Source organism: Grampus griseus (assembly GCF_964374135.1).
Source record: "Grampus griseus genome assembly, chromosome: 13".
Taxonomy (NCBI): domain Eukaryota; kingdom Metazoa; phylum Chordata; class Mammalia; order Artiodactyla; family Delphinidae; genus Grampus; species Grampus griseus.
In genome coordinates this window covers 57,610,697-57,869,668 of record NC_139007.1, presented here as the reverse complement: position 1 = coordinate 57,869,668, position 258,972 = coordinate 57,610,697, and the positions used below count along the sequence as shown (strand labels likewise).

The 258,972-nt window shown below is 39.4% G+C and overlaps 2 protein-coding genes and 1 pseudogene across 6 annotated transcripts; 2 read left to right on the top strand and 1 right to left on the bottom strand.

The window, feature by feature from the left end:
• Nucleotides 1-96,815: 96,815 nt before the first annotated feature.
• On the bottom strand, nucleotides 96,816-237,138 carry AKAP7 (A-kinase anchoring protein 7; the record flags this gene model as incomplete). 4 transcript variants are annotated; one of them, XM_082669109.1, is made up of 9 exons in its annotated part: nucleotides 98,027-99,027; nucleotides 135,526-135,594; nucleotides 157,510-157,657; nucleotides 175,659-175,771; nucleotides 201,330-201,490; nucleotides 213,555-213,691; nucleotides 221,613-221,752; nucleotides 230,132-230,263; nucleotides 237,080-237,138. In XM_082669109.1, the coding sequence occupies 9 exons, from the start codon at nucleotides 237,096-237,098 to the stop codon at nucleotides 98,831-98,833; spliced, it is 1,116 nt and encodes a 371-aa protein (XP_082525235.1). In that variant the 3' UTR covers nucleotides 98,027-98,830. The 4 variants fall into 4 exon arrangements, with proteins under 4 accessions (XP_082525232.1, XP_082525235.1, XP_082525233.1 ...); XM_082669106.1 differs by lacking the exon at nucleotides 135,526-135,594 and having other exon boundaries at nucleotides 96,816-98,147; XM_082669107.1 differs by lacking the exon at nucleotides 135,526-135,594.
• Nucleotides 196,963-197,903, top strand: LOC309831770 (ubiquitin-like domain-containing CTD phosphatase 1; annotated as a pseudogene). The gene has a single exon. The product of its transcript is annotated as a ubiquitin-like domain-containing CTD phosphatase 1 (transcript).
• A 139-nt stretch (nucleotides 237,139-237,277) lies between the features above and the next one.
• Nucleotides 237,278-257,602, top strand: LOC309831566 (uncharacterized protein). The gene is made up of 3 exons (XM_082668803.1): nucleotides 237,278-237,544; nucleotides 239,945-240,094; nucleotides 257,374-257,602. The coding sequence occupies exons 1-3, from the start codon at nucleotides 237,328-237,330 to the stop codon at nucleotides 257,445-257,447; spliced, it is 441 nt and encodes a 146-aa protein (XP_082524929.1). The 5' UTR covers nucleotides 237,278-237,327; the 3' UTR covers nucleotides 257,448-257,602.
• Nucleotides 257,603-258,972: the final 1,370 nt, after the last annotated feature.

Genomic DNA, 258,972 nt, shown 5'->3' with positions numbered 1-258,972 from the left:
CTAATGCTTGATTTGTGACCCAAGATATGATCTATCCTGGAGAATGTTCCATGAGCACTTGAGAAGAAACTGTATTCTGTTGCTTTTGAATGGAATGTCCTGTAAATATCAATTAAGTCCATCTTGTTTAATGTATCATTAAAAGCTTGTGTTTCCTTATTTTTTTCATTTTGGATGATCTGTCCATTGGTGAAAGTGGGGTGTTAAAGTCCCCTACTATGACTGTGTTACTGTCGATTTCCCCTTTTATGGCTGTTAGTATTTGCCTTATGTATTGAGGTGCTCCTATGTTGGGTGCATAAATATTTACAATTGTTATATCTTCTTCTTGGATTGATCCCTTGATCATTATGTACTGTCCTTCTTTGTCTCTTGTAATAGTCTTTATTTTACAGTCTATTTTGTCTGTTATGAGAATTGCTATGCCAGCACTTTTTTTTTTTTTTTTTTTTTGCGGTACGTGGGCCTATCACTGTTGTAGCCTCTCCCGTTGCAGAGCACAGGCTCCAGACATGCAGGCTCAGCGGCCATGGCTCATGGGCCTAGCCGCTCTGCGGCATGTGGGATCATCCCGGACCGGAGCACGAACTCATGTTCCCTGCATCGGCAGGCAGACTCTCAACCACTGCGCCACCAGGGAAGCCCTGCCAGCTTTCTTTTGATTTCCATTTGCATGGAATATCTTTTTCCATCCCCTCACTTTCAGTCTGTATGCATCCTAGGTCTGAAGTGGGTCTCTTGTAGACAGCATATATGTGGGTCTTGTTTTTGTATCCATTCAGCTGGTCTATGTCTTTTGGTTGGAGCATTTAATCCATTTACATTTAAGGTAGTTATTGATATGTATGTTCCTATTCCCATTTTCTTAATTGTTTTGGGTTTGTTACTGTAGGCTTTTTCTTCTCTTGTGTTTCCTGATTAGAGAAGTTCCTTTAGCATTTGTTTTAAAGCTGGTTTGGTGGTGCTGAATTCTCTTAGCTTTTACTTGTCTGTAAAGGTTTTAATTTCTGTGTCAAATCTGAATGAGATCCTTACTGGGTAGAGTAATCTTGGTTGCAGGTTTTTCTCCTTCATCACTTTAAATAGGTCCTGCCACTCTTTTCTGGCTTTCAGAGTTTCTGCTGAATGATCAGCTGTTAACCTCATGGGGATTCCCTTGTATGTTATTTGTTGTTTTTCCCTTGCTGGGAATATTTAATATTATTTAATATTTAATTAATCTTAGTATTTTTTCTTTGTACTTAATTTTTGATAGTTTGAGTAATATGTGTCTTGGCATGTTTCTCCTTGGATTTATCCTGTATGGGACTCTCTGTGCTTCCTGGACTTGATTGACTATTTCCTTTCCCGTATTAGTGAAGTTTTCAACTATAATCTCTACAAATATTTTCTCCGTCCCTTTTTTTTCTCTTCTTCTTCTGGGACCCCTATAATTCAAATGTGGTGCATTTAATGTTGTCTCAGAGGTCTCTGAGACTGTCCTCACTCTTGTCATTCTTTATTCTTTATTCTGCTCTGCGGTAGTTATTTCCACTATTTTATCTTCCAGGTCACTTATCTGTTCTTCTGCCTCAGTTATTCTTCTATTGATTCCTTCTAGAGAATTTTTAATTTCATTTATTGTGTTGTTCTTCATTGCTTGTTTGTTCTTTAGTTCTTCTAGATCCTTGTTAACCATTTCTTGTATTTTCTCCATTCTATTTCTAAGATTTTGGATCATCTTCACTATCATTAGTCTGAATTGTTTTTCAGGTAGGCTGCCTATTTCCTCTTCATTTGTTTGGTCTGGTAGGTTTTAACCTTGCTTCTTCATCTGCTGTGTATTTTTCTGTCTTCTCATTTTGCTTAACTTACTGTGTTTGGGGTCTCCTTTTTGCAGGCTGCATGTTCATAGTTACCATTGTTTTTGGTGTCTGCCCCGACTGCGTAAGGTTGGTTCAGTGGGTTGTGTAGGCTTCCTGGTGGAGGGGACTGGTGCCTGTGTTCTGGTGCATGAAGCTGGATCTTGTCTTTCTGGTGGGCAGGACCACGTCTGGTCATGTGTTTTGGGGTGTCTGTGAACCTATTATGATTTTTGGCAGCCTCTCTGCTAATGGGTAGGGTTGTGTTCCTGTCTTGCTAGTTGTTTGGCCTAGGGTGTCCAGAACTGTAGCTTGCTGGTCATTGAGTGGAGCTGGATCTTAGCGTTGAGATGGAGATCTCTGGGAGATCTTTCGCCATTTGATATTACATGGGGCTTGGATGTGTCTGGTGGATCAATGTCCTGAATTCACCTCTGCCACCTCAGAGGCTCAGGCCTGACACCCGGCCGGAGCACCAAGACCCTGTCAGGCACTCAGTTCAGAAGAAAAGGGAGAAAAATAAAGAAAGAAAAATAAATAATAAAATAAAGTTATTAAAATAAATTTTTTTAATATTATTAAATTTTTTAATTAAAAAAAGTAATTAAAAAAAGAGAAAGAAATAAGAGAGCAACCAAACCAAAAAACAAATCCACCAATGATAACAAGCACTAAAAACTATACTAAAAGAAAAAAAAAAAAAAACAGCCAGACAGAACCGTAGGACAAATGGTAAAAGCAAAGCTATACAGACAAAATCACACGAAGAAGCATACACATACACACTCACAAAAAGTGAAAAAGAAAAATATATATATATAAAAAAAGGAAGAGAGCAACCAAATCAATAAACAAATCTACCAATGATAACAAACTGTAAATACTAAACTAAGATAAACATAATATCAGAAACAAATTAGATGCAGAAAGCAAACCCCAAATCTACAGTTGCTCCCAAAGTCCACCGCCTCTATTTTGGGATGATTCGTTGTCTATTCAGGTTTTCCACAGATGCAGTGTACATGAAGTTGATTGTAGAGATTTAATTCGCTGCTCCTGAGGCTGCTGGGAGAGATTTCCCTTTCTCTTCTTTGTTTGCACAGCTCCGGGTGTTCAGCTCTGGATTTGGCTCCGTCTCTGCTTGTAGGTCACCTGAGGGCATCTGTTGTTCTCCCAGACAGGACGAGGTTAAAATAGCAGCTGATTAGGGGCCTCTGGCTCACTCAGGCCAGGGTGACCCTGCAGCAGCAGAGGCCAGCGTGACGTTGCCACAGCCTGAGGCACGCCGTCTGTTCTCCTGGGGAAGGTGTCCCTGGATCACGGGACCCTGGCAGTGGCGGGCTGCAGAGGCTCCCGGAAGGGGAGGTGTGGATAGTGACCTGTGCTCGCACACAGGCTTCTTGGTGGCTGCAACAGCAGCCTTAGCATCTCATGCCCGCCTCTGTTGTCCTCGCTGAGAGCCGCGGCTCGCGCCCGTCTCTGAAGCTCCTTTAAGCAGCGTTCTTAATCCCCTCTCCTCGCGCACCAGGAAACAAAGAGGGAAGAAAAAGTCTCTTGCCTCTTCGGCAGTTCCAGACTTTTCCCGGACTCCCTTCCGGCCAGCCGTGGTGCACTAACCCCCTGCAGGCTGTGTTCACGCAGCCAACCCCAGTCCTCTCCCTGCGCTCCGACCAAAGCCCGAGCCTCAGCTCCCAGCCCCGCCCGCCCCGGCGGGTGAGCAGACAAGCCTCTCGGGCTGCTGAGTGCTGGTCGGCACCGATCCTCTGTGCAGGAATCTCTCTGCTTTGCTCTCTGCACCCCTGTTGCTGCGCTCTCCTCCGTGGGTCCGAAGCTTCCTCCCCATCCACTCCCTGTCTCTGCCAGTGAAGGGCCTTCCTAGTGTGTGGAAAATATTCCTCCTTCACCGCTCCCTCTCAGGTGCTTTAAACCAAGCATTAGGAATGGCCTTGAATTGATCAAGTTCAAAGCAAAAAGTACTACCACATTCAAAACTAATGAAGTGCAAAGAAAGTGCCTCAATGATATTTTTCCTGTGCTTTGCTTTTTCCTTTTTTGTGCTTTTTCTCTCTGCCAACCAACTTTCTTTTAATTATTTGTTCCCACCAAAGTGACAGAATTGGGTTATTCCAAATTTTATGCAGCTGATAAAGCAACTCTTCTCTGGCTGAGCAAGCCAGAGAAGAAAAGCCTTTGAATCCTAGGTGCTTTCAAGAGAACAAAACATTCAGGACTGTACTTAGCTAGAGAGTGTGCCTCTCTCGGTGAGCAGAAAAATTAGGGCGTTTATTTATAGCTCTTTGAAAGGAGCAGTGTCCATTTTTGACAAAAAATTTCTCTTTCCAATTTGACACAGTTTTCTTTTAGACCAGTACTCTTTCCTAAATTAATATCGATTGCCCATTAAGGCAATGTGTGAACTCAAATGTCAAATGATATGACAAAATTATTTAATATAGCAATAAATTAGAAGGATAATCTATTTTATTTAATTCAGCATACTTTTACTGAGTCCTAATAATATTCGTCACTTTTCTAGAAGGGTTTAAAGGATGCAAGTATACATAAAACAATTCTTCATCTCAAAGAGCTTATAGTCTTATAACATGAGACGTAATTGAAATAACATGTAGAAACAAAAGATTACAGAACAGAGTGGAAACAGATTATTTATGTTTGGTAACAGAAATCAAGGATTTAGGGAGTAGAATTTGAGCTGGATCTTAAAGAGTGGGTAGGATTTCACCAAACACATCTTCAGAGTCAATTTCTTCTCTTTTTTTCTATTCTTTTTCAAATTCTTTTCCCATGTAGGTTATTACAGAATATTGAGCAGAGTTCCCTGTGCTATACAGTAAGTCCTTGTAGGTTGGTTATCTATTCAGAGTCACTTTTCCATGAAGCAGTCCCTAATGCTTCCCTGATGTACAACTGACCTGCCTCCCCGACACACACACACACCTTTGTCTTCCTTTATGCCCTACTCTTCGCTGAACATGTTATCTACCCCTAAGACCTATAGTTTGTCTCATCTAACTATATTGTAAGCTTCTTAAGGGGTCTCCAGAGTCTGACGTAGGCTAGGACTATCCCAGCTCAGAATAAACATTTATAAACATCTGTTTAATTCATTCATTAGCTAATTAATTAGTTAATGCAGAGGTTTAAAAGAAAGGAGAGTAAAGATTCTAGTTTCATAGTTTTTATTACAGGTTGGGATCCCCAGAAAGTAGATTCTGAGTGCACATAAGATTCACCTGGGAAGCTTTTGTAAAAAAACATTTTATTATGAAAAAATTCAAACCTTTACAAAGCAAACCAAATAGTAGAATGGACCCCCTTGTACTTATCACCAAATTTCAACAATTACGAAAGCATTACTAAATTTGTTTCATCTAAACCTTCACAGAATCCAACCCTCTCCTCCATATTATGTTAGTATTTTGAAGAATACTGAGTTTTAAAAAAAAATACTGATGCCTAAATATTCTAATTTAAATGATTTGGAGTGGGGGTTAGGCTCTTCAGAGGACTTTATTGTGTACCAAGGATTGGGAATCTCTAGTCTCGAACAGCATGAACACACGTAGTTAATAGTGCTAGAGTTAAAAAATGTCAGGGTGAACTTAAGGATTAATGAACTTCCCTATCTGGCCAGAGCCTATTTCATGTCTGAAATAATAAGAGAAGTGGCAGGAAAAAAAGGCCAGGCAAACGGGGAAGGTGGAAGAGCAGTCTCACCTGCTGTACAGAGTTTGGATTTTACTCTGAAGTTTATCATCATCACCATCACCATCATCATCATCATCCTGACTGAGCTGTGGTCTCTATTATTAATTTCACAGACAGGAAAACTGGATACTGAGCAGTTAAATAACTTAGCTAAGCATGCATATTAAAGTAACATTGAAAGCTGGTGGCGCAGTGGTTAAGAATCCACCAGCCAATGCAGGGGACACAGGTTCAAGCCCTCGTCTGGGAAGATCTCACATGCTGCGGAGCCACTAAGCCCATGCGCCACAACTACTGAGCCCACATGCCACAGCTACTGAAGCCCACGTGCCTCAACTACTGAAGCCCACATGACTAGAGCCCATGCTCCGCAACAAGAGAAGCCACCGCAATGGGAAGCCCGTGCACCGCAACAAAGTGTAGCCCCCACTCGCCGCAACTAGAGAAAGCCTGCGTGCAGCAGTGAAGACCCAACACAGCCAAAAATAAATAAATTAATTATTTTTTAAAAAATCAACTGATTTAAGAAAAAAAAAGTCAAACAAGTAAACCAAGATTCTCCACTTCCAAGAAATCTCTTTGATATGCAATGATTTTCACAAATATTTCCAGTAAAGAAATTATTTTACTAAAGTAAGCAGAAGGGTATACGTTAAGTATATATAAGTGCATACATGCTGTTGGGTAAGAAACAAAGGCTCTAGAAAGACCCAGCAACCAAAATGGAAACAGCGACTACTATACAGACAATCCCACATTCCAGAAAAAAAAAGGCATCTCTTTTCAGTTCTTATTTTACCTCTTTTACTTGCCATGTTTTATTTAGTGGTAACATTTTGTTTTCTTTCCCATTCAGAGTTCTTGGACAAATTTTTTTGGGATTCTTTATACCTTTTGATTTATTTCATATTTTAATATGGATTATCACATATTGATTCAATATTTGTTTGAAAAATGTAATGGCAACAAATTGGTGAATTAGAGTCACTTATAGATTGATGATCTCAAAAGTTCAATCTTTAAAAAAGACTTAGTCATAATTGATTTCAAACTCACTGTGGGAATAGAATGAAAAAATTTGCACAACACTTAATATTGCTAAATCAAGATATTTTTGAGATTCTGTTAATTCCAAATTAGCCAAAAAGGAGAATGTTTCCTTCCCATTTATTTCTATATGTAACCTCACTTCAAAAACTGCTACAAAAATACTGCAAAAGTGCATTCCTCAAAAGCAGTTTTGCATTTTTTTAGTTTTCCTTTTAGAATATGAATCAACAAATATTTACTGAGCATGTATCCTGTGAAAATTTTAAGTTTTCAGTGAAGTACGTCTACAAATTAGAAAAATAAAGATTGCATGGGAGCAGGGGTGGCTTCACTGGGAAGTTAATGAAGCTTGCAATACAGCATCCCTCACTTCATGAACCATTTCCAAGGTCCTGGGGGAGGCCTTAGCAATGTATTTAATTAGTCATTTGCTTGGTAACATTAAGCTACTTCAATTGCTTCAGATTAAACTGTCTCTTTCCACTCTGACCATCCGTTCTGTTTTGAAATCCTCCAGTAGTACTATTAAGATGTCAATTACAAGTTCAGGGATTAGGACTTGATATCTTTGAGTGGCCATTATTCTACCAACTACACCATCCATGATGTTTTTTCCTTACCTGGATAAAACTTTTTGAAAATCAGCATTCATTGGTTGAGGTGTCAGTAAGACCTGAAATGGCTGAAAAAGGAAATGAATCTAAAATATGTGAGGCATGGACATGTCAGCCCTGTTGAGAGACACTGTGTACCTGTGAGGTGGAGGTGCATCCTGTCCCTACTAGGTGACTGACTCCTTCAGGGGCTCAGACTTGTCTCTGTCCTCTGTCCTCCATTTAGTGGTCCTAGAAACATTTTGCCTAATATGATGGTTCAAGTTCTTCCCAAGAAGTAACTGTCTTTAATTCCTATGACACACATTCTTATAACACCTGTTAAGAAAATGAGGATTCCAGGTCATGCATTGTTCCTTTTAGTTATAATTGTAGGATTTCATTATCATCATCAAATATAAAACAGTGTATGTATATGTTAATTATTTGTATGTTTGTGACTGAGTATTTGTTTCTAAGGCTCTTGTTCAGTGTTCACTGAATGAGGGGTGCAATTTACAAAACTTTTCAGCAGCTAAAATGTATACTGTGTATTTATAATGGGTTGAAAAATCATACTGACAGATAGCTAATATAATATTGCAGTTATGTTTGTCTATCCTAGAAAAAGTTTAGGAATTGCCTGTGTTTATACAAAGTTATTACAGTTTAAAGTCACAAAAGCACCTCACAAGTGTCCTGTAAGTGTCTGTGTACAGTCATTGTTGATTGTTTACTTTCTGTAGTTCATGAGAAAATGTTTAAAACTCAGCCAATTTCCAATGGCACAGGATTTTATTAAATCATCTCCACCAAGAGATAAAGATGCTAAGGGTAATTTTGATATTAGCCTAAGAAAGAATAATTTAGATATAAATAATTTAGATGCAAATATATTATAAAACAGTCTTTCAGGGCTTTACAGTTCAACATAACTTATTTGAAAGCAATAAATAAATATTTATGCAACATTTCCCAAAGTGTGTTTCTTGAAGGTTAATTTTATGGTTGGCAATAAGTAGAATGTGGAAACAGAGTTCTGTGGTCAAGGACAAGTGGAAAACACTAAATTAAACAACTTTCTTAGTGAGGGCTTCATCTGAGACTTGAATATAAAAATATATGTTTTGAGTCTCCAAGAAGGTAACAGACGAGAACTCGGCATTTCCCAAAATTATATAAAAATGAACCCCTCACTGAACTAGTGTTCCACAGAACTCACTGGGAAATGCTGGCATTTTTACCAGTCAGCTAATCAAGATTCCGCCACTGAAGTTTCCTGAGCCTGCTGCCCTGTGTTCTGCTAGCAAGTAGGAGGTGAGAAAAGACCTCTAAGATCATCCTCTAAGATGCAGACAGCAGCTCCCATCTCACAGATGATGGACTGGGGCTTTTATCCAAGTGTATTCAGCTCATAAATGGAGGATCCATTCCACACACATAGGTCTGACTTTGAAACTCTTACTTATCCTATATTCTGCTGCTTTTTGAAATGGTAAAAATGGTACCATTATTATTTACTGTCCTGAAAGATTTCTGGGAGCTTTTAGGCAGAGTTTAAAGTGAGTTTTTCAACCTGGGGACTAAAGAATGGAACTTTTGCCATTCTAACAGCCTTAGATTGCTTTACCAGAGAGCAGTTTTTCTCAGATACTTAAAGACTTTCCCTTTTATTAGCAATTAGAAATAGATTGCTTAAATCAATCTCATTTTCTTTCTTTCCCTTTCTCTAAGTTACATTAGTTTGGACCCTAAATTTCAATTGCTCAAAGTGACCAAACCAAACGCTACTGCACGAATGGCAGAGGGTGGGGGGGAGAGGATATTTGAACAAAGAAAACCTGTTTCTAGCAGGAACGGTGAGGAAAATAAAGCTACAAGGTCATACCTACAATTTTCTAAGGAGCTGAGAAAATCCAAATGCAATAATTAATATTAACTAGCCGAGTGGGTATTAATTTCATAGGCTACAAACTGAAGTGCTTAAGAAATGTGACTCTGTCATTCTCTGTAATTGGACTTAACTCTCTTCTTGGCTTCCATTTCTATTAGATGGTGGAAAACTTAACCTGGTCCCTTCTGCATCAGTCAGTTTCAGTAATTTCATAGCAACGTGGTGGTTCCCCTATCCCTTCTTTTATAACGAATGGACAGAACCTTGTCAAAATCAACTTTTAAAAAAGCTCCATGGTGACCAAAATCTGACACATATCAGGTTGCATTCGGCTTCCCAGGGAGCAGTTTGCCACCCTGGTCATCATTTTTGAGGTTTTGAAGCTGAGACTCACAGGTCCCCCCGCAGTCACACACACAGACGCACAAAAGCCACAAATCCAACTGAGATGCGTCGGACTCCAGACCCAAGCTCCTTTCCGCTACACTTTGCAATGCTTATCAACTAGCTCTCTTCTATCCTACCATCGCCCGTTAAAATGTGCCTGACTGTGCCTCATTCTTTCCCTAGATTCCCTTGCATTGCCCTAGACTTAACTGATTGTGTTCTTTGTTTCTAATAAAATATTTGAATCCACAAGAAACAAGCTTATTTTGAGCCCCTCCGTGTACGAACTTCTATAGGAATTAGTATGTGATATGGGTCTTGCCTTTAAATAAAACAGTCCATGTAAAAAAGTTTTTTCAAGTTGTAAAGCAACGAAAATTACGTGTCTTCACTGAGTCATAGCTATATTTTTCAAGAAATCAATAGTCTATTCCAGTGTGTGTCAGGATTAAATTCTATGCAGCCAGTTTCTTCCAGCCCTGCCTCTCTTTCCTCAGTCAAGGAAAGGCCATCACACCCTGTCTCACCATCCCATCCCTTACGTTGGGTTTCTTCCATTCCCTTGCATTAATCTTGCTGGATTCTTTGATCTGATGAACACCCTTCCCTCCCTTTTTTGGAGGAGGAGGGGGATGGGAAGAAGGATAACATTTTCACTCACTTCACTTCCCTGCCTTAAGTGAACTCTCATCACCACCATCCATCAGTCTTTTTACTCGACCCAGGTCATTTATCTTGTCCATCCCCTTTAGTAATGTTTTAACATCTTTGCCGCTTTCTTTTTTTTTTAACGTCTTTATTGGAGTATAATTGCTTTACAATGGTGTGTTAGTTTCTACTGTATAACAAAGTGAATCAGCTATACGTATACATATATCCCCATATCCCCTCCTTCTTGAGTCTTCCTCCCACCCTCCCTATCCCACCCCTCTAGGTGGTCACAAAGCACCGAGCTGATCTCCCTGTGCTATGTGGCTGCTTCCCACTAGCTATCTATTTTACATCTGGTAGTGTATATATGTCCATACCACTCTCTCACTTCGTCCCAGCTTACCCTTCCTCCTCCCCGTGTCCTCAAGTCCATTCTCTATGTCTGCGTCTTTATTCCCGTCCTGACCCTAGGTTCTTCAGAACCAATTTTTTTTTTAGATTCCATATATATGCGTTAGCATATGGTATTTGTTTTTCTCTTTCTGACTTGCTTCACTCTGTGTAACAGACTTAGGTCCATCCACCTCACTACAAAAAAACTCAGTTTCGTTTCTTTTTATGGCTGAGTAATATTCCATTGTATATATGTGCCACATCTTCTTCATCCATTCATCTGTCGATGGACACTTAGGTTGCTTCCATGTCCTGGGTATTATAAATAGTGCTGCAATGAGCATTGTGGTACATGACTCTTTTTGAATTATGGTTTTCTCAGGGTATATGCCCCGTAGTGGGATTGCTGGGTCATATGGTAATTCTATTTTTAGTTTTTTAAGGAACCTCCATACGGTTCTCCATAGTGGCTGTATCAATTTATATTCTCACCAGCAGTGCAAAGAGTTCTCTTTTCTCCACACCCTCTCCAGCATTTATTGTTTGTAGATTTTTTGATGATGGCCATTCTGACTGGTGTGAGGTGACACCTCATTGTAGTTTTGATTTTCATTTCTCTAATGATTAGTGACATTGAGCATCCTTTCAGGTGTTTGTTGGCAATCTGTATATCTTCTTTGGAGAAATGTCTATTTAGGTCTTCTGCCCATTCTTGGATTGGATTGTTTGTTTTTTTGATATTGAGCTGCATGAGCTCCTTGTAAATTTTGGAGATTAATCCTTTGTCAGTTGCTTCATTTGCAAATATTTTCTCCCATTCTGAGGGTTTTCTTTTCGACTTGTTTATAGTTTCCTTCACTATGCAAAGGCTTTTAAGTTTCATTAGGTCCCATTTGTTTACTTTTGTTTTTATTTCCATTTCTCTAGGTGGTGGGTCAAAAAGGATCTTGCTGTGATTTATGTCATACAGTGTTCTGCCTATGTTTTCCTCTAAGAGTTTTATAGTGTCTGGCCTTACATTTAGGTCTTTAATCCATTTTGAGTTTATTTTTGTGTATGGTGTTAAGGAGTGTTCTAATTTCATTCTTTTACATGTAGCTGTCCAGTTTTCCCAGCACCACTTATTGAAGAGACTGTCTTTTCTCCGTTGTATATTCTTGCCTCCTTTATCAAAAATAAGGTGACCATATGTGCATGGTTTTATCTCTGAGCTTTCTATCCTGTTCCACTGATCTATAACTCTATTTTTTGTTCCAGTATCATGCTGTCTTGATTACTGTAGCTTTGTAGTATAATCTGAAGCCAGGGAGCCTGATTCCTCCAGCTCTGTTTTTCTTTCTCAAGATTGCTTTGGCTATTTGGAGTCTTTTGTGTTTCCATACAAATTGTGCAGTTTTTTGTTCTAGTCTGTGAAAAATGCCATAGGTAGTTTGATAGGGATTGCATTGAAGCTGTAGACTGCTTTGGGTAGTAGAGTCATTTTCACAATGTTGATTCTTCCAATCCAAGAACATGGTATATCTCTCCATCTGTTTGTATCATCTTTAATTTCTTTCATGAGTGTCTTATAGTTTTCTGCATACAGGTCTTTTGACTTCTTGGGTAGGTTTATTCCTAGGTATTTTATTCTTTTTGTTGCAATGGTAAATAAGCATGTTTTCTTAATTTCTCTTTCAGATTTTTCATCATTAGTGTATAGGAATGCAAGAGATTCCTGTGCATTAATTTTGTATCCTGCTACTTTACCAAATTCATTGATTAGTTCTAGTAGTTTTCTGGTAGCATCTTTAGGATTCTCTACGTATAGTATCATGTCATCTGCAAACAGTGGCAGCTTTACTTCTTTTCCAATTTGGATTCCTTTTATTTCTCTTTCTTCTCTGATTGCTGTGGCTAAAATTTCAAAACTATGTTGAATAATAGCGGTGGCAGTGGGCAACCTTGTCTTGTTCCTGATCTTAGTGGAAATGTACAACCTAATTTTTGATTGTCCTACTAAGAACAGATATTGCACAATTCAATTACATTTTAAGTTATCTCAGTGGCACAGTGTGGAAATGAATGCACAGTGATAAACTTCTGTTTGGTGATGAACACCTTTTTTCCTCAATGAGCATGAAAAACAAAACACCTCTCTCCCTTCTGAATTGTAACATGCTGCTCCTTTTGGAAATGCTGATCTCTTTTAGTAGAGCAGCTTCATTTCTAGAACCACAAGTTTCACAAGGTCACCACAACCCAAGGACAGATTCAAAGCATAATTCACAGGAGGGCAGCCTGTCTCATGCCTGCGAGTTTGGGGGAGTGGAGATTATACAGACACCAGAGTTTGTAAAACACACACACAGTTTTAATATTCAGAAGAAGTAAAATAAAATCAGTAAAATATTTTTGTATCATTTATTCTGAATAAGTATCCTGAAATATTCCATATTGTAACATTCTTGAGGAAGAAAAACAGCACTAAGAAGATGAATTGCCTTATCCTAGTATATTCCTCATTTTTGATGATCTTCATAGAAATGAGTGTTATTGGCCTTGACAAAAAGCCTGAAAGGGTGGTCCAGAACTGTTCTTTTGACCAGCATGGTATACTGACTTGTTTACCTTCGAACAGTTGTGAAATATAACATAAGCATCATAAACATGCATAATACGTGGATATATAATTTAATAAATAATTATAAATTCAATACCTCTGAAACCATTTTCCAGGTCAAGACATAGAACATCAGCATGTATTATGAGCTGAACTGTGCCCTCCCCAAATTCTTATGTTGAAGCCCAAACCCCTAACACTTCATAATGTGAGTGTATTATTTGGAGACAGGGCCTTTAAAGAGATAATTAAGGTTATTAGGTCATTAGGGGGTACCCTAACCCAATATGACTTGTGTCCTTATAAGAAGCGAAATATGGGAGGCCCAGAGAAAGCAAAAATATGCAGGCACAGAGGAAACACCATGTAAGGACATAGTGAGAAGACAGCCATCTGCAGCCAAACAGAGATGCCTCAGAAGAAATCAAACTTGCCAACAACCTTGATCTTGGGCTTCCAGCCTCCAGAATGTGGGAAAATTAATTTCTGCTTTTTAAGCCACCCAGTCTGTGGTATTTTGTTATGGCAGCCCAAGAAAGCTAATACAGCACCCTCAGAAGGACCCTTGTGTCCCTTCCTGATGACAACACCCTCCCTCTCCTGCTTCAGACACAGTCACTAACTTGACTTACAGTCATTAGTAAACATGTCATCACTTTTCATTACAGCTGTGCTTGCATCCAAAAAAGTACACCTGTGCTTGTATCCAAAAGTATATATATAGCTTAGTTTTGCTAGTTTTTCAGTATTTTTTATTAATTTGAATTTGAATGCCCTTGAGCAAAGCATCCACCCTCTAACTCACAGTATCCAATATTTTCTCTTGTCTTCCCCTGACTTGTTCTTGGGCATGTGTGTTTGTCACTCCTTGGCCTCATGCCCAGCCACCTGGAATGTACTTCTTTTAATGGCCAAGAATGACCGAGCCAATGATTCTAACAATCACAGTCCTTCATTCCCACCTGTTACAGATGCTAAATGTCAAGTCTGGGGTTCTGAGTTACAGTTGAAATGGTTTTGAGAATTTCATGATATCTATTGAAATAGTGTCACCCAGAACTGTCACAGTCTAAGAGAGAAAATCACTAGTTTAGCCAGGGTGAGCTTTATTTAAAGACACAGCAACACCCAAACCCTTTTCTTGGCTGTATCAATCCGGGTTCCAACAGAAAAAAAGATGGACAGTCAAGTGAAACTAAATCAGGAAGACATTATTTACAAAGAAACTCATTACAAAAGTAGGAGAACCACAAAGAATAGTGCAGGAAACTAGGAACAGAGGGAATATATAATATATATATTATATTATATATATATATATATATATATATATATTATATATATTATATATATATATATTATATATTATATATATATATATATTATATTATATATATATATTATATATATATATATATTATATATATATATATATTATATATATTATATATATATATATATTATATATATATATTATATTATATATTATATATATATATATATATATATAATATAATATATATATTATATATTCCCTCTGTTCCTAATATATATATATATATAATATATATAATATATATATATATATATTATATATATATATATAATATATATTATATATATATATATATTATATATATTATATATATATATATATATATAATATATATATAACATATATATAATGGAATATATATTAAATATATAATTAAATTACATATGACATAATATAATGTATATATTGTATATATTATATACATACAATGTATACATACAATGTATGTATTATATACATTGTATACATACAATGTATATGTATTATATACATATGTATATAATGTATGTATGTGTATGTATAATGTATAATGTATGTATGTATTATATATGTATGTATGTATAATGTATGTATGTATGTATAATGTATAATGTATGTATGTATTATATACATTGTATACATACAATGTATATAATGTATATATTATATATTCCCTCTGTTCCTAATATATATATATATATATATAATATATATAATATATATATATATATATATATTATATATATATATATATATATATTATATATATTATATATATATATATATATTATATATATTATATATATATATATATATATAATATATATATAACATATATATAATGGAATATATATTAAATATATAATTAAATTACATATGACATAATATAATGTATAATATATTATGTAGTACTGTAATCCTATTTGGAAATTTGGAATTGGATATGAAGAAGGTCCTTCTTGAAATCCAGCCAAAAGATTTTAGTTATTGAAATACCAGTGTAATCACTCAAAGGATAATCTAGAGGCATAAATACCAAGGCAAGTGATGAATTAATCTCCTATCCTCAGAGACAGTCAACGTCTGTAATTCAACAGAAGAAAAAGAAAAAATGGTGCAACAAAGAATGAGATATGCCACACAGAATTCAGTACATTAAAAAATAAACCAAATCCTTAGAAGAGTTGGGATTAGGCCCCAAATTTACCTTTATCCTTAAATTAGAACTCTTGTAAATTGCTAATGGGATGTAAAATGGTGCAGCCACTGGGGAAACAGCATGGCAGTTCCTCAAAAAATTAAACATAGAATTACTATATGACCCTGCAATTCTATTCCTAGAAGTATTGCCAAAAGAATTGAAAACAGGGATTCCAACAGATACTTGTAAACCAATGCTCACAGCAGCATTTTTCACAGTAACCAACACAGGTGGAAACAACCCCAAGTGTCTATCAATGGACAAATGGATAAACAAAATGACATATACATGTACAATGAAATATTATTCAGCAATAAAAAGGAATAAAGGCATGAAATGTGCTACAACATGGTTGAAGCTTGAAAACATAATGCTAAGTGAATTAAGCCAAACATAAGAGGACAAATATTGTCCTTATATGAAATATCTAGAGTAAGCATATTCATGGAGATAGCAAGTAAATTAGAGGTTACCAAGGGTTAGGGAGGGAAAGGAAAATGGGGAGTTATTCATTAATGTGTACAGAGTTTCTGTTTGGGGTGCTGAAAGAGTTTTGGAGAGACATAGTTGTGATGGTCACGCAACATTATGAATGCACTAATGCCACTGAATTGTACACTTAAAGTGACTAAAATGGAAAAGTTTATGTTCTATATATCTTAGCACAATGTTTTAAAATTTTCCTCTATCCCCTTCCTCCCCATAGCATTGCATTTTAACCGAAGACTTCAAATAAGCCTCAGAAATACTGCGCAAGGCCAGAAAGATGAACTTGAATAAAGCCACATAATGAATGAGACTGACAATAAAACTTCTGAAATATTCATTTCTGGTTTGAGTTCAAAGCAGTACAATGACCTTCCTTAGGCCTTAGTTATCAAATGGAGGATGTTAATAAATCATTTGAACATTAAGGGAGTTGAAAAAAGATTATTCTTCAGTATTCCTAAATCAAAGTCTTCCAGCCTTCTCTTGCTAAGACCCTAAAATAAGTGTGCTTCTTAAAGGCTTAAACAGAGCAATAGTTTATGGATCACTGTTTTCCAAATGGGAAATGAGGCCAGAGGCCAAGGCGGCTTGTCAGAGGTGACGGAGATTTCCACCATCACCTGATTGGAGGAAGCACCACAGCCTTCTTCCTCTGGCGGGGCCCTAAATTGGTTTCCATCTCCCACACTGCAGTGTAATTGTCAAAAAGCATAGCTTTCATTTTGTTAATAAGCAGAATTTTTGTCAAAAGGTTCTTTTAAATAGTAACTACTGACATTTCTAATTTAAAAAGCAACACATTTTTATTATAATGATTTTAGAAAAAAATAGAAAAGCTCAGGGAAGGAAAAATAAATTACCCATAATTTTACCAACCAGATATAATTATGGATAGTACTGTGATGTGTTTGCTTAATGTGAGACTTACATGATTAATTTTAGTCGAAAATCATAGTGCCCAACTTTTCTACATTATGAAAGAAATAGTTTTGCATTGAAAAATACAATATAGAGAGAGCAATCCTCTCACGTGAAAATGGTCCCCATTACCATTGTCATGTGTTCTAGCCCAATCAGCCAAAGGCTGCTAGCAGAGAAAGCTGTAGTCTGAAACATCACGTTTATTGACCTTTTTTTTCCAATAAGGGAGACCACAAACCAGAGGAACCATGGGACGTCTCACCCCAGAAAGAAAGGAAGGGTTTTTACAGGATTTAAGAGAAGCAATGCTTTGATAGGCTCAGATCAAAGAAGAGCTGTGGATGAAAGAGTCAATGTGAAGTCTGGACTGCAAAGTAGACCAGAGTCCTTTTCCCCTGGAAGCCACAAAGTTAAGATAGATGTGAGATGATGTGCCAGAAATCCCTCATCTGAAACTCTGCTCACGGGTTGAACGTCAAGGCAACTTCTCTGGGTCAAAGGACTGAAATCCTCGCAGCAAGAATGGAGCGCTTCATTCTTATTCTTATGATTTCAAAGAGCAAACTTTCTGACCATCTAGATATTAGAAAACAAGATGTTCCAGTGAGTAAGAGAGTAAGTGTCCCTTGAAGAAGGGAGCCCTTATGACATTTACAGCTGCAGCATGGCCTTGGGAGAAAAGCTTTCTGCTAACTTAGCAGCTGGTTTGATCTTCATCTGTACCTGCTATTTCATCTAGATGACTGGCAAGCTAGAGTTTGTATCTTCTCAGTGAGAGCTCATTTTTATTTTTTCAGGTGTTTTCTTCCACTTTTTTAAGTGCTGGAGTTTTTGTTTCTTTTGGTCTAAATTGTTGCATTTTTTTTTTTTTTTTAATTTGGCCTTTCCTTGAGTCTTGTGCGATCTTAGTTCCTCGACCAGGGATTGAACCCGCACCCTCAGCAGAGAAATCTCGGAGTCCTAACCACTGGACCACGAGGAAATCCCTGCAAGTTTGTATATCCATTAGTGGATCTATTTTTTGTACTTAATATGATTTTATCATGCTTTTTATTTAAGTACCTAGTCTTTAATACATATCATTTTAATAGCTAAATAGCAGGCCATGTTATAAGTAGACCAAAGATCACTTAACAAACCCAAACTGGTTGTTACAAATTTTTAATTATAATAAGATCCTAATTTTATTATAATAAATTGTATTATAATAGACATCTGCATGAATATAACTTGATGCAAACTAATTACTGGGCCTAATTTTAATTTGCATTTTTTGTAGTATTAGTAAGGTTGAAGTTTTCCCATCTTGTTTACTAATTCTAGTTCATCCTTATGTTTTCTCAGAAACTTTTCCTTAATTACGTAATAGGAAGATTAAGGTGTTGCTCATCAAACCATCTTAGCTCTTTACATTGTAAAAATGTTATGTATTCAAATATTGATTTACTGTGTGTGATGATGGATGTTAACTAGACTTATTGTGGTGATCATTTCACAACATATACAAATATTGAATCATTATGCTGTACGCCTGAAACTAATATAATGTTTTATGTCTGTATCCCAATTTTTTAAAAAGGTGAAATATTCTTTGACACGTTAGTAGCAATATTTTGTTTCTTGGTTGTCATTTACAACAAGTCTTTGTGAGGTTATTCTTTTACTCTTTTCAAATTCTTAATTACCTCAGAACTTGAAGTCGGTAACCAGAAATCTAGATCATCAGTTTTCACTAATCTATTGATAGAAACTGGTTTGTCCTGATCGGTTGTGGTGTTTGACATCAATAATCTGTTACAAATTATAAAATACCAGCTTTGGATAATGACTTCTTTTAAAAATAAATTCTAACAAATTCAAATGTATTCTATACTATTGTTCCACACCTTCCAGTGTTCTTTCTTAAGAGCAATGAGCAGAGTGACAGCTTATAGTCACATAGTGACCATCATATAGTGACAGAATGTAGCCAGTAAAGTCCAAGCCACCAACACCAATGGGTGTGGCAACTGTGAAATACTGTAGTGTTTTTCCATCTGAGATTCATGTTTTGTATGTATCTCAGGCAAAGAAGGGAAAAAAGGCTGAGTTAAATCATAATGTATCCTAAGACTGGATCAATGAGTAACTCAAGAAAAAAAGGTGTAACACAAAAACCCTTACTACAATTTGAAATATCCATTCTGACCACTTTTTGTCTCCTATCTGCTTTATTTTAGGTCCAGGATAATTTCTTTCCCATATTGCTCTTGGGGCCATGGTTAATATCTGTGAAGTCTAGAAGTCTACGGCAGTGTAGTTGTCACAGTGATTTTAATTTGTCCCTTCCCCACATTCCTCTGGCCCCTCCATTCCTATCACCGCTAACTGAACACACAAAGTTCAAGAACTTGAAAGGTCTCAAACATCTTATCTTCCTTTTTTAATGCCCTTGATTCATTTAATAATTGATGGGGTAAAAACGGCCTTGGTTGAAAATTCACTTTAGAAAACTACATGGCCTAATAAAGGTGACGACTGACCTGTGGAAAGGGCTGTTTTTCTTTGTGCTGAGGCTCCATATTTCTCTTATTTCATGCCAAACTTCAGAGCTACACTGTTCAAACGCTGCAGATACTGTGTTTGCAGAATGGATGACAGGGGTCACTGGAAACTTGATAAGGAAATAAATATGAGGTGTGTTTAGTTTGGGCAGTCAGGGTGGGTAGTGGGGCTTCTCAGTCTGTATCCAGGGACATGTGAGATGCCACAGCCGTCCTTAGGCCCTCCCTCCCAACTTCAACCTTTTTATACAGATGGGATCAGCTTAATGCGGACATCCAGAGTGGTCTTGAAAGAGAAAGGTGGGGGTGGGTGAATTTCTTTCACAAAGAAACAAAATAAGCAGTTTACAGGGCTTCCCTGGCGGTCCAGTGGTTAAGACTTCACCTTCCAATGCAGGGGGTGAGGGTTCGATCCCTGGTCGGGAAGCTAAGATCCCACATGCCTCGGGGCCAAAAAAACAGAAGCAATATTGTAGCAAATTCAATAAAGACTTTTAAAATGGTCCACATCAAATCAAACAAACAAAAAAACAACAAAGAGCAGTTTAAGTCTGTAAAAGATGCATGAGGAAGGCTTGTCCTAACTGCCTTCTTTGTTGATGTTGTGGGCGACCACCTCTGCCTACGCCCTACTTCCTGTATCTCCTTCCTGACCATCTGACAGTCAGAAGCCCTAGGAATTAAATTTCAATTGCTTTTACAGACTAATTATGTAAATGGTGGGTTCACTTGCATTGTTTTTCTTTAATTTCATAAATCTCTTTGAAGTCATGGTAATGATGACTACTATTAGTCAAGAATAATGATAATCTTTATTTTAAGAAAATTAAAAAGACAGCCACGTACAGAATTAAGAACTGTTAGCATTTGCTCATATTTGCTTTTCTTTCTTATCAGATCTTTTCTTTCTTATCACAATATAGTTGAAATCTCCTTCACACCAACTTCCAGTCTCATCTCCTTTCTATTCCCCAGAGGCAACTATTACCGCTTTCATTTCATCTGTATGTATATTAGCAGTCTATTTTGGAGATATGTGTATATATATATATATATATATATACATCTTTGTGTGAAAGAGTATTTCTAATTTACATAAATAGTAATAGATAGATATACCTGGGTAAAAACGTTAGGTTTTTAAAATTTATCCATTTCAAAATGCACTATCTTATAGATATATATAATTTTCTCTCTTCCTTTTAACTACTATGTGGTATTCAGTTGTATGAATATTTAATTTATGTATTCCTCTTTGACATATATTTTGAGTGTCAAATTTTTGTTATTATGAGAAGTACTCAAATAAATATCCTTGTACGTTTCCTTGTGCTTGTGTGCAAAGACATTTCACAGGGCACACACGAAGTGATTAGGTTGTAGACAAATACATTCTCAAATTTACTCAATATAAACAAATTTATCTCCATGGGAATTATATCAACGAAACTCTAATAGTGATTGTAAATTCCTATTTCCCCTCCTTTTGACCAATATTCAATATTGTCCTACTTCAAAATCGTTGTCAATCTGAGGCATAACTTGTCATCTGAATGTGCATTTCCCTGCTTATTAGTGCAGTTGGTTATCGTCTCACATGCTTATTCACCATTCAGGTTTGGTTTTGCTTTGCTTTCTGAAGACTATCTATTCACTTCCAATGATCTTCCTGAGCAGAGCAGGTAGGAAACGGAGGCTCAGAGAAGCCAGGTGATGTGCTCAAACTCATAGAATGAGTGGGAATTCAACCTGAGCAGGATTTCAACCTCGGCATCCCACTTCAAACCATTTCTCTTTTCCCAACAATTTTCCAGACAGTAATCGATCCATTTAAACCCTTTTTGTCTCACTGTACTCGACCTCCTGATCTGGGAGAATTATCTAAGATACTCATGAAGAAAGTGACTTGTCTGTTTTGAGGTGCTGGCAGACCCTGCCCCGACAGTGACCCAAGGGTGCCCGGAATCCCTCTGGGATTTGAAAACTTTTCCATTTCTGGTCAAACTTTCACAGCAACCCTCTGAAGTATGCACTGTTCTCATCATCCTTTTACACACAAGAGGTTGTATACTTGCTTCATGTGACAGGACCAGGAAGGGAAACCAAGAAAAGCATTTAAAGTTCTTCTGAGTTAGAGGAAGATTGATCAGATTCATTCAGGAAAAACTTTGTCAATATAAAAGCAAGTGTCAAAGACGGCTTCTTTCTTCCTTCAACTTTCTCCCAGATTCAGCCTTTGTAGATTCGCAGGGCAATATAACTGGAAAGATCTTTCAGAACATCTTTTAAAATCTTTTGTCTCTCTTCTGGGAAGAAGTTGACATCATTATCTCATCTACAGGCGTCAGGTAATTACAAGAAAACACTTGCCGCAACCCTAGCCAGGACTGATGTACACGGGTCGCAGAGGAATGCACACACATTTCAAAGCATGATGAAGACCTTATGGTCTTTTTAATTGAACTTTTTATAACAAAGACTCTCAGTGAACAAGGAGCTTAGCCCCACTTCAAATCGAAATAAAGCAGAGATAATAGTTTAAAGAGCCTTTGAGTGAGTGTGTGTATGCCTCTGTGTGTGTGTGTGTGTGTGTGTGTGTGTGTGTGTATGTGTGTATTTACAGACTTAGGCTAATCTTCTACATACAGTTGTGTATCCTGGTATCTTAATCTTTTGGTTTCCCAGCAATAAGAATCCATTTTATTCATTCTGATATATACCTTCCAATCCTGATACCTTTTTATTATCAGAGGCCGATTTCTCTCCCACTCTCCCCCCCACCTCAGAGCCCCAGAGAAAGGAACAGGTTAAGTATGATCAGTGGAAGGTAGAGCATATGATGTAGGAGGATGTTAAGGACAAAGGGGAGAAAGCCCATCCCTTCCAATTCTGGTGGCTTGTGAGAAGTAGAAAGGGAAGAAAAGCAAGTCCATGGTGAGACACAATGTTGTGCCTTCTCTCTGGCCAAAGTCCTGGAAGGAGGAGACAGGAGAGTGGACGTGAAGAGCAGTGCCATTGCCCACTTTCCATTTGGAAGTGTAGGAGAGGCCATCTCACAGGTGGTCCTCACCACCTACTGAGATAGGCAAAGAGTAGACATGAGTGTGGCTCTCCCGAGCCATCCTCAGTTTCTATATGGAATGTACGGGATCCCAGAATCTCCTGAACGCCCCAAAGTGTGTTCTGAAATGAGTCAGTCTTTAGCTAGATACCTGATGGAAGAGATCAGCATCTTTAGGGCAAAGAGACCCTGGCGCTAGAATAGGAGACACAGCAAAATTTCGGGGGCCCACCGCAAGAGCTGAAGAAATGAGTCAGTAGGCAGGGCTTACCAGGCTAGCTAAACAAAGCAAAAAGAGGCCTTGAGCTATGCTGGTTGCGTGTCTCAGCAATGGATTCCAGAAGGACACTGAATAGATGTAAGCCCTCTAAATTCCCAGACACCATTTTAAAGAAGAGCCGTAAGGGGGAAGCTAATCTAAAATATAAAACGCTAAGGCATTCATGGCATATGATATATGCAGAGACTCTTTAACAAAGTCATTGGATTACACTGCATTCACTGCATGTGTCTAAAACACAGTTCTGTCACTCCCCAGGGGAGCTCGTAAGGAAGATCAGATCTATTTTCAAGATGAAAAGTATCTCTGTTTTCTTTGCTTATCTAATTGTAATGTGAGTAATTTTTCAATGCGATGACTTCAGCTTAAGTGGAAAGGGAAAGAATTGAAGTGGTACCAGTAAGGGCCTGGATACAGCGCTTGAAGCCATCAGGGAATCCACTCACCTATGTGTTCTCTCTCTCTCTCTCTCCCCCTGTCTCTCTCTCTCCCCCTTTCTCTCTCTCTCTCTCTTTCTGTCTCTCGCCCCGCTCCCAGCTGCATGTCCACATAGCTACTTGTGTGACCAGCCAAGAAGACTATCTTTCAATCTCAACCCTAATCCTAAATTCCACGGGTAGTGGGTCAGAGTCACAGAAACTAAATAAGGCTGCTGAAGGGCATCCCCATGTGGCTGAGGGCACGGTTGTTACAGAATTGAGATCATTACCATGGTTGTCTGGTAGTCCTTATCTTTTATTTTTAACTTAACATTAACATTTTCTCATATTATTAACTATCTCATGAAAACATTTTATGTGTCTGCACAGTTGTCCATTCCCCTCTTGTTGGTTATTTCATTTTTAACCCCAAGTATTTTTAGTATTATATAAATAATATTATGGTGAACACGCTTACACTTACATTTTTGTGCCCATATTTGATTACTGCCTAAGGACTGTTTCATACAAATGAAAGTGCTGATTCCTAAGGACCTAGAATTTTTAACTATGTCTAATAGTGAAAAATCCTTAAACTCAAACTGTTTATAAAATATCACTTATAACTGTAGTAATTCTTGAAACATAAATATCCCAAATATTCACTCTCACACATACAGCAAAATTATTATATTAGTTAGGATTTGTAATTTAGTGTGAATTGATGTCGTTTTCTGTTTTAAATGTAACATTTTAGACTTGTGACTGTCTTTTGGTCAAATAGAATTCTTTTAAGTATTGCAAGTGTCAAAAGCCAACACTTTTTTTAAAACTCAGAGTAAATTCTTTTCAGTTCTAGACTTGCTATAAATATCTGCAAATACAATGCTTCATCAGTCAGGCCCACGAAGATGCTTCGCTTTAGAGAAAGCACCTCCCAGAGTGCAGCATCACCTTGTTTAAACATGGAGGTGCTTACAGCATCTAAGGGAATCAAAGATATACACGTGTGAAGATGTAAATACTTCAAGATCTGTCACAAGCAGATACAAGCCCCAAGTGAGCACTAAGCATGTTCAGGAGGGGGATGGTACTGGGCCACCAGCAGAACATATTTGAATGCATCTCTTGTTTAACATCTTCTCTCCCAACTAGACAGGCATCCTGCCTTGTTTATCTACTTATCCTTCATCTAGAGCGGGAATTCAGCATGTGTTTGTTGACTTGATCGGTAGACTGATGGTAGTGATTGCTGAGGACCTGAGTCATGCAGCTTAAGGAGCTGGGTGGCAACTGATTTGCTCATGGTCAGACATAGAAAGGAAACCTGCAAGAGGAAGGGAAGGAGTGCCAGGTCTTCCAAACCATTCCTATGACCTTTGATCTCCTTGGAAGGACTCAACCCTGGTATTAATAGGATAGATAGAAACTGAATTTTTCCACATCTGTATGTCCACCGTCTTACGCAGATTGACATTTTGTATTTGTTCACTTATAGGAGTGGTGAAGAGGCCAGGCTCTGGATCCAGCAGTGTCATTTTAACCTCTAAGGCTCTAGACTTCATCTGTAAAATGGGGATAATGATAGTACCTACCTCATAGTGATCTGAGGATTGTCTGTTTATTGTCTAATTTTGAGAATACAACTCATTCAGTTAACTAAGAGTACATTTTACAAGTACAAAACATATCTAATAAGAAGTATTAATTAAATTTTAGCCTCTGAGAATACTTTGTTGGAAATTTTTTAATGGCGCAAAAAAGGAGAGAAGTATGTATGGTGTTCAGCCCAGAACCGGGCCCACAGAAAGCCATCAGGAAGCACCAGCCTTCACAATGTCCAGAGCCAATATGGTCCTTGCTCTGCCACCTTTCACACATTCAAATATGGAAAGTATTTTCTTTTTTTTTCTTTCGGGTCGAACCCCAGGCTGACTCAACTGAGGGAGGTTGATTTTAAGTGGAAATGACATTTGATGAATATGTTTATTGTCTAAAATTCATGAAATGCTGAAAAACATTTTTAAAAAGCTAAGATTTCTTTCTGACTAGATTCAGAAATTCTTCTAAGGTTGTATGAAAACCTCCAGAAAAATAAAGTACCCTGGAGGTATTTCCAGCCTCCCGACCTTTTCAAGAACAAGCACCTACTCTCTAATATCCTTATTTGCTGGGACATATAACAGAAATTCTCCTCTTTTTAAAAAATAAAAGGGAAACCTCTATTGACCTTATATTTTAACCAATAACACATTGGACATTCCAGGTAACGTCTACGTCAATTTCCTTCTAAATAAATTGTAAATCTGGGCTTCTTAATCTAATAGCTATGGCTATTCTCCTGCTAGTAGCACCTCTTCAAAAAATCTTGCTGAAAGAGTAAGTTCGTTCAAGTGTTGTTGATCTTTCCTCAGCTTTTGATGCCATGGGCTGCTATCAAGTATAAACTAAGCTCTTTGAATTCAAAATATAACCCCAACTATTGATTTTAATAAAGAACTAGCTCCTTATCAGTACAAGTGTCAGGGCCTGTGGGAATACTCTTCACATGGGTCTGATAACAATGTTTATTGGGATTATAAGGGGCGGGCCCTGGCCCCCTGGACCCAAAGAATTTGAGATCACTTTTGGATGAGCTGAATTCATACAGAATAAAACAATAAGCCTTCTTCCATGTGCAGGCAACATGATTCATTGTCACACAACAGTAATTATCTCAACAGAACCTGGCCCTGCTGTTTATAGCACTATTAGAAATAAGAGCTAAATCTCAATATTTCCAAAGCCAAAGCTGTAATTTTTGGAAAGTGACTTTTAACATTTTGAGAATGCAACTCATTCGATTAACTAGGAATATATTTTACAAGTACAAAAACTATCTAACAAGAAGTTGTATTAATTAAATTTTAGCCTCTGAGAATACTTTGTTGGAGATTTTTTAACGGCATGACACAGACCTGTTAACACTAATTTTGAATTTTTTTTAAGATAACAATCATAGTCGTTCCCTGGGACAGTGTTTCTCAATCTTGGCTTATGTGTAGACCCCTTTGGAAAATGTTTAAATTATGCTGATACATACAAAATAATATATAAAATGTCTAAGTAAGGTACAAAATCTTATTTTTTTAAATGAAAAAATTACCCAACATAAGAACTAGGACCCAGCCACACAATGGTGCAGCCTACCTGTGAGCTCCCCACCTTCTACCCCAGGCCCCTGAAAAACCCACTATCCTGTTCCTCTGCCAGAAGTTTCCCTCCAAATAATGACAGCACTATCCACTTCAATCCTAAAGCCAGAATGCCTGGGAACGTCTTTAACTCTCCTCTTCCCTCAACCCCTGTGTCCTTCACCCACATTTTCAGATTTCTTGATTCTGTGTTCCACGTCACGGTGGAATTAAGCTTCATCTCCTGATCACCAGAGCCCCTGCCCCAGTCTGACTACCAGCTCTCACCTGGATCCTGCAAACACTGCCTAATTTCCCTTCTTCCATTTATCCTCCCTCCTGCAACCAGAAGAATATTTTCCCGAATGCAGATCTGACTGTGATGCTTCCCCCCTTAAAACTCTTTGGTGGCTTTCCACCACATTTAAATAACTCTTGGAAGGCCTTGCTTGATCTTGGCCTCACTTATCTCTGGGGCCTCTTCCTGAGCCACTCTCCACGTCTCACTAGATTCTCTAGCCATAGCTATACAACACTTACTTCAGTTCCTTAAACATGCCATGTACCCTATGGCAGACACTGTAGATTGTCCCCAGGATCCATTTTCTTCTTTTTCGTAATAGAACCAATCCTACGCTCCTCCGGATTTAGTCGGGCACATAACCACCCAGCTAGTGACTACTTTTGCCAGCCTCCCATGCCATTAGACGTGTTGCTTCGAGCAGGTTTTCATGACTGGAATGTGAGGAAGAGTGATATGTACAACTTTATTTCCCTACAAGTAAATTGACTACCCTTTGTTTCTTCCCTAGGGCTGGAATGCAGAAGTGGAGCTAGAGAATAATCTTTAACCGTGTGGATGAGGAAATACACTAGGGGGTTGGGAAGGCTATGAAAAGGAAGGAACCTGTGACCGTGAATGACCAGGTAGCATACGGATATTTGAGCAGGTTAACCTGTGCATCAGTCAGGATAGTTTGGGTGATGTTGCAGTAACAAAGAACCCTCAAAGCGTAATGGCTTAACACAACAAAGGTTTATTTTTCACTCATGCTATATGTCCAACACAGATCAGTAGAGTGGCTCTGCTCAGGGATCCAGCCTAATGGAGGGCTTCATCTAAATACGTTATTTAATGAGCACACAAGAGAAAAAAGGACTTGGCAAACTGTGCTCTGTCACTTAAAGTTTCCTGCTGGAAGTCAACAACATCACTCCGCACAACAGTGCAAGTCACACAGACCTACCTAATTCAGAGACGGTTAAAGATGGGTAACACTGTGCTTCCCTGGTGGCACAGTGGTTGAGAGTCCGCCTGCCGATGCGGGGGACACAGGTTCGTGCCCCGGTCCAGGAGGATCCCACATGCCGCGGAGCGGCTGCGCCCGTGAGCCATGGCCGCTGAGCCTGCGTGTCCAGAGCCTGTGCTCCGCAATGGGAGAGGCCACAACAGTGAGAGGCCCGCGGAAAAAAAGATGGGTAATCCTATCGTGTTCCCGGAAGGGAAAGAAAACCAGAATATTTGTGACTAGTCCTAATGGCTGTCTTAATATATCTTCTGCCTTAATATATCTTAACCTGTGCTCCCCCAAAAGAGGTAACTTCTGTTTCTTTTGCTGAAGTGTTTGTAGGATTTTTTTCTTTGTTTCAAAATTTATATTTCAAAAATTTCACAAGACTATATCATCCCATTAATTCTTCCTGCAATCATTACCCTTGGGAATCCTAAAGTAGCTATTTCCTTTCCCAAATATTTATCTAAATATCTGATCTCTTTCCAGAGCTCCAGTACTAGATACAGTTATAGTCATCACCAATTTTTCCATTCTCCCATCTTTTTTTTTTTTTTTTTTGCGGTACGCGGGCCTCTCACTGCTGCGGCCTCTCCCGTTGCGGAGCACAGGCTCCGGATGCGCAAGCTCAGCGGCCATGGCTCACGGGCCCAGCCGCTCCACGGCATGTGGGATCTTCCCGGACCGGGGCACGAACCTGTGTCCCCCGCATCGGCAGGCGGACTCTCAACCACTGCGCCATCAGGGAAGCCCCTCTCCCATCCATTTTATGCAGCACTCCCATATCAATTTCCTTGAAGCATGTGACTCAGTCTGTCATATATTCTATAATCCTAAAAGGATCATGTATCATATGCAAGCACTGTGCTATGTTCTGAAGACAAAAAGAAATAAGGCACAGTCTCCATGCTTGAGCAGCTCATGATCCAGCAGGAGGGAGAGAAGTGTCTAGAGATACAGAGTAGGAAGAGCACTGCCAAAACAGAGGAGCACAAAAATGGAGTGACGGATGTACCACATGCTGAATCCGTCTAGGAGTCACAGAAGAGAGGACGTTTACTCCATGTCCTAACAGACAATTAGACATTTGCCAGGATCGCCATTACACGGAAATAGGAACTATTCATCTTTCGAGTCAGGAGAGAAAAAGGAAAGAATGTATGCTAACCAAGGTTAGTTTAGAAATGGAGGATGGGGAAGAAAATTGACGCCGATTGTATCTGATGACCTCTGTTTTCTCTCTGATGCCCGAGAAGGATGAAGGACAAGTGGCTAGGCTGCAGTCTCCCAGTGAGATGTGATGCCAGCTGGTGAGGGTGACTTCCGGTTACCCACACCTGCTGGAAACCACTAGCTGTGTCCACGGTATTCAATTTAATTCTGCTGATAGGTAGTGATGTACCGGAGCTAGTGTTTGGCTACATCAAGAAGCTGCTGCCCCTGCTCTTCCTTGCACTCCCACCACCCAAGCAAGGTACAGTCTGGCTTTCTCTGGAATGCTTAGATAGACACTGCTTTCCAGGGGAGGGAGCCTTTAGTCAAGTAAATTGCTGCATGGATTTTGTAAATTCAGAGCAGACCCAATTGCTTGGAAGCCATAGCACTTTTTATTTACATAAACCAGGCTTTTTTGAGAGAGAAAATAAGAGAGTTTTCTCTTGGCAGGGTGTGGGTATGGGGGGAATATTATTTTTGGAATTCCAAGGGCTGATTTTTGAATATAGTGCCAAAGCCTGGAAAATCAAAAGCATAGATTTTGTAAATAAGCCATTGGAAAAGAAAGATCACAAAATAATTGTTTTTGCCATATGATATCATTCCCCCCAACACACACACACACATGCACGCACATGCACGCACATGCACACACGCACGCGCGCACACACACACACACACACACACTCCCTATCAAAAGGAATATAGTCTGACCAGCAGGCAGAAAAATGTGGAGTTTTATAATTTACTTTACATGCCTCTTCTGTGCAAGGCTCTTGGGGAATAAAAGAAAATTCCCTTTTAAAAAAGGATCATATAATCCAATGAGAGTGATGGCCAAACCCTCTCGACAGAGACACGTGAGAAGTGTCCTTTGTTTTCACATTGACCTAGACTTTTCTATGATGCCTGGCTCTGTGTTTGGGCTTCCAGAGAGCATACAGCTTTTGATAAGATCTTCCAGAAATGTTCATAGACCTTTCTCTCATGAGTTCCCAGGGGAATGAGAAATGTAACTTGATAAAATACACAGATCACCCAGACAAACTATCAAACACCAGCAGAAATAGGGGAATGGATTAAGCAGAAGGCACTCCCCACCCCCGTCATTTGATAAATGCTTCGAAACGGGAAACTGGAGACTTTTAAAAGAGAAAGTCTAAACCCTAACAGTTCTCCAAGGCACATGCTGGAAAAGCCTTTATAGCTAAATAAGAATTATTAGGCAAATTAATTAAATTACCTTTACAGGGCTTCCCTGGTGGCGCAGTGGTTGAGAGTCCGCCTGCCGATGCAGGGGACACGGGTTCATGCCCCGGTCCGGGAAGATCCCACATGCCGCGGAGCGGCTGGGCCCGTGAGCCATGGCCGCTGAGCCTGCGGGTCCGGAGCCTGTGCTCGGCAACGGGAGAGGCCACAGCAGTGAGAGGCCCGCGTACAGAAAAAAAAAAAAAAAAAAAAAAAATTACCTTTACAGTAAGAAGCACACTACTCTTAGCTTACACTAAGAGCTACAAAAGACTGCCTTGAAATTGGTCTAGAATTGCTTTCTGGTAAAGAAATTCTGAAAGACAGAAGGTGTTCTTTTTTTGTTTTGTTTTTGTTTGTTTCTTTGTTTACTTTTCTGTGGGCAGATTGGTGAGCAAAAATGAATGCCATGAAACTAGCTTCTTTTTCAAAGGATAAATTCCCCCCTTCCCTCCTTTTTTCAATATAAACTTTAGTATTGCTCAGAAGAATATGGACATGTCAAGGGACTTTTTTTAAAAATCCTTTTGATTGAAAGAAAGAAAAATAATCTAGACAAATGGGAAAACATCACAAATCCTTTAAACCTTAATGAATAATTACTGGTACTGAGAGAAAAGCTTAGAGGGTTGTTAAAGTTCTTCAAGGAAGTGTCAACCTCTCATCACCAGAGAAGACCTTTAATTAATACCCAGGACTCCAAGAGAAGGAGGTACATGAAGAATTTCACAAGCTACTTCAGTTACTTGGAATTTTGTTAGGCAAATTGAGTCAGTTCTGAACATGCATGTGGTGCATGTGGGTACAGCCGGTACCCCACCCAGATCCCCATCATGTGGCCGCAGCACCTGTGTCCCAGCTGCTGGGAGCATTGACCTCAGGTGTGGTGATCGTTGCCCCCTTCACAAGCACAGCACCCTCAGCTGAGTGAGAGTCTCCTGTCTGGAAAGTTGTGCCCCATCCCAAGGATGGAGGATGGGACAGTCGGCAACCAATGACTTCCTGACACAGAGGCACAAAGGCTGGGCTCTGCCTCAGGGTGAGAAAAACTCGATGGGACATTTGTGGCCCAGAGCATCCGGTGGGGCCTGGCTGAAATTAGTCTGCAGGAGAACTCTTCCTTACGTAGCCTTCCTCCCCATCAGATCGTGCTCTCCCAACTTTCTTTCTCCTGAGAGCATTCCCTCAACAAAGCTCTTCCACGAGAATCAGGCTCTGCTTCTGAGGAACTCAACCTAAGACTGTGCAACTAAATAAAATCTGAAACTCTCTTACACAAATCCCCATCTATGCCAGCCAATATTCAAATTTTTTACATTTTCTTTCTTTCTTTTTTTTAATCAAAATCTTTTCTCAGAAAAGGATCTGACAGAGTCAGCTTCATACACATGTATGATAATAGGTTTAAGGGTCTCTCTCCCTCTCTCCTAGGGTACTTGCGTTTCAACATGACACAAAGAACATGACTGGAATTAAGGGATTCATTGTTACTGGCTAAAGAATTTTGAGGGGGTGGAGTTAACTTTTCAGCACCTAAAGCAACACATCACAGGTCAGTATATACTCCAGAAATGTTCATAGACCTCTCATGAGTTCCCAGGGGAATGAGAAATACAAGTTTCACCTTAATTAGAAAGTTAAATACAAGTTAAATACAAGTTTCACCTTAATTAGAAAGTTCTGATGTCATTCGTTTTTGTAAAATTATAGCCCCTGCCATCACTGCAAGTACACCAAACACCCCTTCCAGCTTCCTCCATTCTTACGAAGATATGGAGGGGGTTCTGGAAGGAGAAGCCAAGGATCTCCTTCTTTCCCCCACTTCTGCATCTCCTGGCCTCATCCTCTGCCTGGAATCACAGACAATTAGACCTGCTAGTCCAGCATTGCCCGAAGGTTCTGAGTTCCAGCACCTCTGGAGAGCACCATTCATCTTATCCCCACTTGGGAGCAGGAAGGGGGGAGAGTCACAATATCACTGATATATTAAATCTAAGAAATACAGAAATACAGAATCCTAGTTAACATAGTAAACCCAGTCCTCTTAAACTTACCTCTAGAATGCTATTTTTATGGCTCACCCTTTAGGAAACACCAGTCTGATCCAACCACCGCATTTTACACGCAAGAACGTGAGCCCCGCCCCCCCCCGACTTCCCTTCTCTGGTTTGCCATCTCCCTGGATGAGGCGTCACCCCATCCCGCAGGAATGTGTCACATCACAGAGGCAGTGCTGCCTGTGTCCCGCCCGACCACATGCTGCACGCCTTCACCGCGTACGCTGGCGGACACAGGCTGGCTGCACCCCCCACCTTCCAGGGTAACTTTACCTGGTTCACAAGTCAGTGTTTGAGATGCGAGCTTTAGGCCTCCTGTTGTATACTGTTGTAACTGTCCCAGATCCAAGTTGACTAAACAAGTATCCTGTTTGTTTCTATTGGGGGTGTTTCTGCGGAGCTGAAACGCACTCTCGGAGATCCTGGTTTGTGGCATTTCACCTGTTTGAATTCACAGTAATTCTCTGTTCCAGTGAGTTTGAGGATTCCAGGTCTCTGTTTCTATCAACAATTTTTGTAAGTGATTCATATTTTTTAAACATTTAGTAATTCTAGATACTTTTCTCTCCTTGTTTAGATTATCAACATCACTGTTTAATAACAGTTTGGCTTTTTGATCAATGAAGTCATTGAAAGGCTCTTATTCTATGAAAAAACAAAGTGTTTACATTAAAAATGCTTAGGCTTAGCTTTCAGCTCTAATCATGAGAAAAGGACTCAAGGTTCTTCAGAAATATGTCATAGTGTCTGCATATTCATAAATAAATGAGAGCTGCAGGGGTGAGCGGGGTTTCTTCAGAAATAAACCCTCAGGCTGCAAGCTCCTTTCCCAGCTCAGCTGAGGAAAATGTAGCAAGAAGCCATTACAGCTGGAAAGAAAATCAGCCATTTTATACCCTGTTTAGTATTTAGCCTTTTATCTGGAGCTAAGCATGTTTATAAAGAAACTATTAGGACGGCTTGCTTTTATTCCACTCAGATTGCCCCGGCATCATGAGAGGGCAGACAATAGAGAGTCCTAACAAGGCCAGTCTGTTGTAGCCCACTGCCGCCTTCACTAAGGAAAGCCTCCCTCACAAGTTCACGGAGGGCAGCCAAGTGTGCACGGACACCGTCCTCAATGCCCCTCGCTACTAGGGCCTGCACATCTGTTTGGGGACTCAGTACCCCTCTGCCCTTCCAACAACATAAATAAGAATGGTTTCCTGGGCTTCCCTGGTGGCGCAGTGCTTGAGAGTCCGCCTGCCGATGCAGGGGACACGGGTTCGTGCCCCGGTCCGGGAGGATCCCACATGCTGCGGAGCGGCTGGGCCCGTGAGCCATGGCCGCTGAGCCTGCGTGTCCGGAGCCTGTGCTCCGCAACGGGAGAGGCCACAACAGTGAGAGGCCTGCGTACTGCAAAAAAAAAAAAAAGAATGGTTTCCTAACCAGCCATTCTCCTACCCACGTCACCCCTTTCATTACACAAATTCAAAGTAGTGCACGTGGGTCTTCAAGAAAACTATTAAACAACTGTAAAAACAGGTGTTGTAAACTGAAAAGGATGTGCTCATCTTGGTAAAGTGTATTTGTGCATATGTACGGCCAGAGCTAATTCTCAGCAGATTTTGTTTTTGGCTTCTCCAAGAAAAATATTTGTTTTCTCTGTGCAGAATTATTGCTCATTCCTGGGGAGAGTCAATCGATTGCCTGTATTAGTTCGCTAGGGCTGCCATAACATAGTATCACAGACTGGGTGGTTTAAACAACAGAAATTTATTTTCTCACAATCTGGAGGCTAGAAATCCAAGATCAAGGTATTGGCAGCGTTGGTTTCTTCCACGAAACAGCATGAACTGTTGCTGACAGTTACCAGATAGGAATTCTTGTGCCTTTAATTTTCAGGTTAAGCTCGATGGACAATTTCTTCAACTTTGGATTCTCCAACGAGAGATGAAAGCTAAACTATGTGACATCCATAGCGTCATCTTTTTAAGTGCTTTTTCATGGTGCAAATGTGTCTTTTCAGGAGCAGTTTGCCTTATGTCTATAAAAGGTATTAAGCAGCAGTGCATCTCACACTTGATGATTGGTTTTCTCTTGGCCTCACCTTCAGTCTGCTACTTAGCAGTGTGTATCTACAGTTTCCACTGGAAGATGGGTGAGTCACTTCTGTCCACCTGCTGGCAACAGCGATGCCAGTAAAAGGCCAAAAGAATGTTCGTCTGTTTCTAACAAATCCAGAAAATAGCCCCCAGGTGTCCCAGCTCGGACCAGCCCTAGAACCTTGGCCCCGTCCTCGGCCCACCATTTTGATCTGTGTACTGTGCTTGTGCCGAAGGACCTGGGTCCGTCTTGAACTCTCTCAGGATACCTCCTCCCCACCCCCACTCCTCACGGCCTCTTGCAGCTAAAGTAGATGTTTTGTTTCCTGACTCATGCAGTCATTCCCCTTTGCTTGTGGCTGAAACTCTTGGCTTCGTTTTAGTCATATAATTTTGTACGTTTATTTGGAAGTGTTTTTTTGTTCGTTTGTTTGTTTTTTAAATATATAGTCGTTGCAGACAGATGCACACACGTCTTTGCTGCATGCAGGTGGGGACTGGGGAAAACCTTTAAGGGTACTCTTTGCATCTGGTGAGAGTGTGTCATAAGCTTTGTTATTGCCAAACTCACTCCTTTTTAGAAAAGGAAAAAAAAAAAAAGCCAGAAAGTCATCTGTTCCATGCAAAGGGCCAAGAGCTGTTTCCAAATTAGTCAGCCAGCTCCCGAACGTTTAAAAAAAAAAATCAAGGCATTGGCAAGATTCCCTCCAAAGGCTCTAGGGGAGAATCTTTCCTTGCCTCTTCCAGCGTCTGGTACCTTCTGGCATTCCTTGGCTTGCAGCAATATAGCTCTGCCTCTGTCTTCACATGGCCTTCTTCTGTGTCTATCTGTGTCCAAATCTTCCTCTCTTTTCTATTAAAAGACACCGGTCTTTGGATTTAGGCCCACTCTAAATCCAGAATGATTTCATCTGGAGACCCTTAACTAACGATATCTGCAAAGATCCCATTTCCAATAAGGTCACATTCTGAGGGTAGACATGGATTTGGGGAGGACACTATTCAACCCTTTACAACCCATGAAATAATTTTGTTAGTTATTTGTATTTAGTTAGTATTGCATGTAGAGAATAAACCTACATAAAACAAGATCTAGGTAATTTCTGTATCTGAATGAACACCTTCAATTCATTTCACCTGTTGAAGACAGCAAGCTGACTTAATACATTGGCTGTCGGTATTTCTAAGTTTTATTTTTTAAAGGACATTATTATCCTAGTTTCTCCAAGTCAGACAGGTAATTAATTATAGCACTAACAAATGTACCTTTTGCATCAAACATAAGTCAAACAGCAAGTCCTGGAGTCTACCTGGGTTTCAGTTCATGAGCAGAGAGTGAGCTATAGAAATGTGGTTGTTTCACATTCCTGCTAAACCCATATGTCCTTTGCTACTAGAAAAAGACCTAATGCTAAATATGAACTTGTGTGGTCTGGCCCCTGGGTCCGGCCAGTTCCCTGACAAGGTCTCCCACATTTCCATGCACTCTTGTGCTAATACATCTATTTGAATGATTATCTAAATAATATCATTGAGCCCAGTGAAGGTGGAAACCCAGTCTCCAGCATTCAGCACAGAGTATGACACATCATTGCTCTTCAGGATACAGATTGTTGAAGGAATTAACAGATGAAATGATCACTTTGCCCATCTGAAGTTTCTCATCTCGCTTTGTTGGGTGGTATCCCTAGATACAATCCTGGACATACCTGCACTGGGTTCAGGACAAAAATACTTTGGTAATCTAAGCAGCCTTGTTCCCACTGAGAAAATGATAGACCTGAACAAAAGCTGAGGTTTGAGAAATCAAATGTGGCTTTTGTACAGTCAACAGAGATTTTCACAGCGTGCTATTACTTTTTTCCCATTTGGAAAATTAGCAATCTGCTATCGCCTGAGTAGGAGGTATGCAATGGTGAGAAATGACCAGGAGCTGGGCAGGGGGCCATGGTGAATAGCAGGGTATAGGATCAGTTGACAACTTGTGAGCCCGTCCTCAGAGTCCCCCCACCAGGTTACATTTGAATTGATCACATCTTCCCCGAGAGCAGGTGTCCCCCTTCTGTGCGGGAAGCTGATGGAGTCCCGTGCTTTGCAGCTGCCTGCTGAAACCCTGGCCAGGCTTTGTTGGCCCCGGGACCAGGAAGTCTTGGTTTCTTAAAGGCAAGCAACCCGCTGTTTCAATTTATGTTGGCCTTCAACTGCCAAAAGGCGATCTGCTGAAAAGTTTATTTCAAGTAGAAATAAAAAGGGAATGTAGTAAATGAATCCAGCTGTTTGTTTCAGTTCTCATTTTTCAACTAGTTGAGTCAAGCATATTGATTTTCAGGGGGAAAGAAAGGCTACAGATGTATACAGCCCAGGGTATTGACTGGGGGTGGGGCAGGGATTGAGTCAAATAACTAAAATGTCATTTCTGGGTAGGAGTCCCCATCTTTTTGGATTTTAATTGGAAATAATGAAGCCCCCCAGCTGACTGAGGAAAGAAGAGAAAATTATTTTCCTTCTTCTCCGGAGCAAGTGCTCCCTTAGAAACTAACAGTGGAGAAAGCCCTGAGGAGACCTCTCTTTGTTCATTACTGTCCCGTGTATTTGGGTTTGTTCTCTGGACTGTGAAGGAAAGTGGAAATGTCTTTTTCCTCTTCCCCACTCCTGCCTCAAGGCTAAACTTAATGACATATGGAGTTTGAGAAAGAAAACCCATAAGAGAAGCCCAGATGAGAGACAGTTTTTAATATCACACCCATTATATTAGGTATGATTACTGCTTTTTTACTTCTGAGAAAATGAGGGTCAAAAGGACATAGTTACCTAGTTAGTACGTGGTGAAGGCAGGATTCAAACTCAGTTCTCTCTCACCAAAGCTGTGTTCTTCCTGTTACATCTATGGAAAAACACCAATGGGAGAATTCAAGTCTACCTCTCATTAGCTAAGTGACCTCTCTATACCTCAGTTTTCTTATCTATAAAAAGTAAACGATTGTAATAATTCCTGCTTCCTGGGAATGTTACAAAGATCAACTGAGTTAATATATGACAGTGTAAAGCATAATGCAAATGTCAGGAGGAATTATTGTTGTAATAAATTCTGCACCCACCACATTGGTGATAAGAGAATGTGCTTTCACTTACAGGTAATGCTGGGGGCTTTCTCCTCCACTGTTTTTAGAAATTATGCTGCCTAATTAAAATCTCCATTAACTGTATGAATGATTAGTCCCTGGAGTCATTATCTAAAGAGATTTGCTATCACAACTCTGCCTTTTAGACTCCAGTCTAAGTGTTTGTTCAAAAAAAAGAGTACCTCGTTCCTAATAGCTGCAGTTGGACTGGTCTAGTCACTGCAATTACCCCTAAAAGCATACATCATAAAAAATTGTCACTGTGAGTATAGTGTGAGTTTTCTTAAAAGGAGATTTACTTCCCCATTAGGCTTTATTTAGTCTATTATTAACAGAATTTTGTATTACCCTAGGATGTGTCATCACCTATCTTCTCTGGGAAAACGGAGCTAGCAGCCTCATTATTATACTTTTCTCTCCTTTTGCATTTATCATCTATATTACATGATTAATGCTTAGGTCATTGGCACTACATCCCACAGTGGACACCTGATGAGCACGATCTCCCCTTTCCCCAGCCATTCTATTAATAGGACACCTCTTTACAAAGGGGAATCCTTTTCAGGTCTCGGATGCGACTGAATCTCCAAAGAAACAGATTCCCTTGCAAAAGAGCCTGGCTCAGGGATGAGCACATGCAGAGCCTGGGGAATATGGGTCTTCTCAGGGACTTCTATGCTAGATCTTTCCAGGGAGACATCTCTAGGAGGTTCCTAAACGGTAGGGCATGAGCCTTGATTTCTGGAAGCTATCTTGCCAAGTACCTGGAGAACATCTGCCCAAGGAATGAAGCCAAACAGAGACAAGGTGAGATGGAAAGATGGAGCCAGAGTCCTGACAACAGCACCTAGATTCCTAGAACCTGCCAGCCTTAAAGCCCATGACTTCCCAAATATGCATCAACAAATTCCTTCCCTACTTTTATTAATTTATTTTGTTATGCTTTGAGTTGGTTTTCTGTTGCTTGCAGTTGAAAGCATCCTGACTAATTCACACTCCAACTGAGCATTTGATTTGTATTTCTATGAAAGTGATGCACGTGGCTAAGACTTGTGTCTGACACCACAGATATAACTACTATAGTCAGTGGGATACAACCAATGAGTGTGGTCTCGATGGTTGAAGGACGCTACAGACTTGTCACCTGCTGAGGAAGAGTCACAGTCCAGAGGATTGTTATTAACCAGCCCCCTCCTCTCTTCTCCCTTTAACTCTTTGACAGAGGCTGACCTTGGTCTCCTCTTAGATTTTGTGTAATATAATGCATTTTTACAGCCCAGTGGAATTGGCAGTCCTGGGTCCTTGCTCCTACTTAGTAGTGTGATATTGGAAAAATCACTTATTCTCTCTTAGCTTCATTTTCTTCACCTACCAAATTAAAGTGGTGGACTAATCTTAGAAGATCACTATTAATCTTAGGAAATTACTATGACTCTTATGTCCTAGTTGTTCCTTGCATTTGTTTCATCTTCCCACATAAACCATAAACTCTTTGTATGCAGAAATAACATATTAAACTTCTTTTGAGTCTTCAGCACGTTTGGTTTTATATCATTCAGAATATTTTGGCAACCCAGATAAAAATGTTTTTGAAATAAAGTTACTTTTTTAATTAATGAAGTAATTGACAGTAAAGTGGTACAAAAGTAGAGGAGTCCTTCATTTCTCTCAGAGAAAACAGGGTTGAGGAACCCAGAAACTTCCACTTATTAGAGTAAAATCTCCCAGACTGGCACTACCAGTTAGAGGAGAGACTCCATCAAAAATATAAAAGCAGGGCGCCTTCGAGACGGCGGAGGAGTAAGACGTGGCAATCACCTTCCTCCCCACAAATACATCAAAACTACATCTACATGTGAAACAACTCCTACAGAACACCTACTGAATGCTGGCAGAAGACCTCAGACTTCCCAAAAGGCACCCTCAGGCGACCTACATGCAAAGGCAGGAACAAATCCAAAGCTGAACCCTAGGAGCTGGGCGAACAAAGAAGAGAAAGGGAAATTTCTCCCAGCAGCCTCAGGAGGAGCAGATTAAATTTCCGCAATCAACTTGATGTACCCTGCATCTGTGGAATACCTGAATAGACAACGGATCACCCCAAAATTGAGGCGGTGGACTTTGGAAGTAACTGTAGACTTGGGGTTTGCTTTCTGAACCTAATTTTTTTCTGGTTTTATGTTTATCTTCGTTTACTATTTAGAGCTTATTGTCATTGGTAGATTGGTTTACTGATTTGGTTGCTCTTTTCCTTTTTTTTAATATATGTATATATTTTCCTTTTTCTGTTTTTGTGTGTATGTGTATGCTTCCTGTGTGTGTGATTATGTCTGCATAGCTTTGCTTTTACCATTTGTCCTAGGATTCTGACTGTCTGTTTTTTGTCTGTTGTTTGCTTGTTTTAGTAGAGTTTTTAGCACTTGTTATCATTGGTGGATTTGTTTTTTGGTTTGGTTGCTCTCTTCTTTCTTTCTCTCTTTTTTTTATTTTTTTATTTTTAATAATTTTTTTCTATTTTAATAACTTTATTTTATTTTATTTATTTTTCTTTCTTTCTTTTTTTGTCTCCCTTTTCTTCTGAGCCGAGTGCCTGACAGGGTCTTTGTGCTCTGGCTGGGTGTCAGGCCTGAGCCTCTGAGGTGGGAGAGCCGAGTTCAGGGCATTGGTCCACCAGGGACCTCCCGGCCCCACGTAATATCAAACAGTGAAAGCTCTCCCAGAGATCTCCATCTCAATGCTAAGACCCAACTCCACTCAATTACCAGCAAGCTACAGTGCTGGATTCCCTTTGCCAAACAACTAGCAAGACAGGAACACAACCCCACCCACTAGCAGAGATGCTGCCAAAAATCATAATAACTTCACAGACACCCCAAAACACACCACCGGACGTGGTCTTGCCCACCAGAAAGATAAGATCCAGCCTCATCCACTAGAACACAGGCACCAGTCCCCTCCACCAGGAAGCCTACACAACCCACCGAACCAACCTTACCCACTGGGGGCAGACACCAAGAACAACGAGAACTATGAACCTGCAACCTGCAAAAAGGAGACCCCAAACACAGTAAGTTAAGCAAAATGAGAAGACAGAGAAATACACAGCAGATGAAGGAGCAAGGTAAAAACCCTCCAGACCAAACAAATGAAGAGGAAATAGGTAGTCTACCAGAAAAAGACTTCAGAGTATTAATAGTAAAGATGATTAAGAATCTTGGAAACAGAAAGGAGAATATACAAGAAACGTTTAACAAGGATCTAGAAGAACTAAAGAGCAAACAAACAATGATGAACAACACAATAAATGAAATTAAAAATTCTCTAGAAGGAATCAATAGCAGAATAACTGAGGCAGAAGAACAGATAAGTGACCTGGAAGATAAAATAGTGGAAATAACTAACGCAGGGCAAAATAAAGAAAAAAGAATGACAAGAATTGAGGACAGTCTCAGAGACTTCTGGGAGAACATTAAATGCACCAACATTCGAATTATAGGGGTCCCAGAAGAAGAAGAGAAAATAAAAGGGACTGAGAAAATATTTGAAGAGACTATAGTTGAAAACTTCCCTAATATGGGAAAGGAAATAGTCAGTCAAGTCCAGGAAGCACAGAGAGTCCCATACAGGATAAATCCAAGGAGGAAACACTCCAAGACACATATTACTCAAACTATCAAAAATTAAATACAAAGAAAAATATTAAAAGCAGCAAGGGAAAAACAACAAATAACATACAAGAGAATCCCCATAAGGTTAACAGCTGATCTTTCAGCAGAAACTCTGCAAGCCAGAAGGGAGTGGCAGGACCTATTTAAAGTGATGAAAGGGAAAAACCTACAACCAAGATTACTCTACAGCAAGGATCTCATTCAGATTCGAAGGAGAAATTAAAACCTTTACAAACAAGCAAAAACTAAGAAAATTCAGCACCTCCAAACCAGCTTTACAACAAATGCTAAAGGAACTTCTCTAGGCAGGAAACACAAGAGAAGGAAAACACCTACAATAACAAACCCAAAACAATTAAGAAATTCAATGCAATCCCTATCAAACTACCAATGGCATTTTTCACAGAACTAGAACAAAAAATTGCACAATTTGTATGGAAACACAAAAGACCCCAAATAGCCAAAGCATCTTGAGAAAGAAAAATGGAGCTGGAGGAATCAGGCTCCAGGACTTCAGACTATACTACAAAGCTACAGTAATCAAGACAATATGGTACTGGCACAAAAACAGAAATATAGATCAATGGAACAGGATAGAAAGCCCAGAAATAAACCTATGCACATATAGTTGACTAACCTATGACAAAGGAGGCAAGGATATACAATGGAGAAAAGACAGTCTCTTCAATAAGTGGTGCTGGGAAAACTGGACAGCTACATGTAAAAGAGTGAGATTAGAACACTCCCAAACACCATACACAAAAATAAACTCAAAATGGATTACAGACGTAAATGTAAGACCGGACACCGTAAAACTCTTTGAGAAAAACATAGGAAGAACACTCTTTGACATAAATCACAACAAAATCTTTTTTGACCCACCTCCTAGAGTAATGGAAATAAAAACAAAAATAAACAAATGGGACCTAATGAAACTTAAAAGCTTTTGCACAGCAAAGGAAACCATAAACAAGATGAAAAGACAACCCTCAGAATGGGAGAAAATATTTGCTAACAAATCAATGGACAAAAGATTAATCTTCAAAATATATAAACAGCTCATGCAGCTCAATATTAAGAAAACAACCAACCCAATTAAAAAATGGGCCAAAGACCTAAATAGACATTTCTCAAAAGAAGACATGCAGATGGCCAAGAGGCACACAAAAAGCTGCTCAACATCACTAATTATTAGAGAGATGCAAATCAAAACTACAATGAGGTATCACCTCACACCAGTTAGAATGGACATCATCAGAAAATCTACAAACAACAAATGCTGGAGAGAGTGTGGAGAAAAGGGGACCCTCTTGCATTGTTAGTGGGAATGGAAATTGATACAGCCACTATGGAGAACAGTATGGAGGTTCCTTAAAAAACTAAAAATAGAATTATCATATAACCCAGCAATCCCACTACTGGGCATATACCCTGAGAAATCCATAATTCAAAAGGTACATGCACCCCAATATTCATTACAGCACTATTTACAATATCCAGGTCATGGAAGTGACCTAAAAGCCCAGAGACAGACAAATGGGTAAAGAAGATGTGGTACATATATACAATGGAATATTATTCAGCCATAAAAAGGAACGAAATTGGGTCATTTGTAGAGACGTGGATAGACCTGTAGACTGTCATACATAGTGAAGTAAGTCAGAAAGAGAAAAACAAATATCGTATATTAATGCATATATGTAGAATCTAGAAAAATGGTACAGATGAACCAGTTTGCAAGGCAGAAATAGAGACACAGATGTAAAGATATGGACACCAAGGGAGGAAAGTTGGGGGGCTGGGTGGTGGTGGGATGAATTGGGAGATTGGGATTGACATATATACACTAATATGTGTAAAATAGTTAACTAAAAAGAACATGCTGTATAAAAATAAAATAAAATTCAAAAAAGAAAGCAGTAATGTACAAATACAAACATCTATTTCTGATTGTATGCTCCTGCCCTCCATCAAAAGTTTTGTAATTTGAAGCAAAGCTGCATTTTTATAAAGTTAATTCTTAAAAGGAAGGAAAAAGCTAAAAATATTGAAGAATAACTTCACATAGCATGTGGTAGAAAAAGTACTGGGCTGGAAGCCATAATTCTTCATTTTTGTCTTGGTTTGGCCACAGTCTAGCAATGAATGAATTAATTGGCAAATATGGCACCTTGAAGGTTTGGCTTCATCATCTAAGAACAAAGGGTCTGGATTAGGTGACTCTAACCCCCTTCCAACTCTCTTAATTAACTATGAAAATACTGATGTGTTCTATATAAAACTGATAAGCATATTATTTTAGGATTTGGTTTTCTCATAATTTTTGTTCACTGTAAATTTTCACTAAAATTACCTAAATCATATTTGTTAAAGGTTTTTCTGTATCTGAAGGAAAAGAAATAAAAACTTCTCAGAGTCTCCTTCTGAATTCTCTAAAGCAGTTCCCTCTGTCCAGGACAGGAGCCTAAGGGTTTCAGCTTAGATGTGTGTGAAATGGATCAGGTATGGCTCAAGTGCAGAGATGCTTCTCCTAAGAGAAAGGATAAATGATCCCTGTGTTTTAGTCAGACTTGCCAACTGAGTATATTACAACAGAGCCAATTACAGGCTGAGCTAGCTTGGGAGCTGTCCAGAACACCAATCTATAAATGACATTAAATCATCACAGAATAAAATTAAATACGCAGCATAACTGAAGAAATGAAAGTTGTCTCCACTGGAACTGCAGTGGACAGTGCATTTATGGGAGGAAAAAGAAAATCACCCGTCAAGTATTTTTGCTGTGCACTCGAGAGGCTCACCATCTGCTAGCCTCACCATCACACTAAGTCAGTAGTACCTGAGATCAGCAGAGTCAGACAGCTGACATTCTGAAAGATAACAGTACCATCAGCCCTCTATAGCCTTGGGTTCCTCATCACAGATGCAACCAACTGTGAATCAAAATTATTGCCCTCAAAATTTCAGAAAGTTCCAAAAAGCAAAACTTGATTTTGCCATGTGCCAGTAATTATTGACATAGCATTGACATTGTATGATGTATCATAATAATCCAGAGATGATTTAAAAGATATGGGAGGATGTGCATAGGTTATAAGCAAATGCTATGCTGTCTTATAAAAGGTACTTGAGCATGCATGGATTTTGGTGTCCTTGGGGGTCCTGAAACCAATTCCCTGTGGATACCAAGGGGCAACTGTATATGATGTACTCTTTACAGAAATGACCCATTTATCCTCACATTGCAATTTTGGACAATTTGCTATGCCCCCAAATAGTTGCCTAGTTTGGAAGAACAGCATGTAATAAATTTATCATGAATATTCAAAGAGGCATATAACTTTAATAAATGTCAAATTAGTTCCTCCATATGTGATAGTTACCTTTTTTTTAAATACATCTTTATTGGAGTATAATTGCTTCCAATTATGGTGAGGCTGGAGTAGGATGATTGTTGTCTAAAAGTTTCTGTTTTGTTAGGCTGCTCTTTTCCTGACCTTTGGCTAAAAAGAGCAGGCTTTTGTCTGGGCTTTTCTGGGGGGTCTGTACTCATGGGCATTTCTAGGTGATGGCTCCTTCAGCTCCTGGCCTGGGACATATGAAGCTAAAAGAAAATCCAAAGAACTCACCACTGTATCATTTCTTCCGCATGTCCCAAGGTCCCAAGGCAGTCTGCCTTCTTCTCTCCAACTTTCAGAGTCTTCTTGTGTTTGCTATAAATGTCACGTCCAGGGCTTTTAGTTGTAATTTCAAGAGGAATAGGGGAAAATGTGTCTACTCCATCTTCCTGGAAGCAAAAGTTTTGGCCCCTTTTTGAGCATCCGAAAAGCCAATTTGTCTAAACATTTTACAAATAACTTTAAGTGGAAAAGTCATCACCACAATCTTAAAAATGTTTCTCCATCCATTAGTGGGCATTTTCACCTAATTTAGACCCAGCCTACCATCATCTTTTTGTATCTCTCTCTCCCTTTCCCTTTTCTGTTCACTAGTCTTTCCCCTTTCTGTTTAGAGCAAACCAACAAATTATCTTACCCACCCCTCCCCAAAATTTTAGTGAAATTTATTGAGAGCCTGCCCTGGCCCCAGCCCTGCAGAATGTGTTTGCCTAAAATCTTCCATCAGCCCTGAGCAGAGAGAAAGCAGCTAAAACATTTTTATCGTGCTATTTAGTGTGACCCTGACTAGTTTCTAAATTAAGTCACAGATAATGATTATTTCAGATTCATTTCACAGTATCTTCTAAAATAGTTCTATCTTGGGAGAGACCACTGTGTGCTCTAAAAGATCAGCCACTCAAAGTCATCTTTAGAAAACGAGCAACAGAATGAGATTTGTATTTGGTGCCTTCCTTGCTTAAGTGATTAAAGTAAAGTGATGGATTAAACCAATCATGCTCCAAAACATCCTTCTCCTCTATTCTCCTCATAGCACTCAGCCACCCCTGGAAAGATCTTACCTATTTGTTTACAGGTCTTCAGTCTTCCCACCATACAAAGCAGGAGCTAGACAGCTATCTTGCCAGTAGTCACTTCCCAGGGGTAAGATGGTGCCACAGGGAGTCGACTGTCCAGGAATACTTGTTTGCACTGGTTGCAATGAGATTTTTAAACGTATAACATCCAAAATTTCTGCAAGTATATTTCACTTCCTATTACATTTCCCTCACTTTCAAAATTGACTAATCTTTATAGGAAATTTAATTGGAATTTTGTTTGTTTGTTTTTTGGCTGCGTTGGGTTTTTGTTGCTGCGCACGGGCTTTCTCTAGTGGTGGTGAGCGGGGGCTGCTCTTCGTTGCTGTGCACGGGCTTCTCATTGCAGTGGCTTCTCTTTTTGCAGGGCACTGGCTCTAGGCACGGGGGCTTTAGTAGCTGCAGCATGCGAGCACAGTAGTTGCAGCACGCGAGCTCAGCAGTTGCAGCACGTGGGCCCTAGAACGCAAGGGCTTCAGTAGTTGCAGCCTGTGGGCTAAGTAGTTGCAGCTCGCGGGCTCTAGAGTGCAAGCTCAGTAGTTGTGGTGTACAGGCTTAGTTACTCCACGGCATGTGGGATCTTCCTGGACCAGGGATCCAACCCGTGTCCCCTGCATTGATAGGCGGATTCTTAGAAACTGCACCACCAGGGAAGTCCAGTTGGAATGTTTTATATTTTTACCTCAACTGTCTTTTTAAGAGTATTTAATCACCTCTTCTTTTTTTTTTTTAACCCTCATATGTGTTTTTCATGTAAGAATTCTGAAGTGTTTTTCTTTTTTAAATGCCCATTTGTTAGGAGATGAGTATAGATTTTTTGCATTTCACCAAATACAATTTTCCTGAATTTGTTTGGTGTGAGAGAGAGAGATTTATTATGAGGAATCTGTTTATGTGATTATGGAGGTCGAAAAGTCTCACGAGCTGTCATCTCCCAGCTGGAAACCCAGAAGGGCCAGTGGTGTGATTCAATCCACGTCCAAATGCCTGAGAACCAGAGTTGATCATGGTTTAAATACCAGTCTAAGGGCAAGAGAAGACCAATGTCCCAGCTCAAACAGGCAGGCAGGAAGGAAAAACAAGGCGAATTCTTCCCTCCCCTGCCTTTTGTTCTATTCAGGCCTTCAACAAATAGACAGATACTCACCCATACTGAGGAGGGTAATCTGCTTTCCTGAGGTCACCAATCCAAAGGCTAATCTCATCCAGAAACACCCTCTTGGACATACCCAGAAATAATGGTTGATCTGGGTACCCCCAGCTAGTCAAACTGACGCATACATAGCACAGGGAGATCAGCTCGGTGCTTTGTGACCACCTGGAGGGGTGGGCTAGGGAGGGTGGGAGGGAGGGAGACGCAAGAGGGAAGAGATATGGGAACATATGTATATGTCTAACTGATTCACTTTGTTATAAAGCAGAAACTAACACACCATTGTAAAGCAATTATACCCCAATAAAGATGTAAAAATAAATAAATAAGAAAGAAAGAAAGAAAAAAAAAATTGACACATACATTTAACCATCACTGTGATAATACCTCATAGGGGCTGTGGTAGATTAAAGTATTTAATGTACATAGTGTACTTAAAACAGTGCCTAGCACCTGGTGCTAGAAAAGTATTTGCCATCATTATTATTACTATTATATTATTTATTATTTGGGGATTAATTATGATTACCTAGATCATTCATTTGATAATATAAATCAAGAAAAGATGGAAGTTCGAGGCTGAGGGTACTTCAACATTTAGAAGAGAAAAAGCTGGCAAAGAAGAATGAGAAAGAAGGATCAGGAGGGTAGGGGAAAACAAGTATGATGACATAAACTCACAGGAAAACAAAAAAGCATTTCAAGACTGAGCAAAATTCCCATGTGTTGAATGATGCTGAGAGTTCAAGCAAGGCAAGGATGGAGATGTGAACACTGGAACTTAGTACATAAAACATTTATGTTAGTTGACAAGATCTTTGTGTAGATATCTCCTGGTTTTGACTACCAGGCATCCTTCTTCTTTCTTCTGGAAGCAGCATCCTACACTTCCTTGGAGATTTACATGCCAAACTCTGTATGTGGACCCAGTAAATCTGTCCACTATGGCAGTCCATCCTCTTCTATCACAGACATAGACTAGCTCATCAGAATCCTCCTCAGAAAGGTGTATTTCAGAGTTTGGGGGAAATACTGTCTCTTTAAACTTTTGTTGTTAAACTGGTGAGATATTAGCCTGGGGTTATAGATAGATAATGATCTTGCCTGGAAAATGGAGAGACCCATTAAGGGAGGCAATGACAGAGCCCTAATTATACTGTTGGAGCACCTAGATTTAGCCATGCCTGAAGCCATATTCATCCTCAGGATTCCTAGAATTCTTAAGTTGGCATGAGCTAGATTTCAGTCACTTTCAGCCAAAAGCATTTTGACTCTATCATAAATATTTTCACAATGATTGTAATATAAAAAACATCAAGTGCGATTTGTATTTTGGCACATCCAAAATCTATGTAAAGAAAATTGGAAAGTAGACAGCAGAGGAAGGGGGAAGATGTAGAATTCAGTTGGTGCATGTGTCTCATTGACAGGACCAAGCTCTCTATTCCTGATAATGAGCTCTGGGTTTTGAGCTCTTTTATATTCTGTATCTTTACAGACATATCTGCAGCAGGTACTTGACACATGGCGTCAACAGACTAGGCAACATCGGGAAACCAGTGACGTTAATTGGTCTAGCAGCAGGTAGCAAGCTAGGCTCAGTCACAGGGTGAAACTTTAGGGACATAATGTTAGTTCCTGGGAAGAAGTGTGAGAGGGAAGGCTTTTGAGGATAAGGCAAGGAATGTTCTTGGGAGAGACTGGAGAATAATGTAGTAGCCTGATGAAAACAAACAAAAAAGCTCAGTTAGCACTCAAACCAGTTTGAGTTCATCTTTACAAGCAACAGAAACTATGTCTAGCTAAATTAAACAGAAAGAGCATTCATTACAATGGTGTTGGTGACTCACAGAATCGCTGGGTAGGCCAGGGAAGCAGGGGTGACTCACAGAATCGCTGGGTAGGCCAGGGAAGCAGGCTTGGGGGACATTCAGGCAGGGCCACCCGCCAAATCACAACATAAACCTGGTCCAGTGAAGATGCCAAGCACTGCTTGCCTCTCAGACGCAACCAGCTGTGGGTAATAGATGCAGCTGCCACCAGCCCCAGAGTGTATGGCTTATGCTTCTTTATGTCACTAGCTTCCAAAGCAACATCTGTGTGACTCTGGGGGCACCGAGGGGTTGGAAGTAGAGGACAGAAAGTGGAGTAGGACCGGCAGAGCCAAGTCCATGTGCCTAGCTGCAAAGGAGGCTGTGAAAGGGGATATAAGGCAGTGTCACCTTCTATCATAGCACATGAACTCTAGGAAATTTTGTGCAGTATTCTCAAATATAAGAACATTCAAATGATGGGTGGCCAAGAATAATGGCAAGCACACTAGCCCCATTAAAGTGCAGTGTGGGCAGTGACTCAGAGTGTAGGCTTTGGATAAGACTGCAGACGTTCAAGTTCAAGGTCTGATAATTCCTTGCTCTTTAATTTCTCTAAGCCTCATTTCACTCATCTGAAAAATGGAGATAAGAATAGAACCTAGGGCTTCCCTGGTGGCGCAGTGGTTGAGAGTCCGCCTGCCGATGCAGGGGACACGGGTTCGTGCCCCGGTCCGGGAAGATCCCACATGCCGCGGAGCAGCTGTGCCCGTGAGCCATGGCCACTGAGCCTGCGCATCTGGAGCCTGTGCTCCGCAACGGGAGAGGCCACAACAGTGAGAGGTCCGTGTACCGCAAAAAAAAAAAAAAAAAAATAGAATCTAGCCCAGAGTTGGTGTAGGGATTAAGCAAGGTGATGCTCACGTAAAGAGACAAATTATGAGCCCAAGGATGCCCAGCCTTTCCCTTTCTTTGTCTGCGAAAGGAGATTCTGGTGGTGGCCTCTCAAGTTATTTTGCTCCCATATCTTCCAAGGAAGGCCCTGTTATTGCCAAAGTTGTTCCTAGGGCTTTTGTGATGTAGAATTGGGATAGAAGATCAGGAGGAATATAACTCAAGATATGCCTATGCTAGGACTAGGACAAGAGAAGAATTTTCCAAGGATTTTGGAGAAGAGAAAGACTAGAGATCTGGGAATACTAGAAAAGTGGATAGGAGAGGAAAGGGGCTCTTGATATTGCCCTTTAAATAGATAGATAGATAGATAATCTTATACATGTAATCGTACGTATTATATATAACCTCTTATGGTATTGAGGAAATGCTAGTCATGAATATGGTCATTTTAAAATTATGTTTTGATAGCTGACCATGTTTCTTTTGGGTAACACTGCCTTAAGCATGAATTAAGTGGATCATAGAGTCATCAAGAAGGAAATGAAAATACAAGGAAAACACTTGGCATAGCGCCTGGCGCATAGTAAGTGCTGTACATATGTTAGCTGGTGTTATTATCAAAACTGGATCAAAGTCAGAGAAAGAGTGATATGATGTGACTAGTCACTTGAGCTATTGAACCAGGACTTCATAAAATCCTCTGAGGGAGATCAGGATTGATGCCAAACCCCGAGGCAAGATCGAGCTGCATCTGCTGAAGCCAGCTGCAGTGCCTTCTGCCTCCCAACTAGAAAGCAACACTCCTTGTAGGAGCTGAACTGTCCACCCCCCCCATTCATATGTTGAAGTCCTAACCCTCAGTACCTCAGAACGTGACTGTACTTGGAGATAGAGCCTTCAAAGTGGTAATTAAGGTAAAATGAGGTCGTATAGTCCAATAGGGTTGAAAAAAAAGATGAGGTCACAGATAGACACGTATAGAGGGTAAACCATGTGAAGACATCAGAAGGCGTCCATCTACAAGCCAAAGAAAAAGATTCTCAGAAGAAACCAATGCTGTGGACACCTTGACCTTGAACTTCTAGCCTCTAGAACTGTGAGGAAATAAATTTCTGCTGTTTAAACCACCCATCTGTGGTATTTTGTTATGTCAGACCTACCAAACTAATACACATGAAAATCAGCACCATTCAAGTTCAGAGCATCCTCAGTGTGCCCCACTGTACTCGGCCGATAAGCTTATGAGGCAGAGGATAGAAGCTCAGTAAATACTGGACGTGTTACCCAGGTTGGTAAATGTCAATCTGAGGAAGTAATCTAGAAGCTTGTTAAAAGGTAGAAATGAATTTGGCGATGCTTACTGATAATCATAACCTTCAAGTAATACTAAAAATTCTGATACAGGGAGTCTGTCTTTTTTTCTAAGTCACTAAGTAAGAATTATTAACAGCCAGTACCTATTGAAGGTTTTAACATACTAGATGCTGTTACTTTGCTGTATTAACTGATTTAATGCTCACAACAACCCTATCAATATTAAAATATCAAAACATTCATTGTTTTTGTGAATATGATCAGCATTCTAATTATATCCTGACATTAAACCCCTTGCGTAGATAGATAGATGAGACACAGAGAGATGAAGTCGTTTTCCCAAGGTCACAAAGCCAGTAATTGGCAGTCTAGCTATGGGTCTTCCTCAACGTCTGCACTCTTACCCATCAGGGTAAGACCCAAGAGGGTCTCCGAGTTTGTGTTGTATACTTGTGTGACCTTGATAACCTGGAACATAAACGTCTTGCCTTCTGCCACTTGAATCCTTGACCAATCAGAGGTAAATATTGTGAGTGACCTTTTGCCCTAATAAATATCAGTGTGACTTTTTTATTTTAAACAAAAAAAGGTTAATGTGACTATTCCTTTAACAATGGTCAATGTTAGGGGAAAAAAATCCTATTTGCTGAGCTTTAATGATCCTCCCATATAACCCAATTCCTCTGTCAACCTTTCCCCAATGTGAAAATCCTCATTATTAACACGAATCTGATTAGCATTCTAATTATATATTTACATAAAGACATCCTTTTTCAGTTTTTTCCCACACACAGTTTTCATTACAGTATATGGCAATCTTGGTGCTGAAGGTCAGGGTCTGAAAGCTACTCTGGGCCCCCCACTGCCTTTATTTACAACCTCCCACAGTTCTCACATAGCTACAGATGGGTCCTTAGGCCTTAGTCTGTCATAGATTTCTTTCTGTAGTGCATGAGGAGTGACCCAGATTTTTTAAATGCCTACAGTCTCCTCTGAAATAGCAGTTACTGCAAAGGAAGGATTTGTTATGGAGAATACAAACAAACTATTTCAGCTGGGAGCTACTCAGAAATTTTATAATTTGCCATTAAATAGGATTCTTAGCATTGACAATGGAAGACATTCTGCCACAGTGAACCGTTCTGACTGATCAGAGTTCAGCATCACGTAGACTAAGAAGGCAGAAATAATCCTACCATCCGTCTAAGTAGATCAGCCAGAACGCTTCATAACACAACACATGGGTGCTAAGCGGGTTGTGATAGAAGATAAGACCTCTGTAACGAACTGAAATCACTGCTAATTTTTCCAAGCCCTTGATCAAATCACTTCTTTCTAGGTACTATCTGAGAGCAAAAGCCCTATGTCTAAATTCCTTCTGGAAGTGTGATATTAAAAAAATACCCGTGTTATTGAAAATTCTGTTATTCTCTTTCTGGAACACTCATTGACTTATAATAACAGCATAATACACCCTAAAGACAGATCAAATTTAGAGACTAGGACTTTTTAATCTTTATCTACCCAACTGTGTTGGGAATGGTGTCCTGAATTCATTGTGCTTCCAAATTAAATTTAAATCCACAAATTTCTTATGCATGCTGTGCAAAACCATCCGCTCCATAATGCACATTTGTTAAATATTTGCGCTGCGCTTGCTGGAAATCACAAAAGACTAGGGTGTTGTTCTTGACTAGTACAAACAGATTTTTTAAGTGAAGAATTAGGGTTTAAAGAGACCAAACAGGAAAAAAATAATTATACCCCATTTGGAACTCAAGCCCATTGTTTGTATAAAGACTATATTAAACTAAACATCTGAGTCATCGCTAACTAGTATAAGCACCTTCAAATTGTATTTAGTATTTTACATAAATGTTAATACTCCTGTTTCATTGGGGCAAGAAAGAAATATTTCCTCTTATCTGATAGTGGCAGATAAAAGCATGTAAAAGTTTCTTTTGAGGGGTCATCCACTTAACTTTGCCTTAGAACCTGCTGCATGAACCCTACGCCCCAGCCTCTGCCTGGGGCTGCCTTGTCCTGTTCCTCCTTCCTGGCTCTCTGCTTGGCTTGGCATTACCCCCACTGCCCTTCTGCTTGTTTTAGGCTGAGCCTGGCTCACACTTGAGCCCCCAGGTAGGGATGTCCAGGTAAACCCTACACCCCAACGTGACCTCAGTCCCTCCCCTTTTTCCTCAGAGCAGGTCTCAGTGCCCTGACCTCCACTGCCCTCTCCCTGCAGACACCCTCTTCATGCAACAGACTTACCACTGAGGAGATAGAAGTCCAGGAAACCAACACATGAGAAATAACTCCTTAGTTCATAGCACATTTTCATCAACGATCTATAGAAGATCCCCTTTCGTGATGTTAAAAATTATATTATTTATTTATTTTTTTGTTCATTTATTATCTTGTTCTCATAGCAAATTCCCTTTCCTCCACTCCCTTATACAAAACTTTTCAGGAACCCTCTTACACTGTTGGTGGGAGTGTAAACGGGTGCAGCCACTGTGGAGAACAATATAGAGGTTCCTTAAAAAACTAAAAATAGAGTTAACATATGATCTAGCAATCCTACTCCTGGGCATATATCTGGAGAAAACTCTAATTCAAAAAGATACATGCACCCTAATATTCATAGCAGCACTATTTACAATAGTCAAGACATGGAAGCAACCTAAATGTCTATCAAGAGAAGAATGGATAAAGAAATTGTGGTATATATATATATATATATATATATATATATATATATATATATACATACATATAAATATTACTCAGCCATAAAAAGAGAATGAAATATTGCCATTTGCAGCAACATGGATGGATCTAGAGATTATCATACTAACTGAAGTAAGACAAACAGAGAAAGCCAAATACTATATAATATTGTTTGTATGTGGAATCTTAAAAAAATGATATAAATGAGCTGATTTACAAAACAGAAACAAACTCACAGACATAGAAAACAAACTTATGGTTACCAAAGGGGAAGTGGGGGAGGAGGGATAAATTAGGAGTTTGAGATTAGCAGATACAAACTACTGTATATTAGATAGATAAACAAGGTCTTACTGTATAGCACAGGGAACTGTATTCAATATCTTGTAATAAACTATAATGGAAAAGAATCTGAAAAGGTATACACATATAAAACTGTATAACTTTGCTATACATCAGAAACTAACACCATGTAAATTAACTACTTTTCAAAGAAAAGAAACATTTTCTGATGTGTTTGGTTTTTTTTTTCATTAAATGTGTTGCTACAAAATATTCCTTGGTGTGTGTGTGTGTGTTATAGGTTTCATTCTGTTTCAAATCTCACTCAGGATTATTTTTCAGATACATTATGTAGCTATGTTGCTTTTAACTACTGTATAATATGCCCATTCTTCACATTGTATATATTTACTCTCCCAGTGATGGTCACTCAGCTTGCCTAGAATTCCCTGACACCACAAATAATGCTGCAAAGAACATCCTCGTATCATTCCTTTAGGCTTATGCCCAGGAGTGGAAGCCCTTGGCCACCCTGCACGGAGACTATCAGCACCATACCTGTATCCCCTCGACCTCCCCAGCACTCACACAGGCAGGCCTCCCCAGCTGCCCAGTGCCAGCATCTGCATATCTTTGCCTGTGGGCTTTCTCAGCAGACCTCAACCAATGCCTAATGACAGTTATATAAAAATACTCCAGGGCTTCCCTGGTGGTGCAGTGGTTGAGAGTCCTCCTGCCGATGGAGGGGACGCAGGTTCGTACCCCGGTCCGGGAAGATCCCACATGACGCAGAGCGGCTGGGCCCGTGAGCCATGGCCGCTGAGCCTGCGCATCCGGAGCCTGTGCTCCGCAACGGGAGAGACCACAACAGTGAGAGGCCCGCGTACCGCAAAAAAAAAAAAAAAAAAAAAAATACTCCAGCTCTTTCACCCCTTGGGGGGGCGGGGGGGGCCAAACTGTGAGGGTCTTACTCTACATTGGCTCCTAGACTCCCCCAGATAAACTCCATTAACACACAGTAGTAACTTGCTTGAAAACAGGTCCTTTATTGAGTGCCTGTCCTTCTCTACCTCACTTCTCTGCACCCCTATAAGGGTTTCGTGTCACCTCCCAAATAAACCACTTCCCTTCCAGTCCTTATTTTGGGGTATGTTTTGAGGAGAACTCAAAACACAGGGGTGTGTTTATTTACCTTACCAACAGAATGACTCTACAAATCTCACTCCCAACAGCAGTGGTAAGGGCGGTACCCACATTCCACATCCTCCCTGACACTGGCGCTATCCAGCCTTCTCAATTGTGCCCATTGAATTGGTTTAAGTGATATCTCATTGTTATTTTAATTTCCATTTCTCTGATTTCAGGGAATTCCCTGGCGGTCCAGTGGTTAGGACTCCGCGCATCCAATGCCGGGGGCCCGGGTTCGATCCCTGGTTGGGGAACTAAGATCCCACAAGATTGCACGGCACGGCCAGAAGTAAGTTTTTCTCTGATTTCAAATCATTGTGATCTTTTCCTTATTTGTCTGTTTCCATCTTCACTTTCTGCAACAAAGATTAATGGTAACAGCTAACACTAGATCGTTCACGTATATCCCTAGAGGCCATATTCCAGCAGCTCTATATGTATATTAACTCATTAAATCCTGGTGCCAATCCTAGGTTTTACTCTTATCACCATCCGCATTTTGAAGATAAACCAAAACCCAATTAAGTAACTTTCCCAAGGTCATATAGCTAGTAAGTCATGGAGCCTGAGTTAAAACCCACCAGACTCAGGCTCAGATGCTGTGTTCTTAACTCTCTTACCCTGCTGCCTTCCCTGATTCAACATTTTAAGAACCTTTCCCTCTTCTATTCTATGGAGTTTCCTTTGAGCCTGCTTCCCCTTCCAAGCAAATGAATAATGTAGGGATTGAGTCCTAGAATTGGGTGGGGAGTCCATTACTTGGGACACTGTAAACTGAGCCTCTTCAGCGGTACAATACAAAGAATACTCGGTTAGCACAGTCATTACAAAGTGAAATATTCTACTTAATTAACTACTCTAGTCAACTGAGGAGTATATGGCTACCATACTAAGACGCATTAATAAAAAGTGGTACCCTAAAATGTTAAGATCTGTACTAGGTTTCTTTCACTGCTGTAAACATTACCACTAACTTAACAGCTCATAGCATACGAATGTATCAGCCCACCCTTTCTTCAGCCAGTTCCCACGAGCTCAACTTCTTCCTCTGCTCTGGGTCTCAGAAGGCTGGCCCAAGCACGCATCTGCAGCTCCCTATCTGGAAGGAGAATTTGCCTCCACACTCACTCCTGTTGTTGGCACAATTCTGTTCCTCGTGGCAGCAGGGCTGAATTTCCCATTCGCTCACTGGCTGTCAGCCGGGAGTCCCCCGAGCCACTTAAGGCCACCTGCATAACCCATCAGGCCATGACCTCCATCTTCAGACCAGCAACAATGTATCTAGTCCCCTTCATGCTTCTCATCTCTGACTTCTCCTTCTGCTGCATCCCTTCTGCCTCCAGTCAGAGAAAGTTCTCTGCTTTTAAGGGCTGGTATGGTTGGATTGGGCCTACCTCAAAAATCCAGCATAAACTCCCAATTTTAAGATCTATAACTTTAATTATATTTACAAAGTCCCTTTGCTCTGTCATATAACGTATTCATAGGTTCCAGGGATCAAAGCATGGACATCTTTGGGGGAGGGAGTTGTTATTGTTCACCAAAAGATCCTCGTAGGAACCTGGGGTACCATTCCAAATTTCAATGGGAGTAATAACAATACCTACTTTTATAGGTTGATCATGAGAATTAAATGAGTTAATATTTGTAAAGTGCTTAAAACAGTGTCTGGAAAGTGCTATATAAGTGCTTGTTGAATAAATGAATGAATGAATGAAGTCCTGACTGTACTTGAAAGATTGGAAGTATAGGTGATACAGCTGAATGTTGTTACCTACTGGCAAAACTGGAAGTTATTGGTGGGTGGGAGGGTGGAAAGAGAGGAGTTAGAGAAAATCCCTGATAGCAATTTTGTTCAGTTGTCATTTGTAACAGGCAATGGTACCCATTATCTAGGATATTCTGGTTATTTGAAAGGTGCCTGAGAAAGTATCAATAAAAATGTGAATATGGTTGCTTACATAACTAATTTATTTTAAGGCCCAGCTAGTCAACAAATCCCTCCTCTGGCATGGTCTTGGCAGTAGATAACCCCATGTGTGGCAGCACACACCATGATGTTTTTACAGAGCCCCTACGCCCTTGCCATGGTATCCGTAGAAACACAGATTTCCTGGGAACAGACCATCATCCCAGAAGGTGAGAGGCAAATACAGGCTTTTTCCTACACTTGATGACACTTCTTAATCCCCATATTCCCGTTACTCTTTACACAGTCCCTTTTCCTATACCCAGGATAGGACTCATGAACAGAGAGACCCCTTGTACTAATAAAACACTTGGGTACTCTCCAATTTCAAAGTGCTTCCATCAACTAAAGAAGCAGCATGATACAATGGGTTTGAATATTGACTATGCCATTTACCGTCTATTTGATTTTGGAAAACTTCTTTATCCTATATGCAAAATGGGGTTAGTAATAACTGTTTTCAGTTGCTGTTGGAATGACGGCCAATGTAATTGAAGTACCTAGTGGTCCCTGGCACATGAAAAACACTCGACAAATAGCTATTATTACCACATATTATTTCTAGGGATACCAGAAAAAATATGACAACAGGCAAATTTCAATTTCAGATAAATAACAAATAATTTTTATGTGTATTTTAGTATATTGCATGGGGTGTACTTATATTAACTTTATTTTTATTTGCTAGATCTGACAACCTTAATTATTTCATTTGATTTTTAAGACAACCATTGAAGTAGATCTTATTCACCTTTTACAGGTAAGGAAGCACACTCAGAAAAAAAATAAGTGATGTGAAACCATCATAAACATATTAAGTAGTAGAACCTGTTCTATTTTGTTTTTAACAGAGGTTTGGGGTCTGTTTGCTTGTTTTTTCTCAAAAAAGGATGCTCTTTCGTGCTTATTACTTTCCTCTCTCTTTACCCTCATCTCACCTGCAAAGTGCTTACCACAGCTCCATAGATGCTCCACGCATGGGCTGTTTATGTGAACAGAGAGTAAGGGGTGGCAGGGGATTGCTGTGTTATCCTGAAGTACACTCCAAACAGGAGAACTGCCTTTCAACACAAGGGTTGAGACGAGGTGGATTAAAAAGAAAGATAGATTTTAATTCTATTATTACTTAATATTAACACAGTACATGGTGATTTTCAGGCAATACCTAGTAAGGGTCTACTGTGTTTACCAAGCAGTGAGCTCGCTCAGTGTAGGTGTGAATTCAGGGCCAGGAAGATACCATAGGTACCCCCATTAAGATCCACAAGGTCAGGAACCAGGATTTTTTGTATCTTATCAATGTATATCCTCCACCTGCCTCACTTTAGCTGTGTCTTGTTCCCCATAGCTTATCAGCATCTTCACAAAGAGTGACTGAAGGAGATAAAGTTCAGACTAAGTACTGAAGGCTAGCACATCATTCCAGCTGAGGTTTAGGTTGTCTGTGAGATTTTGCTAAGCCAGGTCAGAGTTACGATAACCGTCAAGAGTTGACCTTATCAATTACGGTATTAGAGGAGGTGGGAGAAGAACTTTAAAGTCAGCTTTGAATTACCCTCTTTTGAGGGCACACCGATTTAAAAACATCCACCACAGATGTAGAGGTCAAGAGGGATAAATCTCTTGATCCCCATGGTAGGGAAGCTCCAGAAGTAGTGTGATCTCCATGAAGTATCCTGCCCTAGGTTTTTTAAGGTCTCTTGAGATGAACTTTGATTTCTTATTGCTGCCAGCACACCGAAGACTTTTTTTCTATTGTAAGTATATGCTCAGAAAAAATTTAACACACTAGCACTTATGTATAGTGTTGATTTGAGTGGTTGAAACAGGAACTCACCCATAGAGAACAGAGTCCTGTGGGCCTTCAAATTACCACTGTGCCCAGGAGGCTGACACTTCTCTCTCTGGAGTGCATTTTGCTGACCTTTTCACAACTATTCCCATTGCCTCTTTTTACTCTTTTCTGTCTATTTTACCTTTTATTTTCATCAATTTACTTGGAGTGGTAGAGAGGCTGAACTTGGGGTATGATTTTTAATCTGCATGAAAAATTCCTTTTCCCCTTTCCATATTTATGAGAGTCTGACTTGGCATCTCCGAGAAGGAAATCACTATAAAGTGTGGAAAATGCTTACGGCAGCCTTAAGAGCGCCAAGCCAACTGAACTGGGCCAAAAAAATTCTGCTTGTTGACAACACCTGTTAGCTCATGTCTACACACCTAGACTGGAAATAGCCACGGTGAAATTTCAATTGTTTACCCTGCAATAAATCTGCAAATTGCTTAGCTCAACAACGAGAGTTTCCTTAAAGCAGTATTTCTCAAACTGTGGGCCATGGACCACTTGCATGGGACCCACCTGAGGTTCTTATAGAAAAGGCCCATTTCTGGGCCCCCCTGCAGACCTCTTACTGAATCAGAATCTGCAACTGACAACAATGAGTCTTTAAAACCTTCCCTTAGGGTATGTACAAATGTGATCCAAACTGAAGTGTATCAATTTCCTCAATTGATTGGCTGATATGGTGTAACTAACAGCCTGCGACTTCATCACTTCCCGGCATCCTCTGGCCCACGCACCTGGGTCCAGGGAGCCAAATAGTGACCACGTGTGAGAGGAACACTGGGCAGCACTTAGGACCCAGGCTGCGTAAGGCTGGCTGGCTGTCATAGCACCAATGTGTGTGGTTCTGTGGCTTCTCTGTAATGGGTTCAGTGCCTGTGGGACCCTCTGACTGAGACAGACGCCATTTGCTTTACACCTGAGGAGGGAGACACAAATGCATCATTCCACACACAAACAACAAGAATTACAGCAAACTTATTTTAAAAAGTAACTTAACCGTGAATATATACGCTAATTCATTGAAACTACAAATTGAATATCCTGTGGTTTTTCTATTAACTTTCAATCCCTCCTCATTGGGAATCAGTGAGATCATTAGAGATGGTCAAAGGAATTATCTTTTTCCTGGTCTGGTCTGAGTTTCTTTCCTTTGCCAGGCACCTACCTGCACGATGCCCCGATCCTCTTCTATCTTAGGCTGGTCTTGTTGGAATGGTCATTTCCTCGTTAGATGACATTTAATGCCAGCATCCCAACATTTCCAGGCTTCCTACAATAGCTCAAAGTCTGGCTCTTATACACGGCAACTGCTCAGTTGAATTTCTGTGCTCTGTCTCACTCCCTAATTATACAGAATTAAAGTGGTTCCCTCAGGGTCCCGATCTCTCTGAAAAATGTCTGTCCCCAGAGGAAAATGCACAGTTCCCAGTGTGCCCCTCGGCTGTGATCCTCCTATGGGTTGCCTGTCCCTGGCTCAAGACGGCTGCGTGTCCCCTCAGTCTGGCAGGTGAGAAGACCTTCTAAATTGAGCTTCTGTCCCCTCCCCTGGAAAAATTCCCTATCTACACAAAAACCCTTCCATTGTACCGTATTTCCTGTGCCCAAACACTCTCAAAGGCACTTGAGGTGTTCCTGCCTCTATCGTGTGGGCTATACTAACCGAGGCCCACGTAAGCCTCCCAACCTGTCTGCAGGTGGGAGGGAAAGTGAACGTTCCCTTCCCAAGGGGCACAGGCTTTCTGTAGAGCTCCCAGACTAGACAGGTACGAGGGAATTGGGAGAAGCAGGAGTATATGGGAAGCTTCTTTGTCTAGTGGGGGTTCTTCCTTCACAGAGCAGCCCAGGGGGTAAGGCACAGGGTCTCGCGTTACGTCCAGAGGAGGTCCTGCTCCTTTATCCTGCGTGCGTGATGAAGAACTCACCATCTGGGGTGTAAGTAATAGAAGCGTTGGATGCCTAAGGAAGAAGCAAAAATGTAGAAGGAGGTGCCTCTCCCCTCCTCTCTCGAGAATGAGGACAGTAAGTGACCACACAGCTTCAAATAGAGATAATCGTGTGGGTGGGAAGAACTCGAATTTTCATCAGAAATTAAGCCATGGTTGTAATCAGGTGATAAAAATAATGTAATGAATAGAAACATGGACTCTTACTGGGTACATTGTTAGTATTGATGGGTTTTACAGTGAAGTCCTCCAAAACAGGAAGTTGAATTTTGAAACTGTTCTTGGATTTTGTTCAAATTCCATTTTCAAAAGGATGAGGTGCTAGCTAGAATTTTTTAATCACTCCAGAAAGCTTGTCGTTCTCAAAAATGGTCTATTCCTAAAGTGCAACATTTTATAATGAAGGGTGATAAAGAGCTGTAATTGCATGGAATGAGAATTTTCTAGTCGATTTGGGCAGAAAAACTGAATCAAGTTGGAAAATCTGTGCTGCAAATCTTTGATCCTCCAACTAAATAAAGCAGCAGTAGAGACATTTACATTTTTTCTGTTTCTTGATTTTTCCTAGAATTATTTTGATGATACTACATAGACCTGAATTATCAAAATAGAAACTTGATTTACTGGAATAACCTTCCTCATGGGAAGAACAAAAGTATTATCCCTGTGATTTTTTGTTTTTAATGGATTTAACTGCAGAAACCTCAGCCTCCCTCTAAGCAGGAAACAGAGACATACATCAGTGAGACAATGGATCCAAGATATTCATTTATTCATTCAGTGGATATTTATTTGACCAGGAGCTGGGCTAGCCAACGCATGTAATGGATATCCCTTTTCTTTAGTCTTTTGGATCAAACACCCATACAAGCTTGCAGAAACATTTCCAAAGATGAAGATGTTTGTAAAGTAAAATTAGGTTTCCCTTCCATCTCATCCCAAATGGGTATTAATAACACTTTGTTAATCCCACTAACAATGTCAAATGATTCCTTCTACACTTTCTTTATTTAAATAATCATATGTGTGTATATTTATCATTTTATTTATACTTACATATTATAAGTTATAATAGGTATATACACAAAAATACTATTCTGTAACTCTTTTCACTTTATTATATACTGAATTATGTCTAAGACAAGAAACAGAGATACGCCTTTTTATTTTACTTTACTACATAGTATTCTATAGCCTAAAATTCCACCTTTTAAAAATTCAGTCATTACCATATTCACAGACCTTCAGTTTTTTTCTAGCTTTTGTAAATAAGAAAATTGTCATAATAAACATTCTTTAATGTAAACATTGATACATAAGTTTTTTTCTGTTAAATATATTCTCAAAGACATACATTGCTATGTTAAAAATATAGGCATTTTCAACTTTAATAAAAATGCCAGATAATTCTTGTACAAATTATGGTAATTTACAATCTCACCAACAACGCATATGAGTTCCTCATATCCTAGCCAGCATTTGATATTATCATTTTTAATTTTGGAATCTAATGGTTAAATATGGTAGCTCATTTTTGTTTTAATTTGCATTTCCCAGATGACAAAGCTTCATCTATTTATTGGACCTTTTCCCTTTCTTTTCTGTGGACTGCCTGTTGATATCCTTAGGCCATTTTTCTACTGGATTGTTTATAACTTGCTTGTACATTTGCTAGAAGCTCTTTGAAATATAATCCTCTGCTATGTTTATTGCAAACATTTTTTTCCCAGCCTATTTGATTGTTTGACTATTAACTTTTTTAATGTTTTCTTTTGCCATACTGAAGCTTTTAATTTCCATGTAAAACATTCTGTCAAATTTTATAATTTTTTTCTAAGAAGTTTACCCCCAAGACAATCTCCACCCCAAAAATACACAGATATTCTCTGCATTTTGTAGTCTTTACAGCTGTGGGTTCCTATGACATCTTTTGGAACCAGGCTCCGGTTTGGGGGTTTTCCCCCCCAAAATCTTTTCTACATACTGTATATACTCCCTTGCTATGTTCCGTTCTCTAAGTCACTCTAGATTTTGTGTGGAGAAGGGGTTGTTTCTTTTCCCTGTGTTTTCGTTTTGTCTTTGGTTTGCAGACGATGTGTTCTGTCAAAGAAGAAAACAATATAGGAATATTCCTGGCAGGGCACTTTCATTTTATAAAAGGGCTGGAGAAAGAAAGCGCATAGCGCAGGGGAGGTAAGTACATGACCCAGGGCCCCAGCACGTGTCCCCTTCTGACACACACGCTTACTCCCACACATCAAAACTTTACAGCATTCCCATACACCCTGCGTGTGGCCCTTAAATCCTTTCCAATTAAGCACTGGCCACAGATGGCATTTCTCAAAGATGACTACAACTATATCTCCCATCCCACATGCTTTCTAGAATCTTGTTGCTCCCCCACCAGAGGGGGAATCTAATTCCCCTCTTCTTGAGCCTGGGCAGATTTGTGACTCACTTGTAACCAACAGGACGTAGCAGATGCAACTCTGCTGGCCTTCCAATGCTGAGTCATAAAAGATGATGCAGCTTCTGCCTTCTTAGCTGAAATACTCCCTCTTGAAGGTGGAATACACTTCCTTGACATCTTCAATCATTCAATTACCCTGAGGCCACCATGCAGTGAGGAAGGCTTGCAGAGAGACCATATATATAAAAAGAGAGAGATGCTCCGTCCGTCCCCAGCTGCTCCAGACCTCCGCTGCCTCAGCCACTGTCTGACTGACCCACGTGGGAGACCCTGAGCCAGAACCACCCAGCTGAGCCCTTCCTGAATGCCTGCCCTTACAGACACCATGAGTCATAATAAAGTGTTTACTGTTGTCTTAAGTCACTAGGTGTTGGGATGGTTTGATACACAGCCATAAATAATTAGAATGGCACACTACATAGTGACAACCCAGGGAATGGAGAAGTCCATAATTTGAAATCTATTAACCACCCCCTTGCCTAATTATAGGTGAAATTTTAGGCATCTATAAGCAAGATATTTTTAAACAGAGAGGTTTTACATGTTCCTTAAATCACTCGGTGATTTTTTTAACTCTTAGGTATAACGCTGGCTCTGCTCCCGTTCCAGAAAAGTATTCCCTACCTTACCACCATGCTTCCTCCTCCACCAAAAAAAAAAAAGCATAAGAAAACTGTAGGGAAAGGATCTAGAACTGAGTACTGGGGCAGCATGGAACAGCCCACAGTCTTCTGGTTCATATCAGCCCCTCACTCCATGTGCCCAGGCGAAAATCCCTTCAGCAAGAGTCTGGTGATTGTCTGTGCTATGTAAGCTCCCTCAAAAGTTTGAAGGAGAGTTAATATCTTCATACGTCTTTTTATGATCTTAGAGACATTCAAAACAGTGATTGCATCCATGCTTCATCTTAGTTTTTATTTCTTGGTTCCCACTTGCCTCTCTCCCCTCCTTCCCCCACATAACCCCATCTCCAAGGTAACCCATGTTAGCCACTTACATGAACCCATGTATCCTGCCATATTTTATCTGTGCTCAATTAATGCTACACAGACACAGGGGCATACACGTACATTACCGTATAGAAAGCTAATGCTTGTAGACATGTTAACCACATAAGCTGTGTTAACTGCCACACAGCTGACAGCCAGCTGCACCTCCATGCCTTCTTTTCTTTCCCCCCATTTACACCCAGACCCCATTCCCACGGCTTTTCTCTCCCTTCCCACAGAGCTTGCTTCAAGTCACATCATTTGGAGCCAGGACATTGCTACTTATGTTTCCATCTCTCCATCCCTCTTTCTTTCCTTCCGTTCTTCTCAAGGAATTCAGGCAGTCAAACAGGTAAAGGTTGGACACGTGCAAGAACTCGAGAGGAATGGTTGGAAAAGGCCCTTGTCCTTCTTGATTTGGAGCAGAGACAGCGCCTCACTGGATGGGTCAGCGCCTGCTAAACTCTCCCTTCAGTAATTGCATTGCTGCTGCTTCCGTGTCCGCTAAACATTCCAGAAAGCAAGTTGGAAAAACACTATTAGTTTTCCAGCTATCATTGTCCTGTTGTCACCATAGCGACAGATGTTTTGTGAAATCAGCTGCTTTATTGTGAAAACAGCATAAGTTGAAAACCGGCCTTGGGGAAGTTGCAAAAAACATGAGATTCAATTCTGATATATTATCTTGTGGATTTTCTTTTCTATATTAGCTTTTCTTTGAAACATACTTTATTGCAAGACAATAATATAAAATAAAATGTCAAAGGGTCATCTTTTGAATTCCTTCAAGGGTCATCTTTTGAATTCCTTCAATTCCTCAATTACAATAGTATAAGAACAGGTCTTGGTGGGAGCCTTGAAAGCAAAATCGAATCTGTGCAAATCCAAAGAACTTCAGAGCAGCCAAAGAAACCATAAAGGCTAATGTGTTGCGCACTGAATGCTGGCTGAGGTGAGTTTTGTAAGGCCAACTGGCCCGAGGCAGGGGAACACAATCAGATTCACAGGTTGCATCAGACCGAATTCTCCGGACCACCCAGTTCCAGAAACTGCCCTGGAGACATTCCGGACCACCCAGTTCCAGAAACTGCCCTGGAGACATTCCGGACCACCCAGTTCCAGAAACTGCCCTGGAGACATTCCGGACCACCCAGTTCCAGGAGCTGACCTGGGGACTTTGAACCCAGCCCAGCCTTCCCGCCTTTCGAGGGGCGGGACCAACGGTCCCCCAGGATACCCGAAAAGACCACCAAATAAGGAATACCCTGCGCCCTCCCAGATTCACCACACCCAACCCTCGCCCGGGTGCGACTTCTCTGGCCCCTTTCTCTCGGACCAGTGAACCTCGCCCGGGAGCGCTCCCTGATAAAGCTCACTTGAAGCTTTCCTCTGTTTCGTGGTGCCGTTTGTTAAGATCCGACCTTACAATTTTATTCTTCTGAACATTAAATTCTATTTCTGGACCAAAATTAGAAATGAAAACACATACTTTGGAATCTGACACCTTTCAGTTAACTAATTAGAGCCCTGATTCATCATAAATGAGACCATTCAGAATCCAAATGCCTGCTGATAAGTCAAACTAAATAATGGTACAATTAGCTTTTAATCCCCGAAAAGATACATACATATCCAGGATAGAATAATACAATAGGATGAAAAGACAGGAGTAAGCAATTCATGTTATCATTGCCGGCTTGTGCCAACAGTGAATTCAGGAGGCATGTTACCTAGAGAGCCTGTTTCTGCAAGTGGCTGAGGTGTGTTATTCACTGAATAAGCCGTCAAGGTCAGAGGGACTTTGAAGTCGATTTGATTTGTAAGACGTGAAAAATTCCTGCCCTTTTGCATGAAATTACCCAGGAAGGAGTCAGGCATAAGACAAAGAAGTTTATGTCATCTGGAAACCCTAGGAATTAGAATAAAATGATTCGATGGTAGGGTAGACACAAGTGTAGTTTCAGTATCCAGTCTCGTTGTTTCAACCACAAATTAGAATTTAGGTATATTGCAAAGACAAACTTATGAACTTCTTAAAATATTATGGATAGCAAGTGGAGTACGCATACCAACGAGCAGCCTGTTTCCTTGATGCTAAATATCATCATATATGGTCATTCATAGAGACAAAATTTTAAAGTCGGAAATTAAAAAATTGTGAAAACCAAAGACTGAGATCTAATGAACTTTGAGGAAAAGCATGACTACATTTATGTATTTATGATTCCAAATCTGACTGAGGAGGCTTTCTGGGAATATAAGGCACTAGTACCAAAAACCTGGGTTCAAGTCTTGAATCTGCTTCTTACTAGCTATGTGATTCAGATAAATTCCTTAACCTCTAAACTTCAGTTTTTATCTGTAATATCCACCTCAAATGTGTTATGAGGATTAAGTGGGAGAATGCATGAAAAAAGCTTATTTCAACTCCTGGGACACAGAACTATTATTATTGCTATTGTTGGCATCCAGCTGTGCAATGCACTCAACAATTTTAACAGCTTTTTTCAAATCTTAGGAGTTTGTAGATTATAACCAATATACATTTTAAACCTAACATTATTAGTGTTTGTTTTGAACCAGTATAAAAAATATAGCCATTGCATTTCATATTGAAGCCAAACAAGGCCTGAAATCTATATATTTCATCGTCTGATATTTCTGGCCAGGATTAGAAATTGTTGTAGAAAACACTTAAGTTAAATCTGAAAAGAGTTTCCGTAGAGAGTCTGCAGTAATTTGAGAGATATCAGAATAAAATAGCTGAAGAAGTAATGAGAAGAAACGAAATTGGAAATACACCCATGTGCATAAAATACTTATTTGCATGATAAATATTGGCCCTACATTTGCAGTATCACATTGAAAGAAAATAAATGTCAATTTATTTGGAAACTAAGTTGCATAGGATTTAGATCAACAAGTTAATGTCATCCGTAAATGCTCCTTCATCAATCTGAAGCAAAGGAAAAGTAATTGGGAAATAGTGAAGAATTATACAATTATATTACATTTGTTTAATCTAGTGAAATTGACAGATAACTGTTTACCTCTGAAACTGGTTTCTGAGAAATGAAAAGAACGCAGGGACCATGTAGAAAAATCAAATTAGCTATGGTTAATAGCTTTTCAAAAGGCAGGGTACTTTCATTCAGAAAGTTCAGTTACTTCTATCCTGAGGCTAATTATTTCAGAACCACAATTTGCAGTATCTGAAGTAACACGGAAACCAAGCAGGACTCTGCGGGATGTCCTGGGTAACAAAACCCCTCTGTTTCCCGCATTTCTAGTTTGTAGAAAAAAGCTTTAGTCTCCTAGGTGTTCCCTGAGTTCCAAAGAGCAGACTCAAACAGTTACTAATTAGGGAAGTGAGGGAATGCAGAAACAAAGGAAAAGCAGTTAAGCAAGAAAAGTAATGACAATAGTTCGGCAGTAAAACAGAATCCTAGTTCCTCCACAAGGGATATATTAACAATCTGACACTTGTCTTTGAGTGCTTCTGCAGGAACTAAGACCCCCACCCAGGTGGAGGATGGTGACTACATGACTCCAGACTGGTTGGAACCAGAAGGTTGATGATTAATATTCCGGAAACACCACCCTGTTACCTCACTACCGACTAACCAGAAGAAAGCTGTGCATGCTGCAGCTCTCACCCTAGATGTTGCCTTTAAAAACCCTTCCCTGGGGGACTTTCCTGGTGGTCCAGTGGTTGAGAATCTGCCTTCCAATGCAGGGGGTGTGGGTTCGATCCCTGGTGGGGGAACTAAGATCCCACATGCCCTGGAGCAACTAAGTTCACGCACCGCAACTAGTGAGCCCACATGCCACAACTACAGAGCCCACGTGCTCTGGAGCCTGTGCACCACAACTAGAGAGAAGACCACATGCCACAATGAAATATCCTGCGTGCCGCAACTAAGACCCGACACAGCCAAAAATAAATAAATAAATACACAAATTTTAAAAAAATAAAAATAAAAACAAAAAAATAAAAACCCTTCCCTCAAAGCCACTGCGGAGTTTGGGCTTTTTGTGCATGAGCTACTTGTTCTCCTTGCTGGGCCCTGCAATAAACACTGTACTTTCCTTCACCACAACCCAGTGTCAATAAATTGGCTTTGCTGCTCGGCAGGGGAACGGACCCAAGTTCAGTTTGGTAACAAAATGATTTGGAAACAATGGATCTCAGACCTTTTATTTATTTATTTATTTTTTAGCTGCGTTGGGTCTTCATTGCTGTGCACAGGCTTTCTCTAGTTGTGGAGATCAGGGGCTACTCTTCGTTGCAGTGCACGGACTTCTCGGGACGGTGGCTTCTCTTGTTGCAGATCACGGGCTCTAGGCACGTGGGCTTCAGGAGTTGCAGCATGCGGGCTCAGTAGTGTGGCATTCAGGCTCTAGAGCGCGTGGGCTTCAGTAGTTGTGGTGCGTGGGCTCAGTAGTTGTGGCTCGTGGGCTCTAGAGCGCAGGCTCAGTAGTTGTGGCACACGAGCTTAGCTGCTCTGTGGCATGTGGGATCTTCCTGGACCAGGGCTCGAACCCATGTTGCCTGCGTTGGCAGATGGATTCTTAACCACTGCACCACCAGGGAAGTCTCTTAGACCTATTAAATACTACAATTTTCTAAAGAGTTCCCTGAAGGTCCTCTGGATCAAACCCTCCACTCATAAGAAAACATCTTTGGCATTTTCTTCTGATTTGTCACATCAGATCTTGAAAGATTGAAGAGAAGATATTCAGGGAAGAGCCTGCAGATGACGGTCTGTCTCCAGTTCTTGTTACCCAAGATGCTTCACTGCCTCCATGGATCACCGGGCACTGACCTGGAGTGCCTCTTTGATGTGCCCAAGGACTCTTGACCACACCCTCTCAGCCACAGTTTTCTTCTCCACCACCCCAACCTGAAAAGGGCCATTTACCTTTTATTTTCCATCCTTCACACATGTTTTCTCTGTGACCTGAAAGGCAGTACAGTGTAAGGCAACCATGAAATTAAGTAATTGTCCAACTTTTTATGGTTAAGTTAAATCTGACGTCTGATGTAGGATAAAACATACTCAGACACATGTTTTGAGAAACAAGCCATGTCAACTTCTTTCTCCTCTTTCACAGACGCAAATCCTGTTCTTACCTAATCCTAGGACAAATAATTATATTTCTAATACCCTCAGGCTATAAACCCATTATACATAATCCCATTCAGAGAAAGTCTTCAAGAGTCTGGGCTGGCCCAATAGCTCCTCTAAAGCGTCTCTTCGTGTGGCTATCCTACTATTCTGCTTCAGGCTGGTACTACAATAGCTACACCCTGGAGATCCCAAACTGTAGCAGCTCCAGGATTTCTCTGGGTCCCCCAGGGCCTGTCATACCTGAGATGCCACTTCTACTCAAGTGCTGGGCTAGAACACTGGGCTGGTCTTAGTGAGTGAAGAAGCAAGGAGTGACACATCAGGCAGATTCCTGCGAACGCTGAACTTCAAGGAAAACAGATTTCCTCAAGGAAATCAGACAGAGAAGCTTGGGGAAATCATTATACAGTGCCCTGCTTTCTTCAGTTAAAATGTTTTTCATGGGAATTTAGGTATGCAGAGTACTTGCAATTGGAGTTGGGGAGGGTATGAATTCTATAGCTCACGGCATGTTTTATTCACTGACCCAAACTGTTCATTGCATTAAAGCTACATTCAGGTGTCCTAAAACTATACTTTATAGTAGGCAGAAATCTCAACCCTTCAAACTCTCTTTGCCATTTAAGCCTTTCTCTAGACTCAGTTTTAATTTCCGACCAGACCTTTTTGTCTTGAAAATGTCTCCGTTTAGAAATAAACCTTTAGAATCTCAGACCTGAGGTCTGGCCCTTTGGCCAAACAGGATATTCTTGAACATATTTGTAAGAAAGCCTTTCTAACAACACCCAAAACCCCGTGCCAAAGTGGCCTGGCTTGTTAGGGAAAATTTCTGGTAAACATCCCCCGACATCTGGATATTCAAGCACAGAGGTTAATGACTTTGGTGACTCTTCGGTTGTTGTTCACCTTAATGGTTATGAAAGCCTGGAACATTAAGAATTAGAAAGAGCTAAATGCTTTTACCGGAAATTCAGTAAACACACAAAAGAATAACACACAGTTCCTGGAACGGCATAACAGGGGTATTTTTTTCCCAACACGGGTCTGATATCAGGTTAGCCATTTGGTGAGATGGGAGCACAGCTCCTGGGATTCTCTGATTCTTCAGCCATCCCCTGCTTACCTCCTCCTTTTCTCTCTGCCTGGTTCCTACCTCCCTGGGGAATCCCAGAGACAGAGGCAAAGGCTGCCTAATCTACCATCAGACTCTGAGGTTTGTTCATGTTCAAACCTGAGTATATTAATGAGTTTACACTAGTTAGTATATATAGTTCCCTCTCAACTTGAGATCACTTGGGCCTGAATGGAAAGCTATGAAGTGTTCAAGACAAAGTGTCAATGTTTTCACTCTATTAGAAAGTCTTTGCCAATAAGAGGAAAATGCATTTAAGTTCTTTCTGGAAGCACTGGATCCTCATACCTGCATCTGTCCCTCCCCGTCCTCTAGCTCTTTGAGCCCTAAATAAGTTTCCAGCAACCCACTCTTTGTCTGGACCTTGTGACATCTCTCATTAAATAATAAATCAAACATTCATAAAGCCCTGAAAGTTTGTAAAACTAGGAGTAGTAACAGCAGTGTTATGGGACTTGTTCTAGCAGTGAACTTTAAGAAATCGCAAATCTAGAGAATTTCTATTTTTCATGCCTAGAAAATAGGATTAAGTTTTCTTTCAATGGATATGATAAACGAAATTGTCGTGTCATATGCACTTCAAAACATTTACTAAAAAAACTTGTTAAAATCACTTAGTTTTTTTCTCTTTTTTTCTTTAACTTCAGGAAATAAGTTGTTTTTTTGTTTTTTTTGCAGTATGCGGGCCTCTCACTGTTGTGGCCTCTCCCGTTGCGGAGCACAGGCTCTGGACGCGCAGGCTCTGCGGCCACGGCTCACGGGCCCAGCCGCTCCGCGGCATGTGGGATCTTCCCGGACCGGGGCAAGAACCTGTGTCCCCTGCACCGGCAGGCAGACTCGCAACAACTGCGCCACCAGGGAAGCCCCAGGAAATAAGTTTTAACTTTCATTATAAAAATAGATTATGAGGACTTCCCTGGTGGTACAGTGGTTAAGAATCTGCCTCTCAATGCAGGGGACACGGGTTCAAGCCCTGGTCTGGGAAGATCCCACATGCCGTGGAGCAACTAAGCCTGTGCACCACAACTACTGAGCCTGTGCTCTAGGGCCCGCGAGGCACAACTACTGAAGCCTGAGCGCCTAGAGCCTGTGCTCTGCAACAGGAGAAGCCACTGCAATGAGAAGCCCGCACACCGCAATGACGAGTAGCCCCCGCTGGCTGCAGCTAGAGAAAACCCGCACGCAGAAACAAAGACCCAACGCAGCCAAAAATAAATAAATAATAGATTATGATTATATAAAGGAAGTGATATTACTAAAATTTAGGTGTTCTCAGAGTTTTTTTATTTGTGAAAGGCCATAATTAGATGTTCCTAATAAAGATTGTGAGTGTTTTCCACGCTGAAATTAGGGTTGTTGTGCTTTATGAGATAAAAATTTGTGGCCTTTAATTGGCCATTTATGGTTTGTAGAGCATCCAGATATGTTTTCTAGGAAAAAAAAAAGGAAGTAAGGAAGGGAAGAAGTGAAGGAAGGTGGAAGGGAGAGAAGATAGAAAAGAACTTGCTTCTGTCTGCAAGTAATGCATTGCCCTATCTTTACACAAAGCAGAATTAGACAGTTATCCAGGCATACTGGTTAGATCAGTTAGGAAATAAATATTGTCAGCCCTACTCAGTTGATTCTCAAATCATACAATCTGCCCTTAATTCGTAATGCAGAAAATTATCCCCAAGTCTAAGTTCCTTTTTCTCAAAATTTTTATTATACATTTTCATCAGTTCTTTTAATACATGTATGAGTCACTCCTGTTGGGGATCATTAAGGGAAGAAGGGCTCTGAGGAATGAAAGTGGGTATTCTCATATTCTGCTGAAGTATAAACTGGTACAAAATTTCTGGAGGGCAACTGAGCAGTGTCTACCAAAAGTCTTTAAAATGTTAACAATTTTGACCCAGAAATTTCATTTGTACTGCTATGATTCAACAAAATACAAAGATTTAGCCACAAAATATTTAATATAGCATTTTTCCCTAAAAATAAAAGTATTGGCAGCCATCTCAATATCCTACAACTGGGGAATACATTGAGGAAATTGACTGTAGTGCACAAAACAGCATAATATGCAATCATGAGAAATTATAGAGCAAATGCTTAGTGTTAGAGAATGATTTTCAAAGGGTTAAAAAAAAATGAATCTGTCAATGGTTTTATTTAACTCATTACTTAATGAAGAGTAAAACGTTAAAACTGGGCCAAAGGGCATTTGAGAAGGTAGGCATTTATGGGCAATTTAATAAACAAAGGTTCAGATAAGAGACAGATTAGAAACAAAATTGATTAATGTCCAAGAGGATAATAAACCATAACCTTTGGGATTATCACTACCCTCCACCCCCCGCCCCACCCCGAGTCCACCAACACAATAGAAATTATTTACGTCTCAACACAAATCTACAAGTCAACCTCTGCCTGTACAAAGTGTAAAATAGTCTATCTAGGCAATAGAAAATCAAACTTGCAAGTCCAGCAATACCCTGGAAAGACACCCACTTATCCCTTTTATCTATTTCTAAGTTTCAGATAATTTTTCTAATACTACCTCCTAGGGTTGACATGAGAACTGCACGTGTTAATACACGCAAAGCACATAGAAAAGTGCCTGGCACAGAGTAATCATTAGCGATCATCATTATCACAGATGTAATTTTGGACTTTTGCTTATTCATTAAAACAATTTACTTATAAAAGGAAAAGAGACAAAGTAAATGACAGAATAGAAGTTTTCTAATGAAACCATTTGTGATTCATTGGAAGTTGAGAAAAAAAAATCATCCTAGAATCCAGTCTTTTCTAAGAAAGGGTATTAAAACATTCTTAAGTGCTATTTCACTCTATTTGTCTTTAGAACATCGTGGGCTTGGGAGGTGGGAATCAACAACTTCTAGTGACAATATTTAAAGGTCTGAACATTTGGACCAAGAATGAGACAAACCAGGCAGTGGGAGGTAGGATGGGGGAGAGCTTTTTAGAATGCACATTATAAGCAGCAAAGTAAATGAATTTGAAAGCAGCTCAATGGGGGATGATGAATAAGTTTCTCCAGTTAGAAACGGTAAATAGAAATTTATTTTATAATGCCCATAATTACTCTTTTAAGATTTATAAAATGTTACTTTCACTTGCTTTATTTAATGTCACCCCAGTTATGTTGTTTTAACAACTTTACAGCATATTATAACAGCTTTCGTGGTTTCACTTGCATCCTCAATTTCCCCAACTCTGTTTTCCTATAAGGTCTTGGGTTCCTCAGTCATGAATTCTTCATCACACAATTTCAAGGATCTTCATGGTTTGGCAAGTCTCATTTGTACTTCAGGGTCTGTGCAAGAGATCATACCCTTAAAGACTCTATTTCCCAGTTGCAGTTATAAACATTAGTTGCAAAAAATAATCCTCATGGAGGGTTGGCTAAAGGTTAGAAAAGCTATTTACTCTAATTGCTCTGATGTTAGCAAAATAGACTCCTAAGAATCTGATCAGAGTTTTGGACCTCCTGCCTAGAAAAAAATGCAAGTATGTCCACCCATACAACATTTTGTATATGATTCCAGGAGGGTTATTGAGCCACTGAAATCCCTCTATGGATCAGTTGAGACTATATAAAGACCTGCTGTTTTAATTTTGTTTGTTTAATCTTTTATTATAGAAAATTTCAAACATTCACAAGAGTAGAAAATAATAGAGTAGTATAATGAACCTCCTTATACACGTCACCCAATCCCAACAGCTATTCCTCCCAAGCCGATTCTGTGGTCCTTCTCTCTTAATCTGTCTTTAAATCAATCTAAGCCATCAGATAACCATACATTCAAGATACACTATTGGCCCCTTCACTGTTTTCACCATATGACCATTAGGCATGATTATAACTTAGAATATCCTGATGAATATTCAAAGTGACCTCGAGGAAAAAATTTGCTTTTGTACTTCTTTCAAATTCATTCTGAGGAAGTTATCCATGCCATACCACCCCACCCCTCCCCAGAGATCATTTCGAGGACAATCTGCACTTTTCTTAAGCTACTCCTTTGGGATATTTTGTGAATACTATGAAATCTGTAAAGTTCTTTGGTAGGCAATTTAAGTATCGGTTGCAATTGTGAGTGCCACTTCTTTTTTCATTATATTAAAATTCATTTCGGGCTTCCCTGGTGGCGCAGTGGTTGAGAGTCCGCCTGCCGATGCAGGGGACGTGGGTTCGTGCCCCGGTCCGGGAAGATCCCACATGCCGCGGAGCGGCTGGGCCCGTGAGCCATGGCCACTGAGCCTGCGCGTCCAGAGCCTGTGCTCCGCAACGGGAGAGGCCACAGCGGTAAGAGGCCCACGTACTGCAAAAAAAAAAAAAAAAAAAAAAAAAAAATTCATTTTTGGCAACCTTTAAAATTCATTTAAAAGTTGATTTTTGGTGTGATTATCCTGTATCCCACCATTTCATTGAACTTTAAAATTAATTCCCAGAATTTTTCTGTCAAGCCTTTGAGTTGTCTATGTACAAAAATGTATGATAAGTGTGTGATAAGGTCATCCAGAAATAATAATGTTGAGACTTCTTTTCTAATTATTAATCCAGTTTCAGATCTCATAACATTGACCTGAAATTCCAGAGTATTAATTAAATAATAATTTTGGTAAAGGATCATCTATGGGTTTTTATTTTAAAGAGAATGTTTTTGAATTTCACTATTGAATTAGGCTCTAGTTTGTTGATTTTACATTGATATGCTTTGTCACATTAAAAAATGTGTCTTCCGGGCTTCCCTGGTGGCGCAGTGGTTGAGAGTTCGCCTGCCAATGCAGGGGACACGGGTTCGTGTCCCGGTCCGGGAAGATCCCACATGCCGCGGAGCGGCTGGGCCCGTGAGCCATGGCCACTGAGCCTGCGCGTCCGGAGCCTGTGCTCCGCAACGGGAGAGGCCGGGGTGGGATAGAAAAGGAGCATCTGGTAGAAATGGGGAAAACTGGAGAATGATTATCTTTGATACTCAGTACACCTTCAACTATCACAGGATACAGACCTATAATCCCTGGATTTGAGACTGGATAATCAATATCTTTATCTTACTTTAGATCTTACTGCAAACTCTCTGTTTATAGTGTTTTAGTCTCCAAACTAGTGGAGACAAATAACTAACAAAGCATTATATGTTCTGCAGAAGACAAGCTACATTAACAAGGATTCCAGCTACTCAGAGTATCACACGGATATTTCTCAACATTCCTTTCCGTACTATACACTCAGAGGGGCTCTGTCATAATCTCATAGTTCTCCGTTGGTTTGGTGAGTCATGTAGACCATTCATGCAAGTTGATCACTTTGGCATCTAGAGGACCCATTTTTTCAGGGATCCACTAGGAAAACCTCAGAACCCCACCCCCTCCCCATGATCTGTCCAGGGTTTACAATACAAGAGTATGTCCCTTCACCTAAGGCCAAATCTTCTACATGTGCCCCATAACCCATTCCTCAACTAGTATCTCAACTAGTGAGAATCCCATCACTTCTCTCTCCTATGTCTTCAACCTCTACCTCTACTCTGTGTTTTCTCACTAAAAACAAAGAAGAAAATCAAAAAATTTCATCCCCATCTATTTCCCTCTTTCCCTCTTTCCCTCCTCCTTTGCACAACCAAATTTCTCAAAATGGTGCCCATTTTCATCACATCTGCGGTCTCATCTCCTGGACGATCCTCCACCTGCTCTGCTGTGACTGCTGCCCCACCAGTCCTCCAAAGACAGGAGCTCACTCAAGCTCAATCATGTTGCTAAACCCCAAGGACATTTTCAGACTGCACCTTTTATGTCATTTCAGCTGTGATCAGTCTCTCAGCCACATCCCACATGACCCTCTCCTAACTCTCCACATTCCAATCACACTGGCTTCCTTCGTTCCTCCAAGTCTAGATTTCATACTTGCTGTCCTTCCTTGAACTAAGCCCCCTCCTTAGGAGGCTTCTCACTAACTTATGATGTTTCATGCATAACTATTTTGTTCATCTCGTAACCCCAGGGCCTAGAACACCAGAGGCATTCAATATATATTTGTCAAACAAATATTTTAAGTTAGAGCACTTCTAGCAGGAGTCGTTATTCTAGCAGTCTTTCTTTGAGCACCCTCTCTGTCCACAACTCTTCAATTTCAGCACACCCACCACCATAATTACACATGAAATCTGAGAAAAATGGTCTTTGAGCAATTGAAAAGAGAATGGCAGTTATACATGGCAGCATAAGGTCAAAACCCTAGAGCTGAAAAATTCCTAGCAGTTATCTAGGAATACAACACTCACCCCACACAAACATTATTGGTCAGCTGTGAAGAATACTGAAGTCTGAAAATGTTAACTGGATTCTGTAATGTCTAGTAGATATTGGGTGGCAGAGTTGAAAATGGATGAACGACTGAGGCTGGATACTGGCATAGGCATTGCATTTGCAGTCATTGTGCATTTCCTTTGACTACTTTGGTTAAAAACTTGATCAAATTTCAATGCTGTATGGAAATGGAATCCCAAATATGGAATCTGCCAGGTGTCACCCACAAAACAAGAACCAGACAAGAGGTCTAAATTTGGCTTTTTGGTACCATTTGTTGCAATTGTTTCATCTCAAGATTTTGCTACTAAGCTGAGCAGCATCATTTTATCTCCAGATTTGCAGCCAGGAGCTTTCGTTCTGCTTTTGCTTCACACTGGTCTCTGTGTGACCTTAGACATATCACCACAGTGTTCCTTCACCCACTCATTCTTTCACTTGTTTGCTCACGTAACAGCCCTCTCTTGAGCACTTCATATCTGCAGGACATTGTGTTGGCTGCTATGCATGATATGAAGATGTGTGAGATGTTGTCTAGTCTTCGACAAACTTGGAAAACAAATGAGAAAGGAAAAAGCAATTTGCATATATCAGGATGTAAATAAGCATGTAATCTAAAGATCTGCAGGAAAAGAGTGAGACAGAAGAGAAGAAATCCTAAGAAAGAAGGAAAGTTACTCACTGAAATTTACTCATCTGGATGATGGTTATTTCCAAAGATTGGGTCTTGTCAGTGCTGTGACCTAAGAGTGATCAGTGAGGTTCTACAACTATGATGTAACAGAAAGAGCAGGAGACCAAGATGGAGTTTCAGGGCTGCCGCACACTTATTTTGCATCCTTTAGGCCAGTCAGCCTCATACAGCTTCAGTTTCTTCTTCTGTAAAACATGGTTAATAGAAAACTATTTTACAAGTTTGTTGTAATGTATGTAAAATGGTCTTCAAATTCTAACAAGTGCTTAGATGTATTATTTCACAGCATACCCTGCTTTCTCACAGGATATTGTTAGAACCAGCTTCCAGTCTGCTAACTACAAGTCAGGGACCACTCTTACAAGATTATCTAGGCTGAGATTCAGGAGAGTGTAAATAGTTTTTTATTTACTATCTATGTGGCCCTATATAAGGCACTAGAGTCTATGAGCCTCTGTCTCCTCATCTGTAAAATAAAAGTAACAACACTTATGCTACCAGATTCATAGAGTTGACATGAGAATCAAGAAAAGTAATCTGTTTGGAATGTCTTAAAAGGGTATATAACTGTTAAGTATTAAAGAGTGGAAAGAAATTGGCCTGTTCTTAAAATGAGAAATGTTTTACTTCTAGGTCTACTCATTTTCCCCTAAAATGCCAGCACCCTGAGATAGTACCATTAACATTTTGATGGCCATCCTTTCATGACTCTCTTTATGTCTATAAAGCCCCTCACCCACTCACATACCCACTCCCCACACACACATGTTATTTCAAATGAATGGACTTTAACACTATACGGCTCTTAAAAAACATGGTTGGGGACTTCCCTGGCGGTCCAGTGGCTAAGACTTTGCCTTTCAATGCAGGGGGTGTGGGTTCAATCCCTGGTCGGGGAGCTAAGATCCCACATGCCTAGTGGCCAAAAAACTAAAACATAAAACAGAAGCAATATTGTAACAAATTCAATAAAGACTTTAAGAATGGTCCACAGCAAACAAATCTTAAAAAAATAAAAAACATGGTCACCTTTTCTATGTAATTGACCCCTCCTCAATGTACCTTTCAATAGTCAACTCAAGCTGTATCTCCTCTATTGAGCCCCTCCTAAACACTGCCTCCACAAGGTAGAATTTCTCCTTAGCCCCAGGACACTGTTGATGCCTCCATCATAGTACCCAATGCTTTATGGCAATTCCTTCCTTCTTAGCTGTTACCTTCTTAAAGGCAGGGACCATGTTTTAACCCCATTTCATATCCCTGGCATTTAATACAGTACCTGATACACTGTAGATAATGAATAGATAATCAAGGAATGAACAAGGTAACAAATAGATGAATGAATGAATGAATGAATGAGTGAACTGCTACCTAGGATGTACACAAATTTTTTAATTGTTCCTTTCTAAAGTAGAAGGCAAGTCATAAAATTATTTTCATTATCTATGTCCCAATCATATGTAGTGAATTTGTTAAAGCATGTATAATTTTAAATTATATATATATAGTCAAATCCAAAATGTAAGGCTTGGGAAACCTCAATAATATATTAACTGAAAGCAATTCCTTATGATTCTAAATCTTGTCAGGGAAGATAGTGAATCAGAGTCATTTGAGACTTCATGTGTTAAGTTTGAGAAGTTGTCCCAGTGAGATTATAATACTTATTGGTGATATCCCTGCTATTTATTCTTCTCCAGGACAAAATGGGCCAGCCCAGATTTGCTGGAGGCTTTGTAATGGAAAATAAGTGCTCAATGCTTCTAAAATTTTAACATACATGGGAATCACCTGTGAATCATGTTAAAATGCAGATTCTATTTGAATTGACCTGGGTTGGGGTCTGAGGTTCTACATGTGTCCTGGGGTTGTCCATTTTTCTTGTCTACGGACTGCCCTTTGAGAAGTAAGGCAATAAAGAATAAGAAGGGGTCATTGCTGTCAACTCCATTTCCAATGACAATATCCTGAATCTTAAATCACTATGAACTTAACCACTGCCAACTGAGACCCCAGCTATTGGACTTGTTTTATGAAAAGGAGGAATAAAGGTATGTTTTGGCAATTAGTGTAACAAATGACCTTGAAATAACTGAGCTCAGATACTTATTACTAGTTCGCTCACCCTTTTTACTTCTTGAATGGTTTCTGTGGAGAGCTAATTTAAAACCAGAAAATCTTACAAAATTTAATTTTGCAATATCCTCACCTTTGCTACCAAAGGAAATATTCCACCCAGACAAGCATATTTCCAAGATATCAAATTTAATAGAAGCCAAGTAAAAAAATATCATGTTCTACATGCAGCACAAACTCCAGAGACCATGAGCTCAACATTGGCATTCCAGCTCAGCAGAACATATAGATGAACCAACTCAGAGGGAAAATCCCCCCTGCCTAAAGTGAAAGCAAACGCTACCTAAAAAGATTGTATTGAATCCATAAATCAATTGGGGTAAAACTAACATCTGAACAGTACTGAGTCTTCTAATTCATAAACATGGTATATCTCTCCATTTATTTAAGTCTTCTTTAATTTCTCTCAGCAAAGTTTTGCGGTTTTTCACTGTACCAATCTTATACATATTTTATAAAATTTATTTCTAAGTATTTCTTTTTTTTTTTTTTTTTTTGCGGTACGCGGGCCTCTCACCGCTGTGGCCTCTCCCGTTGCGGAGCACAGGCTCCGGACGTGCAGGCTCAGCGGCCACGGCTCACGGGCCCAGCCGCTCCGCGGCACGTGGGACCCTCCCGAACCGGGGCACGAACCCGCGTCCCCTGCATCGGCAGGTGGACTCCCAACCACTGTGCCACCAGGGAAGCCCCGTATTTCATGTTTTTGAATGCTATTCTAAATGACATCTTAAACTTCAGTATCTAACTGTCATTGCTAATATATTAAAGATACAATTGAATTTTGTGTATTGACCTTGTATCCTAGGACCTTGCCAAACTCACTTATTAGTTCTTCCAGCTTTTTAATAGATTCTAAATGAATTTCTAAGTATTTAATCATGTCTTCTGTGAATTAAAATCATTTTAATTATTCCTTTCCCATCTGTATTCCTTTTATTTTTTCCTTGACTATTGTACATGCTAGAACCTCTAGTACAATAATGAACAGAAATCATCATGAGAAAGGGCATCCTTATCTTATTTCTGGTCCTATGGGGAAAGCATTCAGTCTTTCACCATTAAGTATGACATTAGTGATAGCTTTTTAATAAATGTCCTTTATCTGAAAGTTCTCAGGGCTTCCCTGGTGGTTCAGTGGTTAAGACTCTGGGCTCCCAATGCAAGCGGCCCGGGTTTGATACCCGGTCAGGGAACTAGATCCCGCATGCCACGACAATGATCCCACGTGCTGCAACTAAGACCCGGCGCAGCCAAATAAATTAATAAATGTTTTTTTTAAAAAAAGAAAGTTCTCTTCTTTTCCTAGTTTACTGAGAGGTATGTTTTTTTAATAACGAAAGGGTACTGAATTTTGTCAAGTGCTTTTTCTGCATTTCTTGAAATGATCATATAGTTTTCTCCCTTATTTTGTTAACATGGTAAATTACATTGATTTTCAAATATTAAATCAACCTTTCAATTTTAATGTAAACCACACTTGGTCATACTTAATACACACACACACAGAGCTAGCTTTTATTTGCTAAGTTTTTGTTATTTTTGTGTCTGTTCATGAGAGATATTGGCCTGTAGTGGGTTTTTTCCTTGTATTTTCTGTGGTTTTGGAATCAAAGTTATGCTGCCTTCATAATATGAATTGAAAAAAAAATCCCTCTCTTCCATTATTTGGAAGAGTTTGAGTAATATTGGTATGAATTTTTCCTTAAATATTTGCTTGAATTCAATAGTGAAGCAATCTGAGCCTGGAGTCTTCTTTGTGGGAAAGTTTGAATTATGGATTTAATTTCATTAATAGATATGGCACTACACAGTTTTTTATTTTTCCTTAAGTCGGTTCTGGTAATGTAAATCTTTCAAGGAATCTGTCCATTTCATCTAAGTTTTTACATTTATTGGTATATATTTTTCAATTTTCTTTTATTATCTTTTTAATATCTATAAAATCTGTAGAGATGTTTCCTATTTCACCCACGGTGTTGGTCATTTTTGCACCTTCTTTCTATTTTCTGGGTGAGTCTGACAACAGCCTTACCAATTAACTGGGTTTTTAAACATAGAATGAGGATTTGTTGTTTTTCAAAATGTTCTCAATTGTTCCTCCATTTTCTATTTCATTCATTTCTGCTCTTGTTTTCTTATTTCCTTCTACTTACTTTGAGTTTAATTTCTTTCTCTTTTTCTAGCTTCAGGTATAAGCTTAGATCATTGATTTGAGACCTTTCTTTTTTCTACTATAACATTTAAAGCTATAAAATTCCCTCTAATCACTACTTGAGATGTACCCACAAAATTTAATATGCTTCATTTTTATTTTCATTCAGTTCCAAATAATTTATAAATGCCCTTGTAATATATCTTTTGACCCATGAATTATTTGTAAATTTGGTTTTTTGTTTCCAAATATTTAGGTATTTTCCAGATAGCTTTCTCTTATTTCTTTCTACCTCAATTCTTCAATGGTCAGAGAATATACTCTACAATATATCAGTCCTTTTAAATTTATTGAGACTTGTCCAGTCAGCTTCCCTGAACTTTGATTGCCATCTTCAACTCAGTCAGGCCACCAGTGTTTTGAAGGGGCTCCCTTCCCAGTCTGGAATTTGTCTTTGAGTGAAAGCTGAGACATTTAGGATTTGTTTCTCTTCCTCAGGGTTTCAACCTTATGCTGCCTATTGTCTAATGTCTGAAAACAGTTGTGTAATATATTGTGTCCAGTTTTCAAGTTGTTTTGGGGGGAAAGTTATGTCTGTTCATTGTTATTTCATCATGGCCAAAAGTGGAAGTTTGGAGTAGTTTTTCATGGATGACATTGTGAGACTAGGCAATGTGTTTAAAAGTCTAGATGATGAAGTATGCCACATTGTTGAGGTAAGGGGCATGCTCTCTATTTCTTGAGGAACAATCATGGCTCCACCCAGTGAGGACTGAAGGGAAGGCAGTACCATTTTGTCACCTCAATGGTTTCCACCATGGGAATGGAAGAAACAACACCACCCTGCTCAGGGCAACATTCTTCCAAAGGGGCAACAGAGGCATGCATGGCAGAGCACAGGAGTGAATGATAGAGCCTTAGACGCTGGCGTTTGGGCATCTTCCTGGCAGAAGAATGGCAATAAACAGAAGCTAGGGCAGAAAATACTGGATAAGCCCTCTCAGAAGTTCTTGCAATATAGGAAGCGATGACCTGGAAAATGGCTGACTCATTTTTATAGCAGACTAGATTTCCAAACTTTCATTTTTTTTTTTCAAATGACATGTCACTTTACATTATTTATTTATTTATTTATTTTTGGCTGTGTTGGGTCTTCGTTTCTGTTTCTGTGCATGGGCTTTCTCTAGTTGCGGCAAGCGGGGGCCACTCTTCATCGCGGTGCGCGGGTCTCTCCCTGTTGCGGCCTCTCTTGTTGCGGAGCACAAGCTCCAGACGCGCAGGCTCAGTAGTTGTGGCTCACAGGCCCAGTTGCTCCGCGGCATGTGGGATCTTCCCAGACCAGGGCTCGAACCCGTGTTCCCTGCATTGGCAGGCAGATTCTCAACCACTGCGCCACCAGGGAAGCCCCCAAACTTCCATTTTCATAGCCATAGTATATTGACTTTTAAGACTAGGAAGAATGGAAAAGCTATAATTCTCAATATGTAAATATTTATTCAAAAATATTTATTGAATGTCTACGTGTACAAAGAAAAGTTCCTGTCACTGAAGGCCTCCTAGACAACCGAGGGAGAAACAGCTACATTAAGCCAATGCTTATAAGAGTATGTTCAAGGTGTAATCAGAGCACAAAGATGAAGCATTTTTTTTGCTGTTTGGGTAAAAGCCAAACCTATACAATTCAAAACAGATCTTTCATGACAACATTCTTGATTTCAAAACAGGATAGCCCAGCCAGAAGAAATCAGTCAATCTGATTCGCCCAACCAAATATAGACAATGATCTAGTCATGTTTTAGTTTTTGATGCAGTACCTTATCTTTCTCCTGTGTGAAAGACAAACCAGGGAAGGGTTTCCCAGTCTGCTCGGCACAACAATGGGGATAAAAATAGAAACTGTATTTCAATGCTCTGCTTGGTTATTCAACGACTCTGCCTCTTGATCACAAACTTTTCATAATTTCAAACTTTAGTTTTTAATAAGCAAATAGAGAATACAATCAACCTCAGAGGAAATGCAATCGAAAATTAAAACTGAAAACAAATTCATGGGTAATTATAACACATTTTAAAGAAAGCCCTAGGAAGTACAGAATTGAGCCCACTGCAAAACTTGATCAATTCAAATGGTCTGATATTAACCATTTGAAGAAAGCCATCAAGCTTTCATATAGCCATTCTCTAGGCGCTAGCCCATCTTATACATCTCACACACATCTGCTTCTTTATGGAAGCATACTAATAAAAACCCAGTAGTGAACCTGTTTGCAATGCAGATTGTTCCCTGAAAGTCACCTCTCCCCGACTCCGACAGCACATATGAATGTGTGTTTGTATGTGTGTCTGTGTGTGTGTGTGTGTGTGTGTGTGTGTGTGTAGCTGGAAATGGAGGTTGTTGCTTTTATTTACTCAATATGTATGAACTATCTGCTAAATAAGTTCATCTCCATGAGATTCCAAAACACAATATTACTTCCCTCCCTAAATAATGGTTTCCATCGTATGAAAGAGCAGAGCTCAGCAGCAAAGAGAATGCATTGCTTATACCCACAGTGGGAGCACACTGATGGAAGCTGGCAATACCCCTCAGGCAGTAAAATATGGCTCTTCTCAACTCTCATAGATCCAACTCAATTTTGCGTTGCATGTAATTGTGCTATGCCGCACAGCCTGGGCTGAATAAACCTATGATGGTCTGGAAGGTCAATGGTTTTCCAGGGAACAAGAAAATATGCTGCTAAGGACCATCTCACTAGCAATAGAATAAGCTCAAGTGCCCAACTAAATAAAAAACTTAATTAAGCTCTGAATAATGATGTTTCCATATGCAGAGACTAAGGGAAGCCTGTAGGGAGGTGAATTTTCTTCCAACGTGCCTCTAGAGGACATATATTTGAACATGCCCAAAATAGAAAAGGCAAATCTGAATCCATATGCTTTAAATAGACGAAGCTCTCGTTATATATGAAGGAAAACAGTGTTTTGGCAGTATCTTAATTACTTCTCCATTTCTTTTAGAATGTCAAGATGTTATCCATGTGAGTTCTGCAGTAACTGAATCTTTTTTGTCTTCCTTCCTTATCTTGTATTCAGCAAAGATAAACATTCTTTCAAAAATAGTAAAAAAAAAAAAATCTTTCTGTATTATGTTAAGTGAAAAACTCAGTCTCGAATGGGTATGAGTCTCGAACTCATACTCTATGATTCCATTTCTGTGACATTTTGGAAAGTCAAAAATACAGGAACAGAAAACAGATGAGTGATTGCCAGGGGTTTGGAGTGAAGGGAGGGTCTGAATAGAAAGGGGCAGCTGGAAGGTATTCTTTGGCGTATTAAAATTATTTTGTATCTTGTCTATGGTGGTCATTATAAGCATCCGTGTATGTGTAAAAACTTATAAAACTGTACACCAAAAAATGAATTTTGCAAAATTTTTAATTGGTTTAGAAATAATTTTAGTGTCTATTTTGTAGCAATACAACAATGAGATTCTCCTTGCTATAATGATGCTGAATTTTCAGCATCTCACCTACAGTCTTAATCAGCATCATTATAGCGTATTATTGTTTCAGCATCACTAGAACGTTATTACAACATTATTTTCTGTATCATTAGAGCGTTGTTATTTCAGTGCCACTTAAGCTTCTTACGCCTCTTACCTAAGTAATATAAATCAAACTAAAGTAATTGTTGGTGTGAAGCACTCTTCCCATGTTCCTGCTTTCACTTTTTTTCTCTCACTTTGAGGCCACTATTTTAAAATACACAACTAGCAAGATACATAAATAACAGGATATTTTTGTTATCTTATACCAAAAATGTATGCCTCACCACAAATTCCCTTAATTTTTTCCTTCCCTCTTCCTTCTTTAAAAGAATAACCAGAAATTGTAATAAAACAATTACTATTCACACATTTTTGAGAAGCGGTTTATCCTGTAACTGGGGTATCAATAATGCCAGGACCTATGAACCTGGATGACATTCTGCTGAGTGAGATGAGCCAGATAAAGACAAATACTGTATGGTATCACGTACAGGTGGAGTCTGTTTTTTTTTTTAAAAAAGCTGATTTTATAGAAATGGACAATAGAATGATGGTAGCCAGGGGCTGAGGAAGGAGGAAATAAGGAGAGGTAGGTTAAAGGATACATACTTTCAGTTATAAGATCTGAGGATCTAATTTGCAGCATGGTGACTATAGTTAATACTGTATTGTATACTTGACATTTGCTCAGAGTAGACCTCGAGCATTCTCACACAAAAAAAGTTAACCATGTGAGGTGATAGAAGTGCTATCTTGATCTCGGTCATCATTCCACAATGTATATGTATTCAAATCACCACATGGTACACTTTAAATACATTATATTTGTCAATTATTTCTCAATAAATTTGGAAAAAATAAAATAAAACCAACTTTTAAGTTCAAAATTGATGCCATGAATAAAGCATCTGAAAAAGACTTTCGTATACTAGTAGTTCCTTTCCTCATTCTCCTTGGTTTCCTTACCCCTTTGCCATGGTCAAGTTGTTAATGGAACCTGGTATGGTATTGTATGTTTGAACACACACAATTGCCATAGAGAGTACTGTCTTCAAACCTAGAGTCCTCAGAGGGAAGACTTCCCACTTCAGTGTACCGTGGGTCTAGGTGTCCACACTCTATCACCTCCACCTGAAAACCCTTTCCTGGCTGAGCATTTTCTATTTTGCTGTGTTTCCGGAATAGGAGTATCCACACCCTATTCCATTTACAAGCCATGTCCTATAAATCCTGTACAAATAGCAGATCCCTAAGGTAAACCTTAGGAGAGAAACTCATTTCATCGTGGTTCGCAAGGTCTCTCACTGTGGATCTCTGGACACCTTCCATCACTAGCTCTTAGAGCTTAATATTTGCATCTCTACCTCTTCCCAGTTGCCCTCCATCCCTTGCTTTCTTTGTTTTTGTCCATCACAGTGACTCCGTTTATTCCCTACAACAGGGACTCTGAACTTTTCTCGAAGGCGTCCCTGTTCAGACTTCTGTCTTCTGGTTTCCTAGTCTGTTGGTCTGAGAGTTGCTTATCTTACCCAGTGTGCACGGATGGAACGCGAATCTCAGTGTGCTTCCTGACGCTCAGTCATCTCTCCAAAGGAAGCATCTTCAATGATTTCTTGGGTATCTTTCCAGAACTTTCCCTGTATATACATGCTTTACACACACACACCCTTTTGAAAAACACACACGAATAGAAGCATATTATTCATATTGTCTTGTGCTTTGCATTTTGCTTAATATGCTTCCTGATCTCTGTATTTCAAAATAAATATACTTACTTCATTCTTTTTCACAGCAGCATAATTGGTATGTACCATAACTTATTCATCACACCTTTATTGATTCTCAGTTATTCATTTTTGTTGCTGCCACCATCATAAGCAATGATGCAGTCAACATCCTTGTACTCATATTTTTGCAAAGACATGCAAGTGTAATTATAGAAAACTTTTTGAAGTGGAATTAATTGCTGGGTCAACACTTTCAGTTTATTCATTTTCATAAATTTCACCAACCATCCTCCCAAAATATAGTATCAATTTATATTCCTACCAAAAGGATGCCAGAGTTCCTGATTCACACTTCACCAAGCTAATATGTTACCAAACTTTTAAATCTTTACTTAAATCTTTATTCTTCGATAGGTTAAAGAAAGATACCTCATTATTGTTTTAACTTGTTTGACCTAATTATTAGTGAGGTCTGCAACTTTGTATACAATATTTGATTTTGGCCGATGTATATTTTTGCCCATTCTGGGATCGATTCAGATCTTTTCTCATGGTGCTGTGAGTCCTCAGAAAATTCATCCCACAGTGGGCCACGGGCTCTTTTCTGCCTCAAGTCCAAACAAACCCCATCGCCATTTCTACTCTTACAGATGGCGTCCAGGACCGCAGCAAAGGGGCACTTCTATGTCAGGCTGGCCACCTCTGGCACTCGCACCAGATACAGGGCCAAGGGTGCCTCTACTCTCAGACCCCAAACTTAAAGTGGGGGAGGGTCGGGGGAGTTCTCTGCCGGTCCAGTGGTTAGGAGTCGGCACTTTCACTGCCATGGCCTGGGTTTAATCCCTCGTTGGGGAACTAAGATCCCGGAAGCCGAGTGGTACGGCCAAAAAAAAAAAGGGGAAGGGTCCTAGCATCACCCCAAGCAGAGCAAGACAGCAGAGGCGTGGAGGACACAGTGCTGCCCACTTGCTCCCCTGCCCTCCCCGGCCCACCCCCAGTTTTGAGGCCCTTATCTGGCCTGGGCAGAGAAGATGAGAGCCGGATTCAGTCAGTCATCCTGCTGCGAGCAGTTTGTTGAACAAATAGAACTGGTGACATTATCCAGCAGAGCTTTGTTTTTCTTTTCCCATCCCTTTAAACTTCAGCCCATGCTTCTTCTTCTCCTTCTCCAGGAAAAATATTTGCAAATTCCTTGGGGATTTTGTGTTTTCTCTTTATTTATATATATAGGAATATATATATTCCCATAGTCACTTTGAGGAACACACGCCATCTCTTTTCAGTCATCAGCATGTCCAGTCCCGGTGAGAGTCAAACTCCACGCCCAGCCCCTGCCTGGGCTGCTGGGGGCTGAAAGCCAGGAGCGGGGAAGGAGGCACAGTCCTCCCCCTGCGCCCCCCACTCACTCCTCTGACTTCCTCGCTCCCTATAACAGTAGCAGCTCAGGCAGGAGGAGACACGAGGGGAGAAAACAGTATGTCCTGGCCTGGGTGGCTTCATGCCCTCAAGACCTGTTTCAAGCTGGCATTCCCGAGCGAGAAAACAGGTGATGGAAGTGTCCTCTTTGGGGGCCCCTTCGGGCTCCTGCCCGAGCCCCTCCCCGCAGCCCAGAGGATAGAGCTCCGTCTGAGAAGGCCCAGCGGTCCCTCCCCAGGCCTCCTTGGCTGAGGCCTTCTCACCCTCTCCAGCACCCTGGGTGGCCAGGCCAGGCCCAAGGCGGTGAGTCAACGTTTTCTCATCCTCTACACTCCCCAGGGGGAGTGAATGCAGCCACAGTGGGCTTCGTTGTCTCAGATGCCTGAGGCAGGGTCCTCTGTGCCTCTAACCCCCAGGGAGAATGAGGCGAGGGGGCAGCTTCAAGGATAAACAAAGCTGGACAGAGATTAAAGCGGTAACCACGATTTTATTTGGTAACTACTGCAGCAGGGGAGACAGCTGAGCTCCAGTCCTATTTGCACAGAGGTCACTGGCATTTTAAAGGGAGGCTGAGGGAGTGGGAAGGGGAAGCAAAGCGGGGACTTCAGCAGAGTTGGCGAAGTGAACCTTTACAGAAGGTGAGCAGAGGGTGGGTCAGTATGAAGGTATCAGGCCAGCTGTGTCTGCTCACTGGCGCTTACGGAAGACAGGTTTCTACCCTCCCAACAGATGGGGAACAAGCCCTCTACTTCCTGATGAGTACAATTCAAAGGAATGGCTTTCAGGTCTCTGAGAAATTTCTCCTGGGTTGTAAGAGATACAAATATTTCTCAAAGGGACTGAGGAAATATTTACAGCTATAAGTTTAGTAGCATTTTAGTCAGTGTTCTAAGAGCGGGAGGTCAGGGGCCTACATCAGGTGTTGGGTAGAACAAATGGTAAAATTCTTTTGGCAGCCTTGACCTTTTCCAGACAGGAACTGCAAGGGGGACTAGGTCATCGCAGGGACATAACCTTAGGCCACTAGAAGTCATGGCGGAGTTTGGTCACGTCTCTTAGTGCAGGCGTTTGGATGAAGTTTAGATGAAGTTGTCTATACTAAAAGTTTCTGCAGTTCTCAGCAGGCCGTCCCCACCAGGAAGAGCATAAGGTATAAAGCACAGCTTGCTCCAAATACCTCCTCCACACAAGATGCTTTTTTATCCCTTTCTTGTGTCCTTGACCCCACTGACGGGTCTGGGTGTCACTCCCTTTGTACATATGATAAGGGGAAGGGTCTCTCTCACACACACATCCTTCTTCTGTGTCAGCTTACTAGTGCCTCAGTGGAAATGACAGCAGACAGAGACCAACTCCAACATCCTGTTAGCCAAACCTGTGGTTTATACCAAGAATTGGGGCACTGGGAGCCCAAAAGCCAAAGCTATAAAAAGCAGCCTCCTTTGTTTCTCTATTTTGGTGGTAGCCTCCCACCAAAGACAGGGTCTTATTTGAAATGGGGGAAACAAAGATTACAGAGAAAGGAATAAATACACCTATATCAATACATCATGTATCATTTCAACATGGGTTTTTTGCATACCAAGCACCCAGCCCAGTATCTGGCCCAGAGGAAATGTTCAAAAAGTGAGTGAATGAACGAATGCATGAATGAATGGGCCCTATTTCTGAGTAAGGCAATCATTATGTAGTACTTCCTTATGGCTGCAATGCAATGAATTGTCTGATATCTCAATAGGTTAGTTTTATTTTAAAATAGCATTTAAGATTTGATTTATAAGAATAAATGTTTAGGGCTTCCCTGGTGGCGCAGTGGTTGAGAGTCTGCCTGCCGATGCAGGGGACGTGGGTTCATGCCCCGGTCCAGGAAGATCCCACATGACGCAGAGCGGCTAAGCCCATGAGCCATGGCCGCTGAGCCTGCGCATCCAGAGCCTGTGCTCCGCAACAGGAGAGGCCACAACAGTGAGAGGCCCATGTACCGAGAAAAAAAAAAAAAAGAATAAATGTTTAACATATAACATTTTGAAAATATGAAAATGCACAAATTAGGAAGTAAAGTCACTTGTAATCTCAGAACTCATCACTGTTAACATTTTATATGCATATATAAACATTTATTATGTATATTATTCAAAAACAAAAATAAACTAAATTATATGATATGAAATCCATACAGCCCCAAAATGGTACATCCTCCCTGGATGCTATTGCCTTTTTTTTAAGCACAAGTTTGCTGTTGTGTTTCAGTTTGACTCATAGGTCCTACACTAGTCAGCTTTTGCCACAATAATGCTGCATAAGAACAACAACAACAACAACAACAACAACAAAAACAGGTGGGACTTCCTTGGCGTTCCAGCAGTTAAGACTCCATGCTTCCACTGCAGGGGGCACGGGTTCAATCCTTGGTGGGGGAACTAACATCCTACATGCTGTGCAGCCAAAATATAAATTAAAAACAGGTGGCAAAGAACAGTGAGCATGTGGTTCTCACTCACGTGTCTGCAGAAGCGGGTCTGCTAGTCACAACTGCACTTGGCTGGGCGTGGCTCTAGGCCATAGGTCTGGTTCAGGTTGGCTTCACATGTCTCTAAATTTCAAGCCTTTGCTTGATTCATATCCACATACATCCCATTGGCCAAAGCAAGTCACTTGGCCAAGCCCAACATCAGTAGGGCAAAGAAATATATTACGCCTTTGGTGGGATTCACTGTAAAGTTACATGAAACAGGCAGTCACATGTGAAGGATACGGGGAAAGGAGAAGAACTGGAAACAATAATCCAGTCTACCCCAGGCCTAAACATCCTTCTTTCTATCATTTCCTTGTAGTTAGGTCTAGGATATTCATAGATCTTCTGTAATGTTTGATTATGTTAAGCAACAAACATTTATTTAGTATAAACATGAAAGACACATTCTGAATGCACTAAAGACTGGTAATTTCTCTTAAAACAGGAAGTTTGAATTCTCCACGATCTATAGTAATGTACTCATTTTTAGTTTGTTTACTACATTTCTTTGATTTGAATGCTCCATTGAACTTTTGTCTGTATTTCTACGTGCGTCACTTAACTCAGGAATCCACCTTTCTCCAGGTTTCAGTAGAGCCCTATAGGAATAGTGCTTTCCCATTCTATAGCTGAAATCTTTCTACCATATTCTCTCAGGGAATATTAATATTTTGGGTATATTAAAAATTTTTATATTTCTAAAATATCTCTAACATTTCTTACATTAAAATATCCCTACATCTATTTATTATAAACTTCTGTCCTTAAGCATATGTAAAATACTTATTTTTTAATAAAATGGATAAGACAGAGCCCTATCATAATAATGTCAATCACCTCATATTGTTTTAGAATTTGGAGGTCAACTGTTTTCAATCTCTAAGTCTGCCCCCCGAAATTACATAAACCAATAAAATTCTTTCAACAATGGTGTCATTACCATCACAATTGATGCTTTCTGCCATCTTCCTCGTGCAATTACTAGGTGTTTTGACCCATATCACTTAAAATACGCAGGTGGTTTCATTTTCTTATTTCTACCCAGAGACATGATAAATGTATACAAAGAAAGCCCAAGTGAATACATCCTTTTTAAGGCCTAAATTACTTCTTGACAGAATGGGCAGGAGAGGAAGCATTGTTAACTCTTTAATGCTGTTAGGAGAGCATATAGTGTGCTCCCCAGCTGGGGGCTATGGTGCCCTCATCTGGAGGGGATGGTTAGTGTGGGGGGCATGTTTAGTTGTCACAGTAACTGGAGTCTGCTGCTGGCATTTAGCGCCTAGGGGTCAGGCTCACACTACAGAGAGGTGTCCAATTCAAAATGCCAGTTGTGCCTTGTGTTGATATACTGACTTAGCGGAGTACGTCCTGTATTAGGACTTTTAGTTGCAAACAACAGAATAACTTAGCTAGTTTAAGTGGAAAAGGAACTTTACATTACAGGATATTTGGTAGCTCACAGAATCCCCAGCAGGTCCAGAGAATCAGGTTGGGTGGCCAAGTAGCAGGAAAAATGCCTCATTTCACTGCCAGATGCTCCAGGGAAATGCTGTTGCCACCAGCCTCTGCCAGCATGTACCACCTATGCAGGTCATGGGATCCCCCAGATAGCACCTTTGCCACTGTAGTTTCTGAGACCTGGGTCTCCCTCCACCATCTTCACCAGAATGGACTGATTTCACGCAAGGTCCCCCTCTTGCTTGGTGGAGCCCAGATCACATCTGAACCCCAGTGACAAAGGAGGCTGAGAAGGTGAGTTCCTGGCCTCTACTGTGGGTCTCTACCCAGGGAAGCAGGGCTCACAGGGTAGGAGGTTCCCCAAACACAGGAAGGGTGTTCAAAAGATGTTGAGCAGTCACTGTGACAAATGTCCACAAAATCATCAAAAGCCCTCATCTCATTTCCCTCCATAAAGATACTTCCCAAGCATGGACCTGATAAAAACAGCCTCCAAAATTGTCTTATAGCATCTTAAAAAGATACATTTAGTCTCTCCCACTGTTGCACTTTCATTCTATTTTCCCTACCTCAGTTAGCATATCAGATATTTTCTGGATTGATGCTTACCTATCACTGCTGTTTCTTTCCTCAGCTCTGTAATTCCTTTTTTTAAAAATTGATTGATTGATTTTGGCCGCACTGGGTCTTAGTTGCAGCACTCAGGATCTTCGCTGTGGCACGCAGGACTCTTAGTTGCGGCATGCAGACTTCTTAGCTGCTGGGATCTAGTTCCCCGAGCTGGTATCAAACCCGGGCCCCCTGCATTGGGAGCGTGGAGTCTTACCCACTGGACCACCAGTGAAGTCCCAGCATGGCAATTCCTGTCCAGCTCTACGCCTCTTATTTCTTTGTCCTCTCACCTCTTACACCTTTACATATCTCACGTGAGCATTTACCAAAAAAAAAAAAAAAGCTTTTAATTATGGGGTAAGATAACATGTATGTGGTTTTAAAAAAAGCAAAAAAAAAAGTACAGTGCACTTTGGTTCAAAGGCATAATCATGGTGACTTTGTGTCCATGTGGTTTTTGGCAGGAAGTGTGGGGAGTAATCAAAAGTGTTGTACCCATTTGCTGTACGGTTACCTAAGAACAAGAGCTCCATATACCATATAGCAGCTTAAGTGGACAGGACTGTAAGCAAATGGGTCAAAGAATTTTACACGTAAATATATAGGGCAGTGCCACAGAACAGTGGCTTTTCAGAAGTCACTTGAACCACTAAAGGGAAAGCAACATAAGTTTCCCAGAAACAATGAATCGATTTCTCAGTTTAATTATTCCTATCTTTGATGCTATAACAGAACTTCATGGCCTTCCAATGAGTAACTAATTGTGGACTACACAGGGGAATAAGTATTGCAGTTTACATTTTAAAATAATCCCAAATTGCCTGAATTTATCAGTTACATTTAATGAATGCAAATAAGTAGTTTTGAGGATATTATACTAGAGCTGATAATAGCACCTTCCATCTGCTCTCAAATTACTTTATAAACAAGCTTTCTTATCCCCAAAATAGTGATCCAGGAAAGAAATGCTCTAGCTAGTATCAGAATTTTAAATTCACTGACTCAGAGTGGGTTACACTAATATTCATTTTTACTGTGAATGAATAATCCAGGGGTTTGTCTTGTTAAGAATGTGTACTGCCATCAAACTCATGTAGGGGCTTGGAAACTTCTTTTTAAAGTACACTGGGTTTATTTATTTTTTATATGACTACCTGGAAAACCTGTTATTCAGGAATGCACCCACAATTTGTTCAATGATAAAACCGTTATTTGAAAGTGATGAAAATAATGGATGATGATAGATTATCCATTCATCAATTTAGGTTTGGAGATACTATAGGTTCGTTTTCTTTGATTATATAATGAAATAAATTCTTAATTTGTTATATAATCTGATAGCTAGTTTATGAATTGATGATCAAGTATAGAGGTACCAACATGCCTTATTAGTCTTATGTCTGAAATGGCATCTAGAGTGTGAAGTCAAAACTACTGTAATTACCTCCCTACGGGAGCATCTGGTTGCTGGGATGACCAGGTAGAAGCACATTTGGGATTTTGGAGTGAATAGTTTGAATCCTAAGTATGCTCTAGCTATAAATATAGAATATCTCAAAGGCTTATAGTTAGTTTAGACTGAAAAGTAGGTTAATACAATAACGATCTAGTATAAATGGGACCAAGTTCAAAGCTGGCAGAATCTTGCCCTGCTGTTGAAAATATTACTTTTTTGACATCCCTTAAACTATTTATATAGGATCTACTATTTTACCAGTGACTGAAAATGTGGGAATCTGGTTATAAATGACAATATGTGCCACTAGGTTTCCCTATGTGACGTCGACAGAGCCTTCTAGAATTCTAAGTCTCTTGTAGACAACAGATGCACTACAGCAGCCCAGTCAAGAAGGCCCCATGGGTAGCTGTCCCAGACATGGAATCAGCAGGACTAGCATCGAAGTATAGTCACAAAGAGTCTAGGGTCGGGCTTCCCTGGTGGCGCAGTGGTTGAGAGTCCACCTGCCGATGCAGGGGACACGGGTTCGTGCCCCGGTCTAGGAAGATCCCACATGCCGCGGAGCGGCTGGGCCCGTGAGCCATGGCCGCTGAGCCTGCGCGTCCGGAGCCTGTGCTCCGCAACGGGAGAGGCCGCAACAGTGAGGGGCCCGCGTACCGCAAAAAAAAAAAAGAGTCTAGGGTCCTTGGAGATCACCTGGCACCACACTGTTTCAATACAAAAAAGTGAATCGGTTTGTTCAGAATCATCGTCAGTGGTGGGCCCAGGTCCACCCACTGGACCAAACCAATGCTCTTTCACCAACCACGCAGCCTCCCTCTCAGAGACTAGCCTACATAACATACTATACCAATTTAGGACAACACAGTATATCTATGTGACCCAACAAGCAATTCTTCTATGACTTTGACTAATGAGGAAAAAGTCATTTCATATTATTTCCGATTCCAAACTTTGATTTTTGCAAATTGATGTCTTAATTAGATTTTTTAAATGGAAACAAGAGGAAGATTTATCTTACTGTACACTTTCCATTGTCTTTGTAAACCTGCTTAAATGAAGATTTCACTGATCAAAACTGGAATCTTTAATCCCTAAATTAAATATCTGGGTTTTTTTTTTTCCAGTTCCATCATTATCAGCTGACCACTCTCCTATGTTCATAGAACTTCAGGGCTGCAAGGGAGCTGGTCTGGTCAAAAGAAAGTGACTTTCCCTTTGTTCCACATCCTTAACTTGTGTAATGATTTGTACTCGGTGGAGAGAGGAACTGCCGCATTGTGGAAAGAGCATGGTTTTGAACTAGAATAGACCCAAGTTTAAATTTAGCCCTACCTTTTATTAGCTTTATAAATACCCATTTAACCATTTAGAGCCCCAGTTTCCTAGTTTCCTAATCTGTAAAAGAGAACCAGTAACTTCCTAACAAGTTCACTGAAGGGAAGAAATGTAATAATGTGCCAAAATCACCTCGCTCACAGCCAGGTACTTCACAGATGGGAGGTATGATTCTTAAATAAAAGAACAGGAGGGCATGTAACCTCAGATTGCAAAAAGGATACTTTTTTAAGCCTTTCAAATTGTTGGGAAGGGTTGGAGTAGCTCCTTGAGGATAAAGAGGTTTATAGGTGTATGTTAAGAAGTGCTATTTTTCCTGAAATATTATTAACTTAGGTTCTGGGAGGAGCCCTGGGTTGCAGTTCAGGTCCTGTGCCCTAGCAGCAGAATGGCCTTGGAAACGGCACTTGATCTCCTTATGACTGTTTCCTCACTTAAAAGACAAGGCAAGCCCCCAAATATCTTTGCTTCCCACTTCGAGGGTTGACTTAAGGAAGCCGGCTACAAACAGTAAAGCCCTCCGCCCCCAGGAGGGACTCCTGGTAAGCAGCTCCCAGGTCTTTGTATCTCGATGGACCCTCTCTCTTCATCTCTGCTACTGATATCACTTCAGTGACCCACTGTTAGCAGTTTATGAGATGCTACTGAGATTTTCTTTGCCTTCAATGTTCTGTTGTTAATTCTCTGTGAAGCTGACTGATTTGAGGAGCTTTAAAAGTCTCAGGTTAAAGGTGCTCTCCCAGCTGTGCTATCTTAGCGTGAAGGACAAAAACGTAAAAGTTAAGAAACACTAAAGTATCAGAGCGCCTGTTTCTGACTTCCCTATATTCACAAAGATCCAACAGCTTCTAAGAGTGAGGAAAAAAAAAATGAAGAAAGGCAACAAGGGAAAACAATACATTTATTAACGGGCATGAAAATGCATAAACTCACTTATAAATAAATGTAGTATAATTTACCCAGTGAAAAAATAGCTAAAATCCATGAGTAAACTGGATTTTATCTTTAAAATGATTAGATATTTGATCTCTAATAATTTCCCCCTCCATCATAATCTCTTAGTAGCAGCAATTTTACACTGACTACAGAAAAAGCTGTTACTAGTGATTATCGTATGGGAGGGAAACTTTTCAAGAATTTTCTTTAAAAATGAACCAGTGCAAACAAATTCAGATTATGAGGGATACAGTAAGACCGGGGGCTTATCTTCAGAAAAGTAGAAAATAAAAATCCCAAACATTCATTAAGAAATGAAAAAGCAGGGCTTCCCTGGTGGCGCAGTGGTTTAGAGTCCGCCTGCTGATGCAGGGGACATGGGTTCGTGCCCCGGTCTGGGAAGATCCCACATGCCACGGAGCAGCTAGGCTCGTGAGCCATGGCCGCCGAGCCTGTGCTCCACAACGGGAGAGGCCACAACAGTGAGAGGCCCACGTACCGCAAAAAAAAAAAAAAAAAAAGCAAATTACATTTTGATCACTGAAAAGTAATACATACGGACATTATAAAACATTCTTAACCAGTGACTGCAATAATTACATTTATAAATGTTCATTCAAGTACTAGTGATCAATAAACATTCAAAGTCTCATTAAAAGTAACAATAGGCATAGATACATGTGAACAATGCTTCTTTTGATTTAACAACAAAAATCATGTCAACAGGAGACAACTTACCCTTAAAATACTGTTTTTTCTTTTTGTCTGTAAATGATTTTCCACAGTCTGTATATTTTATTTGTGAGGACCCAACGAACATCTCACAATGGCTAATTAAGAAGTCCTTTCTATATAATGAACCTCGGTATTATAGAGATAAACATTCTAAAACACAAGTCTAGCTTAAAAATAACAGTGCAGAATCAGTTTTCTTTGGTAAGAAACTGTTAACTCCTTACCAATGTTGGTTTGCTGTTGTGCAGACTCTATCAGAACACTTCTGTGGTATTTACCAAAGAGCTATTTAATGAGCTGAAAAGATTTCATAAACTCTGGTACCATGATAGCAACGTAGAGCTTACGTCAAAATTGCGCTGAAATCAACATCATTTCCTTCATTACTGTTGTTAATGACTCTTCCTTCAAAAAGCTCCCTCCTAATTTTGGCCTGAGTCTCAGGCTTTAATAAAAGTTCCTTTATCTGTTTCACTTTGGACTGCAGACCCATCCTCTCTCGACGCAAAGCTTCATTAATTAAGTCCCGGATTCCAATAGGTTTCTGGCCTATGGAAAAAAAATTATATGATACATTTTACGTACAAATGCCAATGAAAAACATTAAATATGGTACACTGACTTATCAAAAGAGAGTTAAAAAGAAACCTTTAAAATGCTGCCCACATTTTATAGAAAAGGTTGCATTTCACCAAAAATATATCATTTACGTGAAACAAACTTACTGTAAATAAAGATCACTGCATAGCGACAGCACACATAGGACAAACATGGAACATTATGGACTAGCTACATGGATAATAATTTCAACAGTGATCATTTTAATCATAGCACTTGCTAGCTCTGTGTGTGTTCTGGCCTCAGATAAAGTAGTCAGATGCCCTGCTAAGCAATATAAATGGTGGTATTCCGTTTACGGCAAGGCCCCTTCCATGGCCTTTGAGTCCACGAGGCATCACGCAAAATACTCTCTCCCAGAGCCTCGGCTGAGGGCACGTAAAACCTGGGCCATTCTTCCTTCATGAATTAATTTCCTCTGATAGTCCCAGCACTCCATTTCTCTTCTGCTGTGTTTCAGGAATGCAAACACATCGATCATGAAAGTATTAGGCAATCTCCACAGATTGGACAAGAGACACTTAAATAGCACAATGCAAATTAGTCCATTGACCCGGCAGAGGGGAGCAGGGATGCTTCTCACGGAGCGGCGGGGGCCTGCCTGCCTTCGGGTCTCATTTCCTGTTGTTGTCACTGTCAGTGCCATTCCTATCAGCCTCTTCAGTTTTCACAGAGCTCCCATCCCCTGGCTTGTTTTTGTTCTGTGTTTCTTCCAGATACTGCTGGACAGCCTTGAGCACCGCATTCTCCACCAGCCTCTTACTGAGCCTTACCAGTTCAGCATCATCGGGCTCACCTCCATTCTTATCACCTACATTCCACAATAGAGAAGACAGGTCACTGAGATCATATTGCCACAGAAACTCAGCATGCAGGGGCCGGCTAGTTCAGTTAGTTACAAAGAGCAAGTGTCCTTCAGTCTGGTAAACTGGATCTATAAATCCAAGAATACTGGTTTGGCTTTTCATTTGGTATTTGCAGAAGCAGGAGACTGCCTGTTCCTGAAGACTTCAGGTTGAAAAGCAGTTCATTAGCCCCAATCTTAAAATATTCTACCTAGCAATGCTGGAAGTTCCCCATTTCTACATGAGATTTTTGTTTTTCTCTCGTCCAAAAGTGATTACTACTACTAAAGTCCACATACCCACCACCTGGAGCCTCAGACATGTGAAATCACCAACAAGATGTATTTGCTTCTACTTCACCACTACCAAACGTCAGGTAATTGAGATTTCCTAATCAACTAGCCACACAGGATCAGCAATTTTATAACCCTTGGCCTGGATCGTTGTTAAAGTCTCAGCCCTCCCATGAAGACAAAAGCAATTACTACTGCTAGGAAATGGTTAAAATAAGCTTGTAAAACTAATATTCTTTTTAATTTCAGAGCTATCACTGTAATTTAAGAAATAGGAAACTCTTCGAGGAAGAGTTAGGATTATGACAGTAAATTCCTAGATGTTAGTATTTTATGGCCATTTTGCTTCCCTGCTAGTGATGATCAAGGTTAAATTATCCTTTCATTTTTCTGTAAAAGGGGTGGTTGCCATGTGTTCAAATGCTGCACATTTCCCACTCATTCTCTTTCTTGTCTCCCTTAACTGAGGAAAAAAAGCTAAGGGGCTCATCTCTCATGCCCAGTCAGTCCTTCAACTCCTTCCAGTGAGCTACGGATCCAGGAAGGCAGATGACTGGAAGCAAAGACATCTGAGCACCTAAATATATTAAGTAAATGCTAACAGATCTCAAGGGAGTGATAGCATTACAGTAATAGTAGGGGATTTTAATACTCTACTTTCAACAATGGATAGATCATCCAGACAGAAGATCAATAAGAAAACATTGGATTTGAACTATACTTGAGGCCAAATGGACCTAAGAGACAAAAAAGAACATTCCATCCAACAGCACCAGAATACACATTCTTCTCAAGCACATGTGGAACATTTCCCAGGATAGATTATATATTAGGTCACAAAACAAGTCTTAGCAAATTTTTAAAAACTGAAATCATACCAAGTATCTTTTTCTGACCACAATGGTATGAAACCAGACATCAATAACAAGAGGAAAACTGGAAAATTCACAAACATATAGAAATTAAACAAACGCTCATGAACAACCAATGAGTCAAAGATGAAATCAAAAGGGAAATTAAAAACATACATCTTGAAACAAACAAAAATGGGAACACAACATACCAAAGCTTATGATCCAGCAAAAGTAGTGTTAAAAGGGAAGTTTATAGCAATAAATGCCTGCACTAAGAGAAAAGGATGAGCTCAAGTAAACAACCGGACTTGGGACTTCCCTGGTGGCCCAGTGGTAAAGAATCTGCCTTTCAATGCAGGGGATGTGGGTTAGATCCCTGGTCAGGGAACTAAGATCCCACATGCCACGGGGCAACTAGCCCACGCGCCACACTGCTGAGCTTGCGCGCCTCAACTAGAGAGCCTGTGTGCTGCACACTACAGAGCCCAAGCATTCTGGAACACACACGCCACAACTACAGAGCCCACGCACCCTGGAGCCTGTGTGCCACAACTAGAGAAGAGAAAACCTGCACACCACAACTAAAGAGAAGGCCACGGGCCACAGCGAAGAGCCCACGTGCCACAACGAAAGATCCTGCATGCCTCAACGAAGATCCCGCATGCCACAACTAAGACCCAACACAGCCAAAAATAAAAAATAAATAACTCTTAAAAAAAAAACCTAACTTGACATCTCAAGAAACTAAAATATAAGAACTAAGCCCAAAGTTAGCAGACGGAAGGACATAAAAATCAGAGCAGAAATAAATGAAATAGAAAAGCAGTAGAAAAGATCAATGAAAATAAGGGTTGTGTTTTTGAAAAGATAAAACAAAAACAACAGACGTTTAGCTAGACTTCCAAGATAAAGAGAGAACTCAAACAAAATTATAAAGAAAGAGGAGACATTACAACTGATACCACAGAAATAAATATCATAAGAGACTACTGTGAACAATTACAGGTCACTAATCAGACAACCCAGAAGAAATGGATAAATTCCTAGAAACGTACAACCTTCACGTATGAATCATGAAGAAACAGACAATCTGAACAGACCAATAACAAATTTAAGATTAAATCAGTAATCAAAAACCTCCAACAAACAAAAGCTCAGGACAGTATGGCTTTATGGGTGAATTTGACCAACTGCTGATGTGCAATAAATCTTACTGTGCTGAGACTGCACACAACATCTCCTCCAAGAACCGCAAAGCCATTGTGGAGAGAGCAGCCCAGCTGGCCATCAGAGTCACCAAGCCCAATGCCAGGCTGCGCAGCGAAGAAAATGAATAGACAGCTCGTGTGCACGTTTTGTTTGTGTTAATAAAACCGTAAAATGGCAAAAAATAATAATAAATAAAGAAGAATTAATGCCAATTCTTCTCAAGCTCTGCCAAAAAAAAAAGAAAAACAAAACACCAAAACAACAACAACAACAAAAACCCGAAGAGGACGTAACACTCCCAACACTCATTTTATGAGGTCAGAATTACCCTGATATCAAAGCCAGGTAAGGATACTATAAGAAAAAAAAAACAAAAAAACCCCAGGCCAATACCCTCATAAATTTAGATGCAAAAACCTCAACAGAATACTAGCAAACCAAATTCAACAGCACATTAAAAGGATCATACACCACAATCAAGGGATATTTATCCCTGGGATATAAAAATGGTTCAACATATGCAAATAAATCAATGTGATACACCATATTAACAAAATAAAGGATAAAAATCATATGATCATTTCAATATATGTAGAAAAGACATTTGACACAATTCAACATCCCTTCGTAATAAAAACTCTCAACAAGTTGGGTACGGAAGGAACATATCTCAACATAATAAAGGCCGTATATGACACACCCACAGCTAACACACTCAAAGGTGAAAGGCTGAAAGCTTTCCCTCTAAATCAGAAACAAGGCAAGGGTGCCCACCCTCACCACTCTTATTCCACATAGTAATGGAAGCCCTGGCAAGAGCAATCAGGCAAGAATAAGAAAAAAAAGGCACCCAAATCAGAAAGGAAGAAGTACAATTGTCTCTGTTTGCTGATAACATGATCTTGTGCATAGAAAATCCTAAAGACTCCACCCAAAAAAACTGTTAAGACCTAATAAATGAATTCAGTAAAGTTTCAAGATACAAAATCAACATACAAAACTCAGTTGCATTTCTATACAGTAACAATGAACCATCTGAAAAAGAAATTTTAAAAATAATTCCATTTAAAATAGTATCAGAAACAATAAAATACTTAGGAATAAATTTAACCAAGGAAGTGAAATATCTATATACTGAAAACTGTAAGATTCTGATGAAAGAAACTGAAGACACAAATAAATGGAAGAATACCCCATGTTCATGGACTGGAAGAGTTAATATCATTAAAATGTCCATACTATTGAAAGCCATCTGTAGATTCAATGCAAGCCCTATCAAAATTACAATGGCATTTATTCACAGAAATAGAAAAAAAACCCTAAAATTCATATGGAACCACAAAAGACCCCCAAAAGCCAAAGCAATGATGAGAAAGAACAAAGCTGGAAGCATCACACTTCCTGATTTCAAAACAATATGGTACTAGTATAAAAAAAGACATATAATAGGCCATGGAGCAGAATCACGAGCACAGAAATAAACTCACACATGTATGGTCAACTAATATTTGGCAGTGGAGCCAAGAATACATAATGGGGAAAGGACAGTCTTTCCAATAAGTAGTGCTGGGAAAACTGCATATCCACATTCAAAAGGATGAAATTTGACCCTTATCTTACACCACTCACAAACATTACCTTGAAATGAATTAAGGACTTAAAGCCTGAAACTATAACATTCCTAGAAGAAAACACAGGAGAGGAGAAAAGCTCCTTGACTTTGGTCTTGGCAATGCCTTTTTTGGATATGACACCAAAACAACAAGCAAAAGAAGTAAAAATCAACAAGTGGGGGCTTCCCTGGTGGCGCAGTGGTTGAGAGTCCGCCTGACGATGCAGGGGACACGGGTTCGTGCCCCAGTCTGGGAAGATCCCACATGCCGCGGAGTGGCTGGACCCGTGAGCCATGGCCGCTGAGCCTGCGCGTCCGGAGCCTGTGCTCCGCAATGGGAGAGGCCACAATAGTGAGAGGTCCGCGTACCGCCAAAAAAAAAAAAAAAAAAAAAAAAATCAACAAGTGGGACTACATCAAACTAAAAAGCTTCTGCACAGCAAAAGAAGCAATCAACGAAATGAAAAGGCAACCTACAGAACAGGAAAAAATATTTGCAAATCACATATCCGATAAAGGGTTCATATTCAAAATATATAAGGAACTCATACAGCTCAATAGCAAAACCACAAAAAATCCTATTTAAAAATGGGCAGAGAACTTGAATAAACATTTTCCAAAGAAGACATGCAAATGGCCAACAAGTACATGGAAAGGTGTTCAAATCACTCATCATCAGGGAATGCAAATCAAAACCACAATCAGGTATCACTTCACACATGTTAGAATGGCTATTATGGAAAAAAAACAAGAAATAACAAATGCTGGTGAGGATGTAGAGAAAAGGGAACCCTTGTGCACTATTGGTAGGAATGTAAATTGGTGCAGTCACTATGGAAAACAGTATGACGATTCCTCAAAAAAATTAAAAATACAATTACCATGCAATCCAGCAATCCCACTTCCGGGCATATATCTGAAGAAGATGAAATCACTATCTCAAAGAGATATCTGTGCTCCCATGTTCACTACAACATATTTCACAATAGCCAAGACATGGAAACAACCTAAGTGTCCATCAATGGTTGAATGGATAAAGAAAATGTGGTGTATATATATACAATGAAATATTATTCAGCCATTAAAAAGAAAGAAATCCTGCCATTTGTGACATGGATAAACCTTGAGGGCATTATGCTAAGTGAAATAAGTCAGAAAAAGACAAGTACTGTATGATATCACTTACATATGGAATCTAAAAACACTGAACTTATAGAAAAAGGAGAATGGAGGTTGCTAGGAACTGAGGGGGATAGGCTTGGAAAATATGTTGGTCAAAGGGAACACACTTTCAGATATAAGATGAATAAGTTCTGGGGCTCTGATGTACAGCATGGTGACTACAGTTAACAATACTGGATCCTATACTTGAAAGTTGCTATGAGAGTGAAGCTTTAATGTTCTCAGCATAGCAACAAAATTATAATTATGTGAAGTGAAGGGTATGTTAACTAATCTTAATGTAGCAAACAGTTCACAATATATAAATGTATCAAATCATCACCACTGTACACCTTAAATTTATATAATGTTATATGTCAATTATATCTCAATAAAGCTGAAAAAAAAGAAGTAATTAGAACGCTCACACATTAAACCTCAGCTCAGTTTTGGAATATCACCCATGACCTCCAGAAGCCAAAAGCCCAATGCCACACTTACGACCTCAGGTCCGGGACAGGCAGACACAAAGGGTGTGAACAGGAAGATGGACATTATTTTCTAACGTCCCATGTAACAGGGATTGGAATACAAAAGCATATACGCCAAGGGTGAGAACTGGCTCCTAACCCTCCTTCTGAGTCCCACCACTTCTCCTTAACACATGTCCGAGGCCAATTATGCTTATAACCATCATTCCTAGCAACATCCAAGCAGAAGAGGGATGGTTTAAAGGCCCATCTGGACACGCTACAGTGGGAGGCCTTAGCAACTGCTCTCCCCTCAAAAGTGACAGTATGGTACTCCAGACCCATGATCAAAAGTCCTGGATAGTAAGCTTCAACTCAGTGATCTCTATACAGAATTTACTAAACTAAATACGTTAAGATATTGTTAAAAGAAAGATAAAGAAATTCATTACTAATACCACACTTGGGAGCAAGTTAAAACTATTTTTATTAGTAAGAATGAATGCGTATATTGCCTGGTATTTAAAGAATTCTATTAATCTTACAACACAGTGTTTATACTGTATAGATGTACCTCCAGATGTGTTACCTGGAACTATTTTTTAGTGGCTCTTCAAATCTAAGAGGGAAAATCAAACTTCACATGAAGAAATACTTCTCAAGTACCCTTCAATACACTGGAAACGACTCTCTACATCTGCCACCCTATTTGTGCTCTGCATCTAGGCCAGAGATTGCATTCTTGCAACTCTTCCTGACCCCAGTCAGCTTTAAGATAACATCACTCGTCACATTACTGATACATCACCAGTAAGATAATAGGGTTGGATTTGAGTCTAAACATCACTCAGTCTCCAAGAAGCATCTCAGGTCAAGAAGTGTGTGCTTCAGTGATTTCTCTCAGTACACAATAAAGTGTCCCATTACTCCAAACATTAAGAAATTTAAAACACAAAAATCTTCCCACAAAAAGTGAATTTTCCCTTCTGACTTTCGTATTTCTGTTTATGCTTTTACTATTAACCAAGACAACCAAGCTCAAAACAAGATTATTACCATCTTTAACTCTATCCAGCCTATGGGTCAAATATTAATTAGCTACAATAACAAATGAATTAACCAATCAACAAAAAATAAATTTATAAATGAATCTTCCAGATCTGTCCTGTATTCTTGCCCCACCTATGATTTCCACAAAGGCATCCTCAGACTATCAACGTTGGCCCAGGGAAAAGCCTATTGGAAGGCTCGTCACAGAGGCCTGCGAGAACGCAGCAATTCAAGAAATGCATATCTTCGTTCCAGTGAGATTTTTTTGTGTTCCCACTTTCAGTAGACTTAATTCAGCTTACTTGAAAGAGGCATTTTAAGATTAAAGTATTTTTCTTTTGACCACTACTTGAATAAAGGCATCTGTCTCCCACAGTGACCTCTAAGATAAACGACTGCATTCATTTTACCTGAAGCCTAGTTAACAATGGCAGTTCAATGTGTCACCGCAAGGTACATGATTTATCATTCGATATTCCAACAAAAGTACACACAAAAAATATTCCCAGTGGGCGGAATATAAAACGAAATGATACAAATGAACTCACTTACAAAACACAAATAGACACTTAGAGAAGGAACTTGGGGTTACCAGGAAGGAAGGGTTGGGGGAGGGGATAGTTAGGGAGTTTGGGATTGACAAGTACACACTGCTATATTTAAGATGGATAACCAGCAAGGACCTACTGTACAGCACAGGGAACTCTGCTCAGTGTTATGTGGCAGCCTAGATGGGAGGGGAGTTTGGGGGAGAATGGATACATGTATATGTATGGCTGAGTTGCTTTGCTGTGCGCTTGAAACTATCACAACATTGATAATCGGCTATACCCCAGTACAAAATAAAAAGTTAAAAAAAATAAAATAAAATGTCTGCATTTTTTATGTTAAAAAATATTCCCAGTGTATGCAGCACCCTCTCGACAAAAATATTCTTTCTTGGTCTACCAAGGTTACTTACTATCATACCTATTTGAAATGACAGATTAATCTTTCTCTTTGACACTGTTTTTTTAGAAATCCCCCCCCCAGAAAATTTTTAATCAATTTTTTAGGAGAATACTAAAAATATAAAAGAAAGGGAATGAGAAATGCTATCAAGTCCACCAAACATAGTACTGTCCCTAAAAGAACAGACTTAAGAAACTTTTCAACAAATTTGAAGGAAGCAATTCCACTCTCTGTAAGAGTTGTAACATAATTAATCCATGGTATGTACCCAAGATTCAGCTTTTATTTATATTACCTGAGATCGCTGATACCAAGCCAGCACACAGATAAAATTTATATCTGTGATTATAAAAAAGAAAATAAGTGACCTTCTTTGTGGTAGCAAGAATATGTGCTACCTACTGTGATAATTTAAGGTCAATATTAATGTGGGTCAGCTGTTTTTATGTGTGAGCTGACCCAATAATTGCTTAACTGATATCACATGAAGGGCTCCAGAAACCATTACCACCCTCCACCCAATGCCAATATCTAGGTGCCTATTTGTCCTGACAAGAATAAATCATATTAATAGTTTTTAAAAGAGAACCAAAAAAATCTTCATAACAATGCCATGTAAGCTCTGAGAGAAAGAGTGCAAACACATTAAAAGTTCTCATTTGTCCCAATCAAAATCCCAGCAAATTACTTTGTGAATATCAACAAACTGATTCTGAAGCTTACAGGGAAAGGCAAAAATAAACATTATAACCAACACAATATTGCAGGAGAACAACAAAGGCAGAGGACTCACACTACCCAACTTCAAGACTAACTATAAAGCTACAGTAATCAAGACAGTGTGGTATTGGCAAAAGAACAGACAAAAACATCAGTGAAAGAGAACAGAGAGCCCAGAAATAGACCCAGACAAGTGTAATCAATGTGATCTTTGAAAAATGAGCAGAAGCAATACAATGGGGCAAAGACAATCTCTTCAACAAATGGTGCTGGAACAACTGGACATCCACATGCAAAAAAATAAATCTAGACACAGACCTGAAACTCTTCACAAAAATTAACTCACAATGGATCACAGATCTAAATGTAAAAAGCAAAATTATAAAACCTCTAGAAGAAAACACAAGAGAAAAGCTAGATGACCTTGGGGGTGGCAGTGACTTTTTAGATACAACACCAAAGGCATGATCCATGAAAGAAATAATTGATAATTTGAACTTCACTAAAATTAAAACCTTCTCCTCTGTGAAAGACAATGCCAAGAGAATAAGAAGACAAGCCAGAGTCTCAGAGAAAACATTTGCAAAAGACACATCTGATAAAGGACTGTTATCCAAAATGTACAAAGAACTCTAAAAGCTCAACAGCAAGAAGACAGGCAATCTGGTTAAAAATGGGCCAAACAGGTACATGAACACATGCTCAACATCACTAATCACCAGGGAACTACAAATCAACACCACAATAAGATATCACCTCACACCTGACAGAATGGCTATTATCAAAAAAACCAAGAGATAACAAGTGTTGGAAAGGAAGTGGATAAAAGGGAATCCTTGGGGCTTCCCTGGTGGAGCAGTGGTTGAGAGTCCACCTGCCGATGCAGGGGACACGGGTTCGTGCCCCGGTCTGGGAGGATCCCGCGTGCCGTGGAGCGGCTGGGCCCGTGAGCCATGGCCACTGGGCCTGCGCGTCCGGGGCCTGTGCTCCATGGTGGGAGAGGCCACAATGGTGAGAGGCCCATGTACTGCAAAAAAAAAAAAAAAAAAAAGGGAATCCTTGTTGTTGGGAATGTGCATAGGTGCAGCCACTATGGAAAACAGTATGGAGCTTCTGCAAAAAATTAAAAACTGAACTACTGATCCAACAATTCCACTTCTGGGTATTTATCCAAAAGAAAAAAACCCACTAACTCAAAGAGATTATATGCTCCCCCATATTCAAAGCAGCATTATTTACAACAGCCAAGATAAGGAAACAACCCAAGTGTCCATCAATGGATGAATGAAGAAAGAAACTGTGGTACATACATACAGTGGAATATTATTCAGCAGTAAAAAAGAATGAAATCTTGCCACTTGTGACAACACGGATGGACCTAGAGGGCATTATGTTAAGTAAAATAAGTCAGACAGATAAAGACAAATACTGTACAATATTACTTATAGGTGGAATTTAAAAAAAAAAACCCATAGATACAGAAAACAGATTAGCAGTTGCCAGAGGCGGGGGGCTGGGCATAGGTGAAATGGGTTAAGGGAGTCAAAAGGCATAAGCTTCCAGCTATAAATAAGTCATGGGCATGTAATGTACTGCCTGGCAATTATAGTTAACAACACTATACTGCACATTTGAAAGTTGCTGAGACAGTAAATCATAAAAGTTCTCATCATGAGAAAAACGATCCTGTAACCATGTGTGGTGATGTACGTTAACTAGACTTATTGTGGCGATCATTTTGCAATATATACAAATATCAAATCATTATGCTGCCTAACTGAAACTAATATAATGTTATATGTCAATTATACCTCAATTTATAGAAATGGGCTGAGGACCTTCATGAACACCTCATCAAAGACATACAGATGGCAAATAAGCATATGAAGAAAGGCTCCATATCATATGCCATCAGGAAAATGTAAATTAAAACAATGTATCATTATACAACTATCAGAATGGCAAAAACGGGAGCACTGACAACACCAAATGTTGGTGAGAATGTAGAGCAACAGGAACTCCCATTCATTGCTGATGGGAAGACGAAATAGTATGGCCACTTTGGAAGACAGATTGGCAGTCTTACAAAGCTAAACATATTCTTACCATATGATCCAGCAATCATGTTCCTTGGTATTTACCCAAAAGAGCTGAAAACTTATGTCCACACAGAAACCTGCAGAGGGATGTTATAGCACTCTTATTCATAATTGCCAAAACTTGGAAACAACCCAGACGTCCTTCATTAGGTGAAGAGATAAACTGTGGTACATCCAGATTATGGAATATTATTCAGGGCTAAAATAAAATGAGTTATCAAGCCATGAAAAGACATGAAAGTGCCTTAGATGCATATTACTAAATGAAAGAAGACAATCTGAAATGGCTACCTACTGTATGATTCTAACTATGTCACATTCTAGAAAAGGCAAAACTATGGAGACAATAAAAACATCAGTGGTTGTCAGGGGTTGGGAGAGGGGAGAAAGGGATGAATAGGTAGAGCACAGAGTGCTTTTAGGGCAGTGAAAATACTCTGTATGATACCACAGGGATGGGTATGTGCCATTACACATTTGTCCAAACCCACAGAATGTACAGCACCAAGAGTGAACTGTAATGTTCACGGACTTTGGGTGATTACAGTGTGTCCACATAGGTTCAATTGTTAACAAATGTACTGCTCTGGTGAGGGAGGCTGATAATGGGGATGTTATGCATGTGTAAGGGTAGAGGGTACATGGGAGATCTCTGTACCTTCCTCTCAATTTTGCTGTGTGAACCTGAAACGGATCTAAAAATAATAAAGTCTTAATTAGAAAAAAAATATTCTCACTTGCTGACATCCCAAGTATCAAAAAACTTGAGTTGGTATCTGAACCAAGGCTTCCTAAGCACCTTCCCATCACCTGCACAGTCTTGCCCTTCTCATTCCTGCAGCGTAATGTATCCTCCTTAGAAGCAAAATTCTTTTTAGCTGAGCTCACCTTTTCTTTCACCTACATAGACTAAAAGAAACACTAAATATAGATCTATAGGCTATTCAGAAAGTTGAGGTGGCACGCTCAGCTTCCTTGCACACCACCTACAACTCACTGGAGATGAGGGACAGGTCAAGAATTGCCCCAAGTACACATTTAAACTGACACCGTCCTCGGACACTTGTCTGCCAACACTGCGGATAACAGAGTTGCTGTGAAGAAAGCTCCCCTCTTCTTGTCAAATACCAGAACTCTCCCCCACCCCCAACACAAACACACCAGAAAATGTTAGAATTAAAACAACAAAACCATACTTTAAATATTTTCTAGAATATAAAGTCCAAAGAGGAAAGAATCCTGCCTTTGTAAGTTTTATTCTTGATTTACTAGCACAGCATAGATTTTTTTAAAATGATGATGCTTTATGCACAAAAGGACAACCCCCAGGGGTTCTGGAGAGCACTATACTCCAACACTCCACCCTCACTATTTTTAAATCGGAGGGGTAGGAGTTGATTGCAATTAGACTGAATATCAATAGTAGCCTTGAGGGAAACCAAAGAGGAGATAAGGTCCAAAAGGCAGTGACCTGCAACCTCAGTGGGCAGAGGCATGATGCGGGTGGCCCCAGGCAAAGCTGTCATGATGACTAAGGGTTCTGAGCCCCTTGAGTCTTTTGCTAACACAGCTGGTACCTCCAGAGTCTTCCCTTTCCTCCACTGTTCCCCAAGTCACCGCCTGAAGCCAGACCCCTCATACATCCCTGTAGGAACCTCCAAATCACATGGCTGAGGATGATTTCTATGACTTGTACCCTCAAGATTGCCCTTCATATGGTCATATCAGAGGTGGGACACGACATATGGCCTGGATGTTTGTAGGCCAAAAACAGTCTACCAGAGAACTCTTTCCAGACATACACAATAGCCTTTTAGAGAGACCTCTCCATTTCGGTCTGTAACATCAGTTTTCTGAGTTCACACTATGATCCACATTGTTCTTTACACAATTTCTGCTGTCATGCTGTCATTTCTCATTAGAAATCTTGATGATGTGATAGAACTATCAGTGGTGATGTGGCAGAACTCCTAATATGTGTGCAAGGAGGGGAAAATATAATATACATATGACTTTGAAATACAATTCTGCCATTTTCTATCTGCACAGGCTTGTTCACAATCTCTCCAAATTTAAATTTCCCATCAATGGGCCAGGAACTTGATGATCAAATTGCTGAAAACCAATAACAAAAGAAAATCATAAAAGCAGCCAAAGGAAAAAGGATGCATTAGAGGAACAAAGACAAGAATGACAGCAGACTTATGCATGAGAAACAATGCAAGCCAAAATACACTAGTACAACATCTTTACTAAAAGAAAAAGAAAAGGCAACTTAGAATTCTTCATCTGGACACATTACATTTTAAAAGTGAGGATGACTGAGGGCTTCCCTGGTGGTTCAGTGGTTGAGAGTCCACCTGCCGACGCAGGGGACGCGGGTTCGTGCCCCGGTCCGGGAGGACCCCACATGCCGCGGAGCGGCTGGGCCTGTGAGCCGTGGCCGCTAAGCCTGCGCGTCCGGAGCCTGTGCTCCGCAACAGGAGAGGCCGCAACAGTGACAGGCCCCCGTACCGCAAAAAAAAAAAAAAGTGAGGATGACAGAAATATTTTTTTCAGACATACAAATGCTGAATTAATCCATCATCAGCCAAAGAGCACTAGAAGATATGTTAAAGGAAAAAGTTAAGGCAGCAGGAAAATGAGACTAGATGGAAATTTGGATCTATTCAAAGATGAGAAGAGAACTAAAAACTGTACACATATAGATGAAAATAAAAGACTTTCCCTCATTCTTAATCTCCTTAAAAGACAAATAACTGTTTTAAATAGGGTTTATAAAATTCGTAGAAATAAAGTATATGGTAGCAACAGCACAAAGACTAAGGGAAAATGGAAATAATTGTCATAAGCTTCTTATGTTAAATGTGAAGTGACATAATATTATTTGAAGGCACACAATTGTAGGTTAAGGATGTATATTTTGAAAAACTAGAGCAAGCACTAAAGTAAAAATAAAAAAGAGGCATAACTAAATAAACTAATAATGAACCTAAGATGAAATCCTAAAACTTCTTAATATAAAATAGTGCAATAAAAGAGGAGAAAACGGAAAAAAGAGCAGATGAGACAACTAGAAAACAACAAGCAAACTGGGTGATTTAAACTCACCCATATTGGGAGACTGGTTCAAGATGGCAGAGTAGAAGGACGTACGCTAACTCCCTCTTGCAAGAGCACCAGAACCACAGCTAACTGCTGAACAATCAGACAGGAAGACACTGGAACTCACCAAAAAAGATACCCCACATCCAAAGACAAAGGAGAAGCCACAATGAGATGGTAGGAGGGGCGCAATCACAGTAAAATCAAATCCCATAACCTCTGGGTGGGTGACTCACAAACTAGAGAACACTTATACCACAGAAGTCCACCCACTGGAGTGAAGGTTCTGAGTCCCACGTCAGGCTTCCCAACCTGGGGGTCCAGCAACGGGAGGAGGAATTCCCAGAGAATCAGACTTTGAAGGCTAGTGGGATTTGACTGCAGGACTTTGACAGAACTGGGGAAACAGAGACTCCACTCTTGGAGGGCACGCACAAAGTAGTGTGCGCATCAGGACCCAGGGGGAAGGAGCAGTAACCCTATTGGAGATTGAACCAGACCTACCTGCTAGTATTGGAGGGTCTCCTGCAGAGGCAGGGGGCGGCTGTGGTTCACTGTGGGGACAAAGACACTGGCAGCAGAAGTTCTGGGAAGTACTCCTTGCTGTGAGCCCTCCCGTAGTCCACCATTAGCCCCACCAAGGACCCTGTGGGCTCCAGTGCTGGGTCACCTTAGGCCAAAAAACCAACAGGGAGGGAACTCAGCCCCACCCATCAGCAGGCAAGCAGATTAAAATTTTACTGAGCTCTGCCCACCAGAGCAACACCCAGCTCTACCCACCACCAGTCCCTCCCATCAGGAAGCTTGCACAAGCCTCTTAGACAGCCTCATCCACCAGACGGCAGACAGCAGAAGCAAGAAGAACTACAATCCTGCAGCCTGTGGAACGAAAACCACATTCACAGAAAGATAGACAAAATGAAAAGGCAGAGGACTATGTACCAGATGAAGGAACAAGATAAAACCCCCAGAAAACAACTAAATGAAGTGGAGACAGGCAACCTTCCAGAAAAAAGAATTCAGAATAATGATAGTGAAGATGATCCAGGACCTTGGAAAAAGAATGGAGGCAAAGATCAAGAAGATGCAAAAACTGGGCTTCCCTGGTGGCGCAGTGGTTGAGAGTCCGCCTGCCGATGCAGGGGACGTGGGTTCACGCCCCGGTCCGGGAAGATCCCACATGCCGCGGAGCAGCTGTGCCCGTGAGCCATGGCCGCTGAGCCTATGTGTCCAGAGCCTGTGCTCTGCAACGGGAGAGGCCACAAAAAGAAAAAAAAAGAAGATGCAAAAAATGTTTAACAAAGACATAGAAGAATTAAAGAACAAACACCTAGAAGAATTAAAGAACAAACAAACAGAGATGAACAATACAATAACTGAAATGAAAAATACACTAGAAGGAACAGCAGAATAACTGAGGCAGAAAAACGGATTAGCAGAATAACTGAGGCAGAAGAATGGATAAGTCACCTGGAAAACAGAATGGTAGAATTCACTGCCACAGAACAGAATAAACAAAAAAGAATGAAAAGTAATGAAGACAGCCTAAGAGACCTCTGGGACAACATTAAACACACTAACATTCACATTATAGGGGTCCCAGAAGGAGAAGAGAAAGAGAAAGGACTCAAGAAAATATTTGAAGAGATGATAGTTGAAAACTTCCCTAACATAGGAAAGGAAACAGCCAGCCAAGTCCAGGAAGCACGGAGTCCCATACAGGATAAACCCAAGGAGAAACATGCCAAGACACACAGTAATCAAATTGGCAAAAATTAAAGAAAAGAAAAATTATTAAAAGGAAAAACGACAAATAACATACAAGGGAACTCCCATAAGGTCAACAGCTGATTTCTCAGCAGAAACTATACAAGCCAGAAGGGAGTGGCACAATATATTTAAAGTGATGAAAGGAAAGAACCTACAACCAAGATTATTCTACCCTGCAAGGATCTCATTCAGATTCAGTGGAGAAATCAAAAGCTTTACAGACAAGCAAAAGCTAAGAGAATTCAGCACCACCAAACCAGCTCTACAATAAATGCTAGAAGTACTTCTCTAAGTGGGAAACACAAGAGAAGAAAAGGACCTACAAAAACAAACCCAAAACAATTAAGAAAATGGTAATAGGAGCATACATATCGACAATTACCTTAAATGTGAATGGATTAAATGCTCCAACCAAAAGACACAGGCTTGCTGAATGGATACAAAAAAAAGACCCATATATATGCTGTCCACAAGAGACCCACTTCACACCTAGGCACACATACAGACTGAAAGTGAGGGGACGGAAAAAGATATTCCATTCAAATGGAAATCAAAAGAAAGCTGGAGTGGCAATACTCAGATCAGATAAAACAGACTTTAAAATAAAGAACATTACAAGAGTCAAGGAAGGACACTATATAATGATAAAGGGATCAATCTAAGAAGAAGATATAACAATTATAAATATATACGCAGCCAACATAGGAGCACCTCAATACACAAGGCAAATGCTAACAGCCATAAAAGGGGAAATCGACAGTAACACAATAATATTGGGGGACTTTAACATCTCACATACACCAATGGACAGATCATCCAGACAGAAAATTACTAAGGAAACACAAGCTTTAAATGACACAACAGACCACACAGATTAAATTGATATTTATAGGACATTCCATCCAAAAACAGCACATTACACTTTCTTCTCAAATGCACATGGAACATTCTCCAGGATAGATCACATCTTAGGTCACAAATCAAGCTTCGGTAAATTTAAGAAAACTGAAATCATATCAAGCATCTTTTCCAATCACAGGGCTATGAGATTAGAAATAAATTACAGGGAAAAAATGAAAAAACACAAACATATGGAGGCTAAACCATAAGTTACTAAATAACCAAGAAATTACTGAAGAAATCAAACAGGAAATCAAAAAATACCTAGAGGGGCTTCCCTGGTGGCGCAGTGGTTAAGAGTCCGCCTGCCGATGCAGGGGACACGGGTTCGTGCCCTGGTCCAGGAAGATCCCGCATGCCGCGGAGCGGCTGGGCCCATGAGCCATGGCTGCTAAGCCTGCGCGTCCAGAGCCTGTGCTCCGCAACAGGACAGGCCACAACAGTGAGAGGCCCACATACCGCAAGAAAAAAAAAAAACCTAGAAACAAATGACAATGAAAACACAATGATCCAAAACCTGTGGGATGCAGCAAAAGCAGTTCTAAGAGGGAAGTTTACAGCAATACAATCCTACCTCAAGAAACAAGAAAAATCTCAAATAAACAACCTAACCTTACACCTAAAGGAACCAGAGAAAGAAGAAAAAGCAAAAAAGTTAGTAGAAGGAAAGAAATCATAAATATCAGAGCAGAAATAAATGAAATAGAAACAAAGAAAACAATAGCAAAGAGCAATAAAACTAAAAGCTGGTTCTTTGAGAAGGTCAACAAAATTGAGAAACCTTTAGCCAGACTCATCAAGAAAAAGAGGGAGAGGACTCAAATCAATAAAATTTTTTAAAAAAAGGAGAAGTTACAACAGACACCACAGAAATACAAAGCATCCTAAGAGACTACTACAAGTAACTCTATCCAATCAAATGGACAACCTGGAAGAAATGGACAAATTCTTAAAAAGATATAACCTTCCAAGACTGAACCAGGAAGAAACAGAAAATATGAATAGACCAATTACAAGTAATGAAATTGAAACTGTGACTAAAAATGTTCCAACAAACAAAAGTCCAGGACTTGATGGTTTCACAGGTGAATTCTATCACACATTTAGAGAAGAACTAACACCCATCCTTCTCAAACTCTTCCAAAAAACTGCGGAGGAAGGAACACTCCCAAACTCATTCTATGAGGCCACTATCACCATGATAGCAAAACCAGACAAAGACACTACAAAACACGAAAATTACAGACCAATATCAGTGATGAACACAGATGCAAAAATCCTCAACAAAATACTAGCAAACAGAATCCAACAACACATTAAAAGGATCATACGCTATGATCAAGTGGGATTTATCCCAGGGCTGTAAGGATTCTTCAACATACGCAAATCAATCAATGTGATACACATTAACAAACTGAAGAATAAAAACTGAATGATCATCTCAATAGATGCAGAAAACGCTTCTGACAAAATTCGACACCCATTTATGATAAAAATTCTCCAGAAAGTGGGCACAGAGGGAACCTACATCAACATCCTAAAGGCCATATATGACAAACCCACAGCAAACATCATTCGCAATGGTGAAAAACTGAAAGCATTTCCTCTAAGATCAGGAACAAGACAAGGATGTCCACTCTCGCCACTACTATTCAACATAGTTTTGAAAGTCCTAGCCATGGCAATCAGAGAAGAAAATGAAATAAAAGGAATACAAATTGGAAAAGAAGTAAAACTGTCACTGTTCACAGATGACATGATACTATACATAGAGAATCCTAAAGATGCTACCAGAAAACTACTAGAGCTAATCAGTGAATTTGGTAACGTTTCAGGGTACAAAATTAATGCACAGAAATCTCTTGCATTCCTATACACTAACAACGAAAGATCAGAAAGAGAAATTAAGGCAACAATCCCATTCACCACTGCAACAAAATGAATAAAATAACTAGGAATAAACCTACCTAAGGAGGTAAAAGACCTGTACTCAGAAAACTATAAAACACTGATGAAAGAAATTAAAGATAATACAAACAGATGGAGAGATATACCAGGTCCTTGGATTAGAAGAATCGATATTGTGAAAATGACTATACTACCCAAAGCAATCTACAGATTCAGTGCAATCCCCATCAAATTACCAATGGCACTCTTTACAGAACTAGAAGAAAAAATCTTAAAATTTGTATGGAGACACAAAAGACCCCGAATAGCCAAAGCAGTCTTGAGGGAAAAAAACGGAGCTGGAGGAATCAGACTCCCTGACTTCACACTATACTACAAAGCTACAGTAATCAAGACAATATGGTACTGGCACAAAAACAGAAATACAGATCAATGGAACAGGATAGAAAGCCCAGAGATAAACGCACACACCTATGGTCAACTAATCTATGACAAAGGAGGCAAGGATATACAATAGAGAAAAGACACCCTCTTCAATAAGTGGTGCTAGCAAAACTGGACAGCTACATGTAAAAGAATGAAATTAGGACACTGCCTAACACCATACACAAAAATAATCTCAAAATGGATTAGAGGCCTAAATGTAAGACCGGACACTATAAAACTCCTAGAGGAAAACATAGGACACTCTGACATAAATCACAGCACAATTTTTTTTCACCCACCTCCTAGAGTAATGGAAATAAAAACAAAAATAAACAAATCAGACCTAATGAAACTTAAAAGCTTTTACACAGCAAATAAAACCATAAACAAGATGGAAAGACAGCCCTCAGAATGGGAGAAAATATTTGCAAATGAATCAACAAAGGATTAATCTCCAAAATATATAAACAGCTCATGCAGCTCAATATTAAAAAAACAAACAACCCAATTAAAAAATGGGCATCAGACCTAAATAGACCTTTCTCCAAAGAAGACATACAGATGGCCAAGCGGCACATGGAAAGCTGCTCAACATCACTAATTATTAGAGAAATGTAAATCAAAACTACAATGAGGTATCACCTCACACCGATTAGAATGGGCATCAGCAGAAAATCTACAAACAGCAAATGCTGGAAAGAGTGTGGTGGAAAGGGAACCCTCTTGCACTGTTGGTGGGAATGTAAATTGATACAGTCCTATAGAGAACAGTATAGAGGTTCCTTAAAAAACTAAAAATGAAATTACCATATGATCCAGCAATCCCACTACTGGGTATATACCCAGAGAAAACCATAATTCAAAAAGATACATGCACCCCCATGTTCACTGCAGCACTATTTACAATAGCCATGTCATGGAAGCAACCTAAATGTCCATCAACAGAGGAATGGATAAAGAAAATGTGGTACATATGTACAATGGAATATTACTCAGCTACAGAAAGGAACAAAATTGGGTCATTTGTAGAGACGTGGACAGACCTAGAGACTGTCATACAGAGTGAAGCAAGTCAGAAAGAGAAAAACAAATATCGTATGCTAATGCACATATGTGGAATCTAGAAAAATGGTACAGATGAACCACTTTGCAAGGCAGAAATAGAGACACAGATTTAGAGAACAAACGTATGGACACCAAAGGTGGAAACTGGGGGGGTGAGGGGGGTGTTGATGGTGGTGGGATGAATTGGGAAATTAGGATTGACATATATACACTAATATGTATAAAATAGATAACTAATAAGAACCTGTTGTTTAAAAAATAAATAAAAAGAAAAAAATAAACTCACCCATATTTATCATCATATAAAACATAAGATGCTCTAAATACTCCAATAAGAAGTCAGAGATTGTTAATTTGGATAAAAAACATGAATCAACAGTGATGTCAACAAAAAAATCCTTCAAATATAAAGACTTAGAAAGGTTAAAGGTAAAAGGATGGAAGAGGATGTATCATGCTAACACTAATCAAAAGAAAACTAGAGAATCAATACCAGACAAAGCAGGTTTCAGGAAAAAAAAATATTACCTGCCATAAAGAGGGATATTTTACAATTGTAAGTGAGTCAGTTCATCAAGAGGAAGGATATAAAAATCCTAAATGTGCATGCACGTAATAATAAGAGCTTCAAAGTATCTGAAGCAAAAACCAATAAAACTGAAAGTATAAAAGATAATCCACAATTACAGTTTGAGATTGCAAGGCCACTTTTATAGTTGACAGAACAAGGAGAGAAAAATTCAATAAGAACATGTAAGATGTCAACACTAGTAACCAAAACCACCTAACTGATAATTATGGAACGCTCCACCCAACAACAGAAACACACACATTCTTTTTAGTGTACAGAAAACCTTTACAAAAAGAGATCATATTCTGAGCCATAAAACAAGTCTCGGTAAATTTTAAATTATTACATTCATCCAGAGCATTGACTGAAGCACAACGGAGTCAAATAAGAAATCAATAACAGAAAGGTATCTTTCAAAGATAATCATTTTAACAGCATAACATGTGAAACAGTTAGGTACAATTCAACAAAATGTATGCAACACCTAAACACTAATAACTGCAAAATTTCCTAAAAGAAATTAAATAAGACCTGAATAGAGATAATAAGCTACACTCATTGATCGAGAGACTCAATATTGTTCAGACGTCAATTCTCCATCAATTGCTCTATAAATGCAAAACTACAGAGTTTTGCAATCCAAACCTCACCAGGCCTTTTCATAGAAATTGTCAAGTTAATTCTAAAAGGCATATGAACATGTGAAGGAATTAAGACAGCTGAAACAATTTTTTAAAAAAGAACAAAGTTGGAAAACTTATACTACCTGATTTTTAAGACTCACATAAAGCCACAGAAATAGAGACAGTGTGGTATACGTATAAAGACAGACATATAGATCAATGAAACAAAACAAAATCCAGAAACAGACTTACAAACATATGGCCAACTGATTTTCAACAAAGGTACCAAGACAATTCAACAGAGAGAATAATCTTTTCAAGAAATGGTGCTTAGGACAATGGTATGTATAAAAAAGAACCTCAACCCTTATCTCATACCATATATAAAAATGAACTCAAAGTGGATCACAGACCTGTTATAAGAGCTAAAATTATAAAGTCTTTAAGAAGAAAATATAGAACTTCTCAGTAACCTTGGATTAGGCAAAGATTCTTAAATAGGACATGAAAAGCACAATATATTCCCTAAAAAGGATAAATTGGATTTCATCAAAATGTAAAACTTTTGCTCTTCTTAAGATACTGTTAAGGCAAAAAAAGCAAACTACAGTCTGGGAGAAAATATTTGCAAAAATATATACATAATACATATAAAGAAAGTGTATCCAGAATTCAAAAATAACTCCAACAATAAAGACAAAATAAAATAAAATAAAAAACAGCCAAAAAGAATTGAAGCATTACTTCACAAATGATATACAGATGGCCAATAGACATGTGAAAAGATACTCAATATTATTAGCCATCAGGGAAATGCAAATTAAAGTCACAATGAGATACTACTACTCATCCACTAAAATTAAAATTTAAAAGATAAACAGTATCAAGTGCCGGTGAGGATGTGAAGCAAGTGGAACTCCCGTTGCTGGTGGGAATGCAAAAATGGCATAGCTAGTTTGTAAAAAGTTTGGACACCTCTACTAAAAGTTTTTCTTATGAAAGTTGGCTATATTCTTACCATGCAACCCTGCAATCTCATTCCTAGCTAGAATTCAAAACAAGTGAAGTGAAAGCGTATGCTCACACGAAAACCCACACATGAATGTTTGTAGCTGCTTTATTCATAAATGCCCCAAACTAGAAACAACCGAAATACCTTCAATTGGTGAACGGCTCAATAAGCTGTGGTAAACCCACCCAATGGAATCGTACTCAGCAATACAGAGGAATGAATACTGATACGTGCAACAACACAGATGAATCTAAGGTGTGTTATGTTAAGTCAGAGCAGCCAGAGTCCAAAGGCTGCACACCGCACGATCTCATCTTTCTGACATTCCGGGAAAGGCAAAACCATCAGCACTGAAACAGACCAGTGGTTACCAGGGGCTGAGGATGAGAACAGGAGTTATAAAGGGGCATGAGAGCATATGAAGGATGATGGAACTGTTCCCAATTTTGACTGTGGTGGTGGTTATACGACTCTATGTGTTGACTGAAACTCATAGAACTGTACACACACAAAAAGAGTGAATTTTCCGTTATGTAAATTATACCTCAATTAAAAAAATACTAATGAGAACAATTTCTTCCCCGTGATGAGGAGCTATGGAGAGGTTTATTCAACATGTGGACTCGCTGAATGGACTGGCACCCTATCACTCTTTGCAATTAGCATGGTAGCTAGTAATAAGGATGACTTTCTCAGCTCCTCTCTCTGTTCTAAGATACACATCTCAACTGTGATATCTGCAATCTCTCCCAGCTGCAGGCCTCAGATTCTCAGGTGCTTTCCTTCTGAATCATATTTTTTCTCTTGTGCTCAACATCAAAATTTGAAAATAATTTCCAGTGAAAGAGACTGGGGTAGTTTCTGAGCATGAATAAAGCCAAATCATTTTAATTTTCCTCCTCAGCGTATCAGACACGTATCACTTGCTCCAATCTGCTCAAAGACTGCAAACTAAATTGGTACCCAGTACTTGACTGACAAGTGATTACCGTCACTCTGTTGCTGAAATCTATTTCCAAGGGGCACTGTACTCACTGTGGTTTGTTTTGTTCACTTGTTTTGCCTTGTATTGTTTGTAGTTGTCTATCTGCTGTTCTATATCATAAATTGCTCTCTATTCAATGGAAACCGTGGTTGTTTCCTCCCTAAATTTTGATTCCTGTATTTGTTCAGGTAGGAATATAAGGAGTTCTCAATATCCCTGACTGTTTGCTCAGGACCACTATATGTCATTTTATGCAAAGATGATTGAGGAGTGCAATTTGAGCAGTGATAAAAGAAGCAGATGTTCCAAACACAAGTCCTGGTGCAAAGAAGTATCAACAGAAGTACAGCTATCACTGGAAAATTATTCTTACGACAAAGAAGAAATAAATAAGTTTCAAACATGTCAAAAGCATAGATTTTCAAATAATCATGCTCTTGTCTGGCAGAAAAACAACGAGGCTAGGAAATGAGCCTTAAAATGAGCCTTGAATCTTAAAATTATTATGGTCATGTAATTTATTATCTTCTATTTAAGAGAGTTTTACATAAAACTTAAAAGTACGACTAACTAGAATTAATTTTCACTTGTTTGACGAACACACCTTCTCATGATAATATATACTTTTGTTTCTAGGCTGACGTTCCAGGTTGGGAGCTGATTCAAGCAGAAATAAAGGTCACTTTCCTGTTTTGAAGGCAATGTTCACCAACGTAGATCAGCAGCATAAATGCTGCCATTAATCTAACTGGTGGAATAAATCATAATTGTAGATATCACTTTACGTCTTTTATAAGCAATAAAGACACACCCTGATCAGAAGGTTCCAAAGGCTGAGAAAAACCCCACGGTATCAGGTCACTACATAGCAATAGCAGGAATGCATCCCTCCATCTGTTTAGGTAACACTTCATACTTTCCAAAGTGCTTTCAGAAACATTCTCTCATTTGGTCCTCAAAGAAATCTTACGAGGTAAAATAAGTATTATTCTTCCATATTACAAGTAAGAACAATGAGATACAAAAGGCTACATAAATTGCCTAACAATACCACACAAAAGTCATGGGAATCCATAGCTCCCACTCGAAATCAGGAAGATGAATTCATCCAGGGCACCCACACCCCGGCAGATACTCCACAGCTCCCTGGTGCATCCTCATCCTGGGGAAATGAAGGTATACATGTGAGAAACACCACATCATCTAATGATTGGTTGACTGGAAAAGAGAAAGATTCAGAAGCTTTCACTAGCAGATTGAAATTTTTATTTTATTTTTTTTGAAAATTTTAGACTAAATAATGGATGTTGATGAATGTAGTACAATCCCTTCCTTCCTTCCGTCTTCCTTCTCCCTTGCTCTCCCCCTTCCTTCCTTCCTTCCATCTTTCCATCCACACAGTCCCTGAGCACCCTCTATTTGTGATAAGCATTGTTGCTGTGAATACAGAAATGGGCCCTGCCTTCAGGGGACCTGCAACTGAGTAGAGGTACAAGTGTGTGTTCATAAATAAGGGCTCATGAATGCTCTGAAGGGAAGATGTACAATACAGAGTGGATCCATAAAGAAAAGAGGGATCAGTTCTACTGAGGAGAAAATATCAAAAGAAAGTTTCATGCTGGAGGTGATGCTTGAGCTGGATCTTGTGAAATGAGTGTTTCTCAGGCATGACAGGGAAGGAAGAGCAGGCTGGCCTGTCTGGGAAACTGCAGAACTCGGCCTAGTATAAGGTGACTGAGGAGGTGGCAAGGAGGGAGAATGATGAGGCTGGGAATGTACACAGGAGAGACCACGAAGGCTCCTGTAGGACACGCTGTGGAGTTTGTACATGTCTTGTTTCTAGAGCATCTAGTATCATCAAATGACACTTCTAGATTCTGAGATATACACAAATTACTAAGGCTTGTCTTCAAGGAATTGCTTATTTCGACTCGTGAGGTACAATGTTAAAGAAAATTAGATTTTCACAACCCTGCTAATGCTTCCAAGTCATCAAACTTAGTGACAGGGACGAAATCTAAGCATAACTACAATGTGATCAAGAACATCACAAATACTTGAAATATCACACACCGGCTGAAAGAAATCCCATTTTTTTCAAGTATTCAAAACGTAGCTCACTTTAACGCAGCTAGCTGCCCAATCCAAAGGCAAATGCTTTTGGGATGAGCGTGCAGAGTGCGTTTTATGTTATAAAATGTACCATCTAGTTATTCAACTGGCGAACACATAAAGTAGGTTAAACTGCCTCTCTTCATTTCCTTTCATGGCTTCCAAGACCTAAATTTTAAAGTCTGGCCATGAAAATCCAGGTGCACAGGACGATTTGGCCAATGTATTTGGCTTGTGAGTACTGAGAAACCTGTGGACCCCGTCAAGTGGGTATCACATCAGCAACGATGGTGGGTCAAATAAAGAGTGTTCTGTGCTAAAGAAAACTTGAAGATGAGATGATTAAGGGTTAAAATAAAATCAGGAGAAACCTGATCATTTACAGTCATCCTTGGCTATTCTGCCGGGCATATAATAAAAACGCATAAAGAAACCGAGCACGCGTTCAAGCACTGAGTTCCGAGCACTGGAACTGTTTCCCCAGCTGTAAAATGCGGCAAGTCATCTGCTCTGCTGTCCCCACAGAACTTTTGAGAGGCTCTGAGGGGGATGGTGTGAGTCCGCAGAGAGGGGAGAGGCGCTGCTCCACCACCCTGGCCACTACAGTCCTCATAAACACCCCGTCGCCTGAGCCCCCACGGCCCTTTGCCTGTGCTGCCCACTGTGTTCAGTACACACGGTCTCGTTATATTAAAAAAAAAATGAAGTTTGGTGAACTCCTAAATTTATTGCTTTCGCCTCAGGAAGAATGACTGAGAAAAGTAATTGTTTAGGATATACTTTCCTTTTCTCCACCGAAGACTATCAATTTACTAGAGGCTTCCACAAAGCATTCCGACAAAACTCAAATGATGTTTTAAGTTCTCTTTGGTGGTATCCCCTGTTCATTCAAGTTCTCTGAATATGTGAATTCCTCCTAGAGGAGATTGAACGAGCATTTGAACTTGTTGAGTAATTAACTGCTGGTGGTCCGTAAGTGTAAATTCATTTCTTCTAGCAGTGGGTGTTTGCTTCTTAAGCTCTTGATGTCTAAATAGGGAAGAATTGCTCCCAGTCAAAGGAATTTCAGGAAACGGGTAGAAACACACACATGTGGTACGGGGTGGACAAACGACAATCACTACTGCACTGGGCTTCCTCTCCAGGTCCCCTGAAGGCAAGATTGATGTCCCTGGGGAAAGCAGGGCACCAAAAGGATGGTTAGAAGGAGATGAGAGATGATCTCCACGGTGTCCACTGTTCCTCTCTGAGGATGAAACCAGAGCTGCCCCCATCACCGCTGCTTAGAGACTCTTCCCAGGAGCCTTAGAGGCTGAATAGCCATGTTCCTTCATCACCAACTTCTTCTAAGACCCAGTTAAGTCCTGCATATCAAGTCCCAAGACTCTGCAATACTTATGTTTCCATGACACGTAGCACATAACTTTAGTTGTAATAGTTATATTTATGGATCCTTTTAATAATAATAAACCTACGATTAACTGCCTATTATGTGCCTTTTTTCTTTACACATTTAAATCAAAAGCTTACTATTATTATTGCTATTTTACCTACAAGAAAAGCAACAGTTAGAAAAGCCATGAGACTTGCCCGCGTCTACACAACTGAAGAATGGCCAAGTTGAGACTCAAAACACACTTCTGCCATTATACCACCATGCTTCTTTATGTCTAGCAACTGGAAATTATTTTTATGTTCTATGATATTTTTAGCTCTAAAATGAGACTTCCAACCAGAAAATATTTATAATGCTTCCTGTTTAGTTATAGAGTCAGAATACCTGGACTAGAATCCTAGCTCCCCCATTCACTAGCTCTGTATCTCTGTGAAATTTGCTTAACCACTTCTAAGGGTCACTTTTTTAATTTGTAAACCAGGGATAACAGTAGTGCTATACTAAAGGGCTGTTGTGAAAATTAAGTAAGATAATAACACAAAGCACTTAGCCCAGTGCTCCCCTTACAGTAAATATTCAACAAAATTAGCTACTATTACTACTGTTTTGATTTAAATGAAAGGGATACTATGACCCTCTTTTAATTTATAAGGCTACAAGGCTATTTGTTTATGAGGTCCCTGCTATAGGGCTCTGTAAGCAAACATGATATGGGCAACCTATTCACGTTATACAATTGGAATAACTGCAAACAAGAAATGTATGCATTGTTCTATATAGTTTACATTTACATTCTTCTGCAACGAAATGATGTTCCTTCTTAGGTAAAGAGAAGAGCTACTGCTAATTAATCTTGTAAAAGGCTTCCAAGCAGACTTATGAACAGACAGTACTCAAAACAGTGAGATACAGATGGTTTTAGGTTTCTAGATGCACCAAACTGAAAGGTGAAGCATTGAAAATAGTGATTTTTCTGTACTTGAAAATCACAATAGATAAAAACAATCATATCAAGTTTAGTATATATGCAACCTCCCAGGAACATATCAACTTTAGAACGTGTGTTATGCACATGTGGTAAATGTCACAATCCTTCGTAGCCTCAGGTTTGCTCTTGTCTACCTAGTAGAGCCATTACATACTTTCAGTCGCAGTGCTTCTTTCCATCCATTCATCCATTCATTGTCAAGTACTCACAAGACTTGAGATAATTAATGGCAAGAAAAAAAAATACAGTAAAAGGTACACTACAAATGAAAAGTAAAAATCAGGATGAAGAAAAAACATAGATTACAGTAACAAGTAAAGAACAGAGGAAAATATGGATCACAGAAGTGCAGGTCATGAGAGCCATGAAATGGAGTTGAGCTTCCTGATACTCGGAGTGAAAAGGGAAACATGGTGGTTCCTCTTGTCAAGAGTAGAAAGAGCAGGGACTTCCCTGGTGGTCCAGTGGGTGAGACTCCACGCTCCCAATGCAGGGGGCCTGGGTTCGTTCCCTGCTCAGGAACTAGATCCTACATGCTGCAACTGAAGAACCCACATGCCGCAACTAAGACCCGGTGCAGCCTAAATAAATAAATAATTAAAAAAAAAAAAAAGTAGGAAGAGCAAATCATGGTTCCTTTAGGATCAGAGTGACTGCTCCATTGCTGACACTCCCACAGGGCTCCAGGCCACATCCACTTCCCCAAACCCCTTCCTCATGTACCCTCCAGCCTTTCTGGTAAAAACAACCACTTCACTTCTCCCCTTCAGGTAACTGCCCATCTCATATTCTACATGGCTCCAGTGGGGCTGCTGATCTGCCAGAGCTACACTGGTTCACATGATACAGGTATAATTTTTTTTAAAGTGCCTCTTCCTCAAGATACTTCATTTCTATCTCTTGGAAATTTTTCATAATATACTTTTGTTAGTATACAAAAGTACTTTATGCCATAATATATAAATTACAATGTCTCTGATATGTATAGTGCCCTCCAGGCTTGTGTAGTTTACAACCTGTACCTTCCCTCAGATTTTACATATGGGAATTAGAAGAGAAGAACTCATTCTACTTGAACGTTGAACAGTAAAAATACTCCCCAGAGCTGCTGGAAGTCATATCCCCACCACTGAGTAAAACCTGAGAAGGTGAGGACACAGAGGATGCCGGAAGCCACAGCCACCACCAGCAAGCAAAGCCTCAAGTGTGTTAAACTGATCTGGGTGAGGGGTTTCCCTAGAAACATCAACAATTAATTTGAATTACTGTAGCATGTAATTTTAAAAAAGTTCCTCCAAAACTTAATGAATTCCCTGTGTTAAATTCTCTCTGTTAAAATAACTGGTGTCACTCTGACTTTCTTGACTGGATCCTAACTGACACAAACTATTTCTGTATTTTTCCCCTCACAATGCTGCATTTACAGAGGACTAAGATATAAATGACAAAGGCAAAAGGTACAAAGTTAAGAGCAGCTATGAGGCTAATTTTTTAAAAAATATTGCTAAAAATTGCATACTTCATGAACTTGCTTCCCTACAAAACAATTTGTTGGGCTTCCCTGGTGGCGCAGTGGTTGAGAATCTGCCTGCTAATGCAGGGGACACGGGTTCGAGCCCTGGTCTGGGAAGATCCCACATGCTGTGGAGCAACTAGGCCCATGAGCCACAACTACTGAGCCTGCACGTCTGGAGCCTGTGCTCCGCAACAAGAGGCCGCGATAGTGAGAGGCCCGCGCACCGCGATGAAGAGTGGCCCCCGCTTGCAACAACTAGAGAAAGCCCTCACACAGAAACGAAGACCCAAGACAGCCAAATAAATAAATAAATAAACAAATGTGGGATTTAAAAAAAAAAAGATTTTAAAAAATAAATAATTTGTTTACTATCTTTTAATTTAATATTCAAATTTCATATAGTTTTACATATACTTTTTAGGTTTTATAAAATCTAAAAATCTGTATACCTAACTTTACATTGAAGATTAAGTAAAGGATAGTGTATATTATACAGTAGTGGGTATACAATAGCATCACAATGAATTTTTATCTTAAATTTACTATACCCATATTATGGAAATTAATTTAAAATAGATGTAAATTTGGACAAAATGTTTTCAAAAAAATTTCATTCACAAAGACAATCATACAACAGGCCATATACCTTAGCTTGTTATCTCTAGGACTTATTGATACCAACTGCCTGCTGTTATTACAAAGTTCAGTAATCAACATTTTATGTGCTGCTTAGGTGATACAACAGTGTACCTAGACCCAAACCCAAAGTTGTATGTTACATTTCTATTTTAAACAAAGTTTGTTGATCCTAAAGGTACTCATTTAAAATAGGCATTAACAGTCATTATAAAATATGAAATAATAATGAGGCATGCATTTTTTTCATAAAAATTTTGGTTTTCCACTTAAAGAAAGAGTTTGATGGCTTACAACTGTTGAAAACGCTACCTTAAAATATCTTCTTTCAGGCAATGTATTAAGAAGTATTAAGGTAAAATCTGACTGTGATAACTTCTTTCTCTTTTAGGGCTCCATTTCAGTATTTTCGTTATTTAAAACGGGAGTTATGCAAACATAATTAGAATACTACTGGATAAATATATCTTTACCATTTGGCTCCTAAAATCACCAAAAAGAAATGTGTTAAAATGAACACTCACTGTCCTAATTCTGCCACCCTGGAGCCATAGAGAATAATTTCTTTCCCTTCCACATTAAAGAATCCTACAAATATTTTAAGAAAATTAATTTATCATCCTAGCTAAGCAGCTGCAGTCCTTCAGCCTTCTTCTTACGATGTGGTTTCCAGCCTCTTCACCATCCTGGCCTCCCTCCTCAGGACATACTCCTGATTGCCAGAATTCTAAATAAGGTCTGACTGCCATAGATCTAGATAGAAAGTTTTAGATTAACAGATCAACTGCTTGCCAGTTTATTAGTTATCATAAACATCAATCAAAACTCAAAAAGCTGAGCTTCACAGCTAACTTTAGCTGGATATTTTAAATGCTTAGAAAGTGTGAATTTTATTTTTGCTCTAACAGTCAGATGTGAGGTATCAAACTGAAACTTGGTGTAATTCACATGGCAAATGCCAACACCAACTATCTAACCACAAAGTTGGGGGGATGGGGGAGCAGAGACATGTTAAAAAAAAAAGTGAATCACCCTTTTCCATCAGATTCTTACCAACTGGGTGAGTTCTCGCCATGTACTCCAAGCAACCTGTTTTTACATCACTTTCTCCTGGCACTATAATTTTTCTGTATATATATCTGAGGTTTACAAATGACCTTGACTAAAGACCTAAGTTTCTGGGGGGTGTGTGTGTAAAAACAGAAAACTATAAGCCTCAAATATCTTTGACTCAGCCTTTAGTAAAATTAACATCACTTATATCCTAGTTAGCATAGACTATACTTACTCTTTATATTTTCATTATATAGTTAAAACTATACTCATTCTTTGTATTTTCATCATATAGTTCAGTTTTTGCCTACGACTATTTGTTAAGGGCAAAGAACGTTACTATACAACAGAAAGGTTGGTGTTAATAGTTCTAAGTTCCGTTAACTTGTACCTTTGACATTATAAATGTTTGTTAAGGGAAACTTTATTTGCTAAAATGTTTGTTGTAGAAACTGTGGTTGCCTGCGTCAAGCTGTAACTGCTGCCTGTGATAGGAGCTTGAGTGGTAATTAACTCACTTTCACTGGACTTGGCTGACTCAGCTCTGTAACTTTCCTGGAATGAAGGGGTGTGGCTCTGCTTGTTAGACTGAGAGCATCAAGATCTTTCATCCCGGCTTTCTCCCTTCAGAGCATGATAAATACTGGGACCCAAAACATCTCTTTTTAAAAAGTCATGTAAATTAAAAAGAAATCCTCCAACAATAGGGACCATGTATCATCACTGTATCTTCCTAACACTTGGCTCAGGGCTTTCCAAATGTGACATGCTCAACAATATTTATTAGTTGAAGTGAAGTGAATTACTCTTCATAACAGCTCTCACTTAAGGCTAAATTTCATTGCCTAAAATGAAACATGAAAGTTGAGAAGAAATCAAAGACTTTTTACCTCTTCACTAGGTTTAGAAATATTGGCTCCAGAATGGATGTACCCTTAGACACACTGAGTGTCTTCTAGAATATATCTGAAGCCTTTTGGTTGCAGGTGACAAAAATTTAACCCAAGCAAGTTAAACAAAGAAAAGAAGGAGGGATTTATTGCTTCATAATATAAGGTCTCAGTCAAAGCTGAACTCAGAGGCTCAAACAATATCAACAGGACTATCTCTTTCTCTCTCCTTCTCTGGCCTCCTTCTGTGCTTCATTCTCAGGAAGACTCCCCCTCACTCCCTACCAGCTAGCAATCTTACGCTTACATCCTTTCCACTCACAACCCGAAAGGAAGACAGATCCTCCATCAAATCTTAGGGAACGCTATGGTTAACTCCACATGGACCACATGTCTCTCCCAGGGCAGGGAAGCATGGCATCATGATGGACAGAACCCCAAGAAGAAGACGAGGGAAGCTACAAAGATAAATGTTGTAAGGCTGTTAAACAATTCAAGGTCTGAAATTCTAAGTCCCTTGTTTCCCTTCCTGGGCATGATGGAAATAAAACCATAGTTTGCCAGGTTGCCTTCTAAGGTGACTTTGGTTGTACAGTACATTCTCATTCATTACAGAGATATTTACTGGGTCTATTATTAGCCAGTCACTGTGTCAGGCATTTTATAGACATTTGCTTATGATAAGTAGACATTTAAAATGAGGGTACAGAGGCTTTGAGAAGTTACTTAGAATAATAAATACTAGAGTCAAGGATGCAAACCGAGTCCATTTGCCTCCAAAATCCTCTGCTTTCAGCACTGAGAGTTCAGGGGCTCTTTTGAGTTTCTTTACTGTGGGCATCAGAAGTTGGTGGATGAAAGCTCAAAGATCTACATATTAGGCAGGGTCAACTTAGTTAAACAGAAGGCAACTATCTATAGGAAGTGACTTATCAGATGCCCTGAAAGAGTTTACTAGTTGCCTGAAATTCCTTCATTAGAGGTTACTTTGGGCTAAGTCAATATGGAAGCTTAATTTATTTTACTACAAATACTTCCGAAGATCACTTGGAATAATTCAGTCTTGTTAAATGCATATGTCCCAGGAAGGGGTAACATTCGAGGCTTTCTTCTGTTTACCGAGACCTTTATGTACATCAGATTCCCCACCTTTTTTCACATGGCCCCCAAGAAAGAAGATACAGGGACAGGTAGCATCACATTGTTTGACAGGGCATCTAGGCAGAGCTCACAACAGCCAAGGACTGCACTAGGGGCTGGGGAAAATTCTACAACCTTTGTACTCCCAATGAAAATTACTCAGCATTTGATCATAGAATCAGCAACAAAAAATTCAGTTACCATATAGCCTATGAATGAACAAAGGGAACCAGGCATAGTAACTATTAGCATTTGCTCTAATGTTCCAATACTTAATTTTGGAAACATAAACCTCTTGGGTATACATTACTTAATAAAGGAAAAATCTAATTTTTAGTGACTAGGGTTAAATGTTTGATATTGCACATTACTGTTGCTACCACAATGTTACCCACAGAAACCTTAGGCACAATGTAGTCTCAGGTTACACGGAGCACCACTGGCTTTGCTGTGCTTCACTGCTTCAGAAAGGAGGTAGCAGATAATGGGCTGCCTGGCGTCCCAGCCTCCTACCAGCTCTTGGCCCCACAGCACCCCTGGAGGACCGTAACTGAGAAGTCCCTCAAACTACTAGCTTTCAGCCACTTCCCCTCTTAAATGGGACAGATGGGAAGCATTTTTTTCTAACAGTTTCACTTTATAAGCAGTTTTCCAAATGGCCCTGGCAGAGTACCTAGCACACAGTAAGCATTCAATAAATTAAAAAGAAGAGAATGAAGATGAGGTGGAGAGAAAGACCAGGAAGAAGAAGAACTGCATCTATAATATTTATTTCCTAGACTCTTAGCTCTAAGGGACAATGAAGAAACTTCCAAGATCATGGTAGTTCAACCCCCACTTCTTAAATATGAGGAATTGAGGCCCAGAGATATTAGCAACTTGCCCAGTGTCAGACTGGATGTCAGGAGCAGAGCTGGGTTTATCACCCAAGTCTCCTTTCTCCTAGTCCTGTACTCCTTCTATAGTAAAAGCTGCATGCCAAGGGGTGGGTCATCTGTATTCAACAGGCAGCAAGAGACTGGAGTCACGCTGTATCCCCTGCAGAAACACATTTCTAAGGAGGGAAGATGAATGTTGTTGTCCACTGATGTGGGGTTCCCTATCACACATTTCCTGGGGCCCATGCTGCAGTGTCTAAGGGAGAACCTGCTGGGATCTGATGCTATGAAGAGAGGTATACGACCTGGGTCCTGCTTGAAATCTATGAGATGAAACAGAGCACATGTATGAAACATAACACTAAAATCAGTGTATCTAAGTGCAAGTGAGAAGAGCACAGTATATGGCTGTAGGATTTATAGGAAGCCTTCTGGAAAACTGGAAAATCTAAATGCTTCTCTGAGTATAACTGAACAATAACCACCAGTTCAAAAAATGAAAGCATTCATCAGGCATGAAGTTAACAAACTGCTTACCTCAATTTATATATTAATGTTATATCATCAAATTCCAAATCATCAGAAACAAACCACCTTGAGATTTGACTCATATTTATAAAATACTACAAATGGTCCATTTAACTCATCCCACACAAAAAGACTATACTGAACCTCCTAGAGTAATGAAAATAAAAACAAAAATAAACAAATAGGATCTAAATAAACTTAAAAGTTTTGCACAGCAAAGAAAACCATAAACAAAACAAAAAGACAACCTTCAGAATGGGAGAAAATATTTGCAAATGAAGCAACCGATAAGGGATTAATCTCCAAAATATACAAAGAGCTCATGCAGCTCAGTATCAAAAACACAAATAACCCAATCAAAAATGGGTGCAAAATCTAAACAGACATTTCTCCAAAGAAGACCTACAGATGGCCAAGAAGCACATGAAAAGATGCTCAACATCACTAATTATTAGAGAAATTCAAATCAAAACTACAATGAGGTATCACCTCACACCAGTTAGAATGGGCATCATCAGAAAATCTACAAACAACAAATGCTTGAGAGGGTGTGGAGAAAAGGGAACCCTCTTGCACTGTTGGTGAGAAAGTAAATTGGTACAGCTACTATGGAGAACAGTATGGAGGTTCCTTAAAAAACTAAAAGAACTACCATATGACCCAGTAATCCCACTACTGGGCATATACCCAGAGAAAACCATAATTCAAAAAGATACATGCACCCCAATGTTCACTGCAGCACTACTTACAATAGCTAAGACATGGAAGCAACCTAAATGTCCATCAACAGAGGAATGGATAAAGAAGATGTGGTACATATGTACAATGGAATATTACTCAGCCATAAAAAAGAACGACATAATGCCATTTGCAGCTACATAGATGGACATAGAGATTGTCATACTGAGTGAAATAAGTCAGACTGACAAATATCATATGATATCACTTCTATGTGGAATCTTTAAAAAAAAAGGATACAACTGAACTTATTTACAAAACAGAAGTAGAGTCATGGATGTAGAAAACAAACTTATGGCTACAGGAGGGGTAGGGGGGATAAATCGGGAGATTGAGATTGTCATATACGCACCACTATATATAAAATAGATAATGAATAAGAATCTGCTGAATAGCACAGGGAACTCTACTTAATACTCTGTAATGGCTTATATGGAAAAAAGTCTAAAAAAAAGAAAAAAGAGTGGGTATATGCATAACTGATTCACTTTGCTGTACACCTGAAACTAACACAACATTGTAAATCAACTATACTCCAATAAAAATTTTTTAAATAAAAAGACTATATTGAAACATATTTCATATATAAAAGTAAAATGTCTGTGTATTGTTTAAACACATACTTATAAAATTAAGATATGTTTCTTGTTAAAATACATACTAATACTCGTTCATTTTCAGCATCACAGAAGATCAGGGCTAGAAAGTAACTGAGTTGTCAGTGCATCCATTCATTAGCTGTCCCATTCTCCCCTATGACACATCCCCCCTTTGACAAACTACCATGGGAGGAGGCTTGGTTCATCTCTGGACATTCACCTGTTTCATTCTACATAAAACAAATGTACTTCAAAATGGGAAAATTTGGGGCTTCCCTGGTGGCGCAGTGGTTGGGAGTCCACCTGCCGATGCAGGGGACACGGGTTCGTACCCCGGTCCGGGAAGATCCCACATGCCGTGGAGCGGCTGGGCCCGTGAGCCATGGCCGCTGAGCCTGCGCATCCGGAGCCTGTGCTCCGCAACGGGAGAGGCTGCAACAATGAGAGGCCCGCGTACCACACAAAAAAAAAAAAGAAAGAAAATTTGCACTAGGAAAGGAACAAGTAAAATGTCTTCTAAATTAGTTACAGGGATATCTCTTTAGTGATTAAGTTTCCTTTTCAGGTTTATTTAGTGAGTCTGATAAACTGCAGGGGCCAGTAAGCCTGTGCAACAACATTCTTATTCATGAACATTCCCTTCAGGAAGCTCACTATGAGACATGCGGTAATTCAAAGGACACGAGCGCTATAGAAGAATTCAGCAAAAACTATATTGGAGACTATCTACAACATTTGTTAATCCTACAATATCTACGGGAATGTTTCAGGTTAAATATGGTCCTGTGTAGCAACAGAAAGTACTTAATCTACCAAGAAATATGCATTTATTGTCAGTCTATTCTACCTTTTGTGGCCAAAAAGTATACAGTTTGAGAAAATGTTCAACTGCTGGGATTTAAACAAAAAGGGTCTAGCTGCTTTGTGCTGCATTAATTGAAAAATAAACCATGACGAGTTCTACTGTATTTGACTATTCACCCATTACCAAGATTTCTGGCTGTGCATACAGTTAACTTCCCACACAAACATAGCCCTTACACAACTAGTTGATTTTTTAAAAATCACTTTGTTTGCTCTTAATAGATTAAAATGGTAGCACTAATAAATCAGTGAAAGGAGAATACTTTCTATCTACCACCACCACCAAGGACAAAAGCAGGATAAAACAATAGCAGGAGGGGAGAGGGACCACTTGACTCTTACCACTTGGCCAGCTGGGCACCTCCTTTCTGTATCTCTGCAGGGCTATAGAGGATGGGCTTCCCAACTCACCTGTGTTTTGAGAATGACAACCATAAATTTCAACTTTCACCAAAAACTTGTTTAATTCTCCACTTGAGCTGCTCTCAGAAGATACATTCTACGGCCATCACCCTTTACAGCAGAATCAGAAGGGTGTGGGCATAAGCACTTTTGTGCTCTGCGGCTAGGAGGGCCTCACTGAGCATGTGGCCCAGAGCAGGCTAACAAGGCTACGAGGTGGGGTCACGAAGATGCATAAGACCCAGACGGTTACTGTACAATCCACTAGCAAGATCGGGCCCTCCCAAATGTCTACTATGGGTTCTTTTACATGCAATCAACACAGCTTATGAACTGGATATTTACAGTTAGTGCTAATTTACATGTTTCTTGAAGCATGCTGGCTAAGGAATTCTCTGCCTTTTTTTTCAAGTTCCCTTTGTAAGTACTGGTAGACATGTATTACCAGCAGCACAGCAGTGCCTGGCGGAGAACCTTCTCTTTAGACCATCCTGTAGCAGAGAAATTAAACACAGCACCAGAAAACAGCTGATGTGGTATGTGAACAGAGTGTGGAGCAGATTAGGAGAAAAAGTGAAGTAACGACAAAATCAAAGACAGATGAAAGAATAATGAGGAGAGAACGGGGGAGATGTGGGGCCAGTAGGGGTAAAGAAGAGGAAACGGGGCACAAATGCATTGATTCTAACCATAATTTGCACTTTCAGATTTGAACTTCGCTTCAGACACAGTGTCTTATCTTCATTTTCTTTTTAAAATTTTGTAACTTGAGAAGGTAAACCCCCAAGAGCACTTCCTGTCGATCAATACTGAGAAGGGCTGTATGTAAAACAGAAGACTTTGCACTCCAAGGATCCCAGATGAGAAAGACAGAAAAGAGCAAATTCCTCATTGAGGTGAAACTTGATTTCTTCAGTTACAGACAGGGGACAAAGAGAAAGAGAACACAAGGAAAGCAGGAACTCCAAGAAAACCTGGAGCAGTGGAATAGGAAGTGGAAAAAGGTAAGGAAAGAATCCACTCTCCCTACATCTGTCCAGACCAAGGTTTTTCAGATCGAGATCTTCCTCAAGGAATCAATCAACCAAAACCCTCAGAAACTACAAATGGATCATTCTGACAAATATCTGAAAAGTTTCACGCTGCCAAATGAATACCAATGCTCATTGTTAGAAAATGAACAATTCTGTTGTGAAGTCACCTCAGGTTTTAAGCGCAGGACCATCGCCTACTGTACAGTATCATTTTCACAAGTAAAATTTAGAGCACAGCTATGGGCTCTTGTTAATAAGCAAACGCTCCAAAGCCTCCCAACATTTATTCCACAGCATTCTCAGATTTCTTGTAAAAAAAAAAAAAAACCTGGCTTATTTTCCCAAGTGAATATGTATAAGATATGTATTAATTATTTTTAAACCTGTCCCTGGCTAGTTTCCTGAGGAATGAGCAGCAGGAAATACAAGCCAGATGTGTATCTTTGAGTATCTGAATCAGATACCAAGAGATTCTGTTGACCTATTTAAATTTATTTAAATAAAGCACTGATGTGACATAAATGTGGCTGCAAATTTTCATTAGTATGTCTGTAAACATTTTACTGAAAAAGAAGTAAAAATTCAGTATTTGGGGGCAACTGCCCTTAAGGCAAATTCTATTCAGCAAACTAACTGCAATGCCAGTACTGTTTTTAACAAAGTTGAAATGTAAGTGCACACACATAAGCCAGTGAGTAAGAAATTTCAGTGCAATGTCATCAATTTAAGTTCTGTTTTCAGCCATAAGCAGATGTGGAACCTGCCTGACATTAGTTTAAAAATATTCAGTGAAGTTTTTGCAGAAATTAAAGTGGCATCACTTGTTTGGAGGGATCTTACAGTTACACCCGAATTCCCTCCATGGAGAACAAAGCAGAGGACACATGAAAATATCTGCAAATGTATATATATATATGTCATTTTCGAGGCAGCTTTACTTCTCTATATGTTATTATTGAGCATTGCTCTGAAAACATCCCAATTTCAGATAAGAAAAATGAAGTCTGGCATGTACAATTTATCAAATTGTATGCAGTGATATAAAGAAACTCAAAACTAAATTCTGACTCTAGATAGTGTGATAAAAACGAGCTGTAAAATACCAACAGAAGAAAATGAAAAATGACTTCGGTATTCTGTGTCTTTAACATAGCTCTATTCATTGAGTTGCTGTACTTCGACAGTTAATTATTAACTACACATCTACCAATCCTTTCAGTAAATGCACAAGAAAAATCACAGCTCATTAGTCTGCTATGTTTCCCATAAGAAAAAACCAAAACTATCCCTAGAAGACAGCCACATAAAATAGCCAGCCACTTAGGATGTGGCACAGAACAAATCACACTTACTGATTTTTTCCTCATCTCTTGAGAAAGGAAAGCAGCAGAGCTGGCCCATGGCACTAGCGCGCTCTCTCTCCTTCCTGGTGTTCTCCCAGGGCTCCCCAAAGAGCGACTGCGGTTTATCCCACGGTCCGCGGAGCAGCACAGGAGCACGACGAGTGGCTGCACAGGATACCCGGCCAGCCGGCAGGCAGGCAGGCAGGGAGGCAGGCAGAGGAGGGGGCACTCGCCGCCGGGAGCAAAAAGGCTCCGCCTCCCCGGGCTCCAGACCCACGCAACTGCTCTGGGACTGGCTCTCGGGGAAAGAGGTGGCCCTCCGCTCGCCTAATTCTCGCAAAACTGGGAGCTCTCTCGCCCTGAGGTGAGTGCCACGTGCGCTGCGTGGCTCTGCGGACGTGTCTTTAAGAAAGGTAATCGAGAACAAACCACAACCGGTCCTTTCTCCTGCAGACAAATGCGGTAATTGCACAGGGAAATTCAAAGGGGAAAAAACCCCCAGATTTTGTCTGCATTTAAAGAGGAAGAGCTTTCTTTCATCCCCAGGAGATTTTTCTTTCTTTGTTTTAGGAATAGGGAACCTGACTTTGCAGAACACAGAAAACACAACTTGAATGAAGTACCACGAACTTCAAGCTGCAATAAGGGTAGAAATGCGAGGGGGGTGGGGGGGGGTGGGGGGGGTGGGGGGGTAAAAGAACATCAGTTGTCGTCTGCACTTTACATCTTATCTTTTAAAGTTAAATACCTGCTTTCTGAAACACTGCTTTCTTCCTCTATTAAAGCATTAAACCAATACTATGAATTTTAAAATTAGAGCATCAAGTATGTCAGTAGCCCAGAAAATGCCCCAAATCTAGAAGCATCGCTGAGAAAAAGATCAGCGATAATAGCATCTTTCTTAATGAACACACAAGGTGGTTAGGCAGATTCAGGGACAACAAAGCAATTGATTTCCAGACATGATGATATATTTCGAACTTCATGACATAAGATTTCATGTAATCGTTCCAAATCTGTTATCTTATCTAGGGAAGAGCCTTATTTTATGACACCATGAGAAGGAAAGACTGCTCACAGCGTCAGGGTTACCACCCAAATTCTTAACTTTACTCCTCGACTTCCCAGCTAAGCACTCACACCCATTCACCAGGCACTGAAAGGAGAGGGCAGTGGATGATAATGAAAACTGCCTGCAATTCTGGAGGCAGTGTGTCTACCTCCCTATTCATCTGAACAAAAAGAGTGTGCAGTCTGGAAGAATAAAACCTGTCAATTTTTAAAATCCTAAGTATTACTTTTTGTGTTAAAGAAAGAAATATTTGCAGTGAACACTCTTCATTGAGGAAAATGAGCAACTCCTGGCATCCCCCGATCCTGGCATTGGTGTAGTGATAGAACCTTTAGAAATAAAAAGCCAGAGGTTTGAATCTCAGATATAACCCTAACCCTAACCCTAATACCTGACAGCAGGTATTAACAGTTCTGAAACACTGACCTCTTTGTCTGAGTTTTGATTTCTTCATCTGTAAATCTGCTAAGTTCAATATAAAGTTTGTTTTTTTGTTTGTTTTTTTGCGGTAGGCGGGCCTCTCACTGTTGTGGCCTCTCCCGTTGCGGAGCACAGGCTCCAGACGCGCAGGCTCAGCGGCCATGGCTCAGGGGCCCAGCCGCTCCGCGGCATGTTGGGATCCTTGTGGACCGGGGCACGAACCCGTGTCCCCTGCATTGGCAGGCGGACTCTCAACCACTGCGCCACCAGGGAAGCCCCAATATAAAGTTTTAATTTGTTGTTGCAAAGTAGGTAGTGTTTGGGAGGAGGGAAAGGAGAAGAGAACAGACTGTGGAAGCAGTGTTATCTACATGCACTTCAGTCTTTCCAACACCAGCTAGCAATCTCACCTCCTCCTCTACAAATTTCTGGCCCCCCTAGCTGCCATCTTGAGTTACTGCTTATCCATGGAAACTCCAAACAAGAAGACCCCTTACTCCAGTGCAGCATCCAGGGGATAACGTTCTGTGATGAACCCTACCAACTTCACTTTATTAATTAGACCCTGTTGGCACTACTACTGAAAACATACAATTAAGAATGAAAGATATAAATTGTATCATTAGCTAAGTAACAGTGTGTATCTCAGGATATCCTGCAATCCAAGGTGGGGTGGGCAGGTGGCGTGGCTATGTTAGAGGCTTTTTTTTTTCATAAGCGTTAAAAGTGAATTAACCATAATAAAAGATTAGAAAACAACTGAGAAATTGAAGACAGGAGTTTTAAAACTGCTTTTAATTGTGCAAATAATTAGCACACCGTTTAACCTCAAAGAGGGGATGGAGTCTGAGTTCAAGGTCACTAAGGTTTTTCTCAGTTCTGAAAGGCTGTAATTTCACCCTGTAGGTTTATGACTACTCCTAGCTCAGGATTTCCAAGAATGGTTTTCACACTGCATAGTTTTGGATTTTTTCAATAAAGATGATTCCTTCAACATACAATTAAATGTGATTTTCCTTCTACAGATTTCATAAGTTTTCATATACACAAATTTTCAACTCAAAAATAACTAAGAAATTCATGTGTCTGTATGTTTTCATTTAGGAAACAAGCTATATATATGGAATTCTGGTGAAAAAAATAGATCCGTTTCCCTGCCATTCCATGCGCCCTCCCCCCGCAAATCTGAGTAGCTATCATTCAGAAGGACCTAGAAAGTAGCCATCTTTTACCCAATTATTTAGAAATACAACAGTATGTCAGTATGTAACTAACTTGAATAGTTTAGATGTAAGCCCCTCCTCACCCATCCCTATCTCACAAAACAATCAAGTGGTAAGTTAAAATTAAAAATAATCGCTAACATTTCCTGGACACCTACTATATACCAGGCACTTGCTAAGGGCTTTACATTTAATCATTCATTTAATCCCTACCACGGCTCTGAGGCAGGTACAATTACTATCCCCACTGCACAGGCGAAAAACTTAACCTCAGGAAAGTAACTTGGCCAAAATCTCTCAGAGAACTGTAACAATAATGGGATTTGAATTCAATCTGTCTGGCTGCATAAGCCCTGAGCATCTCATTGCTGAGTTCCTTATTATTAAACACAATTTGTGTGTGGTATCAGGTATATACTTTATGAAACCTCTTCCAATTTCAGAATAATGTTCAGAAAAATAGTTATTTAATCAAGCTCTATGGTAATATGTTGTAAATGCCTTGGTTTCTCATGTTTTGTCACCAGATCCTTTTATTAATGGTGCTGGAGTATTTAAAATCCTATTTTAAAACAAAGACCTAAAGACAGGTCCTTTATTGGAGCTGGAGCCTGGCCCTGCTGCCTGCTATGCCTTGGGGAAATGACTCAAGGGAGAACACGGGCACCAGAACAACCCTGGGAAGCATTCACCTTCCACGAAAAGGAGCAACTTGGACCATTCGCAAGTAATCCTAGAAAATATTAGTAGGGTTTTATTAGGGGGTTAACAGACTCCTTTCAGTAATATATAGAGATCTACCATAACTAGAAGATTAGAAAAAGAAGTAAGGTTAACATCAATGAGAAAAAATATCTGATATCATGTTCATAAATTTAAAACCATAACCTTTTCATGTTTTCTTTTCTCACAGGCCTTGCTACAAAAAAATCATGGTTAAAACAGTTGCCCATATCTGCTATAGCTGTTTGAATTTTTATCAGAATGGTTGAAATGGCAGGAATAAAACTAAAAAGTATGAGGGGGCAGCAGCTGCCTCTTCTTCATGTACTCTGAAATATCAGCTCTGATTACTATCTCCAATGGGAAAATATAATTCTTAACTATGATCAAAGACTCTATTCTCTTTGTCACTGTTTGGCTTTATTTTCTATCTATAACTGAAAACATGTATATTTGGATTTCTGGCCAACCTTGCTATAAAAGTCTGACTCTAAGGGAAAAAATCTCACTGTAATATTCTGACTCTGTAAAACTGTACAGATTACCAATTCTTCTGAGATCTCCCATTCATTAAGAAAGGAAATCTGAGTTTGACAACTTACAGAAGCAAATGAGAAAGAAAAGAAAAAGTAAATGTTCCTGTATTCAAAAGAGTGGAGAGAAAGAGGACATCAAATCATGAAGTGTAAAAAGAGGGGGAAAACGCTTTATCCCTCCAAATTCTGGAACCAAGCCTTAGGAGACATGCCTTTAAGCACAGAAGGCACACTTCAGGAAGATTTCCTTATAAAGCAGGTAGCACTCTTTAACAGAAACTGTTACACCAAGAAATGTCACAGTTTCAGTGAAAAGTTACACAACTTCAAGAAATGCTTGGGGCTTCCCTGGTGGCGCAGTGGTTAAGAATCCGCCTGCCAATGCAGGGGACACAGGTTCAAGCCCTGGTCTGGGAAGATCCCACATGCCGCGGAGCAACAAAGCCCGTGAGCCACAACTACTGAGCCTGTACTCTAGAGCCCGCAAGCCACAACTACTGAGCCCACGTGCCACAACTACTGAAGCCAGCGTGCCTAGAGCCTGTGCTCCGCAACAAGAGAAGCCACCGCAATGAGAAGCCCGCACACCACAACGAAGAGTAGCCCCTGCTCGCCGCAACTAGAGAAAAGCCCACAGGTAGCAACGAAGACCCAACGCAGCCAAACATAAATAAATAAATTAAATAAATTAAAAAAAAAAAAGAAACGCTTGACAATTTATGGAAACACAATTCATGAAAACTGGGATGTTCTGGAATATATCCCAATTTTTTTTATGTTGACATCAGAGTACCAAAAACCAAGCAGTTACTCTGGGCTTGAAGAAGTTTAGATGGACTTAATATTGTATTCTGCTTCTCTATGTTCCTGTAAAACCAAATTTTAATTCTCAATAATCAATCCACAGTAAGCATATACCTATCACACAGATGCTACTCCATTCTGAGTCATGCTACATCTACGTAGCCATTTTGTACCCAAAGGGCAAGGTTCTGAAACTACATCATTAAATATTGATATTTGAAAGCTGTTCTTATGAGTGTCTGTCTGCAAAGGAAAGAGACTAAAAAATTATAACTGAAAAACTTTAAGGATAATCTGTAAATCTCACCAGTAAAGTCCTTTTTAATTACCAGCTAAAAGAATCTTGACCAACCAGAAATTTGGGAGCCAAGATTTTTTACCATTATTCCTACTTTAGTCATATTTTCAACAAAGACTTTTTAACTTCTCTCTGCAGTGCTTTAGCCGTTTTTCTCAAAAACTGAAAGTTATAGTTATCTGTATTTGAAACTGCCATATGCTGTACAATTTCAGTATGTAATTGGAAAGACAATGTGTTTTTTCCTATATATGAAACACAAGGAGAAAAACATAATATACCATGTGCACTTAGGAAAGAAGAGGAAACAAGCAGATAACCAGAGGTACAAAGGAAGTCCTTCCTTACCAATCCATAATGACCTTCCCACTCTCCACTGACACATGCCAGCTTAGTGCCAAGCTTCAAATGCCTCCACCCTGCTTATTATTCAGTCAGTTCTTTTCTATGTATGTGGCCAAACCTTAAACAATGTATGTAATTGAAGCCCTTTCCTTAATGGTGAGAAATCAGTTAGGGCAGAGGATCTATTTCCCTGCTCAGAGAACAGACAGCAGCAGGGCTGGGAGAAGGGCTGAGAAGTTACAGTGTGTACCTGGACACCTTGAATTTGTATTATACCATTTTATCAATTCAATTTGATTCCAGGTGCTATTTATTACACAGAGTATGTGCTAATGTGATAAGCACGTCGGCTCTTGGGGTGAAGTTAACTCTTGAGTCGAGGGGTGCTGCCAGAGGAGGTGAGAGAGAAAGTCTGGGTCAAAGGAAGGTGGGGGGCCCACATTTGCAGGCACGCGTGAAAGGAGCAGAAGGAAGCCCAGCATTTGCATTGTGGTAAATCCCATTTGACAGTTTTAGGAAGGCAGTGCAGTACCGGAGGACAAAGGCTGGTGACAGTCATCTACCCTGGACAGATACTGTTCAGGCCTGCTTTTTTACGGTCTGTCCTTCTTTGCAGGCATTAACAATGAATTCACAAAAACTGACATGAGTTACTTACTCATGGACAAGTGAAATGTTTGCATGTTAAAACCTACTTAAAAAAAGAAAGAAAGAAAAGCAGAGAATACACTTAATCTGCTGGCCAGTATTCGTATTATCCGATATGGCTGCTTTCTCATTCAAGTGTCTTTAATCCTTTAATGCCCTGAACCTTTCAGAGAGAAAGAAACATCCTTCATAGGAAGAAAACATGTATTTCAAAAAGCCAAAAAGGACCCAATAAGTAGATTCTATTTGTAGTTTAACAATGTAAACAACACAAAATTTGGTTCTACAGTTCCCAACTTATTGGGGGGTTTTCACAGGTCCTAATTCTTTGTGTAGAATATTCTCAATACGTGTAGTTCTGAAAGTGGTTCACTGTTTGTCTTGGGCAAGACAACAGTCACATTTCCTGCTATGTAAAGCATTTGAAGACTTCAAATAAAAGGTGCTTTAATAACTCAGTATAGAATTATTAAAGTTTTTTTCCTCTAATAACATTTAAAGTGATACAGAAGAATGAAAGTGAATCCCCAAGATAATGAAAAGAAAATTCTCTTATACTAGATGAAATGCAGTTAAATCAAGATTGGTTTCAGCAGGTCTCAGGATCTGTTATGATCCACCATGGTCTAGGCTGACACTCTTCTGATACACTATGTCAGTATTCATTCTGTTTACGGATTCATCTAACAAGTTTTAGTAACTATCAGAACTGTGCTTAAAAACCCAAAACACTGAGTCTATTTTCTGTTAATACATTTTGCAATTTACATTCAAAATGTGTAACTGTTAGGATGCATTCAGCTGCAAGTAACAAAAAACTCCTGATTCAAGAGGTTACAAATTTTTCAAAATGTCATTACCTCCTATGACATTTGGGTTGGTTATTTCTGTGGCTTAAGATCATCAAGGTTCACCTACTAGTCTCCCATACTCAGCACACGGGCTTGAAGTCACCTAGTGTCCCTGTCGTTAAGATGCTGCTAAGTCCAGGGATCGCATGTATACTCAACAATTTCCAGCTAAAAAATGACGTTCTCTTCCCAATAAATTATGCATCATCAAGAAAACTGTTCTCTGAGGTCCCAAGCAGACTTCCCCTCACTTATCAGAACTGGGTCACGTGCCACTTCCTAAACTAATCACTGGCAAGAAGAATGGAACCAATCAGGGCAAAAGTGGAGCCCACGTGCCCTAAAGCCCACCGCCTCACAGGGAAGGGACAGCTCTGTCAATCAGCAATCAGGGTGGGAAAAGAATGGACTCAGAAGAGGCAAAACTCAGAAGAGTTTTATATTTAACTTTTAATAAAAATGTGGTATCTACTGTTTGGTCAATTAAACTTAGAAAAGTTCTTGAAAAGGTCTATAAATAATTTTGTATAGCAAAAAACGATAAAAGCCCTAAAAAGTGAATCGATAAAGGGTGGCATAGTAATTTTTATTTTTTTTTGAGGTACGTGGGCCTCTCACTGTTGTGGCCTCTCCCGTTGCGGAGCACAGGCTCCAGACACGCAGGCTCAGCGGCCATGGCTCACGGGCCCAGCCACTCCGCGGCATGTGGCATCTTCCCGGACCGGGGCACGAACCCGTGTCCCCTGCATCGGCAGGTGGACTCTCAACCACTGCCCCACGAGGGAAGCCCAGATTTTTAAAAAAATCTATCATATATAGATAAATGTATGCCACACTTATCAACTAAATTCTTGCTAAAAATGCATAGTTGGAGCAAAACTGTGAACTCCCTTTCTCTAAACCATATTAGGCCAAGATTGACTTCTTAAGTAAAAGCTTCTGCTTTGATCAGAGCTGTTAGCAATGAAAGTATATTTGGCAGCTATGGTTCCCTGGTAGGAAAAATAAAACATGATAATCAAATGTAGTTTCCTGTACTCACAGCCAGAATCAAAACAGAATATTCCCCTGAATACCCTAGTCAATAGAAGATCAAATAGAGCCACAATTCATGAATAGGCAAAATGTTGTTCTTCCTGTTAGCTACAGTTAGTGCTTTAGGTATTTTATACAAAACATAGGTAACGCTTTATTGTGTTTTTCCCATAGCTCCCCAAAAAAGTCAGTTTTCCATCTTCACCATTGTATTTTTATACATAAATTATATATAAATATGTGTCTGCAATATAAAATATTACATAAATACATAAAAGGCACTTGATAGAGATATCATATTTGTGTATATGTGCATTTTTATTTTTGAAATGCACCAATTAATCCATGCCGATTTAAGGACAGCATTAGGAATGAGGCAAATTTATAAAAATCTGACTGGGTGTTCTGATGTTAGGAAAGTAAGAATACTGTTGCAATAAGTATTCTAGTATAACTAGTAGTGCCATTAATCTTAATAACTAACATTTTTATAACTTTATATGTCAGGCACTGTGTTAAGTACTTTTAAAACATTAATAAGCATTAATTAGTTTGGTGAAAAAACACGTTCAGAGGCAATTAGGCAACGTGATGGGCCAGTTAGCCACAGCTTTTGGCAACTTAGGCAGGCTCTCCTAAGACTAATTCCCTATATCTTAATGGCTTCTTTTGACTGCAGAATCTGCCCTCCCATCATTTCATTCATTTATTTTTCTTTTTATTTGGAATTCAATATTTTCTTTCACATTTTCTAAAATACACTTAAAATCAGAGGCTGTACACATAAATCATAAAATAACACAAATTATCATTGCATCATTCTAGCAGTGATGCTTAATTTGTCACATAGTTAAATTTACCACATAGCACTACCCCTTTAATAGGTAAGGTTCTCAAGGCATCTAATATAAATCATAAGGTTTGAAACCAGGCCAACGGATGGTTGGATTTTCAAAATAGCCTGAGCCACAGCTGTCACTCTGTGTTAGCATCAGATTAATAGCTGATATACCAGTTAAAATACAGTGAGCCATCATTATGATTAATTTGCTCAGTTACTCACCCTGCAACTTCCTCTAACTCAAGCAGATGGAAAGAAACAAGCTGAGAGTTCCAACTATCAGTTGCTTTTCAATTTTATGAGGGGCATAAATAATGAAACTTCACTTTCTTTTTAGAAGACAGGTTTCATCAAGGAAACATTGTAAGAAGAGGACAATTAGATTACAAAAAGGAACAGGACTGGCATTTGAAATATAATATTTTACCACGTCAAACGTTCCACTTTTCAAGAACACTATGCTTTCTAGGTAGGATGATGTAAGTCCCATTTAAAGCAGGATACTCTTGGTTTTCTTCTTTTAACCCAGCGTAGTACACTTACAAGTATCCATCAGGGTAATAAATTCCATGGCCATTCAATTTGTGTGTCATAGAGTAAATAATTAAATACCTTGCACTCAGCTCTTATTAAATTACTTGATAATTAAGTTTTTAAGTAAAAAAAAAAATGTACAGTTCCCTTAGGTGATAAATTGTCTTTTCACTTTTCCCTCTTCTAACATGCTTGAGGTAGATTCATCTTACTCAGTCTAACTAGAGATGAAATTTTCTTAATCATCTCCCTGTCAGCCTGTGCAAAAGAAAACAAGACAAAATGTTTTGGTCCTACCTACCACAAAAGAGGCATTCCTATATTATAGAATATAAATTTCACATAATAATGATTTTTTTAATGCATCGTTTCATATAGCTATGCTATTGTCAGTCTTGGGTATTTTTCTACTTGTCACATTCTTACCACAGAATGCTTAAATGGAAACTTAAAAGGGATAAACAAAAACATTAAGGAGAGAGGAAATCAACCTAGTTTATATTTTATAGAGAGATAACTGAGTAGCCATCAAAATTAATTTGTTCAAAGAAAGAGTAGGAAATATTGATCAAAATTAAGTTTGGAATGTTGTCTGAGGATTAAATTTTTTCATAGTTTTCTTGGACACATGAACTAAATCGGGAGTTCTTAAATGTTTTGGCCTCAGGACCCCTTAACACTCTTAAAACTTATCTACAATCTCTCCCTACCAAGAGCTTTTATTTATTTGGATTATGTTGTCAATATTTACTACATTAGAAATTAAAACAGAATTTTTAAAATTTTATTTATTCATTCCTTTCAAAATATCAATAATAAATATTTTGTGAAAATACCTGTATTTTTTAAATTAAAAATTTTTCTAGTGAAATGAATGGCATTATTTTTCATTCTCATAATTTTCTTTAATGTCTGGCTTAATCAGACAGTTTTATCCTCATATCTGATTCTGCATTCAATCTGTTGCAATATGTTGTTTCATTTGAAGTATAAGAAAAATCCAGCCTCACATAGAAGTATATTTAGAAGAAGGAAGAGAATAATAGCCTTTTCAGATAACTGCAGATATTCTTCTTTGATATTACATCAAAACTTGACAAGTTGTAGTTTCTTAAAGTTTAGTTGCAATGTGGAATCTTAAAAGCATAACAATGAACTTTTCATACTCTTTACAGTCAAATCTTATGGTCTATATTGACCTTTCAAATGGGCCTTTTATCCACGCATGTCTTTGTAACAACACACATCAGTCATTTTAAAAATATTGATTCACTGAGTTATGCAGATTCTCCATATTTTGACATATATCATTATATAACATCAAAAAATTCATTAATATTACACCACCTCATTAGGTAAGTCTTTATGGATTACCAAGGGGAGCAAGAAAATGTTTGGGGGTGAAGGAAATTTTCAGTATCTTGATGATGATAACGGTTTCACAAGTGCATACATATGTTAAAAACTCATCAAGGGGCTTCCCTGGTGGCGCAGTGGTTGAGAGTCCGCCTGCCGATGCAGGGGACACGGGTTCGTGCGCTGGTCCGGGAAGATCCCACATGCTGCGGAGCGGCTGGGCCCGTGAGCCATGGCCGCTGAGCCTGCGCGTCCGAGGCCTGTGCTCCGCAACGGGAGAGGCCACAACAGTGAGAGGCCCGCGTCCCACAAAAAAAATAAAAAATAAAATTCTTAAAAAAAAAAAAAAAACTCATCAAGTTATACACTTCAAACAGGTACAAGTCTCGTGGATAAGTTATACCTCAATAAAGTAAAGACAGATAGTGTGATAGATAAACTGGAAAAATGGAGTTCCTTATTCTACTCTGTGTTCTCTACTTTTGTGTATAAAATTTTCCATTAAAAAAATGTGGGGGGGGCTTCCCTGGTGGCGCAGTGCATAAGAATCTGCCTGCCAATGCAGGGGACACGGGTTTGAGCCCTGGTCCGGGAAGATCCCACATGCTGCGGAGCAACTAAGCCCATGTGCCACAACTACTGAGACAGCGTTCTAGAACCCGCGAGCCACAACTACTGAGCCCACGTGCCACAACTACTGAGGCCCACGTGCCTAGAGCCCATGCTCCACAAAAGAAGCCACCGCAATGAGAAGCCCATGCACCACAACGAAGAGTAACCCTGCTCGCCGCAACTAGAGAAAGCCCGTGCACAGCAACAAAGACCCAACACAGCCAAAAATAAATAAATAAAATAAATTTTTTTTAAAAGTGGGAGAAAGTCTTTAAATTTAAGAATCTGTCAACTCAAGGTAATAGATTACAGTTTTCTAAAATTCTTATTATTGCCTGAAAGCTTGAATTTTATCATTAGCAGTAAATCATGTCAGTTGTCCTTGATGTGACAGGTTTATTTATTTTCAAGATGTCTGCCGAACACCCAAGTGTGAAAATGAAAACTGTCCATGGGTCAATTTTCAAGAAAAAATGGTGTTCCATGAAGGAAAGTGGCTATTTTAGCTCGCAACTTAAACAACCACACAGTGCTCTTCCCTGAGTTAATCTCCCACTTCAATATGCAGAGGTGCTTTATGAACACCTCCCATTTTTGTCACACAAATATTAAAAAGACACATTCTCAAAGATTGAGATTAAATACAATTAATAATTCTTACTACTCAGCAAGACCATTCTTAGGTGAAATTGGCTTTTCTTTTTTTTTGCAACTGCCTTGATTCACACTGGTAACCCACAGTTTTACCCACCACTGCTTTTGCATCATCAGTGCAAATGATAATCCAGAGGAAAAAGCAAATAATATCTTAGTATTATTATAAAAATAGTTTTGCCCTCACAGACCCTAAAAGTATCTCAGGGACTGCCAGGGATCCATGGACCAAACTTCGAGAAATAGTGATTAAAGCCATAAGAGTTTAAAGCCCAACAAAAGTGTAGCCTTAGACTATTAAATCATTCATAAGATAAGCACAATGAAGCACATTTTTACTGGTCATACAGAGTGAAGTAAGGCAGAAAGAGAAAAACAAATACCGTATGCTAACGCATATATATGGAATCTTAAAAAAAATGGTTCTGATGAACCTAGTGGCAGGACAGGAATAAAGATGCAGACGTAGAGAATGGACTTGAGGACACAGGGTCCGGGGAGGGGAAACTGGGACGAACTGACAGAGTAGCATTGACCTATATACACTACCAAATATAAAAGAGATAGCTAGTGGGAAACAGATGCATAGCACAGGGAGATCAGCTCGGTGCTTTGTGACCACCTAGAGGGGTGGGATAGGGAGGGTGGGAAGAGATGCAAGAGGGAGGAGATATGGGGATATATGTATGGCTGATTCACTTTGTTATACAGCAGATACTAACACAACATTGTAAAGCAATTATACTCCAATAAAGATGTAAAACAAAAAAAAAGTAAATGATTCATGTCAGCAAAAACAGACGTTTAAGCACATATCTAATGCCAACACCCCTACCTACTAAGTAAACCTTTAAGTGATGTATGACATTTTAGCAACATAAACATTTTCATCAGATTTATGGATTCTAGAAAGCTGAAAGGTATTTGTCCTAGCTACGCCTTTCACCCAAGGAAGAAAAACCGTTGACTTCCTTTTCCCTGCACCCCTTCCTACCCTATCAACCAATGGGTCAATTACACTGACATCATTATCTTCCATAAAGAAGACCCCCACGCTTACATACCAAACTGGGCAAGATTCAGAGCTTTTGGAGCTCTGCCCTGACCCCTAATGGTAAAGAAGCATGGAAGGTTAGAACACCACAGTCAAATCTCAGGGTCTCCTTAGAAGTAACCCCAAAAAGTACTTTCCTTTTGGCTGAACCACTACCTACACAGGACCACCGGGAATCGCTGGATGGACCATGACAAGGCTTTTAAAACTGACAGGACTGGTCTAAGCTGTCCAGGTCTAAGAGTGATTCTAAAAAAGCAGGGACACCTGGATAGAATAAAGTCATTGACTCAACTCACTTGGAATTCTCCATAGTCATTTCAGCCCATAAAGTCTGAGTCTGGTGTATTGTTGGTCTGACCTATCTGACATTGGCTACAAGACTGCTGACTACAGCTCTGATGACGCTAACTTACTGCCTATGACCCCTGTCCTCTTCTATCACCATATCTGCATAGGCCTGTTTGTTTCTATTTCAGCTGATGGTCAGCCCAACCCTAACCCTCTCACTGCCTCTGTTCTACAGTTAGAACTAATTGAAGGTCTTATCTTTAGGATCCAATCCTAAGTCATTCTTGAGTATTAAACTTCACCCTCTTTTTATCTCACATCTATCTACTCAGTTTCCTTTATCACTTACTCACTGACTTAGTATATTCAACTGTGCCCATCTCCTTTCCCACCTCCCTCACCAACTCCTCAAACACACAAACCTCCCCTCTGTAGCTTCCTCAGCTAACTAGACTGTAGACTCAGTCACGATGCCTCCTATCTCTAATATTACTATTATTCCTATCACTTAATATTATCACTAATATTACCCCAACCCTGCCTCCCAATCTATTGCTTCTCTCTCCCTGTAAACTGTACCTATTGTTCCTGGACAGTGTCCTTTCTCTACTATCCACCTCATCCTATTTATCCAAGCTCTGCCGCGCCCCATCCCCACTTTCCTAGAAGCTAAAGCTTCTTCCACTGTGTCCTATCAAAGCCCATTATTGTCAGGGATGAAGCCCTATTTCTCTACTCCTCCTCCCTCTCCATTTCTCAGATATAGTCTTAGCTCCCCAGTGACGCTATATCACTTTTTTTTTTATCTTTATTGGAGTATAATTGCTTTACAATGGTGTGCCAGTTTCTGCTTCACAACAAAGTGAATCAGTTATACATACACATATGTTCCCATATCTCTTCCCTCTTGCATCTCCCTCACCCCCCCAACGCTATATCACTCTTAAGGGCTATGTCTTATACTTCTCTGTATCTCATTATACCTGAGAGAAGTGCACACACTGTACACTTTCAATAACATTCATTAAATTAATGGTGAATAATTATTATTAAACCAAAAAACAGCTGGGGTTCTCAGAAAATCATGTTTCTACCTCTGCTTGCAGAAGCTATAAAGAAGTACATTGGCCAGCAAAAAATATATATATATATAAATATATATATATATATATCTCTTCTCGACCTTTCCAAATTCCCCACTGCCTCCTCTAAGAGGCGTCTGACAGCTGAAAGTAAACTAGTCTTTGCAAGCACTAAACTGCTCATCAATCTTACAAAGGGTGTCATTTAGTCAATTACCTTCCCTAAGGAAATATAAATGGAACAGAGCTGCAAGAGAAAAATTAATTCACCCAACTCCAGTAAGTAGCTCACAGACAACAGCTTTCACCACTCTAGGATATCTGAGCTATAGTTCATTCCTGGATTCACCAGGAAGAACTGGTTTTTCACTTTTTTCTTTTTTGAATTTTAGCTGATTAATGCAGTTAGGTTTGAAGGAGTTATATCTCAATATTAGGTAAGCATAATATCAACCACATTTCTTATTATGAGAGAATTAGAATGTAGTACCTTTCTCTTGCATCTGAACATGTGACTGTTGCCTCCATATCCTACCAAACTCCCCTAACACTCCATATAAAGATGCATGATGGCAGAAGCTGGAGAGGAAAATGCTCAGCATGGAAATGAAAAGTAGACCCAGGGAACAGCAGCGGCTGCCGGGGGATCCAAACTCAGATGCCTTCAGGAACCAATCAAGTAGTGCAAGTGAGTTAGGCAAACTGTAGAAGAACAAGAGTCAGGGGTTGATGAAAGGCAGCTACTTTCAAGGTGTGCCTACTACCCCACCCAGGAAATCACTGCATGCAAGAATGTAGAGCACGTGTGGCCACGTTTCTGGATTATTCAAAGGCGTCAGAAACCCAGATTTTTTACATAAAATCACCCCCAGATTGGCAAGTAATTAAAATTATAAAAACAAATTTAAAAACTCTGTGTTAGTTGAGTACAACATGAAAGGCTGCTAATTTGTGATCTTTGGAACACAAAGTAAGGTTGGTGGGGTGTAAAAAAAACATTCTAAAAAAATTTCCTAAAACTAAATCTCTATTTCACAACCACTTTTAGTAACTGGATTTCTATGTTAATCCTCTATGTCTGACTACTTAATTAATGATCCCAACAGATAGATGAAAAGCTCAAATGCAAAAATAATAACAAAGAAATCAGAAGAAAATATAAACGAAAATGTATCAAATCTTTGGTTTGGAGATGACGCTATCATAATAATTAAAGAAATCACAGAATTTTTTTATCTATAGTTTTACAAAAATTAAAAACATTTAATATGAAAAATATCTTGTGACCAAAACTAAATGCAAAATAAAACCTGGAAAAATATTTGAAGTCAATATGGCAAAAGGCAAATTATCTTTACTCTTAAGAAAACCTCGCAAGTTGGTAAGAGACACAAGAAGAATGCACTCCAACTCCTTATGGACAAAGATGGTTGCTGTTGCCAGTTCCTAACCTCATACAAAGTAGTGTACCCTGTGGGACTAGAACTGAGACATCTGCAAAACCACACATGGGGTTATGAGGGGGAAACATGCACAATTAAATGAGCTCTCAAAAAAAACTTTAAAAGCACCAGAGGAAATCAAGTGCCACAAAAGACCCAACAAATAGTAGAATTCACACCCAAGGAATCAGATTTTCAAAACATGAATTTTCAAAATTAATTATATTAACATCATCAAAGAAATAAATGAAGGAATAGCATCTATAAAGCAAAGATCAGAACAGGAAAGGATGAAAAAGAATCAACTGGAGATCTTGGAAATGAAGCATAGTCATTAGTTTTTTTGTTTTTTTTGCGGTACGCGGGCCTCTCACTGTTGTGGCCTCTCCCATTGCGGAGCACAGGCTCCGGACGCGCAGGCTCAGCGGCCATGGCTCACGGGCCCAGCCGCTCCGCGGCACATGGGATCTTCCCGGACCGGGGAACGAACCCGTGTCCCCTGCATCGGCAGGCGGACTCTCAACCACTGCGCCACCAGGGAAGCCCCTGTTTTCTTTTTAATGTCCTAAATGATATAATTGAGACAGCTGAAAAGAAAATCAGTGATTTGGAATCCAGTGCTCTCCAAGAATGCACCATTAACAAATTAAGAGATAGGAAATATGTAAATCTAATAAATTCTTTCCTCAGAAAAATCCACATATGTACCTACATACAAAGTTTTATAAACAATTTCAGAAGGTTCCCAGAGTCCCTGAAGCCTAACTTCCACTCTAGAATTCTGAATACAAAATATCTTAAGAGCTGAAATCTGTCTCACTCTTTAATGCAAACAACACAATACTGATTCAAAGTTCAGGAAGCAGACATTAAATTTGAGTTAGTATCAAATTAAAGAGAAGCCATACCAACGGAAGCCAGTTAAATCTGAACAAGAGGGCAGAAGATCTAAATAGACATTTCTCCAAAGAAGGCATACAGATAGCTAAAAAGCACGTGGAAAGATGCTCAACATCACTAATTATTAGAGAAATGCAAATCAAAACTATAATGAGGTATCACCTCACACGGGTCAGAATGGCCATCGTCAAAAAATCTACAAACAGTAAATTCTGGAGAGGGTGTGAAGAAAGGGAGTGCTCATGCACTGTTGGTGGGAATGTAAACTGGTACAGCCACTTTGGAGGACAGTATGGAGGTTCCTCAAAAAACTAAAAATAGAGCTACCATATGATCCAGCAATCCCACTCCTAGACATATATCTGGAGAAAACCATAATTCGAAAGGATACATGCACCCCAATGTTCATTGCAGCACTATTTACAATAGCCAGGACATGGAAGCAACCTAAATGTCTATCAACAGAGGAATGGATAAAGAAGATGTGGTACATATATACAATGGAATATTACTCAGCCATAAAAAAGGACAAAATAATGTCACTTGCAGCTACATGGATAGACCTAGAGTTTGTCATACTTAGTGAGGTAAGTCAGACAGAGAAAGACAAATATCATATGATATCATTTATATGTGGAATCTAAAAAAAGGGTACAAATGAACTTATCTACAAACAGAAATAGAGTTACAGATATAGAAAACAAACTTATGGTTACCAGGGGGTAAGGGAGGGGAGGGATAAATTGGGAGATTGGGATTGACATATACACATTACTATATATAAAATAGATAACTAATAAGAACCTGCTTTATAGCACAGGGAACTCTACTCAGTACTCTGTAATGGCCTATATGGGAAAAGAATCTAAAAAAGAGTGGATATATGTAATGTATAACTGATTCACTTTGCTGTACAACTGAAACTAGCACAACATTGAAAATCAACTATACTCCAATAAAATTTTTTTTAAAAAAAGATAATACAAAAAAAAAAATCTGAACAAGAAATGAAACTCACAAAGATAGAGTCCTGCCCAGTATTCTCTGTTGTAAAACTCAGGTAAGATCAAGAAAATCAGTCATTATCCATAGCAAATACAAGACTCTAGTGTGTATTAAAATTGGCTAATTATTAAATAATAATTATCATTTTAGATGCAGATATTGCTTTAATGTTCATAAAGGCAGGAGAATACAGAGTATGTGTAACAGGCAAAAACCATTCTTTAAATAATGTTAAATGATTGATATGGGGATATAAGATGGGTGAAGTTTGAAAGAAACTAAATTGCTCTGAAGTAGAAAAGCGTGAGAGAGAAAGAAGCCTGAGAGAAAAATCTAGAGAAATTGTCATAATAAGGGGAATTTTAGAAACCAAGCTGGTAAAGAGCAATAGAAGAAAACTCAGTGAATGGAACACAGTAACCTGGGATGACCTGAACAGAGCCGTGCAATGGCAATATAGGAGACCCATGCTGTGAGCTATATAATGCAGCCCCGCAATACCTTCAGTAAAATCTACATTCTGCTCTTTTTTTAGAAAATGGGAGTGGGAAAGGCAATGAAGCACTGAGCTCTCCTTCAAGGTTGGTTTAAAGTAATTACAGAGAAGATATGGAAAGCCAGCCAAAATCTATATTATGCAAGAAGCATTTAAATTTGCCTTTTACAATGAACCTAAACAGCAATGTTTGGTCTTCATCAAAACTTTGATGGAAGGCAGCTCTCTTACAGAGATTCTGAAAACACAAAAATCTTCCTTAAAGCACACTTGAAATGTTCCAGAACATAAAATTCAAATGACATATTATCTTCTGTTTAAGATAGCTGCTAAGATCTTTGGAAGGTAAAATAATGACTTCTCTGAAGATCTCTAGTGAGAATTTAAAAACAAAATTGTGTCTCTTGAACATTTTTAAAATACTTTAAACTTCAGTATAAAGATTCTTTCAGGATGTATATTTCCATAGGTTTTCTTCAAGCTGACGTGGAGAGAAATTACCTTGGTTGAAGACCTTGAAATATTTAGATATTGGTATTTATCTTCTCTGAGTATTTTCATGTTACTTCAAAAGTATACAAATCAGGTTATCTTGAAGTTCACAATTTTGTAAGAAGACTGCCCAGTTTGAAATTGTATATTTTAATCACAACAGATCAGGCTCCTTTAAAAGACATTCACATTGCAAAGAATGAGAAATACCCCTGTTCTGGTTTTTCAGATTCTTCATTTGTGTACACACTTTGCACTCGGAAACATAATTGTGTATGAACCTGTCTCATCACATGCCATCTCCCTGATATGATGACAGAGCATTTATGTATGAATCTTTGTTTCCCCTTAAAACACATTTTTCTTAGGGAAGAAATTAAAGGACAAGTTTTCAATCTTTGCAGGCCACCTATGCTTTCCCTTCCCAGAGTGAAACTTTCTGACCTGGCACATTCTCTTCCTAATTAGAAGCAGTGAACACAAAAATGCCTGGTATAGAATGCTGTGGTCACGTAGGCCTTCACTGGAGAAAATGCTTTCTTCATATTCACGAAATAAAATTAAACTGAAATGAATTATGAATCAACATTTGAAGACTTCATGATGATTGTGTTTAAAGCACAAAGGTATAAAAACCATAGGTACTAAAATCTTGATTAATAAACATGAATACTAAATATGTTCCACAAAATGTTTAATGTATTACTGTCAAAACGTAATATTTAGGAAAATACGTCGTTGAGAAAAACATACAACATAAACATTTGCCAAAACAAAATTATGCTAAAGAAATCAAAATCAAAGATAATGAGTAATTTTTAAATGGCACTCACCAATCACAATTGAAGACTCACAATGATAATAACCATTACTTTGCCTTTTCTTCAGCATGGAGCAAAGATCTATGCGATGTACCATTTCTTCTCCAAATCTGTGACTGATAAATTTTTCATAGAATTTGGGGTCTATTTTTTTCACTCCCTTGAAATAACGAAACAAAATCACATCAATCAATCATTTCACCTAAGCAATCAGTTCACATCTATACCACTTTCTTAGAACCTGATATTACATTTTGACTGCCTACTGGCATCTTAAAATGGATACCACAAAATTGTTGTAAAGTTGTTTTTAAAGTCCCTCTGCCTAGAATGAGTTGTATTTTTTTTTTAAAAAATCATTAAAGAGCGTTGAGTTTCAAATTCAAATCTTCATATACTTTAAGCTTCAGAAATAATAAAGTATATCAAGTTGAAATTTGATATACCATGGGAAGAGTAATCACCTCCAACAACAATGGAGCAATGGGTGAATTTTTTAAAGTGATATGGATCTTAACACTTTACAGTGTGTAAAATGTTTTAATAAATGGATGCAATTTTTAAACTTATGTAAAAAATCATCTGAAAGACAAAGGTTATTTGAATTAGAGTAGAGCGGTCAATGGATCTTCCAAGTTCTTCTTTACCTGCCCCTCCTGATTCTCAGTGTACTTTCACAGCAGGAATAGGGCTGGTTGTTGAAAAATTACAGTGGGATGCCCTTGGTAACTTGGTAGTTCCTCCAAATATGGGAAAGAATGTCTTCCCCTCCCCTTACTATACATGGTCTTATACCCATCTCACAGTCCAAAAACATAGTCCATAAGATGAAGATACAGTACTTTACAGGGCAAGTTTACCAGCTGACCGTGCGCAAACTTTTTCTTTAAATTTATATATATTTTTACATTGCCCTGGAAATACCTGTTATTTGTTAAAACTTAGAAAATATAAAGAATCTAGAAAAAAAGAAAAGAAAAATCACTCTGTTATTTATATAAAATACATTAACCCTGTGGTGCATATCCTTCAAGTATCCTTTTTATGCATATGTATTATTATCAAATTATATTTATATAAATCTTACTCAAGTGCAATTAGAATATACTCTCCCTTTTTACTCACAAGTTACAAAAAAATTTTAAACAGAGATATAAAAACAAAAATACTAAATCACCCCAAATTACTACTACTAAAATTTTACTATGTATTTTATTTTTCCTATGCACAACATGAGTTATACCATGAGTACTAACTGACACCAGTGCTTTTTTCCAGTTAATATGTCCTATCAATAAATAATATATTGATGTGCAAAATATTTTTACATCTCCATAGTACTCCATTGTATGGAGATATAATTTATTCATTCAATTCTTTATTGTTGAACATTTAGGTTGGTCTTAACTTTTAATATTATATTTAACATGTTTTGTTGATACATGTTTTTGTTCTATGTCTGAACTGAGCGCCCCATCTTTCCTAACCCCTTCACTCACAGACTTTCTTTCCCACCTCAGTTCGAGTTGATCAGACTGGAAGCCTTGGGGTCATCCTTGATTCTCCTCTTTCCCTCAATGCTACCTCCAATCAAATCCTGTTGGCTCTACCTTCAAAACACACCCAACTCTCACCACTCTCCTGCTACCTTTGTCTGAGCCACCTCTGCTTTTGTCTTTCACCTGGATTATCCCAACAGCCTCCTGTTTTCCCACCGTTGCCTCTTCTAAAGCCAGAGTGATTTTATAAAAATATACATTCAGATCAGGTCATCCTCTAGTCAAAATTCTCCAAAAGGTCTCCATTTCTCTCAAAGGAGGAGTCAAATTACCAGACCGGCCTGCAGGCTCCTGTTCTGCTCTCCCCCTACTTCCTGGGCCTCATGCCCACCACTCTCCCCTTTGACCCCCTCCAGCCTCCCCGACCTCCTTGCTCTTCCGTGAACATGCCAGGCATATCCACCTCACAGCCCCTGTGCTGCCTGTTCCCTCTTCCTGGAATGCTCTTCCCCCAGATATCCTCCTCATTGCCCATCCCCATCTCCTTTAATTCCTTGCTCAAATATTACTTTCTTAATAGGGCCTCACTTAACCATGCCATTTAATTTGTACTCCCCCCACCCAGGAGGTACTCCCAAATCCTCTCTATCCTTCTCCCTTTATACACACTTATGTATATTTTTAATAGCACTTACCATCTTCTAACATACTCTGTAATTTATGTTTATTTTCATTGTCTGTCATTAGCTGTCTCTCTCCATTAGAATGTGACCTCCACACAAGGATTTTCATCTGACTGTTATTCTCTGAAATATCCCCAGTGCCTAGAACAGTGCTTGACATGGAGCAGTGCTTGATAAATAATTGTCACAAATGCCAAGGAGGATAAAGTTTCAAGAAGAGGATAGTTGACAATATCAAATGCTGTTCATTCAGAGTTCAACAAGAATGAAACTGAATGGATTTCTTTTGATTTGGTGAGTTGAATGCCTTGAGAGACAGCAGAGCCTAATACTGAGGGCCAGTCAGTGCATGAGTTCAAGTCCTGGTTCAGCTGCTTTTCAGCCATGTGACCTCAGTTTCCTCATCTGTAAAATGAGATTAACAATACTACCTACCTGTAAGTGTTACATGCACTAAACAAGTAAATTTATAGAAGTGCTTAAGACAGTGAAATATGGTAAATGCTGTAATATATTGATATATATAATTACCATTAGTGAAAATAATAGGTAAGATTTCAGGGGGAAAAGGTTCCGAGTAAATGGAAACTGACCATTCTTATTTCTCTTTCAAATGCTTTTTCATTCGTGTGTGTTTATTGAGTGGGGGTGGGGTGGAGTAAGGGTGTCATTCCCTTTGACCAGACAGAAGATCAGTGATAAGTCAGCAGAAAAATCAGGACCTTCAGTTTTCAAGATACCATTGCCAGCACTGTCTAGCCACTATAATCTCCATTTCAGTTCTGTAAGATGTCATTGTTTAAAAAATAAGAAATAAGGGAAACATAAGAGCTACTCTAATCTGTTAGGCTAATTAATTTAATTTTAGCAAAAAGTAAGCACCAACTATTCTGCAAGAATTCTCCATAGATGACTTCCGACATGAATCTTAAGGAGTTATTTTTTACCAAAGAGTGAAATGGAATTAATTCTTTAACTCATAATTTATAGAGAGAGCTGTGGTTCAAAGAGGCATGAGGCCTTAGAAGGCACTGAAGTTATATGCCCTGATCAGAAAACATCTTCAATAATAAAGATCTAGAAGATCTTTAAGATTCTATAAGAATCTGCTTTGTCTGATATATAATATTAGCATGATCTTTGTTCTCTGGGGAATTTTTTGTTTGACAGTGTATTTTGCAGGATTTTTTTAGGCTCTTGTGTCCCATGGCAATACAGCTCTGTTCTAGCAAAATTTATGTGAATTAGTCTCACCATCCAGCTGCAGCAGGTGGTGTTCTTCCTTCATAATAAAGAAATGACTATCATTCAAAGAAAATAAACAAGTACATCAAAATTGCATGTCTTTAGAGTAAGACTAGGCAGCCTCCTATTTTCTGAATGGATCCACTGGGTTGCCAAACTAGTCCCAGAGACATCACCCTGGCAAGGTTATATTTTAAAGCTTACAAGGCTGGTTTTCAAGTTTTGGACCACAAATTTCTCTTTGCTTCCCTTTTTCACAGCCCACACCCTTTCCAAGGTACCTTGTCATTTAAAGAAAGATGGAGGTATAATATGTTAGGAAAGCTCAAAGAAAAACCACAGAAAAATGGTTAAAGCCAGGAAAATTTGACCTGTAAAGGCTGAGAGAGTTGGGATTATTTCCAACAATATGTAGGGTATCTTCAACAAAACCACGCTAAGGGTGTTGCATTTCTGGAATACTGAATATGCCTTGTGATTGTCTAGTACTATGTTTGAAAATTACGTTTGCCTTGGACCTAACAGAAACAGGGTATATTTTTTAAGGCTTCATATTGATAATTGTACCCAATATAACTGACATATCAATTATGCATCATAACATTGAAGGAGAAAATAGGACGTTAAAGACAGAACAGCACACTTTGAAACAATAAATTAGTGGCAAGAAACATCAAACAGAAAAACTTTTCAAGACTATCCTAATTAATCCTCAGAAATGACTGAAGTTTTACTTCCCTTTGGCCTAGTTTCAAGTATTGTTTAGGGAGAATTATCAGTGCTGTTCAAAGCCACTTGGTAACTTCTGATACAATGGACCATGAAACCCTGAGGAACTTCATTCTTGATTGTAACTTGGCATGCAAAGAGCCAATACAGGAAAAATGCCATCGAGAGTGTGATGTGTAGTTTTAGAATCGTCTCATGGCTGCATCTGGTAATGGAAATTATTTACTCGGGAAGCACTCACCATATCATTTATATTTAGTTAAATGATGTGTATAATTTAATAGGCACCAAAGAGGGCTCAATCTTATATTACTATGCATCCAACTCTATTTTCAATATAGGAAGGAAACAGAGCCACAAAATATGAAAAATCACATTAATGTGTGAAAATCATTCAGTTAAGGTTCTGAAAGATGAAATACTTATTATTCATCTTTAGTTTCTACAACAAAGTTATTGAGATCAGAAAAACAATGGAATGAGAGTTTTGTTAAGAAGGTTAACTTTTTTTGTAATAGAAGATAATTTCATATTGTTACTTATCTTTTTTTTTTTTTTTTGCGGTACGCGGGCCTCTCACTGTTGTGGCCTCTCCCGTTGCGGAGCACAGGCTCCGGACGCGCATGCTCAGCAGCCATGGCTCAGGGCCCAGCCGCTCCGCGGCACGTGGGATCTTCCCGGACTGGGGCACGAACCCGTGTCCCCTGCATCGGCAGGCGGACTCTCAACCACTGCGCCACCAGGGAAGCCCACTTGTTATCTTATTATAATAATCGCAACTTCCATGATGAAAAAATAAACAGCCTGCATATCAATCGAAAAAATTGTGTCCTTCTGAGGTTAAGCTTGATATTTCTGGAGCTCTGTTGTTTTCCAATAGTTTATTCCTGTCACCCAACAGCTATGAAAGAAAAGTATGTTTCCTGTGATAATGACATGAAACCAAAATTCAGGATGCAAACTAAGAGCCAAAGCAAATTGGCCTGTCATTTGGGGCATCAGCTGATTAAAGAGGAATATGGTAATCTTTTACACTCATTTTCATAAGTGGAAAACAGGTACTTATCTTTAGTGATATGATATTGGTTAAAAGACTAAAATTATTTTTAATGATGAATAGTCATCCTAGTGAAAAGTTACATACTGGTGATTCAAAGTTATAAAAAGATTATATATTGACAAGGGGCTTCCCTGAAGCAAATCTTACTTTACGATTCTTAATGACTCCATCTCTCAGCAAAACTACATTTTTCACTCTTACTTGTACTCTTTTATTGCCATCTTTCTCCTGATACAGACACCTGATGACCTCCTTGTTGGCTGCAGTCCTCCCTCAGCCCCTCTCAATGGGGAAAATGGAGACACTTCCCATTCAGGCTCAATTCCACCCAAGCCTGTTCTTGACAGGGATGGAAAGAGACTAGGAGTCTTTACCACACAGCTAATGTTCTCTAGAACAGCATGGTGGTTTGAGAGCCAATGCCCAGCACCCCCGAGTGAGAACTGCCTTGAAGCCTTCCCATCTCCTCCTGCAGCTCTCGGCCAGCCTGTGGGCCTGGGCTCTGCCTCGACCCTCTGTCCAGCAATGCCCATTTCCTACCTGCCTGGGGCCCCGACATCCTCCCTCGTGCCTGTCAGTAACTTCAGAGATGAAAACGTAACAAGTGACGGAAAACAGAAAAAACAGTTGTACTTTGCTCATTGTTTTGTACCAATCTGAAAAAAATGATGCTTCCTACCATCAGTTTAACAATAATAGAAAATACTTACATAGTATTTACTATGTTCAAGCACTGCTCTAAGAACTTATTAACTTGTTTAATAATTGCAATAACCCTGTAAGATTAGTACCATTATTATCCCCAGACAAGGAAACAGTCACAGAGAAATCAGGTCACTTACCGAAGGACACACAGCTAGTAAGAAGTAGAGCTTGGATTCAGATTCAGGATAAGTGGAGAACACAGATAAATTGAAAAGAACAGAATGATAATATTCAAGCTCTTTCACTATTTAAAATACTAAAATTCTAAGAATATTAATCATTCTTAAGATATAATCATATATACTATATTTCTAAAACCAATGTGAAAATTACTTTGAGAATCTCAAGCATCTAAAATACTTGCATTTAATATGTGCATTAGTATTAATAAAGTGATAATTATATGTCCATAGTAAATGAATTTCATAAAGGGAGATGAGAAAGAATTCATAGATGCTACTTCCACATAGTAAAAATTACCCAAATAATCCAGCCTATAAAAAGAACTCTTCTTATACTGCAAATATGCAAATAATCAACTAAAATACTGGCAGAGATTACCTGCGTTTTTTAAACCAACTCTTTGTTTGGACATCCAGTATTTCTCAGTTCTTCATTTTACCTTACGCTGGAGCATCTATGCATCTCATTTTATGAGGCTTTTCAAAAGCCTCATAAGGCTTTTGAAAGAGGTCATCCTCTTAATCCCTCTATTTATATACTTGCTTTTAGCACTACCGTTTTGTTTAATCTGGAGGCTTCAGAGAAAGAAAAAGTAGAAACTTTTTACCCTAGCGCTATATCAAACATTTACAATATTGCACCTTTCAGCAAATAACAAGTAGAAACAAAGCTGCTAGAGCTAAATTTTTAACCTATTGTTGACACCCCCTTCTCCCTGTCCTAACACTGAGAAGAGCCGGAGGCTTCTTGGGGTTATCAAGTGACAAGGAAAGCTGTCACAGAGGGCAGGTGATAAGACAACTCCTGGTAGCAGAAGCCACTTCACAAAAAGCACCAAGAGAATATGCTGTATTGTTTCCTGGGCCTGGAGTTCCCTTCCATGAGGTGCTGGCCTCAAATAGAACAGAGGAAGAAACATGAATTTGGTCCACAAACGTGTAGCTCATTTATACTGACTAACGACACGTTAACTGGGAAAGAACAGGTTGATGGCAACCAGGAAGTTCTCAAGGCCGCAGACTCAGTGCAACAAGCACAGGGATGTCTCAATACCTTTATTTACAACACAGACTGTTCCCATATAAGCTCATTCTTTGTCTACTTAGCAAACCGCAATTCCTCCTCAAGCTTTCTCCAAGTATAGCGTAAGAAATCAGATGCTGTTTGGACATATAACTGTTTATGATATTTGTGTGTGGCTTTTCTCATTCCAGTGAAACAAAGAGCCTCATAACTCAGGCATCCAAGGATGCTTCCTTGATAGCCCAATCTCAGCTAGACCCTCAGCTCCCCTTGATCAAACTCCAGCTGAGTTCTTGGCTCGGCGCAGCCTGTGGTCACTCAGGTGTAAACAAACTACAACCTGCTCCTCCCACCACCTCTGTTTTCTTAATATTTTGCTTTTTGGAGCAAATAAGGACATGTTCTCCTGAATTCACCCACTTAACCATTTATTTCTATCAACTAAAGATAAAACATGAAATATCCCCCACCTCCCCAAATCTCTCCCCAAATACGAGCTATACACATAACTTAATCTGTTTCCCTCCTTCCTTGCAACAGCTTTCCCTTCTAATCAACAGTTCTCTCCACATTAAGTAATGCCAGCAAGCCACTGGTGCAAAAAACTCTCAGGATCTCAACAACGGAAGAGGACAGTGAAGCGTTCTGCAGAAGCACATTCAGAAATCAGTTCATAGAAAAATCCTAACGAACAATTTTAACTCGGCCTATAACATTGGCCTATATACCGCAACATATATTGTGGTTGAATCCGTTCTGCTTTTATAGCCTAGAGGTCAGAAGCATGGAACCATTCCTGTAAACTGGTTGGATTATCCACAGATAGAATTTCAGACCAAACTATAGCCTCAGATTCAACCTAAATGAGAACTGAGTACCTAGACAGTGTAGCAGGGACTGTACATTGACAAAGTATTTTAAATGCATCCATAGACATCACTAAGCACAGCACTGAATGTTAAGCAAGAAACACCTAGAGCGTTTTTGCAGCTCATTCGGCTCCTATGCATCTAGTACTTTCTTCTTTTCCCACTTTCTTATGAATTAATCAATTTCCTTGACTCCCCTCCCATCAACATTCTTCCTTCCTCCCTCCCTTCATTCTCAGAGGACACCTTACTTCCCCTAACTCATCCTCTTTCAATTGCCTGGGCATATTCCCTGCACACCACTTAGGACAAAGCTCCTTCCTAACAGAAAGGCAACCCAACAAGAACTAAGCTAAGGAATGGGAAAGAAATAATGACACCAAGGTTCACGCTGAGTGTGCTACAGGGTAGGAAACGGGGCAAGCAAGCAAGGTGCTCACCAATACAAGCCTTTTCACTTACTTGGTTGGAAACATTCCCTGGATATCATATTAGATAAAAGGAGATTTAGGGGAAAAAACCCCACAATAATTGGATATAGAACAGTCATTAAACATGTATCCTGGGAATCACGTGTAGCCCTTAAACCAATTTCAAAATGAATATTTCTCTCCAGGTAGAGCAAGAAATGTATTCATAGATTTTCTTTTTCAGTGTGACACAGATTGCTATGTAAAATAATTTTATATATAATATTCAATAGGAATCTTTCTTTTGACCACATTTCAAACAATCTAACATTCAATTGTGAAATCACCCTTCGGTGTACTCTTGAAATACAAAATTAAAAGGATTTCATAGTTTCTCTACTGGACTCATAGCATAATATATGAGTATTCAATTACATACTGTTTCCCAAAAAGTATAGTGAAAAAAAAAAACAACACACCAGCCAGTAATTTTTAGAGATTTTAAAAATTAAGAATCTCTTCAAAATTTCAGAAGCACTTCCAGACTAATAAAATAAGCAGCGGGTTTAGTAGGCAAAAAATAAATAAAAATAAAAATAGAAGAGTTAACAAGAAGGAAACTTAGGATGGTAGTATGCCAAAGATCATATACACTGGCATACTCCATTTGCTCTTCTGCTCTACCCAGTACATTCCTCACCCAGGAAAGCTAGACCAGCCAAACCTGACACCATCCCCTGCACGTCTACCTCATCCCTACTTTGTACAATTTAGGCACATGCCAGTAGGGATACATGTGATAGAAAGTTACAATCTGTTGGGAGGTATGTTTGACATGATTTCCCTATCCATTCAGCTAATTCCCAGGTGATTACTGTCCCCACTTGATTCCTTTGAATTAAGTTCTAGAAATATTTGCACTGGAAGTTCAAGAGCACTAAGTCCTCTGTTTACCGTTCTCTGATTATCAGGATAGGCCAGGGAGGGTGAGGAGCAAGATGGAACCCAAAGGGACCAAGTCATGAAAAACAGAATGGGTACGAATAGGAAGAGGACACTGCTAAAGGTGCAGGGCCACTAGAGGAAGTCACAGAACATTCTCCCAGGTAATGGCTGATTAAGATCCCACAGTAGTGGGCTTCCCTGGTGGCGCAGTGGTTGGGAATCCGCCTGCCAACGCAGGGGACATGGGTTCGAGCCCTGGTCCGGGAAGATCCCGCACGCCACGGAGCGACTAGGCCCGTGCGCCACAACTACTGAGCCCAGGTGCCACATCTACTGAGGCCCGCACGCCTGGAGCCTGTGCTCCACAATGGGAGAGGCCACTGCAATGAGAAGCCCGCACACCACAATGAAGAGTGTAGCCCCCTGCTCGCCGCAACTAGAGAGGGCCCGCACGCAGCAGTGAACACCCAACTCGGTCAAAAATAAATAAATCAATTAATTAGAAAAGAAAAAAAAAGATCCCACAGTAGTGCTGAAGACAAATGTGAAATCACTCTGAAAGAAATGTTCTGGTCTAAATAATGTTATGTAACAAATTGTTGTAGTCAACGTCAGCTATGGGGAAGGCCGTAGCCAAGGAAGGAAGAAAAGTACTTTCACACTCTGGCCATCAGCTTGAGGGCAGTGTAAAGACACAGTTGTACTTAGAAGGCCTTAAAGATGGGTCTCCAAAATGGTGTCACAATGTTTACTAACAATTAAAAATGTTGCTATCAGGTAGGTTATAGAGAAAGAACACTTACTGCAGGAACCAAGCTGGAGTTCCTCTAGTCAAGGGTGGCTAATCCCTCAGACAATATGAGCTAGATTTGTTAGGTCTTAACTACAGTTAATGTGAAGTTTTGCCCTGGTAAAGAGACCAATAACATTTTTTTTCTTTAATTTACAGGAATAATCAATTAGAAGAATTGAGCAATTTAGTATATTCTATTTTTAAGGTACCTCTCCTCGGGAGAATAAGATTCGAATGAATGGTCAAAATAAATCAGCTCATACTTAGGAATGGAAATATAATTCCAATGTAAACTAGTTATAGTTTTGGACTGCAACCTTACCTTCCCCTCAAATCTAAATGGGGCTCGCAAGAAAAATACAGCTTTACCTTCTTTTATTTTGCAGTTAATTATAGTTAACAAGAGGTGACTGGCCAGTGAGCTTGGGCACTCTTTGCAGTGGTAGAGAAAATCTCATTGCCATTCAAATAATTTTAGCTGGTTTGCTTCTATGTGACTATTCATGTGGGTTGGAAATTAGCTGTTACCTATTAAACAAGCTGATTTTACAGCAACACCATTTTGGAATAAAGTTTACATTTTCTTGATCATATGTTCCCTTTTGCCTTTATCCATAATCAACCCACTACGGGGCTTGCCAGTTTCGTACAAGATCATTATGCTCCATTCTGTCCTTGACTAGAAAAATGAAATCTAGAGAGATCTCAAAATGTCTAAAAATGACTTGAGAAAAAAATGTTGCCATCACTAATGGTAATGGTTGAGACAGAGAGAACATTTATATTTGAATACAGTTAAGGCAAACCCATGCAATTCTAATTACCCTGAATACTTCATCATTGCATCTTTTAATGCAAGCTCTAAAACTGTTTCTTAAATTACACTTAAATCAGAATTTTGCCTGTGGATACAAGTGCTAGAAATAAGGAAAAATGTCCACAGAATCTGTATGCTTGAAGCAAAAGTAACATTTAAGCCTGAGTTATCACAATCAGCATTTCCTAAACCATGTGCTGCCAAACACCAGTGCTACAACACGATGGATGAGAAAAGCCCACGCTGATCAACTACATCTGGAAAACGATGCTGAAGTAGAATGTATAACTGTTCAAAATATTCACTGCCCTTCTGGTGGGTCCTTTTCTGCACACGGGTTACACCTCCTGCTCTGCTGAACTCAGAAGGGACCACATGACCTGCTTTGGCCAATAAGATGTGAACAGGAATGACGTGTGTCACTTAGCAGAAGCTTTCAGTTTGTGAATCACCAACTCTTTTCCTTCTGCCAAAGACCAGCAAAGTCCTAAACGGAAGCTGCTTGGCCGCAACCCTGAATAAAGACAACAAAGACCAGAGCCACAGATGAGCCATGTCCAGAGGCAAAAACTAAACCTTTGTTGCTGTAAGCGCTTAAGATTCACACTAAACATTCACATTTCAGAGATCCTAAGAAGTCCTGAAATAAAGACCCAGATTAACTTTATTTAACCCATCACTGCTAGCATGCATTTGATCACAGAATCGTTACCTCACATAAAATCCTGAGAAATGTTCTGAGACAACATTTTCAGGAAATGTCAATGAAGATACTTACTTCAAGTCTCCATTCCACTTTGCACAGACTTACTATTAGGTTGACTGTGTCATTTCTTCTAGGGTTTTCAAATTTTTCAAAATCTCTAACAGAATAAGGGTCAATCGGTAGCCATTTTGGTATTCTGACATTAATCAATTCCCAGAATTCTTCCTTAAAACTAATTTCACTTTCTGCTTATTATTTTCTATATTTTTCACTATTCAAAGACGTATAAATTACTGAAAGGTTACAAATGAACATTTAGTCTACCTTTGTAGATATCATTCCAATTTTTAAACAATTATAAGCATACTTATTTAGTTTTTTTCAATATATGGAAACAGACAACAGAACAGCATGAAGTTGAAAAATGCATTCAAAACAAAACTGAAGGGCTTCCCTGGTGCCGCAGTGGTTGAGAGTCTGCCTGCCAATGCAGGTGACGCAGGTTCGTGCCCCGGTCCGGGAAGATCCCACATGCCGCGGAGCAGCTGGGCCCGTGAGCCATGGCTGCTGAGCCTGCGCGTCCGGAGCCTGTGCTCCGCAATGGGAGAGGCCACAACAGTGAGAGGCCCGTGTACCGCAAAAAAAAAAAAAACAAAAAACAAAAAAAACAAGTCAGTTGCCATAGATAGTGCTCGGACACACAACAGATGATACAGTTGACTAACAGCACCTAGAATCTCGGAAGAAATTACAATTCCATCTCACAGCAGATTTCACTGAATTTTTAGTTTAAAAAAAAACACATTAAAACAAAATGTGTGATTTTTAACTAAGAAAAATCCAAAGGGAATTCCATACTATGGCCTTAAATCTAAGTGCACCTGATAGTATGAAAAGAGACTCAAAAACAACTAAAAATTGTGATTAAGTCATTTGGCATTGGGAGATTCGGGAATAGGTTACTGAAACAATCTGCTTTATCTTGTACCAAGCGTATTTCTAAGGCCAGCTTTTGTCTGGAATAATAAAGGTTCGCTGATACTAAGGGCACCTAGAGTGCCTTCTTTCAGGGAAGGAGAGAAGACAGTGGCAGTGCAGTCTGGCAGGGCCTCTTCTGCTGCAGCGATGGGCTATTCTTCACAATAAGGGTCCCTGTGAAAGTGACCTGTTCAACCTCTCTAATACCCGCCCTGAAGACACTCCCCTCCCTTTCTGAAGGTGGTACCTGCCAAGACTCAACCCCTCTGGTCCCCTTTTGACGTTTTCCGTGCCTCCTTACAGTGGAGCGCTCACCCACTGGGAGTGAAAATCTGTGGGTGATTTCTGAGCTCTCTCACCAACAGGCCTGCTCCTCCCTGCACAGCCTTCCCCACCCGGAAGCAGCTTCTCGCGCAAGTCCTGCTGGTCCCAGCTGCTTGCTGGCCACACCTGCACGTGATGTGGCATTTATAGATTTCTCTATCTCCCAGTTTCACTAAAAATGTAGTCTGATATGTTCCCAATTGTCTTTACTGTACTGTAGGTTTTCCAGGAGGAGAGGTAGCAAGATTGCCACCATACTCCTACCACTACTTAAAGACCTTTCCCCTGTTTGTCATTTTCCTTCCATGCATACAAGAACGCTAATCTACAATCTAAAAAAAATTCTCGGGGACACGGGTTCGTGCCCCGGTCCAAGAGGATCCCGCATGCCGTGGAGCGGCTGGGCCCGTGAGCCATAGCCGCTGGGCCTGCCGTCCGGAGCCTGTGCTCCGTGGCGGGAGAGGCCACAGCAGTGAGAGGCCCACATACCAAAAAAAAAAAAAAAAAATTCTCCACGTCAAGCCAAATTAGCCTATTTGGTCATAATGCTTACCTCATAAGACATGTCAGAAGAGCCCAGGAGTCAAGTCATTAAGACCAAGCTCCTCCTTTCACTATGAGTACAGAAGTCAAGAAAGGTAATGAGATTTTGTCCAGGGCTAACCAACAGAGATGAAACAGGAAAACTCAAGCTCCTTCCAATGTATTACAGAGACTCCTTTGAGAAGGAATAGTCAGTACTCCTGAGTTTTCAAATGGTTTCTAAAGGCCCATTATCATGCAGACCCAGGAACAGGCGTGGCAGCCAAATTACACCAGGCCAGTTATCAAAATCCCGAGAAAACATGCGACCTGATAAATAAACGAGTAAATAATACGTAAGGAAAGATGACAGCAGAGAGTCCTAGCTGGGGAAGGACGTAGAAGAAAGTTGGAATTTGGCCAGTTTTTAAATACAGTCTTGGTCCTGTATATCCAATCACCAAATAACTCAGGGACTGGGTTTTCCTTTTAGTTGTACCGTCAGAACAGAATTTTCAAGCACACACTCTTCTTTTCCACTACCCATTTCCACTCCCACTGATGCCTGCCATATATCTTCACCCCTAATTCTCCTAACCTCATCATCATTTGGTCCAATAACCACCACCCTGCCCTTGCTATGTGCATATCGCATTCTGCACTCAAAACAAACTAGTCTAAGTGACAAGGGGAGCGAACAATTTCAAAGATCATTTCTTTCATTCTAAAGTTCTCTCACTGACTCTGTGAAAGCTTCTATAAGGAAGTGCCGATTAATAACCTACAGCTTTGATTTTAAGTGCTACATTAGTCATTTGAAAGAGTCATAACTCAGGAAAGATATCTAAGAAACCCAGAAAAGAATTCATGCTTAAAAACAACTGATCTATCCATGAAAAGACTGCATTTATTTCTTGAGGAATCTGGATCTGCATTAAGATGCATGTTTGATTTGAAACTGGTCTTCTTCTGCCACCAAGTGTTAGCACACACTTCTAACCAACCAGTTTCTGCAATGTTCAAATCACAGAAATACGTCACTCAATGTGAAAAATAAATCCAAAAGAATGTACTGTAAAAAAAGCACTGACCTAAACAAGTAGTAGTCTAACCATGTGAAACAAATATACTCTAAAGAAATTACACAAATAAATAAATTTTAGCTACTCTTTCAGAGGCAAAGCAATTTAATAAGATTTTCTGAGGCTTCATTCATTTGATTTAAAAAACTACAACTCTGAAAACACAGTGATAATCAAAACAGCTTTACGATACACAACACTACTTTCAAGGGAATTCCCTGGTGGTCCAGTGGTTAGGACTCCATGCTTTCACAGCTGAGGGCGTGGGTTGAATCCCTGGTCAAGGAACTAAGATCCCGTAAGCCACATGGCACAGCCAAAAAAAATAAATAAACTACTTTTAATACTCTCTTAGGTGATATATTCCACTAGAATTCTATGAAACTAAGAAGATGTAAAATTAACACATTGACTAAATGCCTCCTGGTGTTAGAAAAATATATAATAATCCAAAAAAGTCTTACGTTTCCCAGAATCTCAGTTAGAGAACTTAGTTCTCTAGCTTGGGAACCAGAATACCATGCTGTAGCAGAGGAAGTTCCATACCGAGAAATTTGAAGGAGAGTTTCTATGTATGTTGGTAGTGTACAGGAAAAGGTCAGGAGGATATACTAGTAGCGGTACCTAAGAGAGAGAAATTATATTGGGAGGAAGGGAGTGGGAGATTGGTGATGAAGGAAAAAAATGTATCTTTCAATCTGTAGGTTTGTATGTATCAATATTTGGATTTTTTACAGTGAGCATATATTCATCTAGCACTTCTGTAATTAAAATAACTTTTAAAATAACAAGTACCTGAAATGAGACAAACTTCCTAATATGAGTGAAAAAAAGTATTCCACACCCTTCTCTCTCTCTCTCCTCCCTCTTTTATTTCATTATCAATCTTAAGTAAACTGAATGCTGGTAATACATTCCACTACTGACTTTACCAATGGTCTGTCTCACCCTTGTAAATGAGTGGACCCAGAATGAAAACCTAGAAGAGAATTAGTGCTGAGAGAGGAAAACAGACAGCTGGAAATGTAAAAACCAAGTTAAGAAACGAAGAGTCACATATTTTAAAATAATCTACATTCCAAACCACAAAGCATAATAAAAATCTACCGATGTGTATGCCACCTTTTCATATTGGTTTTAACTTCTGCAGTGGACCCACTGATTTGCTGCATAAAGAAAATACTAGCTCTGCATAGCATAGGGAGATCAGCTCGATGCTTTGTGACGACCTAGAGGGGTGGGATAGGGAGGGTGGGAGGGAGGCTAAAGATGGAGGGGATATGGAGATATATGTATACATATAGCTGATTCACTTTGTTGTACAGCAGAAACTAACACAACATTGTAAAGCAATTATACTCCAAAAAAGATGAAAAACAAAAAAAGAGAAAATACTGGCTATTTTAAGCCCATACATCTCAAAGTATACTACTCTTCAGACCATCTGGATCAAAAGCCCTGTCACACTTACTGAATGAAAGCCAAGGTGTTAGGTCCAATTCCAGATCTGAACTTAGAGAATGGAAATCTGCAGCTTCAACAAGTACACCAGGCGACTCATGAATCCCAAAGTTTAAGACATATTTTCTTAAGCATTCAGAAACACTAACCATCATAATAGTAAATAGGAACAGACAGATTCCACAAATTAAAGGCAAATATTCTTATTTGGCTTTCTGAAAGACAGTAAGATCTTAGTTTATTTTCCAAAGATTAACATTCTAATCAAAACAAAACACAACCTGATTTAGATTTTATACAGTCTTCAAGCGGGGACTGTTTCTATTTTGATCATCACTCTATGCCCAGCACCCAGTGTCTGACACACAGTAGGCACTTGATAAATAGTTGTTGAATTAGTAGGATTCGGATCAAGGAGCTCCCCACATAGAGAAATGAAACTGGATGGACAGGACTTGGCAAGTGGGAGGGAAGAAGATGAGACTGAGAATGAGGTAAGAGGGATTCTGGACGGGGCTCTGCAACTGAGGACGATGTGATCTCATTTCAGTCACTTAACTTCTAAGTCTCAGATCCCTTTTCTACAATGTAAAGGAGCAGATTCTGTGAAATCAACTGCCAAGAAATCATTTAAAATGCACGCAGTCTGAAACGTTGAAATACAAATTCTAGAGTTAATTGAAACATCCCTTTGATAAACGTCCTTGGGTGCTCTCATTTCAAAGTTAATATTATAAAGACAGAAACATTTTTGAAATGTGGGTATTACCTTCACCACTGATTTGTCATTCTGTGATTAAGTTTGATACCACTGGGAAGAGGACAATCCATTTGAAAGCAAAACAAGAAAGATAATGAGTAAAAAAAGTAAACTGGAAAAAAAAAAAGGAAACTGTCAGTCTACAGGTTTTGTCAGTTGTTATCATTCCTAATTCCCAAATCTATGATTTATACAAATGATTTTACCTAAATATTCTGGAATATAGTTATTATTTAATTTGGGCATAGCTATTAAAAAAAACATGCAAGATATTGGGGTGGGGGATTTTTTATAGTAGTCTGTAGAAAACTCATAACCACAGGATGGTCAACCACCCAAACACATGTTTTTACAGGACCAAAAAGACTTTCTGAGCACAGAGACATTAAATACAAACTGTTGAATTCAGAAAAAAGATCTACTTACTAATAAACATGACCTTCATTTATAGAGCTGCAAATCAGTCTTAACTGCAGCAAAGAGTCATGGAGAGCAGGAACGAATACTAATCTGCATGCCCATCTCCAAAACTCTGGTACATCAGAGCAGGTCAGCAGATGTCTTAATTTGCATGAGAACCTCCCTAGGCTGAAATGGGAAAAAAAAAGGAAGGGTGCCCTTAGGATTCCAAGCGAACTGCTTGTGACTCCAGAGAAAAGTTCAAAGTCACTCCAACCTCTGAGAGAGGAGGCAGTGGCCTAGGAAGGCAGAAAGTCACCCTGAGATAGGGGAAGTCAAAAGACATGTCCCCTGGCTGTGGCACTGCTGACCATTCTCAGGGAGAAGTACTTTTAAGTACTGAGCTGGGGAGTGGGGAGCCCTTCTGTTACCCTCTTACCCAGTTCCTGGAACACTTGTTCCACACCCTCAGTGGAGACAACTGCTGAAAGAGCAAGGTGGCTTTTTGGAAACCTTGAAAGAGCTATGTAAAAGGGGGGCGGGGCGGAGCTTGTCCCACCTTGAAGAACCCAGCCTCAGGAAGCAGCCCCAGTGTATGCAGGCCAGTGGAGAAAGCTCTGAGCGCAGCAGGCTGCAAACAACCAGAAGCAAAGAACGCAGCGAAATACAACTCTGGCACCGCCCCCAAGGCTTTTCAAGGGATGAAGCAGATGTGGCAACAGACGAAGCAACGGTAAGTGATAGTCAGAGTGTGAGGCTAATAGGCATGGAGGCAAAGGAGGGGACAGCTGCCATGTCCTCCATGGAGGCTCTTGAGACAACTCAGCATCCTTGGGAATTGGAACCAGACTGACTTGGAATTCCAGGAGCAATAGTGGCAGGGGTGCCGAAAAGCACTACAAATGCCCCTCATGCTCAGGACTGGTGTGGCTAACAAAACAGGGCTTACAGGGAAAATGTCCACTGACCTTCTTCCGGAGCCATGGTGCTTTGGACAATTTCATGAAGGTCAAATGAGGCTTATAAGTTCTGCTTTCTCCTGCCAAGATACCTTTTTCTTGAAATGTCCTTTTTGCAGCATCTGAAGAAAATAAAAAGAAGCACAAAAATGTTACCATATGATAACCATATGAGACAAGAATCTAAAAAAGTGGATATATGTATATGTATAACTGAATCACTTTGCTGTACACCTGAAACTAACACAACATTGTAAATCAACTATTCTCCAATAAAATTAAAATTCAAAAAAAATGCTACTATAACACATGGCAGTCTTTAATCATAAAAATGGCATTTCAAAAGATAACAAATTAGCTTATAAGGAAGATTATAAACCGGTTTGAGACTTTTTTTAAGAGAGGAAAAAACACAACATGTATGATAACAAACACATCATGACAGTTAAATCTGCAGGGATGTCAAACTTTCGGTAAAGCACACAAAAGCCACAATTTGACAAGGAAACATTTAATGAATAAATAGCTCTTGGCTGGTATGATGCAGATTTCACACAATATCCCAGTGGTGTCCATATGTGTAAAAAAGGACTAGCTTATCTGTAAACCCTCATATCTAAAACTTCTGCTTCTAACCAAGATAGAATAACAGGAATCGGATTTACCCTCCCATCTAAAACAACCCAAAAAAAGGACAAAGTATATGAAACAATGGTTTGCAAGACACTGTACACCAGGCAATGAAGGTCGGTGATCCCTCAGAGATGAGAAACAGACAAGGTAAGCCCTATAATTGTCCAGCTTATGTCCCTGGTTGTCTAGGTCTCTGCTCAAGGAAGAGAAACCCAGATGGAGCCCAGTCATCACACTAGGTTCAGAAAAAAGAGCAGAGGGTAGAAAAGACCAAGGCATCTGGAGCTCATGGGACAGAGTGCCAGAGAAATGAGTCCTGCAGAGAGAAAACTGCAGAGATCCACAAAGGGTCCCCCTAGTGGATTCAGCTAAGCCACTGACCAGCATGTGTGTGTGAGCAAACTACCAGAGGCTGGAAAACACACTCCAAAGGATTAGCGAGAACATGCCCAGCTGTCACCCAGGGTTAGGAATTCTTTTCCCATCAGCCAGACTGGAAAACCTCAAGATTCATGGGACACTGGGCAGAGTAATCTAAGGGTCTTGCCTCAGTGGAGAGGAAAAATTAGCTCTGGCCTGGTACTGCTCTAGTCCCACCTAACAAATCTTAGAAGCAAGACGCCAAAGGAAAAACCTATTTCCAAGTAATTTAATTATGTCCCAGAACCAAGTCCAAGAATAATTAGAGTAAAACAAATTATCCAACACCCAACAAGGTAAAATTTATAATGCCTGATATCTAATCAGAAATGACCAGGGGGCTTCCCTGGTGGCTCAGTGGTTGAGAGTCCGCCTGTCGATGCAGGGGACGCGGGTTCGTGCCCCGGTCCGGGAGGATCCCACATGCCTTGGAGCGGCTGGGCCCGTGAGCCATGGCCGCTGAGCCTGCGCGTCCGGAGCCTGTGCTCCGCAACGGGAGAGGCCACAACAGTGAGAGGCCCGCGTACCGCAAAAAAAAAAAAAAAAAAAAAGACCAGGCATATAAACAGGAAAATATGAGCCACAATGAGAAGATAACTTAATTCATCAAAAGTGACCCAGAACTAACACAGATGTTAGAATTAGCAGATAAGGGCTTCAAAGTAGTTATTATAACTGTATTCTCTCTGTTCAGAAAGTTAAGTTCAGACATGCAAACTATAAAAAAAAGACCCAAATTAAATTTATAGAGATTAAAACTGCAAGGTCTGAGAAAAATAAACTGGATGGAATTAAGAACAGATTAGACACTACAGAACAAAAAATTAGTGAACTTGAAGACGTAACAATAAAAACCACCCAAAATAAAACAGAGAAGAAAAATAAGAAAAAAAGAAAAAGGAACAGAACATCAGTAAGCTGTGAGGCAACTTAGGTTGCCAAATATATGTATAAGTGGAGTCCCTGAAAAAGAGGCAAGAGAGAAAGAGATAAGAGAAGATACTTGAAAAACTAATGGCTGTTAGGGAATGAGAGCTACACCACAACCACAATGGAAAATAATCTGGGCAGTTAACTATTGAAATTTAAGCTACACAAGCATTTTGAACCAGTAATTCCAATATTAAGAAAATACACAAAAATAAATAAAAGTACCAATACATAAGATTCTATATAGAAGATACTTAGCATTGTTTGAATTATCACAAACTGGAAATAACCTTCATCAATAAAGAAATGGTTGTTAAATTACCATAGGCCCATACTAAAAACTATCATAATGAAAAGAATGAATTAGAGCTACATATATTGACCTGAAAAGACATCCATGATATCTATTAAGCAAAAACAGGCAAGTTGCATGGTTACTATATCCATAACATAATTTCATGGTTTAAAAGAGAGAAAGAAAGAAAATAAATGCTAAATATTTATGTTTTTATTAGCATAGAAAAATAGTATAGAATACCTTAGAATGGAGGTTGAGATTGAATAGAGGCAGAAGAGAACAGTAATATTTTCTTTATACATATTTATACTGTTTGAATGATTACAATGAGCATGTATTACTTTTGAATAAAAAGTTTAAAAATAAGAAGCACAATAACAACCTGACAATATGTTAGCAATATAACATTGCTACGAGTGCACAAGCATCATAGCAGAATGCACAAATAGGAGAGAGTCCTTTGCCACACAAGTGAAAAATCCATCCCTTTCAAAGACCTTTGGTAAACAACTTTTCATTTGGACTTTTTCCCTTAAAATCAGGGCTAATACATAAGTCAATTTTAAAGATAAGAAAACTGAAACGTAAGATGTTCAAGGTCACACTCCTTGTTAGCAGTTAAGAAGGAACTGTGATCCACGTGCCCTAGCTTCTACCCTTGTCATCTTCAAGCTGGCTGAAACCCCAGCTTGAACCCTGGGAGTAAGAAAGGGCACAGAAGCTGCCTCAACAACTCAATGAGGAAGAGGAAGGCAGGGGATTCTGCCACCTTCCACCATGCTGACACACATTGGTTTCAGTCCGAGAAGTTCCCCTGTTTTACACACTGAGCTTCTGAGTACCATTTCATTTTTTTAAAGGATTCCAATCCTTACCAAAAAGAAAGTTGGAAAAGCAATGATCAAAAAACTTATATAGGGTCACTTCAATAGCAATAATCCCACCGATAATGTCCAAAAAAAAACCAAAATAGAAACTGGTAAAATATAGGACACAGAATACATCTTTGAATCTCAAATAAGACTATATTCAATCTATTTTTTAAATTTATTTATTTATTTGGCTGTGCTGGGTCTTAGTTGTGGCATTCAGGATCTTTAGTTGCAGCATGTGGGATCGAACCCAGACCCCCTGCATTGGGAGCACAGAGTTCTAACAGCTGGACCACCAGGGAAGTCCCCACATTCAATCTAAATGTTCAGTGACGAATCATTAGAGAAATACAAACCAAAACCACCATGAGGTATCACCTCACACTGGTCAGAATGGCCATAATCAAAAAATCTACAAACAATAAATGCTGGAGAGAGTGTGGAGAAAAGGGAACCCTCCTGCACTGTTGGTGGGAATGTAAATTGATACAGCCACTATGGAGAACGGTATGGAGGTTCCTTAATAAACTAAAAATAGAACTACCATATGACCCAGCAATCCCACTACTGGGGATATACCCTGAGAAAACCATAATTCAAAAAGAGACATGTACCACAATGTTCATTGCAGCACTATTTACAATTGCCAGGACATGGAAGCAACCTAAATGTCCATCAAAAGATGAATAGATAAAGAAGAGGTGGCACATATATACAATGGAATATTATTCAGCCATAAAAAGGAATGAAACTGAGTTATTTGTAATGAGGTGGATGGACCTAGAGTCTGTCATACAGAGTGAAGTAAGTCAGAAAGAGAAAAACAAATACCGTATGCTAACGCACATATATGGAATCTAAAAAAACGGCACTGATGAACCTAGTGGCAGGGCAGGAATAAAGACGCAGACGTGGAGAAGGGACTTGAGAACACAAACGGGGAACGGTAAGCTGGGACAAAGTGAGAGAGTGACATGGACATATGTACACTACCAAATGTAAAATAGATAGCTAGTGGGAAGCTGCTGCATAGCACAAGGAGATCGGCTCGCTGCTTTGTGACGACCTAGACGGGTGGGATAGGGAGGGTGGGAGGGAGGCTCAAGAGGGAGGCGATGTGGGGATATATATATAAATGTATACTTATAGCTGATTCACTTTGTTGTACAACAGAAACTAACACAACACTGTGAAGCAATTATACTCCAATAAAGACATAAAAATAAATAAATAAATATTCAGTGAGAAATTGTCCCTTTTAAGTTCAGCTAATTCTCATCAATGTTAAGTATGACCTAATTTTTCTAACAATTAAAACCATGAGCCTAGTGAAAGATTAACTAATGTTTCAAGGAAATGTGTCCTTAAAAATAAAAGATACACCAGGTACTGTTCTGGGTGCCGGGGACACAATGGACAAAATAAATCCCCAGCCCTCAGGGAGCATCCAACTATACTGGGTGCCACAAACAAATAAATACACAATGCGGGGTATCAACAAGTGACACAAAGAAAAATAAAGCAGTAGGGGCATACAAAGTGATGTGGAAGAAAAGGGGTTGTTATTTCAGAGAAGGTGGTCTGGGAATCCTGTTCCGAAGATGAGACATTTGAGAAGCCACCTGGATGAGGTCTAGAAGAGAATCACGTATGGATCTGGAGCGAGGGTGCTCATGGCAGAAGGAACAGCTTCCATGGTGAAAAGTGGTTAGTAGGTCCAAAAGCAGTAAAAAGGGTAGGATAACTGGAACAGGATGAGCGGGGGATAGGGGAAGAGGTAGGAAAGGGGTTTAGAGAAGTGGGCAGGGGCCCTTACGAGGCACTGCAAAAGCTTTGGATTGTATTCTAAGGTTGGTGGGAAATTCTGAGGGTTTTAAGCAAGGGAAATTTATGTATGATAGTAACTTTCTTTACTCATCTATATTTCAACTGAAATATACATGTCTTCCTGGTGAAAGCAATTGAGTCTCAGGAGATTGAAAGTGTTCTTCTCTTTCCCTGGAAATGTATTACTTGAAGGAAAGACAGCTAAATGGAGTGTCACAGTGTTTAAGATGGGGGGGGGGCACTGGGGTCTTGGGTCACCATCTGGCATCTCCTGAGACATGTACCAGACTTGGCTTTTGAAGTTGTAGCCTCCCTTGTTCCCCTATACAATGACTCTCTGTAATTTCTGTGCCCTCGCAGGTACACAAGATTTCATTCTATTGCTCACAAACTCATAAACTCAATGGAGCTGAAGCCCCTTACCACCCTTCCACTACTCCTTTTTTTTTTTTTTTAATTTATTATTTATTGGCTGTGTTTGGTCTTCCTTGCTGCGTGCGGGCTCTCTCTAGTTGCGGCGAGCAGGGGCTACTCTTCGTTGTGGTGTGTGGGCTTCTCATTGCGGTTGCTTCTCTTGTTGCAGAGCACAGGCTCTAGGCGTGCAGGCTTCAGTAGTTGCGGCACACGGGCTCAGTAGTTGTGGCTCACGGGCTCTAGCGCGCAGGCTCAGTAGTTGTGGCACACAGGTTTAGTTGCTCTGCAGCATGTGGGATCTTCCCAGACCAGGGCTTGGACCCATGTCCTCTGCATTAGCAGGCAGGTTCTTAACCACTGCACCACCAGGGAAGCCCCCTTCCACTACTCTTGAGCACACAGAAAAAGTAGAGCTCCCTAGGGCAAAGGTGGAACTGGTGAGAATACTGTACAGCCATCCATCACACAAGACCATCCTCTCTTCACTTCCACTGCCACTCTGGCTTTGCTACATCTACGGACACGTCTCAGAAACAGAGCACAGGTCACTTCTGTTCTCAGACTTAGGGTGTTTCTGTTGCTTCATTCAGGGGATGATGGAGGGGCAAGAATTCACACTCCAGGGCTTCCCTGGTGGCGCAGTGGTTGAGACTCCGCCTACCGATGCCGGGGACACGGGTTCGTGCCCCGGTCCGGGAAGATCCCACATGCCGCGGAGCGGCTAGGCCCATGAGCCATGGCCGCTGAGCCTGCGCATCTGGAGCCTGTGCTCCACAACGGGAGAGGCCACATCAGTGAAAGGGCTGCGTATCGTCAAAAAAAAAAAAAAAAAAAAAAAGAATTCACACTCTAGCTTAGCCTCTGACTCTCTCCTTCACCCAAACTAGGGAATCTTCCCTAGCATCAGGGCAGGAAAAACACCATTATCCTTTGTTGTTGAAACCCCAAAGCCCTTTCTCTATTTTTTCTGCTGTATTCTCTCTCTTCTGAGCACGAGGTGCCACTGCTTGGATGGGGGGCTAGGCATTAAAGAAGGAATACAAGAAACACACAGATAAAAACTTGGTATCTCAAAATATTATCCCACCACATTTTCAAAAATCTCCCTTTGTTATTTTACTTCTGTAATATCTACCAAGTGCTAGTATGTGCTAAATGTGATGTTTTGATCGGTTTGTAAATTTGGGGCATGTCCTAAAACCATTCACTGTGAGTCACTGCCACCATGATTTTTCCTCTCTTCTATGGTAATAAAAAAGGTTAAGCAATAGACCATTAAAATACAAAAAAAACACTAGTTCTTAGTTGTAAGCAACAGATGACCACTTTGGTTGAGTTAAGCAGGAAAGGAATTTATATAATAACACTGAGAGGACTAGAGTTGCAGCCTGGAAGGCTAGGAAGCCAAGATGCCCAACATTGGATCCAACAGTGGATAACAGGTCTGAGGATGCCACCACCTCTCCCACCACGGCACTACTGAAGCCATGCACACACACAAAGGGCAAGAACTGTCACCTGCTTTAGACACTGATGACACAACCTATCCCCACAATGGATTCTGCACAGTCCTTTTTTGCTCAGGTTGCTAGCTTCTGACTCAAAGTCTGGGCCAAAGCAAGATCACGTAACACCAAAAAGAAAAGTCTGTGAAAGCACATATCTGACATGAGAGATAGTGCGGAAGAGTTTAGATACTAAGCAACCTAAACGAAAGGACAACAATCCAGCATATGCGTGTTTAAAGAAGACTGTATTCGTGCCAATTCCGGGCATGCCTCAGAGATTCGGAGGGTTCAGCTCCAGACCACCACAATAAAGCAGAATATCACAATAAAGCAAGTCACACAAATTTGGGGGGGACATTAAAAAGTCATATTTACACTATACTGTAGTCTATTCAATGTGCAATAATAGCATTACACCTAAAAAACCATGTAATTTATTGCTAAAACATTCTAACCATCATCTGAGCCTTCAGTGAATACTAATTTTTTTGGCCGGTGGAGGGTCTTGCCTCAATGTCAACGGCGGCTGACTGATCAGGGTGGTGGCTGCTGAGGGCTGGGCAGGCTGCGGCAGTTCCTTAAAATAAGACACCAGTGAAGTCTGCCGCATTGATGAACTCTTCCTTTCACTTGAACACTTAGAGGCCGTTGGAGGGTTACTAACTGGCCTAATTTCGGTATTATTGTGTCTCAAGGAATAGAGAGGCCCAAAGAGTGGGCGAGAGGTGGGGAAACGGACAGTCAGTGGAGCAGTCGGAAGACACACATTTATTAAGTTGGCCGTCTTATATGCGCACGGTTCATGGCACCCCGAAGATCACTGACCACAGATCACCATAACAAACATAATAATCACAGAAAAGTTTGAAATATTGCAAGAATTACCAAAATGTGACATAGAGACACTAAGTGAGCAAATGTTGTTAGAAAAATGTCACTGATACACTTGCTCTATATAGGGTTACCTTCAATTTGTTAAAAAAAAAAAAAAAAAGCAGTTATCTGTCAAACACAATAAAGCAAAAAGCAATCAAATGAAGTCTGCTTGTACTGTTACAATTAACTTATCACCTTTTAGTTCACATAATCACAAACAGGTATATCTTTTCTCAACCACCCTATCATAACCCAGCTTTAAACTTCTTTATTTCGGCATATTCTCAACTGTTTTAAACACATCTAATATCAAAACATTAAGCTGAATATTATAAAACTGTCATTTTTATTGCTCAAAAACAGCCAAATATTGGCAACGTCTGATGGTTTAACATATACCATAATGGACTAACTTACTAAATCCCTAAAATTTGACTAAAGAGATTAGGGCTTATCTTCTAAGTGTTCAAGTATTTGAAGAATTATCACATAGAAGAGCTTCGGATGGCAACTTAGCAACGTGTTCACACCAACCCTCAAAATAGAAATGGCTAGAAAGTGTCAAAGGTAAAATTCATTTGTTAAGTTATTTACTGAGCAGTTCTCCTATGTGCCAAGTACAATATGTCCTGAAGACAGCAAACAGTCCCTGCTTTTATGGAGTTTATAGTCTCATGGGACAGATTTTAGCCCAAGAAGGAGAAAGACAAAGTTTAGAATTATCAGAAAATACAAGAGATATAAGGAAAGGAGCTTTGTTAACAGAAATCAAAATAGTAGGTATTTTAATGTTCATTACTATCTACATTTGTTTTTACATATTATTTTATTTGCTATATCAATATTATTATAAATTGATTCTAAAGAAACAACATTTTCTGATTTACTGGCTTCAGTTACATCAAATTTTGATCCAAGAGTTCTCATTATTCACTGGGCCTGAACTCTTCGATGATGGATATCTATCCACAATACCGGTTTAAATAATTTGTCACAAAGCACATTTCATTTTTATTACTGTGTTTTTCCAGCAGAGTATATTCTCTAGCTACATAGAAATATGGGGAACAAATGTCACCTTCATTTGGGAAAGTTATTTCTTAGGACTGACTCTATATTCCTAATATAATCTATAAGTATAATCTATTGCTTAGCCAGAATACTGGGTAATGGTTATAGAAATATCATTCTTGAGATCAGAAAAATTCTTGCTAGTGTAAAAACCACATGTCATTTTTCATCTATGTTAACTCATGTTCTGGAAGAGAAACTTATGAATATTTTAATAAATTGTTCAATTCCTCCTAGTACCAAAGACATTCTTTCAAGCGCTAAATAGAAAAGCACATAGCAAATACATCAGATATCCTTCAAAAGTCATCTACGAATGCTCCCTAAATAATATAATTCACCTCATATTTAAAGAAGCAAATTGTCTGAAGAACAATTTCTTAATGTATATTTTAAACACAAGGAGACTTGGCTGTATAAAAGAACATCAAAATGAGTAATAAAGAGACAATACTTTTATAATCCTAAGTAATACAATTTTATCTATTTTTAACTTTTTATTTTTTGTATTTATTCAATTCCTTCCCATACCTGAAAAGAAGCAGTGTAACTGGAGCATACTGAGGGAGAAGAGAGAAGCAGGGTAAGACAGGAGACCTCAGCAGGAGACCAGAACACAAGGATACCGTGGGCCATAGCAAGGAGTCTGGAAAGTTGTGATAGACAGCTATACCCAGCTATACTCAGAGTCATTCTGGCAGATGAAGAGTCAAAGATTTCACTATGCTTACAAACTGCTGGAGCGGAGTATAGGAGGCTACTGTCAAAGAAGTCAAGGGATTTCAAGAAAAGGAACAGTTGTAATGGTAGTAGTCGGGGGGGTAATTATTATTATTATTATTAATGATAATAGCTATCATCTATTTAACACTGTACATGTGCCAAATACTATACCAAAGCACTTCATGTATATTATCTCATTTTGTTTTGAGAATAGTTTCTATTATGTTTGTTTTACAAATAAGGAAATTAAGTAAGGAATTAGATAGATTGCTTAAAGTCACCCAGCTGGTCACAGGCTGTGTTGTGGGTCAGGGAGCAGGCCGGCAATCAGCTCTGACTGACCCCACAGCTCACTGTGAGCCAGGATGGTTGGATGGCTGTGCTCACAGTGCTGCAGCAAGAGAGCGAACAAAGCCCTCAATGCCCAGGAGGAAATATTCAGACAACAGCAGAAAGGAGCGGTAGAGGGTAACAAAACCTGACACCATGAACCACCAATAAAAAAAGGCTTTTGTGTGAGGGCAAAACAGGGCCAAAGCAAGAAAGAACTAAGAGAAAGTGGGTGACATTTCTGGGTCCCATGGTGTGAGGCATTTGGTACAGCGAGGAAGCTATGATCTCAGACTGGAGCCAGGCTTCAGCTTAGGCTGGAAGGTAGAGCGGGTGCTCCCGGACACTGGTTAGGAGTCCCGTTGTTCATTTACAGTGTAACAGACCAGCATAGTGATTATGAACACAGGATCCGGTGGGAGTGGCAAGATGGGTGAAGGAGATCAAAAGATGCAAACAGCCACTTATTAAAAAAAAAAGTCCTGGGGATGTAATGTACACCACGCTGCCCATACTTAATAATACTGTCTTGCATATTTGAAGGCTGTTAAAAGAGTAAATCTTAAACATTCTCATCACAAGAAAAAAAATTTTATAACTGTGTGCTGACGGATGTTAACTAGATTTACTGTGGTGATCATTTTGCAGTATATACAAATATCAAATCATTATGTTGAACACCAGAAACAAATATAATGTTATAAATCAATTATAGCTCAATTAAAAAAAAATCTAACAAGAGGGAAATAGTAAAATAAATTATAATGCAACAGAATATTATACAACCAATAAAAGTAATGCTTTCAGAGACTGTTTCATGACAACGATAATGGTAGCTAACATTTCTTAACTGGGCATTTATTCTGTACCAAATATTCTTCTTTATGTAGACTGTATATCACACATACATTATAATACATAATACTGTTAAAAAAAAGAACACAGGTTTGTCACTTCATGCCTCGCGATACTGCAGTGCTTATGTTCAAGTGACCCTGATTTTACTTAATAATGGCCTCAAAGTGCCAGAGGAGTGACACTGGCAATTCAGATACGCCGAAGAGAAGGCGTAAAGTGCTTCCCTGAAGTGAAAAGATGAAATTTCTCTGCCAAGGAAAGTAAGAAAATCATGTGTTGAGGTTGCTGAGATCTGCGTAGATCCATGTGTCTTCTCTTCAACATCCCTGGTGGAAAGTCCAGGTTATTTGTAAGAAGACAGTAGAGAAGGAGGGAGAAGCAGAGTGCAGATCAAAAGGCTTCCAAAAGAAAGGAGCTGCAAGGAATATTCTATACAACCTCAGCATGTTCTAGCTTTTCTGGGTGGCTGACAGAGTCTTGGTACTCCAGCAGAGGGTTAGGCCTGAGTCTCCGAGGTGGGAGAGAAGAGTTCAGGACATTGGTCCACCAGAGACCTCCTGGCCCCATGTAATATCAAACAGCGAAAGCTCTCCCAGAGATCTCCATCTCAATGCTAAGACCCAGCTCCACTCAACGACCAGCAAGCTACAGTGCTGGACATTCTATGCCAAACAACTAGCAAGTCAGGAACACAACCCCACCCATTAGCAGAGAGGCTGCCTAAAATCATAATAAGTTCACAGACACCCCAAAACACAACACCGGACATGGTCCTGCCCTCCAGAAAGACAAGATCCAGCCTCATCCACCAGAACACAGGCACCAGTCCCCTCCAAGAGGAAGCCTACACAACCCACTGAAACAAACTTACCCACTGGGGACAGACACCAAAAACAAAGGGAACTACGAACCTGCAACCTGCAGAAAGGAGACACCAAACACAGTGAGCTAAGCAAAATGAGAAGACAGAGAAATACACAGCAGATGAAGGAGCAAGGTAAATCTCACCAGACCAAACAAATGAAGAGGAAATAGTCTACCTAAAAAAGAATTCAGAGTAATGATAGCAAAGATGATCCAAAATCTTAAAAATAGAATGGAGGAAATACATGAAACGTTTAACAAGGACCTAGAAGAAGAGCAAACAAACAATGATGAACAACACAATAAATGAAATTTAAAACTCTCTAGAAGGAATCAATAGGAGAATAACTGAGGTAGAAGAATGGATAAGTGACCTGGAGGATAAAATAGTGGAAATAACCACTGCACAGCAGAATAAAGAAAAAAAAATGAGAAGAATTGACGACAGTTTCAGAGACCTCGGGGACAACATTAAACGCACCAACATTCGAATAATAGGGGTCCCAGAAGAAGAGAAAAAAAAGGGACTGAGAAAATATTGAAAGAGACTGTAGTTGAAAACTACTGTTTCCTTTCCTAATATGGGAAAGGAAACAGTCAATCAAGTCCAGGAAGCACAGAGAGTCTCATACAGGATAAATTCAAGGAGAAACATGCCAAGACACATATTAATCAACTATCAAAAATTAAATACAAAGAAAAAATATTAAAAGCAGCAAAGGAAAAGCAACAAATAACGTACAAGGGAATCCCCATGAGGTTAACAGCTGATCTTTCAGCAGAAACTCTGCAAGCCAGAAGGGACTGGCAGGACAAATTTAAAGTGATGAAAGGGAAAAACCTACAACCAAGATTACTCTGCTCAGCAAGGATCTCATTCAGATTCAATGGAGAAATTAAAACCTTTACAGATAAGCAAAAGCTAAGAGAATTCAGCGCCACCAAATCAACTTTACAACAACTCCTAAAGGAACTTCTCTAGGCAGGAAACACAAGAGAAGGAAAAGACCTACAATAACAAACCCAAAACAATTAAGAAAATGGTAATAGGAACACACATATCAATAACTACCTTAAATGTAAATGGATTAAATGCTCCAACCAAAAGACATAGACTGGTTGAATGGATACTAAAACAAGACCCGTATATATGCTGTCTACAGGAGGCCGACGTCAAACCTAGGGCCACATACAGACTGAAAGTGAGGGTATGGAAAAAGATATTCCATGCCAATGGAAATCTAAAGAAAGCTGGAGTGACAAAACAGACTTTAAAATAAACACTATCACAAGAGACAAAGAAGGCCACTACATAATGATCAAGGGATCAATCCAAGAAAAAGATATAACAATTGTAAATATTTATGCACCCAAAACAGGAGCACCTCAATACTTAAGGCAACTGCTAACAGCCATAAAGGGGGAAATGGACAGTAACACAATCATAGTAGGGGACTTTAAGACCCCACTTTCACCAATGGACAGATCATCCAAAATGAAAATAAATAAGGAAACACAAGCTTTAAATGACATATTAAACAAGATGGACTTAACTGATATTTATAGGACATTCCATCCAAAAGCAACAGAATATACTTTCTTCTCAAGTGCTCATGGAACCTTCTCCAGGACAGATAATATCTTGGGTGACAAATCAAGCCTTGGTTAATTTAAGAAAACTGAAACCATATCAAGTAACTTTTCTGACCACGAGGCTATGAGACTAGACATCAATTACAGGAAAAAATCTGTAAAAAATACAAACACATGGAGGCTAAAAACTACAGTACTAAACAACCAACAAATCACTGAAGAAATCAAAGAGGAATTCAAAAAATACCTAGAAGCAAATGACAATGAAAACACGACGACCCAAAACCTATGGGATACAGCAAAAGCAGTTCTAAGAAGGAACTGCACAGCAATACAATCCTACCTCAAGAAACAAGTAACATCTCAAATAAACAACCTAACCTTACATCTAAAGCAATTAGAGAAAGAAGAACAAAAAAACCCCAAAGTTAGCAGAAGGAAAGAAATCATACAGATAAGATCAGAAATAAATGAAAAAGAAACGAAGGAGGAACTTCCCCGGTGGTGCAGTGGTTAAGAATCCACATGCCAATGCAGGGGACACGGGTTCGAGCCCTGGTCCAGGAAGATCCCACATGCCGCAGAGCAACTAAGCCCATGTGCCATAATTACCGAGCCTGTGAGCAACAACTACTGAGGCTGGGAGCCACAACTACTGGAGCCCACGTGCCTAGAGCCGGTGCTCCACAACAAGAGAAGCCATTGCCATGAGAAGCCCATGCACCGCAACAAGGAGTGGACCCCACTCACCGCAACTAGAGAAATCCTGCACACAGCAACGAAGACCCCATGCAGCCAAAAATAAATAAGTTAAATTAAAAAAAGAAATGAAGGAAACAATAGCAAAGATCAATAAAACTAAAAGCTGGCTCTTTGAGAAGATAAACAAAATTGATAAACCTTTAGCCAGACTCATCAAGAAAAAAAGGGAGAAGACTCAAATCAATAGAATTAGAAATGAAAAAAGAGAAGTAACAACTGACACTGCAGAAATACAAAGGATCATGAGAGATTACTACAAGCAACTCTATGCCAATAAAATGGACAACCTGGAAGAAATGAACAAACTCTTAGTAAAGCACAACCTCCCAAGACTGACCCAGGAAGAAATGGAAAATATAAACAGGCCATTCACAAGCACTGAAGTTGAAACTGTGATTAAAAATCTTCCAACAAACAAAAGCCCAGGACTCAGGCTTCACAGGCGAATTCTATCAAACATTTAGAGAAGAGCTAACACTTATCCTTCTCAAACTCTTCCAAAACACAGCAGAGGGAGGAACACTCACAAACTCACTCTACAAGGCCACCATCACCCTGATACCAAAAATAGACAAAGATGCCTCAAAAAGAGAAAACTACAGACCAATATCACTGATGAACATAGATGCAAAAATCCTCAACAAAATACTAGCAAACAGAATCCACAGCTCATTAAAAGGATCATACACCATGATCAAGTGGGGTTTATCCCAGGAATGCAAGGATTCTTCAGTATATGCAAATCAATAAATGTGATAAACCATATTAACAAATTGAAGGAGAAAAACCATATGATAAACTCAATAGATGCAGAAAAAGCTTTCGACAAAATTCAACACCTATTTATGATAAAAACTTTCCAGAAAGTAGGCATAGAGGGAACTTACCTCAACATAATAAAGGCCATATATGACAAACCCACAGCCAACATCGTTCTCAATGGTGAAAAACTGAAACCATTTCCACTAAGATCAGGAACAAGCCAAGGCTGCCCACTCTCACCACTATTATTCAACATAGTTTTGGAAGTTTTAGCCACAGCAATCAGAGAAGAAAAAGAAATAAAAGGATTCCAAATCGGAAAAGAAGTAAAACTGTCACTGTTTGCAGATGACATGATACTATACATAGAGAATCCCAAAGATACTACCAGAAAACTACTAGAGCTAATCAATGAATTTGGTAAAATAGCAGGATATAAAATTAATGCACAGAAATCTCTTGCATACACTAATGATGAAAAATCTGAAAGAGAAATTAAGGAAACACTCCCATTTACCTCTGCAATAAAAAGAATAAAATACCTAGGAAGAAACCTACCTAAGGAGACAAAAGACCTGTATTCAGAAAACTGTAAGACACTGATGAAAGAAATTAAAGATGATACAAACAGATGGAGAGATATACCATGTTCTTGGACTGGAAGAATCAACACTGTGAAAATGAATATACTACCCAAAGCAATCTACAGATTCAATGCAATTCCTATCAAACTACCAATGGCATTTTTTACAGAACGAGAAAAAAACATTTCACAACTTGTATGGAAACACAAAGGACCACAAATAGCCAAAGCAAACTTGAGAAAGAAAAACGGAGCTGGAGGAATCAGGCTCCCTGACTTCAGACTATACTACGAAGCTACAGTAATCAAGACAGTATGGTACTGGCACAAAAACAGAAATATAGATCAATGCAACAGGATAGAAAGACCAGAGATAAACCAACAAACATACGGTCACCTTACTGTTTTTAAAGGAGGCAAGAATATACAATGGAGAAAAGACAGTCTCTTCAATAAGTGGTGCTGGGAAAACTGGACAGCTACATATAAAAGAATGAAATTAGAACACTCCCTAACACCATACACAAAAATAAACTCAAAATGGATTAAAGACCTCAATGTAAGGCCAGACACTATAAAACTCTTTTCTGTTGTTGTTTTTTGTTTTTGTTTTTTTGCGGTATGCAGGCCTCTCACTGTTGTGGCCTCTCCCATTGTGGAGCACAGCCTCCGGATGCACAGGCTCAGCGGCCATGGCTCATGGGCCCAGCTGCTCCGTGGCATGTGGTATCTTCCCGGACCGGGACACGAACCCGTGTCCCCTGCATCGGCAGGCAGACTCTCAACCACTGCACCACCAGGGAAGCCCACTATAAAACTCATAATGGAAAACATAGGCAGAACACTCTATGACATAAATCACAGCAAGATCCTTTTAGACCCACCTCCTAGAGAAATGGAAACAAAAATAAACAAATGGGACCTCATGAAACTTCAAAGCTTTTGCACAGCAAAGGAAACCATAAACAAGATAAAAAGACAACCCTCAGAATGGGAAAAAATATTTGCAAGTGAAGCAGCTGACAAAGGATTAATCTCCAAAATATACAGGCAGCTCATGCAGCTCAGTATCAAAAAAACAAAGAACCCAATCCAAAAATGGGAAGAAGATCTAAATAGACATTTCTCCAAAGAAGATTTACAGATTGCCAACAAACACATGAAGGGATGCTCAACGTCACTGATCATTAGAGAAATGCAAATCAAAACTACAATGAGGAATTTCCTGGTGGCGCAGTGGTTAAGAATCCACCTGCCAATGCAGGGGTCATGGGTTCAAGCCCTGGTCCAGGAAGATCCCACATGCCGTGGAGCAACTAAGCCCGTGAGCCACAGTTACTGAGCCTGCGCTCTAGAGCCCGTGAGCCACAGCTACTGAGCCCGCATGCCACAACTACCGAAGCCCGCGTGCCACGCCTGGAGCCCGTGTTCCGCAATAAGAGAAGCCGCCACAATGAGAAGCCCGCACACCGCAGCGAAGAGTAGCCCCCACTCACTGCAACTAGAAAAAGCCCGTGTGCAGCAATAAAGACCCAATGCAGCCAAAAATTAATTAATTAATTAATTTTTAAAAAAAACTACAATGAGGTATCACCTCACACCAGTCAGAATGGCCATCATCAAAAAATTTACAAACAATAAATGCTGGAGAGGGTATGGAGAAAAGGGAACCCTGTTGCACTGTTAGTGGGAATGTAAATTGATACAGCTACTATGGAGAACAGTATGGAGGTTGCTCAAGAAACTAAAAATAGAACTACCGTAAGACCCAGCAATCCCACTACTGGGCATATACCCTGAGAAAACCATAATTCAAAGAGTCTTGTACCACAATGTTCATTGCAGCTCTATTTACAATAGCCAGGACATGGAAGCAACCTAAGTTTCCACTGACAGATGAATGGATAAAGAAGATGTGGCACATATATACAATGGAATATTGCTCAGCCATAAGGAGGAACGAAACTGAGTTATTTGTAGTGAAGTGGATGGACCTCAAGTCTCTCATACAGAGTGAATTAAGTCAGAAAGAGAAAAACAAATACCGTATGCTAACACATATATATGGAATCTTAAAAAAAAAAAAAGGTTCTGAAGAACTTAGGGGCAGGACAGGAAAAAAGACACAGACATAGAGAATGGACCTGAGTACACGGGAAGGGGAGAAGGGTAAGCTGGGACGAAGTGACAGAGTGGCGTGGACATATATACACTACCAAATGTAAAACAGATAGCTAGTGGGAAGCAGCCTCATAGCACAGGGAGATCAGCTCGGTGCTTTGTGACCACCTAGAGGGGTGGGATAGGGAGGGTGGGAGGGAGACGCAAGAGGGTGGAGATATGGGGATATATGTATATGTATAGCTGATTCACTTTTTATACTGCAGAAACTAGCACACCATTTTAAAGCAATTATACTCCAACAAAGATGTTAAAAAAAAAAAAAGGAACACAGAATAAGGAGCCAGACTGCCTGGATTTGCGTCCTGGCTCTACCACTTACTAACAAATTATTTAGCCTCTTTTGCCTCAGATTCCCAACTGTAAAACGGGGGTGATGACAATCATCTCTGTCTCACATAGTTGTTAAGATTGAAAGGGTTAACATTTGTAAGATGATTAGAATAATATGCAGCATAAAGTAAATCCATTTAAGTGTTTGACTGAAAATCAAGTAAAATAAAAGATATAGGGAATATGCTACCCCAAAATGTGCCACTTGGGCATAAGACATATTTTGAGCTAGAGACAAAGAGAATCAATAGATGCAAAAAGAAACTTTCCCAGAGCTTCCCTTGTCTGACCAAAAGCAGACACTTGTGAAAAATGAGGACTGCCAAAAGTCCCCTCTCCTGGGGAATTTGTATGGCCAAGGTGGACCTATACACACAAACCTTACTCCATTAGAGCCCCCCCCCCAGTCTGCCCGCCCTGAAAGCTTAAAACCCTTTTCCTTTGTCTTGTCACTTCTCTACAAATTTATTATTCTTCTGTTAAGATGCTATATGAGCCCACATTCTAGCCACCCCCGTGAGTTACTCTTTATTGAGGTTTCACCCATGTGATGTGTACTGGACACATTACTAAACTCTTTGCTTTTCCCTTGTTAATCTGTTGTCAGTCTAAGTCTACAGGGTCCCTGGGGGAGAATCTAGGAGGGTAGAAGGAAAAACAATTTGTCCCTATACGGGACAATGGAAAGGGTAAAAAGAGAGGTGAGAGGGGAGAAGTATGAGGATTTGTGCCTGAGGGCCTGCACAGAGGCAGGGCGTGCAACAAGAGGCTCTGAGGGCCCTCTAGGGAGCGGGGCTGTGATTCAGACATTCTGGCTGGGGAGAAAAGCTTGTCTTTGCTTAGTTCTAAATGATGTGTGGCTAAGGTGTGCTGATGTCTCTGAAGACAGCTTAGTCCAGCCATTAAGGGGAAGGGTCAGCAGGCTGCTGGGATGCCCATCTGCCGGTGGTGGTTAGAAGTGCAAGAGCAGAACAGCTTAGAAAAAGGCCCGAAGATACCAGCAACTGAACAGAATCCCCACAAGGAGCAGAAACACAGGGCATATACTCTCCATCTTTTGGGGAACATGACGGTCATAATAAGAGAAAGAGTAATGTTCAAATGAACACCCTGAAAACCTTTCATTTTTCCTTTTATGAGATAAATGCACTTGGAATCTTTTATCATGCTAAACAAGCACATTTTTCTCATTTAAAAAAAAAGATTTGCAAGGACTATTATAATCCCAGCAGGCTAAATTTTTAGCAATCTCTCAATCTAATACACTTCTTAACAAAATTACATTTCACACAAAAAAATGAATGAAATCACATTCATTTCTATGCAAAAAGCTTCCAGTGCAATTTCATCACTGTAAAATGTGGAGAAATGACATGTAAATGCCTAATTTTCAATACCTTCTTAGCTCTATGAGCTGTTGTGTACTGCTTGGAAAGCAGAAGGTGCTTTTTATTCTGGAAAAACAGGATCACTCAAGGTCAAGGTAGTAAGCTGAGACACAGTCTTTGGCTGCTGTATACCAGCTCCCTCAAGCGGCTACCACCATAAACCTACATGTACACAGTGCGCAAAAATGGGCGTGGTCTCTTTTTGTTTCTATTTTCATTACACTAGGAGGTGGATCGAAAAAGATCTTGCTGTGATTTATGTCAGAGAGTGTTCTTCCTATGTTTTCCTCTAAGAGTTTCATAGTGTCCAGTCTTACATTTAGGTCTCTAATCCATTTTGAGTTTATTTTTGTGTATGGTATTAGGGAGTGTTCTAATTTCATTCTTTTATATGTAGCTGTCCAGTTTTCCCAGCAGCACTTATTGAAGAGACTGTCTTTTCTCCATTGTATATTCTTGCCTCCTTTATCAAAGATAAGGTGACCATATGTGTGTGGGTTTATCTCTGGGCTTTCAATCCTGTTCCATTGATCTATATTTCTGTTTTTGTGCCAGTACCATACTGTCTTGATTACTGTAGCTCTGTAGCATAGTCTGAAGTCAGGGAGCCTGATTCCTCCAGCTCCTTTTTTCCTTCTCAAGATTGCTTTGGCTATTCATGGTCTTTTGTGTTTCCGTACAATAGCCAGGAAACGGAAGCAACCTAAATGTCCACTAACAGAGGAATGAATAAAGAAGATGTGGGGGCTTCCCTGGTGGCACAGTGGTTGAGAGTCCGCCTGCTGATGCAGGGGACACGGGTTCGTGCTCCAGTCCAGGAAGATACCACATGCCACAAAGCGGCTGGGCCCATGAGCCACAGCCGCTGAGCCTGCGCGTCCAGAGCCTGTGCTCCGCAACGGGAGAGGCCACAACAGTGAGAGGCCCACGTACCGCAAGAAAAAAAAAAGAAGATGTGGTACATTTATACAATGGATTATTATTCAGTCATAAAAAAGGATGAAATAATTCCATTTACAGCAACATGCATGGACCTAGAGATTGTCATACTGAGTGAAGTCAGACAGAGAAAGACAAATACCATATGATATCACCTATATGTGGAATCTAGAAAAATGGTACAAATGAACTTACTTACAAAACAGAAATGGAGTCACAGATTTAGAAAACAAACTTATTGTTACCAAGTGGGAAAGAGGTGGGGAGGGATAAATTGGGAGATTGGGATTGACATATACACACTACTATATATAAAATAGATAACTAATCTTTACAAAGGCTGCAAATGAACTTATCTACAAAACAGAAATAGAGTTACAGATGTAGAAAATAAACTTACAGTTACGGGGTGGGGGAGGGATAAACTGGAAGACTAGGATTGACACATACACACTACTATATATAAAACAGATAACTAATACCTACTGTATAGCACAGGGAACTCTACTCAACACTCTGTAATGGCCTATATGGGAAACGAACCTAAAAAAGAGTGGATATATGTATATGTATATCAGATTCATCTTGCTGTACACCTAAAACTAACACAACATTGTAAATCAACTATATCCCAATAAAAATTATTAAAGAAAAAAAAAGATGGGCGTGGTCTCTTCAGCCCACAGGCATCTACCAAAAATAACAGTTACTACCAAAAATAACAGTTACTAACTCATCAATTCAGACTTTATTAGTTCAAAATGCATACTAATTTTCTTCAATATTACACATTAATTCTAAATTACTCTTTACCCTGTAAATTTTCAATAATGAGTTCAAATATTAGTATCTAAAATTCAGTCCTTTTTTCGTAACAACTGTGAAATATATTAAGAATTTGTTTCTTTTAACTTGAAAATTGAAAAACTCTATGAAAATTAGGTAAATCAGACTATTCATGAACTATAATTTTCAACTATTTTTCAAGTTAGTTTAATTTCGTAACATATACTTAAACTTAACTTCTTTATCAACACTTTAATAATTAAAGTTATGTTCTTTAAAAATTTTTCCTGGGCTGCTGCCGGTTCCGCCGCGCTCCAGGTATCTTTTTCTGAATGCAAGCTGCCTCATCATATGTTTCAAGGATGGCTCTTCCTATCATTGTAAAATGGGGCAGACAGGAATATTCAGTGACCACACTTTCAGAAGATGATACTGTGCTAGATCTCAATTTCTCAAGACCCTTACAGGAGTGTTACCAAAATGTCAGAAGTTACCTGGACTCAAAGTTAAAGGCAAACCTGCAGAAAATGATGTTAAGCTTGGAGCTCTCAAACTGAAACCAAATACTAAAATCATGATGATGGGAACTCATGAGGAGAGCTTGGAAGATGCCTTAGGTCCACCTCCTGACAATGATGATGTTGTTAACGACTCTGATATTGAAGATGAAGTAGTTGAAGCAGAAAATAGGGAGGAAAACCTACTGAAAATTTCCCACAGAGTAAAAGAGTACAAAGTGGAAATTTTGAATCCTCCCAGGGAAGGGAAAAAACCTTTGGTACTAGGTGTTGATTATATATTATTTGACCATAGTCTCTTGTGCAGATACTGGGATAGAATTAATGTGGCCATATCTTCATGAATTCCTAACATCTGCATATGAGGATTATGACATTGTTATCTGATCTGAAGTGGATTGAAGCTAAAATGAAAGAGCTGGGAGTGAGTACAAATGCAAATTACAAGATTATCTTCATGTTGGACAGTGCTGCTATGATAACAGTGTATACTCCAAGGAGAGGATTAATAGATGTAAAGCCTCTTGGTGTTATATGGGGAAAGTTTTCAGAGTTTTACAGCAAAAAAACCCATCATGTTTGATGACATAGGAAGAAATTTTCTAATGAACCCACAGAATGGACTAAAGCTAAGACCTTTTATGAAAGCACACTTAAATCGAGATAAAGACAAAGAATTTTTAAAATTAACCCAGTACCTCAAGGAAATAGCAAAGTTAGATGACTTTTTGGACCTAAATCACAAATATTGGGAAAGGTATCTCTCAAAGAAGCAAGGACAGTAGTTACAAGCTATACTGGCAGTTACTGAAGATGCTTGAGATCCATGAATTTCTTTTCACTTTTATGCTAAAGATCATTATGATAGTGCTGGACATTGCAGTAAATACCAGACTGCTTATACTTGGTCTTCCAGTTTTTTGTAAATTTAATTTTATATTTTTTGAAGATCATAGCGATATGCGAAAAAAAAAAAAAGAAAACCTTTTTCCCCCTGTATGAATATACTGTAACTCCTGAAAAACATTTTCTCCAGCATAGAGTACTGAGTTTTTTTCCACACACACACACACAAAAAGTGGACAAAAACGTATACTTAACAATGTCATTTTGTGACTTTGGAAACAAGTATGTCTTGTGTTTTTGTCTCACTGTGTTTTTATCTAAGCCCAAACCCAACCTGAAAATACTATTTTTAAAACCAAAATAAGAAAAGTTTTTAGTAAGAAACCTAGTTTGGTATGCTTAAAACCAGAGAGTTTTTCTTATTCCTTCCCACTAGCTATTCCTTTGTCATAAACACAATTTCTCTTATTACTTCACTACTTAACATCTCTAAATTCTGAGCTGTCTCAGTTTGGTGTGTATGTGTGTCAGTGTTCTTTAAACAAAACTGGAAAATGTCTGCTCTGATAGATATGTCATAGTGTGACAAACAGAAAACATGAGAATGAGGAATGAAACTAAGGAACAAGACTGTGTTTCTTTGTGCTAGCCAAGTAGAAGCACTCCTGCCTAAAACCACTGTCCTAAAAGCAGTTAAAGGCAGTACATTTTGAAATGGGACGTATCACTGGTTCAGCCCTAAAAAGCATGAACAAAAAGTTTTTGTCCTGTTCCAGCTCTGTCTTCTCTAAGTGCAAACACTGTGTTGCAGTGAAAATATCTAGCCATAAGATTAAAAAGAAAAATTTATTTGCAATGCTTATGCCTGTAGATGTGTAATATGACCACTGTTTTGTGTTGACAGTATTGCTTTATACAGTTTTCTATCTGAAAGGAATCTGATTCTTTCAAATAAATACGGTACGTATTGTTCTTACGGGAGACTATTTCAGTGATGTAAACAATAAATTCCTTTTCTTAAAAAAAAAAAATTTCCTTCTTTCGATTAAGTCAACTAGCTCTGCCTCCTTTATGTTGAACAAATAAGAGTTTAATATTCTTGTATAAGCATACACATATACATAGTTTATAACAATGATCTAAGAAATGTATTACCCTGGTCAATGGAATATATTCTTCTAAAATTTGTAATATATTTGAAAAAGTTTATAAAGTATGACACAAAAACAAATGACATTATTTTACTGATCCTGTTGGACTAAAGCAATGAGGCATTCTTTTAAAAATAAATCTAATGAAGTAAAATATTAACAAAAATTCCATGTATTGAACATCTGGACTATCTGAACTCTACACAAATTGAGGCTCAACTAAACTTCACTGAAATTTTCCATATACATTTTCAAATATTTAAATTTCTTATAAAATTGCATAAAAACTATAATCCAGGGAATTCCCTGGCGGTCCAGTGGTTAGGACTCCGTGCTTCCACTGCAGGAGGCACGGGTTCGATCCCTGGTGGGGAACTAAGATCCCACATGCTGCAGGACGCAGCTAAAAAAAATTAAAAAATAAAAAACATAATCCAAAACAACAATATACACACAAAATTAAAAGGAAGTGATTATATGAGTAGACAGAGTGCCATTCTATTTTCCATTTCTTGTAATGTTTTGTTTAAACATTTAGAAAAGTATATACATTTTTAAGAAACAGTCTCTGGCATCTAGAAAGGAATTACAGGGGCAGTGGCCTTTTCTGAAATGACAAACCAACACCCTTGAGCTCAGAGTCACGCTAAAGCTGGTGAGATTTCACATTCCTCACCACACAATGGCTCTTTCATCAATACTGGAAACTGCCTTTGTGAGAATATTGCTAAGAATGGATGGAATTCTCAATGTTGCAAGCACCCATTGAATTATTTAAAAGAACAATGAACGAATGACTAATTAGAAATGTTTCTTGAGCTCAGACATATTTATATTACAAAAGGAAAGACCTGAATCTAGCATTCTCTCCAGAGCAGTTCAGGATGAACAGATTAAGTCTGTTAACTGAAGGCATGGGTTCCCAAATGCTTTGCCATCAAAACTGTTAGAGTTGCCTTCTCCTTGGCCAACTAATGATTTTAAACCCTACTTGACTCATGACTATTGTTTAATTGCTTGCTTGTTTGTTGTTTATACATACTTTGCTCCACAAAAGAAAAACTTAACCAACAATGAAACGAAATCTGATCCTCATGCCTCCCTCACCCCTAAAGAGGTGCACTTCTGAATGGGCAACTAAAAACTGCATAAAGACAATATATTAAGTTTTTTAAAAAGCATGTCTCAAAAGATCTCATACAATATGATATCCTTTTTATAAGATTAAAACCAATTAAAAATACATATACTTGGGAAGAATACAAGGAAATAAACCCTGACCTCAGGATGATGGTTAGCTTAAATGAAGGAAGGCCAAAGGATAGATTAATGAAAAGGACAACATGGTTAGTTTACTACCAAGGTCTTAGCTTTTGTTTAGGGTGGTGGATTCCCAGATGGTTATGATATTATTTTAAGACAGATAAACAGATAGATAAAAATAAACCCAGCATGGAGCAATGATGAGAGTGTGTTATGAATCAAGGATTATTGAATCTGAAATGAGATGACATGAAATGACCTGGCACAATATGAGAGGAAATGAAAATAAAAATTGTTTCATTAACAATTGTTTTACTGACACCCAAATTATGATCTCTGGATCATCTTTAGAAAGCACTCAACCAGGTCTTATAATTTCCTGCTTCTATTTCCCTGACAGTTTCAATTGTGCTGCACAAAGCAATGTGTTCTCCAATGGATGTGAGACCTTCTACCACCACCAATGGACTTTCTGCTCATAGAGCACTACCTAAACAGGAAGGTAAAAAGGTAGCACAGAGAAAAATGCTGCTGATTCATCTACTGATTCTCCGGAATGGAGCTGACAATGCCCAGAAGCCTCCACATAGGCAATGGTGATTCTTATTAATTCACTCAATACTTACTAAATGCCAACTACACGTCAAATGTCATGATAAGCGTTGGATCCTTCACACTTACGATTAGGACAGTCCTAACAAATACCTGATCCAGTCCATCATCTTCCAGAATCAACATATTCCTCAGGTCAAAGAATCAAGATAACTTTTCCCACCCTTTATTTGGCTACTTCCCTATACAAACAAATGCTGAAGCAGCTCACTTATAAAGTGAGGTTACACTGGCTCCCCAAAATTAAAAGATGTCAAATCTCTATTATAAGAATTGGGAGAAAAAAATTGCTTCTTCAACAGATGAGATTTCATGTAAGTATATCACTGTTTGTTTTACCTGCTATCTCCAAAAGTGGGTTTATGTGATCTCCTTCTGCCAGCTTCACAAATCCAACCTGATTTCCAAAAGTGTCAACCCCTTCAAAGGGCAAAGTCAAAGTTTTTCCTTGGAGGATTTCTTCCACAAATGGTTTTAATTCCAAAAGAGCATCAATACCACTGGTAAGAAATAATATATTTTTCAGTAACATATTAAGCAATAAAATATACAAAACCAAATGAGAAACAGTTTTAGAAAGATAAATTTTTATACTTGTACTAATTACTTTAATGCTCAAAATACCTTTAAAATCTAATCAATATGATCAAAATAAAACTAATATTAATTTTTAACAAAATCTGTAGAAGTGAATTAATCTTTACCTAATTATAATTTATTTTATATTAAAGACACAAAAGAAGATATAGTTCACCAAAAGGTTTTTAACCAAGGAAATACTGCATGGACAACTAAAAAAGAATATTACAGACAGTATATTGCAGAAAAACCTAATACCTCCAAAACATTATATTAGATTATGTGAAAGTTCTAGATTCTTGTTAAAAGTACTAATACTTATATAGTATTTACTATTTGTGAGGCACTCTACTAAAATTTAAAATACGTTATCTCTTTAAAATATAATAGTCTCCACAATAAGATAATTTATTATACTTGGGTTCAACCAAAGTGCAATTTATATTTACCAACTACAGCTACATAAGTTTGCTGTTATCTGTTTAGCCTCTATGGGCTAAATAGCCTCTAAGGGCTATTCTGTGTTTCAAATGCATTATTTTTCTTTCTAAAAATAAATGTTTACTATATTAGTGAATTAGACATTATAAAGTTTGGAATAGTTTGAAAATTAAGATCAATTATTTCCATAGTAAGAGGAGTTTGGTATAGGTACTTTATTATGAGAAAAAAAAAATCTCACTAGAGGGCAGCAATTACTCAAAAAAGAAATAAGGACATCATTACATTATGGAGAGGGGTTTAAAACACCCTTCTGGTGAACCACCATTAATTTAAATTATCTTGATCAGCAATTTGTTCGCCAGTAGTAATTATGTCAAATGTGTGAAAAGAAATTTAGGAATTTTTCTAGATCTTTCATATTTCTAAATTAGTATTCGTATAAAAGTTTTAACTGATTTTCATCCATAGCTCCCATGCTGAGTCTTGTTTCTGTCAAAACAGTACATAATACTTCAAAATAGCTTTAGAAATGTCAGCATTTCTCGTTGTACCTCCAAATCCACATCCAAAATCCAATCTTGCCTACCTGTATTTATGTTCATCCAAAAAGACACACTTCTGCTATAATACTGTCCTTCACCACACACTAACTTAAAGCATGTGAAAACAGATCAGCCACTTCCGGCTCATCTACCGTAAATGAGGGGAATTCAATACACTCATTTTAAATGTAACTCTATATGAAAGGAGGCCACTCTGAAGGTCAGGATTTTTCAGAGACAGTGAATTCTATACCCCATTTTTCTTTGAAGAAATACAGACGATCTAAATTCAGTCCAGTTTTTCAGTTCTTCAGTATCATAAATCCATAAATTTGTCCTAATGAGATGTCACTGGTCACAGAGTGAAAGGAGTCATAGTGCCTATTGATAAATACCACTAACTTTCAAATTCTTTTAAACTGAGTATCTTTTCAAGAACGGTTTATGGAAAGACTTCTTTATGGTAAAATGAATAGAGTACAGGCACGTAGGAAACAATTCTGAAACTAGAGTTCAGACCCAAAGGTTGTACTTAAAACTAAAATAGGGCAGCGTCTTTGCAAATCAGCATCTGGGCTAACATATTTCTATTCTTTCTTCTGCACTGTGAGGACACAAAGGGTGATAACTACCTGAAGAAATTCATTATTAAAAAAAGTTTCTGCACACTTCATATCCAATCCATTGATCAATACTTTATTAAACACCTAAAATATGATACTAGACTTCGAAAAGTAAGAATATAGAACAAGAAACCAACAATATGTGTCTCTAGCATATTATACTGTATAGGATGAAAGGTAAAATTTAAAAATTAGGGACTTAGAAAATCCTTCATATAAACAATGTCTTACCAGGAAATCCAATCAGTTTCACTCTCACTATACAGCTACCCAAAATGAAGCCACACCTTGAATCTCATCATCACCTAAAAGTCGATACTTCTGCCACAAACACTTCCCTGCTTCCCCAAACCAGAAGCAAATCTTCTCTCCTTTGCAATTCCATTAATACCTTACACCAACTGAAACATACCACTTTTTACATTTATCTATTACAGCTACTTGGGTCCGTATGACCTAGTCAACTACCTGGTATAATCCATGAGTACAAGATCCATTCATGGTTCATCTTTATTTTTGCCAAAGCACTTAGCTCAGTACCTAACACATGGTTGGAAATTAATGTTGGTCGAACTGTAAAATACTATCTTGTCTATACAGCAAACTTCAACTATTACTTAGATCTTTCATTACAACTTAGTCAAGAATAATTGCTAAATTGCAAATATCTGGTCATCATTCTCCAGTAGAGCTGTGACTCCCAGTATCATAAAGTAGCATAGGAATGTCACTTTAATCCTTCAAACACAAAGTAGACTTGCTAAATATTTAATTTTTTACACAAAACTGAAATTTGCAAACAGACATTGTAAAACATGGGGCTGAATGACTCAGACTGTCACTGTGCTCTCTCTGTACTGTAACTCTTTAACAAGTGATGCCACAATTAAAGGCAACACAATGCTTCCTAGTTCAGGACTGTCCCATGTACTGCAGGTGATTTAGTAACACTGAGACCTGCCCATAAATGCCCACAGCACTCCTCAGTAATCGTGACAACCAAAAATAACCCCCAAAATATTTCTAAAAGTCTCCTAGAGGAACCTTCAAGATGGCAGAGGAGTAAGACGTGGAGATCACCTTCCTCCCCACAAATACATCAAAAATACATCTACACGTGGAACAACTCCTACAGAACACCTACTGAATGCTGGCAGAAGACCTCAGACTTCCCAGAAGGCAAGAAACTCCCCATGTACCTGGGTAGGGCAAAAGAAAAAAGAAAAAACAGAGACAAAAGAATAGGGATGGCACCTGCACCTCTGGGAGGGAGCCGTGAAGGAGGAAAAGTTTCCACACTAGGAAGCCCCTTCGCGGGCGGAGACTGCGGGTGGCAGAGGGGGGAAGCTTCAGAGCCACAGAGGAGAGCGCAGCCACAGGGGTGCGGAGGGCAAAGCGGAGAGATTCCCGCACAGAGGACTGGTGCCGACCAGCATTCACCAGCCAAAGAGTCTTGTCTGATCACCCGCCGGGGCGGGCAGGGGCTGGGAGCTGAGGCTCGGGCTTCAGAGGTCGGATCCCAGGGAGAGGACTGGGGTTGGCGGCGTGAACACAGCCTGAAGGGGGCTAGTGCGCCACAGCTAGCCGGGAGGGAGTCTGGGAAAGTCTGGAGCTGCCAAAGAGGCAAGAGAACATTGTTTCGGGCTGCATGAGGAGAGGGGATTCCTTCCCCATCTGCCCACAGAAGGCAGAGAACCACCTAAACGAGGTCCAGAGACAAGCACAAGCCGGACACCAGAGACGGGCATGAAACGTTAATGCTGCTGCTGCCGCCACCAAGAAGCCTGTGTGCGAGCACAGGCCACTCTCCACACTCCCCACTGGGAGCCTGTGCAGCCCGCCACTGCCAGGGTCCCGTAGACCAGGGACAACTTTCCCGGGAGAACAAATGGTGCGCCTCAGGCTGTTGCAACGTCACGATGGCCTCTACTGCCACAGGCTCGCCCTGCATTCCAATTATAAATACTGTACCCCTCCCTCCCCTGGCCTGAATGAGCTAGAGCCCCAATCAGCCACTGCTTTAACCCCATGCTGTATGCACGGGAACAGATACCTGAGGGCTACCTACATGCAGAGGCGGGTCCAAATCCACAGCTGAACCCCAGAAGCTGTGCGAACAAAGAAGAGAAAGGGACAGCTCTCCCAGCAGCCTCAGGAGCAGCGGATTAAAGCTCCACAAACAATTTGATGTATTCTGTACCTGTGGAATACCTGAATAGACAATGAATCATCCCAAAACTGAGGAGTTGGATGTTGGGAGCAACTGTAGACATGGCGTGTGCTGTCTGCGACAGTTTTATTTCTAATTTTTATGTTTATCTTAGTTTAGTGTTTAGCGCTTGTTATCATTGGTGGATTTCTTTACTGGATTGGTTGCTCTCTTTTTCTTTTTACTATTATTATTACTTTTTTTAATAATCTTTCTTTCTTTCCTCCCTTCCTTCCTTCCTCCCTCCCTCCCTCTATCTCTCTCTCTCTCTTTCTTTCTCACTTTTCTTCTGAGCCATGTGGCTGACAGGGTCTTGGTACTCCGGGCTGGTGTCAGGCCCGAGCCTCCGAGGTGGAAGAGCCGAGTTCAGGACATTGGTCCACCAGAGACCTCCCGGCTCCACGTAATATCACTCAGCGAGAGCTCTCCCAGAGATCTCCATCTCAACACTAAGACCCAGCTCCACCCAACAGCCAGCAAACTCCAGTGCCGGACACCCCAGGCCAAACAACCAGCCAGACAGGAACCCAACCCCACCCATTAGCAGAGAGGCTGCCTAAAATCATACTAACTTTACAGATACCCCCAAACACACCACCAGATGTGGCCATGCCCACCAGAAAGACAATATCTAGCCCCACCCACTATAACACAGGCACCAGTCCCATCCAACAGGAAGCCTACACAAGCCACTAAACAAGTCTCACCCCCTGGGGGCAGACACCAAAAACAACAGGAACTACGAACCTGCAGCCTGCGAAAAGGACACCCCAAACACAGTAAGTTAAGCAAAATGGGAAGACAGAGAAATATGCAGCAGGTGAAGGAGCAAGATAAAAACCCACCAGACCAAACAAATGAAGAGGAAATAGGCAGTGTACCTGAAAAAGAATTCAGAATAATGATAGTAAAGATGATTCAAAATCTTGGAAATAGAATGGAGAAAATACAGGAAACGTTTAACAAGGATCTAGAAAACTAAAGAGCAAACAAACAATGATGAACAACACAATAAATGAAATTAAAAGTTCTCTAAAAGGAATCAATAGCAGAATAACTGAGGCAGAAGAACGGATAAGTGACCTGGAAGATAAAATAGTGGAAATAACTACTGCAGAGCAGAATAAAGAAAACTGAATGAAAAGAATTGAGGACAATCTCAGACACCTCAGGGACAATATTAAATGCACCAACATTTGAATTATAGGGGTCTCAGAAGAAGAAGAGAAAAAGAAAGGGTCTGAGAAAATATATGAAGAGATTACAGTTGCAAACTTCCCTAACATGGGAAAGGAAATAGTCGATCAAGTCCAGGAAGCACAGAGAGTCCCATAAAGGATAAATCCAAGAAGAAACATGCCAAGACACATAATAATCAAACTATCAAAAATTAAATACAAAGAAAAAATATTAAGGGCTTCCCTGGTGGCGCAGTGGTTGAGAGTCTGCCTGCTAATGCAGGGGACACGGGTTCGTGCCCTGGTCTGGGAAGATCCCACATGCCGCGGAGCGGCTGGGCCCATGAGCCATGGCCGCTGAACCTGCGCATCTGGAGCCTATGCTCCACAACAAGAGAGGCCACAACAGTGAGAGGCCCGCGTACCGCAAAAAAAAAAAAAAAAAAAAAAAATTAAAAGCAGCAAGGGAAAAGCAACAAATAACATACAAGGGAATCCCCATAAGTTTAACAGCTGATCTTTCAGCAGAAACACTGCAAGCCAGAAGGGAGTGGCAGGACATATTTAAAGTGATGAAAGGGAAAAACCTACAACCAAGATTACTCTACTCAGCAAGGATCTCATTGAGATTCAATGGAGAAATCAAAAGCTTTACAGACAAGCAAAAGCTAAGAGAATTCAGCACCACCAAACCAGCTTTACAACAAATGGTAAAGGAACTTCTCTAGGCACGAAACACAAGAGAAGGAAAGACCTACAAAAACAAACCCAAAACAATTAGAAAATGGTAATAGGAACATACATACCGATAACTACCTTAAATGTAAATGGATTAAATGTTCCAACCAAAAGACACAGATTGGCTAAATGGATACAAAAACAAGACCTGTATATATGCTGTCCCCAAGAGACCCACTTCAGACCTAGGGACACATACAGACTGAAAATGAGGGGATGGAAAAAGATATTCCATGCCAATGGAAATCAAAAGAAAGCTGGAGTGACAAAACAGACTTTAAAATAAACACTATTACAAGAGACAGAGAAGGACACTACATAATGATCAAGGAATCAATCCAAGAAGAAGATACAACAACTGTAAATATTTATGCACCCAACATAGGAGCACCTAAATACATAAGGCAAATGCTAATAGCCATAAAAGGGGAAATTGACAGTAACACAATAAAAGTAGGGGACTTTAACACCCCACCTTCACCAACAGACAGATCATCCAAAATGAAAAATAAATTAGGAAACAAAAGCTTTAAATGGCACATTAAACAAGATGGACTTAAATGATATTTATAGGACATTCCATCCCAAAACAACAGAATACACTTTATTCTTAAGTGCTCATGGAACCTTCTCCAGCATAGATCGTATATTGGGTCACAAATCAAGCCTTGGTAAATTTAAGAAAACTGAAATCGTATCAAGTATCTTTTCCGACCACGAGGCTATGAGACTAGATATCAATTACAGGAAAAAGTCTGTAAAAAATACAAACACATGGAGGCTAAACAATACACTACTAAATAACCAAGAGATCACAGAAGAAATCAAAAAATTCCTATAAACAAATGACAGTGAAAACACAATGATCCAAAACCTATGGGATGCAGCAAAAGCAGTTCTAAGAGGGAAGTTTATAGCAATACAATCCTACCTCAAGAACAAGAAAAATCTCAAATAAACAACCTAACCTTACACCTAAAACAATTACAGAAAGAAGAACAACAACAACAAAAGAAACCCAAAGTTAGCAGAAGGAAAGAAATCACAAGGATCAGATCAGATATAAATGAAAAAGAAATGAAGGAAACAATAGCAAAGATAAATAAAACTAAATGCTGGTTCTTTGAGAGGATAAACAAAATTGATAAACCATCAGCCAGACTCATCAAGGAAAAAGGGAGAAGACTCAAATCACAGAATAGGAAATGAAAAAGGAGAAGTAACAACTGACACTGCAAAACTACAAAGGATCATGAGAGATTACTACAAGCAACTATATGCCAATAAAATGGAGCTGGAGGAATTAGGCTCCGTGACTTCAGACCATACTACAAAGCTACACTAATCAAGACAGTATGGTACTGGCACAGAAACAGAATTATAGATCAATGGAACAGGACAGAAAGCCCAGAGATAAACCCATGCACATATGGTCACCTTATCTTTGACAAAGGAGGCAAGAATATACAATGGAGAAAAGACAGCCTCTTCAATAAGTGGTGCTGGGAAAACTGGACAGCTACAGGTCAAAAAATGAAATTAGAACACTTCCTAACACAATACACAAAAATAAACTCAAAATGGATTAAAGACATAAATGTAAGGCCAGACACTACCAAACTCTTAAAGGAAAACATAGGCAGAACACTCTATGACATACATCACAGCAAGATCCCTTCTGACCCACCTCCTAGAGAAATGGAAATAAAAACAAAAATAAACAAATGGGACCTAATGAAACAAAAGCTTTTGTGCAGCAAAGGAAAACATAAACAAGATGAAAAGACAACCCTCAGAATGGGAGAAAATATTTGCAAACAAAGCAACTGACAAAGGATTAATCTCCAAAATAAGCAAGCAGTTCATGCAGCTCAATATCAAAAAATCAAACAACCCAATCCAAAAATGGGCAGAAGACCTAAACAAACATTTCTCCAAAGAAGATATACAGATTGCCAACAAACACACGAAAGGATGTTCAACATCATTAATCATTAGAGAAATACAAATCAAAACCACAATGAGGTATCACCTCACACCGGTCAGAATGGCCATCATCAAAAAATCTACTAACAATAAATGCTGGAGTGGGTGTGGAGAAAAGGGAACCCTCTTGCACTGTTGGTGGGAATGTAAATTGATACAGCCACTATAGAGAACAGTATGGAAGTTCCTTAAAAAACTAAAAATAGAACTACCATATAACCCAGCAATCCCACTACTGGGCATATACCCTGAGAAAACCATAATTCAAAAAGAAGCATGTACCACAATGTTCACTGCAGCACTATTTACAATAGCCAGGATGTGGAAGCAATCTACGTGCCCATCAACAGATGAATGGATAAAGAACATGTGGCACACATATGCAATGGAATATTGCTCAGCCATAAAAAGAAATGAAATTGAGTTATTTGTAGTGAGGTAGATGGACCTAGAGACTGTCATACAGAGTGAAGTCAGAAAGAGCAAAACAAATACCGTATGCTAACATATATATGTGGAACCTAAAAAAAAAATGGTTCTGATGAACCTAGGGGCAGGACAGGAATAAAGACGCAGACATACAGAATGAACTTGAGGACACAAGGAAGGGGAAGGGTAAGCTGGGACAAAGTGAGAGAGTAGCATGGACATATATACACTACCAAATGTAAAATAGATAGCCAGTTGGAAGCAGCTGCATCACACAGGGAGATCAGCTCAGTGCTTTGTGACCACCTAGAGGGGTGGGATAGGGAGGGTGGGAGGGAGGTGCATGAGGGAGGGGATATGGGGATATATGTATACATATAGCTGATTCACTTTGTTATATAGCAGAAACACACACAACATTGTAAAGCAATTATACTCCAAAAAAGACGTTAAAAAAAAAAAAGTCTCCTAGAGAAGGGAGTCCCACCTCCACTGAGAAATGTAAACATTATAATACATTGAGAACATACCCAATCCCTCACCCCAACCCGACTGCACACCACTTAACAGTATTTCTAGTCAGTTACGTGTCCATCAGTAGAGGCTACTGAGATACAGGAGGCCGTCTGTACTTCCAGCAGACTAATCTCTCCCGCCCTTCATGCACTTGTGCTCATCTTCTCCCTCCTGTCCCCATCCCACTCCTCTCCCTCTCCCTCTGCATCTTTCACAATCACACTCTATGGAATAATAATAGAAAACTGATTAGTTCTGGCTTGTCTACTGACCCGCATTCGCTTAATTCCTAGGACTGCCAGTTTCCTCCAATGTATAAAAAAGGTGACACTTCTGTGCTGCCCGACTCAGAACACTTGTTAAGGAAATAAAATAAAATAACATTTGTTTGGGGAATCGTGGCTGAGGAACAGAGACTGAAATATATATACATGCCATAGCCAAGACCCATCTCCGATAAGAGAGATAAACCCTAAACTTACCAATCAATGGTAACAGTCTCCTCTGGTTTAAAAAGGTCTCTTTGGGGTACAATTATTCAGTTAATTCAAACGTCCTTTCAGGATTGTTTTTCCCTTCCCCTTCCCAGGGAATCCAGCATACTCTTATAAGAGGACTGAAAAAGCTCTTTGATCTGCTTGCTGTTTGGGTCCTAAGAGATTCCTATTTCAGGGCGACTGGTCTGGTCATATCCCTGGGTGCCCTACACTCGTGTCCGTGAAAGCCCACCTGTTCTTTCTGGGCATTGCACTGGCATGTGCTGCTGAAGCACAAGATCCCTGCTGGGGTCTCTGATCAAGAAACACGGATAGGGCTTCCCTGGTGGCGCAGTGGTTGAGAGTCCACCTGCCGATGCAGGGGACACGGGCTCGTGCCCCGGTCTGGGAAGATCCCACATGCTACGGAGCGGGAGCCATGGCCGCTGAGACTGCACGTCCAGAGCCTGTGCTCCGCAACGGGAGAGGCCACAGCAGTGAGAGGCCCGCGTACTGCCCAAAAAAACAAAAAGAAAGAAAAGAAGCACGGATGTTCAGCAGTGTCGCTGTCCCCCATCCTGTGCCTTCTGATCCACCAATTCTCTCTGACCTTCCAAGTCTACCCACCAGGGCACAAAGAAATTTCTGGATCCATCTATATACCTCGATAGGCAATGGGGAATTGAAGGAACCACCTCAGGTGCAGGTGTTAGAAATCTCCCTCGACTCGGCAGCACATTCTTTCAGCATTACTGAACAGGAACTCCTCTGAAGAGTTGAGCTTTTCCCAGCTACACCCTGAGAACCCCAAACCAAGGTGAGTGTCTCTATCACTCCCAGTTCTCTGCTCCAACACTGGCTGGAACAGTCAACCCCAAAAGGGGAGCCAGGATGTGTCTGGCTTCGTGCCTCTTCCTCTGATTTGCTCACTCCGCCCAGCACCAGAAGGCCTCTAGATTCCCTTCCCATCCTGGACGACAACCCTCCTCCCAGCTGGCTGTGGTTTCACTGACCACATGCAGTTCTTCTGAATTAATCACTGGTTCAGCACCTCTTACTTGCCATCCGTGAGACCAGCTCAGTATTTGCTCCTGCTCCTGCCATTTGTGTGGGTTAATTTTGTTCGTCAACCGAGGCCACGATACCTAGTGTTTGGTCAAACGCCAGTCTAGATGTTGTTGTGAAGGAGTTCTTTTAGATGTGATGAGCATTTAAATCAGTAGACCCTGAGTAAAGCAGAATGTGGATGGGCTTCATCCAGTCAGTTGCAGGCCTTACGAGAAAAGACTGAGGTCCCCCAAGGAAGAAGGAATTCTTCCTCCAGGCCGCCTTTGGGCTCGAGCCTATACTGTCAACCCTCGCCTGGGTCTCCCGCTTGCCAGGCTGCCTTGCAGAGTGTGGACTTTAGCCCCCCCAGTCATGTGAGCTAATTCCTTAAAAGAAATCTCTCTATATATAGCTACAGCTGTAGATACAGATATATCCATATATTTGGATATCCAAATGGATATCCATCCTATTGGCTCTGTTTCTCTGGGGAACCCTGACTAGTCCACCATTCTAACACACAGGGGACCACTCATTTTCTCTCAGGCTTTCATCTTGTGTCACATCTTCTCTGGCTTCTTTTCTTTTAAGAGCATCAGAGTATTTCTTTTTTCTTCTGATTGGCAAAGTGAACAGTGAAAATGAGTTAAGTAAAATCTTCTGGTCCTCTCTGTCACTGCAGCGTGCTCAAGACCTGCTCTTGGGTAGATCATGTTGAGAGAGATCAGAAGACTGATCCTTAAAGACATGCAGTTCTAACTATTGAAAAAGACATCACTACCCGAATCATAATTTGACTGTATATTTTGAGTTACTAATTTATTGTTTTCTCCCCTCTATTTTTCCTTTTCGTCGCCCCCTTCCCAATCCAAGCCTTGCTCTTCATTCCCTCAGGAGACTATGTCAGGGGAGAAAACAGAAGTAACCTGTAACCTGTAATTCTGGTTTTGGCTTTCCAAAGAGCTTATGCTTAAGCTTAATCCAGAGGGCTAAACAGGGCAAGGGGTGCTCATACCGACGGAGTATCCCAGAGAATTTGAGGAAGAGCAAGGTTTCTCCACTCCGGGCTGGAAAGCAGTAATCAATGACTAATACTCAACTTTTATGGTACAGCTCTGGGTTTGGAGGTTCAGGGTGTACAGGTACTCTAGGAATGAAGGCAGTAAAACTGAAATTGTCCGTTACTCTAGTAAATGACAGCTCTAATAGCTAATAATATCAAGTGCCTGCTATGTGCCAGGCCCTATACTAAGAGTTCTTACATGTATTAGTACTATTATTTTCTCCATTTATTTAAAAAGTAAATGATTTGCCCAAAATTGGGCAGCTGTTAAGACATGGTTGGGCCACGGTTCCAGAATCTTTACCTGGAATCCTAACCTAAATGGTCAGACTCCAGAGTGCTTACATAGTTAACACAGATAAAATAACTGCATAACCAATGCATCTGATAACAATAACAGTTTAAAAGTATAGATTAAGGGGAATTCCCTGGTGGTCCAGTGGTTAGGGCTCTGCTCTTCCATGCAGGGGGCACAGGTTCGATCCCTGGTCAGGGAACTAGGATCTTGCACACCACGCAGCAGCACAGCCCCCCAAAAAAGTGTAGATCAGGAAGAATATTTATATGGCTAATTCTGTACATTGGCTTATTAACTGGAACAAATTATAAAAGAATACTTCTTAAAAAAAAAGAATACTTCTTGAGAATTTCAATGCCTCTTTTGGTTCTGCTATGATTACTCACATTACAGTAATAACTTGGAAAACAATATTCCAGAAAGATGTATTACTCACATGTTTATTTCATCTTCATTTAATAACTGCATCACTAGCAGGGTAATATGAAAGGAACCATCTCTGTTCATTGCTTTGGCCAGTCGCTGATCTTGTTGTATTATTGCATTTTGCAGGATCTTAATTTCTTTTGTAATCTAATCACACACAGACAAAACAGAGATTAGGTAAGCAAAATTTCCTTATGGTAACACTGAAATCGAGAAGAAAAATAAGCAACATATGAAATGAGAATGACGTCAAGATCCTTCGGCCAAACAATGCTTAATTGTCTAACTATTCTCAAATATCCTGGAGAAATGACTTGGAGAGTTTAATAGGACGTTTAAGTTAAAAAAAAAAAATCACACAATGCTTGTCCATTTTAAAAGCATCAAGCCCAACACCCTTCTTTTACAGACTGCGCCACTGGTTGCGTGGAAAAATTCTTAATGGCCATGTATCTTTTCAGAAATGTATCCTTGGAATATACAGTATGACTCACTATAATTATGATCTTTCCTAAAAATAAAAGTTTTATTCTTGCCACAGAAAGGTCAAACTGGCAGACAACATTCCAGTTCTGTTGGCAGTAATATTTATTTGTCCCCAAGTGAATGTGTCTGAGAACCCATTCTTCATGGCCTTTAAGATTTTTTAGGACAGCAATAATTTCAACAGGAATGACAACTGTCATTTCCCCAGACATGTGAGGAGGGGCATCACCATGGAGAGAGAGCTGCAAACAAGTGTAAATGCGTATGTTAGAAAAACTGTACAGTCCGCACCTAAGCAAAATCCCTGGTCCCTCATCAGCCTTCCCCTCTCAACCTAATGAGAACAAAGAAGAGGAATGGTGGCTTTTCCCTCCTCCATTTCCAGTTGGAGACAACTCTAGTCAACTTCTAAATGTGAGCGCACTGGAAAATAGTTTGAATATGGACTAGCAAACCAAGCAATCCCCAGAGAAAAGGGCCCACGTAGAAGCCCAGAGGCAGCAGAATTAGAGAGAAAAGGAAGAGAGAGGGGGCTGGCAACAGAAGCAGAGCCCTAAGGAGACAGCAGAGATAAGAAACAACTGAGTCATGAGCACAGCAGGCTGTTCTGATACTAAAGAAGCTGTTTCATCCTGAACAATGTTCCCATTATCTGCAGAATGCAATTGGGCAAATCATGAGATACTATCCTGGGATCTGACTTCTCACGTATCTTTACAATAAATCCACATCACCCAAAATAACCTCAGCGTTTCTCTATTCCTTGCAACCTGGAGGACAGTAAAATGAGAAACAGTGTTTTCCTGGTAGGAAGTTATGCAGTAACACCTAACACAAGATTTCCCAAGGGAAGATGTCACTTCCACGACACCCAACAAAAGAATACTCACAGCCTGATAATTAAAATGCTCCTAAAGCAATAGTACACAAAGATCTTACGGAGTCAGCGTTTCCTCTACCTCTATATTGCTAAAACTAAATTGTAAACTCCCCGAGGGCAACATCTATTTCTTCCACCCCTCCATCTCGCCACAGTGCCTGGTAATAAAAATAAACACAACACTGAGACCACAACAGTAACTACCCTTTCTTGTGTGGTCACTAGGCTCTAGGCACTAGAGTGAGCATTTTACATATATTAGTTCACGGAAGCCTCCCGCCGATCCTGTGAGGTAAGATGTTGGTACTGTCTCCATTAAAATAAATTGAAACACAGAAGATTAAAAAAATCTTTTCAAGATCATATACCCAAAATAGCAAAGGAATTTGAGAAAAGGATAAATTACAATACATGAGAAAAGATGAGGGAAGTACCTGGAGGAAAAGATCCAGGAGTGAGGAGAAGTGGCCAGAGAGCCGTGCAGGAAGAGGTACAGGTAATGTGTTTTCAAGAGGAGAGAAGGAGAGAGGCAGACATGTGGGTAGTGACTCAAGACATGAAACATCAAGGCAAAAAAGGGCATTTAAAGGAGATTCTGAGGAAGTTTACTGGATCCTGTGTAATAGAGCACACAGGCCCTCTCATAAAAGCCTTTAGTAAAAGTCTACACCACTCGGCGAGGATTTTACACATGAATTTTTGAGAGATTCTTCCAGGTGCAATGAAGTGCTGAGATCAGCTTTCAGGAATGATGAAGCAGCTCAAGACGGTCCAGGTTCACGTCGGAAGGGCCTAGCCAGTGCTGAGTAAATCACGCGAGATCAAGAATATCAGACCTCAAAACAGTATAACTACATCTTCAAATCTTAGCTGGTACAAATGGTAATTCTGGCTTAACTGATCGTGAAAAAGTGGTTTAGGATGATAACTTTTTAATACAGAGTGATGCAAATTAAAGGTACTGGACTTGTATCAGAAATCCTGGATTTTTACCCCAGGTCTGCCGCGGGTGGAACCCCATAGAGGTCACCTAGTCTCAGTGAGTCTTGGTTTCTTCAATTGTAAAGCACTGCCAAACTTACAGGGATGTGTTAAAGGTCACGCAGACAAGCTACAGGAAAGCACTTTGCAAGCTCTGCACCATTTGCCTAATATAAGGTCTGCAACACTGCCACTATTATTAAAATCAGTGGTTCTCTACCCCAGGGGACATTTGTCAATGCCTGAAGACATTTTCATTGTCACACCTGGGGTTTACCACTTGCACTTAGTGGTAGAGTATCTGCATTTCCATAAAAACTGAGTCTTCATTCTAAGCTCAAATACTAATTATATGTAAATTCAGGACAATGCTCAAAAATTTCCATCCATTTGTATATTCCACATTTTAGTGCAATGTCCTACTATTTAGTGAAAAAGTTTTAGACCATTCATATCTTTGAATTATCCAGTAGCTTGTAAAACAGCAAATTAAAATTTGTAAAACACTTTGAAGACTATTGCTCTGAAGTCATACAGTACTTATAATGCAAAAATAACCTTAATCTATGAAAATTCTAAAGATAATCTAATCAAGTAATGTATTTCTAACTATGCTTTGATGCTCCAGATCAATTTACATATTCCTTGATATCATCTTTAAAAAAATTTTAATGCATTTTATTACTAATTATATTCTTAAAAGATAAAAAGAAAAAACGAAACTACTTCAGAGTCTTCTCTGTATGCCATTTTAAAAGGTACCAGTGTCGGGCTTCCCTGGTGGCACAGTGGTTAAGCATCTGCCTGCCACTGCAGAGGACATGGGTTCAAGCCCTGGTCCGGGACGATCCCACATGCCGTGGAACAACTAAGCCCGTCTGCCACAACTACTGAGCCCAACTGCCACAACTACTGAAGCCCGCGCGCCTAGAGCCCATGCTCTGCAACAAGAGAAGCCACCCAATGAGAAGCCCGCACACCACAATGAAGAGTAGCCCTCGCTCACCGCAACTAGAGAAAAGCCCCTGCACAGTAACAAAGACCCAACGCAGTCAAAAATAAATTTTTTTTAAAGTACCAATGTCATTAAAGGCCAAAGGAAACTAATTTTTACAGTCCCTGTTTAAAATTCTACAAAGCCTTTAAAGCGTATCTGTCATCATAATCCCCAGCCACTGGCAGTATTGCACAATGCACATTTTTTATACCTAATATTGTAGAGCCATATTTAACTAGAATATTAAAAGAAACTTTAAAAAATAAAAGCTTATTAAAATCTTAAATATTTCATTCATTGAGTAGTTTCTTTGTATTTAGAGAATAAAAACAGACACGAATCTGCTAAACCTCACCACTAAGCCATGTTTCACATGCCTAAAAATGACACAAGAAGAAATTTCATTTTTCTATCTTTTAAGCTTTCTAGTTGATTCAAACCATACATGAGCTCAAAGAAAAAGCCTTCAAGTTAGTTCGTGAGGGAGAGCAGTTATAGTCTAGCACACAGAAGGAGAATGTCCTTGACCTCATCTTTTGACATTATTTTTGGATTTTTTCTAAGCTGTTAACATAAATTATTCCTAAATTTGCTGCCTCATTAAGATTTAACAGAATTATCCCAACAATTTGCTACCTAACTTTTCTTCAAAACTGAATATAGTCATTTTTCTTGATTGTTTACACAAAGGAAAAAACTTGAAAATTTAATGATACAGCAATAAGTAAAAATTTTAAAAACATCCTAAAATAGGAGAATTTTCTGTATTTTAACATACATGATGATATCAAGTATTTTCACAACTACATTTCCCAGAAAGCAACAGAATGCACAAATCATTTTTCATCTTTTCGTAAGACCAATAATTTTCACATTACAAAATGATGAAATACAGAATTAAATGTAGCAAATGCCTTTTAAAACCCCTAAAGAGCATCATATTTTTCCATTAGTATAAAACAATTATCTTACCAAAAAAATTAATACACTCCTAATTTCAATCAGCTTCTGATTGTTCCCTTGCATTTTTCGGTGTTGACTTACCTTAAATTATTACCTCTCGTAAGAAAGCATACAAAACCAACATATGGGCAAATCCACCCAGAACTAATAATTAAGCAATTCTAGCCAGTTAAGAAATATTTAGGATTTATTATAATGCCATTAAATTTCTCATCTTTTTATTTTTAAACTAATGTGTAATTGCAGGTAGTGGAGAAACATACTTTCACATGCATGCAATTAGCATATTTTTATGCAGTCATTCTAATTCATTTTCCAATTCTATTTCTTAAAAATATGAAAATCATGATTTTCCAAAACTAAAGCATTCCAAATGTCTAATAACGTGTTTAAAAATCAAAGACCCTTATAAGTCTGAATACTTTTTTCTTTAAAACTAGGTGCCAACAAGTAAGAGGCCAAAAGTAGAGCAGCTCATTGTCAATGTGCTGGCTTCCAAAAGCTTGTTTGCAGGTCACTTAATTGGAACTTGGAATACAGTCTCCCATTGAAATAATGTTATAAATGCTGCTCCTTTTCCCAGGCCTTCCCACAAAAGCCCATAAGTAGTTTCAACAGAAAATTAACATTCGATACTTTCAAACAAACAAACAAAAAAGGTGCTCATACGAAAGATATGAAAAGTATCTCCTGGGCTTCCCTGGTGGCGCAGTGGTTGAGAGTCCACCTGCCGATGCAGGAGACACGGGTTTGTGCCCCGGTCGGCAAAGATCCCACATGCAGCGGAGCGGCTGGGCCCGTGAGCCATGGCTGCTGAGCCTGCGCGTCCGAAGCCTGTGCTCCGCAACGGGAGAGGCCACAGCAGTGAGAGGCCCGCATACCGCAAAAAAAAAAAAGTATCTCCTAATCTTGTCCTATTCCTAGCCCTCCTCCCCATATTTGCATTAAGCTTTCTGTTACCCACAAGTAAGTCTCTTGAGAGGGAAATATTAAATTCTTTGGTTTCCAGGTTACTTGAAGCTTGTGTGCCCCACTATTACAAGTCACCCTACCCCCTGGAAAACAAAGTGCCATTGAACCTATATTATAAAACCAGCATTTGTAACACTGTACTTATTATTTATAAACGTTCTGGTTGGAATTTGGTATGCCAGAAACACACCTTCCACCCCGAAATGACAATATTTTGTGTGTGTGCACCTACTCTTGCCAAACTCCGTTCTAGGTACTGGGAACGACCTGAAAAACTTTGTGAGGAAGATTAACAAGTGTCAAATTTCAAGGATGACAAATGACAAAAGGAAAGCCATGAAAGTGTTGTGTTTTGTTGGAGTTTTTTTGGTTTTTTTTGGTGGGGGAAGGGGTTGCCCTAGTCAGGGTGGTCACGGGTGGGAGAGGTTTGAGCTGAGATTTTGGCATTAACAAAATCAAAAGGAGAGGAAAGTAAACTCCCAGCCAGAGAAGGCTTTCCAGAGGGCAGAGGGAAACTGGCAAGTTCAAACAAGGCCAGAGGGGCTCAAGCAGAAGGAACGAGGGCTGAGGTGGAAAAGGCCAAGCCATGTAGAACCTTCTAGAATATGGTAAAGCCTCTGTCTTCATCCTAACAACAATGGGAAAATACTGAAGTGATAAGCATGTAGGGGATGTGTCCAGATTTGGATTTAGAAAACAATCATTATCACCTCCATTTAACAACTGAAGACACCGAAACTACAGCAATTAAGTAACCTGACCTACATCCACAGTGCAGTTTGTAATCCAGCTGGTATCCGAACAAGGTCTGTCAGGTTCCAAAGCCTGTACTCTCCTCACTTTCTACAGAACCTCCAAGAAGTTGAGAAGCAGAAACAAAGGTTACAGGGTGAAACAAAGCAGCTTGCAGGGTGAGAACTAAGGGTTGCAAACAGTTCTCTCATCCCCTCCTCTCATCTTTGCAGCCTGAATCCTGAAATAAGTAGCAGAAGAAAAGAATCTCTCCACCCTCTTTCCCCTTGGTCCCCTTCCCTGCCAGCCCTATCCCAGCACATCACCCCACCAGTCTTCAATGGAGGAGGCGGGAAGCCGGCACAGGGCTGGAAGCGGCTGGGGCAGGCTCAGAGGAGTTGCAGAGCTGCTGCTCTGACCAGCAGGGCCAAGAACAGAGGCAGGCAGGGAGCAAGAGGAAAGGAAGGACCTCAGCAAAGCAACTTAGAGAAGGGCTCACCCAACTTCTACACTCACAGACGCTGGAGTGAAACAATCTCTAAGCAAGAAATCAAAAGAAGGAACCTGGCGTCTCTTCCAATCAGAAATCATGTGCCCTTGGGGACATCACATGGCCTGTTTCACAGGCAGTTTCCTCAGGACCTGGCCTCCGTCTGACTGCTTGCTTAAATAGCACCACCTGTGGCTTCCTGCTCTCTTCTCATTCCCATAGGTACACGTGATCCTAAATCTCAGAGAAAACCTGTCCAAATAACTCACAAGTATTTTAATACATAATTTCTGATTGCATTAAACTTTGCATCAGCTAAACACTTTTAAGGGCTATTTTACTGTTAACCCGCCACTACGTACCAGTAAAACCAAAGTCTGATTCTTTACTGTATCAAATTCTAAAATCCTGTATTGCTAGGTAATACCATTTCTCTTTTCATGTGTTTCTCTCCCCAACTAAACTGTATCTCACAGACTAGATACTTCCTAGAGTGTCCTAAAAGAATTTATTTTTTTCTTTGATATTTATTTCTTTGATTTCAATTTCATTTGCTTTGATCTTTAAAAATTCACTAGCATTGTGTAGAAACATTTTAGTTAAATAAAGGGAAAAGCAACCTGAAAACATGCCCAGTTAAGAGATCAGAGCCCACAATCAAACAGAAATTCAGATCTAGCTCTTAAGATATATGAAATTGGGCCAAGATATAAAAACAGTCAGTCATCCGAATAAGGTGTTCTTTCCTAAGGCATTTTTAATTCCTAACTCACTGCTCTAGAGGTCTTAGATACTGCAGTTTTCTCTCTCAGTCACATATAAGGGTTTCTTAGTGTGGGCCAGTTGGCTGGTCCCATTTCCTATTACCGATGCCACATTAATTTTTCAGACTTTTAATAGATTTCTACCGAGTTTGTCATGCACTATTAAGTTGGTACAACAATGAGTAATTTTTAAAGAAACTACGTTGCAATAATCATTACCATGAACTGGACTAAGCAGCAGGAAATCCCAGTTTACTCTTCCCACAGAGATTTCAGAATCTTTTTTTACCAGCTCTCTGCTTCTGAAAGATTCCTCCACTATGATGAACAAACACTTAGAAAGGAGCTTGACATGCTACCTGGCAACACTTTTTCAAGTGGCTTTTGCAAAATTATTGTTTAAATATGATTGTTTAAATAGTATTTGTTTGTTTTTGTTTGCGGTACGCGGGCCTCTCACTGTTGTGGCCTCTCCCATTGCGGAGCACAGGCTCCAGACGCGCAGGCTCAGCGTCCATGGCTCACGGGCCCAGCTGCTCCGTGGCATCTTCCCGGACCGGGGCACGAACCCGTGTCCCCTGCATCGGCAGGTGGACTCTCAACCACTGCGCCTCCAGGGAAGCCCTAAATAGTGTTTTTTAAAATTACTGTTTATACATATTCTATATTCCCTGTGTGGCCCAGCTAAAAATGCCACCAAAGACTCTTAAAAGCTGAGAGCAAATGGGCTTATGAGCATTTAGTGTACCTTAAATATAATTTAGAATAAACTTAGTAAAAATAATTTTTTAAAAAAATAGCACCTCTTTGTTGGTGATCGGAATGGATAGGAAATAGTTGGGTTGACCATCTTTTTGCTTTTTTTTCCTCTTCTTTATTTTATCTTTATTGTTCCATTCCTTTTCTTTACTTCTCTCCAAATTTATCTGAGGTACATCAGTGACTAGAGAAAAAAAGTCAAACAACATGTCTAATGCATTTAAACAAAGATAATATAATCAGAAAAAAAACAAGCACTATACAAGTAGCAATCATTCTTAACTGTCATTTTCAAATCTAAAATAGGAGTTGGCAAACTCTTCTGCCAAAGACCTCATAATAAATATTTTAGGCTTTGCAGATCATACGGTCTTAGTCAAAACTACCCAAGTCTGCTATAGACAAAACACAGATGAATGGGTACAACTGTTTTCTAATAAAAATTTATTTACAAAGCAGATAGATGTGGCCCATGGGCCATGGGTTCACTAACCTCTGATCTAAAGCATAACTAACCACCATTCTCTTCCCCTTGCCACAATTTTCATGATGCTAGGAAAAATCACTTTTTCATCCATCCTGTATATGTATATTTGTAACTTTTACAACAAAAGCACTTGCAGCAGTGCCATTCAAAGTTTGGTTCATGGCCAGTGTCACACTACAAACCATTTGTTCCAGAAACTGAGAGAATGCTTTATAAACTTTCAGAGCAATTAGGCAAAGTAATTTTGTCTGTCAAAGTTTGGCTTCTATTTTATAGATCTTTTTCTTTAACACCTTTTTGCTAATAATTCATGTTTTATTATATTTTACAAAAGTATCAGTCAGCAACAAGTAAGAAATTAAAGAAAAAAAAATGGTCCTTGACCATAGATAACTTGAGAAACACTTAGCATGCTTTTTAAGGTCATCTTCAAAAGACATTTCCAACACCCAACAACTCTTATTATGAAGCTATACCCCCAGAAGTAATTTCCAAATCAGCGTGAAATGCCATTGTCTCTTTTACAAATTCTATGAGGGGCTTCCCTACTCGTGCAAAACTACCATTAATTTATTTTTCAGGTGTGCCTTCTTGAACAGTAGCTTACTGTTCAAAATACAGTACATCAGAGAGACTTTGAAAAATTCAAATATAATTGTATATTCTGAGGTATGATTTTGGAAAGAGGGAGATGAGGGAGGAAGCACCTTGCCTTACATTCAGTCCTATGAAGTTGGTTTCATCTTTGGGATCAACTCTAACAGACCATAGTGACCAAGAGCACAAGGCCCATGTGCATCTAACTAAACTCCTTATTTTACATACGATGAAAGAGAAGAGAAGAGAAGAAAACCTTTTTAAAGCAGCTCAATGTCACAGAGTCAAGCCTGGTGTCTAGACCTTTTAAAGGTCTCCTTCTAGTGTACTTTCTACTGGAGCAAACTGCTTCCCTCTCGCAGTTCTAGATGAGTAGTTACTACTGCACACAAAACCAAAGAGCGGAAGGAAATGTCCTTATTCTGTTGTTCTTTGAAATATTAATAGTAAACAATTTTTAAATGAATGCTGCAAATAATACTTTAATGCTAACTTCTAAGAAAAATAGTAGAAAACGTTTAAAATTTAAAAATTAAGAGTCTGTGGGAATAGACATGCTTTCTTTCTAGGATTAACATATCTGTGAGCCCTAGAAAAAGACTTAAGACAGGGGTAAATTAAGAGCAAGGTGATCTGGGTAATAAGTCTGACTGTATCATAATGAGTTAAGGCAAAATTACCCAGTCTGTTTGTGCAGCCATTTCTCTACTACATTTCTCAACAATATGCATAATGATTATCATGGTTAAAATGATATATCTTCACAGAGAACACATATTTGAAATATAAATTATTAGCTTCTTTTGTACCTGTGAGCTTGTCAGAACTTTTAAAAAGTTCGTAGCATTCTCTGTATTACGAGCATTATCTGAATTGCTTCATAAGATGCCACTGGGTTTTATTTCCCATGCAGCTTTTTTCATATGGAAAATCAAATCAATACACTGAGCTGCTTGTAATTTCAGATATATAAGAAATAGTCCTACCATTGATTGTAGTAACATGAATTAAATGGACTAATTTTAAACAAAAGCCACAAAATGTGCTAATGAAGTACCACATATCTTAAATCCACTTCTAAAATACATTCCTAGCCCACCTCCATCTGCTGTTAGTCAACTGGCACTCTGGAAAAGGAAACCATTTTTAACATAATCTGGGCTGGAATCCTGGCTCCACACACTAGCTGTGTGACCTTAGATAAGTCACATAAGTTCTCCTGACCTAAGTTTCCTCCTCTCTAACGTGAGGATAATAATAATAGCTACCTCATAGGAACATTGAAACATTGACTTAGGGACTTTCCCTGGTGGTCCAGTGGTTAAGACTCTGTGCTTCCACTGCAGGGGTATCTGACAGTTATCAGCCTATGCCTTTGCATAAAAGTAATCTACAAAAGGAAAAGGGGGAGTGGAAATGGCTGCTGGGAAGACAACCAGCAATGCAGCAGAGGCAGCACTAGATAGTGAAAGGGCACTGACCCAAAGACTAGTCTTCCAACAAGCATCTTTCCATCAATTTACTTCATTTCTTTATCTGAGAACTTAAAAATCTGGCCAATCCATGGAGAAATAGCTAATTCTAGGTTTGGGGGATAAAATGTACAAGAGAAGGCTAGAAATTCAAAGACTCCTGGGATCATGTCAGAAGGTCTCCAGAGCCAGTTTGAAAGTTCCCCCACAGGCCAAAGATGGGACAATTTGAACATCAAATGACCATAACAGTAAACTTCTACACAACTTGATTTCTTCAATGATAAACGTGCACGCGTGCATGCACACACACACACACACACACACACACACACACACAAATGAAAACAAAAGGAGGAGGAGATCTAGAGATCTCCTAGAAAAGAGACTGAAGAGATGTATCAAATATAATGCATAGGCTTTGGTTCCTAAATCAAACCAACTTTTTAAAAATTACAATACAGGGACTTCCCTGGTGGTGCAGTGGTTAAGAATCCGCCTGCCAATGCAGGGGACATGGGTTCAAGCCCTGGTCTGGGAAGATCCCACATGCCATGGAGCAACTATGCCTGTGCGCCACAACTACTAAGCCTGCATGCCACAACTACTGAGCCTGCACACCTAGAGCCTGTGCTCCGCAACAAGAGAAGCCACCGCAGTGAGGAGCCCGAACACCAAAACGAAGAGTAGCCCCCACTCGCTGCAACTAGACCGCGCGCAGCAACGAAGACCCAACGCAGCCAAAGATAAATAAATAAATAATTACAATACAATCAGAGAAATGTGAATATGACAAGGTATTTGATGACATTAGGAATTACCATTATTTTTCTCATGTAGTAAGGATATTTCAAGTACGCTTACTATTATATGCTTAATAAGATTCCTCATCTTTTAAGGATATGCATTATTTACAGAAAAAATGAGCTCTCTGCGATTTACCTCAAAATAATCCAGTGAAGAAGAGGTAATGAATACATGAGGCTCATTTATACTATTCTACTTTTGAATATGCTTAAAAGTTTCTATAATCAAATTTAAAAAAAAAAAAACCCAGGGGCATGGGAGGAACAAAAGCTGCATAATCTAGTAACTAGGGGTCTCTTCTGGTTCTAGTTTTCTGTGATTTGGAATAAAGGTACCAACTGTTACTACCTATACTAATTAGGACATTTTATGGTGAAATTAAACAAAGAATGGTGTCCAAACTAATAATCCAGCTGATTTTATAACCTTTAGTTTATCTCAAAATTAACATAGTAGAACTAGAATCCTAAGTCTATAGTCTAGTTTTTCTTTTTTCAAACTGCAAGTATCAATCCACTAGTGGGTTATGAAATCACCTTAGAAGACAAAAAAAAAAAAAAAGCACTTTTTAATAACTAGAATGGAATGGATTGGAATGAAAGGAAAGCAAAGCAAAAGGACAGAATGGTAAACAGTACACTGCTTACGATACATGTATTACTTAATGAAATTTCAGTTTTTTACATATATATGTATATTGGGTGGCAATGTAAAATCTATTTCTTACTTTGAACATAAGACACACTTTTGCTGTATTTTACTCAATATAACAGTACTAAGAAGAGGAACAGACTTAATAAAACAGTATTTAAAAGACCACTGGAGTGTTCAGTATTTTGTTTTACACATTACCTGTTTAAAACTAAAGTGTCCTCCTGTCTGTAGCTACTCATTTTTGCCATTTCAAATGTTTCATAAGTCCATTTTGCAGATATCCAGAGAAGGAAAATCATAATCTCTGAAGGTAATAGTTATAATGTGAAATAGGTCTAATAATTCTGGTATTGTGAGAATGACACAGAGTAAAGCCCCCAACTCAGAATGCAACCTCCTGGTAAAAATAAAGAAGTACAGGGTTTTTCTAAATTCCCTTAGCTTTCTCTTATCAATAACTATTAAACTTCCCTCTGAACTGGATTATCTACATTTTTCTTTTGTTAGGCATCACAGACAGGGTAAAGTTTAAAATTATCTGATGTGAGTTGGGCAAAAAAGGGGGAAAGAATTCTGTGAGTATTTACTGTTATAGTACAGTTTAATATACCATTATAAGTAGTTTGTCTTTCTATTTCTGTGAGTCCTGATGATTTATGGTCAACTTGCTAGGCACTTGTTTGCATAGCTTCTTTGCCTTTCATTTGCAGGTTTATTTGTAAGTTTATTTGCAAGTTTATTTGTATGGCCAGAGTATAAAATCCCTCTTTTCCTTACTGAACTTCATTTTATTTCTAGCTTTTAAATCATAATCTAAGTTCTAAAATACAATTTACTGTTATACTTTTTATTTAGTGCATATGAAAATACAATGAGCAAAGTATTCAAGTAATATCAAGTTTACAATAAAAACATTAAAGATCAATGACCACAGAAGCAAAATGTAGAAAGCTTTTGGCAATATGCCCTGGATCTTTCACTGGATTATTGAGTAACTTTATTGTTTAGCCAAAAAAAAAGTATCAGTTGTAGTACAGCCTGTAAATGCATCCCATAAATTTATTACATTTGTTAATTTTCATAATGATTTCAGTAGCCATTTTAATGTGCTCTAATGAATCTGGTCTTGTTGACAAAGGCTGTAACTCTCTCATCCATGAGTTGGCTTTTTTTTACCTAAAGCACCACATATGTCATTTTATGTAAATTAACTAATTTTCCTAAAGTTTGTTTAATTCCCTCGAAAAACTACAAGGGAATGAATTATGGGAGAAATTAATGTAATGAGGTAGTCCATCTGTTATTGTTGGTGGATTGTTTTCATACTTGCTGTTAGCCAAAAGGCTGAGAATGAATTCGATTTTGCTTTTATATTCTTTTCCTTTTTTCTTGTTACTTAAGCAGTCAAAATCTTTGAAGTAACCATTCTTAAAACTTAAGTATACAGCTTAGAATATTACCTTCTATATTTCATAGAATTACTCTGAATAATCTTTGGCAAGTTACTAAAACTTTCTAAAAAAATAATTTACCCCTCTCATTCACTGTGAGGATTAAGAAATAATAAATCATTTACTGATGTGCTAGAAGCACTCAATGATATTATTATAAAATACTGCTCTCAAAGGGCAAGTATTTTAATACTTAATTCAACAAATATATTTGGGCAAAAAATTTTGGTAAGACTAAATTAATAAAAATTTACGGAGGCAAGTTTGTGCCACACACTGCTGTAAGGACAGCATTAACAAATTGAATCTTCCCAACAATCCTATGAGATAACTACCATTATTAAACCAATTTTAGAGATAATGAAAGTAAGCCCAGACACTTGTTCAAAGTACACAATAGGAAAGTGTAGAAGCAAATTTTGTCCCTTGACAGTCTGACTCCACAGCCCTCACTTTTAACCACCTAACTTTAACACTATTAGTGATATCTTAGTGGATAGTATCAAAAAAAAAAACTGAGTTTCTCTAGTTCTCTGTTTACTGAATTGATGAAGCTTACATCTTTAAAAGCAAGTTTCTAACCACAACTAAAAGCTTTAATCATATTTTTTCATGAAAAGTATCAAGAGCATTCAGGGACTTCCCTGGTGACACAGTGGTTAAGAACCGCCTGCCAATGCAGGGGACACGGGTTCAAGCCCTGGTCCAGGAAGATCTCACATGCTGCAGAGCAGCTAAGCCTGTGCGCCACAACTACTGAGCCTGCGCTCTAGAGCCCGCGAGCCACAACTACTGAGCCTGAGTGCCACAACTACTGAAGCCCGTGCACCTAGAGCCCGTGCTCCACAACAAGAGAAGCCACCACAATGAGAAGCCCGTGCACCACAACCACGAGTAGCCCCCGTTCGCCACAACTAGAGAAAGCCTGCGTGCAGCAACAAAGACCCAATGCAGCCAAAAATGAACAAATAAAAATAAATTTACAAAAAAAAAAAAGCATAAAGAGCACTTATAAAATCTGAAGATTAGAAAAAGGAAAAAAGAAACCTCCCATCTTAACACAACCACTGTGAATTTTGGTGACAAATCACCTAAAGTATTTACACAATTGTAAACAAACAGCACATATATTTTCCCCCTACTTTTTCACTTTGCATTTTATATAGGAAATGTTCACTATTACATAGTCTTCAGAAATATTTTTATAATATATAAATATATAATAAATATATATTTATATAAATAATATATTTAATATAATTTAATAATATATTTATAATTTATAAATATATATTTATATAAATATATATATATATAATATAATATAATAATATATAATTCCATACTATGTAGTCTAAAGGCACTAGTATAGCTTATTCAACCACACTCTAATGGACACTTGGGTTTTCCCCAATATTTTTACTATTTAAAAACTAAATACTATTTTACTATTTAAAAACACTGTGACACACATATTTGTAAATAAAACTTCTTCCCACAAGACTATGTCCTTATAGTAGGAATTCCATGAGTGACTCTACCCCATGTATGAACATTGCTCAAGATCCCAACAAACTCCATTCTAAAAGGACTATAACAGTACATTGTCAGAAACCATGTAGATATAACATTAAAATCACTGAGTATTATTTTTAAGAGATATTGCCAATCTGATAAGTTACAGTTGTATTTTGACGTGCATCCTTTGATACTTATGAAGTTGAATAATTTTCCATACATTTGTTTACTGAGTTTGATCTTTTACACCCTTTGCCAGATACCAATTATTTTTTATTATTTGGGACAAATATTTGCCTTAAGTCCTTTCACAATAAAATTTGAAATATGCATTACAGGCTTCCCCAATAAATTACAGAAAGGTACAGGATATAATTTACCCTTTTTTAAAAATTGACTCAGGACAATCACTTACTATACCAAGTACGGAGATTCAATCTTCATTTGATACACATTTTTCTGTTACAAAATTTTTTTCCAGGTAAAGGGAGGTTTCAATTGATACTTTAAAATACTTAAGATTCAAAGTATTTTTTAATATACTACTTAATAGTATTAGCTAATGAATAAGGAATAAAATGATAATTTCCCATATCTCTAAAATCTTCAATACTTATAAGGTTAGATCTAGAATTCTGTGAGCTAAAATAAGGATTACAGTAATTTCAGTGAGGAGAACTGAATGCCACATTTAGGAAAGACATGCGACAAAAAAAAAAAAAAATCACTGAACTACTCTGTTTTGAACCTTGATTTAAGTGTGGCTTCATAGTTAAGGGCTGTGATTATCTTAAGAGAGTAGAGTCATTTAAACTAAAGCTCTCCACAAATTTTTACACTCTGTGGGAAGCATTCTAAGTTATTCCTATCAGCAGTAGAATGAAAGACTCTCCACTGCACGCTCCCACTCAACCTTCAGAGGCAGGATTCACAGCAACCTCAAACCTCTGGATGGTTTACTGGGTTTCCAACCAATTGACCAACGACCCTTCCGCCTGTAAACAGAACAGACCCATCCAGGTCCAGGTCAGCAACTCACTAATGCTGGATTCTCTCCCAGAAAACATTCAACCTACAGGGCCAAAGGTGTGGTTCAGGTTGTACTGCTTCCTCAACATTTCTGAAAGATTTTCTTTTTACATACATTTGTATATTTTATTTCATATATATATTTATTTATTTTACTTACCTTTACTTATATTTTTATGTATTTATTTATATTCCAATACATATCATTTTGGCCAGTAAACATCTGTTAGATGAATGGGTACTGCTGAATTAGCAGTAGGTCCAGAATAACTGAGGTGGTTATAAACCATGGAATGTTGTGGCCCATTGTTTTCTGAAGTAGCTTATAAACTCCAGAATGATCTGGCCCCAAATTCTGTGAGAATGCCTTAATATTATCTGTGATAGTTTTATCAATAGACTACCAACAGACAATTATTAATTAACAACCCAAACTCAAAAACATGACAAGTACTTAAGGTGAAGTAATTATTAAGAAAAAAATATATGTATCACTAAATTTACTATTCATTGCTTCTAAACACATATTTATTTAATAAAGTACTTACTTCCACAATCATCTATAATATCGATAGTAGCAAATGGCAAATCTACCAGAGAATCCACTGTGTTGGTTTCAGATTCTTCTGACATTTCCCTTTTTCTTGACACATTTTCACACTCATTGGAATTTATTCCTCCTTTAACATCACAAAAAGAAAAGTATATTATTTTATTTATTTTAACTCATATCCTAAGCTACAATAACTCAACTAACTGAACTCAATATAAATTAACATCTGTTAAGAAATGCTAAAACTGGTATTCAAATATATTGTACAGCTATTTATATAAGTATTTATACCATATTCTCCATTTTTATAAATGCATTTTTATGTTAAACAGCTTTAATAATTTTCTGAAGCACAGTACTCAACTCAGGGTTAAATGAAGTTGAGTTAATCAACAAGCCTCAAGATCCTTTATAGCTGCATTTTCTTAATTCTAAAACTACAGTTTTTCACACACCTTTTGAAAACAAGCCAACAAGGTTTTGGCAGTCTTTTTCATGTTTATTTTTTAACAATATCACTTACTTGTTCTCATCTGTACAAGCTATGACTTTTACTTTTTTCTTCATAAAGACTTTTAAATTTTTTTGTCTCCATTATTATATTAACATTGGAAATTCAAACGTTAAAAACACATAGCTTTAAATACGCTTTTCTAGAAATTCAATGGTTAAAAAGCAAAAAGATCTTACAGTTTCCCGACAGCTCTCCCATGGATACATATTAATATTAGAGCCACATTTCACATCTGGTCCTTGTTTTGTTTTGTTTTTATGGGTGGAACAATCATATTCGTTGGGAGGAGGTTAAGGGAAAGAGAGTGTCTGTTCAAACTGATAGTCAATTGCTAAGTTTATCAGTAGGTGGTCTCCCCAGTACTATTATTCTCCATGCTTTTATTGACCGATACAAATGTTGTTTGAACTAGAACTGAACAAAATCCTGGGATACTTATATAATTTCTACTCTATATATTGAGTAAAGATTAATTTACCACTAACAATATTAAAGAAGTCATTTATTTCATTCTGCTGTAATCCTCTATTTTCATATATCAGGCCTTAAAAAAACACACTCCATTAAGAATATGGCTTCAATATACAAGATAATAAATATCCTGATAGGTCATAGCTAACATAAACAAAAAAAAAACTAAATTTTTATTGCAATTTGGGTAATCTCTAATATTAGTTACACACACACACCCCTATTTTCTAGATAAAAGCAAAAAATGACAATAAAACCTTTTTGTTGTTGCTTTTTGTATATCAGCTAATCATGTTCAATACCAAGATCAAAAAAATTAATAGTACATTCTTAATAATGCTATTTATTTATATTACAGTTCAAACCTTATTGAGTATGAGTGCCTGGCACGCAGGTGTTCAACAAATGTTAGTTTACTTTAAATCTAATCAAACTCACAACTATTTGAAACATGTGAGAACAAGTAAATGTTTCCTTTCTATGTTTACACTTGCATTGAAAAATACAAATGCAGCTTATATTTAAACAACAGTTTTAATAGATCAACACATATCTTTATATTTTGGGGCACATGCAGCTATGCAGAAAATATCATCACTGACCATGTTGCTTACACTTAAAAGCTAGCAACAAAGAGTATTTGTGCAGTTACAAGTGCACAAAGCTGAATGAAAATCTGGACAAAATGAAATAAACCCAACTTTCATTTTTCTATTTTACTCTTAATCTAAGAACTTAGTAATAAATTCTAAGGATCTAATGTACAGCATGGTGACTAGAGTTAATAAACACTGTACTGTATACTTGAAATTTGCTAAGAGAGATCTCAAGCATTTTCACCAAAAAAAAAAAAAAAGTGAAGTGTGGATGCGTTAATTAACTTGATTGTGGCAATCATCTCACAATGTGTACTTCTATCAAATCATCACGCTGTACACTTTAAATATATACAGTCTTATTTGCCAATTGTACCTCAATAAAGCTGAGGAGGGGAGAAATTAGTGATATTAAATTGGCCCATTTAACAGTGACATCTCAATACTAGCTCCAAAGTGCCACTTGGAAATATACTGGATTCTTGGCAATATGTGGAATGGGGAAGGAAGGCTGAATTCTATGCTCACGTTTTGAAGGCAAGATGAAGAATTAAATAACATGATGAATTAAATTTAGTCATTTTTTAAATGAAAAATGTTGTTGAAACAATTAAATGTTTACCTTATCTTAACCAATTAATCAACAACAATTAGAGAACAAGTGCTATGTGGATCACTCTGGCTATACCAAAAGAACAATAGAGCAGTGACAATGGTGATAATAGTGGTGTTTGGGTAACATGCAAGGCAAGCTGGCTACTATAAAAGAAAGGGTTTGGGACTAGAAAGGAGACAGGGACTTCCCTGGTGGTCTACTGGTTAAGACTCTGTGCTCCCAATGCAGGGGGCCCAGGTTCAATTCCTGGTCAGGGAGCTAGGTCCCATATGCCACAACTAGATCCCGCATACCTCAACTAAAGATCCCGCACGCGGCAACGAAGATCTCCCGTGCCGCAAGTAAGACCCAGCACAGCCAAATAAATAAGTAAATATTTTTTTAAAAAATCAGGAGACAGATATTCTAGTATTGGACCTGCCACTCACTTGTGATCCTGGGCAAGTCGCGTGAATTCTCTAGGCCCTAGTAGTTATCTCATCTATTAGATGACAAGGTTGTCCTAGTTGAAAAATTCTAAAGCTTGGTTGTACATTAGAATCGCCTGAAGAGCTTTTTTAAATGATCAACATCTGGGTCTCACCCCAGGCCACCTAAATCGGAATCTCTGGAAATGAGGCCAGCCTCTTGCACTTTTATAAAGCCTCGCAGGGTGACTCTAACGTGCAATGAAGTTTGAAAACCACTGCTCCCCTTTCACTTATTCCATACCTTGATTCTGTGCCAGACTAAGAAATTATGTTAACAGTTGAGAACAATCAACTTAAAAGTAAAAACTCTGATTAATCGTCTACTGGCAGGGAAATCTTTCCCGATGACCAGCTCAGGGCTGAGTGAGGTAATCCAATCTCCTTCCACATACAATCACAGCATGAATACATCATGTTATAGATGTCCACTTACATGTCTTCTCCATTAGACTCTAAGCTAAAATGACCAGATAATTTACAGCCCAAACCAGGGCTCCTTTGAAAAGTGAAACGGGGAACTTTTCCAATTACACCCCTATCTGTCTGTATGGTCGCCCTACTCTAAGTTCCTTAAGTGCTACGTCTTATCCTCCTTTGATTCCTCAATGCCTAGCACAGTGTCCAACTCACAGGAGGTGCTCAATACACTTGTACTGAACAACAAAGGTAAGTACCCATTTGGGAGTGGTTAATAAATTACTCAAGCTCCATGGCCACACAGCTATCTCAGTGCTCCTAAAAATAATTCCTGGTGTTTAATGGCATCCTTAGCACATCACAGATTCATTTTCACAGAATAAATGATATTCTATTTGACATAAAAATAAAAATTGAAGTATAACATGACTTGCTCAACATCATTCCCCATCTTGTTAAATAAAGTACATGTAAACTCTTGAAGCTTGGGATTAACATACACAGACTACTATATATAAAATAGATAACCAACAAGGACCTACTGTATAGCACAAGGAACTCTACTCAATTATTCTGTAATAACCTATAAGGGTGAAGAATCTGAAAAAGAATGAAGATATGTATATGTATTAGTGAATCATTTTGCTGCACACCTGAAACTAACACAACATTGTAAATCAACTATATGCCAATAAAATCTTTTTTAAAAGATTTTTAATTTTTAAAATAAATAAACTCTTGAGTACAATGGTATGTCAAAATCAACAAGCATCTAGAACTTGAAATACAAATTTTGTTCTATTAAATTACAGAATAGTTGAAAACCTTTTTGTAGATATGAATTATTAACTCAGAAAAAAGAATACCACTTTCAAGTAACTCTTGAAAGAACTGCTGGCCATTCTATAGAACAATGTTTCTCAGCAGGACTCATATCTGGAAGCCTTCCTCCAGTTCTCTAAGCTCTAGTGTTTGGGCAAAGGCTGGCAGACCTGAATTCAACACAGCCATCATAACTACACTTTCTTTTACAGAAGTGCAAATATGTTGCTTTGGGAAAACTGCCTTAAAATAACCAACCTTTAAATAAAGCATTTAAACTATAAATTCATCATTTTAAGTACTTAAAATCTGGTCTAACTATAGTTAAAATAAAATTCTATCTTTTGTACAAATCCAAATAAAAGTAACACTGCTAAGTATATTAATACTATGAAGACAGGTGAAACTGGTTAACTACTACTAGTAGTAACAAAAACAGCTAACTACTAGTAGTTACAAACTGGTTAACTACTACTAGTAGTAACAAAAACAGCTAACTACTAGTAGTAACAAAAACAGCTAACAAAAACAGCTAACATTTGGCATAGGAACAAAAACAGTTCCTATGCCAGGCACAGCTGGAAGCACTTTACAGACAGTAACTCATTTAACCATGCTATCAGGCAGTACTCTTATTATATTCATTTTACACCCTAGCCGATTAAGTAACCTGCCTCAGGTTACAGCTAGTAGGTCTTGGGGCTAGAATTTGAATCCAGTTACTCAATGGCCAAAACCCACCCTTTCCAGCAACATGCCCTGCTGGAAAGTTCACATACGTAGTTTATAGCACTGTAAACTGAGGCAATCCTTTCAGAAAGCAATCAGGAGCCATGAGAATTTTCTTCTTACCCCAACAGATACCAGATAGATATCTGGGAGTCTATCATACTTGTTAAAATAGATTCACCTCAGCTCTGTTTAAACAAAAAAGAAAAAGTTTAACAACTTAAATGCCTAATAATAGGGAAATGGTTAAACAAAGGATACTCACTATAATGACAACTAAGAATAATGGCTAGGAAGACTACAACAGCTGAAAAAAGTTCGTAACAAATACAGGATTCCCTGCTATCTGAAAGCAGAGCCTTCCTACGAAAAATTTGCTACGCCAAAATGACGTCAAGTGAAGAAGCAATTATCTTTGGTTGAAAAATCCTGTTAGGATTTCTTTTGATTAGTGAAAACAGGTGCTAATGCAGGTCTTTCATAAATGTAAAAGCAAAGTGACATAACGTGAACTTTTGAAAAGCAGGGGATACCTGTACTGACCTTTTGAAAAGCAGATATAAGACTACTTATGCACTTGCGCTATGTTTACAATTATATATGAAAAGGCTGACAGAGCTGCACTCAATATATTTCTGCTATTCAAGTGTTTTAAACAGAATTAATATTACTTTTATAAGGAAACAATGCACATTTAAAATATATTATAAAACCATACATGAAGTATACACTAATATTCAAATATATGTGCACTTCAGCAAATGCCTTCATCAAAGACCAATAGAAGAGAAAAAGGATAGTCTGCCCTTTGTCACACAAAATGTAGTTTCCTATTTGGATAACCAAGTACAACTTTACTGAGAAAGATTCTCTTTTATTCACTCTACTAGGTATATAGTAGGTATATTCCCCAAGAACTAGTAGAAAGAGTCAATCCCATCATCCATGTCAGTCCTGGCCTGGCTACTAAAAATAGAAACATCTTACAGCTGGAGAAATGTTGAGAGCTGTCAACAAGTCACCTGACCTCCATGCTTTGGTTTCCACATCGTTAAAACAGAAACTAAAGTATAACCCAAATTACTAGAGAGTAATGGATTAAAGTTAATAATATCTGAAAAGGAATGTAAGAAGACAGTAAACTCCACAAACATCTTAAAGTACGCCGTCAGCATCCTCAGTTGCAAGGCCAGACACTAAAGGAGCTGGGGTGTGAATCCTTTCTCTTTGACACTGACAATCCCCTACAGGTCCCCCTTTATAAATGCATCTCAAAAACTCCCGCCCTTGGGGATTCCCTGGTGGCGCAGTGGTTGAGAGTCCCCCTGCCAATGCAGGAGACGCGGGTTCGTGCCCCGGTCCGGGAGGGTCCCGCGTGCCTCGGAGCGGCTGGGCCCGTGAGCCATGCCCGCTGGGCCTGCGCGTCCGGGGCCTGTGCTCCGCAGCTAGAAAGGCTCCAGCGGTGAGAGGCCCGCGTACCGCAAAAAAAAAAAAAAAAAAAAAACTCCCGCCCTCAGCATACACCTACAAGGTCTTCATCATTTCATTCCCTCAACAACTGTAAACATATTCACACTAGTTAACGGCTACTGCATAACATTTTAAGATTTTCATGCTTTTCATATCTTTTTATGCGTTTATATTACAAAAATCTCACAGAAGAGCACCTTTTCTCTAATTGGCTTGTTGGTCCCTTTCACTAAAAGTCCAACCCGTAACTCGCTCTACCCACAAAGTTCAGTCCACAGCAAATGCCGACCTGAACTGGAAATCAATTCTGAGCCCTACTTTAGATCTAGCGCCAGTTTAAAGAGGTCATTTCTACACCTAGAATAAAATCCTAGAAGGAAACCCCAAGTGTAGTGGTTCAGGTCTTTGATTGTTTGTGATAACGTATAAAAACTGAGCTTTTTCTAAGTTTGCCGACCACACAATAACACCGTCGGAGGGTGTGTGAAGGCATGAACTTTCTAAAAGGTCATAAGACCTTCGGGAAAGCAAAGTGAAACTTAGCGTGGGTTCACACCCCCGGCCTCCGGTCGCACCAGCAGTGCGTGCACTAACGAAAACGCTTGCTTACAAGCAGCACTGATCACACCCCGGTTGCACTGGGCTCCCAGCGGCTACAGAGTCCCGCGCTGAGCGGGGAGAGGAGGCCCCGAGCTGGGCAGGCGTGGGGTCGCGCTCCAAGCGCTGGGGGCGCAGGGGGGCGGCGAGGCCGGGCCCTCCCTGAGGCCGAGCGCCGAGCGGGGCCCACGCCCCCGGGCTCCGGTCACCCCACCCGGCCCGCTCGGCTACCCGGGCTCACCGGCTCCGGCGCGCTCCATAGTGCTGGCGTTGGCTGGCGGCAGGTCTCTGCAGGCGGCTGCGGCCTGGCGCTGCAACCTGGGGCCAGCCGGGAGGTGGGTGCGGAGGCGGAAGCCGGGGCGGGGCCGGGGGTCAGCGGCCGAGGCGCGGAGGCGGGGCGGGGAGAGGGGGGCGGTGGGGGCTCGGGCCGCGGCGACCAGGCCTGCGGAGGCGCCGAGCCCCCAGAGCCGCAGTCCCCGCAGAAGCTGCATGCCCATGCCGGGAGCCCGGAACGAGCGGAAGGGGCCGACCCGCAGCGGCTGCGGTACCGGATTCCGGCGAGCGACGCGGGCCCGGCGCGGGGAGGGCCGGGGGCTCTTCTCTGCGCTGCGACGCTCCGCCCCCGCTCCCGGCCGGGGCCCCGTGCAGCCTTTGGCGGCGCTCAGCAAGCTCCAGTGGCGCGGCTTTACCATCCAAGTTTGGAGGGGTGAGATTGGGCCTGGGCTGAAAGCGTTCCCCGATCCTGGGTCTCTTGAGGATCCATGTGTTTAGTTTTAAAAAGGGCTTTCAAAACACAGAGTTGTGATTAAAAAATATTTGGGAAGAGCGAGATGTATAGGAACGAGACCTTGTCCATCTGTATAATTAGATAATTTACTTTGCTTTAAAGGAAAAAGAACCCCAAATTGTGGCGATATCTCAAAGTTTTAACAATGGTTTCACGCCTAGAAATTAAATGGAAAGCAGCTACTGGTGTTTGTAGGGTAAAGCACTAATATGAGTAAAAACAATTTAGTTAACTAATAAAATTAATTAATAAAAATAAACTTTTGAGTTTGGGTCAGAATTGTACTGTAGTTTTCTTTTAAGTGCAAAGAAACCATGCAGTAAGAAAATGAGGTACATCGCTCAACAAATCAATGTACCCTATTTTGCAAATGATAACACTTATCTTTTTTTATTTATTTTTTTATTTTTGGCTGTGTTGGGTCTTCGTTGCTGCGCGGGCTTTCTCTAGTTGCGGTGAGCGGGGGCTACACTTCATTGCAGTGCGCGGGCTTCTCACTGCGGTGGCTTCTCTTGTGGAGCACGGGCTCTAGGCGCGCGGGCTTCAGTAGTTGTGGCACGTGGGCTTCAGTAGTTGTGGCTTGCGGGCTCTAGAGCACAGGCTCAGTAGTTGTGGCGCGGCAACCACAGGCTTAGTTGCTCCGCGGCATGTGGGATCTTCCCGGTGCAGGGATTGAACTCGTGTCCCCTGCGTTGGCAGGCGGATTCTTAACCACTGCGCCACCAGGAAGTCCCAGATAACACTTATCTTGAATACATCCTAGAATGGAAATGGAAGCAAGGAACTCACTCAGCCACAATAGTTGACATCAAAACCATACACAAGAAGTCATAAAGCTTGTTACCCTAAAATAATTCTAGCACGTTGGGTATCTGGTTTGCATACCCATAGCAATTATGGGCTGATTGGAGAGGGACAACAGATTCCTCTAAAATCTACTCTGTCCTGAGGGTGTGCAGGTGAATCAGACAAGTCTTTTCCTTAAGGAGCCGGTCACCTAATAGCAGAGAAAGAAACATGAGTAAATTGCAATAAGTAATACACTAAAAGAAAAAAAAGGAATCCACAGTCAACATTGAAGGGGATCAAAATATGCCACTTTAGCATTAAGATAATTTTTGGAGGCAACTGAGAAACGGCAGATACTGAAGAACTCTCTGCCCTCCCCTTTCTGCCTAATAGCGGGGCATCAGTTTTACTTTGTGAAGGTGACGTAAATTTCCACTTGTAAAGGCAGTGTAGGTACAGGTTCCTAACCACTGGACCGCTAGGGAATTCCCGTGAAGGCACAGACTCTTTTAAAAGTGTTTGTTTTCCCAAGTGCATAGAGCTTGTTCAATGAACAGTTGTTGAATGAATGAATAAAAGTTTTATAACCATCAGACCTGTACTGGTATTTGTTAAAAAAAGAAAGCAACACACCCAAATAAATTTCAAAAAAAGAAACAATGTCATGGGTAATCTTAATGTCCTAAAGCTTCACCAGCTTGAGGCTAAAAATCGGTTGATATTAACACTAATACCTAAATCTGGATAGCTAAATTGACCTATTTGCTCCAGCCAGAACTCCAGCCTCTAGTGTAATCCCTCCAAAATACATCTAGGGTTCTATACTGTGCTTGACATCACTAATGAATCTTCCAGGCTGCCACCATGCCCAGTCCTTGTCTCACTGGTCCAGTTTCCTTTCCAGAAAGTCCTCTGTCCACACCAGACATCAGCTGATTGGTGGTTCGCTTGGTCATGATGGATCTTCTCAGTCCTCAGGGTGACAATCTCTTGCAAATGAATAGACCAATTCCTCCACCACATGTTACACTGCTTAGTGGACAGGGCACAGTGACTGATGCCAGGAAAATTATTTGGACCTCTGAGAGATATAGAATTCATGGAGATAGCATGTTCCTTTTGTTAAAAATGAAACAACAGGCCCAAAATGGAGTCGCTTATGCTAAGCCCCACGTCACCAGAGACTTACAGTTTCTATTCTCCCAGAAATGGAATCTAAAACCAGTCAATTAGGAATCGTCTGATCAGCACTAGTTAGGTAATCTGCCTGATAGACGCCTGCCATCCCCCAAAGGGAAGTAACCTTGCAATAACGGACCCAATCTTTTGCCTAGTATAATTTCCTTGTTCCCACTCCCTTCTGCCTATAAAAATCTTTCATTTGGTACCTCTCCTTGGAACTCCTTTCTATCTGCTAGATTGGATGTTGCCAGTTTTGAATTGAGTTTTTGCTCAAAAAATTCTTAAAATTTGTAATATGCCTCTGTTTATCTTTAAACAATTCACACATACAGCCCTTTTTCTCCCCAGATGACAGTGTACACTGCCAAGATAACTGGATTGGAAGGGTTCCAGTTCAAGCGAGCACACTTTTCCTATTCCTCCACCCACCTCTGACCTCCGACCTCCAGGGCCTGCTGCTGAGTTGGCATATTTGTTCTGCCAGGCTCCTTCTGTGTGGTAAGATCTCTCTTTAGTTCCCTAATTCTCTTTTGTGGTGTGGTCCTGTCCCCATAACCAAAATAGTTGTTGTTTTCATTCTGGTCCTAGGAGTTTCTTCGGTCCTCCCCATCAACTACAGCTGTAAATGTTCATCAAGTAGTGAAATGGAGCAGGACCCTGTGGGGCCCTCCTGGTACAAATCCTTTCCGTGTCCCCCGTTTCCTGTTTGTAGGAAATAGGCTTCATTCAGCCTCCTTGACCCTCCCTGAGTTCCAAAGGCAGATTCAAACAGTTGCTAATCAGGGAAGAGAGGGAATTCAGAAAAAAGGGAGGAACAGTCAAGAAACCATCGTGCAGCCTTGGGGCAGGGTCCTGGTTCCTCTCAAGGAATCTACATAACAGTATCTTTGAGTTCTTCTGCAGAAGATTCTCCCGGTGGAGGGTGGTAACTTCAGACTGAGTGCAAGATTCCTGGAGCACTGCCCTGTAACCTCACCACCGACCAATCAGAAAAAAGTCACACACCCTGTAGCCCTCACCCCAAATTTTGCCTATAAAAACTTCTGTAAAACAAACCATCAGGGGCTTCATGGTTTTCTGAGCATGAGCCACCATTCTCCTTGCTTGACCCTGCTCCGAACGCTGACATTGACCCTGCAATAAACCTTTCTCTGCTCCAAACTCTGACATTGACCCTGCAATAAACCTTTCTCTGCTCCGAACGCTGACATTGACCCTGCAATAAACCTTTCTCTGCTCCAAACTCTGACATTGACCCTGCAATAAACCTTTCTCTGCTCCGAACGCTGACACTGACCCTGCAATAAACCTTTCTCTGCTCCAAACTCTGACATTTTGGTTTGTTTGGCCTCACTGTACATCAGGCACAGGAATTTACATTCAGTAACAGGAGGATGAAGTCATGCAGTTCTACAGGACATGGTCAAATACCAGTAGAAAGTCAACTGAGACCTTTGGTGACCCAAGGTGACTCAGGATGACATTTCATTTTGTTGGAAGAGGGACATGTGTTTAACAATAAAATGTGCATGCTTTATACACACTAACAAACGCAGTAAGGTAGATAGCTAGTGGGAAGCAGCCGCATGGCACAGGGATATTGGCTCGGTGCTTTGTGACAGCCTGGAGGGGTGGGATGGGGAGGGTGGGAGGGAGGGAGACGCAACAGGGAAGACATATGGGAACATATGTTTATGTATGACTGATTCACTTTGTTATAAAGCAGAAACTAACACACCATTGTAAAGCAATTATACCCCAATAAAGATGTTAAAAAAAAAAAAAAAGTGCATGCTTTTCAATTAATGTTTGAGTATAGTATTTGTTTAAGAAATCATTTTTATTACATTAAAAAATAATAATAAAGGGGCAAAGGGAGGCCATGTTTATTACATTAAAGAAAAAAGAAATCACTACACCTATTTCATAATAGATTTATTTCAGTAGCCAGACACAGTTAAAGAGCCTGATAATATTAAATATCAGGGTGAACATTTTAAATTATTTTAAATATTTCTGACTTCAAATTTCAAATTTATGTACATAAATTGTACTGTTTTATACAATTTTTAAATTCAGAAAAACTCATGGAATAACATTAAAATGATCTATAATACATCAACCAGAAGTCTATCTCTCTAGATATACATATGCATACACACACCATTATAGTATATTTTTATAAAAATAGAATCATCTTGCATATGGTTTTTAGCCTGCTTTTTTCCTTGCAACATATTGTGACAAATTTCTCATGTCATTAAAAATTATTTTTTCAATGACTGCATATTAAATCTTTACATAAATGTATCACAGTGTATTGGATCAATTGCCTATTGATTATCATTGTTCAGTCTCATTTAAATACATCTCAGTTTTTTCATTATTAAAAATATCTCTATGATAAAACTGTATTCTATAAATCTTTGTATATATTTTTTATCATTTCCTTAAAACGAATTCCCAGAAAGAAGCTTGATAGGTAAAAGATTATGAATCATTGTAAGGCTTTTGAAATATATGGCCGAATTATCCACCAATTTACATGCTTGTAAGCAGTTTATGAAATTCTAAGTTCTTTCCTCATTTTTCATTTGAAAGATAAAAATGCTTGTTATTTTACCTTGAATTTCTTTAACTGTTAATGAATCTGAATATTGCTGAATGTGTTTAAGAGCCATTTGCATGTCTCTATAAAAAACTTTTGCTTATTTTTCTTCTAGGTTGTTTATCTGTTTCTACTGCTTCATAAAATCTGTCTATTTATTAACGATTCTTTTATTTTTGCCGCACCGCACGGCTTGCATCATCTTAATTTCCCAACCAGGGATCGAGCCCAGGCCCTAGCAGTGAAAGTGCTGAGTCCTAACTACTGGACCACCAGGGAATTCCCTATTTATCAATATTAATGATTTTAAAACCTTTGTCTTATATATTGAAAACATTTTCCCTAATTTGTTATTTGCATTTTAAGTTGTGTGCAGTAGTTTTTGGCATGCAGAATTTGAAAATTTGTATATAGTCTTATGTATTAAGTTTCCTTAATGATTATATTTCTTTGCTGTAACAGTTAAAAATATTTTCCTTTCACAGGACTATTTATAGAGCCTTCTACATCCTTATTAAAATTCCTTTACTTGGAATGTATCTTTTTATCCCCCCTTCTTTTTCTTAATTTCTTAAGCAAAAAAAGAGAGCTAAAATGAGGGAAAATGCAAAAGTGGGATCCCTTTAGCTATGTATTTATCTGAAGGTCTCAGCCCCAGTTGGCCTATCCTTAGCTCCAAAAAGTGTCCTCACCCCCTTCCTTTTCTCTCCCTGGAGTTTTCTGTGGCCAGCCCTGACATCTAAATTTCCACAGTAGGCATGCACAAAAAACATGGCCTTCCTTTCCTGCCCCAGGACCCTTGCCACATATATTACAGCTGCCACACATATTACAGGTAGAGTGACCAATTGTCCCAGTTTGCCCAGGGCTGTTCATTTTTAGCACTGCAGGTCCCATGTCCCGGGAAACCTCTCAGTCTCTGGTGAAACAGATACAATTCTGATCCTCATACAGATGGAGAGAAATTAGATCATGTGTCCAAAGATTTCTCTGGGCTTAGAGAACCAGGAAAGGCTTGAAAGAAGAGGTAATATTTGAGACCAGCTCTGAAAATGAGTGGCTTAAGAGAGCTGGAGTGAGAACGGGTGGGGTGGGTCACACACTGAAGACTTGGGAGGCGAGACGGTACAAGTAGATGCAAAGGAGAGCCGTTCTCCCAGTTTGACTGGTTCAGGCGGCAGAGGACTGGGAGATAAGGCCAGAAAGTTAGTTTAGGACCAGATTATAGGAGGTCTTAAATGCCAGACTAAGCAATTGGGACTCTATTACATAAGAATTAGGATTTGTTAAAGAACTTCCCTTGGGACTGACTTGGTGAAGGATGGCTCTAGAAAGACACATCGTTGAGGTCTGTGCAGGATTTATTGGAGAGGGCTGAGTCAAAACCACACATCTAGTCAGTTCACTGTGGGACTCCAGTAATCGACATGGGAGCGTCAAAAACCCAAGCTAAGGTGGTGTGCTAGAAATAAAATCAAAAGTGATAGATTTAAGAGATTGCAAGACAATAGTTGGTGAAACTTTGCAATCAACAATGTGGAGAAAGAGAAGATTGGTTGGCTGGCACAAAGAGGTAGAAGTGGGGTGAAACCAGTGCTCCCAGAGCAACCAGGAATGAAAAGGATGAAGAGTGAGAGGATGGAGAGAGGGGTGGGTGCATGAGCAAGATGGCAGAAAATGTGTGCTGGATGATGGACCCTGTCCTCCATCTCTCAGAGGTCTTCAGTAAAGTCAATAATTCAATCCCCTGATCTTAAGTATGAGTGAGTTTCTTGTAGAAACCAAAGAGAAAGCTGAGGAACAGAGGGCACACAAGAATTCCTGGGCTTGGAGGCTGGAAGGGTCCTATGGTTGTAAGCACCTAATTTGAACTTGAACTTTCACATGCCATCAGAGTTTGAGGCAGTTTCACTGGATCTTGAGGGGCAGGAGTGACATTCAGCTGGGTTCCATTTAAATGCCCACGGAAAGACAGAGATACAATAAAGTAGGAAAATTGATTGAGGAATATTGGGAGTATAAAGTCAGAGCCAGATGAAGCATTGATCTTAGATAGGAGAGATGGGTGGGAAGTAAGCTGGGCTAGATGGATCTTGGTAAGTATTCCGATCGGATGGGGCTGTGGTTAAGGGAGCGGCTTTCTAAAGGTGTCAGTTTCCCTAATGAAAATAGGTGAAGACATTTGCTGGAAGGAGAGGGCGGTACTGCAGGGAGAATCTTGCGATTTGGAAGTTTTATAGATGTACAAATCGTCCTTGAAACTGTGGGTTTGGATGAGGTCACCCAGGGAGAGTGTATGGAGTTAAGAGACTGTGGATGGAACACTTTCACCATCTTTGTGATAACAATCGAAATTAAAAAAAACAAAAAACATTTCATCAGCTGCCTGGATTATTACATGCTTACCACATGTCTTTCTTTCTGGCTAAGAATAAGACAGAATCGCTGTAAGAACATATTCACCAAGAACATGATTCTTCTTCAGTCAAGTGAAAAGGGAACATTTACATATTGTAACGAATATGCTAGTTTGTATCATTACTCAGAGATAATGATGTTCTTAAATCATCATTTGGTTTAGTTTTTATAAAAACAGATCGTGTCGGTTTTTCTGCCCTAAAGTAGTTAGTGCACCTGACCACATTTTGGACACGTGCCAAATTGGGAGATTAGATGTAACAGCTCTAATTCTGCTTCCTGAATTTGATTAGTGCTGGGGATTAGTTTCTCATTTGATAGTCTATAGGATTTCTTACCTTGAAACTCTATGTTTTCTTGGCTATTTTTTATATTATACACATCATGTAAACCTTCATTATACTTTGCAGTAGAGCATTCTGCATTAATGATTTGCTGTTGTTACTCTCTAGTCAGATCTCCTGAATACTAAAAGGAAAGTGTTAAGAGGTATGTTAAATTCCACTTTCTGGGGTCATCAAGGCTGTATATTATTATTTGTTGGTTTCATCTTCCTCTTCACATGCTAGAAAGTATTAATGCAGTTTATGTTTAAATTTGTTATTTTTCACTTCAGTTATTTTCAGGGAGATATTAACATGGATTATATTAATAGGATATTAATATCTGGCTTAGTAGATTTCACATCTTTCTAAATTTAGTCATCTCATGGCTTACTTGGCATGAGTGTTCCTCGTTTTTTACCTGTGTAATTGATATTTAGATCATTACACAAGACTTCACTGGCAAGACTAATCTTATTTGCATGCCAATCAGAGTATAATTGACAATTATATTATGAGGTTTTCTTTGAATAATGTAAGAAGTAGATGATATAAGAAATAGAAAAAAAAATAGAGTTTAAAAGTCCCAGAAGGAAATAGAATCAGAGTTCGAGGAAACTTGAGTCTATTCTCCCTTGTACAGTAAAGGATTTTCTTACTGATAGTCACCTATTTGAATACATTCACTACCTAACAGCTTTTTGCCTAGGTAGTATGTGGTTTCAATTCAAAGAATATCTTTCATTGTCTATTGACACATATCTATATAATGAAAGAAAGCCAAAATAATTATAATCAACAAAACTGGAAAAATCCGCTCTCTATAATGTATCAGCTGCCCAAGATCTGACTCTTTCAACCTTTATCACTTTGTAGTAACATAGTACAGTTTATAGACATAATTTGTACATGTAGACAAATAATGTATAATAGTTTACACCACTTTTATTTAATATTTTTCTAATAGCTATTTCAAATGCATATTTTTATATATAGCATAATTTGCACTATATCGTAATGTTTTACTGTATTACACCATCATCTGTTTAACCAGTCACTAAAGCTTGGTCATTTTGACAATGTTGGCTTTCCAGTAGAAGGCACTTACAAATATCCTTGGATTTTTTTTCCTTTCTTTTGTATTATTTTCTTGACGCATATATCAAAAGTAAATTTACCAAGTTAAGAGAAACTTATTTGCTTTTTTGACTTTTGTTTAGTAGTATATCAGATTGCTCTACAGGTTAAAAAAAACAAAAAGGTAGTGTAAAAGACATCTGCTCCCCAAAAGCCCTCACTGCATTGGGCTTATTATTTATTTGGTACTTCCTAATTCTTTACAGTTGCACTTCTTAAATCATCAGCAATGCTAAAATTTTCCAAAGGTCAAATATTTATCAAGTACCTAATATTTGCCAAAAATTCACTGGATCTTATAAACAGGCATCATTGTCCATAGGCAGCATAGGAGTGGTTAAGAGCATAGACTCTGAAAGCCAGATTGCTATCTGTGATGAGCTTTGGAAGCAAGCCTCCCATACAATCAGGATTGCCTACCCAATAAAGTGTGAGTTCTTCAGCTCTGCATTCAAGGCCTGCCATGGCTCATCTCTACACACTTCTTTATTGGGGGAGGGAGGGTGTTATTATTGTTTAACACCTTTCAAATACATCAAGCAAACTAACAAATTAGCTATTTCCTAAGCATCCTTGAACAACTATATTCTAGTGTATGATGTAAACTTCATCTAAAATATCTTCTTCATTACCTGTAGAAAAAATTTCAGTTCTTCCTTAAATCTCTATCTCATATGTCTCCTTCATCTGATCTTTCCAACCAAATGGGAATATTCTCTACTCTAAAAATCCCCTGAGCTTTATTTTCTTTGGCAGTAGAAAATTTCTTTTGCATTCTACCTTCCATGATAGGTAATCCTCTTATTGGATAGTTAGCACCTTAAGGGAGCCTAGCACTTTGCTTAATACTTAAGACAGACTTGATTTTCTTTTTTTTCTGAAACAAATCAAAATTGATTGATCTACACTTACACACCAAAACCTTATCTCATCCATGCTAGAAAAGTGAAGTGGGAAATCTAGGCAATTTCCAGGTGATTTTAAACAATATATATTTTTAAGTTTTTATTAATTAATTACTTTATTTATTGGCTGCATCAAGTCTTAGTTGCAGTGTGCAGGCCACCCTTTTTTGTGGCATGCCAGCTTCTCTCTAGTTATGGTATGTGGGCTCCAGAGCGCATGGGCTCATTAGTTGCGGTGCATGGACTCTCTAGCTATGGTGTGCGGGCTCAGTAGTTGCGGTGTGCAGGCTTAGCTGCCCCACGGCATGTGGGATCTTAGTTCCCCGACCAGGGTTGGAACTGGCGTCTCCTACATTATAAGATGGATTCTCAACCACTGGGCCACCAGGGAAGTCCCTAAACAATATTTTTGAGTTGATGATGCAGCAATTTCCTCACCAAAACCTTTGAGTGGCTACACTTTTTTTCAATTTTTGCCTCGTTTCCACTATAGAGATTTGACTTCCATAATTCCCATGGTTGAATCTCAAAGTAATTGACCCCAAGACCTTGAGCTAATCTTGACAGAAGCAAGAAATTTACCAGCAGTTTTGTTTACCAATATGGAAGGACTTAGAGCTTCAGACTCCTCAATTATGTGCTATTATTATTGCCTAATAATCTCTCTTCTCTCCAACAATTTTTAAAAACCATCTCTTTGTCTTTGGAGCACTGTAGTTTTACTTTTCTGGATCTAGACATGAATTTATTTTCCTTACCTGCTGGGAAAGATGGGGCTTCCTGAATCTGAGAATTGGTATCTCTCAACAATTCAGGAAAATATACAACCATTGTTTCTTGTATCATTGCCTCATCCTCATAATCTCTTTCCTTCTTCTAGAATTCTAATTAAATTGTGTTAGAAATCCTCTTTGTCTTCAATTCGTTTTAACCTCTCTATATTATTCTCCATCTCTTAGTCTTTCTGAGCTTCATTTTGGATAAGTTCTTCAAATGTTTTCTCCAGTTCACTAATCCTTCCTACAACTTTGTCTAATAGGTTATTTACCCAACCACTGAGTTTTGAATTTCAGGCATTATATTTTTCATTCATTCATAGGCCTCTACTTGTTTCTTTTTCAGGTCTCCTTGTATTTTTTTTAAGTCTGTTGCTCATGTTTCCAGGTCTCTCCTTTTAAGTTTTTAAACATGTTAATCACATTATTTTGTATTCTAAATGTGATCATTCGAATTTCTGAAGTCTTTGTGGATTTGACTATACTTCCTGGATTTTCTTCCTGATTCATACTTATACTTCCTTTTTCTTCTTATATATTTTGTGAGTTTTTATTGTGAGTTTATGTTGGATTTTAATCTGAGGAAATTCTTAGAAACCTGGTTTGAAGTTACATTCCTCCACAAAGATACAGGTTTGTTTCTATGTCACCAGGGGGCACTATTAACCAGGAACAGTTTAAATTTGCTCTTTGATGTTTCATACCACATAGGTAGGGTTGCCAAATAAAATACAGGACACCTAGTTAAATTTAGATTTCAGATAAACAACAAACACTTTTTAGTGCAATATTTGGAACATATACTAAAGAATTGTTCTTTATCTGAAATTTACTGGGCATCCTCTATTTTTATTTGCTAAATCTGGCAACCATACACATAAGTAGCTTGAAATTGGCTTCAAACTCATGTAAGGGCTTGCTTAAGTTTATGAATTCTCAGGGAATTTTTTTTTTCCATTCTCCCAGGGCAAAGGTTGAGACAGGTTAATTTTCAGTGTCTTCTTCTTTAAGGTGGATTTATTTCTTGCTCATTCTTATAATGATAGCATTGTTCATTAGAATCTCAGATCTATGCAGTGATCTCCCACAGATCCTTGGCTTTATCTGCTATCCTCTGCACTCCATGTAATTATCAAAATGTAAATACAGGGTCCCTTAGGTTGACCCTTAGTGTGAAAATCAGCTTTACAGATCACTTACCTTTTAGGAGTATTTTCTTTTCCTTTTTCTTCTTTTTTTTTTTTTTTTTTTTGTTTCTGTAGATTCATTACTGTCTTGCCAGCTCCATGAAACATTAAAAAATATTTCTAGGTAGTTTATCCAGTATTTCTAGTTGTTTTTGGCAGCAAGGGATTAAGGAGATGATGTTGTGAGGGGGAGTCATCCAGAGTATCTCAAATGATATTCTATCAGAACCATATGTCCTTCAGTCCTTTTTACTTGCTGGCTCTGATATCTGGTATCCTTGGTATCTCCTCCAATTTTTCATATTCCTTGCCAGTCAGTAGGTGTAATCCAGAATAGTTAGTATCATTTGACTTTGCTTTCATAGTCTGCAAAGGCTGGTGATCTGTCCAGTGACAAACTGGCTCTGAGCTCCATGTAATGACTTGGGCTCACTGCCACATCTATTTGCTACCAGTCAGTGCTTTTTCACTGAGGTTAGAACCTACTTCCCTGTGCCCTAATCTCTTGAGGAATTTTATAAAATATAGGTCGATCTAATGCTGCCACCACCACCACCCCAACTTGTTTTCCCAGTTAGTCCAAAGGAATCCTATTCTTTTTGGTGTTTCTGGAACCACACCTAAGACTTCTCATGGGATTAGCCTTAGATTATTTTTCTAGTTGCCGTTAGGAAGATCTGTTTTCAGAGCAGGGTTAGATTCCCCTGGGCACTCCTGCCTTCATGGGTGAATGACCAGCAGCATCTTTCTCCTATTAGTCTCGACATCAGAGTTTTAATTTGTCTTTTTTCTAGGACCACTCAGCAAGGTATATTCCTAGTACCAATGGTGTGCTGGAGCTGACTCATACCAAATTACAATTGCAATAGCCAATTGTTGAACTTCAGGAATTTTGAAAGCTGGTGATTAAGCCCAGCTACTATTAAAAATTAAATTATATCTTTGACATAAATCACAGCAAGATCCTTTTTGACCCACCTCCTAGAGAAATGGAAATAAAAACAAAAATAAACAAATGGGACCTAATGAAACTTAAAAGCTTTTGCACAGCAAAGGAAACCATAAACAAGATGAAAAGACAACTCTCAGAATGGGAGAAAATATTTGCAAATGAAGCAACTGACAAAGGATTAATCTCCAAAATTTACAAGCAGCTCATGCAGCTCAATATCAAAAAAACAAACAACCCAGTCCAAAAATGGGCAGAAGACCTAAATAGACATTTCTCCAAAGAGGATATACAGATTGCCAACAAACACATGAAAGGATGCTCAACATCATTAATCATTAGAGAAAAGCAAATCAAAACTACAATGAGGTATCACCTCACACCGGTCAGAATGGCCATCATCAAAAAATCTACAAACAATAAATTCTGGAGAGGGTGTGGAGAAAAGGGAACCCTCTTGCACTGTTGGTGGGAATGTAAATTGATACAGCCACTATGGAGAACAGTATGGATGTTCCTTAAAAAACTAAAAGTAGAACTACCATATGACCCAGCAATCCCACTACTGGGCATATACCCTGAGAAAACCATAATTCAAAAAGAGTCATGTACCAAAATGTTCATTGCAGGGCTTCCCTGGTGGCGCAGTGGTTGAGAGTCCACCTGCTGACGCAGGGGACACAGGTTCGTGCCCCGGTCCAGGAGGATCCCACATGCCGCGGAGTGGCTGGGCCCGTGAACCATGGCCACTGAGCCTGCGCGTCCGGAGCCTGTGCTCCACAACGGGAGAGGCCACAACAGTGAGAGGCCCGCGTACCACAAAAAAAAAAAAAAAAAAAATGTTAATTGCAGCTCTATTTACAATAGCCAGGACATGGAAGCAACCTAAGTGTCCATCAACAGATGAATGGATAAAGAAGATGTGGCACATATATGCAATGGAATATTACTCAGCCATGAAAAGGAACAAAACTGAGTTATTTGTAGTGAGGTGGATGGACCTAGAGACTGTCATTCAGAGTGAAGTCAGAAAGAGAAGAACAAATACCAAATGCTAACACATATATATGGAATCTAAAGAAAAAAAAAAAAAAGAAAGTGGTCATGAAGAACCTAGGGGCAAGACTGGAATAAAGATGCAGACCTACTAGAGAATGGACTTGAGGATATGGGGAGGGGGAAGGGTAAGCTGGGACAAAGTGAGAGAGTGGCATGGACATATATACACTACCAAACGTAAAATAGATAGCTAGTGGGAAGCAGCCGCATAGCACAGGGAGATCAGTTCGGTGCTTTGTGACCACATAGAGGGGTGGGATAGGGAGGGTGGGAGGGAGGGAGGTGCAAGACGGAAGACATATGGGGACATATGTGTATGTATAACTGATTCACTTTGTTATAAAGCAGAAACTAACACACCATTGTAAAGCAATTATACTCCAATAAAGATGTTAAAATAAATAAGTAAAAGAAAAAAATTAAATTATAAAAATTATAGTTAGATAAATTTTAAAAGATGGTAAGTATAAAACTCTTAGAAAAAAAATATAAGGATCAATCTTTGTGCCTTAGGCAATGATTTCTTAAATATGACACGAAAAGTAAAAATGACAAAAGAAAGAAAGTAGATAAATCAGACTGCATCAAAATTTAAAAGTTTAATGCTTCAAAGGACACTTCTAAGAAAGTGAAAATGCAACCCATACAATGGGACAAAATATTTGCAAATCATAAATCTGGTTAGGGACTTGTATCCAGAATATGTTTTTTAAAACTCTTGTAACTCGATAATAATAAAAACAAAAAACCAATTAAAAGATAAATGATTTGAATAGACATTTCACCAAAGTAGATATACAAATGGCCAATAAGCACATGAAAAGATCTTCAACATCATTAACCATTGAGGAAATGCAAATCAAAACCCCAATGAGGTACTTACCCACTAGGGTGTCTATAATCAAAATACAAACAACAACAGATACTGGTGCGCATGTGGAGAAATTAGGAATGTTCAGAACAGGCATATCCATAGAAACAGAAAGTAGATTTGTGGCTGCCTATAGCTGGGAGGCAGGGGAAGGGTTGATGACTGCTAATGGTAATAGGGTTTCTTTTTGGAATGTTGAAAATATTCTAAAATTAGATTGTGGTGATGGCTGCACAACTCTATAAATATATTAAAAATCATTGAATTTTATCCTTTAAATGGATGAATTGTATGGTATATGAGTTATATCTCAATAAGATTTTATTTGAAAAAAAGATAATAAATATTTAAAACACACCATTTTCTAATTATTTTACATTACCTATGCTCTTGAGGTTGTTTACTAAGCGATGGTACCCAAGTGCCCCTAGAACATAGGATCAAATTGTACATGATGTTAAACCAGCAAGGACTGTTTATCTCAACTAAGATCTTGTTTATTTCTTTATATCAGACAGCCAGATGGCAGTGAGTGATAATACTCTGTACTAATCCCTTGGGAAGACTGTTAGCTTGAGCTTTCGACGCAAACAATAATGATCTGTACCATTATGAGAAATATAACAATGCCAGAAAGGGCTTCATGACAAATAAAATGATTGGAATGTGGTTATATATACAAAAGATCTCGTCAGTCATCCTGCTGCACTCCATCAACAAATATTTGTTGAGAATTATAGAAAATGCAAAAATGAATTAGATCCTGTTTCTGTACACAGTCAAGGCTCAGTCAAGAAAATAGAAAGCAATTTAAATATTTAAAGCTAAAGGCATTTAATACCAAGAAATAGGTACTTATAAACTTTTGAAAGGATTTAAGGGGTGAAAGTCAGAGGAGATACCACCAGCTTTCAGATTCACTAAAACTGAATCTGAAACTTCTTGCTTTCATACGGAAGTCAGGAAGATGAAAGGGACCGAAATCAATAATCCTCGTTGCCCTGCCGCCCTGGGGTGACAGGCTGGACAGGAAATATGGAAGTTGCTGCAAAAAGTCCCATCTTAAATTCACACGTCCACGGCCACTGCCACGAAAGAGAATGGCTTCTATCTCTCTTGAATCTAAACTGTATTTGTAAGCCATCTGGCAAGGAACTACTTGGAAAATGTAGTTCTCATTCATCCAGTCCCTGCAATGAATGAAAGGGAGAGAATCAAAGGGATTGGAAATGGTGCTAAGTACCAACAAATAAGATATGACTCATTACCCTAAGGGTAGTCAGATAATGTTCTGAGACTAAATGAAGTATGCATTAGAGATTGTTTCTTTGTGGCTGCAGATGCAAGTTGCAGAAATCTAATCTTTCCCTTGGGTAACTGGACACGCCTGGAACCACTGGACTCCTAGGCACTTTACCAAGTTAGCACGCCCTGATTTCTTAGGAGTTTATCTCCCACCCTCTGGCAGAGGTCTTAAGAAACGTAAAGGTACCTGTGAATTCTTCTCACTTGTTCCAATCATCATTACATCACTAATATACAGTGGACCAGTGTGAAGTCCTGTGGTGTGACAAGACTATCAAATTCCCTGTGGACTAGATTATGACAGAGAGCTGGAGATCTGATATAGCCTTGGGACAGGACTCTTGTGTACTGCTGGGTAAAAGTAAGCTGTTTTCGGTCTTTACTTATTAGCAAAGAATAAGAGTCATTTTTTGTTTTGTAAACAAAGTTGAATGGGATCCTAGCCGGTTCCCATTCATTTATGCATCATCTATGACTGCTTTCACCTTACGACACCAAACTGAAAAATTGGGACAGAGACCTTACTGATCAGCCAAAATATCACCCTCAAATAAAGATAAATAGCAATAAAACAAAGTTTTAAGTTTACTTCTAAAAGTAAATACTAAAACGTATTTATAAGCGTTAAAGCCAAATACTTTTTCCTGAGACTTGAAATAATAACTATTTAAGTGGACTTTTCCCCCTCAGTCTTCACATTATAGTATAAAATAGCCAGAGCTGTGCTGCTTTCAATCTCTGATAAAAAAATAATAATAAAATTAAATTTAAAAACTGTTTACAAAAATCTGTGTATTCTTTACATGATTGGACAAAGTTATTTCCCATATTTGATTGACAATTTGTTATTACTTCTAATGATGCACATTTAAAAATTTTGTTTGTTTGTTTGTTTGCCTGTTCTGAAACAACTCCAATGCAAATTTCAGCACAAGTCAGGACCCTCATTTGCAATTCGCTGGGCGTCACTGCTGAAATGCCATATTGACCTGAATGAAGAGAGGCTGGTCTACAGTATAGACCCAGAGTTCTCTGTTTGTCGAGTAAACACACTCACTTCAAAATCTAGATGTGGGTGGAGAAAAGACAATGGCAAATGTTGACTCTCTGATCTTTTAATTAGTAGTGCCATTTGTAGACGTTTTTCTTATATTTTTGAATTCTCATTTCCCTATAATAATTTATAATTATATAATGTTTCATAGGGTTAGAGTCTTCAATATCCGTATCATCCCAGAAAGTGTTTTCTTCTCACATTTCATAGTTAAGGAAACTGAGGCTCAGAGTCAGTAAATCACCCAGCTTCACAGAGAAAAAGACCGAAGAGAACAAATATTCACCAAACACCCACTATATAATAGGAACCATCTTAAGCCGGAACACATCTTGATTTTTAGACTCCAAGCCCATTATTCTTACCAGACAATTTATTAATTCCAATCATTATGAGCATTGGGGATGGTTACATAGCGGTGGTGATAACTTTTTTTTTTTTTTTTTTTTTTTTTGTGGTATGCGGGCTTCTCACTGTTGTGGCCTCTCCCGTTGCGGAGCACACGCTCTGGACGTGCAGGCTCAGCAGCCATGGCTCACAGGCCCAGCTGCTCCGCGGCATGTGGGATCTTCCCAGATCGGGGCACGAACCTGTATCCCCTACATCGGCAGGCGGATTCTCAACCACTGCGCCACCAGGGAAGCCCGGTGATAACTTTTAAACACAAAAAAATATACCAAGCACTGCACCCAAACTGAGAATAAGATGACTAGGAAGATGGGAGACACAACTATAAAACTTTATGGCAAAATAATATGTTTATATTGCTACATGAAGAATAAAACTGAAGAAAAGGAAGTACTTTATAACAGTTTATTTGTGACGTTCTGAAATAACCACAGGAAGTTGTAAAGTGTCTATGGATTGTTATTATGATTATTACAGATCAAACATCTTTTGGAAATGATTCAAATACAGTCCTGCTTAAATTCAGAAGCTGTATGAAATGCTTCCCTCCTCCATTCTGTAAGCAAATAGCTTAGGAGGTCCCCAGAGAAAGAAAACCAGGAATGGCTTTCTTGACATAAGAGAAGCCATCTTTGCCCTAAGTCATTTTGTGATCTTAGCCTGGCTACAGTGCTTTCCCTTGAATAGGTCTCAGTAATCAGTGATCTTAAGGGAAGTAAGGGCATTCAAACGCAAAAGAAAAGCAGTTAAGAAACAGTTCAGCAAAAAAAGAGTCCTAGTTCCTCCTCAAGGCATATGCATAACAATTTGATACAGTCTTAGACTTCTGCAGGAACTAAAGTCCCCACCCAGGTGGGGGATGGAATGAAGATGTTGACCTTCCAGACTTCAGTCTGCTAAGGCTTGGACTCTGTTGACCTTTGCCCCAATTCTATGCTGCCTTCTGCTCTGCTCAGGCCCCTTCATGAATATGCATACACCCTTAGCTTAAGGCTTCCTCAGTTTTCCTGTTTGGGGAGAGGCTGCTCTAAGAAAGATCCCAGGTGTTTTCCTTGATTGCTGCAAGTAATAAATCCTTCCTTCTCCCACTCTTTGGCTTGGTTGTATCTTCTGGCTCGACACCAACAAAGAGACTGTTTTCGGGTACCAGTTCTATTATTCTATGATACTGTCTCTAGTAACAGGGTGTTTGTTTCCCCGACTTTAACATCCTACAAATCTGTTGGGAAAGAGTTGTAATCTTGGCTATGGATGTGCTTCTTGAATTATCCATCATCAGGCTGTGTGCAAATATGCAGCAGGAATAAGTATGCCTTTCTTTAGCTTCTTGCTGAGGCTGCAAGCTTCCAAATTCATCGGAGTTACTAATTTACTAATTTGTCTGATAAACCTTTATTATACACACCCTATGTGCTAGATTTGTGAAGACTATTAAACAACTTATTAAATCCTTTCCTACATAATAGATTTTGAGTGGCCTGGTCAAAACCAATGCTAGTGGCACATAACCTTCATTAGAAAGGTTAGATAATATACAAAAGAAACTAAACAGGCATCCTTTTGCCATCTAGGACAGGGGTCAGCAGACTTCTGGAAACCGCTGGACTAAATATTTTAGGCTCTGCAGGGCCTTTATGGTTTTTGTTGCAACTACTTAACTCTCCATGACAGTGCCAAAGCGGCCATGGGTAGTACATAAATGAATGAATGTGGCTGTGTTCCAATAAACTTTTATTTATGGACGTTGAAACTTGAATTTCAGATAATTTTCATGTGCCACAAAATACTATTCTTTTTATTTGTTAAAAACCATTTGAAATGTAAAAACCCTTCTTAGCTTGCACACCATGCAAAACAGGCTATGGACCATAAATTGTCAATCCCTGATCAGTGAAATGACTATCTATGAAAGAAAGTACCGTTGTAGATGAACGTGAAGGATGCGGGTAATATAATATTAAAATAAGTATAAAACTCAATTTAAAATATTTTCATACCAAGAGTTAGAAAGATGAGACAGTATTATGTGGGTTCCATATCCCGATGGAGTAGACCTACCTCTCCTTAGATGAGTAATTTCAGCAATCCGTAGGGGAAGGATCTGAACGACTGCATACAAAAAAATGAAAAATAAAGACATGATCCCTTCAGATTCATCATAGTTCTTAGCCTTATGTTGTCTGAAAGTTGAATTTCTTCCCATACAACTCTCTATACTTGGATTCTGTTTTTTGTTGTGGTTGTTGTTGTTTTTTAAATAACTGACCTGTGTATTAATCAGGGCTTTCTGGAGAAACAGAACCAACGGAAATATATATATATATATATATATATATATATATATATATATATATACACACACACATGTATATAATATGTGTATATATATGAGTTTTTAATAAGAAATTGGTACATGCAATTATGGAGGCTGAGACGTCCCATGCCCTGAAGTCAGCAAACTGGAGACCCAGGAAAGCCAGTGGTATAGTTCCAGTCCGAGTCTGAAAACCTAAGATCCAGAAGTGCCAGTGGTGGAAGTCCCAGTCCGAGAGCAGAAAAAGACCAATGTTCCAGCTCAAGCAGTAAGGCAGGGAAAGCATATTCTTTCTTCCTTCACCTTTTCATTCTATTCAGGCCCTTAATAGGACTGAATGTTAGCTACCTACTTAGGGGAGGTGTGATATTGTGATTTATAATAAGAAATATAGTTTCCTGTGGTGATGACCTCCCCCACAAGAACATGCCTCTTGCAAACGACCTCCTTCATTCCTCTCCAGAAGAGGAGAAGAGGAAGCACAAGAAGCAGCACCTGGTACAGAGCCCCAGTTCCTACTTCATGGGTGTGGAATGACCAGGACGCTATAAAATCACCACCATCTTCAGCCATGCGCAAATGGTGGTTTTGTGTGTTGCCTGTTCCACTGTCCTCTGCCAGCCTACAGGGAAAAAAGCAAGGTCTACGGAAGAATGCTCCTGTAGACAGAAGCAGCCCTGAAAGCACCCTGAACTAAGGTGAGTGGGAAACCATTCCAATGAACACATTTTGGATTTAAAAATTGTGTGTGTGTGTGTGTGTGTGTGTGTGTGTGTGTGTGTGTGTGTGGAAGAGGGGGGCAGCTTTGTCCCCATTTCTGGCGCAGAGCTCCCAAAACCCTTGGAATTTCCTGAGTGATAAGAGAAAAGGAAGGATCTTTTGTTTAATATTTGATCTGTTGTCCTCAGTTCCTGAAGTTGCTTCAGAGCCATGAAGGTGAAATGGGTGTCCTGTTATTCATAACCACAACTGAATTTATGTTGATGATGTGACTTTTGGAAATCCACTAAAGATGGTGGGGAAGGTAAGGCTGGTAGCCAGGGGAGTCAACCATGTGATTAGAGGTTTGGAACTTTCAGTCCCACCCCCTGGTCTCCTGGGAGAGGAGAGAGGCTGGAGATTTGACCTTAGTCACCAATGACCAATGATTTAATTAATCATGTCTATGTAATGAAGCCTCCACAAAAACCCCCAAAGAAGAGGGTTCAGAGAGCTTCCTGGTTGGTGAACACCAGGCTGGAGATGCAGGGAGAGTGGTGTGCCTGGAGAGGACAGAGAAGCTCAGCCCCATTTCCCTCATTTACCTTGCCTTCTGTATCTCTTCATCTGGCTGTTGGTTCACATCCTCTAATATCCTTTGTAACAAGTTGGTAATCTAGTAAGTAAAATGTCTCTCTGAGTTCTGTGAGCTGCTCTAACAAATTAATCAAACCTGAGGAAGAGGTTGTGGGAACCTCCAATCTATGGTCAATTGGTCAGCAGCATAGGTGATAATCTGGGTTTGTGATTGGCATCCAGAGGGGGAGGGGCAGCTTGCAAGACTGAACCCTTAACCACTGGGATCAGATGCTCTCTCTGAGTAGACAGTGTCAGAATCGAGTTGAATTTAGGACATCAAGGTGGCGTAGGAGCTCCTGGATGATAGCTACCTACTTAGGTAGGTAGCTATCATTCCACTACCACGTCGGAATTGGTACCCTTTCCGGAGGGGAATCTGCTCCAGGAACATACTCACAGAGACACCCAGAAATAATGCTTAACTATAGATCTTGGCACCCCATGGCCCAGGCAAGTTGACACAAACTTAACCATTACACCTGTATTTCCAAAATTATGGAAATACACTTGTAGATAGTATGATAGAAGGTAGATAAATGGTGTATGGTGAGAAAATCTATCAGCTCTCTTACTAAAATCAGACACTAGTCATCCAAGCTTTGGAATGGAGGGAGGACCTTCAAGTGAAGGCTGTGACTGGAGTTTGGAGTGGGCACTGGAATCCACAGGCCTGAATAGAGTCTCCAGAAATTCCCTGCACTGAACATCCCTTGTTCCCTGCCTC

Bases quoted from the DNA above. Each gene is read 5' to 3' on its own strand.
- LOC309831566 (XM_082668803.1), top strand. From the start codon at position 237,328: ATGCCCATGCCGGGAGCCCGGAACGAGCGGAAGGGGCCGACCCGCAGC. The intron at 237,545-239,944 runs GTGAGATTGGGC...TTTTCTCCCCAG, and splicing joins TACCATCCAAGTTTGGAGGG to ATGACAGTGTACACTGCCAA. The intron at 240,095-257,373 runs GTAAGATCTCTC...ATTCCTCTCCAG, and splicing joins TGCCAGGCTCCTTCTGTGTG to AAGAGGAGAAGAGGAAGCAC.